The 250,859-nt window shown below is 40.4% G+C and overlaps 15 protein-coding genes across 24 annotated transcripts; 9 read left to right on the forward strand and 6 right to left on the reverse strand.

The window, feature by feature from the left end:
* Window positions 1–25,499: 25,499 nt before the first annotated feature.
* On the reverse strand, window positions 25,500–27,407 carry Ddrgk1 (DDRGK domain containing 1). The gene is made up of 3 exons (XM_046632673.2): window positions 27,280–27,407; window positions 27,032–27,179; window positions 25,500–26,793 (listed from the first exon to the last, which is right to left on the reverse strand). The coding sequence occupies exons 2-3, from the start codon at window positions 27,114–27,116 to the stop codon at window positions 26,000–26,002; spliced, it is 879 nt and encodes a 292-aa protein (XP_046488629.1). The 5' UTR covers window positions 27,117–27,179; window positions 27,280–27,407; the 3' UTR covers window positions 25,500–25,999.
* Window positions 27,408–27,425: 18 nt separating this feature from the next.
* LOC124222077 (nucleoside diphosphate kinase homolog 5) lies at window positions 27,426–221,224 on the reverse strand. The gene is made up of 10 exons (XM_046632669.2): window positions 221,143–221,224; window positions 191,521–191,595; window positions 162,532–162,704; window positions 38,076–38,426; window positions 37,610–38,002; window positions 37,400–37,538; window positions 37,250–37,338; window positions 34,738–37,185; window positions 32,032–33,320; window positions 27,426–31,222 (listed from the first exon to the last, which is right to left on the reverse strand). The coding sequence occupies exons 4-8, from the start codon at window positions 38,304–38,306 to the stop codon at window positions 37,075–37,077; spliced, it is 963 nt and encodes a 320-aa protein (XP_046488625.1). The 5' UTR covers window positions 38,307–38,426; window positions 162,532–162,704; window positions 191,521–191,595; window positions 221,143–221,224; the 3' UTR covers window positions 27,426–31,222; window positions 32,032–33,320; window positions 34,738–37,074.
* Window positions 27,473–29,086, forward strand: eca (transmembrane p24 trafficking protein eclair). The gene is made up of 4 exons (XM_046632678.2): window positions 27,473–27,614; window positions 27,975–28,195; window positions 28,364–28,510; window positions 28,611–29,086. The coding sequence occupies exons 1-4, from the start codon at window positions 27,473–27,475 to the stop codon at window positions 28,758–28,760; spliced, it is 660 nt and encodes a 219-aa protein (XP_046488634.1). The 3' UTR covers window positions 28,761–29,086.
* Window positions 32,654–47,250, forward strand: LOC124222070 (myogenesis-regulating glycosidase). Its single transcript, XM_046632655.2, has 9 exons — window positions 32,654–32,884; window positions 35,879–36,138; window positions 36,219–36,692; window positions 36,781–36,872; window positions 39,219–39,397; window positions 41,811–41,941; window positions 43,818–44,039; window positions 44,180–44,290; window positions 44,711–47,250. Exons 1-9 carry the CDS (start codon window positions 32,840–32,842, stop codon window positions 46,614–46,616), a joined length of 3,420 nt encoding a protein of 1,139 aa, XP_046488611.1. The 5' UTR covers window positions 32,654–32,839; the 3' UTR covers window positions 46,617–47,250.
* On the reverse strand, window positions 53,934–121,310 carry LOC124222069 (microtubule-associated protein futsch). The gene is made up of 8 exons (XM_046632654.2): window positions 120,797–121,310; window positions 117,672–117,878; window positions 79,515–79,613; window positions 75,196–75,368; window positions 74,946–75,103; window positions 74,453–74,864; window positions 54,383–74,372; window positions 53,934–54,293 (listed from the first exon to the last, which is right to left on the reverse strand). Exons 2-8 carry the CDS (start codon window positions 117,874–117,876, stop codon window positions 54,124–54,126), a joined length of 21,207 nt encoding a protein of 7,068 aa, XP_046488610.1. The 5' UTR covers window positions 117,877–117,878; window positions 120,797–121,310; the 3' UTR covers window positions 53,934–54,123.
* On the forward strand, window positions 127,374–133,642 carry LOC124222079 (uncharacterized). Of its 2 annotated transcripts, none has more exons than XM_046632672.1 (6): window positions 127,374–127,728; window positions 130,544–130,712; window positions 130,972–131,141; window positions 131,654–131,713; window positions 131,879–131,991; window positions 132,144–133,642. In XM_046632672.1, the coding sequence occupies exons 1-6, from the start codon at window positions 127,621–127,623 to the stop codon at window positions 132,400–132,402; spliced, it is 879 nt and encodes a 292-aa protein (XP_046488628.1). In that variant the 5' UTR covers window positions 127,374–127,620; the 3' UTR covers window positions 132,403–133,642. The 2 variants fall into 2 exon arrangements, with proteins under 2 accessions (XP_046488628.1, XP_046488627.1); XM_046632671.1 differs by having other exon boundaries at window positions 127,377–127,728; window positions 130,948–131,141.
* On the forward strand, window positions 148,423–151,911 carry Ho (heme oxygenase). The gene is made up of 3 exons (XM_046632676.2): window positions 148,423–148,965; window positions 149,582–149,780; window positions 149,886–151,911. The coding sequence occupies exons 1-3, from the start codon at window positions 148,863–148,865 to the stop codon at window positions 150,319–150,321; spliced, it is 738 nt and encodes a 245-aa protein (XP_046488632.1). The 5' UTR covers window positions 148,423–148,862; the 3' UTR covers window positions 150,322–151,911.
* crim (QVR superfamily protein crim) lies at window positions 153,090–156,540 on the forward strand. 2 transcript variants are annotated; one of them, XM_046632679.2, is made up of 3 exons: window positions 153,090–153,314; window positions 154,407–154,541; window positions 154,625–156,540. In XM_046632679.2, exons 1-3 carry the CDS (start codon window positions 153,125–153,127, stop codon window positions 154,900–154,902), a joined length of 603 nt encoding a protein of 200 aa, XP_046488635.1. In that variant the 5' UTR covers window positions 153,090–153,124; the 3' UTR covers window positions 154,903–156,540. The 2 variants fall into 2 exon arrangements, with proteins under 2 accessions (XP_046488635.1, XP_046488636.1); XM_046632680.2 differs by lacking the exon at window positions 153,090–153,314 and adding an exon at window positions 154,034–154,251.
* On the forward strand, window positions 158,526–172,148 carry LOC124222071 (transmembrane protein 151B). 2 transcript variants are annotated; one of them, XM_046632658.2, is made up of 9 exons: window positions 158,860–158,875; window positions 159,673–159,766; window positions 160,808–160,939; window positions 161,566–161,646; window positions 162,428–162,655; window positions 163,865–164,068; window positions 164,313–164,507; window positions 165,141–166,423; window positions 166,724–172,148. In XM_046632658.2, the coding sequence occupies exons 2-9, from the start codon at window positions 159,746–159,748 to the stop codon at window positions 167,142–167,144; spliced, it is 2,565 nt and encodes an 854-aa protein (XP_046488614.1). In that variant the 5' UTR covers window positions 158,860–158,875; window positions 159,673–159,745; the 3' UTR covers window positions 167,145–172,148. The 2 variants fall into 2 exon arrangements, with proteins under 2 accessions (XP_068993461.1, XP_046488614.1); XM_069137360.1 differs by lacking the exon at window positions 161,566–161,646 and having other exon boundaries at window positions 158,526–159,766.
* On the reverse strand, window positions 172,842–174,793 carry LOC124222076 (uncharacterized). The gene is made up of 2 exons (XM_046632668.2): window positions 174,585–174,793; window positions 172,842–174,521 (listed from the first exon to the last, which is right to left on the reverse strand). The coding sequence occupies exon 2, from the start codon at window positions 174,484–174,486 to the stop codon at window positions 173,506–173,508; it is 981 nt and encodes a 326-aa protein (XP_046488624.1). The 5' UTR covers window positions 174,487–174,521; window positions 174,585–174,793; the 3' UTR covers window positions 172,842–173,505.
* On the reverse strand, window positions 176,325–179,548 carry LOC124222072 (Golgi resident protein GCP60). The gene is made up of 4 exons (XM_046632660.2): window positions 179,141–179,548; window positions 177,458–178,533; window positions 176,856–176,915; window positions 176,325–176,694 (listed from the first exon to the last, which is right to left on the reverse strand). The coding sequence occupies exons 1-4, from the start codon at window positions 179,316–179,318 to the stop codon at window positions 176,593–176,595; spliced, it is 1,416 nt and encodes a 471-aa protein (XP_046488616.1). The 5' UTR covers window positions 179,319–179,548; the 3' UTR covers window positions 176,325–176,592.
* On the forward strand, window positions 181,768–199,333 carry LOC124222078 (homeobox protein Nkx-2.2a). 3 transcript variants are annotated; one of them, XM_069137361.1, is made up of 5 exons: window positions 181,768–181,991; window positions 182,105–182,313; window positions 193,538–193,644; window positions 193,738–193,941; window positions 196,761–199,333. In XM_069137361.1, exons 2-5 carry the CDS (start codon window positions 182,231–182,233, stop codon window positions 197,258–197,260), a joined length of 894 nt encoding a protein of 297 aa, XP_068993462.1. In that variant the 5' UTR covers window positions 181,768–181,991; window positions 182,105–182,230; the 3' UTR covers window positions 197,261–199,333. The 3 variants fall into 3 exon arrangements, with proteins under 3 accessions (XP_068993462.1, XP_068993463.1, XP_046488626.1); XM_069137362.1 differs by having other exon boundaries at window positions 182,110–182,313; XM_046632670.2 differs by lacking the exons at window positions 181,768–181,991; window positions 182,105–182,313 and adding an exon at window positions 190,558–190,789.
* Window positions 221,225–224,092: 2,868 nt separating the features above from the next.
* On the forward strand, window positions 224,093–236,811 carry Mf (myofilin). Of its 2 annotated transcripts, XM_046632674.2 has the most exons (8): window positions 224,093–224,251; window positions 228,197–228,333; window positions 228,696–228,852; window positions 228,991–229,079; window positions 233,294–233,446; window positions 234,097–234,351; window positions 235,877–235,972; window positions 236,648–236,811. In XM_046632674.2, exons 2-7 carry the CDS (start codon window positions 228,234–228,236, stop codon window positions 235,954–235,956), a joined length of 834 nt encoding a protein of 277 aa, XP_046488630.1. In that variant the 5' UTR covers window positions 224,093–224,251; window positions 228,197–228,233; the 3' UTR covers window positions 235,957–235,972; window positions 236,648–236,811. The 2 variants fall into 2 exon arrangements, with proteins under 2 accessions (XP_046488630.1, XP_046488631.1); XM_046632675.2 differs by lacking the exon at window positions 235,877–235,972.
* A 2,249-nt stretch (window positions 236,812–239,060) lies between these two features.
* On the reverse strand, window positions 239,061–243,789 carry LOC124222074 (serine/threonine-protein phosphatase PP1-beta catalytic subunit). Of its 4 annotated transcripts, none has more exons than XM_046632662.2 (7): window positions 243,532–243,789; window positions 242,996–243,067; window positions 240,907–241,394; window positions 240,692–240,790; window positions 240,238–240,477; window positions 239,995–240,144; window positions 239,061–239,919 (listed from the first exon to the last, which is right to left on the reverse strand). In XM_046632662.2, the coding sequence occupies exons 1-6, from the start codon at window positions 243,581–243,583 to the stop codon at window positions 240,040–240,042; spliced, it is 1,056 nt and encodes a 351-aa protein (XP_046488618.1). In that variant the 5' UTR covers window positions 243,584–243,789; the 3' UTR covers window positions 239,061–239,919; window positions 239,995–240,039. The 4 variants fall into 4 exon arrangements, with proteins under 4 accessions (XP_046488618.1, XP_046488619.1, XP_046488617.1 ...); XM_046632663.2 differs by having other exon boundaries at window positions 239,061–239,216; window positions 243,532–243,788; XM_046632661.2 differs by having other exon boundaries at window positions 239,061–240,144; window positions 243,532–243,788.
* A 245-nt stretch (window positions 243,790–244,034) lies between these two features.
* Window positions 244,035–247,222, forward strand: Fnta (farnesyl transferase alpha). The gene is made up of 5 exons (XM_046632667.2): window positions 244,035–244,565; window positions 244,809–245,163; window positions 245,267–245,467; window positions 245,640–245,826; window positions 245,948–247,222. Exons 1-5 carry the CDS (start codon window positions 244,427–244,429, stop codon window positions 246,071–246,073), a joined length of 1,008 nt encoding a protein of 335 aa, XP_046488623.1. The 5' UTR covers window positions 244,035–244,426; the 3' UTR covers window positions 246,074–247,222.
* Window positions 247,223–250,859: the final 3,637 nt, after the last annotated feature.

Consider the following 250,859-nt stretch of genomic DNA (forward strand, 5'->3'; position numbering starts at 1 on the left):
TATTATTATTATTATTATTATTATTATACATTAAAGGTATCCTAACTCTTATTATATTATACTACGATATGTGAGTATGTTTTATCGATAAATTATAGAGACACTCACACACACACACACACACACACACTCACACTCACACAGCAACGTGCAGCCACCGCATCAAGCCAACAAGTAACGGAACGCGTATAACGTAGTACGACGGTGTTGACCTTAGGTCGATGTGATGAATATAGAATTTATTTTTTTGGTCACAAATTTCAATTGTTATTTAAAAATTTAATAAGAGTGATAGAAAGCGTGAGGAAAAGAGCGAGAGAGCTGGAGAGTGATTGTGCAGGGATTAGTTAGCGAATGAGAGATGTGTGGTGACGAAGATAATAGTACCTTGTATTTTTTAATTTAGTAGCGTAGGTACGTAAGTCTCCGTGTATGTGTATGAATATGATTTACATACACAATGATAACGATAACGATAACGATAATAATAACAACAACAACAACAACAATAGTAATAATAATAACAAGAATAATAATAATAATAATAATAATGCCAAGATGGACAAAGATTATTATTATCATTATTAAAATGACGTCGATGCAATAGAATCGTGTTAATTAAAATTAATTAGATTCAATTAGTTACCAAGACAGAAGCCGGTTTTCAGATTAAACTGAAACGCTCTTATATATTAAATATATTAATTATAAATATTGATGTACTAATAATAGTAACGATGATGAGACGGCAAACTTGTATAACCGTGACGAATGTATATTATCGGTGATTAGCGCGGTACCGGATTTAGGCAATTAACTAACGTTACGTGAAAATGTAACGTATTTTCGTTATCATTAGTTTTGTAATCTTGTCATCCTTTTTTTTTCTCTTATCCTTTTCAAGTACTTTTTGTTTTTTGTACCTCATATTTTTTATAGACAGTGTAATATGTAGATATAGTCAATAATTAACGATTGTGATTTCAATGTTGCCTGCAGCGAGTCCTTAATTAATTAATTAATTGATTGATTGAATTGAATTAAATTGATCAGATATAATACATCAATTACTCATGAATTCGCGATAACAGATCAGCTCGATATTCTTGAACGAGTTTTATTTATCTGGCTCCTAGAGACGTTGGATATTGATAATAAATTAGATGAAAATAAATGAAATTGAACGAAATTGGACGTAGAACGACGAGTGGAAAATCGTGAGGGAGAATATTAGTGTAAAATTGCGAGTACGCGTACGCTAGTATATTATTATACGTTATACGTTTATAATAATAGGTGATCGTTCCATCGGCTCGGTTACGCTTCTCATCGCCCCTCTATACCAATCTACGAATTGTTGTGATTAATAGGGTTGGACTTTTGCGGTGGCTAGGTGGCTTAAAATCGGCGGGTTAAAAGATTGACGCTTATGAACGCGAGGAGGCGAAATAATAAACGATGTGGCATTAATATATGTATTAAACTAAGCCAATTTCATGCATAATACACGTAACTATGCGGCCAAGTATACCCTGCTACTGATCGAGGTTTAAAATCAAAACAAGCACGTACATCGCTCTATGCATACCTATATTATTAAATTGTAATAACATTTATAGACGGATTACAGGCTACAATATACATGTATATATATTGCCTATCGTTCAATTTCTAAGCTACCCATTCAAACACATAGTGATTACTACACGCAATATAACATTTTGTCATCTGTTACGTGATTATACGTATACATATATATTATATGCATACAAAATTCACAAGCTTACACATATACACGTATAAATGTTTATATATATATTTATAAATATATTTGTTTTTTTGTTCCTGCGTGCAGTTTCTCGATTGACGTACGTAGTTCTTTTGACGTTGTAAAATTTTTTAGAAATTTTCTCTCACTGATCAAAGCTTGCGGCAATTGCAGGCGACCCCCCTCCCCCCTCCCTCTTCCTGACCCCTTCTGCCGTTTCACACCCTCGCGCACTTTCTATCTTCGTCTCACGTGACCCTTTTTTCATTCACATCTGAATATATTTATTAATGAAAATAACGTTCAACGTATAATTAAGGCGTACAAGCCACAATATATATATATTGTATTGTAGGCGGGATTAAGTGAGTTTTTGAATAGTTTCGTGCGGTTTTTGTTTTTTTTTTTTTTTTATTATGAAAAGAATTATTTTTCTTTTTCGTGTTTTCGTAGATTTCGATGTACGACTACGTATTATATAATAATGATAATGATAATGATAATGATAATGATAATGATAATAAGAATAAAACTGTCAATGCCGCGCGTTCGTGAGTAGTAAGGGTGTACTTTTTGTGCTTGTTTCAATCACTGTATAATTATGACGAATTCTCCCTCCCCCCTCCCCCCCCCCCTCCCCCCCCCCCTCCCCCTCCGCCCCTATTAAAAGTAATTTGTACTATGTAACTATCGCTATTTTTATGAATTTTTGTACATTTTTCTAATTATTTTGTATAAATAACCTTAGCGGAACGATGGAAAGTGTCTGGCACCTGCTCCCCCAGTGTTCAAAATGGTTATGGTAATGGTTTATGATGATATGTATTTATATAAAAAAAAAAAAATATACATATATATATATATATATAAAAAAATATAATATATATATATATATATATTATTATAGCCATTTCACGTTATTATATAAATTCTATATATATTTCGAAACTATGCAAATGCGTTTTTTAAACTGCACGGTATAAATTCAATAAATAGAAAGATAAAGGAAAATAAAAAAAAACAAAAATGGAAAAAAATGAAAAAAATAAGAAGGAGAAAATAAAATTTAAAATTACAATTTCTGATGCACTCTAGGACGTATCAGTGATACTGCGAGTGGACATCTACTATGAATAGGTACATTAGGTTCCATTGTATATTATATATGTATATCTATATTATATACAACATGTATTACCCACTTTGTATCGGGGGAGAATTTTTTCCTAAATTCAACTATAGAGGTATTTTGCCGATAAGAAATATGATTTTTATTGTTTTGTATTTAAAAAAACTAAAAAGCAAACGAAAAAAAGGATAAAAAAAACTACAAAAATTGTAAACGAAAAAGTTTTGCGCATACTATGAAAACAATACCATGAATCCCTATACAAGTTTCAAGAGTGAACAAAGAAAAATAAGCAAGTGAATAAACGTGTACTTGATGTGTGAACTTCATACGACGTGCATATAATGTATATATACGAATCAATCCATATGTAATATAATATGATTTATAATGTATTTTATTTGTGTATATATACATATGTGTGCGCCCACAAATTCAGGAGCAAAAATTCTTATACAAACATACACATAAACACGTAACCTAAACTTACATACACATATATAGGTATATGTATAAAAATTGTGTTTGCCATTAGAAAAAGAAAAACATGAAAATGATGAAAAAAAATTTTCCCTCTTTTCTAACACGGAATTACTATATATAAAAATCAAGCAAATAGATCAAGTCTTTAATGAAAAAGAAAATTTGATGTTGTTTCATACTTATTTTTCTTATTCTTCAACTAATTGTGTTGACTGCACATGTATGTATAAAATATTCTATACAACACACCTGAGGTCCCACTCCCGTCCGAATGTGTACATTTTTGTGAAGTAATGCACTCACTAGCTGCTGCACGCTCTCATTTCATAATACCTACTTGCTACTTCATATCCTATTCTTACTAGATCGTATTTGGTAATTATTATGTGTAATTTTTCGATTTTGTTAATTTCAACAATTTTACTACTTTAATAAAATGAGTTTGTTAAGAATATTACCTGACAATCATTTCTATGCAAGCGATGGTAAGTATAATATGCAATAAGTAGATACCTCGTGAAATAAGTTAGCGTACACATGTAAGTTTTTTTGGAACATTGGAAATTGTCATGAATGATGAATTACATAACAACTGGCGCTTGACTTATACACTGAGACGCGAAACGACTGACGGCTTTGTCATTATTTAACAGGCAAGATCGTTTGTTTTGTTATTTACATAAAAAGAGAATTGCTCCGATTGATTGAATCAACTTACGAGAACCTGCTACCACTAACTTCCTCTGAAAAAATTTGGCAAATGTTGAAAAAATTTAAGAAACAACTGTTGTGGCGATACGGTAGGGTCTCGGGCAATTGTACAATTGTTTGTTTGACTTGGCCGAATTCGGATGAAAGATTTCAAACAGATGAGGCTTTATTTTGCTTATTTTTGAGTCGTAATAATTACGAGGAGAAGTCGATTTGGATAAGCCTTTCTGGACTGATTCTACACTGAGGAAGCCTGAAACGATATCCAGCACATCAAAGATCAACAGCTGACGAAATACCTCCGAAGAATATATGGTGAAATTTCAAAATTTCCGCCTACGTTTGATCCGATATGTGAAGTAAGTCAAGACTGCGCAATCGATTCATCTCGCAGGATTACGTCGGGATAGTGCACGAAAGAATTTATTCCAGCACTTTGTAAAATCGCGAGAATTTTCGGCATAAATGCAAAGGGGTTAGCCTTAATTTTTTTTCATTTTTCGACCAAAAAATTTATGGTCTCAGATTCGATTTGTATGACCCTTTCCTGACGAATTGGACCCTCAGGAACTCGGAAATTGCAGCGAAAAGATCGTGGGATCAACAGGAGAGAAGTTACGAAGGAAAAAGCACCTGCTGAAAAATGTCGAAAACGCAGGTTCTCGTTTTTCGGCTGTAACTCTTCATACGTTGCTCGCAGCGTATTGGAACTGCGCTTAATCGTTTTCTCTCGCAAAATTACGTGGGAATAGTGCACGAAAGAATTTATTCCAGCACTTTTCAAAATCGCGAAAATTTTCGCCAAAAATGCAAAGGGGTTAGCCTTACTTTTTTTTTGGGCAAAAAACTTTTGGTCTCAGATTTGATTTAAATGACCCTTACCTGACTAATTGGACACCCAGGAACTCAGAAATCGCAGCGAGAAGAGCGTGGGATCAACAGGAGAGAAGTTACGAAGGAAAAAGCACCTGCTGAAAAATGTCGAAAACGCAGGTTCTCGTTTTTCGGCTGTAACTCTTCATACGTTGCTCGCAGCGTATTGGGACTGCGCTTAATCGTTTTCTCTCGCAAAATTACGTAGGAATAGTGCACGAAAGAATTTATTCCAGCTCTTTTCAAAATCGCGAAAATTTTCGCCAAAAATGCAAAGGGGTTAGCCTTACTTTTTTTTTGGGCAAAAAACTTTTGGTCTCAGATTCAATTTAAATGACCCTTGCCTGACTAATTGGACACCCAGGATTTAAGAAAACGCAGCGAAAAGAGCGTGGGATCAACAGGAGAGAAGTTACGAAGGAAAAAGCACCTGCTGAAAAATGTCGAAAACGCAGGTTCTCGTTTTTCGGCTGTAACTCTTCATACGTTGCTCGCAGCGTATTGGGACTGCGCTCAATCGTTTTCTCTCGCAAAATTACGTAGGAATAGTGCACGAAAGAATTTATTCCAGCACTTTGTAAAATCGCGAGAATTTTCGCCATAAATGCAAAGGGGTTAGCCTTAATTTTTTTTCATTTTTCGACCAAAAAATTTATGGTCTCAGATTCGATTTGTATGACCCTTTCCTGACGAATTGGACCCTCAGGAACTCGGAAATTGCAGCGAAAAGATCGTGGGATCAACAGGAGAGAAGTTACGAAGGAAAAAGCACCTGCTGAAAAATGTCGAAAACGCAGGTTCTCGTTTTTCGGCCTTACTTTTTTTTTGGGCAAAAAATTTTTGGTCTCAGATTTGATTTAAATGACCCTTACCTGACTAATTGGACACCCAGGAACTCAGAAATCGCAGCGAGAAGAGCGTGGGATCAACAGGAGAGAAGTTACGAAGGAAAAAGCACCTGCTGAAAAATGTCGAAAACGCAGGTTCTCGTTTTTCGGCTGTAACTCTTCATACGTTGCTCGCAGCGTATTGGGACTGCGCTTAATCGTTTTCTCTCGCAAAATTACGTAGGAATAGTGCACGGAAGAATTTATTCCAGCACTTTTTAAAATCGCGAAAATTTTCGCCAAAAATGCAAAGGGGTTAGCCTTACTTTTTTTTTGGGCAAAAAACTTTTGGTCTCAGATTCGATTTAAATGACCTTTACCTGACTAATTGGACACCCAGGAACTCAGAAAACGCAGCGAAAAGAGCGTGGGATCAACAGGAGAGAAGTTACGAAGGAAAAAGCACCTGCTGAAAAATGTCAAAAACGCAGGTTCTCGTTTTTCGGCTGTAACTCTTCATACGTTGCTCGCAGCGTATTGGGACTGCGCTTAATCGTTTTCTCTCGCAAAATTACGTGGGAATAGTGCTCGAAAGAATTTATTCCAGCACTTTTCAAAATCGCGAAAATTTTCGCCAAAAATGCAAAGGGGTTAGCCTTACTTTTTTTTTGGGCAAAAAACTTTTGGTCTCAGATTCGATTCAAATGACCCTTGCCTGACTAATTGAACACCCAGGAACTAAGAAAACGCAGCCAAAAGAGCGTGGGATCAACAGGAGAGAAGTTACGAAGGAAAAAGCACCTGCTGAAAAATGTCGGAAACGCAGGTTCTCGTTTTTCGGCTGTAACTCTTCATACGTTGCTCGCAGCGTATTTGGACTGCGCTTAATCGTTTTCTCTCGCAAAATTACGTAGGAATAGTGCACGAAAGAATTTATTCCAGCTCTTTTCAAAATCGCGAAAATTTTCGCCAAAAATGCAAAGGGGTTAGCCTTACTTTTTTTTTGGGCAAAAAACTTTTGGTCTCAGATTCGATTTAAATGACCCTTGCCTGACTAATTGGACACCCAGGAACTAAGAAAACGCAGCGATAAGAGCGTGGGATCAACAGGAGAGAAGTTACGAAGGAAAAAGCACCTGCTGAAAAATGTCGAAAACGCAGGTTCTCGTTTTTCGGCTGTAACTCTTCATACGTTGCTCGCAGCGTATTGGGACTGCGCTTAATCGTTTTCTCTCGCAAAATTACGTAGGAATAGTGCACGAAAGAATTTATTCCAGCACTTTTCAAAATCGCGAAAATTTTCGCCAAAAATGCAAAGGGGTTAGCCTTACTTTTTTTTTGGGCAAAAAACTTTTGGTCTCAGATTCGATTTAAATGACCCTTGCCTGACTAATTGGACACCCAGGAACTAAGAAAACGCAGCGAAAAGAGCGTGGGATCAACAGGAGAGAAGTTACGAAGGAAAAAGCACCTGCTGAAAAATGTCGAAAACGCAGGTTCTCGTTTTTCGGCTGTAACTCTTCATACGTTGCTCGCAGCGTATTGGGACTGCGCTTAATCGTTTTCTCTCGCAAAATTACGTAGGAATAGTGCACGAAAGAATTTATTCCAGCACTTTTTAAAATCGCGAAAATTTTCGCCAAAAATGCAAAGGGGTTAGCCTTACTTTTTTTTTGGGCAAAAAACTTTTGGTCTCAGATTCGATTTAAATGACCTTTACCTGACTAATTGGACACCCGGGAACTCAGAAAACGCAGCGAAAAGAGCGTGGGATCAACAGGAGAGAAGTTACGAAGGAGAAAGCACCTGCTGAAAAATGTCGAAAACGCAGGTTCTCGTTTTTCGGCTGTAACTCTTCATACGTTGCTCGCAGCGTATTGGGACTGCGCTTAATCGTTTTCTCTCGCAAAATTACGTGGGAATAGTGCTCGAAAGAATTTATTCCAGCACTTTTCAAAATCGCGAAAATTTTCGCCAAAAATGCAAAGGGGTTAGCCTTACTTTTTTTTTGGGCAAAAAACTTTTGGTCTCAGATTCGATTCAAATGACCCTTGCCTGACTAATTGAACACCCAGGAACTAAGAAAACGCAGCCAAAAGAGCGTGGGATCAACAGGAGAGAAGTTACGAAGGAAAAAGCACCTGCTGAAAAATGTCGAAAACGCAGGTTCTCGTTTTTCGGCTGTAACTCTTCATACGTTGCTCGCAGCGTATTGGGACTGCGCTTAATCGTTTTCTCTCGCAAAATTACGTAGGAATAGTGCACGATAGAATTTATTCCAGCTCTTTTCAAAATCGCGAAAATTTTCGCCAAAAATGCAAAGGGGTTAGCCTTACTTTTTTTTTGGGCAAAAAACTTTTGGTCTCAGATTCAATTTAAATGACCCTTGCCTGACTAATTGGACACCCAGGATTTAAGAAAACGCAGCGAAAAGAGCGTGGGATCAACAGGAGAGAAGTTACGAAGGAAAAAGCACCTGCTGAAAAATGTCGAAAACGCAGGTTCTCGTTTTTCGGCTGTAACTCTTCATACGTTGCTCGCAGCGTATTGGGACTGCGCTCAATCGTTTTCTCTCGCAAAATTACGTAGGAATAGTGCACGAAAGAATTTATTCCAGCACTTTGTAAAATCGCGAGAATTTTCGCCATAAATGCAAAGGGGTTAGCCTTAATTTTTTTTCATTTTTCGACCAAAAAATTTATGGTCTCAGATTCGATTTGTATGACCCTTTCCTGACGAATTGGACCCTCAGGAACTCGGAAATTGCAGCGAAAAGATCGTGGGATCAACAGGAGAGAAGTTACGAAGGAAAAAGCACCTGCTGAAAAATGTCGAAAACGCAGGTTCTCGTTTTTCGGCCTTACTTTTTTTTTGGGCAAAAAATTTTTGGTCTCAGATTTGATTTAAATGACCCTTACCTGACTAATTGGACACCCAGGAACTCAGAAATCGCAGCGAGAAGAGCGTGGGATCAACAGGAGAGAAGTTACGAAGGAAAAAGCACCTGCTGAAAAATGTCGAAAACGCAGGTTCTCGTTTTTCGGCTGTAACTCTTCATACGTTGCTCGCAGCGTATTGGGACTGCGCTTAATCGTTTTCTCTCGCAAAATTACGTAGGAATAGTGCACGGAAGAATTTATTCCAGCACTTTTTAAAATCGCGAAAATTTTCGCCAAAAATGCAAAGGGGTTAGCCTTACTTTTTTTTTGGGCAAAAAACTTTTGGTCTCAGATTCGATTTAAATGACCTTTACCTGACTAATTGGACACCCAGGAACTCAGAAAACGCAGCGAAAAGAGCGTGGGATCAACAGGAGAGAAGTTACGAAGGAAAAAGCACCTGCTGAAAAATGTCAAAAACGCAGGTTCTCGTTTTTCGGCTGTAACTCTTCATACGTTGCTCGCAGCGTATTGGGACTGCGCTTAATCGTTTTCTCTCGCAAAATTACGTGGGAATAGTGCTCGAAAGAATTTATTCCAGCACTTTTCAAAATCGCGAAAATTTTCGCCAAAAATGCAAAGGGGTTAGCCTTACTTTTTTTTTGGGCAAAAAACTTTTGGTCTCAGATTCGATTCAAATGACCCTTGCCTGACTAATTGAACACCCAGGAACTAAGAAAACGCAGCCAAAAGAGCGTGGGATCAACAGGAGAGAAGTTACGAAGGAAAAAGCACCTGCTGAAAAATGTCGGAAACGCAGGTTCTCGTTTTTCGGCTGTAACTCTTCATACGTTGCTCGCAGCGTATTTGGACTGCGCTTAATCGTTTTCTCTCGCAAAATTACGTAGGAATAGTGCACGAAAGAATTTATTCCAGCTCTTTTCAAAATCGCGAAAATTTTCGCCAAAAATGCAAAGGGGTTAGCCTTACTTTTTTTTTGGGCAAAAAACTTTTGGTCTCAGATTCGATTTAAATGACCCTTGCCTGACTAATTGGACACCCAGGAACTAAGAAAACGCAGCGATAAGAGCGTGGGATCAACAGGAGAGAAGTTACGAAGGAAAAAGCACCTGCTGAAAAATGTCGAAAACGCAGGTTCTCGTTTTTCGGCTGTAACTCTTCATACGTTGCTCGCAGCGTATTGGGACTGCGCTTAATCGTTTTCTCTCGCAAAATTACGTAGGAATAGTGCACGAAAGAATTTATTCCAGCACTTTTCAAAATCGCGAAAATTTTCGCCAAAAATGCAAAGGGGTTAGCCTTACTTTTTTTTTGGGCAAAAAACTTTTGGTCTCAGATTCGATTTAAATGACCCTTGCCTGACTAATTGGACACCCAGGAACTAAGAAAACGCAGCGAAAAGAGCGTGGGATCAACAGGAGAGAAGTTACGAAGGAAAAAGCACCTGCTGAAAAATGTCGAAAACGCAGGTTCTCGTTTTTCGGCTGTAACTCTTCATACGTTGCTCGCAGCGTATTGGGACTGCGCTTAATCGTTTTCTCTCGCAAAATTACGTAGGAATAGTGCACGAAAGAATTTATTCCAGCACTTTTTAAAATCGCGAAAATTTTCGCCAAAAATGCAAAGGGGTTAGCCTTACTTTTTTTTTGGGCAAAAAACTTTTGGTCTCAGATTCGATTTAAATGACCTTTACCTGACTAATTGGACACCCGGGAACTCAGAAAACGCAGCGAAAAGAGCGTGGGATCAACAGGAGAGAAGTTACGAAGGAGAAAGCACCTGCTGAAAAATGTCGAAAACGCAGGTTCTCGTTTTTCGGCTGTAACTCTTCATACGTTGCTCGCAGCGTATTGGGACTGCGATTAATCGTTTTCTCTCGCAAAATTACGTGGGAATAGTGCTCGAAAGAATTTATTCCAGCACTTTTCAAAATCGCGAAAATTTTCGCCAAAAATGCAAAGGGGTTAGCCTTACTTTTTTTTTGGGCAAAAAACTTTTGGTCTCAGATTCGATTCAAATGACCCTTGCCTGACTAATTGAACACCCAGGAACTAAGAAAACGCAGCCAAAAGAGCGTGGGATCAACAGGAGAGAAGTTACGAAGGAAAAAGCACCTGCTGAAAAATGTCGAAAACGCAGGTTCTCGTTTTTCGGCTGTAACTCTTCATACGTTGCTCGCAGCGTATTGGGACTGCGCTTAATCGTTTTCTCTCGCAAAATTACGTGGGAATAGTGCTCGAAAGAATTTATTCCAGCACTTTTCAAAATCGCGAAAATTTTCGCCAAAAATGCAAAGGGGTTAGCCTTACTTTTTTTTTGGGCAAAAAACTTTTGGTCTCAGATTCGATTTAAATGACCCTTGCCTGACTAATTGGACACCCAGGAACTAAGAAAACGCAGCGAAAAGAGCGTGGGATCAACAGGAGAGAAGTTACGAAGGAAAAAGCACCTGCTGAAAAATGTCGAAAACGCAGGTTCTCGTTTTTCGGCTGTAACTCTTCATACGTTGCTCGCAGCGTATTGGGACTGCGCTTAATCGTTTTCTCTCGCAAAATTACGTAGGAATAGTGCACGAAAGAATTTATTCCAGCACTTTTCAAAATCGCGAAAATTTTCGCCAAAAATGCAAAGGGGTTAGCCTTACTTTTTTTTTGGGCAAAAAACTTTTGGTCTCAGATTCGATTTAAATGACCCTTGCCTGACTAATTGGACACCCAGGAACTGAGAAAACGCAGCGAAAAGAGCGTGGGATCAACAGGAGAGAAGTTACGAAGGAAAAAGCACCTGCTGAAAAATGTCGAAAACGCAGGTTCTCGTTTTTCGGCTGTAACTCTTCATACGTTGCTCGCAGCGTATTGGGACTGCGCTTAATCGTTTTCTCTCGCAAAATTACGTAGGAATAGTGCACGAAAGAATTTATTCCAGCACTTTTTAAAATCGCGAAAATTTTCGCCAAAAATGCAAAGGGGTTAGCCTTACTTTTTTTTTGGGCAAAAAACTTTTGGTCTCAGATTCGATTTAAATGACCTTTACCTGACTAATTGGACACCCAGGAACTCAGAAAACGCAGCGAAAAGAGCGTGGGATCAACAGGAGAGAAGTTACAAAGGAGAAAGCACCTGCTGAAAAATGTCGAAAACGCAGGTTCTCGTTTTTCGGCTGTAACTCTTCATACGTTGCTCGCAGCGTATTGGGACTGCGCTTAATCGTTTTCTCTCGCAAAATTACGTGGGAATAGTGCTCGAAAGAATTTATTCCAGCACTTTTCAAAATCGCGAAAATTTTCGCCAAAAATGCAAAGGGGTTAGCCTTACTTTTTTTTTGGGCAAAAAACTTTTGGTCTCAGATTCGATTCAAATGACCCTTGCCTGACTAATTGGACACCCAGGAACTAAGAAAACGCAGCCAAAAGAGCGTGGGATCAACAGGAGAGAAGTTACGAAGGAAAAAGCACCTGCTGAAAAATGTCGAAAACGCAGGTTCTCGTTTTTCGGCTGTAACTCTTCATACGTTGCTCGCAGCGTATTTGGACTGCGCTTAATCGTTTTCTCTCGCAAAATTACGTAGGAATAGTGCACGAAAGAATTTATTCCAGCTCTTTTCAAAATCGCGAAAATTTTCGCCAAAAATGCAAAGGGGTTGGCCTTACTTTTTTTTTGGGCAAAAAACTTTTGGTCTCAGATTCGATTTAAATGACCCTTGCCTGACTAATCGGACACCCAGGAACTAAGAAAACGCAGCGAAAAGAGCGTGGGATCAACAGGAGAGAAGTTACGAAGGAAAAAGCACCTGCTGAAAAATGTCGAAAACGCAGGTTCTCGTTTTTCGGCTGTAACTCTTCATACGTTGCTCGCAGCGTATTGGGACTGCGCTTAATCGTTTTCTCTCGCAAAATTACGTAGGAATAGTGCACGAAAGAATTTATTCCAGCACTTTTCAAAATCGCGAAAATTTTCGCCAAAAATGCAAAGGGGTTAGCCTTACTTTTTTTTTGGGCAAAAAACTTTTGGTCTCAGATTCGATTTAAATGACCCTTACCTGACTAATTAGACACCCAGGAACTCAGAAAACGCAGCGAAAAGAGCGTGGGATCAACAGGGGAGAAGTTACGAAGGAAAAAGCACCTGCTGAAAAATGTCGAAAACGCAGGTTCTCGTTTTTCGGCTGTAACTCTTCATACGTTGCTCGCAGCGTATTGGGACTGCGCTTAATCGTTTTCTCTCGCAAAATTACGTAGGAATAGTGCACGAAAGAATTTATTCCAGCACTTTTCAAAATCGTGAAAATTTTCGCCAAAAATGTAAAGGGGTTAGCCTTACTTTTTTTTTGGGCAAAAAACTTTTGGTCTCAGATTCGATTTAAATGACCCTTGCCTGACTAATTGGACACCCAGGAACTAAGAAAACGCAGCGAAAAGAGCGTGGGATCAACAGGAGAGAAGTTACGAAGGAAAAAGCACCTGCTGAAAAATGTCGAAAACGCAGGTTCTCGTTTTTCGGCTGTAACTCTTCATACGTTGCTCGCAGCGTATTGGGACTGCGCTCAATCGTTTTCTCTCGCAAAATTACGTAGGAATAGTGCACGAAAGAATTTATTCCAGCTCTTTTCAAAATCGCGAAAATTTTCGCCAAAAATGCAAAGGGGTTAGCCTTACTTTTTTTTTGGGCAAAAAACTTTTGGTCTCAGATTCGATTTAAATGACCCTTACCTGACTAATTGGACACCCAGGAACTCAGAAATCGCAGCGAAAAAAGCGTGGGATCAACAGGAAAGAAGTTACGAAGGAAAAAGCACCTGCTGAAAAATGTCGAAAACGCAGGTTCCCGTTTTTCGGCTGTAACTCTTCATACGTTGCTCGCAGCGTATTGGGACTGCGCTTAATCGTTTTCTCTCGCAAAATTACGTAGGAATAGTGCACGAAAGAATTTATTCCAGCACTTTTCAAAATCGCGAAAATTTTCGCCAAAAATGCAAAGGGGTTAGCCTTACTTTTTTTTTGGGAAAAAACTTTTGGTCTCAGATTCGATTCAAATGACCCTTGCCTGACTAATTGAACACCCAAGAACTAAGAAAACGCAGCAAAAAGAGCGTGGGATCAACAGAAGAGAAGTTACGAAGGAAAAAGCACCTGCTGAAAAATGTCGAAAACGCAGGTTCTCGTTTTTCGGCTGTAACTCTTCATACGTTGCTCGCAGCGTATTGGGACTGCGCTCAATCGTTTTCTCTCGCAAAATTACGTAGGAATAGTGCACGAAAGAATTTATTCCAGCACTTTTCAAAATCGCGAAAATTTTCGCGAAAAATGCAAAGGGGTTAGCCTTACTTTTTGTTTGGGCAAAAAACTTTTTGGTCTCAGATTCGATTTAAATGACCCTTGCCTGACTAATTGGACACCCAGGAACTAAGAAAACGCAGCGAAAAGAGCGTGGGATCAACAGGAGAGAAGTTACGAAGGAAAAAGCACCTGCTGAAAAATGTCGAAAACGCAGGTTCTCGTTTTTCGGCTGTAACTCTTCATACGTTGCTCGCAGCGTATTGGGACTGCGCTTAATCGTTTTCTCTCGCAAAATTACGTGGGAATAGTGCACGAAAGAATTTATTCCAGCACTTTTCAAAATCGCGAAAATTTTCGCCAAAAATGCAAAGGGGTTAGCCTTACTTTTTTTTTGGGCAAAAAACTTTTGGTCTCAGATTCGATTCAAATGACCCTTGCCTGACTAATTGAACACCCAGGAACTAAGAAAACGCAGCAAAAAGAGCGTGGGATCAACAGGAGAGAAGTTACGAAGGAAAAAGCACCTGCTGAAAAATGTCGAAAACGCAGGTTCTCGTTTTTCGGCTGTAACTCTTCATACGTTGCTCGCAGCGTATTGGGACTGCGCTTAATCGTTTTCTCTCGCAAAATTACGTAGGAATAGTGCACGAAAGAATTTATTCCAGCTCTTTTCAAAATCGCGAAAATTTTCGCCATAAATGCAAAGGGGTTAGCCTTACTTTTTTTTTGGGCAAAAAACTTTTGGTCTCAGATTCGATTTAAATGACCCTTACCTGACTAATTGGACACCCAGGAACTAAGAAAACGCAGCGAAAAGAGCGTGGGATCAACAGGAGAGAAGTTACGAAGGAAAAAGCACCTGCTGAAAAATGTCGAAAACGCAGGTTCTCGTTTTTCGGCTGTAACTCTTCATACGCTGCTCGCAGCGTATTGGGACTGCGCTTAATCGTTTTCTCTCGCAAAATTACGTAGGAATAGTGCACGAAAGAATTTATTCCAGCACTTTTCAAAATCGTGAAAATTTTCGCCAAAAATGTAAAGGGGTTAGCCTTACTTTTTTTTTGGGCAAAAAACTTTTGGTCTCAGATTCGATTTAAATGACCCTTGCCTGACTAATTGGACACCCAGGAACTAAGAAAACGCAGCGAAAAGAGCGTGGGATCAACAGGAGAGAAGTTACGAAGGAAAAAGCACCTGCTGAAAAATGTCGAAAACGCAGGTTCTCGTTTTTCGGCTGTAACTCTTCATACGTTGCTCGCAGCGTATTGGGACTGCGCTCAATCGTTTTCTCTCGCAAAATTACGTAGGAATAGTGCACGAAAGAATTTATTCCAGCTCTTTTCAAAATCGCGAAAATTTTCGCCAAAAATGCAAAGGGGTTAGCCTTACTTTTTTTTTGGGCAAAAAACTTTTGGTCTCAGATTCGATTTAAATGACCCTTACCTGACTAATTGGACACCCAGGAACTCAGAAATCGCAGCGAAAAAAGCGTGGGATCAACAGGAAAGAAGTTACGAAGGAAAAAGCACCTGCTGAAAAATGTCGAAAACGCAGGTTCCCGTTTTTCGGCTGTAACTCTTCATACGTTGCTCGCAGCGTATTGGGACTGCGCTTAATCGTTTTCTCTCGCAAAATTACGTAGGAATAGTGCACGAAAGAATTTATTCCAGCACTTTTCAAAATCGCGAAAATTTTCGCCAAAAATGCAAAGGGGTTAGCCTTACTTTTTTTTTGGGAAAAAACTTTTGGTCTCAGATTCGATTCAAATGACCCTTGCCTGACTAATTGAACACCCAAGAACTAAGAAAACGCAGCAAAAAGAGCGTGGGATCAACAGAAGAGAAGTTACGAAGGAAAAAGCACCTGCTGAAAAATGTCGAAAACGCAGGTTCTCGTTTTTCGGCTGTAACTCTTCATACGTTGCTCGCAGCGTATTGGGACTGCGCTCAATCGTTTTCTCTCGCAAAATTACGTAGGAATAGTGCACGAAAGAATTTATTCCAGCACTTTTCAAAATCGCGAAAATTTTCGCGAAAAATGCAAAGGGGTTAGCCTTACTTTTTGTTTGGGCAAAAAACTTTTTGGTCTCAGATTCGATTTAAATGACCCTTGCCTGACTAATTGGACACCCAGGAACTAAGAAAACGCAGCGAAAAGAGCGTGGGATCAACAGGAGAGAAGTTACGAAGGAAAAAGCACCTGCTGAAAAATGTCGAAAACGCAGGTTCTCGTTTTTCGGCTGTAACTCTTCATACGTTGCTCGCAGCGTATTGGGACTGCGCTTAATCGTTTTCTCTCGCAAAATTACGTGGGAATAGTGCACGAAAGAATTTATTCCAGCACTTTTCAAAATCGCGAAAATTTTCGCCAAAAATGCAAAGGGGTTAGCCTTACTTTTTTTTTGGGCAAAAAACTTTTGGTCTCAGATTCGATTCAAATGACCCTTGCCTGACTAATTGAACACCCAGGAACTAAGAAAACGCAGCAAAAAGAGCGTGGGATCAACAGGAGAGAAGTTACGAAGGAAAAAGCACCTGCTGAAAAATGTCGAAAACGCAGGTTCTCGTTTTTCGGCTGTAACTCTTCATACGTTGCTCGCAGCGTATTGGGACTGCGCTTAATCGTTTTCTCTCGCAAAATTACGTAGGAATAGTGCACGAAAGAATTTATTCCAGCTCTTTTCAAAATCGCGAAAATTTTCGCCATAAATGCAAAGGGGTTAGCCTTACTTTTTTTTTGGGCAAAAAACTTTTGGTCTCAGATTCGATTTAAATGACCCTTACCTGACTAATTGGACACCCAGGAACTAAGAAAACGCAGCGAAAAGAGCGTGGGATCAACAGGAGAGAAGTTACGAAGGAAAAAGCACCTGCTGAAAAATGTCGAAAACGCAGGTTCTCGTTTTTCGGCTGTAACTCTTCATACGCTGCTCGCAGCGTATTGGGACTGCGCTTAATCGTTTTCTCTCGCAAAATTACGTAGGAATAGTGCACGAAAGAATTTATTCCAGCACTTTTCAAAATCGCGAAAATTTTCGCCAAAAATGCAAAGGGGTTAGCCTTACTTTTTTTTTGGGCAAAAAACTTTTGGTCTCAGATTCGATTTAAATGACCCTTACCTGACTAATTGGACACCCAGGAACTCAGAAATCGCAGCGAAAAGAGCGTGGGATCAACAGGAGAGAAGTTACGAAGGAAAAAGCACCTGCTGAAAAATGTCGAAAACGCAGGTTCTCGTTTTTCGGCTGTAACTCTTCATACGTTGCTCGCAGCGTATTGGGACTGCGCTTAATCGTTTTCTCTCGCAAAATTACGTAGGAATGGTGCACGAAAGAATTTATTCCAGCACTTTTTAAAATCGCGAAAATTTTCGCCAAAAATGCAAAGGGGTTAGCCTTACTTTTTTTTTGGGCAAAAAACTTTTGGTCTCAGATTCGATTTAAATGACCTTTACCTGACTAATTGGACACCCAGGAACTCAGAAAACGCAGCGAAAAGAGCGTGGGATCAACAGGAGAGAAGTTACGAAGGAAAAAGCACCTGCTGAAAAATGTCGAAAACGCAGGTTCTCGTTTTTCGGCTGTAACACTTCATACGTTGCTCGCAGCGTATTGGGACTGCGCTCAATCGTTTTCTCTCGCAAAATTACGTAGGAATAGTGCACGAAAGAATTTATTCCAGCTCTTTTCAAAATCGCGAAAATTTTCGCCAAAAATGCAAAGGGGTTAGCCTTACTTTTTTTTTGGGCAAAAAACTTTTGGTCTCAGATTCGATTTAAATGACCCTTACCTGACTAATTGGACACCCAGGAACTCAGAAATCGCAGCGAAAAAAGCGTGGGATCAACAGGAGAGAAGTTACGAAGGAAAAAGCACCTGCTGAAAAATGTCGAAAACGCAGGTTCTCGTTTTTCGGCTGTAACTCTTCATACGTTGCTCGCAGCGTATTGGGACTGCGCTTAATCGTTTTCTCTCGCAAAATTACGTAGGAATAGTGCACGAAAGAATTTATTCCAGCACTTTTCGAAATCGCGAAAATTTTCGCCAAAAATGCAAATGGGTTAGCCTTACTTTTTTTTTGGGCAAAAAACTTTTGGTCTCAGATTCGATTTAAATGACCCTTGCCTGACTAATTGAACACCCAGGAACTAAGAAAACGCAGCGAAAAGAGCGTGGGAATAACAGGAGAGAAGTTACGAAGGAAAAAGCACCTGCTGAAAAATGTCGAAAACGCAGGTTCTCGTTTTTCGGCTGTAACTCTTCATACGTTGCTCGCAGCGTATTGGGACTGCGCTTAATCGTTTTCTCTCGCAAAATTACGTAGGAATAGTGCACGAAAGAATTCATTCCAGCTCTTTTCAAAATCGCGAAAATTTTCGCCAAAAATGCAAAGGGGTTAGCCTTACTTTTTTTTTGGGCAAAAAACTTTTGGTCTCAGATTCGATTTAAATGACCCTTACCTGACTAATTGGACACCCAGGAACTCAGAAATCGCAGCGAAAAGAGCGTGGGATCAACAGGAGAGAAGTTACGAAAGAAAAAGCACCTGCTGAAAAATGTCGAAAACGCAGGTTCTCGTTTTTTGGCTGTAACTCTTCATACGTTGCTCGCAGCGTATTGGGACTGCGCTTAATCGTTTTCTCTCGCAAAATTACGTAGGAATAGTGCACGAAAGAATTTATTCCAGCTCTTTTCAAAATCGCGAAAATTTTTGCCAAAAATGCAAAGGGTTAGCCTTACTTTTTTTTTGGGCAAAAAACTTTTGGTCTCAGATTTGATTTAAATGACCCTTACCTGACTAATTGGACACCCAGGAACTCAGAAATCGCAGCGAAAAGAGCGTGGGATCAACAGGAGAGAAGTTACGAAGGAAAAAGCACCTGCTGAAAAATGTCGAAAACGCAGGTTCTCGTTTTTCGGCTGTAACTCTTCATACGTTGCTCGCAGCGTAGTGGGACTGCGCTTAATCGTTTTCTCTCGCAAAATTACGTAGGAATAGTGCACGGAAGAATTTATTCCAGCACTTTTCAAAATCGCGAAAATTTTCGCCAAAAATGCAAAGGGGTTAGCCTTACTTTTTTTTTGGGCAAAAAACTTTTGGTCTCAGATTTGATTTAAATGACCCTTACCTGACTAATTGGACACCTAGGAACTCAGAAATCGCAGCGAAAAGAGCGTAAGATCAACAGGAGAGAAGTTACGAAGGAAAAAGCACCTGCTGAAAAATGTCGAAAACGCAGGTTCTCGTTTTTCGGCTGTAACTCTTCATACGTTGCTCGCAGCGTATTGGGACTGCGCTTAATCGTTTTCTCTCGCAAAATTACGTAGGAATAGTGCACGAAAGAATTTATTTCAGCACTTTTCAAAATCGCGAAAATTTTCGCGAAAAATGCAAAGGGGTTAGCCTCACTTTTTTTTTGGGCAGAAAACTTTTGGTCTCAGATTCGATTCAAATGACCCTTACCTGACTAATTGGACACCCAGGAACTCAGAAAACGCAGCGAAAAGAGCGTGGGATCAACAGGAGAGAAGTTACGAAGGAAAAAGCACCTGCTGAAAAATGTCGAAAACGCAGGTTCTCGTTTCTCGGCTGTAACTCTTCATACGTTGCTCGCAGCGTATTGGGACTGCGCTTAATCGTTTACTCTCGCAAAATTACGTAGGAATAGTGCACGAAAGAATTTGTTCCCGCACTTTTCAAAATCGCGAAAATTTTCGCCAAAAATGCAAAGGGGTTAGCCTTACTTTTTTTTTGGGCAAAAAACTTTTGGTCTCAGATTCGATTTAAATGACCCTTGCCTGACTAATTGGACACCCAGGAACTAAGAAAACGCAGCGAAAAGAGCGTGGGATCAACAGGAGAGAAGTTACGAAGGAAACAGCACCTGCTGAAGAATGTCGAAAACGCAGGTTCTCGTTTTTCGGCTGTAACTCTTCATACGTTGCTCGCAGCGTATTGGGACTGCGCTTAATCGTTTTCTCTCGCAAAATTACGTGGGAATAGTGCACGAAAGAATTTATTCCAGCACTTTTCAAAATCGCGAAAATATTCGCCAAAAATGCAAAGGGGTTAGCCTTACTTTTTTTTTGGGCAAAAAACTTTAGGTCGCAGATTCGATTTAAATGACCCTTACCTGACTAATCGGACACCCAGGAACTCAGAAATCGCAGCGAAACGAGCGTGGGATCAACAGGAGAGAAGTTACGAAGGAAAACGCACCTGCTGAAAAATGTCGAAAACGCAGGTTCTCGTTTTTCGGCTGTAACTCTTCATACGTTGCTCGCAGCGTATTGGGACTGCGCTTAATCGTTTTCTCTCGCAAAATTACGCAGAAATAGTGCACGAAAGAATTTATTCCAGCACTTTTCAAAATCGCGAAAGTTTTCGCCAAAAATGCAAAGGGGTTAGCCTTACTTTTTTTTTGGGCAAAAAACTTTTGGTCTCAGATTCGATTTAAATGACCCTTGCCTGACTAATCGGACACCCAGGAACTCAGAAATCGCAGCGAAAAGAGCGTGGGATCAACAGGAGAGAAGTTACGAAGGAAAAAGCACCTGCTGAAAAATGTCGAAAACGCAGGTTCTCGTTTTTCGGCTGTAACTCTTCATACGTTGCTCGCAGCGTATTGGGACTGCGCTTAATCGTTTTCTCTCGCAAAATTACGCAGAAATAGTGCACGAAAGAATTTATTCCAGCACTTTTCAAAATCGCGAAAATTTTCGCCAAAAATGCAAAGGGGTTAGCCTTACTTTTTTTTTGGGCGAAAAACTTTTGGTCTCAGATTCGATTTAAATGACCCTTGCCTGACTAATTGAACACCCGGGAACTTAGAAAACGCAGCAAAAAGAGCGTGGGATCAACAGGAGAGAAGTTACGAAGGAAAAAGCACCTGCTGAAAAATGTCGAAAACGCAGGTTCTCGTTTTTCGGCTGTAACTCTTCATACGTTGCTCGCAGCGTATTGGGACTGCGCTTAATCGTTTTCTTTCGCAAAATTACGTAGGAATAGTGCACGAAAGAATTTATTCCAGCTCTTTTCAAACCACGAAAATTTTCGCCAAAAATGCAAAGGGGTTAGCCTTACTTTTTTTTTGGGCAGAAAACTTTTGGTCTCAGATTCGATTTAAATGACCCTTGCCTGACTAATTGGACACCCAGGAACTAAGAAAACGCAGCGAAAAGAGCGTGGGATCAACAGGAGAGAAGTTACGAAGGAAAAAGCACCTGCTGAAAAATGTCGAAAACGCAGGTTCTCGTTTTTCGGCTGTAACTCTTCATACGTTGCTCGCAGCGTATTGGGACTGCGCTTAATCGTTTTCTCTCGCAAAATTACGTGGGAATAGTGCACGAAAGAATTTATTCCAGCTCTTTTCAAAATCGCGAAAATTTTCGCCAAAAATGCAAAGGGGTTAGCCTTACTTTTTTTTTGGGCAAAAAACTTTTGGTCTCAGATTCGATTTAAATGACCCTTACCTGACTAATTGGACACCCAGGAACTCAGAAATCGCAGCGAAAAGAGCGTGGGATCAACAGGAGAGAAGTTACGAAGGAAAAAGCACCTGCTGAAAAATGTCGAAAACGCAGGTTCTCGTTTTTCGGCTGTAACTCTTCATACGTTGCTCGCAGCGTATTGGGACTGCGCTTAATCGTTTTCTCTCGCAAAATTACGTAGGAATAGTGCACGAAAGAATTTATTCCAGCACTTTTCAAAATCGCGAAAAATTTCGCCAAAAATGCAAAGGGGTTAGCCTTACTTTTTTTTTGGGCAAAAAACTTTTGGTCTCAGATTCGATTTAAATGACCCTTGCCTGACTAATTGGACACCCAGGAACTAAGAAAACGCAGCGAAAAGAGCGTGGGATCAACAGGAGAGAAGTTACGAAGGAAAAAGCACCTGCTGAAAAATGTCGAAAACGCAGGTTCTCGTTTTTCGGCTGTAACTCTTTATACGTTGCTCGCAGCGTATTGGGACTGCGCTTAATCGTTTTCTCTCGCAAAATTACGTGGGAATAGTGCACGAAAGAATTTATTCCAGCTCTTTTCAAAATCGCGAAAATTTTCGCCAAAAATGCAAAGGGGTTAGCCTTACTTTTTTTTTGGGCAAAAAACTTTTGGTCTCAGATTCGATTTAAATGACCCTTACCTGACTAATTGGACACCCAGGAACTCAGAAATCGCAGCGAAAAGAGCGTGGGATCAACAGGAGAGAAGTTACGAAGGAAAAAGCACCTGCTGAAAAATGTCGAAAACGCAGGTTCTCGTGTTTCGGCTGTAACTCTTCATACGTTGCTCGCAGCGTATTGGGACTGCGCTTAATCGTTTTCTCTCGCAAAATTACGTAGGAATAGTGCACGAAAGAATTTATTCCAGCACTTTTTAAAATCGCGAAAATTTTCGCCAAAAATGCAAAGGGGTTAGCCTTACTTTTTTTTTGGGCAAAAAACTTTTGGTCTCAGATTCGATTTAAATGACCCTTGCCTGACTAATTGGACACCCAGGAACTAAGAAAACGCAGCGAAAAGAGCGTGGGATCAACAGGAGAGAAGTTACGAAGGAAAAAGCACCTGCTGAAAAATGTCGAAAACGCAGGTTCTCGTTTTTCGGCTGTAACTCTTCATACGTTGCTCGCAGCGTATTGGGACTGCGCTTAATCGTTTTCTCTCGCAAAATTACGTAGGAATAGTGCACGAAAGAATTTATTCCAGCACTTTTCAAAATCGCGAAAATTTTCGCCAAAAATGCAAAGGGGTTAGCCTTACTTTTTTTTTGGTCAAAAAACTTTTGGTCTCAGATTCGATTTAAATGACCTTTACCTGACTAATTGGACACCCAGGAACTCAGAAAACGCAGCGAAAAGAGCGTGGGATCAACAGGAGAGAAGTTACGAAGGAAAAAGCACCTGCTGAAAAATGTCGAAAACGCAGGTTCTCGTTTTTCGGCTGTAACCCTTCATACGTTGCTCGCAGCGTATTGGGACTGCGCCTCATCGTTTTCTCTCGCAAAATTACGTAGGAATAGTGCACGAAAGAATTTATTCCAGCACTTTTCAAAATCGCGAAAATTTTCGCCAAAAATGCAAAGGGGTTAGCCTTACTTTTTTTTTGGGCAAAAAACTTTTGGTCTCAGATTCGATTTAAATGACCCTTGCCTGACTAATTGAACACCCAGGAACTAAGAAAACGCAGCAAAAAGAGCGTGGGATCAACAGGAGAGAAGTTACGAAGGAAAAAGCACCTGCTGAAAAATGTCGAAAACGCAGGTTCTCGTTTTTCGGCTGTAACTCTTCATACGTTGCTCGCAGCGTATTGGGACTGCGCTTAATCGTTTTCTCTCGCAAAATTACGTAGGAATAGTGCACGAAAGAATTTATTCCAGCTCTTTTCAAAATCGCGAAAATTTTCACCAAAAATGCAAAGGGGTTAGCCTTACTTTTTTTTTGGGCAAAAAACTTTTGGTCTCAGATTCGATTTAAATGACTCTTACCTGACTAATTGGACACCCAGGAACTCAGAAATCGCAGCGAAAAGAGCGTGGGATCAACAGGAGAGAAGTTACGAAGGAAAAAGCACCTGCTGAAAAATGTCGAAAACGCAGGTTCTCGTTTTTCGGCTGTAACTCTTCATACGTTGCTCGCAGCGTATTGGGACTTCGCTTAATCGTTTTCTCTCGCAAAATTACGTAGGAATAGTGCACGAAAGAATTTATTCCAGCTCTTTTTAAAATCGCGAAAATTTTTGCCAAAAATGCAAAGGGGTTAGCCTTACTTTTTTTTTGGGCAAAAAACTTTTGGTCTCAGATTCGATTTAAATGACCCTTACCTGACTAATTGGACACCCAGGAACTCAGAAAACGCAGCGAAAAGAGCGTGGGATCACCAGGAGAGAAGTTACGAAGGAAAAAGCACCTGCTGAAAAATGTCGAAAACGCAGGTTCTCGTTTTTCGGCTGTAACTCTTCATACGTTGCTTGCAGCAAATTGGGACTGCGCTTAATCGTTTTCTCTCGCAAAATTACGTAGGAATAGTGCACGAAAGAATTTATTCCAGCACTTTTCAAAATCGCGAAAATTTTCGCCAAAAATGCAAAGGGGTTAGCCTTACTTTTTTTTTGGGCAAAAAACTTTTGGTCTCAGATTAGATTCAAACGACCCCCACCTGACTAATTGGACACCCAGGAACTCAGAAAACGCAGCGAAAAGAGCGTGGGATCAACAGGAGAGAAGTTACGAAGGAAAAAGCACCTGCTGAAAAATGTCGAAAACGCAGGTTTTCGTTTTTCGGCTGTAACTCTTCATACGTTGCTCGCAGCGTATTGGGACTGCGCTTAATCGTTTTCTCTCGCAAAATTACGTAGGAATAGTGCACGAAAGAATTTATTCCAGCACTTTTCAGAATCGCGAAAATTTTCGCCAAAAATGCAAAGGGGTTAGCCTTACTTTTTTTTTGGGCGAAAAACTTTTGGTCTCAGATTCGATTTAAATGACCCTTACCGGACGATTTGGGCCCTCAGGAACTCAGAAATCGCAGCAAAAAGAGCGTGGGATCAACAGGAGAGAAGTGACGAAGGAAAAAGCACCTGCCGAAAAATGTCGAAAACGCAGGTTCTCGTTCTTCGACTGTAACTCTTCATACGTTGCTCGCAGCGTATTGGGACTGCGCTTAATCGTTTTCTCTCGCAAAATTACGTAGGAATAGTGCACGAAAGAATTTATTCCAGCACTTTTCAGAATCGCGAAAATTTTCGCCAAAAATGCAAAGGGGTTAGCCTTACTTTTTTTTTGGGCAAAAAACTTTTGGTCTCAGATTCGATTTAAATGACCCTTACCTGACTAATTGGACACCCAGGAACTCAGAAATCGCAGCGAAAAGAGCGTAAGATCAACAGGAGAGAAGTTACGAAGGAAAAAGCACCTGCCGAAAAATGTCGAAAACGCAGGTTTTCGTTCTTCGGCTGTAACTCTTCATACGTTGCTCGCAGCGTATTGGGACTGCGCTAAATCGTTTTTTCTCGCAAAATTACGTAGGAATAGTGCACGAAAGAATCTATTCCAGCACTTTTCATAATCGCGAAAATTCGTACTCATAACACCAACGGCTGAAAGATCTCCAGTCTTGAATCCGATTTGAACGTCAATTTGACTCCAAGGAATCTGAAAATGCACGTCAAGCACAGTGCAGACTAAACAACTAAGGAGAAACCCAGAAATCACAGAGAAATATGTTCATCGATCGCAACTCTAGATGAGTTGAGTACCGTGATCGGGGACTGATGACAATGTATTATTTCCCCTAACAAAGTTTCCACATCAGGATCGTCAGAAAAGCATTTCAGTATTTATTCAATCTTGCCACATTCAGACTGTGGAAATTTAAAAAGAATAACATTTTACCTCCGCGATTATTGGTACCGATAATCATTACGTATAAGAATTGTTGTGCAGGAGTCTTTTTCCACTTTCTTGACTCTCATAATGAATTTAAATAGGAGCAGGCGAGTTTGTGTGTTTTCATTCAAGAAAAAGTCCTTCAACACTCACTAGGAAATACATTTTTTTTTATTACATACAGGTACTAATCTACCCTTTGAAAGAGTCGTTTGTTCAAGACGCATAATTAGAAAATTCATACATCAATTAGTTCAGCTTGTAGTGTTTGTTCACGTTAAAAGTTTCTGTTGTGTTACCCAAAGTGGCTCTGGCTTATCAAAAATTCAAACGCAATTCAGTTTCTGGTTTTTACACATACGAATTTTGGTACTTTGTTCACGATATAAATGAGAGTAAAGGTTGTCTCAAAACTTGATATTCCAATGAGTGACAATTCTCGTTGAACTGTTTTGTTGGTAACAAATTTTACACTAGTCTTTCAGTTGCGAGTTATAGAAATACATGATTCAGTTATAATAATGAAGGGATCAATTGTTTTCCTCAAAACTTCAAATAATGTTAAACATTCGTAAATATACAATACTATCTTACAATAATTTATACAAGAAACATCTAAAAATATTGCTGTCAAACAATCTGTCACCGCGATTCTATGTGCTAACAGAGTTCGTCTTCGATGGATTCAAATTAATCAATATATTAGAATTCTCCGCCAATTCCGTTATGCTAACGCGGCCCCTCTGCCGGATGAATTTTGCAACAGCCTCTAGTTCTCCTGTTGAAATGTAAATAAACTTTCCTCGGTCATCAACGACTCCGGTAAGATTACCATCAGCCTGCAAATTCTGTATCCTCTCAATAACACTGACGGTCTTCATTCTAAAGTGTGCTGCCAAATCCTCAAGCACAACAACTTTGTTTACTTTTATATAGTCTATAAATTTAGTCAACAAATTCTCTTCTTCTGTATTTTCCCCATCCTCGTAGCCCTCCTCTTCAACGCTGAAGGCCTCCTTCATTTTCACGTACTCCTCGTACTCTCTTCTCTCCTTTTCTTCCCTAGCTTTCTTCTCCGCCTCCTCCAGTTTAGCCTCTTCCATCCTCTCTTTTTCACTCTGTTTATCCCTTTCCTCCTGGAGCAACTGATCTCTCTTTCTCCTCTCCTCTCTCTCCCGCTCCGCGGCTTCCCTCTGTAGCTTTTTTTCTGCTTTAGCTTCCAGCTTAGCCCTCTTTTTAGCTCCTAGTTTACTGTCTGCCAAATCTATGTCCCCATCCTCATTTTCATCGTTCGCATCATTGCTGTGATCCGATTCGTTTCCTCTTCTAGCTTCAGCCGCGGCATTGCCTCGCATTCTTTGCCTCGCATTTCTAACTCCCGCCGCACGCCTTGGCTGTTGCCTGTGCGCCTGAGCTCCTCGACCTCTGACATCTGCTTCGGGTGTGTCTGAAATAAAAAGTAAATTAAAAACGGATTCTCAATACCAGTATACCAATTCTAACATCAGAATTCATTCCAAAAATCTTCTAAGAATTAAGCTACGATGAGTATATTCGATATTCAAACAGCTGTTCCAGTTGCTTATAGGTTACGGTATACAGCGATTTTTAAAATCATCGAAACGATGTCTATCAATAGTATAAAATCATTTAAAGATGATAATAATAACCACTTCAAATATTACCTGCCTTTTTCCTGGAAAATAGGGCCAGGATAATTAATAATACGACTAGTCCCGTCACAACAGTCACTAGCAGGAGAACGTCCATGATTGTTGTTGCCACTAGTCACTGGTCGGTAGAATCGAAAGAACGTCCGTTGAAAACGGGCTTCTGATGAAAATTGGTCATGTGAAATTAAGAACAACTATTTTAGCAAGGTTTCAATACTTTTAAACGTTTTAATCAACCCCCGCCTTTTCTTTAAACTCACAATTTGTATCTCAAGTACATTCTTTGACTGGCGTGGTATCCGGTGACGGCAAATGGCTGGAACGAGAAATGAGACCGTCGTCATCCGCTGACGTGTGTCATCTGTGTTTCATCGTCGGTTTCGTGTTTTGTGTTTTCCGTCGTCTATTCGTCCGAGATTAGAAAATAAATAATAGATCAATACACACAATTTAATGAAGATGTGGAAATGCTTTAGTTCCTTTGTCGTGCTCAGTGTTATATTCCTCGAATATTCGAGCGGACTTTATTTCCACATCGGTGAAACCGAGAGAAAATGTTTCATAGAAGAAATACCCGACGACACTACCGTTCTAGGTTTGTAGCAGACAGATTTCAACTCGTATTTCTGTTCCCACAGCTCTCAAACGTCCTCGAATTCGCTCAAAACACGCTATTTCATTCGTTGTTGCCCCTCTATCGGCTACTTACACCGATTTTTGATAACCTCATACTTGTACCCCGTTTTCTCAATCCCTAACCTAACCTACTTTGAACTAACCTCGTTGGCATTTCGGAATAAAGTTTTTACCAACTGAGATTTAAAACTAGTTGACATCATTTTGATTATGCAATTCTTTTTGTAACGGCACACGACGATCAACGGATTAGCTTTATAATTTTACGCTTTCTCTTATTTCGTCTTTATCAAGTTAACTTGCCTTTTTTTGTTCTTAGTGAACTACAAAGTCGAACTGTACGATCCAAGGAGCGGTGGATTCATGCCTAGCAGTCCTGGTATAGGAATGCACGTCGAGGTCCGAGACGTCGATGACAAAATGATATTGTCGAGGGTCTACAGTTCCGAGGGACGCATCTCGTTTACTTCTCACACGCCTGGAGAACATGTCATATGTTTGTACTCGAACAGTTCTGCCTGGTTTAGCGGTACTCAGTTGGTGAGATTTAATTCCTTTATTACTTTCTTTAGCGCTTGAATGAATACGTAGTGGCAAACTAGCGAAACAAAACAATGAGCTATTCAGTGTTGGTATTTTCATAGATATAATATTTTTAGCTACTACATCCTTGACACCTCAATTACTGATTGGTTATTCATTTTGCAGAGAGTTCATCTAGACATACAGGTTGGGGAGCATGCTATCGATTACGCTAACGTCGCACAGAAGGAAAAGCTGTCCGAACTACAGCTCAGACTTCGTCAGCTGCTTAGCCAGGTCGACCAAATAACCAAGGAACAGAATTATCAAAGGGTAATTGGCAATGAGAAAATACACATTCTGATTATTTTAACTAAATATAATATTATTCAGTCTTACCATAATCATTACGATACAATATTCAATGTTTCAGTATCGTGAAGAACGATTTAGACAGACGTCGGAAAGCACGAATCAACGTGTTCTGTGGTGGTCGCTTGCTCAGACAGCGATTCTTCTAGCAATGGGTGCATGGCAGATGAAACATCTGAAAGGATTCTTCGAGGCAAAGAAATTGGTTTAAAAGAATCCACGCGTCTATACGTGTATCATCTAAGTATCGTGCATTTGTCACGGTGAATAAAATACAATTTGTTATCATATTTCAACATAAAAATTTCAACACACTGAGTCTGATTGTTTGGTAAATATACACATCAATGTCTTAACTTTGTAGTCACCGGCGGCATTACCGAGGTCTACATATAATGCCCAAGTACATATTTCGATTATGGATATTAATCAACTAATTTTTACTATCAAGATTGGGAAATATTGTATGACCAGTTAATCCGTAACTGTGTATGCCATTGAAATGTTTATAATAAAATTATCTATTTATAAAGTAAAGATATGAAATTCTCTATGATTATTTATCAATTATTTGCGCTTGATCCTGCATGACGTCTTTACGTGATGGTTGCATATAGTAAGGCGGATTACGCTCGATTTCGTATAAAAATTAACTGACCAACTAACAAGAATAACAACCATCGTCGGAAATTAGAAAGGACGTTTTACTCCGTTATTAGTGAACAATTATCCTCGTTTGATCTTTAAAAATGTGATGGAACGTCTAATCATCGTGGACATCGTATGATCCGTGACAAAGGGTAATTCTTCCCGCTTGTATTCGACGGCGTTAAGAAATCTAGCGTAAATTACAACTCACATTTGCCTTGAAAGTCCGAGTGTCCTGCTCCTTTTAGCAGCGACGACATCTTGTTAGCACCACTTAGCGACTTTATACCAGATTTGTTTAACGCCGACGATAATTGTGGCGGAATATCATGCTTGATTAACGGCCTCCGCGTACGAAAATGCAAAATTTAATTATCCCCCAACGAGCACGGCTAGTGCGTTTTATATTTACCATTAGCGTGGTACATGTCACATTTGCCAATGTTTATTTTGAGCACCTTATGATCCGATAACGACGTCTATGTGCTTACTTATGGCGTAGAGAAACGCCGGCTTGAACATTCGTGGAAAACTGTGTCAAGAGTAAGAAAACTTGACCCTGAAAATCCGCAGGTATCCAAATGTTATTAACTACATGTGATATGTTGTATTATTTCGTAATTTATGGAACTCTGTGTGCACAACGGTTCTTTTGACTCGCCGACCGCAAGGTGTCTGAACGTAATTTAAGGATGTTTTATTTGATTTAAAAAAAAATTTATGTGATATATATGTCCTGCCTCGTCAGTTATTCCTGTTTCCCAAACACAACGGCTGCTATTACGTACCTATACATACATTGTTTTACCGGTTTTCACGACACTAGCAATAATTGCATCACTTTCGTCGCCAGGGTGTGGTGATTGTGTATTTTCAATTTTTGGTAAATTTTTTCAGATCTTCAAAATTGAAAACACGAAAGTGTAAAAAGCTAATTAATTTAGCCGCAAGTCTAGTTCGATACATTCGAAAGTCCAATTTATAGGTCATGTGTACAAAAAGTGACGCGCTTTGATATTACAACTAATCTTGTAATAATATCACTTAGTTTATACAGTTGTTAACATTTTGTCGTACGTATAAATAACATTGGATTGTTGGTCTTGGTTAGTTACACATATGTATATCTTTAACGCAAACAGTTAATAAGGCTAAACTTAGCAATCAATGCAGATAATAGCAAATGGGTTCATTGGTGAAGTAAAAAACTGGTGTTTAGCGTGATGGGTGAATTACTTCGATTGCAAGTTGGCAATTCTTCCGGAGCTTATCGCTAAAAAAAAAAATCGGCAAATTATTTCTCGCGATAATTATAAATCAGTCAGATTCATCGTAATCTGCTAAAAATATTTTCGCGTCCGCAATAGGTAGTCGGTACAAACTCGATGCGAAGCTTGCGCCATTACCACAATAACCCGACATAAGTACACCTATGCATTGATGCGTGACTTATATATCAGAAGTAAAACCTAGGCGACAGGTGGATTTATAAACAGATATATATTTATGCGCCCATCTCGATGTCGCTGCAATCAAAGATTGTAGGTAAACAAGTACCTATCGCTAACTATACGTGCATGAGTCAGGTTGATAATCATCGGGAATAAATTTTAACACAGATACCGGTATCTGCTCTCCGGATGATAACAAAAGCTCAAAAAATATCCGTCCAGTTGCACCCGATTTTCGCTTATACCCCATGCATAGAGGTCAGGTATGGAAGGGTACGAATTGAGAGGAATGGCGACCATCCTCTATTGTCGCGAGAAAAGCGGTCACGGGTCACGGAGAAAGAAAAGTTCACTGTAACATTACTTGAATTTTTATCGTCCGTTGACTCTCTTATCAGTCACATGGTGTGTCGATTTGTTTTGCTCTCCCTGCTATGCTTTCCGCTGAGCCGAGTTCTTCTACCAGATCTAGTCCAGCTTTATTTTCACGTTTCTTCGTCACGTAAGGAACCGGCTAAAACCATCAGCCGTCTTCGCAGTGGGCTCGATTTTTTTACCATCTATCACTCAATGCCTGTAACGGTGAGTAAGCCAAATCATTAGACGATCCACAGTTGGAGCGAAGAACAATTTACGCACACTCTGCAAGTTCGCGTAATTTTTAGCGAGCCATAGGTGAAACTTCAAATTATTTCCGGTACAGGTATTTCAATAGTTCTCGTCGGCAGTAATTATAGGTTTCTCTAGTATTCGCTCGGTGCTTTGCTTTGCCTAATAATGGCGAGCTCTCTTTTCTTCTAGATCAACTTACGCCCTCAAAAATTGATTAATTTCACAAATAAGCCTCGATGCTTACGAGACAAGCATTAAATTAACGTTCACTCTGTTTCTTACGTTCTTTGTAAATACCTAATTCGGTTCCCACGAACAATTTCTTAGAATTGCACTGATTTAAAAACAATCGAAATCGTTTATCCGTAGACAGTGTTTATCGACTGATTCTACTGTTTCAAACAAATTCAACTTATCCTTATCTCTACTTGGCCGGTTTAGAGGCAGCTTCAAAAGCTCTGCGTCGCGACAATTAGGAGCTTAGACTTTGTAAAATCTACTTGATTTTCTTGCAGTGACGCAAGTCGCTTCACCACACATCGGAACCGTCGGCATTAATAGCGATGTAACTATCGTTACTTCAAGAAGAATAGACCTCTTTGAAGCGTTGTCACCTAGCTAAGAACTATTCACGCATTGTTCACGTGTGTTATTGAAATTTTCATGAAAGTACCTCCACCGTTAGGTTTCTCGGAAAAAATTCCGAACCACACAGAGCCATACCACCATACCATGGTTCGATCATGTGTTGGAAAAAATGGACACACGTACCTGCATGTAATTACAGATCATTCAGGTTTGATCCCGCGTTGATGTACACGTATAATTTAAACCGACAGATGAAAACAATATCGTAATCGAGATGAGACTTGCGTAAAATAAAAAAACGGTTACCACCTCACTTCTTCCTGCATCGCGTCCAACAGCGCAGGGGCGCGCTTCGTTTACGATCCTTGGCCTGACTCAGACAACACTGGTTTAGTTTATCGTGAGCACACTGCTCCGGGTTTAAGTTCAAACAGACGTACCTACTCTATATAAAAGGTATGTACATAACACCGTTCGTACATACATGCATTAATTAACAAACAAACAGCGAAACACGTAAGAGGTATGTAAGGTACGTGTGTACCTAGGTACGTACCAACGGCCGACTTGGGTCTTCGGTTCGAATATCGCTCAACAGATCTTGCCTTCCTACTGATCCCGCAAACTTAACCCACCTAGATCCGATCCGGTGGTCGCGTCGGCGCCGAGGAAGGTGGAGACGCTGTATAACAAGGGGGCATGCAGACGTCGGGGGGAACTAAGAAGATATCGTTAAGTGGCTGCCGATACAAGACCCGCGGTCTTTGGATCAGTGCATATCTACCTGTCCGCGGAGTTGGCCATATTCGAATAGCGGATGTAACCCTCCATGTAGTTTCGATCTAGTTTGATAAAAGAAAAGGTCACCGTAACCGTAACCGTTCCTATTTTTTTTTATTTTTATTTTTTTTTTTGTCACTTATTTTCAATCCATATCGGGAACGCTGTAACTCGTGTGTGATAAACTTCCCTGAAATTATTCCGGTGTACGATGGATAGGATTAACCGCAGGAGGAGAAAGGCGAAGAAGCCAAAGGTATATAATACTTCATGGACTCGTCGAAACGTCTATTAGATTTTTGAGAAACACTTTTACACTGATTCTGGATATCATCAGCTAATTTTGAAAGCTTCCTCGAAATTCGAATGTTCCTGTCAATGGACATAAAACTGTATTTTTTTTTTTTTTTTTAAACCTTTTCGGAACCGTGAAACTCATAAGGGTTGATCAAATTTTTCACACATTATAGGAGTGAAGGTCAATGATATTTTTCAGCAATCGTACTCAGCCCGAATATCTGCCAAGTTTAACTTGACCACAAAGAAGTTCTATACGGATTTCACCGAGAAATGATTTGAGTTTGTTTTTGCTGGATTGAGAGAAGAAGATCGATGCTGAGTAATCAATATTTATTCAATACTCACGTTTTATCGCGATATCTAGGGTACAAAGTCTGGTTTTTTCCAAGCACCTGCAGGGTATCAAAAAATCAAAGATTAACCGCAAAGTTGAGCATTTCTAATTTGGTAGATTTTTGATTTTTGCAAAATTTATGTTCTATGCCACGTTGATACAAAGCGGATTTTAAATTGGGGCTACGAATGAGATGTTCGCGATTAATAATCAATAAAGATGTGATAAATTTCACGTTATTATTTATTACACTAGGTAATATTTTCGATCACGAGCATATCTAGATTCAAGATTAGCGCTTAGACACTGATCACAAGTTTCAGAATTTCGCGTACACGACTCTGAGTTTCGAAAATATCGCGTTCCTGATTTATCAGTGAAGGTTGATTTCAATCTTCACGCGTTATCAGTTGGCATTATTTAGAAAAGCCTTGGTTAAAAACTGGGAGGAGAAGCCATTCATGTGAAACGGTAACATGCCTCTGTTGTTTACGCACTCGTGTCGTAATTTAGAAATATGTATTCGTGATACATGAATTATTTATTGCAGTAGGTTTAAGGCCGTATTTCACTAGTAATACCCGTCTATTCGTATCGAGTACCATTGGCAGTTAAAAACTCGATAATCATACTTTGAGCCGGCGTCTAAGCCACTAAATAACTTAATCCAGACTCATCGACAGGTTTCGATAAGGAATAACAAATAAATCGCTCACTGTGACTCGAGTCACGAGGTTCAAGTAATTCGCCATCAGTTTCAGCTGAGGCCAGACAATGATTATTTCACGCTTAATTTCACTCGCGCAGCTTCTCCAGAGATATATTATTATAACGCAATTAGGAACAATACGCGGTTGAAGAGCTTATTTATCGCACAAGCAACACAGCATTGTTTTTCAGTTTGACCGACGCGCAGTGCTGCAATTTAACGCACTCTCGACTTGCTTAGTTGCTGATGATCACTGCAGTCTAGAGCGTTATTTCAAATAATTGTTTTCAAAATTTCACGCCTAATGAAAGGATTCGTATTCTCGCTGAATGGAAACAGCTGAATAAATATGAATTACTAACAGCTTTCCATGGATGACTTGACATAAAAATCTAGGATATCAAAAATTAGTCATCTTGGAGAATTTGAACTTTCGAAATAAAAAGTTGACGAGTTAGTCGGCTCTCCAACATCTCTTAATTGTTGCAAACTAAAACAATTTAGGCTCATGACTTTGAAGCCGAAGATGAAAGTAGACCCAAGAAGTTTTTTTGAGCTACTAATTTTTATTTTCTTTTTGATGATCTGTATTACTACACGATAAGTTATTACAACCAGCTGTTCGACATTCTCGGTATTAGATATTTTTGGATATTCTTATCTTTGCAGAAATGTTTACACCTAGCTTCGACTGTTTCATCGCGTCAATTTCTACTTGGTCGTTTATACTGAAGTTAAAAAAATATTATCAGCGAGAAATACTTACCGTTGTATTGTAGTCCTGTAAGTCACTCTTGAGTGTTCAAGCAAATAGTGTGACATTTTTAGACGTGGCCCGAATTACATTTCGTCTTCCGAATGAATAACGTATACTGAATGTAAGTTTTGAGATGGTGTAAATAAAAAAGGGCTAAAAAACTTACCACATCGTTTATTGCATTTTTGCGAATTATATACGAATCTTGTCTGCTTTACTACCGGTCGAGGCGTAATCGTACATGAACAACTTGTTCATCTGTCTGGCAATCGCTAAACTTACATGCTAATGCGCAAACATCAATCAAACAGACATGCAAAAATTTGGTCGACAGTGATTAATTTCGAGCTGCAGTTTGTTGTTACCATTTTACGCACATTAATAGGCAGTGAGTTACGTAATCGTACGCCTGTATTAAGTGGTGTACGTTGGTCATGTATGCGCACAGTTGTTTAACAACCGTGTTATTTTCTGTCGTTTATCCGTAGTAATGCGGAAAACCGAAAAGTGACTCGACCAAAGGCACTTGCGCAATGAATGACCTGAACATATTTCTCTTACACCATTCATATCCTATTCTCAGAATCGATTGTCCAATGCAGCTGAAGCAAGCCGTTAAACAAACTTTAATTACAGCTCGTATTTAAGTGCAGGGCATTTAAGTAACTGTACGTTCAAAACAGTCCAAGATTTTCAATTTTCATAGTAGAGATTATCGAAAGTTTTATTGCCGGTTATAAACTTCTCACCCCATGATAATTCAATACACCGCCGACTCAAAGTTTCAAGGTCAAGAATATGAGAAAAAAATCAGAAATCTCTGCGCCATTGCAAGAAATCGTATGAAAAATTTGAAAAGTAATGGCTTTCCCGAGGACTCGGCTCGGACCAAATTTCTAAACTGAACTAGGCTCAATCTTGATAATTAACTTCAAAACTGCTCACCTTTTTCCCCGATATAATTAGTATACCGTACGAAGTATCCCGGTCTCCTCGGCCAGCGCGTGGGCAAGCTTTTACGAGCTTAGCTGCTTTCAGACAGCCGGAGTTTCCTGCATGCGAGGCCCGGCTAATCAGACTCAATCGACTGACTCGCACACACCGACGCACAGATATTCTGTAGCCCTGTCCCTCTCAATTCATTGCACAGAAGCTGCTGTTGTCCACCGTTGATCCGTGGGACGTACAAGTGGCCAGTTTCGAGCCGGAGGGGCTAGCGCAACGTCGCGGAGTGTCCCTGTCATCCATCGTCACAAGTCCGGACGTCCAGACACCGTCCGGCAGAGTACTCCGGACACCCTCGCCCTGGTACAAGCCGGGCACAAATTCTCCAGCTCCAAACACCACCGACACAGATCAAGGCGCCTTGACCAGCCCCGAGTGGCCTCTTCCTTGGTACAAGCCTCTGAGGTGAGCGAAGACCAAGTCTTGCTTGTCGTTGGTGTCTAAAGAAGAGTTAAGCCTGACGCATTTTCGCACCCCCCAATTAGGTCGTCGACTCTCGACACCCCTCGAGGATCGACGCAATCTGTACCGCCACTGAAACCTCCGCGAAGCAGAGCGAATTCGCGAGGACAATCGACGGACTCGGTGGATAATGAAACCGGTTCAAGAACCGACGGGAATTTTACTCCGAGTGGGGTAAAAGTACCCATCGTACAGTTTCACCTAGAGGATGAAAAGATACCTCCGGTAAAAACGAATGGGGTCCAGTTTCACGAAAGGGAAAGAAACTTCTTATCCGTACCGAAAATCGTCGTAAGCGAAGACTGTGATACCGAGGAATCGCCCAAGATCAAGGAAAACGGAACCTCCTCAAACAGTTCGATCAAACTGACCAACGGTACTTCGGAAACGGAGAGTCCGTATGGTTCAAAAAATCCGGGACAACATCCTCTGTTGATCGTTGAAGGGAAGTACAGGACTTCGGTTGAATCTATCGTCGAGGATCTCGTCAAGACCAGGTAACCGATTACTCGCATTATCGTTTCGGTGAAATGATGCTTATGAATATTGCGGGGCACCGTAGATTGATAGATAAACGTTTTGCAGGTACAGTCCACAGACTGCTAGACAAAGAAGACTCCATAGATTGTCACCTCGAAACTCGTCAGTGCACGAGGGAGAGGCGCGAACTGACAACGGTGAGTTAAAACTAATAGGTGACCGTTATTCAAATTCGTCCGTGGGTAATCGGAGTGGGAGACCGTTTTCTATTGATTGGCTAAAAATTATAAATCCAAATTGCCGTGTAATAGTTCCGAATACTACATACGTAATTACAACGTGAGGTCTGGCGAACAGTGTACAGTATGCTTGTTGGGCTTAAATTCAAAGGAAGTATCGTCAAGTCGGTATCATAGCCAGATCATCCGGTAACTTGGGATCATTTGGATTGTTCAGGATCAGCCAGTTTGCTAACCACAAAATAGGGTCGGCTGGTTTTCGCTTGCAGCACTGTGAATCAACGTAGTTAGTTACTGTAGTAGGTCAGCGTCTGAAAGTTGAGTGGTAAACTCACCAAGGTTAGTCCCTCGAGCAGGACGTTATTGATCACTTCCCACAGATAGTCCGCCGCCGTTTCACCCCTCAGTAGTGGTTCTATGATAACTGAAATTGCATTCGTAGCCAATTAGGGTAAGTCTGACATTGACGAACCAAAGAAACTCACACTCCGGAAAGAAGAAGTGAATTTCTCGTTCGGCTTGCTCCCGGCTCGCACTTCCGTGAACGGCGTTCTTGAAGTCTTCACCACGCCGGCCAAACCTGGCTCGAATGCTGTCAGGGTAATAGAGTCGAGCTTCGGTTACCTGGGCGCCAAAACGAACTCCAGAAAGAATGAAAATCCCCAAGGGTACGCGGGAAGATGACCTTCGCTCACCTTCGTTGGTCCCATCGCGTGTCGCCAGTCTTGAATTCCCCCCTGCTTGGCTAAAACCATGGCGATTATCGGAGCGGACGACATGTAGGCGACGAGGTGAGCGAAGTTCACCTGCCCGTAACGGTCCGTGTAAAAGTCCGAGGTCTGTTCAGGTGTCAGCTGGAGCCACCGAGTCTGATAGATCTCGAAGCCTTCCTCCAGTATTCGGTCCTCAATTTCTTTTCTGCATGCGACAGCCTCCGGCTTGATAATAGCCAAGGTGCACTCGACGTCTGGCTCTGCCTCTTCTTCCTCTTCCCCAGGTTCGCAAGGTTTGCAGGGTATCAGGGGGTACTCCGGGACCTCCTCCTCGCCACAAAGGTACTCGTAATCTTGAGAATTGACGAATTCGTACTAGAACAGAGAGGAAAACAGGTGGGGAATTGGTTTGGAATTCGATCCGTGGAAGAGACTCGTTTCCAATCACTTCTCTGGTCGAGTCACTCGAGCATTGGGAACTCGGCGGTTTCGGTGTCTCGTCTATTCCCACGTCGTCGTCTTTCACAGGGGGTTCGAACAGGGTCATCAGCTTCCAGTTTCCAGGATCTTCGGGGTCCTGAGTGCCCTTGCATTTGTCGAAGATGTGGACTTGACTCACAGCGCAAGCATTTCCCGTGTCCGAATCACCGCTGTTCTGGTCTTGAGGACAGTCGCACATTGCGGTCCGGATGGTAATCGATCAATTTTTTACATGCGAGATAACATGCGACTTGACGTGCCAAAGTGAAATGTCGGAGCGACAGGCGGACATTGATGCGTATTTCAATTATCCGACGATCTGGAAAACAGAGGGCAACTGATCGGAGCGTTTTTCTCTTTTCGCAAAACATAATCAGCTGCCACTAGATATTGTACGATCCGATTTTTGAATCAGTGCATCGTATTGTATGCTATCACGTTTTAATAAGTTCCATCCTGCCTCCGTATATCCGTCTCTCTTCACTCACTCTAAATAATATCTGACTACTGCGCAGATCTACGTAGCATTGAATATCCCGAAGGCAGTTCACGGCTGTATTTACCGGTGCAGCGCGGTATCTAACTTTAAACAATTCAATTTTTACTATTTATTTTGTCATTTCGAATGCGAATATTCGTACTGTAACGATACAGCAAATAATTAGCTACAACGGTCTGAATTTCGTTAACGACGGCTTGTTGCGTCTGATTTTATTTTCAGAAAATCGTTTACACGCTGATAAGCCGCCTTCATCTCGCATTTATTGCCTCGCAGATAAATTGACCGTAAATTTATTGTTAGTTTACGAATTAGGCTCGGAAAATATTACAGAACGATATGCACGCGGTCGTGTTCTGGTATTATTATTGTAGACTCGACAATTTGTCAACAATCATAATACACCGTCGCTTCTTTGTTGTTTTACGACAGATTTTTACACTAAATATTTACTACGACTGTTTTACGATCTTATTGTTAGCCAATCTGCCAGAGGCGTGCGTTCGTGATAATCGCTTTAGCGTAAGAACGAAATAACTACAACGACTAATAATTGCATGGTATTGTTGTTGGTTTATGAAGCTATTGGTAAATTACTTGTTTCACTTTCAGGTCGGCCATTATCAGCCGGTACTATCGAGGTTAAAAAAACCCCAAATAGCCCAAGTATCGTTAGAATTGGATCACGACACGAAATCTTTGAACCCAGAAGGAACTCAAGGAAAAGCAGCATCTCTATGCCGGACAGGTTGGACAACATGGAGGGACTTGAACAGTCTATGAGACAGCAGGTGAGGCTTCGACTATTTTCCTTCGCCGGTGATAAACCTGATAGTAACCAAATTATCAACAACAGGATTCCTTAAGACAACACATGCCTGACGAAGATGACATTAAGAAATAACAGGTTTGCCGAAAATTATGCAGATTGAATCACGACGAGAATTATTCGATATCTTATCGACAATCTTGCGATCAGTGTAGATCTATTATCGATGGGATATTCCGCATTTGACATGACGGTCACGGTTCACGTTTACACGACGTAATGACGGATCCATCGCACTCACACTTGCATAACTTACACTAGTTAATTTTACTTACGAATTCTTGCTCGACACGTATTGAACACACTTCGAGTGTTGTCAAACACCTGGCCTTATCACGATTAGTAAACAGTATCGAGTAAGATTCGCAGTGAAATTGGACAACCCTGCGATAGCTGAAATATTGCTGCACGATCGCGCCTCGTGCATATAAATTAAAAATCGTGCAATCAGCCCAAGCTGATTCAATCGCGAAAAGTATATATAACCAAAAAAATGGACGATAAGAAGAAAGATAATAAATACAGTTCGATTTATTCGCTCGAGAAAGACATGCAGGCTGGGTGTAGCGGATGGAGTCGTTTAAACTCTATCACAGAGGTTAGTCAAACCGTTTTTACATTAGGTTAGTGAAAAAGTTGAGCCGAAGCTCAGAATTTCTCCCTTCAAAAAACTCCGCATAATCTGTAAGTTAAGCAGTTTGTTCCAAAGATCTTTTCGACTGGTTGATACACGACGTCGGTAATCCATTTCGAGGGACCTTGTCATGGTTATGATGATGTTGCACAATCGAAGCACGTTTCAGCACGAGCCAAGCATACGTGTAGCGTCGAATGACCGGTATTTTAACGGACACGCGTTCCTCCGACGTCTCTCGTGACTTTCAGAGGAGTCGAAAGAAACTAGTCGTGTCTCGATCACCTTTGGAGCGAGTCGTGAGTCCGAATATCTGCGTGCACTAGGTCAGAAATTTTTGTGCGCGAAAATACCTATATATTTTTACGAACGTAGTCGCGATAATATTTATAGACATTGGCTAGGCGGTTGGAAGACATGACACCGGCATTTTCTCGCGTGAATTTTCGGTTTCTCAAAGTTTTTACAAATTTCGACAAGCAGGTTCGCTGCGCTGATATTAACGGTTCCGTACGTGGTTCCGGGTTATTTATTTGACGAGAAAATCGAAGTGAGTGTTTTCAAAAGCCGTCGATTAACTCGGTGCAACGAATCGACTGACGGTCGTTTTTCAGTCGACTGAATACAATACGATGGGCGAAAAGGCAGGTGGGGACTACCTCCACGATTTGAGAAAACAAGTTCTCATTAAGGTGAACCCATGCAAAGTTGATAGCCTCTCTGAGAACGCATCGTCATTCACCTTGAGTATCTCATGCGTATGGTCACGCACACTCGGCGTATATTACTACGTTGCACGAGTAACGTGAGACTCAAGTTAACCGCGTTAGTGAAACTATGAAAGGGATTATAACGTCTTGTTCAATTCTTAAACTGCACGAATTTAATCTTGACAATGAAGATCAGTGCACATACTATCATCACCGACCACCAAAAAATAATTAAACATCGGCGCAGTGTAAAAATAACCAAGTAGTTTCTACAAGGTGCGCAATAAGCGCTTTGTAACTGACTTTTAGTTTCATTCTGACTGCAATAAAAAAATATTGCTTCAAAGAAAAATTCGATGGACTGTTTCAGTTGCGTCTTTCAGTCTTAGTTTCGGCATTTTTTGCTTCCGGAAATCCTTTGGTCTGTAGATTGCATAATGTCTGATGCATATTTATCTCAACAAGTATGCCATTATATTAGACCGTACAGTTCAGCATTCAGAGATACAAAGTTATTCATACAATTGCGATCGTTATTAGGATGTACTTAAAATATCCGTTTCACAATTACTGGGTATACAGAGGTGACGAAGAATAGGTCACGTATGTACGTACATAAATTACTTATCTATTGTCTTTTTTGACAAAAGAACGTACAAAACTCTGCAATCGTGATTTCATTTTAACGTGTTGATAAACTTGTTCACCGTAACGAAGTCGTTTTACGCATTGTTTTGCGTTTGACGAAAACTTATTCAGGATTTGAACAAAGTCTTACTCAAGTCCAACCGGTTTACTTGCCATGAATTAGTATTCTGCATCGTAATGCGTTGGTAAAGCTGAGTTGAATCGAAAATCATCACAAGAGCGCGAAGCGCGAATTGCTGCAACCTACGTGCGTTGCAATAATTCGCATTCTCGCAAGCTGCGTGTACCCGGAGCATGACAATTCGCATGAAAATCGTCGCTGATTCTCATCGTAGTCATGAGATGCAACTCAAGCTTTACATATTTCGTTGTTATCGTTTCAGGGAACGAGTTCGAAATTTCGAAGAGACGACAGTGACAGTAGCGTGACATTTAGCAACAGCGGATCAACCCCACGAGAGAGTGCTTTGGACTCTGATACCGACGACGATGTCAACGATGAGGAACTTGCCAAGTGAGTAAAATCACCACTCGAGTCCAAGTCGTAACGCACATAACCGCATTCCATCAATGACAGAGGACGCAATAAATCTAGAAGGCATATAGCGGAATTTTTATATCATACCCGTAATCCGCCTTGTGTGAAATATTTCGACGTTGTTTGACGTCGAGCAGCATCACTTATCGAATCAACTGCCTTTATTCCCGCCCAGATAAAATTTTTATACGCTCTGTAAAACGATATGCTCAGTCGTATCTGTGACGATGCAGCAGTTCAATTAACACATTTACAAACTAGGGCTCACCGTCAGATAGCAGATGTGGTGGATCATTTGTACAATACTGCTTTAGAGTTTACTATGTATTCTGGGTGTAGCTGTGTATGTAATGCCAACTTGCCGACCTTATACACTTTCATTTTACCACTACCATGACAATTGTTCAAGGTGAAGGGGAATTCCATTTACATTTACCGCGTAACGTCTACTAGCTGTTACCTAAAAATGCTGTCATTTGGTAGAAAATCTATCAATCGATCAACAATTTTTTTCCTCTGCAAATCTATCCGCATACATTTACGTATCGCATGAGCAAATAAACGAGCAAGAAAAAGAAATGATCAGTCTGTGATGATGCGAGCTTTTAGAAGCGTCGCCTCGAAAATTTTTTGGTGAAGCATTTTGACCTTATTTATAAACTTGAATTATATGTTAGCATTTCGTAATATCTACACGGTCCTGTCGCATCTTTTTCTCATCTGGACTTTGGAACATTATATAAGTTGAAAGACTAGCCGTGTTACGTTATCTGGTCATCCAGAGTAGAAAACACTTTTTAACTAGCGTCGAAATCTCAACTAGCTCGTTATTGTTTCCTTGACTTTACCGTCTCTGAAAGTTGAGAGAAGACTGTAGATTGTACGACCTTCCTTGACCTTCACCTATCGCATTAGGTTATCGAAATTCTGGTTTCTTTATTCACGCTTCATGGGCGCAATCTGCAGATGCTCGCAACGCGCGACGTCAAAATTACTTATTCGGTGCAGTGTAACTCTCTGTGTTAGATATTGACTCGTCTGAATGCAATTATTACTTAAGCTCGTTCGCGACATAATTTTTGAATATTACACTTTAAATCAATCGATACGTGTATCCACTCGTAGATAGTAAAAGTACAAATCGGAAAATGATCCCTCGTTATGACATTGGTAGCGCTGTTTCGGTGCAGAGGTAAGTAGTTAATCGTAATACGGAAATGGCTTCACCGAATTAGCAACCACGACGTTCCAAATATCCGGCGTTAGCTGGTCAACGGTCCAATACATGTCTTCTTGAATCACATTACTTTTTAAATTCAAACCGAGACACCGAATCTTCTTCCTCGAGACCATTTCGTATGCCTTTATTTAAAAGCAGTTCAATTTCCTTTTTCCTCATCACTCGATTAATCTGATCAGGATCGTCAGCTAAGAGCTGACTTTCACGGATTAAAATACGAGCCGGAAGCGCACTATGACCCACAAATTAGGCTCCGTGACCCACGGGTCAGTCCCAATCATCCCCACTCTGATCCTAAACATTTCGTAAGCCTCACGTGCGGATAGCGAATCGGGGACTTTAGTGATACGAAGATCGTGGTCCTGGGTGGCACTGTAGCAGCCACATCTTTCACAAGTTTGTAATTTTTCTTACCGCATGGGTGCTAGACCCTGCAGATTTAAACCTTGGTCGAAAATTGCTATGATCGAGGTCGACGAACCGATCAGTGGATCGTGGTGAACATTTATCCGTGACAAACGCGCGTTCATCGGCTCGAATAAACCAGATTTTCACTCAAGACGTGATAAAAACTGCACAGCAGATACTCACGGAGCATTTTGCGCCTTCCAGGGTCCCGTTGCAGGCACCTTCACGTCGGAAACCGCCACCAATCGGCTTCATTTCACCGGCTCATAAAATGGCCAGGGAGACGATTGAAATTTCGGGCGGCCAGAGCGTCAACTCAACGATAACGAGTGTCAACAGCATCAGCAGTCTTCTCAAGGAAAAATTACAGCTTTCCATTCCTCAGGCGCTGCGGAGTAGCAAGAAACAGCAAAATGCTGATTACAGGTATGACTCAGGATTCCCTTTTTGCATGACGGAAGTATTATGAGGTTCTGATCACTTCTGACCTTGCATAGTAGTCATCGACGTGCTTTTCTTCAAGGCGTAGAAGTCGAATAATCATGTGCTTCCGTTTCATTTCCCAGGCTGAGGGCCTTCGTCGGTATCCTGTTCTTCAGCATAGTCTTCCTGATCGGATTCGCCTACGTTTACTACAACCAACACGTTCTTCAGAGGGCGTACTTTGAGCTGTTCAGGTGAGCAACGTGTTCCGTAACTTTGAGTAATTGATAATGCTTCTTATGGTGGTGCAACCCTATAATCAGACAACCATCAAATGCAGTGAATTGCCGGTTAGACGACGAAACGTCATTATCGCGGTGCGACATGACAACGATCTCTAATTTTCACCCAGGAAGCAATCATAACGTACTTTATACCTATAGTCCGCATGGTTGAGGTTCGTAGGCGGAGAAGCGAGTGCTCGCTTCGCATGTCGCCGTTTCAACTAGAGGCAATTTAAATTATTGATCCAAATAGCTTGTCGAGTTATCGTTGTCACGAAAGCTGATCGTTGATTTGCGGCATAAACACAGAGGCGAAACCGCCCCGCTACACAAACCAATCGACCGTTGCACCATGAAAATTCACCTCTTATTTTCTCGTTCTAATCGCAGCTTCAACAAGAACGACCGGACGATGCACGTCTACAGTAGAAAGGGTGTCGAGCTAATATCTGCTCGATTGGGTGAAGGGATACTTCATGCAACCGGGGTGTTTCCCTGTCTTCCCCATCACGACAGACCCGGTTCCGTATGCCTCGAATGGCTGCAGCAAACCAGACTCTACTTATCGCACACCGATCATGATCAGGAGAGCACTCATTGCTACCATATAACATGGCAGAGTCTGAGCCCCAGCTACAACCCGAAGGACTGTTTTGACTGGTCTCCGAAACGGGGCCACTGGTACGGTGCCGGACAGACTCAGAACATGGCGTATCCGCTGGAGAAGGGCGCTTCGGATTCTAGTGCCTTTGTAACCGGAGACATAAAGAAGCACGCCTTCGGGAACGTCCTCAGGCGTTACTTCTTAAACTCGAAGGGGGCCACGATCGTCGTGGATCCCGAGTCGCCGCTCTACGTCTCGATAAACGCTAAAGGGTCGCAGGACTTCTGCATCGAGGCGAAGTACGACTCGTTCGCTTATATAAACCACCTGACGCCACTGCCGCAGCTGAACTACACGGTGTGCGCCTCGGACAACATAAAGACGCTGCTCTCGATGATAACGGAAAAGGCCCCACCGGGCGGGCCCAAGAAGGAGGACGTGGACGCCGTGAACTCCCTGATTTCCGAGCCGGTTTGGCAGATCTCGCCAACGGATGAGGCGGCCATATACAACTACACCGTGGACGTAAACGACCACGGTTTCCTCCAAGGTCACGTACTTCTCAGCGAGGGATGGCAGCCGAACTCCGGTGACTTCCATCTTGACATGGAGCGGTTCCCCACGATGGTGAAGACCATCAAAACCATCCACCGTCGCGGGTTCAGGATCATATTTTCTATCCAACCGTTCATATCCACCGAGTCGGTAAACTTCGTGGACGCCGTTGCCAGTCGACTCCTGATATCCGAGCGGGGCAGTGACCCAAGGATACCAGCCTTGACCAGGTACAAGCAGAGCAACAGCGCCGCCATACTGGACATAACGAACGACAGGACCTTGCCTTGGCTCGAGGACAAGCTGCAGAGCCTCGTCAACAACTACAAGGTCGACTCATTCTACCTCGACTTGGGGAACGCTTACGACATGCCGCACTATTACAAATGTCAAAAGCCACTGACGAATCCGGACCACTACAAGACCCTCTTCACCGAGGCGATACTGAGCTCGGTACCGGTGATCGGGGTTTCCGGCGCCATCACGAGACCAAAGACGCCGGTCTTCGTTTCCCTGCCGCCGTTTCCGTCATCCTGGAAGGCGATTAAGACGGTGATACCGACGGTGCTGAGTTACGGTATAATCGGGTATCCCTTCATAATGCCCGGCGCTGTAGGTGGCGACGTCGCTCTTCCGATGTCGGACAACAACCCGAATAATGACTTCGAGGTCAATCTGCCCGACAAGGAGTTGTACCTCAGATGGTTGCAGCTCTCGACCTTCTTACCGGTAATTCGATTCACTCACTTGCCGAGCAAGTACTCGAACGAATCGGTCCTCGAGATGGCCAAGAGCTTAACCACCCTGAGACAGAAGACGGTGAAACCTCTGCTCACGAAGTACGCCCTCGAGGCGTTCGAGTTGGGACTCCCGATCATCAGGCCTCTCTGGATGCTGGATCCGTCCGATCCCGCCTGTCACGACGTGGTCGACGAATTTTCCGTTGGCGACGAGCTCATAGTTGCTCCAATATTGTACTCGGGTAGCAGGCAAAGGGAGGTGTATCTTCCGGCCGGAGTCTGGAGGGACGGCATCGACGGAACACTGAAGAAGGGGTCAAGATGGATCCACAACTACAGAGTGGCCGAGGACAAGGTTGCGTACTTCGTCAAAATGCCTGACAACACTAGATTTTGAAGTGATTGTGATATATCCTTGCTGCGTGACAGCGTACCTGTATTGTAAATAAAAAAATAAAAAAATTAATACAGGTATGATTCGTAAAAAGTGACGTATAGTATAATGAGGAATGCCTCGCCCGATGTGTGTACATAGGCTGTAAATTTACTCTGTGCCATTATACGCTATTTTGCAATATTGATCACGCTATATGAGCTTTATGCTTTTACGGCTATGTCACATGTCGGTGTAAAATATCGTACGTCGTTTCATTATAAGCAATTAATTCAGTAGAGTGACAATTATATTAACAATTACAGCCAAACGCAAGTTCGACAATTAATAATAGTACTGAATTCAGCATATGAGGTTCTTTTTTTTAAATGAGCCAAGAGGCCTTACACATACGTATATACATATTATGTGATAAAAGTAATTGTTCCCGAGATGAGAAAGAATAAATACCAAAAAAGCTTTAAGGAAGGGCGGTATCAGATAATTTGATATGAATTTACATGATATAAGTAATGTGTTAACGTGTACATAATACTAATACTGAATGTATGTACAAAATAGTCAGAATAACACATATTATATACAATTTCCTATGTATGAAATATTTCTATATTAAATAAAGAACACTTTTTCTATATTTTTTTAGGATTTTTATTCAATCTTTTGGCGTTTTTTTTTTGTATGATTTTTTCCGTTTATTTCTTTTATTCATTTTATATTGTAATTATATAGCGATACTTTAGCATACATAACCCATGGAAATAATGCCGTTAAATATGAAGATATTATTTTGTCAATAATATAACATTTACTTATAATGATGGCCATATTATGCTCCTCCCACCTAACTATGTATTTATCATATAAGATTTTATTATATTACCTTGCGGGGATCGGCGGGGGGAGACAACAATTTATTTATTTATTTAATTATTTTAATTTTATTTGTTCATGTTTTTTGCTTTTTTTTTTCTCTGTCGTTTTTCATTTTGACTAGAAGCGGGATGAAAGCCGAAAAAATAAACAAGGAGTTTTAATATATGCTTCACGTTATATACGTATAATATATTATAATAATTAATAATAATATATATAATAACCGTTAGTCCCTACACGACGTTTTCGTTAATCAAACAGTCAATGGGAAGCAAACATCTATGCATGCATATATATAATCCATACTTATATATACATACATAAATAAAGATAATCGAATAAATAAAGCTTTCTCAGCGTCAGTAATATTCGTATTAATTATATTTAATTATAATCATAATCGTGTTACGAAAAATAATCTTTTCTCTTTTCACCGTTCCATCGTTTCTTCAAATATGGTTACTAGGTACAATTTCTTGTTAAGATTTAGGCTCGCTTTTTTTTTAGAATGTGTATGTATTATACATATATTTGTGTTTTGTGTAGGTGTTGCACGTGTGAGCAATCTTTTCATCCGTCGCTAGTAATCGGTAAAACTTGCGTCGTTCTGTTACACATTATACAAATGAAATTCAACACTCGTTATCCGCGGCATGCCGCGTATTTGAGTTCGGCATTTTTCATGTTCTCACACTTTACTTGCCTATATTACACGCAATTTTTCAAGTGAAATTCGCACCGAAGTTCCAGTTTGCCAGGAATAAAAAATGGATACTTTACGAACGGCCTGCACCCAACATACCAGCAAAATCACTCTAACATTTATTTCAAAATTTCTATTTCCGCATTACGTAGCCATTCAACCAATCGTACAAGATTTTTTTTTTCTCTATCTTTGGTGAGAAATACTGTGTATTGGCCAGTGAGAGAGAATGTATAATCAACGATTGCAATATTTTTCGGTTATTGAAAAAACGTTGATACAATTAGGGATGGAAATGACCACCCTAACCAATTTAAGCATTCACATTTTAGACACTCATCGCATAATTAATAGGGTTTCTACGGAGGGTGAGGTTTAAATAATCTGAAATCACTTAACGATTTTGGGAAGCTGACGGATCGCACGGGAGGATCTTTTATCGTCATGGAAGTAGATTTACGGAAGATGCGTATGTAGAGGTGAAACACTTTCTTGTCAATAATTTCTGCAGTGATACCGACGTCGACAATTTTTTTTTTTTTTTTTTTGTTTTTGGAAGATGATGCTCTTTTTTGTTCCGCACTTTCTTTTAATTTTAGTGCATGTATCCTTTTTTCTGCGTTTCAAATTCCAGTCGGAGGAATGACTGCCGTTTGAACGTTCAAAGTACACTTTACGACGATTTCATCTTCGATTTCAAATTCGGTGTTGAATTCATTGCACCAAATTTCACCTCACATTTCACCAACGCGAGATGTTTCCAGTTTCGTTTTATGTTGGAATTATTTTATGCTCGTAGCTTCGGTAGTTTCCTAGCCTTATCGTCAGACGTTTTCGGAGTTCAGGATATTGGCGGCAGAATCAGTATTTCGAAGAATGCGATAATACAAAAACAAAACTGTCACCAAAGAGAAAAAATATCGCACTAATCATCGAGTGCCTCGTGTTTTGGATAATAAAAATGTTATAGTGACAGTCTGTAGAACGGGAGAAATCGTAAGAAGTTGAGAAGTTAGAAACGAAAAGAAAGGTTTCGAAATGCCTTGGTAAGGACAAGATGATGGTTTTTTTGCTTTAGTTTAAATTTTATAGAGATACAACAAGATTGCGGTATCATATCGGAACCTGTTTCTTTGGGCAAGGCATTCTAAGGTATAGTGTACTTTTCGTTTATTACATTATCATTTATCATAATATAGCATAACATTATTACTTTTATTATTATTATTATTCATTATTTTTTATTTAATCATTTATTTATTAATTTTTTAATTTTTTTTTTTTTTTTCTCTATAATAATCATAGCACCATGAACACTCCACGTATTAATTTGAATTCATCCGTTCGTAAAACGAAATGCACGCACCGTTTCGGGAGGGATTAACAGTTTGTGAAACTCATTTTCACCTCGGATTATTATATTCGATTGATCCAGTGCAGGCTTTGTTCAAAAATCTTAATAGGGTGATTATTTTGATAAAAAGAGATTTAATCATTGTTTTACAAATTAATATTCGCGTTTTCACCGGTGACTAGATGAATCGACATTTTCAGCAGCACGTTAGCTACAGGAAACGACTACTCTCATCAGTTTGACTAGAGCCTCGAGTTATCCACATAGTTATAGACTTTGGAATGTTTGAGGAACATTTTTGCATGTATAAAGTTTTAATTATATATATATAGTAAATGCACATGCTTCTTTGCAATATTTTTTTTCTCTCGTTTTCATTGCTGCGGTTCTTATTTTTTTATTTTTTTTCCCCTTTCGACGTCCGTTGCAGCATTCTTATACGATAATTAATTAATTAACGTAATAATAAGAATCATAGTAGATAATCACATGAACAGGACAAAATGTCCAACCTCGGTTGATCGGTTACTTAAGTAATGATAAACTGCACGCATCGCAGTAATTATAGGTATAGTAGTAATTGTACAATATAACAGTAGCAGTAGTAGTATAGAAGTCATAATAATAATGATAATAATAATGGTAATAATAATAATAACAATAATAAAAATGATAACAGTTAGCAGTAGCCAATCGGCTCACAGTCAGACTACTGTGAAGCAAGAGAACAGAAGAAAAAATAATAATTATCGATAATAGTATAATAATGTTCACAACGACGATAATAATATGTATATACATGTCAGGTATATTTAAGGGTACACAGCAAAAAAGAGGAACTATTACGGTATCACGAAACTGTTAATCTCCCTTCGTTTCGAAACGGCTTATTTTTCGTTAAGGTGTGGGGCTCGTACTGCATCCATTTTCGATCTCTCATCGAACCGTATTATTCTTTCTCGTCTTCTCGTTTCTCTTTTTCTTTATCATGATTATTTTTTAATTAAAATTTTTCTCTCTTATCTTCGATCCTCGTATTCGATTCACTCTATATAAGTATATCTTTGAAAGCTCGCACCTAATTATAATATTTATTTATTCCCTTTTCCTCAATTCATCAAATTGTATATAATAATTATATAGATTTCAATCGACAATTCAATTATTTTTATATATATCAACATCCTACCTAAATAGCTGGTCATTTTTTTTTTCAATCGATAATCAAATCCAACGAATTCAATTGTAAGACAAAACAATATTTAAAAAATTTTCAAACATCAAAGCAATTAAAACAAATGAACCAATTAGTTATCCGCTTTTAAAAACGTAAAATCACAACACAAGGTTCAATGTAACACATTGTTAGTTACGACGGTTGCATTTCCACTTTTTAATTAATCGCGTATCTACACTCAAATATAACAATCGAAATAATATGCATATTTTATATACCTATTGCGGTATTTAATTTTCAAGTAGTTACCATACGAATTCGATTATAGCGGTTTTTGTTTTTTAACGTTTGTTTTATAGTTTGTATCATAGATATTATGTATATGTATATATGTATATATACATATAAATACGTGTGTATAGTAATAATAATAATATTTGACTCAAACCGTGGCATTCCAAAATATAATACTCGGCCCCCACGCGCATAGTGTAACAGGTATATAGGTATAATGGTGCATGTACGTATATGATACCTAATTTCTTTTTTCTTTTCTTTGATCGAATTAAAAAATAAATAGTCGTATATAATAATAGATGAAAGAAAAATAGAAATAGAACTAAAATAATAATAATAATAATAATAATAATAACAACAACAATAGCGGTATAGCAATATTTAGTAAATATAGGTAATAGTACGTGTACGAATCTGTGTGTCCATATGTCCATATACACACATATATAGCGTTAAAATTTTAAATAATGTTATATAAATAATTGTAATCAACAATGGATAACGATAATTAAATGTAATAATATAAGATAATATAATGTATATAGGGTTTTCGTGTAAGAGCGCGGTGGCGAAAAGAAAATTGAAAAAATACCACGAAAGTAGGCGGGCGGTAGAAAACTTACTATTAAATACTATTTTATATACGTTCCTTTTCCCGTTGTTAGCGATATAAAAATCTCGCGCGCGCGCTAATCCCTAAGACTCCGTATTAGTCATATTATTCTTAGCACATTATACATAGTACGCAAATTTACGTACGAATTATCCGTCGTTTATATTTTTTCATTTTTTTTTTATCTTTTTTTTTTTTTTATCTTTTCTCAATCTCTTTTTTTTTCTATATAATATTTATATTATATATTAGCATTCTAAAATCACATTTTCTATATATTTGCGCCACACGTAAGGTGCGCGCGCGAGATTATCAATCAGCTCAACGGGATTTAGTTCCTAAATTTCTAATATAATAACTATTAATACGTATTATGCAATAACTTGAAAAAATGAGTCAATTGTCTCGCGGACGAGAAAGCCGACGATGTCGGAACGAACACAAACCGACAACATTCGCCCCTCGCCCCGTATACTCCACGAATTACATGCCTTTTCCATAGCTACATAATAATAATAATAATAATAATCATGGTAATTATAAATGCAGCGCTGTATAATCGATAAATTATATTTTAACTTTTCCTAACGAAATTTCGTGTTGAACATTTTTTACGTCATTGCACGGGACGGGGTAAAATGAAACGACAAAATAACAAAATAAAAAGTAGTACCAAACTCGGAAGGCAAAGAAATAAAATTGCTTGAAAAAGCCTGTAACATTCCATACGAACAAAGACGCGGTCAAAAAACCTACTTCGCCGATGTATCGACTCATCAATAACACAATATATATTATGTGAAATAGTAGATGAAATTTGCCTCGCTATTCTCAAGCACTCGTCGCTGACAGAGCAATAAGTACAAAAAGTTTGTATCGATTCTACGGTTACAGTTTTGTGTTTTTTTTCACTTCTTTTTTTTGTTTACTTGTTAGTTTGTTCTTCATTTTTTAATATTGTTTCTCTATCATCTTTAATTTTTTTTTTTTTCTTTTTTTTTAATTTATGGTCTGGCATCGTGGTGAAAATTGTCCGAGTAAATGAACACCGTAAACTCTCGAGATCCTCTTCCCCGGTACGGCGCAAATTTTCGAAACGTATGCGAAGCACTTTAAACCCGTAAACTTTGAATCTCGAAAGTTGGCGGAGATCACGTCTATAAGTCTATGATTACAGAGTTTTGATCGTCTAGGTTGAATTATGCGTATAGGATGTCGTTTTGGATGGAACATTTGAAACTTCATACGACAGTATAACGTACATCTTTCTTCTGCATGGAATTTGCAAAGTCAAATCGATTTTTTTATTTTCACGAGAGTAAACCTGGATTCAAACAGTTTTATTATATTTAAGTCCAAAGTATGTATAATCAATAGCTGGATGAAGTGAAATGTTATATTATATTATAATATATTAGTACTGTCTGCCAGTCAACAAAGGACATATTTATACGTTTTGTCAACGTCATATAATATATAGATGATCGCGTTTATAGGTAACCACGACCGGTTTCTTTTTTTTTTTCGTTTTTTTTTTTTTTGGATTTTGTATTGGTAAACTGTTGATTATCTCTCTAAAAAGACATATAATAATATTATAATAGGTAACATTATTTCTTGGTGTAAATATAACCATTTATATATTGTTATATATGTATAGACATTTACGACAATATACTCATTTTAAAGACATATAGATGTTTTTTCGCACGATATAATGTTGGTCTAACAATATTATTATTATTATATTTTCTTTTTCTTTTGCTTTCATGCTTTAACAACATTGGGGCTTAGTTCAGGTAACTTCAAAGGTTCATTATTATTATTATTATTACAACTAACGCATAATTGCTCGTAGAGAGCAGTGGCTACGTCAGATCTTCGAATAAGGGTCTTGCTACAGGGAAGAGGAAAGATTCCTGGATTCTCTCTTTTGACTGTCATACCTGCACGTTTTCATTCGCTATTTTATACTTGGCTAATCACATCCGGGAATTTGAAAATCCTATATCTTGATCACGATCTAATATACAGAGAATTTCCGTGCCGTGACCCGGAGGAATTGAAATGCGAGTTTCGTATACACGATCAACCTGATCAAATATGTTAAGCGTTTGCCTAGATATCCTCGAGCTTCTATTTTGTCGGTATAATGAATCTCTCTCGAGTACGACCTATTCCATTTAGCCTCAAGCTATATACTTGCAAATATAAATATACATACTATCGATTACAGGCTTATTATTAATTCGGATGATTCTTTACCTTGTTTTTTGAATGGGCATAAACTTGTCCGGGCCCCGGCAGGGAGCGACCGACCTAGAGTCAGTGCACTTTTTACTTTGCTGTTTCATTTTTCATTTTTTTTTTTTTTCAACTTTATCTCCAGTTCCTTACGTGGCATACGCTAGTCTAGGCTCAGTTTGCTTTGACGTTGAATGACAAGACTGCCTAGAACTCGACTATCACGGCCGAGCATGCTGCCAATCCCTAGAACTCGAGGCGGTAGGCACTGCAACTAGTCTCATGATCCTGGAGGTTTATTGTGCAGCGAGAAGCTGAGGGTGAGAGGTCGATGTGGTTCGCCGCAAGCGCCTCCTCATTGTCGGCGACCCAGTAGCCGAGAGTGTCGGTGTCGTAAGTCGGGATCATGGTCACTTCTGGAACCGAAATAGCATGCCTCGTTAATGATCGGTCTGAAAACGACCTTTAGAGCATCGTCGAATCAAAGTGCAAAGTCATCACTCACCCAAATTTTTGTCCTCCCAAGTCTTTTTCGCTTCGAGCAAAGCGTCGTAGACCTCTCGGCTGGGTTCTGTGCCGCTGAAGACGTAGTACCGAGCCCGAATTCGCTTGAAGAACTCGAGTGAACTGTAGAAGGAGTTGCCGTGGTGAGGAACGTAGGTTAGATCCATGTAGACTGGCTGAACCTTGTTCTTCGTGTCTTTTGATTTCTTGTCAACTTTGTTCGGGCTCTCTGAGCGTTTTTTGTTCTTGTTATTTTCCGAGACCACTTTTTTCGGCTGTTTTCTCTCCTTCTTCGGCGTTCCGGGAGTACCGTTATTCGGAAGCTCGTTCGTTGGGGCCGGGGCAGGAGAAGGAAGCCTCAGCGGTTCTCCCCAATTGTTGATCACGTCGAACTTCAGACTGTCCGGATTGAGTTCCTCCGAGCTCGTGGAGGCGACTGGTCGTTGAAGGTTGAATTTCCTCGGCGGCTTGGGCGACGGAAGGTAGAGGGGTTTACCCCAACCCTCGAGAGGATCTTTTCCGGATTTTCCGGCCTCCTCGCCTTCCTTTTCTGCGCTGAATGACGCGGCCATTGGGTCGCTCTTCTTCTTCTCACCAACTGTCTTTGTCTCAACGGTAGTCGGTGTGGTCGCATCTTTACCAGAAGCATTACCGTTCGTGTAAACCGTGGCCGATGCACCGTTTGAATAGTGGTGCGAGACGAGGTCCTCGCCACGCTTTTCCCTGTGCTCCATCATCGCTTTGTCAAAGTCGAGGTCCGCGTCGTCGACGTACTTTTTGGCATCGACTCTATAGTCGTAGCCTCCGGCGTACTCCTTCTCAACCATAAACCTTTTCTTCATCACTGAGTATTCACCCTGGATCGGTATCGGTTCGCTGTTCTTCGGCATGGTGTGGGAAGTCTTGGTCGACGAGGTTGTGCCTGGCTCAACTGGAAGCTCACCGTAGAAGCTCCCGCTCATCATCGAACTCTGGATACCCTCTGTCTTGTGCTGCTTCTCCTTGTCGAAGGGCAACTCGTAACGGGGTAGCTGCGGCAAATCGTACCTGGGCGACTCGTGTCTTGGTGGCTGAGGGGAGCAGCCGAACTGGGATGTCGCACTGAGTGGCGAGCTGGGTGGTTCATCGTCTGAGTAGGTGTGCCTTTCCTCGCTGCTTCCCCAGACGTGAGTTGCTGCACGACTATGTCCGCTACTGATGTCACTCCTGGGACTCATCGGACCGATATCTCGGTCGCTCATGACGTCGGAACCAGGACTCGACCCCCTCTTTAGCTCGGAGGCCTTGATGCTTCCAATAACGCTGCTGATCGCAGTCTCTCCTGCATCTTTGCTGGGTGGTTTATCGTCTCGTATAACGTTGGTTTTCTCCTCGAGTACCACCGTCTCACCCTGTTCGTTAGTACTCTCGGTAACTTCCTTTGTCACGGTTATGATGTCGCCTTCTTCAGACATTGTTCGCGTCGTGGTTATGATCGTCCTGATCGTTTCACCGGACCGGAATCCTTCGGGAGTTGCGGTCCGGGATCTTCCTTCAGACTTTCTATCAGGTGTCGACCTTCCAGATAACATTCTACCTTGAATCGAAGTCGGATCTCGGATTAACGGAGATACGGGAATGTCTGGAGTTGATTTTCCGGTAGATCCGATCGAGATTAAATCCTTTGGTAGCGAAATATCAGGCGATGACATTCCAGAGTAGCTTCTATCCTCGGAAATGATATCTTTTATCAAATGTGAAGATGGAATTTCTGGTCCTGACTTATCGCTGGATATTTCCGAACTTAGCTTGGCCGTATCTTCCTTGGGCGGAGTTTTAATTTTCATATCTTGTTTGTGATCGGGTGTTGACTTTCCAGAGTCAACGAACGTCTTCACGTCTGGAGTGGATGTTCCTGAACTGGAAGTGACTGTGGTGACTGTTCTCTTTATTATCTCCTCCGTTTTGAGTCCGTCTGGAGTCTCGCTAACGAATCTCTCCTCGCTGGTTTTGGTTTCGCCGGAAGAAGAATCGATCAATTTCTCCAGCAAGTCTTCGCTGTCCAACTTGTCACTGCTCTCCTTTACATCCTTTGTTGTAACAGATTCCCCATCAGGTCCCGTAACCGTTGTCACCGTTGTCACGATTCGTTTGACGTCACAAGTTTTTATAATTTCTGGCGTTCCTTCGCGATTGATGATCTTGGTGATGTACTCAGGCCCAGCATCCGACGAAGTTGTTTTTGTCGTTCTTGTAATAGTTTCTGAGATTTCTGGTGTGCCTTCGCGTGATATGATGCGAGTGATTAGTTCCGGTTTCTCAATATCGGAAGTTACAGTCGTAGTTGTTGTTTTTGTTATTGTTTCTGTTGGGGGACCAGCCTCGGAAATTATCGTCTTTGTTGTCCTAGTTGTAATAGTTTCAGTAACCTCTGGGGTACCTTCTCGACTGATTATTCTTTTTACTGTTTCCGGTGGCGCGTCTGATGTCTTTATCGACTTAGTTATAATCTCAGATGTTTCCAATTTTCCTTCAGGGTGATCCACATCGTGTTGTTCACCATCAGGAATGTGAATTTCTCGTCTAATAACTCTTGTGATAATTTCTGGCTCATCGTCTTCGATTTCGGTCACGTGTCTGATGGTTCTCGTGATCACTTCGGTTTCTGAAGGTTCATGTTCCTCTACTTCACGCCGGATTATTCTTGTGATTATTTCTGGCTCGAGTTCGATCTCATCTCTAGGTTCAACAATTTCTCGTTTTATTACCTTCGTGATGATTTCTGGGTCAGTTTCCTCAACTTCGGTAACGTGCTTGACTGTTTTCGTAATCACTTCCGTTTCCGAAGGTTCATGCATCTCTACTTCACGCCGGATCGTCCTCGTGATTACTTCCGATTCTAGTTCAGTGGCATCATCAGATTCAACAATTTCCCGCCTTATCACTTTCGTGATAATTTCTGGTTCTCCTTCCTCGATCTCGGTAACGTGTCTAATGGTTCTCGTAATCGTATCCATTGCCTCCGGTTCGTATCCCTGGACCTGGTGCTTAGTACCAGGAAGACTATGTGATACTGAATCATCTGCAGGTTGGATTATTTCGCGTTTTATGACCTTTGTAGTGATTTGCGGCGCACTTTCTTCGGATTCTGTAACGTGTTTTATAGTTCTAGTAATCACTTGCGTGTCCGAAGGCTCATGCGATTCGATTTCACCTCTTATAACTTTGGTAATAATTTCTGGCTCTGATTCAACTTCGACAGTCTTCGTTACGGTAGTTGAGGTTTCAGTAACACTAGCTTCATCTTTTTCGACTTCAGTTACATGTCGTACCGTTCTGATTATTATTTCAGTTTCAGGAGTTTCATGAGTTTCAATTTGACGCTTGATAACCTTAGTGATTGCTTCGGGGTCCGATTCAATTTCGGACGTCTTTACCGTGGTAATGGTACTCGGTGATGTGACGGTATCTTCTGGAACAGGTGCACCGGAAGGTGCTTTCGATTCGTGTTCAGACACAACTGTTTTGTTTGTTACCGTAGAAGTGGAAGATGCTAAAGATTCACTGATTTTAGTAACCAGCTCAGATTTTGCTTTGGTTATTTCCGAAATTGTTGTAATAAATGTTGATTGTTCGGAAGTTTTCTCCGGACTCGAATGTTCTGAATCTGTGGTTTTTGTTCCTGATGATACCTCGGGAACTTTTGCTTTGTGTGAATCTGGGTCAACATGCGTAGTTGGAACAGTCTCGGCTGATTTTTCTTCTGATGGTACAATTTTGGTGTCATGGATGGCCGTGTCGAAAGGTCCACCAGGTAAATGGTCTGATTTCAGTTCACACGATTCTGATTTTGGTTCTGGTGTATCTTCACGTCCTGCGCCAAAGTCTGGTGTTGACTTTCCGGACAGTGTCGTGATGTGCGTAGTTCTAATTTCCGTCATCCCTCCAATAAATGCTTTGTGAAATTGGCTTTCATATTCTGTTCTGTAATCTGGAGTCGATTTTCCAGACCTTTCGTCGAATTGTCTCATATCCGGAGAAGAATATCCAGACTTGTCGGAATACTTCTCAGAAAGCAAAGACGATTTCAAATCCGGAGTAGATTTCCCAGAGAAATCTATCGTCTGGTCCTTGGCGGATGAAATCTCTGGAGTTGACTTGCCAGTAACTATTTCAAATCTGTCTTCGGACGATTTTCTCAACCTTATATCATCCTTCTCACTGATTGAAGAAGTCGTCGATCGATCAGTGGGCTCAAGACCTTCCTTATCGGATGTTTCCTCATCATGAAAATCAATTACCGATACTCGTGAAATTCTTCGTTTGATGATTATTTCCTCAATGATTTCCAAAATTATATATCTGGGTACTCCTTTTTTCATCACAATCTCTTCTACAATCTCTCGCGTTAATTTTCTGCCTTTAATAATGTATTCTTCCATAATATATTCCTCGATCTCTGTTCTCTTCGCATCCGTTATCATTACCACTTCTTCCTCCAACTGTTTGGGACGAATATCTTTGCTTTCATCAGTCGTCGGTACCACTACGGGAGTAACTTTCACATCTGGCTTGGTTTGATCTTCAGAAATCTTCGAATCCAATTTAGAACCTGAATGTTCATCTTGTACGATGCTAGGACGCTTAATTTTCATTTCTTCTGACTCTGGCCTATCATCTTTAACGCTTGTAAGTTTTTCCGGCTGAGGTGCTTTGGGTTCATGAGGACTTTTCTTCACTTCATCAGACTCTGGACTCTTGTCATCGAGAACACTGCGCTTTTTGATTACGTGCAATTCAGGTGTAACCGTTTTGACACTGACGGTACTTGGTGCCGTTGGCGTTACCGATTTCATATCAGAGACTTGATCAGTGATGCCTTCACGAGGCTTCTTGTCTTCTGATGTTGGCTTTGTATTCTCAACAGGAGTTGGACCACCTTTTTTGTCGTCATCAGTTTCCTTTGTTTCAAGAGCTGTCTGCTTTGGTTGAACTTTCATATCCTCCGGCTCGAGTTCTTCGGTCTCGAGAACCTCAATCACAGATTCTCTGGGAATCTTTCGCTTGATAATTATTTCCTCGATTATCTCGATGACAATGTATCTTGGAACTGATTTTTTCACCACGATTTCTTGAATAATTTCTGATGTTACCTTTCTGTTTCTCAATATGAACTCTTCAAGTATATACTGTTCGATTTCCAGTCGCTTGGCATATGGGAAATCAGTGCTCTTGAGATCGGTGACAATTGAAGTTCTTGGACTTTCGAGATTACCAACGCTGGGCGATTTCGAACCGGGTTTGGAGTCATCTACCTTTTGTGGTAATCGATCCTCATCAGTTTCTTCAGAAATACTAAGTCGTGTCGCGTGACTGTCAAATTCTAATAGCGCGATCCTGTCTTCCAATTTATCGTCAAATAAGCTTGCTGCTCTGGAACGTCCCAAAGGTGTTCTGTCTCCTGAATCAAACAGACTATGAGATCTGGAGCGGTCCATCGGAGACCTGTCATGACTAAGCGATCTATCTCTGGGAGATTTTGGTTCGTCATAAACCGATCCGTCAGCAAGCGATTCAGGAATTTCATCGGTTTCCATCGGTTCTATTGCCTGTGGCTTGGTGCTGGGAGATTTTAATTGTTCACCAACGATACTTGGTGAACGAGGTTTGTCCGTTAATGCATCAGTGCTAGGTAACGGAGACTTACTCTCTTTATCGTCTGGCTTTACCAAAAGTTGAGTGGGTGTTTCCGGCTGGTGAGTCGGTGTCAAATCTTCAACGTTAAATGTGTCGTGCGTCTGTGTCAACGGGCTCTGAGATTTTGGTAAATCGTCTTTTTCGTGGGTTTGAGTAACTACTTCATCCAATAAATCGCTAGCGGTACTAGATGGTTTTGATACAGATTCCGCTTTGTCGTCTTCGGTGATTTTTGTTTCACCATCGTGAGCAGCATGTTTTGTTTCGGGCTGATCTTCGAGGGCACTTGGCAGTTTTTCGAGCACGTCACTCACTTTACTAGGGCTGAGTGATGATATCGAGGATTTTTCGTCAAGGTTGGCATCAAACTTGTCATCGGAAATATCATGGGGTTTTGGTTCTTGGGTTGACATCCTGACGTCACCTTTTTCACTTTCAATACTGTGTGACCTAGATTTATATGTAGCTTTTTCGACCACAGGAGATGGAGATTTGTCTTTTTCTATTTTCAGATCAAGTTTTTTGGCATCAGACTTTTCACTGGTAGGACTGGGACTCTGGGATTTTTCTTTTACTTCAGGTTCTTCAGTGGATATACTAGGAGACCTGGTTTTGTCAAATGCATCAGTATTCGGCAGGAGTGATTTTTCCTTATCCTCTTTATCTTCAGGGACATCACTAACATCCAATTTCTTTACAGGAGTTTCACATACCGCTGGTTTGTCTTCTGGCTTATCGTGTGCTTCAACATGTTCTTTAGGAAGATTCTTTTCTTCTATCTTGTGATCGGTAATATCCAGCTTTGGGGATCCATCGGTGACTTTATCATCAGTTGGGACTGGAGATGTATCCTTGTGAATTTCGTGAGTAGGAATGTCTTCGTCACCCGATTTATCGGAGAATATACTAGGTGACCTAGATTTCTCACCGGGAATATCACTAAAGACACTAGATCCTGGAGATTTGGGTTTTTTATCATCGATCAATGAGGGTGAGGATTGTTCTTTTGGTAGTTTGTCAGCAGGAGTAGCGATTGCTTCTAATTTGTCAGTGGTAACACTGGATCGCTTTGAATCATCCGTAATTTTGTCCACTGTTGGTGAAGGAGCTGTTCCTTTTAGTACGTCATCATCAAGCTTTTTCTTATCTGACTGTTCACCAACTTTACCAGAAGGTGGAGAAGGAGATTTGTCTTTCTGAGATTCAAATTCAGAAGTAACTTTTTCATCCAGCTTTACAGAACTAATGCTGGATGCTCGTGACTTGTGAACATCTATATCCGGTGTTAAAGAAGGAGATTTGTCCTTGCGTAGAGAATCACCTGAAATATGCTGATCACCTAGTTCATCGGGCACGATGCTGGGGATGCGAGAATTGACCGTCAATTCGTCAACAGTCGGAGATGGAGTTTTATCTTTCAGTGACTTGTCGTCAGAAATATCTTTTTCTACCATTTTTTCAGAACTGATACTAGAGGTACGGGAGTGACGATCGGTCTTGTCCTCAATTGTTGGAGTTGGAGATTTGTCCTTTTGCACTTCAGTTTCAGAGATTTCTTGTTCATCAGGAATCTCAGAAATCAATGCAGGTGATCGAGGCTTGTCAGTGGCTTTATCGGTAGTGGGAGACGGAGACTTATCTTTTTGTTTACTGACGTCTGGAATGTCCTTGTCGTCTAGTTTCACAGAACTGATACTAGGAGTTCGAGAGTGTCGTTCAATTTTATCACTAGTTGTTGGGGACGGAGTTGTGTCCTTTTGCAACTTACTTTCATCGATGTCTCTTTCATCTGGTTTCTCGGAAGTGATGCTAGGCGACCGAGACTTATCACTTATTTTATCCGCTGATGGAGACGGAGATTTGTCCATGGATAGCTCATCCTTAGGAATGTCTTTGGTATCCAGTTTATCAGAACTGATACTAGAATCTGTAGAGTGACGTTCGGCTGTGTCAACGATCGTTGGCGATGGAGTTTTGTCCTTTGGTGACCGTGATTTCTCACTTGTTTCCTCAGTTCGTGGAGATGGAGATCTGTCCTTTGGCACCTTGCCTTCCAGATCTTCTTTGACGTCTAGTTTCTCGGAACTAATGCTAGTAGATCGCGAATGTTGGTCAGTTTTATCGTCAGTCGTTGGGGACGGAGATTTGTCTTTTTTCAATTCACTATCAAGATTGTCCTTCTCAACTAATTTTTTGAACGTGATACTAGGTGACTGAGGCTTGTCACTCATTTTATCTGTTGTTGAAGACAGAGACTTTTCCTTGATTGTCTTATCCTCAGGAATATCTTTGACTTCCAGTCCGTCAGGACTCATACTATGAGTTTGGTCAGTTTTTACGTCAGTCGTTGGGGACGGAGTTTTAGCCTTATGTAACTTGCTGTCAAGTATATCTATCTCATCTGGTTTTTCGGAAGTTACGCTAGGTGACCGAGATTTTTCACTCACGGTATCTGTTGTTGGAGACGGAGATCCGTCCTTAGATATTTTATCCTTAGGAATATCCTTTGCATCTAATTTGTCAGGACTAATACTGGGAGCTTGGTCAGTTTTATCGCTAATCGTTGGGGACGGAGTTTTGTCCTTCTGCAGCTTGCTTTCAGGAATATCTCTATCATCTGATTTTTCAGAAGGTTTTTCAGTTATTTTATCTACTTCTGCAGACGCTGGCCGCTCTGTAATTATCTTATCTTCAGCAATATCCTTATCATCTAGTCTTTCAGAGCTGATGCTAGAAGTTCGAGAGTGACGATCAGTTTTATCGCCAGTTATCGAGGACGGAGTCTTCTCCTTTTCATCTTTTCGTTCCGCAATTATTCTTTCATCCGGTGCCCCAGAAGTGATACCCGGTGACCAAGATTTTTCACCTATTTTATCTGATGACGGAGACGGAGATGCATCCTTAATTATCATGTCATCAGAAATTTTCTTGTCAGCCAGTTTCTCTGGAGTGATGCTAGGAGTTCGAGAGTGAGGATGGATTGCATCAATAACTGTCGGCGATGGAGTTCTGTCCTTGTGTACCTTGCTTTCTAGAATTTCTTTTTCATCTGGTTTCTCAGCAGCGATGCTTGGTGACCTAGACTTGTCACTTAATTTATCAGTCGATGGAGATGGAGATCTGTCCTTACTTATTTTTGCATCGGAAATGTCCTCATCGTCCAATTTATCTGAACTGATGCTTGGAGTTCTAGAATGCCTCTCAATCTTGTCACTGATTGTTGGTGATGAAGTTTTGTCTTTGGATACTTTACTTTCTAGGATATCTTTTTCGTCCGGTTTCTCAGCAGCGATGCTTGGTGACCTAGACTTGTCAGTTAATTTATCAGTCGATGGAGATGGAGATCTGTCCTTACTTATTTTGGCATCGGGAATGTCCTCATCCTCCAATTTATCTAAACTGATGCTCGGAGTTCTAGAATGCCTCTCAATCTTGTCACCGATTGTTGGGGATGAAGTTTTGTCTTCGGATACTTTACTTTCTAGGATATCTTTTTCGTCTGGTTTATCAGCAACAATGCTTGGTGACCGAGACTTATCATTTATTTTATCAGTTGATGGAGATGGAGATCTGTCCTTAATTACATTTGCATCCGGAGTGTCGTCATAGTCCAATTTATATGAACTGATGCTCGGAGTTCTAGGATGACTCTCAATCTCGTCACCGATTGTTGGGGATGAGGTTTTATCCTTGTGTACCATGCTTTCTGAGATATCTTTTTCGTCTGGTTTCTCAGCAGCGATACTTGGTGACCGAGACTTATCACTTATTTTATCACTCGATGGCGATGGAGATTTATCCTTTAGCAATTCGTCATCGAGAATATCTTTTTCATCTGGTCTATTGGAGGGTATACTGGGTTTTCGAGATTTGGAAGTGTCTAGGCCAGAAGTGGGAGAAAGAGATTTATCTTGGTGTACCTTATCATCTGGCTTATCATCAGCTGTGAGGCTGGGTTTGCGACTTTCATCCATAACCCGATCTGTATTTAGAATAGGGAACTTTTCCTCTGTTTCTGCGTGTGAGACTGATGACGGGGAATCTTTCAGTATTTTCTCATCTGGTGTATCTTGTTTATCCAGAGTTGTTAAACTTGCTGGGATTGGAGATTTCTCCTTTTGATCCTTGTCATCCAGTTTTTCAGAAGTAGTACTGGGCTTTTGCGAATCAATCGTGACTTTTTCAGTGGTTGGAGAAGGAGATTTATCCCCGGGTAACTCTGTTTGAGGAGCATCTTTGTCATCAGGCTGTTCGAGAGTGACTTTTGGCTCTTGAGCTTCGTCTTTTTTCAAATCAGTGATAGGAGATGGGGATTTTTCCTTCTGCATTTCCACGTCAGAAATTTCTTTGTCATCTAGCTTGTCAGAAGTGATGCTGGGCTTACGCAGTTTTTCAGCGTCATGGTCTGCAGTTGAGGAGGGAGATTTGTCCTGAATATAATGTGGCACATCTTGCTCATCTATTTTTCCAGAAGTTATACTAGGTTTCCTGGATTTGTCAGCATCTTTGTCAGTGGTTGGAGAAGGAGATTTATCCTTGTCTAATTTATCATCATGAATTTCCTTCTCAATTAACTTTTCAGCATTGATTCTGGGCTTTCCAGTTTCCTCCGTTACCTCACCTGTAGTTGGTGACGGAGATCTATCTTCAGATGAAACTTTTTCAATAGATTTCTCTGCAATCAGACTAGGTATGTGAGACTGATCCGGTTTGACGTCAGCCAAGGGAGACGGAGACTTGTCTTTTGACGCTTCTTCTTCAGGAACTCTTTTTTTCTCCAACGTATCTGTAGTAATGCTGGGCGTTAGATACTCATCAACTTGTGCCTCTGTTTTTTCCGATGAAATGCTAGGCGTTTGGGATTTATCATCAGTCGGTAGGAACGTAGACTTATCCTTCTGCTCCGGACTTACCGTAATATCTTTTTCGTCTAGTTTTACAGAAACATCGCTTGGCGTTTTCGATTCTTTGTCAGATGCTGGCGACGGTATTTGGTCTTTATGCATTTCATCGCCCGGTGTATCTTTCTCATGTATCTTTTCGGGAATTGTAGGGTCATCAGTTTTTACTTTGCTAGTAAGCTCCAAAGCTTTCTCATCGGAGATTTTGTCTACCGGCGCATGTTTATCGTCTAATTTGTTCGAAGTCAAGCTTGGTGAGCGTGACTTATCAGCTGTTTCATCCATAGTTGGCGTCGACACCTTATCTTTCTGTAGCTCAACAGGAGCAGCATCTTCTTGATCTAATTTCCCAAAGGTAATACTGGGTGATCGAGATTTATCAGTTTCTGGAGATGGAGATTTTTCCTTCAGTAATTCACCAGAGAGGATATCTTCTTCCTTCTGTTTGTCCGAGGCGACGCCAGGTGATTTAAGTACGTCTATTGATTTTCCGCTCGTTGGAGATGGAGATTTCTGTTTCTCTAACTTCTCGGAAGTAACGTGTTCGGCATCTGGCTTCTGTGGAGCAATACTAGGCAAGGTGGATATCACCATTTTTTCATCAACTGTGGGAGATAAGGGTTTTTCTTTCTGTACTGTTTCTGCTTCGGGCGTTTCCTGTAGTTCCAACTCATCGGGAGCGACGCTGAACGACTTGAGTTCATCAGCTGCCTTTTCAGATATCGGTGACTTGTCCTTTGGTGCCTCAACAGTAGAATCTTTTACTTCCAATTTTTCACAGACGGTACTCGGTTTCGCAGTTGGAGATTTGTCTTCACGATCTTTCTCAGCCAAAGTATTCGTTGTTTCTTTTTCTACTGTTTCCGGATACATCTCACCCGGCGATTTCTCGAAGATTGTGCTGGCTGGAGATATTTCTTCTGAATGGGTTGGCTCAGGTGGTTTCAGTCCAGGAATCTCCGTCGGCTTTTCAGGAGTAATTTTTTCGGCTATTTTATCTGAAATTTCTTCCGTTAACTTTTCTGAAATCTTTTGCGGATGCTCCGCCAATTTTTCCACTGGTTTTTCTTCTTCTTCGAGTTTCTCTGGAATCTTTTCGCACGGCTCCTCAGACACTTTTTCAATTGATTTCACGGTAAGTTCTTCCTTCACCTGTTCTGGAATCTTTTCGATCGGCTGCTCAGGTGACTTTTCTGTGATTTTTTCTGGAACTGCTTCCTTCGGTTTTTCAGAAACCTCCGCCGTTAATTTTTCTAGTCCTGCATCCTGCAGTTTTTCCATACCCTCCGATTGCTTGGTGGGTTTCCCTGATGGTTTCTCTAGAACAGTTTCCCTTAGCTGTTCTGTAATTTCCTCGATTGGCTGATCAGTCAATTTTTCTGTTACTTTTTCTGGAGTTACTTCCTGCAGCTTTTCTGTAACCTCTTCTTTTGGTTTTTCTGTTACTTCATCCTTCGGTTTTTCTTCGACTTTCTCCAACGGTTCAGTGAGTTTTGCTGCTGGCTTTTCCAAAACGCTTTCCTTCGGTTCCTCCGGAACCTTATCCGTTAATTGTTCGGAAGTTGTTTCGGTTGGTTTTGTAAGAATCTGCTCGGTAATCTGTCCTGGAACTTCGGACTGTGGCTTCTCGCAAACCTCCACCGGTAGTTTTTTAGGAATTTTTTCTGTTATCTTTTCTGAAAGTTTTTCAGTTGCTTTATCTAGGATTGCTTCTGCCGGCTTTTTCGGAATCTCATCCGTTTGCTTTTCCATAGTTTCATCCTTCAATTTATCTGTAAGTAGATCTTGAACATTTTCTGTTGGTTTATTCACAATTGTATCTGCCAACTTTTCGGAAGCTTCTTGTATTAGTTTCTCTGGAATTTTTTCTGTCAGCTGTTCAGAAAGTTCTTCATCTGATTTCGCTGGAAGTATTTGCGCTTCCGTAATCAGAGAGTCTTTTGTTGGACTTTCGGGTACTTGTTGTTTCAACTTATCCGTCGGTGGTTCGAGAATTTTGTCCGTCAATTTCTCCATCAGTTCATCCGTTAACTTAAGCGGAGCTTCTTGTGTTGGTTTCCCCGAAATTTTTTCTGTTGGCTTCTCAGAAATTTTTTCCGAAGGTAAAGAGGCTTTTTCCTCGTGCACCTTTTGCGTAGCTTCAGTCGCTGATTTGGCAGTTGCATCTTCAGAAACGGCTTGTTTCATTTCTTTAGCGACGGATTTTTCAAGACTATCTTCAGGAGTTACCTTATCATCTTTTAATTCTGATACAGACTTTTCGGAAATGCTATCTTTTTCTGGTGAGCTTTTCCCAGAAAACAAAGAATCTTTTTCCAGTTGCAATGAGTCTGTGTTCGGAGTTGACTTTGTGGAAATATCTCTCAAAGAATCTTCTGGAGTAACAGATTTTACAAATGTGATGCTGCCCGTTGGGCAAAGCTCTGTTTCGTCACCACCGTCCTCGCTGCTGGCAGTAACAACCATTCGCCGTACAGTGCTAGATTCCTTGTCATCTTCGTCATCTTCCACATCTTTCGATTCTACTCCCGAACTTTTTCCCACCTTTTCGGGCTTCTGCGTTGATTCAGGAAGTGATTCTGATTTTCCTAAATCCATTGGTTCAACCTTTTCGTTCTCTTGTGCACTCGATGTTGCATCGAGAGGTTTCTTCACGAGTTCTGTAGGTTTCGAGTCAATATCCTTTGGTTTCAAGATCTCAGAATCCAGGAAATCTTCTGTAATTGATCGCGTCGTCCTAGCAATATGCTGGGGTTCTTCGTCACTAATGTCAGCATCTCTCGCTCTGTCATCTAAGGGTTTTGGTTTTATCAATTTGTCTTCTAATCTATGCTCCGCGTCCAATGGTTGCTTCACTGGAGCTTGCGGAATTTCTTGCTCAATTATATTAAAACAGCTGCTATCCACAAACTTTGTATCAGCAGCGTCGATTGGAGAATGTGTTTCTTTTTCGGAAGCCTCGCCCAGTTGCTTCAGATCTACAATTTCACTTGTGTCGAGTATTTTAACACCTGCCATCTCAGGAACAATCTCTTTGTCCTTTAATCCGTCTGTCTTCTCCAAGACTTCCCGAGTATTTTTCGTTACATCAACAGGAGTTTCACTTTCATCTTTTTCACTATGTTGACTGATGGTTTTTTGGATATCTGCAGGTTCGGGGGTCGTCCTGTCTATGAGCTCAATTTTTTCACCGACTGGTGAGATGTGGTCTTTTGCATCATTAGTGTCAACGTCAGATTTTTGTTCTCCAATCAGCTTCTTCGAGTCTGGAGTAATTTCTGATATCGCATCCTCGATATCTTTGCCCTTAGGGGTACTCAATTCCTTTTTTAGGTCGTCCGTAAGCTCAATTTTATATCCTTTATCATTTTCGGGGGATCTAATTTTATCGTCTTTGACGTGTGTCGCTTCTTCTTTTAACGGTTCCTTCACCTCGCCTTTCAGATCAACGATTTGTTTATCAGTAATCGTTTTTAAGGCATGATCGTCTGTCTTGATTTCATGTAAAATATCACTAGTCTTAGGTTCAGGTTCATCCAATTTTTCAGACGGACTCTTGGTGTCGTAAATTTTGTCCGACACATCCGCGATAATGTGTTCAACGTCATCAAGAGTTTTTTTTGCGTCCTTCAGCTCTTCGGGAACAGAACTCATGATAACCGTTGGCTTCTCTTTGGCCTCGTCAAGGTATTTTTCCGTGGTTATCGAAATTTCTGAGGCAATTAGTGAAGTGACATTAGACACACTGTCATCGTCTGCTTCATCGCTAACATCTTTTAATTTGCTCTCTGCAAAACTGACTTTCTCATCAGGGGTGTCTGGGCGAGTTTTGTCATCCTTAATACCAGGAATCAACTGAGTTTTGGACTTGACAGGAGATTCCGGGGCTTTATGAGTGATTTCATCAGAAACAGGAGTCTCTTTTAAATCCACCGGCTTCTCCTTGGTTTCTTCAACGAACTTTTCAGCTGCTTCAACAACTTCATCTAAATTATCTTCAACGGCTTCCAACACTTCATCGTTTTGTTTGAAATCAGATATTCCATGGAACGTCGTTGCAGTAGTCGTTGTGATATCGTGAACTTTGTATTCCTGTTCTACAGCTTCAAAATCATCGCCTGAATCTTTTGTTGTGTCATCAGTTACTTCCGTTTTCGAAGCTGGTAAGAATTCTTTGGAAGAATCCTTCTTTCCAGTAACGTGTTCTTCATGTGACAGTCTTCGCTCTTCGTGTAGGAAATTGATCACTACATCCTTGGAAGGAATATTTACGAAATCGTCGAACAGTTTACCTTCATCTAAGTCTTTTTCATCGAAAAACGGTGCATCCTTCTCTTTTGAGGTTTCTGGTCGACTCGAAACTTCTTCTAGAGTTTTTGCTTGATCCCCCTTTGGCAATACTTCTTTTACTTCTGGAGGAGTTATATGTTTCGGACTCAATTTTTCATCTGTTATCTCTGGCTTTTCAGCCCCGATTACATGTTCGTCTTTACTATCAACTGTAACTGGCGCTTTTCCAGAGGGCTCCCTATCGTATTCGTCGTAGATCGGTCTGACCTGTTTGATAAATTCCTCTTCAACAATTTCGTAAACTGATTCTCTGGATATTTTTCGTTTAATGATTATCTCTTCTATGATTTCAATGATAACTCGTTTAGGAACAACTTTTTTGATTGCAATTTCTTCTATTATTTGTACAGTTATCTTTTTACCTTTCATTATGTATTCGGTTATAATATATTCTTCGATTTCAACTCGTTTTACCGAGGATATCATCAGATCGTCGGAGTCCTGACCTTTGAGAATTTCAATATCTTCTACCACACTTTCTGGAGGAATACCTTTATTTATAATAATCTCTTCAATAATGTAAATCACATGCTCTCTCGAGACTCTCTTTACAATCACAATATATTCAATGATTTCTATAGTTATTTTTTTACCCTTTTTAATCACTTCATCAACGATATCGTAAACATCAGCCTTACTGCTGATGAACTCTTCAATATCCTTCGGTATTCCAGGAACCTTAGAAACATCGCTGACAGCGTCTTCCAATTCTTTGTCGTAAATTTTATCACTAGTAAATTTTGGTGATGTTGGGGCTGTATCCGGTGTCACCATTACAAGTTCGGCTTGTGCCGGTGATAATTTCTGCTCAAACAATATCTCGGGATGTTCAACTTCGTCGTCTTCAGCTTCATGAATGCCCTCTTCGGACACATCTCGCTTTGCCACTTTCTTTGTGCATACTTCTTCTATTCCAGCCTCCATTACGTCAATTTTCCCTTCATGCTCCTTTGGAGACTCTTTCGGAGTGACTACTTTCTTATCTTTCGTATCATCCATCAGCTGTGAGCACAAATCGTGCACATCTTCACCAATAGGATGTTTATCGTTGATCGGTGAGGTCAAGTCGACCTTGGTATCTTTGACCATTTTCACGCACGGCTCTTCCTCCACTTCCATTCCACCGGCTCTCTCGTAATCTGGCAGAGGTCTGGCAATTCCACCTTCCAGCATTTCCTCGATCTCTTCCTGAGGAGGAAGTTCCTCTGTAACTCCCACTTTTTTCGGCATAATTATGTCTTCGATCATCGGCTTAAGGTCAGCAGATTTTTCAGGCTTTGTCGGAGTGATTTCTTCAAATTTTATAGCTTTTGGACTAACTGTTTCGAAAAGAGCTTGCTCCGACAAAAAGTTGTCCTCTTTCAGCACCTCAGCGACCTTCTTTACTATTTCAATCACGTCTTTCGGCTTATCGTCGATTACAATGCCGGCCGTGCCAGCCAACACTTCGCCTACATCTCGGACCGCTTCCTTAAGATCTCTCACAGGGCCCTCGTATTCTTCGGAAGCATCTCCGTCATCGTCAGCATCCTCATCATCCCTTGGGATTTCGAATTTCACTCTTTCCGGCTCTTTAGAGTCCGCAGCGACAACGTCATCAACGTGTGGTTTGATTCCCTCTAATTTTTCTACTACTCCCGTCAGCGTGCTCTTGACCGAGTCTTTTGGACTTATTGGCTGTACTTCATCGATGATTTGTTCTGCGATTTTCTCCTCCAAAGATTCAAGAGAGTCTCTCAGGCTATCTTTAACCGTGACGAATTTTTTGGACGCTTCCTCTAACAGTGCTTCTACCTCTTTAGTATCTTCGGCGAGATCTTCACCGACGATATCATCTTTCACTGACGGTTGCTTCTTCGCCAAACTATCAATTCCTGCATCCAATACCGGAGCGATATCTTTCTGGATATCACTGAGCAATGTCTCTGCATGCAGAGACGTTTTGAGGCCCTCTACGCCAGCTGGAATATCAGTCTCTATTCCAGGTGCCGTGTCTATTTTACTTTCTCTTATCTCCTGCTGTAAAAATGACGCCGTCTCTTTTATGGCAGCAACTTTAATGTCAGCCGGAGCCTGTGGTTTTGCCTTCTCGAAAGTGTCGTGAGGTTCGATCTTTCCAACCTTGGCAAAAACTTTCCCCATGTCAACTTCTTGCACGGCCTCAGTTCTTTCTTGAGGTTTCGTCTCCTTCGGGGAACTCGACTTTGACGATTTCTCATCAGTCTCCTTCTCCGTATCTTTCTTGGACTTTCCAGTCAGCTTGTCCATACCCTTTTCAAACTTGTCGGCAACCTTGCCGAAGAAACTGAACATTCCCTTTTGTTCTTTAATCGGAGGTGTAGGGGGCTCTTTAGCCTCCGGAGTTTGGGGTACCTTTTCGTCCTTAGCTTTGTCGAATTCTTCCATGTCGTAAAGTTTCGGATCAACCTCTTCATGTACGGGAAGATCGGCAACTTCATCCGGTGTTTTAACAATGTCTCTCTGAACAGCAGGTATCGTTTCACGAATGAGAAAACTTTTCATCATTACGCTTGGCACGGGAGGTGGAACTGCAGGTACCTTCTCCTTGACTAGCTCAACTTCTTTCTCTTTAACTTCTTCCTTTACGTGTTTCTCGTCAACGTCTTCTTTTATCTCATCCAATGGAATCCGTTCATCTTCCGGCAACGTCGGAGCTGTCGTCGTCCCTCCGGATTCCAAAGTGGAAACGCGATCCTGGGATTCTTCAAGTTTTTCAGGCATCTGATCTTTCTGATCAGCTTCTGGCTTCAGGTCTGTGTCGGTAGTCTTCTTCTCCGATGAATCAAGCTTGTCTGGACTCAAGCTTGACGGCTCCTTCGTAACGTTATCGCTGTCTTTTTTCCTAGAATCATCACGGTCGTCCGTTTTCTGGACTATGTCTGTCGCGGACGCAATAATGTCCTTGACCTGACCCTCAAGCTGGACTTTATGCACCGGCGACATATCCGCAGGTTTTTTCTTTTCCTCTTCATCCTGAAACAGTAGTTTCTTCTCCGGCTGCTCGTCTTTCTCCTTCTCCTCTGTCTCGTCTTTCTCCTTCGCTTCTTCCTCTTCGGGAAGGTCCACGCCCTTGGATACTCCATACTTGTTCACCTTCTCAGACTCGACTTCATCGAGGAAATGTTTCTGTTCTCCTTCGCCGCTCAGAGCGGCAGAATCTTCTGTATAAATTTCCTCCTTTTCAACAATCAAGTACTCGTCCTCCTCGGTGAACTCCTGACTTTCCTTTCGGGAGTCCATTTTCTTGGGCACATCCTCTATCTCGGCTGTGACGTCTTCCTCCGTCACGTCATCTTCCTTCTTGTCAGTAGCCTCGGCGGTTATTTCATCATCACCCTCAAGCTGGTCCTCCTTGCGAGCGATTTCGTTTCTCTCCGCCTTGCTGAGCACAGCCTCGATCTCCTCGACAACTTCCCGCTCTTCTTTAAGGTCAGCGAGTACCTTACTTTCTATGGAATCGACGGAAATGTCATCAGACTTCTCGGTCAGACTCTTGTCGGCCAGTTTAATAACACTCTCAGGCTCGACTACCGAAGGCGTCGAAATGGCGGAAGAATCCGTCGTTCCCTTGTCACTCTTCGGTCGCCGGATAATCCCCTCTTTCTCCGACTTGACAGATGACGCCGGGATGCTTCGCGTTGATTTAGCGGGACTGCCAGGCAATCGCTGCTTTATTGGACTCCCGGTTCGCGTTCGTCTGCTTATCGGTTTCCGCTCCGTTGATTTTGGTTTAGCAACGACCGACGGTGTCTTCGCACCGGTGGTTGCCGGCGCCGACGACAACGCGATGTTCTTAGATTCGACGACCTTGCGGTTCGTCGCGTCCTTCGCACTTTTTGCCGGCATCGCCGACACTGTTCTGGAAGTTGTTTTTGAAACAGTTCTGGTAATGGTCTTTGTGATTTCCGTCTTGGTCGCAGTGCCATTGACAATTTTTTTCGGAGTCGTTGGGGACGATTTGACGTCTTTCTTATCAATGGATGGCTTGAGTTTCTTCTCAGCTGCCGATTTAGCTGCCGTTTTGGTAACCGGTTCTACCTTAGTCTTAACAAGTGTTTTAGCTTCTTTAATATCCTTCTTTTTTGGCTCGGGTTTTGGTTTCGATTCTTTAGTAATTACAGTCTTTTCAGTTTCCGTTTTAACTACATCAGTCTTTTTCGTTTCACTGTCATGCTTATCTACTTTAATCACCTCCTTCTTTGCGCCGTCCTTTTTAACCTCCTTCAGATCCCTTTCTATCTTTCTACTCTCTGTTTTAATCGTTTCCTTCTCTATCTTCTTATTTTCTACAACCTTTTTAGCCTTCACGTCTACCTTAGCCGGCTGCTTTGTTGGAATGATTGGTGTCGAGGTAACGGCCGGCTTCGCAGTGGGTTCTTCAACCCCTTTAACAGTCTTTGGTTCAGAAGTTTCCTTCTTCTCCTTCCTATAGTCCGAAATTCTCTTAATATCCTTATCCTTATCCTTATCCTTATCCTTGTCTATACTTTTCTCAATTATCGACGTCTTCTGTCTGTTCGACTTCTCTTTGAGAGCAGCGAGCGAAGCCGAGGGCGATAAATTCTTGGCCGTGCAAATAGGCCGTTTCATAAACTCCAGATGCTTTAGCCGTTCCAATCCTTCGAATATTTTACTCTGCGGCGTGCTACCGGGGAACAATATTCTCGTTATTGTATCCTCAGGGTTAGCCGGCTGCCAGACTACCAGCGCACAGATTGAGACCAAATTTTGTATCGGAAACGTCAAGTTATTCGAGTCCTTTTTGTGGGATCCAGCGAACAGCTTAGAGTCTGAATTCTGCCACTTTGTAAGGAACTCCCTGACTTCTCGAGTGTCCTTGCTCGGGCTCAAAACATACATATCGAGGGTACCATGACCCACCTTATGGTAAAGATTGATGGGATCCAAGTCCCTGTAACAGGGATGAGCTCGCAGGTTGATGTGTCGAAGGTTGACCATCATTTCCTGGCCAAGATCAGTCAGGTTCAATATCAACGGATCGACATCCTTGTCGCCGTCTGGAGAGTTTGCCTGTCGTCGTTCCTGAAATTTGATTCAAGTGTTTCATAAGTTTTTCCACAACAAGGGCTAAGTTTTTCCCCCATTGCTAAACAGGTACTCACCACCAAATTGCAAAAGAAATGTCCAATCTGGGGGTAGACGTGCATTTCCTGTTTCTTCCGCAAGACGCTCGACATACCGCCGATGTTACTGTTGTTAACTCTGGTTAGAAGTACCGCGTCGAGGCGATCCAAGTGCCGGGCGAAGTCCCAGAAGCAGGCCTTCCGGGCGAAGCCACCGTCGACTAGCATATTGAACCCGTTTATTCCAAAGAGGGCAGCGTCACCCTGCCCGCCGGGGAATACGTAGAGAGTTGGGTGGCTGAACCGGATGTTACCGACGACATCCGACGGCTCCATCAGCTGATCCAACGTCTGGGCAATTAGATACTGTCCAACGTAATTTGTGAAGCTTGATATTGCCGGAACCCCGGCGGTGAGAACGTCATCTGGATTTACTCGAACTCTGCATGACCTGCGGATCACGAGTAACGGTAAGTAATTTTCTCATCCGGGAAACTCGAAACTTCTTATTTTTTTTGCCGGGACCACCAACCTGGTGCAGGCTTCCTTCGACAGTCGTGAAGTCGTCCAGTCGCCGACACCCGCGCAATGTATGTCAACGGTGACGCTGTTCTCGTACGCGCGAAGAACCCGCTGTACCTCATGCTCGCCGAAGGCGTCCAAGAAGTCAGCCAGGCTGAAGGTTCCATCCTGAGTAAGGGGGATCGGTCGTTAAATAGTTGATGAGAAATCGGCGAATCGGTATCGCGAGTGTGCAACTATAAAATGTTCATATCACGTACCTGCAGTATCCAGGAACCGTTTCCGCTGAACGTATAGCCGGCGTGAATGATGTGTCTATGTTTGGTAAAGCTGGCGAGGAGGTTGCGGATACACTGAAGCAGTGTGTTCGTCTGCGGGTGTATCAGCACCTCCGTCACGAGGTTCTCCGTCGCGTACTGAATCAGTCGCTCACCTGAAACGGATCAAAGGTATTTTTCACCTCCGTGTAACAGGCCGATTGATAACACCGGCAGTTCAAGACTACACTCTGATATTTCAAAGACCCGGAAAGTAGTGAGGATTCGTGATGAAAAACTGAATTGAATGGGAGTCGACGTCAGAGGCGATGGAAGATTAAGTGGATTTCAAAGGGTAGCGACGTACCTATAGGTTCTTCGATCGAAAGGTCGGACGACTCGGCGGTAACCACGGATATCGTGTGTTACTATATAACTTGTACCTACTTCTGAAGAACCACGGTAAAATTCTTATTTCCTACTAAGTTTGCCTAACGTCCAGAACAAGGCTAAGAGTATTGATTGGAAATGATCGATAGTCGAATTGGGCTACGTTAGTACCAGCAATCATTACTTAGATATTGTTGGCTGGATATAAGCAAATACGTAGAATAATAGTAACAGTCAAACCTAAATAGGAGGAACGGAAATGTAAGCAAATGAGTCGTAAAATTTCACCCGATTGTACAGAATACGTGCATGATATCGTATACTTCAAATTGTAACCCACCCTCAAATATGTCGAATGTTGTACCTGTTTGCTGTGATTAATTTGTAGCTGCAGAAATAACCGGTATGCCGTTCCAAATCGATGTTATTGGTGACGAGTCGGTACGTTATCTAATAACTGCGATAAATTCTAATACTCGCTGTTCGGCGAGCGAGGATTCTCAACTGTGAGTCAATTTGACGGTCGGACAACTGTATAAGGAATTCCGTATTAAATGTATAATTAAACAAGTTATCCTCTTCATCCACAAGAATTGAATGATCAAGACCCAGAAACCAATTAATAGAATTCTATATTTATAAAATTAAAGGGGCAGAATATGAAATATTGAGAAGAAAAATGAAGAAGGAACGATGATGAGAATGAAACTTGCTGACGGAGAGGAACGTGGCACATCGGGTGGATGAAACACCTACACGGTCCAATAACCAAGGCAGTACTGAACAATAATTGGCTATTAACCGAGGCTGCAGACGTTAAAGTATTATTATTAAACCGGTGATTCCTGGAGCTCATCAAGATTGATCATCGAACCGAGGTGCGAGCTCGAATCTGCAGACCGATCTACAGCTTATACCTGCTGCAGTGTTCGATAGTCAAACGTTGCAGTGGACGATTAATTAATTCGCACGAACACAAGCAGCAAAACTTCTCGCGCGTAATTATCACCGGCTATTGTGACAACTCCTTGTCCCGATAGGCCACGGGTCGTATCGCGATAAAACAGGGGGAATCCCCGCCATCGCTATTTCGCTGAATACTGTAATATACAAGGGATGAATGAAGCTTGCAGTTTCGCCGGAACCTCATTGTGCCGCCACACTTCCGATCCAGACGAGACTCGGAACTTCCTCAAACAAGTTCCCAGCTGTTTCCTATTCCTCGATCCCATCTCCGTTATTCCCGCGGAAGCTTTTACGGCTTCTGTGTTAAAGGATAACTTCGAACAGTCTGCGGAGATCGCAGGCTCCGCCTCCTAAGTCTCTGTAATCTATCGCAATAAGTTGCGGCCGATTTTCTGCTTCGCGAAATTTATTCTCGCACACGTTTAAACGACGCTGTAAATCTGTCGTAAAATATCGGCTGGAGCAAGAGTATCGCGTCGTTAGCAACAGGCTTTAAAAGAACATTGTTTAATTATTCAGTATTCATGTCGGGTTTCCGCCGTCACTGTATTTCTGTATTCGTACATTCGCAGAAGTTATTATTTCACTGTCGAAACAAGGTTCGTAATTTTCCACAAAATCGCGGAATCGCGATGACGAGAAATTCTTCGAAAAAATATATCACATTGGCAAAATATTTCAGCGGTTTTAAACATAAAAAGAACGAAGTGTTATTAGGAATACCGAAGAATCGCCCGAGTTGTGAAAGAGATAAACGTTGTGGTTGCAGACGAACGGATGCCGGGAATGCGTGAAAACGATACAGGGGAATAAAAGTGGGCTTCTGCAATAACCCGACGGCATAGTGGGTGAAAAAATGTTTGCAACCTTGCGGGCGTATGGCGTCTGCAGCACGGGAGTTTATATTTTTCTGTTCTTCGAGGGATGGAGTGATTGTATTATGCGACATGCACATCGTACGTTTAACGTCGCCAGACGAGTGTCAATTGAGATGTGCAAATACGTGGCAATATTTGCTAATATGCGACAGGAATTCGTGTTTCTTTTTTCTAACGATCCTACACGATAATTTTCTTACCAATTGAATTTCAATGACTCGAATAATATTACGAACGACGATGGATCGATGGCGTTCAGAAAACGTGATCCGGTCAACATCGTACAACCGTAAAATTACGTTGGACGAAAGTTCAGTATTGAGAGAAAAGAGAATCGGGGTAAAGTACGTTCGGCTACCGCATAGATGGATTTTGTGAGTACGGAGGCTTTCGAGTTACCTGTAAATCTTTTTATCCCTTTGGTCCTTTGAAAGGTTGGGTATATGTTGTACGATGCATATTCCGGGGCGAGGCATGGCATGAGATTGAATTTAATATTGCATCAAGATTTCCCCAATGCTCAAGGCGTATAGATGTATGAGGTATGTACACAATTTCGAGGACGTGTAATATTATTGAGACGAATATACGAAAGGCCGCTGCGAAAGGGTTACACGTCATGTCGTATTGATCGACCACCGGTTCAATGGGATTTATGAATAATAATTACCATGGGATGACATTGAAATTAGTAAACTAAAATTTTTGGAAATATAAAAATGCAGTTCAATTTTATCCGCATAATTTTATGAAAGTATTGGGGGTTCAACGTATTTGACAAAATTTTGTTATTCGAAATTCGTCACCTAATTCGAACGAAAATTAGAAAGTTTGGCTGCTAGTTTCAGCCTCGTTACCGTGGGAATAAAAACGATTGTTAAAGTCGTTTCGACTTCTGCAGTCCGATCGAGATGAGGATTAACTTTAAAGATACTTCGAATAGATTGGCTATTGTTGAACGCCATTTAAGTATTCCACAATGTCCTTTTTGTTGTCCTACTTTCTCGTTCAATTCGTTTTTTTCTTTGTACTCCTTTTTTGTATTCTACGATTGCAAAACGTACGTCGCAAATTCAGCCAGTTGCCGTTTGCGAAACGTTGAACAGCGCGAATAGACGGATATACCTGGCTAATTATGACGCAACCCGCCGTTCTTTTCTTCCTCCGAATTGTTTCTTCTTCGTCCTTTTTCTCTTCACCTCTCTCGCTCTCTCTCTCTTTCTCTCTCTCTCTCTCTCTATTTCGCGCTAAGCCGGTGAATATGGAATGACTTCACTGTGTATTTTTAGTTCGCCTGGAAAGCGTCCGACTTGTAGATGTAATATTCGTAAATTCATGAAATAATTACGGAGATACCGTGGCGTATTTCGCTCTCCTCTTTTCGTTTGACGAGAAATTTCCCGTCCCGATATTTACGCACTCGAAAAGTTGTGTGAAACGTAATGAAGAAATTTCTGGGACCACGAGTCTTGTTGTTATTAAATAATGTTATTATTATACCTACGTTTGTGTTGCGTCAACGCCAATCGCTCGTTATAACGACATGTGTAAACCCAGGTTTAATTTCGTAGTTTGTAAGCACTTCGCGGCGATATATTGTGCATGTATAGTGTGTATGTGTATTGCATACAATACCCGGGTAGTATAAAAAGCTCAGGAAGTACACAGCAGACTGGCTTTTGGAAAAAAATTAATAGCAAAGTAAAGAAGGAGAAAACGAAGGAAGAAAAAAGAACCATAAAATTTTATACTGTAACGAGGTAAGTAATGAGATTCCGAGGTGATTTATAACCGTCGTACGAGAAAAACACAGAAAGTAAAGGCATAAATTTGCCTAATAAACAATTTTAAATTCTGGGTAAACAACGTACGTATACCCAATACTCAAAGGTACCACAATTTATAATATTAATGTTCAAATTCACCTGCGACATTACTTGGATTATTTAAACGAGGCTTTACGGGTGATTGATTGATTTATTAAAATGGAATAATAAATGCGCGGCGTTCGTTCGTTCATGAACAGTCGGGTACGCAGATTCGTCGACAAAATCCGCCCAATAAGTCGTTTCAATTCTTTTGTCTTACCATTTCGGGCTTCTTCTCCTTCCGGCGCTTGTGTAACCAAAGCCTGCAATTCTTTCTCCAAGTCCACATGACAACTATCTTTATCCCACGAAAGGAATCCTGAAACAGAGAGAAAAAAATCCATCCGTCAATATTCATGCCCATAAAATACCTTAAAAATGTCTACGCGTGTCGATGTCGTCGTATTATTTGAACGAAAACGATTTCACCGCGTGAATAACTTTCCTCATTTTCATTCGCGCAATAACACCGATTCCTTACAGATTCATATTCGATATACTATCTGCGAACGTCATTCCGCTGATGAATCAAAATTCCAGTTTGATCGGAGGCCCAAAATCATTCAAGCTGATCGCGGGAAAAATACGATAAGACGATATAGAAAAGTACCTGTATTATACTCAAGTTGTTCGCGGTTGATGTTTTTTTTCTTTTTTAGTCGTTTTTTTTTTATTATTCTTCTCTTCAAGTAAAGTGTCGAAAAAAGAGTAGGTAGGTATTCTTGGTGAAATTCGCGCGGAGCCTCACGGATGAAGCGAGGATCTCAAGCCAGCACACAATACGATAGATCTTGAGTGCTCTAAATTCAACTCGGCACTTGCGAGTACAACGCTGCTGGGTAGGCGAAGCGGAAGAATAGAAATTGGCAGGCTTATCGAACCCTTGGCAATTACCCGTTCCCGTGCGAACCTACATTTCTCTTCACTGTTTGCGGGCAGACGAACGAGTCCGATAGCAAGGCGCGGCTTCCTTCGATCATTTCTATTATACGCTAGATACGACGATTTTCTCCTTAGACCTACGGGTTCTATAGATCCTTAGGTGTGATAAGGAAGTGAAACTTTGTAGAGCAATAATATATGTACGAGTCGATTAGCCTTTGGGCGAAATAAAAAACGAAAAGCATTTAGTGTTGAATTTCGATTCATCGTGTGCAGGTACGCAAACATTTGATTAAAACCTGAATTAAGTGTTGGATAATTTTCGAAAAATCAGGGTAGGAATGTAAGGTATTTTTATACTTGTTAGCCACACGCAGGTTTTAGTTGTGAGTTACGGGGGCGTAAGAAGTTGAGAGTAAAAAGTTTGGGACGAGATTTTTACGGTAAACACGGGGATTGAGAAACGCGAAAAAAGAAAAAGAAAAAAGAAAAAGGAAAGAAAGTAAAAGGTGAAAAAAATTAGTGGAAAAGACGACGGCAAGGAAGAAAGTTTGAGGCTCAGCCAAGGGGAGGCCCCGATTCTGCGGCACTCGGTTCAGGGATCGATAGATTGCGGGCGTTGAGCCACGTGATCATCGCTGTATAAGCTCGCTGCCAAAAACTGGGAATGTCCGTTGGATTCTCTCCGCTTTCGCAAACCCCTTTCCTATAGCTTTTGCGCCTAACCGAGCCTCCGCGGGAACAAAACCCGATAGCAAATACTGATTTCCGGTTGCAGGAAGTGATCCTTGCTTGACGAAGGAGAATCGCGCGATAACGACTACAACCGAGTCGGCGTAACGCTTCGCCATCGCGGCTAATTTCACCAACAGATTGCAGTTCGAACCTCGTCCAGACCTTTTACCAATCAACTGTAATTACGACTATTACGGATGTGGAATGCTGCGCGCTGTGCAGCTCTCCATAATTTTATTCCATTATTTTTTATACGTAGGAATTTATCAGGATCAGAGAATAGAAGGATCGTAATATCGAATTTGAAAAAAAACTTGGAAATGCAGGAAGTCGAAGCATAGGAAGGTCAAAATGTGGATAAGGAAGGTATAAACGAAAACCAAAAATACAAAACGGTTATTTTGGCAAAATTTTACGTATAAAACGGATCGTCGCGTTTTTTAAAATCCTATATTGTGACCCTTCGATTCGTTCTACTCGTTTTACATTTCCACCATCACCCTTTATTATTCAACCGAAAGATTTGGTTCAGCCAGCTGTTTAAAATTGGAGAAAATGGGATTGGGCAAGTCGGGAGAACTTATAATTTTACCGAAACGACTGAAATTGCCGGGTAGATTAATTGTTCGCTGATTGCAAAAACGGGGTAAAGGAAAAAAGAAAGAAAAAAAAAAAACGGAGAAAAAAATCAACCCTTTCACGACGAACCAATTTACGAATGAACCTCGCAAACTTATAGTCACACCCAGTATAACGAATAACCCTGTGATCAAGCCGTATTCTGGAGAATAACTTATTTTTAGCGTCCAACGCGATCGTCCAGGGTCTACGAACCCAGCTGCATTTTACATTGCCGTCTCATTTTAACGAGTAAACTAATTGGAATATAAATAATGCGTTTCAGATGTATTCAACCGTGGTTATAATATAACACAAAACCGAGTCGAGCGAGGCCGCTAATTAGTGCAGAAGAATAAATTCGCATTAGGTAGGTGAAACACGGAGGTTCGGGGCGCGACGTACCCACGTTTTATCATTGTTAGTCCCCGCACAGCCGGCGGTGTTGGGAATAATTGATAACGCAATCAATTTAAGAGCGACGTGAAATTCGCCGAAGGAGCGGTGGAAAAAAGCAATACCTAAAAAAAAAAAAAAAAACTAGATGTATTACGTTTTCATCGAGTAAGTGTTAGTCTTCGTTTTTCCTCACCTCTTCTTACTTTTTCTTCTTCATCTTCTTATTATTTCCCAACTTTTTCCAAACGATAATTATATCAAAGGATCTTATATACGCTTTTTTTATCGACTCGCGTATATCACTGCATCGCCGTATATGTATCGTCCAACTTTCTTTCAATAGAATCGATCGAGAATACAATTTTCCGACGATTCGGCTAGCTTTCGAGTTAATCCAATCGACAGAGTGTACGCCGGTCGCAAAGCTCGGTGTATAGACCGAAAAAAAAAAAAAAAATATCCCATTTCCGTTTTGTTTAGACGTCGTGCGAAGCGAGAAAAGATCCTGCTAATCCCTCTCGGACCTTTTCGCACTTTTTCCCGTTACGGTTTTTCCTGATTCGAAGGACCGCACCCATCCAGTTTTTCTCACTTCTTTTTCCGCAGCGGTAGAAATATAATTTTTTTTCCTTTCTCTCTCTCTCTCTCTACCGACGAAATGACATCGTCCTCCCTCGCGTCTCGGTTAGCGTAGCGTGAAATTTTCCGCAGCACCGAGTCCCGTGGCTTGTCAGGGTGTGAGGTACATGATTAAGGTATTCCGACGAAAAGTTATACACCCAGTACAGGCAATGTGTACGGAGGTCAGGGGAGGAGCGAATCCCGTGGGACGAAACGGGCGCATGGCCCGAGGGTGACACACCCTAACCTTAACGCTTTAGAAGACAGTCTGCATATAAACACGCGTGTATATTAAACCTCCGAAAGTGTTAGTTACGATGACATTCTCAATGGGATGTAGGTTAGCGTTAGATTAACCTGTCAAAGGTCGTCTATTCAGCCTCCCGCGTTCTGTTTGACTCCTGTTTTAACGGCAACAAGCAATGCGGAACGTAGGTGAGCGTGATGGATTCCCGACGTCGCGATGCCAGAATATCAAAATTTCATCCTCCCTTGATTATTTTTATTTTACGAAGGTTGGAAGAATCGAGCGAATCAAAATTCAACTCGAATATAAATATGTATAAGCGTAAAATAACAATGTAGCTAATAATCGTGAAGACTCAATAATACCAGCCGGACCTTAGGCGCCGACTTGTGTACAAACGCGTCTGCAGGAACAGGCCGTATTGATTCCGCGGGTGGGTTAATGCTATTCCATTGTGTGCCTAACCGAGGACCAATCAGAAACGACCGGTGACCGAGGCGAGGATTCGAGCCTCCAAGCTACGGCCTATAGCCTGACTTGAGGGGGTGACTTCGGGGCGGCCGGCGATCACGGAGCTTTAAAAAAACCAGCTGTTAAAGCAGACCCTGCGGCACGTATTATACAGGTCGAACAGTGTTGACGTACGAAACAGCGACACGTGACGACGGCCCAGTTTGAAAGGGACTCAGCGAATTTTATTTTTCACAACACACGGAGTTCGCTTGTCTATCCAGCTGGCAATTGCCTCTGCTTTTAAAACTCCCAGGACCAATTGGCGTTGGTCGCCATAATAGAGCGGGACGTTTAACGCCAAGGAGGGAGTGGAGCACTGGGTCGGTGACTATGTGTCTGCCCTCCTGTGCTCGCTTCGGTCATGTAAGTAGCGCACCTTTGAGGTTTCCTCAAGCAGCCCGCAGCCCCGGAGAAACTGAGGATAAGATTCTAGCCCCCTTCCCCGTCTGTCACTCGGGGCTAAGGCTAAGGTCAAGTCCGAGATAATGCATCGCATGCTCCGCGGGTCCGAGGCGCGATTAATTACTGTATAGGAAAAAATTTATCGCGACCTTCCAAGACCGGGAATTATCGCACAACGAGTGGTGTGTCAGACAGTCGAGTACCTACTGCGGAAGTCATTAAAGCAGTCGAATTGGAGCCCGGTTAACCGGCTGTCAGGACTTTATAGGATGTCAAACAAATCGTTTTGCCGGATTAGAATTTGATTACACGTGATACTGCGGGTAAGTATCAGCGAACGTCGATCCAAAGAATCAACGGTGGCTTGAATTCGGGCGATTCGAGTTCGTGCATTAATGGACGGAACTCCAGGTTGCCGAAGAGAAGACCCATGTTCACCGGTATCTGGAGAAGTTCGTACCTGCATGGAAACTGCTGTGCGAGCGTAATCATCGGGGGTTAATCAATCCGTGAACTTTGCAAAGCCGCAATTCCATTAGCCGGTGTTTTAGACTGCTATTATACAGGGAGCACCGGTGAACGGTTGACCTGTCTAGTAAATTGTCAAAATTGTTTATCCCGACAATCGAGTACGCGGGTCTGTTGTGGGTTGGGTACACGTCGAGAACCCGAGGGACGAATATTTTCTGGGTCACGAACGTTGAACGAAAGCCGGCCGCTCCGCGGTCCGATTTTAGACTCATGGTAAGTTAACAGTTCGAACGATTCCAACAATTCGAAACCATTGCCACCGCAGGATCGGGTCTTAGAAAGATATCGAATGATCAGGGGACTTGGGGAAGTTTGCGTCAAGTGCGGTTGAAGAAAATCGAGTCGGAAGGATTTTTCAAATTGCTTCCTCAAAAGTTTTCAAAAGCCAAGAATCGAGTATTCCATGTACGGGTATGCGTTCTGCATTATGAAAGGGGTTAAACGTCGGGTGAACGGAGCAGCCTCTCCGTTTCCCGTTCCTAAAACTGGCAGTAAATTAATCCGTCACGCGTTGCTTCCTCGTCCTCGTAAGTTCACTATCCGAAATTCATAAGGCGCTGGTGCGGCTGCGCGAACGTGTCACGCCTCCAATGAGGTACAAGGCACAGACACCTTGTCCGACAAAAGACGTCCCACGGAATTGTGCAGACTTCTCAACGAGACTCGCAGTTATCGCTTCCAAGGTATTCGGATTAGTACAAGAGCATGCGCGCACCAAGGTTATACAATAGCTTCACTGACTGACGGTATTGTCCCATTATTATAAGGATAAAAATAACCTGTCGGGTGCAACGATGTGGATACGAACTGTCACTGTCAGTTGAGCCGAGACAAAAGCTCGAGCTGAATGCCAAGTGAACGTTGTGACGTGCGTCTTTCCCTTATTCGAACTTTCGCATCGACGAATCAACGGCGATACGCGAGGCGGATGGATGTCACTGAAACATCGTTCTTATCATTCGCTGCGAAGGTCGCGGATTTCACCCCCTTTGTGCCGCTCGTGTCCATTGAACGCGGGGTTAATCAGCATTCGGTGATCGGTCGAGACGAGCGATTTCACCGATTGTGGCGTAGGTCTGTGTTCCATCGAAGAAATTCAATCTGCGAGAATCGTTAAGTTGATGGACGAGCCTTGGAGACCCGTCGAACCTTGGCTCAACTTATCTCTCTACCCTTCCAGTCACGACGGGTAAAAAGTTCTCGAGTTAATGTCTCACAGGTTCGCAACGAATCGTCGAAACACTTTGAAAAAAATGGCCGCGATGCGAGTGGCGAAAATTTCGTGGCCTGTGCAAATCCAGATCTTTACACCGTGGGAGAGTCCTACAGAATGATGAATAATAAAATTTCCATTTCGAGAAAATGGAGTTACGAACATCGCGTGGCTGTCCCGTCTCGGTTCCATCATAACCGCAGACAATGAGATAGGAGGAATGTTAATGCGCGGATGTTTCGGTAAGATATAACGGCGGTCTATACTTCATGCCGTTTTATCGAACGCCCGGATGAGTGCTTCTCCTGCAGGATCTCGACTACTGCGAACATCTATAACTTCTCGAGTCTCGGATTTCTTTGTACAGTGGAGCTCTTTCCCGGCGTGAAATAGCGGGCCTCCCTTCCATTCTCGCGACTCGTGTCTTTGGTGATCGAATGCCGACCCTCGAACCACCATCCACTCGAAAAGCGTCACCGTGAATAGCTCCGACGGGACGCTTCAGCCTCCCGTTGTTCGTCGTCAAGTGTTGATCCTTCCGGAATCCGTAACCATGCCACGGGATCGGAGTTATTCTAAGGGTGTAGGATCCTCCCGACGTTTAGAAGGAAAAACCCGGGTCAATCCGGAATTGGCACTTTTGTGGGATTCGCAACTCTGCTGTTTCTACCTCTTTCCCTTCTCCTCATGATCGTTCCCTTCTCATTCTCGTCCCGATATCAAGCTCGAAGTGGAAAGTTTCCCCCTGGCTTGAAATGCGACATTCTTCCTTGAGGATACAGGGTTGCGTACTATCCCTTTAAATTTGAATAACATTGTACGAATTCTTCGTCGCTATTCAGACTATCGCAAACAATTGTAGATACGCCTTTTTTTTACAACCGTAGACACGGAGTTGATTCACTGGCTGGGGCATCACGTGGTTTCTAATCAAGTCCAAGGTTTAAAAATCTTCCAAATTCGCAGTGCAGTGACACGGGTATCGTAATGCAAAGTGACGGCAAGTCGGGTGAGATAAAAGTTTGCGAAGCCATTCAGAGTGACGGTTGAGTTACCCGACGTGTTTCTCAAGTTGGGAAAGTTTCCCGGAGAATCTTGAAGCGACAGAGTCAGAGTTTTACTCTTGATTTTTCGCTCGGCTCGAGAATTAGATAAGACAGTGACAGTCTGGAATTCGGTATTAACTTTGTTGCCGACGTATAGGAGAATAGCAGCCGCACCCCAAGCATCATGTGATACACGTGTAGATGGCCTCGCCCTTGAAGAATGACAAGCACTTTTGAAACTTCATTTACTGCACCGTCTCGCAATCAGCGCAAAGTATATCAAATGTTTATTCATAATGTTCAATTTCAATCTCGAGGACGCATTCGAGGGTCCTCCAATTGTCTCGAACTCTTCCCACCCGAGTTACAGAACACAAATTCCCCTCCGATTCCAAACACCAAGCGGCAATTATTCATACGCAAACTAACCGCCCGGTCCCTTCGCAGCTCGAATTCTCGGTGGTATAATCTGTAGGTACTACAGAAGTTAGTGTACCTACACAGATCCGCGGTAAACTTGGAAGAGCGAATAGAAGCGATGTAAGACTCGTCGGAACATTCTCAGAAGTCCTCGATCAGCCTCCGCAGCCTCGAATTCATCATGGCGGCCGAAACTCGGCGGAAGGCCCGTCAACTTCGTCGCGTCTCAAACGTGGCGGTGACGAAGGTTGTCAGCTGCGGTGTGAGTTATGCAGAAACGGAGAAATTCTCGGGGATTTTGACTCCGCGTTATTTCGTGGATATAAAAATGGAAATTTTAGGTAACAGGGAAAGCAGGACAGGGAGGGTGGAAGGAAGCCGGGCAGGATTCGTCGGACGAAGCTGCGTCTCGCCTATTTGTCTCGGCGGATTGCCAAAGTATACCTATGTATTATACCCTACAGGCTGCACGAATGCCGGGTCTTATCGAGCGATCATCGAGCACCCTGCAGTCCGTTGGAACGAGTTCGCGATGCAGTCGCGATTTTTTCGCATAAACCGCGTCGCGTCGCGGGGATAAGTTCGGTTGAAACGTCGTTAACCCGCTTTCCAAATCTCTTGACAAGGTATGGAAAGTACGTACGTATTTTTCTACAGTCAGGTCAAGTAAGAGTCTGATTGCGAAGAAGTATTAAAAGAGGCTGGAAATGCCTGCAACTTAGAATTTGTAAAAAAAAAAAAAACATATCGTAACCTTTCTGACATTGTTGATAATAACAAGGTGTTTATAGACTTAGAATTGGTGTTTAAATATTTTTACCTCGATCACGAAAATCTTGTTCAATTACATGTCGTTTGACGATTAGCTTCAGTATTACTTTTGAAACCTCAACGTCTCTTTTCTTTACACGCACCATCTGCGCGTGTAAGTTGGATGTTTTTTTTTTTTATTCTCTAAATGAAAATCCTTAGTTCCTAGTTTCCGAGAAATTTTTGCTCTCTGGCAGGAGACCGACAACGATTTTCAGACTGTCCCTCCCCCCTGCCCCGCGATCGGAATTCTAATCGGAAAGAGAACGAGTCCAAAAGAAGCGTTGATTCTTGCAATTCAGGCGTCGCGCGTCGCGGCGGCGCCGCCAAGGCCTCGGGGCAAAGTAATTAGTGTAAATGAATTAGCCCTGCAGCATCGGACCGGGCCTAGGGGTGTTCAGGGCGGAGGTCGTGACGTCACCGGGACCGCGGCAGTCACGTGGTATCCACCGCTCGCTTCTGGATCGATCGACGCAACACCCTGTCGCCACCACAGTCTAAGTATGTGTTTGTAGTATAAACCGTGCATCTCGGACGAGCTCTAAGGACGCCGGCATATCGTCGACACCTTGTTCCTTCGAATCATCGCCGAGTGGTTTTTTACACCCCTGTTGATTGTTACGAGAAAAGAGAGTTAAAAAAAAAAAAAAAAAAAATTAAAGAAAAATAAAAATACGTTCCCAGAGAAATCGATGAAAAAGAAAAAGGAATGTCGACGAAACTATGAATGATTTTATATCGCGTATAAAATAAGCTGCAGGATGACCTGCGGCTTGTTGGATTTTTTAATTTTGACGGCGTAGGTTTTGTAGATATTATTTATTATTGTTGAAACGAATTTGTAACCACACCTCTTGTTTATACCGTTACCAATGCGTGTCCCTTATCGCATGTTCAATCATTTGTCTACGCATATAAGGTTGCTCAGCCAAAAGTCATTACTGTAAAAACTGTCGGTTTCGAGATTTATTGTTAAACAGGAGAACACTTGTTCCAATTATATCAATTTTTCACCCAATTTGTATTTGTTGATTTCCAGGCTTAACGTTTCCTCCTTACTAACGTTGAATCATTTTATTTCGTTTTCCCGCAATCTCGGAATACTGCCCTTGGCAACACTGGTGCCAGAAGTGGAATTGCATCGGGATCGATCCGGATATTAGATATTTCTTCGTGCGTGATCGTGCGAGCAGGGGATTAAAGCTTCGTCACGTATCCCGGCAGTGCGTTATACGTAAACCCTGAATATTGTGTTACAGGTACACAGAGTTATTGCTTCCACGCAAATACTCTTTATATCCTAGTTCACGTCGGATAAAGTATCAAAGTCGCGAAAGGTAGATTGCGATGCACCCGCGTTACAGTGCGTTACAACGCCGATAAACGATCGACGGATTGCTCTGATCAAGTTTTGGGGTAAACAAGAATAAATGGGAGCATTTTATTGCTCCTATATATAAGCGGCTGTTTCACCGCACACCGCGGTATTCTAAATAACTTTTATAGATCAGATATATAATATATATAGTATGTATACATGCATGTGTACAGGGGAGATTGATAACTATATAGATATATTGTATGTACATATATACGTATACATTGCGCGAGACGCACCCTGTGCGGGCGGAATGGCTTATTCGCATCCTCCCAAGAAGGGACGGGGCATTATTTCTTTCCTCCGGCCATTTCTCCTCGGTCTTGAACCTCCTTTCTCGAAACGACCCTCGACTCGAGAACGGCGCTCTTCTCGCTCGTCGTTGCGCACGCGATCGCGTATGAACGCGCGAATGTTGGGGCACGAGTCTTGTTCCAGACAGCGGAACGACCCACGGGGGTAAGACAATCGACAAATCTTCCCCGGTCCATCGAGGATTACGTAAAATCACCTTGGCGCGGTCTCAGTACTCAGCATCCGGTCGCTGCTGCGCCGAATATTGTCCCGTGACGTATACGTTGATAAGAAATTTCTGATACGTGGTCACAGTGAATGGACTCCGCCTCCAACTTTAATTGGTAAATTTGCAGATTATTTTCACTTTTTTTCTACAAACTTTTTTGGTAATACGAAATGCGCACCGTGTTTTCTCGCGGGTGTAAAACTAACTTCTTGCGTTCTGCGGCAGCCTCCTTAATAACAACGTGAATTAACACGAGTGAAAGCCACCCCCGCAAATGCGCGCGCGAACTCTTGACATCCGGAGCTTGCGAGGTGGATAACAGCTTAAAGTCGAGAGACAAGCGCGACCAGATAAGCGGGGCTATTTACGTCTTTTTGCGCACTTTACCAAGGCCGGGCTGCTCGCCTCAAAGTTTGTTAATTAGCCGGTCCCCAGCTTAATCATCGCGCTTTAAAGGAATTTCGTAAGCCACGCGGTACGGCGTCGGGATCTGAAATTTATTAGCGATAAACGAGGTTAAGGCTCGTTTAGCGTTACATAAAATCGAATAAAAAGTACCCGATAATCTCGTAAAAAAAAAAGGACCCGCGTCCTGTAACCGCAACCCCCGTTCGCGATGAATAAAACACCATTGATGTACCGTTTCAAATCACGGGCATAAATTGAATTGGTTTCGGATAGCCAGCTATACGCGTATGCGCTACGGATCGCAGGAATCAAGTCGCGCTACTCAAAATCACAATTACACCTCGACGAGTGATTCAGACTCATTTATAATCGGCCGGCGGTTGTTCAATCGCTGCAAGAAATAAACGAGACACCGAGAAAACGTTACGTGTTGTCGATCTGAAATTAAATTTGAATAATTTTAAAAATACTCGGTCAATGATCAATGACGAAAACAATTCGAAATGCAGCTTGGGAGCAAGTTTTGGCGTAAATTCGGGGATCTTTTTATTCTAACTTAAGGACACGTCATGCGGTAATATTAGTGGACATTTAGGAATCGCGTGGATTCGGTCGAACTCGGTCAGGCTCGACTGACGTCTAGGTCAAATTGATCAGAAGCCCTGAGCGTGATACTCGAGAAGCCGTGTCGCGGAAGTTCTCCTCCTAATGCTCACCACCCCTACTTTGTTGGCGATAGACGTTCGTTCTTTCGCTTGAACGATTAGATTTTTCCAAGCAACCCCGCTGTCGCAGTCGATTCTCAATCCCCGGGCCAATGCTTGAGAGAATGATCTCAAAGGCACGCCTCGAGGTATTTCATCATCAAGTGTCATTTACCGAATCGCTTGAAAATCCCGAAGAGTCGTTCCAAGTCGGTTTAATTGCCGTTTAAAGTCTCCGCGATGCCGCCTAAAGTCGTTACACAAGCAATCACGAGGAACTCGACAAAGTCGGTAGAAATCGTTGAACTTGACTCTCAAAACACGGCGAGTTGTCCGACATGAAATGCACGATGAAACTGAAGCTATATTTAAACTCTCGCAAACTGGTTTCAAGTTGTTTCAAGTTATATGTCAGGACAAAAAACTTTCGAGTATCTAATTTGAATTTTAAGAAAACTCGCGTCGAGTAACTTACGGAGTAATGTAGCTTTGAAAACCAACTTGGATCGAGCTTCGCAAGTTCATCTCGAAGCGAGGCTAGGTAAGGTGGTCAAAAATTTGGCGTCGTCGCTTCAGCCGAAATAAATGCGTGTAAATTATGCAGATATTCAATCTGCGGAGTGGCCCGAGTCTCTGGAGGATTCGTTTCTCGAGGTGTTTCGAAATTGTCTTATAAAGAAAATCGTGTTAGCGTAGAAGTTATCTCCTCCCCGTTCGCAGATCTCCGGAGTTCGCGTGAGGAGGACTCGTCAAGTACCAATACATGCGTATATATCTATACCTATATCCGGGAAATTTCAATTTCAAATACCGTGGAGAAGCAACGATTTTGCGACACACTCCGCGGGCCCATTTGTCTGAAGGGTAAAATGAAGCTGTTGACTGTTGAAATCGTTCGAGGCTAGGGAGTCACGACTCTAGAATCAATGAATTGAAACTATACGAGAGAGCGAGAGAGATTGCCGGTCGCCGGGATTAAATCATTTCCCACAATTTCGCGGGATAAATTATCGCGATTATTCGTCGAAGCGATATTCGTCGTTTAGGTTTATGCGTAACGTGACGTCACGAATGCGGCGCGGCTAAACGAGCTTAGGGCGGGTCTCAAAGCGGTTTATAAATAAATTGTCTGAATATACGACGTGTACTTGTTCCCGGCGGGCTACGTGAACCGTGAATCATGAACGAGAAGAGGGATCAGCAGACATTCGACCATAGAGGGAACCTCTTTTTTCTCCTCTACTCCCCCTCTATCCCCTTTCCTTTTTCACCGGCGTTGCTTACGCCCCTGCATTACGGTTCTGGAATTACACGCGAGGGATTTAGAGCCTCGACTTAGCTCCATCCCAAATGGAAAATGTCAATTCCCTCCCGATCCGGTTACCTCATACGTCGGTTTGAAATTTTTCATATCCCCCCCCACGTTACTTCCTGTAATACACGACACAGCGTATGGCCAAGCACTTTTAAAACTCTAAGTGATCTCAGTTTTTATAATACATCCATGAAATTCTTACCCTCTCGTTTCGTCAGGGATAAACTCGTTTAGACGTCAATTTTTAAAAAGAACCCCCCCGTCACTGTTCCCCCATTTTCTCTGAAACATGTCATCAACAATTTTACCCTTCAACACCGCGTATAACGGTATATATAATTGCGAACGTAACAAACTGCGATTATATAAATTCTCAATGTCCAATTAAACCCGCGAATATTTGGTGCATATTTCAGTCTTCTCTCTCTTCCTTCTTTTTATTTTTTTTTCAAACTACGGGAGGATTGTTTAACCCAATTAGTCACCGTAATTAGTAGAATTCACCGGGGGCAGAAAATTCCCGTACACCGTGGCTATAACCGCGTTGTTACATTCGCTAAACACGCTGAAGGGGCGGCGTCGGATGAAGATAAAGTTTCTGCGGGTAAATCGGTGCGAAACTTTCGCTTTTCATTAAACCGTCGTCACGCGATTTCGCGTCATTTGATACTCTTCGCGTACCCAGCATCCCCCGCGCCTTTGACCCTTTGCTCCGAACGTCACCCTAAAATTTTCCCCACGTGATTATACATGTGCAAATACGCACCCTGGACCCTCTCACTCGCGATTAAACAGAAACGGAGAAACTCCGTCTATTTTTTCTTGCCCGTTCACGTTTCCTTCCACATTCTTTCAAACATTTTCCATCACTTTGCCACAATTTTGTTAGTTTTTTTTTTTTTTCTTTTATTTTCTTCGCTTCTCTTTTCGACTCGGAATGTTTCGTTGTACTCTTGAAACACTGCAGCCCGATGACACGACGTGTCGCTGCAGAGAGCTCAGGATAGGCTCGAGCTGTAGGTACGTGTAGAATAATAATAAGAAGAAGCCGGGCGTACGACTCGCGACACTTTATACTTCGCGGCTCTCCGCGCATATTACCGAGACAAGAGATTTAAATTTATTACACTTGACCCTGCAGTTGGTTCTAACGAACGGGGTCAGTCGCAGGAATCACTTAAGAATTTTCTACAAGTCTGGAGGTCGATCAAAGGAAATCGAACGCTCGAGACTGAAGCTTAAAAGTTTCTCTCCGAAGAACCTTGAAGACAGATACAAGTACGTGTAACCTGATACTCGAAATCACAGTTCGGAATGTATTCGAACAACTTTTAAACCGTTTCGCGTCTTTCTTCCGCTATTTGTCGTTTCCTTGCGGTAACGCAGCGAAGAATTGACGTGACTTTTGGGCGCGGATAAAAGTATTTACCGTTGTTATTCGAGGTACGGGAAAATGGTGAGAGCCGAGTAAAGTGCACTGCGGTGTTTACATAGGTGCAAAAGGTTTGTTCTGCTCCAGACACATGAGGGAATCAGCGATTAGTGAGTGGAAAGCACGGAGTAACCGTTCAGTGCGGTATAAATCGGTGTTTGTATTTCTCTCCAGATATCACCGAGTCCGTTCAACCACGTGGTTAGAAAAAATAAACCAGACCAGTGTGGGTGTTTCTCCATCCTGCGAACTGTTCGACTCTGCTTTTTAGACTGGAAATACTGTCCCGGTCGACAAGTTTATTCCGTCGTGTAACCGAAGACTGTACCGGAAATCGAAGATGCTGTGTTCCACGTTTTTGAAATCGAACTTCCAAGAGTGAAAACATCCCTCGTTCTCTACTTTTCAGCGATGCCGTTGGTTTGAAATTCAAGTCTTACTCCTATTAGAAATTAGAATATAAAAATCTCTTTTTCGTAATTTCGTTTGAAACCTTGTAACGATTCAGCAATTCACTGAGCACATCATACGATCCTTCAGTTTTCTTCTCATTCGTTCGCTTTTGGATCAGTAACTCGTCGATAAGACGAGTAACGTTGTAATTTTACAGTAAAGAAAAGACGACGTTCATTTATTTGTTTATTGTTATTCATCGATAACGATTGCGTGACGGAAGGGAGTTTACTCGATTCTTTAAGGTTGACTCAGACTCTGCACCGTTTCCCTCAAGCCCCGAGGACATAATTAATGCAACACTTAATATCAGACAGCTGTGAAACGGATATGAACACTGCTGCAACACGAAAGTGTTGTTCATTGATGCGGGTCGGTGGAGGCCAACCAACACGTGGCAGCCGTTGACACACATTAATGAACTGTGCAGCGCAATTGCGATATGCGGCGCGTAGTGAATTCGCCGCAAAAACCGATGAAAAACTGGCTTTCATCGTTCGTACAAAGTCAAAGTCGTGTTTGTCAAAGATTACGGTTTCTGCGCGATGCAGGCGTCACGATATTAACAAATAGTGCAGCGAAATTGGCCTGCACGGTTCGGAAATTTTTTTCAAACATCTTACAGATTTTTTTTTTTACGATCGTTGCGATAATTTGATGTTCGTGAAACAGTAAAGTAAAGTGAAAAATGTACGATACCTAGACTATTAACGAACAGACTATTGTTGCAATCACCAGGTAAGCAGTTTCCTTGTATCAATAACGTATAATCATTATACCGTAACAGTACTCAGTTAACTAAAATTTCTTGTTACCACACGTAAGTTTGATAGAAAAGAAAAAAAACATAAAATAAAGCTCATCGTACAATATACGTCTAATTGTCAGCACGTAGCGATAATATGAATTTAAGAATCTATCGATGTTTTAAATTCTCTCCGAAATACTAAGGGCAGTAAGGTTTGTATAAAGTACGAGAGGGGTTTCACCTGTCCATAAATATACATTAAGCACCGCGCAGGAATATCGAGGTGTATAAGAACAAACAGCGACGCTGAGGGGATAGTAAATTAATGGAGGTCGAGCCTGTGCGGCAGGCGTATGTCATTCCCCCGAGTCCCTTTACCAATGAATCACGCGATCGCGTCATCACAGGGGTTGTTAGGACGCCGATAACATTTCAGGATTCGCGTCTCTGGAAAATATAAGCACAGTGCAGCCCTGCAGGCAAAGGTTTCTCCCCCGGGAGCACGAGCCGTCTGTCCGCTGAATCATCGACCGTCTTCGACGCTGCCGGAAGTTTGCAGCCCGTAATTTCCACAGCCCTTGTATATATTTATTCAAGGAAAAAAATCCCACCGTTCCCCCGACTCCCTTCACCGCCGAAACAAGTACGCGGTTTCGGGGTATCTGGTAATCTACTCTCACCGCCCCGGGACAGTAGACGAGATATTAATTTCAGCCCCTTCTTGATTTCGGGAGTTAATTTCTTACCCTCGGCGCTCCTGAATCTAGCGTTGAGGAACAGCGTGGCAAAAATATTTTACATGCTAAAATCGGCAACAATTGTTAGCGAATATTCATTATCGATGTGTAAATTTTAGTCCGATTGCTGGTACATAAGCTGTTACACGTCGTACATAGTTGATGTAAAAACTGAAATTCAGCTTTAACACCGAGGTTTCTGTTCCTCTTCGGTGTTTTATTTTTTGTTTTTTCTTTTCTTTTCCTTTTGTATCTTTGCTCTGAACTCATCTTTTCGGTTTACAAGGGTTGATTTTTGCGTTTCTACCTCTCGACTCTCTTCCTGATGCCCCCCAACAATTCGACCATACGACGAGGTTCGCCTCGAACATTGAAAAGCAAACCGTCCTCCACGTCAAGAGCCTCCGCTAAAGCCGTCAGGGTCTTCCAACCCCTTCGTGAAGTCCGGGAAAAATATGCGTAGGCATCGCCGTGCGGTCAAGTGCGACAGGAGACAAGTGGGACCGTCGTGTCGGGTCGCGACAGACTCGCTCGTTAGTCCGCGTAATGCGAAGGTAAGAAATAATTGGGAGGGGGTGAAGAAGGACATCGCCTCTTCAATTTGTCTTTCGTAGCATGGGTGATCTGTGTAATTATACGGTTGTACGGACACGAGCCAAATAAATTGACAACAAAACTCCACCCTGATGTAAAAAAGTTTATCATGTCAAAATGATTACTTCGGAAACTCGTAGGTAGGTAATAACTGCGGCGAAAAAAATCTGAAACGAGTGTTTTCGTCCTAGTGCAAGTGTAACGACGATGCGTCTCGAGGGGCGCGTAATAAATGCAAGCAGTCACTCATCGAGTCCCCGTCTGCACGGTTTTCTCGACACGAAGCGCGGCCAAACCAAGCTGGGAATTTTGGTAGGGATAAAAATGCACCCCCTGTACTCTACGGGAATAACAAGAATAATTGCGGAGGTAGTTTTCAAGGGGGACGTCAACGGGATGAAGAGGTAAGAATTCTGCTTCGCCGGAGTCCCGCGTGGCTAAGTTTAGCCGGAAAGTATAAGGTATGGCTTTCACGTAGACGCAGAAAGAGAGAGAGAGAGAGAGAAAGATGAAAAGATAGAACAAGAGAGAGATAGAGAGAGATAGAGAGAGAGAGAGAGAGAGAGATAGAGAGAGAGAGAGAGAGAGAGAGAGAGAGAGAGAGAGAGAGAGAGAGAGAGAGAGAGCTCACGCGTCAATCCCCTAGCGGGAGTTGGCGTTTCTTGCTCTCCGTTTTTTTAACGGCGGATGCTCAGCGGCGAGATGCCTGCCATGCCGAGGCTGCATAGGCCACACCTATGTTTAGACTTTAGACACCGTCTCGTACACGTGTGCAGAGGTCCGTCATCCCCGAGTTATAGCTGCGGGACACGTGACCGAGACACATGCGAGTCCGTCCGCTTTTAACGCGCTTTAGCGTGTGCAGAAAAAGCTCCCTTCCTCATCCATCCCTCGGACTGCGATGCAGCGTGTAAACGCCGAGCAGCCATCCTTTGAGGGTTCGCTTTGTTTCGCATTTGGGTCAAAAGGTTTGCTTGAAAAATGCTGACGCCTTGCCTGGACGGCTGTCCAAGTCGCGATATGGGGAGAGGGAGGGAGGGAGGAACCCGGACTTCTGTTTCACGTTTTTCTCATTCTTATTGGTTCGTCTTCAGCTTCTTCTTCTTCTTCTTCTTCTTTGCCTCTTCGGTCTCAGCTCGGTTATCTAAACGGACCGATTTTTCACCGAGCTTTCTACCGACCCCCTGCAACAAAAGCTCGAGCTTCCGTGCCCAATAACCACTGATCGACTTCTGGGTTAAGCAGGTGCAGCGGGAATAGGATTTAAATATAATTCTTTGGCAACTTGAAGTCTAGCTGAATTCCGAAGGCCCGTTGAGCCGCAAGCTCGTCTCTCGTTACACCCTCACGTTGGGGTTGAACGTCAGAAATCGTAACCTAAATTCAAACATGAACGGTGACGATGTTCAAGCTCCTTGAGAAATCCGTATTCTCCGAAACTCGATTATTACATTACAAGGTTTGAGCTTGTATTACAGTTTCGTCTTGACAAGATATCCTAATACAAAAGATCATTTTCCTTGCGACTCGTATAATACAACTGATACATGTACGACAAAAATCACCTCGCAAATACAGGATGAGAAGAAGTTTTTGCGTTCGAATTTACCGAGCTGATGAGAAATTACACCGGAAGTATCGAAAAGGAGGTAAAAACTTTTGCGTCACGATGCCTAGTTTTCCTCGAACACAAATGGACGCGGTCATGCTAATGGATTCGAGGAATCAATATGGCGATTGCCGTGGCAACGCCTTTTGCCTGCACGTGACGTAATTGGAGAATGGACAATATAGTTTCGATTGCCGACGAAAAAAAAACGGGCGTAGCTGTGAATTTTCTTGATTGTGAATCGCTCTTCGTGTCGTAGTTTCGACTCGTGCAATGGCAAAAAAACAAACAGCATTTAAAAAAACGGATTGTTGCCGGGCAATTTATTTCCTGCTCTACAGCCGGATTTTCGCGACACCGAAAGAAGTTTCTTGGGGTTTGGTGGCACAGTTTCATCCAGAAATCGCGGGATATTGGAACGGAAGTGGGAATGCAGGGTAAACTTTGCATATAACACTCGCAAATCCGGACGAAATGAAAACGTTTTCAAAGGATCGTATAGACCAGCTACGCCCCGTTTTGCTGGGCATGGAAATGGCCGAGTGCTGAAACAATGGATTGTGAGAAAATGTGTAACACGCCTCGGTGAACGTGATTATTTTCAAAAACCCATTGCAGCCAAGAGTTATGATATACCGTGTCCATGGTATTGAAAATGAACGGATTAAGGGATCTCCGGTTAGTTAAATCCGAATATAAAGTGTTCGGAATAATTTAACTTTTATATGAGGGTGAAAATGCACACGTATAATGAAGTTACGATCAAAAGTCATAATCAAGTTGATGCAATGTACATAAAACAAAACCGATAAAATACAATCCGAGACACCAGATCTTGACAATTTTTAACGTTCTGATTACAAAACCTGTTCTAAAGTTCAAGGATTTTATTTCATTCGATGTTCACCATCATCCTGAAGCAAATACGTGCATAAAAAAAATTCCTGGTGGTTACATTACTCTTGTAAAAATGTGTATGTACATGTATAAATTCCATGTATAACTTCACCCCTCAAAAACCCGTCGAGAGTTTATCCTTTGCTTAAACTTCATCCCCCTAAAGCAAAAACGTATAAGCTACTCTAACTTCGTTGGTACATAGGCGTGCGGAGACGGCAACAGGCGTCGTAGTTTGATTATTATCATCTCCTTTGATTAAAATCAAGTTGCTTTCAGTTAAACCCACGATCTGGATGAAGTGATTTCGTTTTTCTTAGCTCCCCTGACGAATGAACGTTGCAACAATACGTACACGTAGCCCTAACAGAATTTAGACAGAAGTTGCCGGGCAGCTCTTTCGTATGCGACTCGTTCACCGATGATGACGCTACCGCCGTTCTTACTGCGTTTCGAGACTTATTAGGTCTTCCGGACGTGACGCGATTCTCGTTCTCACTCGCAGTGTTTTAACACGACGTTACCAAAATACGCGCTTTACGATGAAATACAGCTGGTTTTCACCGCTGTCAACAGGAGTTACCCGAAGTCGAGGAATTACATGGTGCAAGAGGATTATCCGAAGGGATTGCGATTTCTGCGGTGAAATTTGCGCAACATCCGGATGTTTAATGCACGGTATTTCATCTTCCAAGCCCGAAGGATGGAAAAATCCGGTATTCCAAAGCCTCCGTGTTTCTCTGACACACAAACACCCTCGGGTAGAATTTCCAGACCGTCTGTCTCTCTCTCTCCCTCTCTCGAGGATTTGCGGTGACCTGACCCTCTTCATCGCCGGGTCTTAAGGACATCAAGTCTTGGTCTCGTCTTCGCTTTATCGTCCGGTTACCGTTAGCGCCTTCTCGCCTTGACGATACGTCTGAAATACGGCTTTGACGGATTACACAGTCCGTCAAGTTTCCAAATGATCGATTCTCGCCCGGTTTCTGGATCTCGATTTTCCCTCCGCGCAATTCATCCACCGCACTTACCTGACTTTGTCTTATTCTTATTCCACGGTTGTCAGTAGAAAAATAACGACGAGGCAAACCGCGATATTATCGGTTCATCGGATTCCCGACATTATCTCGCAACGCCGCAAGTTCGTACCAAGTTTCACCAAATTATGTATACGATCTTTACCTCGTAACGAAGTTGGTTAGGATCTACCGAGCGTGCCGATCAAATTTCAAAGCATATTCCTCCTGAGGTTTGCATTAAGCTGCTGGTTGAACGTGGGGATTTTAATCAAATCAGTGAGCCACCTTACCGACGGTGCACCGATCAGATATCAACATCGCTGCAAGAAGATGGATTCACTTCATTCTCCTCCGTTTTATTCCCCTCGTTTTTCTTGGCTTCGATTCTCGGATTAATTATCGGAGAAGCACCGCACGAGAGGAATCGTTTTCTCTTCCGTTTACTTTTTTTTTCCCTCTGATCGAGATGTAGACAGAAGCCCAGCCACTTATAGATACGCCACGTTTCTTTTTCCTTCTTTTTCTTTTCCTCATCTTATTGAGCTGGGAATGAGGAAGATAAGAAAGGAGCTCCATTTCGTAGCCCGTAGGTAGAGAATGAATTACTCTTATTACTCCTCTCCCCGTGGCTCGTTCATTTTTTTTTTCCTCACCTCCACTCTTCTCTTCTCTGATCCGAATATATCCTTACAAGTCCTGCATAACGCGCTGGTATACCGTGGATATTTTTGGAACGTTTGTTATTTCGACTCACAGAAGATCCTCGACGTTTGTACAGACGACTTCGTCGTTTGTGTGTGTTTAGTAGCTTAATGATTTCTGGAGAGAAAGAGGAAGAGAGAGAGAAAGAGAGAGAGAGAGAGAGACAGAGAGAAACACATACACTGTCTTTAAACTCGCTGCTGAACAAGTTGCGTTTTGTATAAAAGTTTCAGGGCTTCTCCAAGAAGACGTATAGTCTCGGAGAGAGAGAGAGAGAGAAAAACGTAATGTGAAAACCGCCGGTTCACCGTCCTTATTTCATTCACATCGACAAGCTGCTGCAGCTGCTGTCGCTGTTGTTCGGAAGTTGATGACTTCAAGACGCGGTAATGGGAAAAAAAAACAAGTAATTTTTACCCAAAAAATCATATCCTTCGTCAAATCGCACGCGTTGAAATGTACCAAATATTATTTCTCTTATTCTTTCACAGCCTTTATACGTGTTTTGAAAATTGCGAAAGAAGGAAATTTCACTCGTTTCTAACGCTGTGTCGAACTAAATATATCATGTACACGAGTTTAGAAGCTTATTACCAAGTATATGTGTATATATCGATGACTGTACATGAGATAATGATACGCCGTATATAGTATCTGGATCACAGATACTGCAGAAGTTTACGGGCCAAAGTTTAGCGTGCCTGCACACATAGGATGAGTTCATAAGTGGCCACAAGCACGTCGCGTGTACGTGTGACAACCGCGATTTGCTGTACACACAGGGAACCAAAATTGCAGGTATATACACACATGCATCATGTAATAAACGGGGGCCGCGGAGAGACGATGTAATTTAATTAAACGTTACACGCGTATCTCGAAACGTACGTACACGTAGGTTAATTATCTCGGTGTCCGGATACGCCGGATATGCGCTGAGTTTTGAAGCCCTGTTGCGAACAGAGTTATGGTTCAATCTCTCTCTGTGAGAGAATTAATATACATGTATATATATATATATATATATATATAATAATATTTTAACAATAAAATGAATGAAAATTCCTAAACTTGTCAAGTTTCAAGAAGGCTTCTCGACGTCCAGGAAATTTCAACCATCATGCGATATGAAAATGGCGATTACCAGTGATCGCCGAGGAGGAAAATTCGGAAGAAGGAAACGGGAGAGATCAATTGCCCAATCGCTGAAGGCAAGAATATGCTCTTTGACGTGGCTCGATCGAGCTTGTATAGGTACAAGATACCCATTCCCGCCCTTCCAGTTTCCTGCCCTCTCAATTCATCCTTGATAATGCGGCTACCCTCACGTAAGCGATAGTCTTTTTAGTCGAACGAAAGGTTTTACGAACACGACCAGGAGATTTCCTTTACCTTGGTTTTATCTTTCATTTTATCAATTTATTATTGAAAGTATCCTCGCGGAAATGTGATTTCTTTCCTTTTTTTTTTTTTTGTTTTTATTCTTCGTCAACTCGGACTCTCTGCAACATAATTACGTAATATGGTTAGACGCGAGGGTCGTTCTAGCCAAACAACAAAAAAAAAAAAAAAGAAAGTTTCCCTCTGAATAGAGCGGAAGTGGCTCGAGAGCCAATTGCAGCGGGTAGAAAATCCGGTTTTTTCGTTGTACGCCAACTGCCCCGGGGTGTGAGGTAAGTGCCAGTAGAGGGATTTGTTCCAGACTGCGTTACGCCGACCTCAAGTACGGTTCGAGCATCTCTTTTGGTCCCTTTTGCCTGTGTATAGTCAGGACTAAATGCCGACCGCGAGATTCGTTTTGCTCGCTGTGCTCGCAATAACGAAATAGGAAAGGGAGAGTTTATGATCTCTCGAAATCCGCCTCAAAGAATTATCCACAACACTCCGTTCAACGAGGAAATAAGGACGCGTTTGTTACCCTAGTACGATCAATCCAATTCTCGTCCTAGACATGCGAATAGTCGAGTTTATTTTTTCTCGTTCTTTTGTCAAGCGGGTTTGTCGGCCACGTAAATCGATACTGTTCGTTAATTCTATCGCGAGATAATTGCGCGTTCAGTATTTATCAAATTGTTATTAATATATTCGTAAGCTGCGAGGATCTGTTCGAATGAACAGAAATGCAAATTACAGAAATTTTAAACAAAAGCGTACTGACGTAGATACTTCACGTCGAATCGCTTTCAAATTCTTTAAAATCCAGCAGAGATTTGTTCGATTTCACTCCGCGATGGCTCACTTCAGTTCGGAGGAAGAATTTGGTGCTCGCTTTGTTTCAAAGGTACAGAAAGTGTTATTCTGTATTCCGGTCGAGCTGTAGGTACTTGTGTAGTGTATTATGTATATTGTTTGAAATATTCAACGGGCTTCATAAATACAGCCGGCACACATACATGTGCATATGTACCACGGTTAAAGATGTTTGTAAAAAGAGTAAAAGTAGAATTTCTCTACAGCAAAGTGGAATCGCCGTACATTGTTTGTAAATTTGATTTAAAAAATTGCAATTTTTCGAATCCTTGTGGCAAAAATGCGCAAATGATTTTTAAACTTATACTCAACTTGTGGTATGAACACTATTCATTTGTCAATTTCATACAAATCGTTCGAAATTTGAGATGCATTTTTGTTAATGCGTACTAAACGCGCTGTACTTATGTAAAACTGTGTGTGTTCAGTATTAAACACGCTAGAGCGAATTTCAAGAAAAGGCCTCGACACGCTCGCTCGGGAGTGCTTGAGACAAAAGTGGCTAAACTGTGGAGTACAATCGTGCGAAAGACAGCGTGCTGTTGCTACCGTTGCTGCTGTGGGGGAGGGTTTGAAATATTCAAGACTTTTCTCAAAGCTTGAATTTTTTCTCCGTCAAAAGAATGGTGCAAAAAATACAATGAAGAAATACAAAAAACGGTTCAAGATAAAGAAAGGGAAAACGTTTTCTTTGTCAGGGAGATTTAGATCCGGGCGAGCGAACTCGCAGGGTCGAAAAAATTAAAATAAAACGTTTCCTTAAACTCGAAATTCGCAAGTTATAAATTTTACTAGCCTGTATAAATTGACGCATTAGTTACACCGAATATTTACAAATTTCTCTTTGCGGTTACGAAAAGTAGATTTTTCTGAATTAATTTAACGTGAATGTATAACGAAAAAATAATTGGTCCAAAGGCAGAACTTTTGAAATATTCAGAGAATCGTTTCTTTGAGTTTGATAGGCGGGGTGGTGGGTATGAATAGGTCGAAAAAGTTGAGAATTGAATTCCAAACGCGTTTAGAGAGCGATGAATATATGAAAGAGAAAAAAGTTGGGCGTATTGAAATTTCAACGAGGGAGCAATCGATTTTTCTCGAATTTATACCGAGAATTGAAGCTCGGTGGTGTGAGCGTCATATTTCGAATGGGAAACCATTATAGAAGTTCGAAAAGTACGTTAAATCAATCATACGCCACAGCTTCGATGTTTTAGACCGGAAAGCCAAACAATTTTTCCATTGGAATAAAATTTTACCAATTAAATAACCAGTCAAATACTTTCTCTAAAATTAAGGAGACGAAATGACGAAATGAAATATTTTTTTTTAAACCATCATTTGGACTGAGAGTTAAGAAAATATATTGATCTTTTCTCATGATCGTATTGAAAGACAAATCGACGCGCAGAAACTGCGTATTTATAATCTACAGGCAATCGATTTGAAGATACTTAGTCGACGCAACGAATTTAACGAGCCGAATTTAGGCAAGCTAATATTTGATTCTCTGCGGTATGAGTAACGCCGAGTAATGGCGATGACGTGACCATTCGAATTTAAGAAAAGGTGATAGAGAGGCGGGAGGGGGGACTCGGATTTACCGATATAACTCTGGACGTGTCGGAATTGTCAATAGGGAAAGAAATCTAGGGGGCATTGAACAGCCTTAACCTGCAGAATTTCGATTATGTACCAACATGTTCAAACAATCGCAAAGTGAATATCCCTGCTCATTGCCTTGAACGCCGGCGAACGGTGAAAAAAAACTTGGAAAAACTTGAAAATATGGAAAAGAAGTTTTATTGTCACCGCGTTGCAAGAGTGAACATTTTTCGGTTTAAGTGGCTTTGAATAATCGAGGAAAAAAAATAATGGAATATTTTTTGCGAAGTTTCTGCTGCGGTCCAAAAGGAAGTCTTCTTCTTTTTTTTTTTTGGTTAAGGACGAAGTGCGGATTTGAGAAAACGTCTCTAATCCCGAAATTAAGAGGACGTTTTCTTCTCTGTATTATGTTGTAAAAGGATTGTTGTTGGAAAAAATTGGAACCAACAGCGGGGTCAAGTTCAAGTCCGCAGTCGACTGCGTGCTTTTAGCACTCGCACGGTTGAAAGTCAGGGTTAAAACATTGCATATAACAGAGGCGGCCGGAATACTCAGAGTTAAATATAGTCACTGCACGGCACGACGACGAAAACAGCTCCGCGGGAACATTGGCAGCGGCGGTTGAGTCAGTCCGAAGAATGCTCGTCAAATAAAAATGATCACCCTGCGTTCCCGAGAGCTGTATAAAGTGCCTCGGTGCCTACGTGCCTAATTAGAGCTTTCGAGAATTTCAACTTTCAGAAGCAGCGCGGCCTCTCGACGCGTAGGCGTAGCACTGATCGCGGAAATTCCAGTTTTGTCTACTTGTCCTTAAAACTGGAGAGTTCTCATAGTCGCCGAAACATGTTTTTTTACTTATTTAGTGCAGCTACACAGTCGATTCGACACCGTCGTTTATGGATTTTCAAATTAATTATACAACGCGTGAAAGAAAAATTTTTCAACGAATTTCTAGATAATAGTATCCTTGGTAAAATCAAACACCGTAGACTGAAGTCGAACGAATCTACTAGATTTTAACCAATTTCGAAGCGATTTGAAACGTAGTATCGATACCCGAACTCGATAGTTACCATTCATGTATTCTTCAAGAGATCGTTCTACCTCACGATTAATATAATTTTCAATCAAATAATATAATTTTTTAAGCTATGGTACGAATTCTTAGCAAATCAACTTCCTCGGTGAGATATATTTGACCAAAACTGCCGATTGCGTAATTAGGAAAGTCCGCACCGATTAACTTTCAAATTTCGGTCTGGGTTAGCCATTTTTTCATCTCTTTGCGTTACTTTGGTATTTTGCTAATTCAATGCTTCTTGATGAAATTTAATCTTGAATGATCAAAAGGACCGAGAATACAACAAATCGGTCTCTCGGACAAAGAATTCTGCGTAGGTTATACCTTGTACTAACCACGATCCTGACGTGTTCTTTCACTTAGTCTCTCTCTCTCTCTCTCTCTCTCTCTCTCTCTCTCTCTTTGAGACTTTAATTTCAATTTATTGCATTGCATTCTTTTGTTCCTCTCTTTATCGAATTACCTACTCAGTTTTACAAGACTGAGCGAACGTTGAACGTTCCAAATTCCGTTCATTATTCGCGATAGCAGAATCAATTTACTGGCAAGTACGTGTAGCGGGGTGGAAATAGGATAACATATTTTTCAAACAACCGGGACCAAGTTCGCATCCTTATCTGCGCTTCTCGTAGGCGAACATCGTTGCAATTTCACGGCTCAATTACGTCGTCTATCGAAGATGAGGGGAAGAAGAGGAAAGAAAAAAAAAGAGAGAAAAGACGAGGCAGGGGAAGAATTTTTGTGTATTCACTCCCCCGTCAATCGATCATTTTCGCCATATCGCCGAGGGATCCCGTTCAGCAGCAAAAGCGGAGAAAACGAGAAGGACCAAAGAATAACGGGCGCCTGGCTACGTGCGGCAATTCAAGATAGGCGAGTCCTGCCGAAGGTCCTGCAACTACGCCGCAGGATTCAATCGATTTCCGCACAACCAAGGCGTTCCCGGTTTCTCCCCTCCTCCCATCCTCCCGTCTACCCCTTTCTTTCGGTGACGTTGCGAATTCTACGAGACTTTCGCAATTCAATCTCTTTTGCAGTTATCGTCCAGTAAAACCTCGTCGACGTTAATTTCAGAGTTTTACAACTTTTGCCCCACGAAAAACACTAAAACACTTTTCAATTGCAGAGAACATCGAAGCGGAAGAAGTAAAGAAGCGAAAACGAATAGTATTCTCGACAAGTCTAAGAATTCAGAATCGAATGTGACTAATGAATTTCATTTTTCGTTAATTTCTAAACATAAAATATCACGCTAATAGACTATTTTATTACCACTTTTTACAAATCGTATAAAATATACGCGGACGTGTCACGCAAGCGAATAAAATTTCGTATAGAATACTTCGGATAATTTTCCATCGCCGGATTTGCTTTCGTAATTATCTCCACACCGCGTATCGCGAATGGTAGGGTGAAAAAAAAAAAAAAAATAAACAAAATAAATCATAATCGGAAATCCGAAACGACGTGAACCGTTCCTCCGGTTGATATGCAAAAAAAATTTGCCTGTAACACAGAAGAGGGGAAATAATTGTGCAACGGTGCGACGGGGCAGGGAATGAAAGCTGTGTGGAGAGCTGGAGATGAAGAGAGAAAAAGAGAGGGGAAGATAGAAAGAGCTGGATGAGAGAAGAGGGAATTTTTCATCGAAAATATTCGGAATGATAATCCGTAAAACTCCTTTGACGATAAAGCTCCGCTGATCCCGAGGGACTTCCGGATGGCTAGACATACGTGTGTATTATAATGGACGGTAAAACGAATAGTCGCGTATCTACATCCGATATTTGAGCAGAATATCCGTTTTTGTTTCAATTTGTTTTTCTCGTATTATCGCACGTTCTTTGTTGTTTCTTTTTTTTTTTTTACATAAAACCAAAAAAAAGTTATTGTTTTTTACCGATATAATTTTCGTGAATTTCGAAAGGGTTGTATGTGCGAAGAGAATTTGATTTTTCTCCGCGAATTTATGTAGCAATTTCAGTTCGATAGCGACGCGTATATCCTTCGCAGCAATGAATCCACGTCAGCGAAGATAAATATACACTGTAGGCATATTTTTGGGGGAAGAAAAAATCTTGGAAAACCGCTCCGCAAGCTTTTCCCCGATTTTTAAAACGACACGATGATTTACGTACGTTAAATTTATACGCGACGTTGCGTTTAATAATAAGAAAGTCTAGGTAAGTGATTTTGTCAGCAAATCTTTAACGCGGAATGTTATTCGTTGACGAATGTGTTTTAAAAAGATAGAGAGTAAACAAACGATTCAAATTTTTCCAACGGTTCAACATCGAGAATTCATCATTCTTCGACATTTTTATATCATAATTACTTAATTAATTATATACGTATACCTATGTATTATTCCAGAAGCAAAAAATGGTGACTAATTTTATTACTGTAACCATATTTCGTTGGCTTCTTATATAGAACCTCAAATTTTCCAGTTATATAATCCCGACGACAATAAATTCAGCCCCCGCGTCTTATCCTCAAGGTGAAATATTCGCGGGATGATGAGGGTTAAAAAATATAGTAATAAAACATTCAATCTTCTCGTCTACGACGTGAGGATAAAAAAAATAAAGAAAAATACGACAATTTATTTTCTTGCACAAGAAAAGATTCTTCGAACCTGCAGCCGTTTCTAACCTGATACGTGTACGAAAAAAAAAAAACTAATAAAAAATTACATTTCCAATGAACCCGGATCGTATCTTAAACTTTTTAACACATACCGAACAGCATCGATCCTCAAATGTGTACAAACGGTGAAAAATACATAGCTATTCGTTATCTGTACGCAAAAATATGTGACAATGGGACAGAGGCACCTTGTATACGACAAGTATCTAATGCCCGATCACTGTAACTTTACTCGCCTTTTCTCAAGCCGACTTTAGAAGATGGAGAGAAAGCGCCGACCGAACCAAAGAAAGCTTCGAGCTTTCGGATCAGCGGGGTTTGAGGAGCAAAAGTTTTCTTATTCGCTTCAGGTATTCGACACACACACACACACACACACACTTGTCATTTTATGAAGAGGGATGATGTCGCACACAGAATTTAACCCCTGGAGGGACAACTTTTTTCATTCTCTCCCTTATTTTTCATTTTCTCTTTCTGCTTACTAGAGGAATCGTCTTTTTCATGCAAGTTGACATTGTGATTTTTTATTTATTCAGATCTTTCATGTTTCACCTCACCGTTGGACTTATTTTATATTATTTTATTTCTGTTCCTTTTTTTCTTCATTTTTTTTTCCCAAGAAATTTTTGACACGGGTTAGATCGAGAATGATTTTAGAAAAACCGAGAAAATCTGACCGAGACTGACGTTTCAAGGAAAAAAATCGCTTCTGCGTTGCAATTAATTCTACGGTGATTGAAAAAAAAAAAAAAAATAACAAGACAAAGTATGTCAGATTTTTATGCGTTCAAGATCACGATCAATTCTATACCGTCGATAAAATTGTAACGAGTATAATAATAAAGAAGAAGGATAATAATAAGGAAATCGTATCGACGATTCGTACCTAATAAGGGGGAAAGGATTCGAAGACCTCCAACCTCCGCATTCGCTCCTGCAATGAGTCATTTTTACGGGATCTTACGTAAGCCTGATAAATTCGTATCGCACGTATACGCCGGTATAATTTCCATCGATCTATCATCGTAAGGGAGGGTCGTGGATTCTGTACGTTCTGTGCGGTGTTGTGACGTTGTTCAGATGGAAGTTCCCCGAGCCTTTAATCCCCGACGACGTTGCGAAACGAGATGCGAATTATTATACTTAATTAATCACGCGCTCAATCGCTCGGTTATTGTATGTATGTACATATTGTATGACAATCGATCGATTCGATATCACGTGTACCCGTTAATTTCACCGGCTCCTCGTTAATCCTTTAGCAGGGATTATCGCATAAACTGCGCGATTTATAGTGAATAACGATTTCACATTCGGAAAAATTATATAACACTCTACCTAACCTGTATACCCTCAATGCCAGCATTAATGGAAGTATATTTAACCACAATAGTTTCATAATATTCGTTCCTTGCTTATTCATTTTTCGAATAAATGACGTATAGAAAGCTCGATATTATCGCAAGAGATGTTATCGACAACGTGACAGTCCGCTATCTTTACAAGGAGAGTATTTGAAACGTGAACGGATTACTATAAATAACAACTACAACAACAACAACAACAACAACAACAACAATAATAATAATAATAATCAAACAAACGAATACATAATTAAATTTCGAAAACTGCGAACAGACGAAGACGTTATCAGGAATATTATTAAACGCCGGTCGCCTCAGGCTTCAGGTATGCGATCGAGTCAGGCGAAATGGTATCATGTAAATACAGATAAGAAGTGATATACATATTTATATACATATATACATATGTATATACATGTACCTTTATTATTAATCCGTATACGAATTTGCTCAACGATAACCGTGCGCATGCAATAATATCACTTGCCGTTTCAGTAACAACGTATTGTGGAAATACATTTACTAGTGTGTCGTGTGAAAATAAATTCAGTGATGCACCCTGTTTTAGTCACTTTTACACGCGGCTAGAGGAGGGTAAAACGTTACGGTGAAATGGAGAATATCAGGGAATGAGGAAAAAAAGAATGCCGGAAAAGGGGGAGGGACGATGAAGGTAAGTATGAAAGGATGAAAAAAAAAAAAAACAATAACCACTATCTTTAAAAGGTATAATGTAAGCTCGGAGCACCTTAATTGGAATCTAAAATCTGCCCCAACCGAATCGCCAATTATTATGCATAATATATATCTGATCGGCTGCTCGAATCAAGCCTTTTAAAACTCGTAAACGAGCACAAGTAGGTACTGAAGATACATGGTAGAGATAATACTTCCCTGCCTCAAAATTGGGAGGTTATTGAATCTTTTTTTACCATGTCGTACAATAAATCAAAATGGATTAAATCCACGCGAACGATCGCAACTCGTAGAAAAGATCATTTTAAAAAATAATATCATTTACAAACTATTGTTTTCCAACAGTTTTACAAGTTTTTGAAGTGTCGTTACTTTTTGCCTTTCAACCGTGAAATTGAATCTAAAAACTAATCGAGAATTTAGCCAGCAGCAGAATCTCGCACGTTTCTTCATGTTTGAAAAAAAATAAAAATAAAAAAATTCCGGATAAACGCATTGGCGAAATGAAGATTAAATGCAGAGAGAGAATATTAATCAGGAAACAGATTAACGAAGGATGATCTGAAACCGTTTGCAACATAGATTTGGAAAGGCGGAGGATTATCCCTTGAGTAGCTCGGTGTTGGAGAATTTAAACGATTAACAATCCTCTCTGTCTCTCCTCACTCTCTCTTTCTCTAGTTATCCTCGTCACTTTTTCTGAATTGTTAAAGGTGCACGGGCACAATTATATCTTATCTATAAACAGAATTAACGATGCTTTCTACGATATGACGCAATGCGATTTATCCGCTTTCAGAGCATTGGCATTAAGTATATATTCTTGGAAACCTTTCCCGTTCTAGTCAATGACGTAATAAAGCTCGATGTGAAAAAAAGTGTATTTTATGCAATATATGTAAATGTAAATGAAAATTGTTCAAGCGATAAGTTTATACGTGGAAATCGTACTTCAATTTAATATATAATAAGGTAAACATTTTAACGAGGTATCGTGAATGTTTGACAAAAAATCTTTCCGTTTAAATATCTCTCTCGAGAAGAAGAAGAAAAAAAAAAAGGGAGGCAAACATTGACAAAATTCATCTTTCGTTCGAGCCAACTTCCTCTACAAATTTCTTACAAAGTATCGAGATCCGGCGACGGAATATAAGAGGAAAAGCAAAGTAAACGAGTTCAATAAAAGTGTGAAAGGGTAAAAATCGTTTCGAAAAAGACGCACGTATATATACATATACATATATATATATATACATAATACTTTCGAGACGTTTTTTCCCTCGTCACTGAATTACGGTGTCACGGTATAAATAGTATCCAGTGAAATGAAAAAAGGATAGGAAGCGTCATTTCACGCGTCATTTGAATCGGAAAACGATAAGTCAATCGAGTATCAAATCCCGAACCCCGGTTCGAATTTTACTTCAAATTCGTGTACAGCCGTGTATTATATACCTTCGTACGAGTATACCAGACCACATGCACGCATTGAGAGAGTTTTCATCCAACATTTTCACAATTATATCTACGTAATCTATATAATAAGTGTACAACTGCGGCAGAAATTTTTTCTCTTCAATATTTGTTATTTTATACATCCATATAGATAGGCTAACGCTTCTACAAAGGAAAAAGTTAAATAACAAATAACGCAAAAAAAAAAAAAAAAAAAAAGCAAACCAATCGATTCCAGTCGCATATCGTGCATACGAAGTGCATGATACGTATATACATTATATACAATACACATGTATGTATGCGTATAATATCGGTCACTTATCCGAGGCGGCCAATCTCATCAATCAATTTAAATTGCCCGGATCGTACGGTATGTACTTGCAGTATACTGTGTATATATGTATATATATTTACACACGTATGTACGGATGTAGCAGTAGTATATGGGCCATCCGCATAAACGGGCAGGGAATACACGATTGCGTGAAATTTCGCAAGCACACCGATCATACTTTGGCAGAGCAGACCGAGAGACGCGTCTGGAACGCCGGAGGCGCTAAAAATTTTTCGATCACGTGTTTGACCGTCGGAGAAATGGTGGAGGACCAACAGGACGCGTGGATGTGTGATGCGTGTCCAGAACGGTGGCCAGGATCCGTTGCAAGGAATACAGATTGTGAGGAAAAGCCAAGTTCCGGCGTAGCGACAGTTTTCTTCGCGGTGTCTGAGGGGAATATTGATCCTGGTAGTCCACGCCGCGTGTAGAGAGAGAGAGAGCGAGAGAGAGAGAGAGAGAGAGAGAGAGAGGAGAAAAGGTTCCGTTCAGGGCGCGCATGCTGTCTGCGAATTTCAGCGACGTCGGCACCTGCAGGAGGTCCAACGGAGACGAAGAAGGTCCTCGAAGATATAAAAATTAGATATAACTCGTTGGGAAAAAAAGTCTGACGATGTGCCAGGGATCAGGCTTCGCAAAGCCTGAGAAGAGAAATTCGCGTTACCTACGATAAACGTGTGAGAAATTTGTCAGGTGCGCGGTGGTTTTGCGGTGGTAAAAAACGCGTCAAGAACGAAAAAATGAAGAAACCAGCGAAGGCTTGAAATCGCTGACTCAATTCAGTAGCTAAAAGTATACTTATGTTTTTATTTTTTATTTTTTTCTCTTTCGAGCAAAATATTTGCTCGTCGACATTGTGCGGGGAAAAAAAACCATCGTTTTAAACGACGTAAATTTTCTATCGAAATGCGGTTTATTGCTGGTTATTGCTGGTGATCAGAGACTGGTTATATTGACGAGCAAACTTTGTTTGTATAGACAAATTCGTATGTAACCGGTCGTCCAATTTCTATCGATGATAACAATTCCCAGTTGATTTTGCTCGTAAATTTATTTTATGAAAATCATCGATATTTTATAGGGTATAATAAATATTATATTCTGAAGGAGAGCGTTCGTTTAATATTTATTACAGGCACGCAGCCTGTATTGATTTCACATTATTGGTGGCTAAGTTGGTTTTTTGGTCAATTCTATACTTTGAAGAATAATTCAAGTTCACGTGATTCGTAGGTGATGAATTTACGAATAAAAGCAGCTATGGTTTTATATTATAAATTGAATAACATGTGGTAAAGTTTTTATTCGAACGTTTCTCGAGATGGTTGAAAAGTATTACGATGAGACAGAAAATTTAAGTAAGGAGAAAAGCAGCTTAAGACGTTTTCGAAGACTCTTATATCGTACGCAGAATGTGAGTAAAAAAATTCAAGCTTCTCCGCAAAGACGATTACAAAAAATTCAAGCCGAAAAAATTGCTAAAAACTTATAATATCTGGCGGGGGATTTGAAGAGGAAAGGAAAAAACCTGAGACGTATATTTCATTGCACGCAAGAAAAATAAAATCGTTATTATCAAGAAACGCTTCATGCGGTTTTCAAAGTCGCATGATACTCGAGTATATCGATAAGCTTCGTACTGCCGAAGCACGATGCTCGTAATTGTCACGTTTATCAATGAGTTTATAAGCATGGCCGCCACAAATCTGATTTCTATGTGTACATATTACCAACAGTTTTCATTTAATTAGTAGTCACGAAGGTTGTGTGTAAATACGAAAATAACAAACTTCGAGATGAAAAGACGGGGCTGGAAAAATCACACGAGCATAAAATGATTAATTAAAAAGTGAAAAACTGCGTGCACTGCAAGATAAGCGCAATGTTATTATTGTTGTTGTTGTTATTATTATTATTATTATAAAAAATAAATCCGACGACCGTGAGACGTTCGATAATCTTGACGCGTGAGTTACGGTTCGTTAATAAATAGAGTAGAGAATTTGACGCGAAATCCGTTCGCCTTGCAAATTTATACACGCGACTCAACGAATTCTCGCGAGAAATATTTCGTCACTTGGATATTTTGAGACGATGAGGCGCGTAGTCGTAACTCAATCGTGTGAAATCATTTCTTAACGTGATATTATCTATAACTCTGCGGGAATAACGCCGGCAATTTTTTATTGGGATGAAATATTTGCACATCAGTGTAAAGCGAATAAGTAAATAAATGCAAAATAAAATAACTTATTGTTATTTTTCTCTTTTTCAACAAAGTATGAAGCTGTTACTCGAGATAGAAAAGTACAACGATATGATCTCATTCTGCGTGTTCGTTGGTGAGGTATGCTTGTAAATTGTAAAATTTGTGAAATTGCATAGCATACGTGTTTAATATCCGTGATCATTTCGTTTGATGAAAAAGAAAAAAATCAATCTCCGGATTATTTCGGTCTTGTCCAATTCGTAGGGAAATAAAAATTGAAAATATTCCTTTCATAAAAAGATTCAATTGCGTGTACGTATAATAAGATTTATAAGGACGGAAGAGTTTGGTGGTAATAGCAGAAGCAGATTCGATTCGAACGAGCCGGAGTTCATTCATCTTAAAGGCATCCGACCATTCAGCCTTCTTCGTATTTTGTAGTTACAGTTCTAGCCGTGTTTTATAATCTCATACTCTCAATTAAATCGAACAGAAACATTTCTCTACCAAAACACCGATTGCTGTATTCGCATGTACTTGCAAAACGAATTTTTTTTTTTTTCGACCACAAGCCTGTGCATCATTTTCTAATACCATCAACTTTTCTTCTATTGCATGCTTTCAATCGCTGCAATTTATTCCTCTTCTATTCATTATTTGGCGCGCAGTTTTTATTCTGCAATGAAGTGGACAAAAAAATCTATCGCCGTTTTTTTAGTCTTCAAATAATCTCGTGCAGTTATTGCGTAAAAATTGAAAAAGAAAAATCGAGTGAAAATCGAAATTTGCATTTATATAGCGAAATCGTCTTCTTCTGCGGCTCCATAAAAACGTCATCCTTGATATCATACTTCAATTCAGAGAGTGCTTTAAAGCCGTCTAAGCGTTTTGCGGCGATGTTTAAACGCGACGGGAAAACGAGAGAGTTTGCAAATAAATTGTAAACGTCTGGAGAAGTTTATAGTGAGCAGAGAACACGGCTCGTTAAGATCCCGAGAAACGCAGCGTGCACATTATAATCCGTCGACGGGATAAAATTTTGAATACGTATTTTAAGGGCGGCGTCAGGCGTCAGGCGACGGAAGACGAGTCGAAGAAAGATGGCGTCGACTCTCGAGTCGTCAGCTGCGGTCCGGGGTGCGAGAGTCTAGCTAACCGCAGGGTCTTTCCGTCTGTAAAGTCTATAAATACAAACGGTGCGCCGCATTTGAGGCCTTGCAGAGGGTCGCGGCTTCGGGTCACAACCCTGAAGCTTGAAACGTACGCAGTGCAGTGCAGTTAGGAGCGAGCCCAAACGAAGGGAAGGGAAGGGAAGAGAAGAGAAGAGGAGGCAGAAGCTGCACCGGGACAAATAGAGAAAATCCTCGATTTATCGCTAAATTTACTCCGCAAATATACGCCACGTCCCTCCGCTTTGAGTCTTCTTCTTCTTTTCCTTCTGCTTATTCTTGCGGTTCTTCAGAGGAGAGAAAGAGAGAGAGAGAGATAGAGAGAGAGAGAGAAGCCCTGAGAATTTTTTGTTTTGTTTACTTTTCGACTGCGAAACCGTCGTTTTGACCGTTTTTCTCATCATGTACAGGGGCGAAGCCCGTTTCGCGTCTGCGAAATTCCGCGACGCGTTTTCGAAACTCTGGGAATATTGTTAAACCGAGCGATTATACGTGTGTCGTATAAGGTGGCTAATGCTGGAAAATACCGCAATGCGGGATAAACCTGAAGGCGGGACGCCGGTATAAAACCCCGGAGCGTCGTCGTCGTTATTCGGACGTAAAACGATCCGTCGACACGCTCGAAACTGCCTTGCATACCGACTCAAAGTTATAGTAGGGATAAAATTGAACAGCTTCTAATCTCTTGACAACGTGAATCTGTAAACGCGACCTTCAGACTGTCCAAAAACGAAGGACGAAAGAAAAAATCGAAACGCGAAATAACGAGTGAGACAAAACGAAAATACAAGATCTACCCCTAACCTGAAGTTCTGCAAAATGATCCTGATTTTTGTTTTACACCCGGCATTGCGGAAAGTTGCAATTAGGGTGAAAAAAATATTTCTAACAAAATTTGATGACGTATAATACTTACGATTTGGAGTGTCGCGTTTGACTTGCAAATTTCAAAGCTATACCCGTCGTAATTACTTTATACATTTACAACGAATATCTGGAAGGGCGCTGATTCTGCAAAAGCGTATTATAGCGGATTTGCAATCACGTTTAAAAGGATAAAATACGTAACGAGCATTATATTATATTTATCACATGTATATCCGATGTGCGCTTTGGTAAATTAAAGTGTCGTTTCTATTTTCATATTCGAGTTACATAATCGCATAATTACCTTATCCCTTCGAACATATATCTGGGTTTAAAAAATATTTCTATCCCTAAAACGAAAAATTCGAATGTAAAATTGACTATGTATAGTTTCGACAAAAACCGCATCGATATTCATCGATTTACATCGCTGACCGCGAGCTTGCAAAAAAAAAAAAAAAAGAAAAAAAGATCAAATAAAAATCAAATAAATCAACAAACAATTTCCGCCAAAGATTAAATTAGAGTTGGATTTTTTGCCCACTATTAATGAGCTCGTTTCCGTGTCATCGAACCGCTGCACTGACGAGCTCGCGTGTTACACAATTCGGATGGATTAATTGCAGATGTATGTACATACCTGAGTATCGACTAGCTAGTTAGCTGCAGCCGGCGACGTGATTTCGTTTTTCGATTAGTCCGCAGAGTTACGTTCGTGCAAGTTTCAAGATACAATGTGTATAACGTATACAGTCGGAAAGTATATAGCTAACAACTTGATACTCGATAAGGGAAATATTATTGCTGCACACTCGGTCGGGACTTTGGTAGAGACATTTGCACAAACCGGCAATATCAATAATAATATTCAACGCCTGTAATCGAGATAAGCGACAGCTGATAGGCTGCGATAAATTCGCCTCGCCGCGGGTGCCGTTCCGTAATCGATTACCTCGGGATTCGAAGGCATTCGTCCGGGCCTAAGATATTCGAATATCATTTTTTTTTTCATCTTCCTCTCTATTATACAGAATTTGTTGAAACGATTGCAGCGCTTCGAGAATCGACAAATTTCAAAATAGTCAGAGAAATTGCATCGTCGTTTCAACGTGATGCAATATTTTATTTCTAACTGGTATTTTTTTTTTTTTTCTTGTAACCATTGAGACCGTGAGGTTTGCTGACAGCACGAGTTATTTTATGTTGTTGCGATAAAAAATATCGAATCTTGAAGATTTTCCCAAAAATATCAGAACTTCTTTAATTTTTGAGAACCTTCAACTTTTGCCACTATGAATTTGCACAAATTATCTGAATTTTCCCTGTTTCACGTTATTCTTAACCGGTTCATTGTTTCTGCCTACATAAGTTCGTAAACAAATAATCCAAGTAGAATATTACACACGTTTCTCACGGCAGTGTTGTCGAAAAGGAAAGACGACCGAAAAAACATAAACGAGGGTTGAGCTTCACCCGGACAATTTAATCCGCAAGAATTAGAGACGCGATTATCTTATGTAGATATATTCGTTACAACATTATACTGCAAGTAATGCGCCAAATTATACCTTACACGTAAACCGCGGAAGGCATATTTGCCTGTACAACGCGTATAATTGGTAGAAGAAACGTATAGGTTGTTAGAAGAGAAATTATTGTTGCATAAAATCGGCGATAAAATATTGTAGGTATCAGGTTAAGTTGGCCGTATGTAGAGTGTAAATATTTCTACTCACCTTTCGCAAGACGGTTAATGATCAAATCCTTGTGTTGTGCGGTGTGCGGTTCCGGCAAAACCACGAGGAGGTAGCAGCCGCTCAGGGGCGAAGGCGGGGGGTGGATTTGGGCCCCGGTCTGCGTCGTGCCGGCGCTCTGGTCGCCCCCGGGAGTCGATTCGCCGCCTCCCCCTCCCCCCTCGCCGGCAGGCTCCCCCGTGCTCATGCCTGAGGGATGTCGAACATTTCGTTGTCGTTAATAAATTCACCATGCGTAAAACGGATATTTGCATAGGTGTGTTATAAATTACTTAAACGACCCTTGGAAATGTCCGAGTTAATCAGCGTGGATGGAATATTAAAATTATCGAGGATATATTCCGAGATGGAAGAATTGTTGAGAGAATATTGGGAAATGTAAAAATCGTCGAGAGAATATTGAGAGATGGTATAATTATTTGGAAAATATTTTGAAACGTAAGAATCGTGCGGAAATACAAGAGTTTTGAAATATTGAACATGTTGAGAGATTATTCTAGAATAGTAGAATCATAATACCAATGGTAATTATTTTATACCTGACGAGGTTCAAATGCTAAAATATTTCACAAGATTAAAGATGTTCATCAATCAAACCCGTGGAATCAAGTTTTTTTTTCCGTCACGGGATGTTTCGAATAGAGTTCCGAGAGAGAAAAAAGCTCAGAGGTAAAAAACTGAATGGCTGTATTATAGGTACAGGAGTTTGATCGATATTCACTCGCACGTTGTAAAAATAATATATATATATATATACATATATGTACATGTATATTGGTTTCCTCAGTGCGTAGGTTGATACTCGAAGGCATCAATCCTATATTTCCGGATGTGATTTCGCGTGGAAGGATTATATCGCGATCTTTGAACAGGTCGATTTAATTTTTTTTATACTCGTTAGTCCGACATATTTCCCAGCTCAGCTACAACACAATTTCACAATCGTAATTGTAATTGTACAGCGATTTATACAATAAATTGATACAGCGGAAGATAAATAATTCATGTAGTTGTAAATGACGAAACAAAAGTCAGGCTATAAGTAAGCCCCAGTGTGTTTATATGAAAATAAAGATGGTAAATTGGGTAAGTTGACTAGTAAATTACATAATGAACAATCATTTTTCCAAGATATTGCAAATACTTGTAATCAATACAGTATCGACAGAAATAAAATATAAGGTATTCCCGAAATACTTAGCGAAAACTTTATACACTCAGTTGAAGTGATAAAAATCGAAAAAAAAAAAAAAAACCATACGCGTGTTAAATCTTCAACAGAACACTCCGTACAGCACGTAGATAATGAAAACAAAGTAAGCGAACGAGCGATTAAAGTGAGGTAAAACTGTTTGCCGCATAACGATGACCGAAATTCCGCAGCAGCCGCATGCAGCGTAAGGCGTAGCGGTATTTCACGAACCTTCTATCGATCCACGAAAGACGTTAGCTGCAACGCGAATACGTCTACGACTTTAAACGACCTGCATTGAAATAATACCGCACCGCGATACAATGCCGTTGCCGATAAACGTTCGGAGTGCCTAGACAGGCGTTAAGATACAAGCGGGGGTCGCGTATCGCGTAAGAGGGGTGAAGCGGTAGGTGGTGAGGGAACGCGGAGGTAAAGCGAGAAAAATTAGTTAATCGAGGAACCTCCTCCTCCTTTTTCGAGGTCTTCGCCGAAAGCGGCGAAGTAACGATCATTCGCGTGTCGTATCGACTATCGAGTAACGCGGCGGAATGAGCTTCGATGCACGTCCTGTGTTAGAAACGTGATGACGGCGTGACACGCCGGCCGGCATGGCAACCGTCGAGTGGTAAAAGCCGGACGGATCGGCCGCCCAGGTGAGGCTGACCCGACGCGCTTTTATCACTGCAGCGAGAAGCGCGTCCGCTTCCAGTGGAAGAAGCGTAACTTGTCGGCCGCCCTGGGAGTCGAAATTAAACTCCGGGAGTAGACGACGTGCGTCCGTTTCGGATGTACGACGAGATTTAAGCGACAGAAAGAGAGAGAGAGAGAGAACGAAAGGAAGTTAAAATGAGGAATGAAAGTAGGATGAGAAGCTTTCGTTGGATGGAAGATGAACTGGCGATTGTCTGGCTTCGCTACGCGTTGAAGGTTGCACAGGAAACGCGAGGAGTAAAGTAAACCGGACATGAAGTATGATTTACGAGTTTGGCAGTAAGTGTTTTGTAGTTTCTACGCTTGTCGTCGTGATGAAATCTGATTACTGTACCGCCGAGGACGACGATGCTTCCATTAGCTTGGATTTCAGAACTGAAATGTAACAAAAAATAAAAAAAGGATCCAGACCTGCCTGGAATTTCGTTGGCGATAATTTAGAGCGTGTCTAGAGCGATGAGTTTTTGATAAAAATAGAAAAAATGACGACAAGTTTGTGTATACGGTATATCTATGTGTCGCGTATGCGGAACGCACCCCGATTGTGAGACAACGCTAGAGAAAGAAGTACCTCGTCAATTTCAAAATGGCGACCGTGGATCTATGGTGGAGAAAAAAATTTCAGACGAAAATACCTTGTCGGTTATCGGTTAATTTACCGCGAAATTTTCAATTGCAAATCTCGTATTTAAATAATTATACGAAGCGATGAAAATCCGTTGTTGTTATTCACGTTTCAACTTATCCCTGAGGAATAAAAATCTCCCGTAGTGACATGCTATATCGTTACGGCAATGCGGCAAAATTCACAAGACACACAGAGGCTCTGGTACATAAAATTATCGTTATATAACAAAGAATCTTGCTATTCGTAGGTAGATTTAGAAAGGCTGCAGAGTTGAGAGAATGAATATGAACGGAAAAGAAGAAGAAGAGGAACTAATTTTCTACAGAGCTGATACTTCGGTCCTGTCAGTTATTATATACCTATTTCTGCAGCAAACGTCACACGGATTTTAACGTAAATGAGAATAAGAGCAATGCCTGGCAAAAGAATAAGTAGAAACGACGATCTGTGACGAGTTTTTGGTGCGAAGTGTACGTGCCGGTTGCCAAGTTCACAGTGACTAAGAAACCGGCGAGCACAAAGATGCGGATTATCGGTTGGTCCTTGACAGTAGAGAATGTCGGTGTGACTAACCTGGTCCTTTCGAGTGCCCAGCGTATCCTTGGCAGGTTCAAACGGACGTCCTTATGCTACGACGGCACCGGTTTAAACTTGAACTAAACGATTTCGATTTCGTCCTCCTCTATTTCGCCCTTTTAAACGTGCGTCGTCTGATCCTATCGGCCTCGTTGCTGTCAATTTTCTTAGAACGAAGCGATCGATCGGGGTTTCGAAAACTTGTTTTTTTCCTCTATTTCTCTCCCTCCCTCTCTCTTCAAAAAACTGCGAGTACAATTCGAAGGCCCGGCCCTCGTCCGTCGACAGTTCGAGGCCGTCTGCGTCTCCCCTGTCCCTCTTTTCCGTCCTTCCCTCCCTCTTTCTGTCCCTCTCTGTCTATCTATATATCCCTCGGTCCGTCCGTCCGTCCGTCGGCCCAACCGTCCGCCTCGATCAACTTCTCGTCTATCACGGTATCAGTAACAGCAGCAGCAGCAGCACCAGCAGCACCAGCAGCGCGGTTGTGAGCTGCCGTCTGTCTGACAGCGAGCAACTTCTGCAGCTGAGAGCTCGCTGCTCTGCGTCCCGCGCCTTCCCTCCCTCCCCCACCCCCGCCTATCGCCGCTTCCTTCCTTCCCTCGTTCTGCCCCTCAAAACGCCCTCGCCTCTCCTGACACGCGCGGAATATCCTCGCGACTCCCCCACCAGGTTGTTCAATTCAAATGCGAACCCGCGAAATCCACCTTCCGGATTTACAGAGTTCGGATTTTGCACGTTTTTGCAACGTCGGTTACCTCAAAATACAGGTTTCTCGGACGTCGGCGTCGCGTTGGATTTTCTACAAAAATGTGGAAATGTTTTTCGTGGGATTTCAAAACTTATCACAACGTTGAAACGCACGATAGTCCAAATGTAGAAATGTCAGAGCTTGTGAAAAGCAAAATATGAAATGGTCAGAATTTTTACGATTCTATACGTCTTATATATTCTTATTCATTTCCACAGATCTGCATTTCGACTTTTATAAATTTAGACTATCTGCGTTTTGTAATTCTACGAAATAGACTTTTGTCTCGGAAAATTCGATATTGCCACCTTTATATTGTATAATCTATTTACATATTCTACGCATTTGAAGGGTCATGTTTTCCTCACTTATTAATTCACTTTCGGTACTTTTTCATACTAAAAACAGTTTCGCAATTTTTTAAAATTTCTCTTTACACATTTATTTATTCAATTGTTTTTTACTACTGTTACTGAACCGATTCAGAATCTGATTATGTTACATTCGCCTAGTTTTTAAAACACATGTTTCCAATGTCACAAGTTTTTGTATAATTATAGTTTTGACTTGACTCCGAATTATCTACACTAAAATTCTGCAAAAATCCGGTAAAAGAATATTTTCTTCTCTCAGTCAACTTGATAGTAAAGTAGGAAGAATCTATAATAAAAGACGGACATCATCTAAGAAAATCTTGGCGAGATTTATCGTTTTTAAAAAATCAAAACTGCTTCCATTTCGACTGTGTATTTAAACACAGGTTTGACAAAATCGAGTCTTTGCAAAAAAAATTTGCATTTCACCGGATGACCAGAATGTTCGTAGTTGTTATCACCATCACTGATCTGTACTTTTTTCAAATTATCGGACCACGAATATCTTCATCAACCTTCCTTGCAATATCGAAATTTAAAAAATAAATAAATCTGAATAAATAAAGATAAAATCTAAAATCATTCCTCGTCAATTTCCATTTTTCCCATTAAAAATACGTATAAACTTTTTTACCAATCTAAAATTCAAGACGAAAAAGTTCCTGCGATCATGAGAAGACAAAAAGAGGATCAAGGTTCGCCCCTGGGAGTCCTCATCCACCCCTGGCGCCAGTTGCGCGCATGTTTCGCGTTTCACCCCGCTAGTCATGTGGATTTCTGGTTAAAACGTTCACCCTGCGTGCTTAATTTCGTTAAAAAGCGTCGATGATCGGAGTCGCTTCTCGGTCTCAGTAAATTAAAACCAAAAAATCAACACTCGGAAAAGGCAGTCCGATATTTTTTTGCGACTTTTCCTTTACCCGAGTCACTGCGCCGCCGAGCTTTGAGCCACGTCGTCCTTCCGGCAAAACCCCCACCTATTTCCACCTGAACGCAGTGCTGGTATTGACCGCGCTACTAACAGTGCGGAATACATTCGCCCGGAATTATTCATCCCCCAGCGGACGTTTCAGCGACGTATTCCGCCGACACCATAGGCCTATTTTATGGCTCCGACAGTACAACGATTGTATATGGGGGTAACTCGAACAGAGGATGCTTCTCGTTTTGAATGTGAATTATTTTTATTTTTTCTTTCCGGCTTTCCTTTGTTCAGTTGGAATGAAAAAACTTTACACCTTTCTCTTCCTCGATTTCCCCTCTCATCTCGAAGCGAGCTTTCGATGCAGAAGAATCGTTCTTCGCGACGAGCCCTGCTGACAGATCCCATTGGAATTTCGTCACTGTTAAAGCTGCCTGATCTGACGGCAGACTGAGGTTCAATCTGTACGAAGGCGTGCTGAGTTATTCACACGCCTAATAACTTCCAAGGCCCCCTTGACAAACGTCGCTCAACGTCAACGATCGCTTAGTTCGCGTTTTCCCCGAAAAACGCGACGGATTGGTTGACTGCTTTGTTCGTAATATATCGTTATTGTTGTAAAATTTATTTTTAATATTATTCATCGAACATTCGGGATAAAACGATTTTCTCGAGAAGGTTCGTGATTTCGAAATTAATACTTGTCGTAATTTGGTACTAGGAAATTAGTATTTGTATCAAATTATTATCTAATTCGTGAGTTACGAATTATTTTCGTAAAGCAAGAGATTTGGATGTTAATTTTTTTATTTCAAATTATATTCAGATTGTGCAAAAATCTGAGAGATTCATTCGATCTCAGACCACGGTTATTTGTTTTGTCAAGTTAACTATTTTCTACCATTCACTGAACTTGTGATAAATTTGATATTTTGTAAGTTAATTTAACATTACTACTCGTTGAAACAAAATCAATATTAGCGTACTCTTGAAAAATCAAATATTGAGGTAACGGTTCTACTAGCGTGATATGAAAAAAAGTACCTTATGTATTAGTGGAATTGTAGATAATACAGTATTCTGTATAAAACGATTTAAAATGAAGAACCGAGTCCGAACTTTTGTTTACGAGTTGAATAAATCTTTTTCCATCACATTTGCGTATAAATAACATCGTCGTAGCTAATTCGTCAACTTAAATGGCGAATTAAGAAAAAAGAATTGATCCTCGGCTCGACGGCCTCCTTAAAGTCGATGCTAAATTTTTAGCCCTCAATTAAAATCAAAACATCGCGTGTAACACATTTCAAATCTATACATAACGTCAAAGAATTTTTCCTTGCTTAGTTATACAAAAGAGAAATACAGAGCTGGGTGTAATATGTAAATTTAATCAAGTGTTCTAGATTCAGCGGCACAACAGTAGCTGAACTGTGAAACGTTTACCGGACCGAAAAATCTGCTGCGCGTGTACATGTAACACGAAGTATATCCGTCTCGATCAGGGCGTGATAGGGCTAATTAAATAATTAAATTGTAATTAAAGACGGATCGAATATCTGTCGAAGTGTAACGAGACACGACATTTCCTTCATTACGTTCCAGATCATGCGGCGTTTGTAAAATAAGTAATATTCTAATTTCTACGCTCGATTCCGTTTCCTTCGCATTAGTTTTTAGCGCGTTACTCCGTTCCTAGATTTGTCAGTAATTTTTGCAACTCGGATATAACGTCGTGACTGAGTGACATTTTGCTTTTTCAACGTCCCTTATACCCGCTGCAGTCGATATCCACTCGATCATGCGAGCTTAATCTTCGAACTCTCTGAAACTTATGGCGAAACTTTGATGGACGAGGAAAACTGCTCGGGATAAATGTGACGTAGTAGACGAGGTATACATACATGCATGTAATAGATTTGGGTAGAAAAGTCGGTGTAGCTTATACAGTAAAAGTTTGTGAAAAAAAATACAGGAGTTTCGCATCAACGAGAGTTCATTTTACATTATAATAACGGTAAAACACGTCCTGAGATACGCATTTTAAATTATTCTGAAAGGTATATATCCGTCTTAATTATTTTCAAATATCTCAATCGTCTATGCGGTACATGAAAAAGACCTTTTTTACACCAAATATCACACTGATCTCGTTCCAAGAAATTGTAGATTACAGGAAGGAGAAAAAAAATTCGACCATAAATTATGCCTACATTGGCAACAAAAAAAAAAGGCATCAATGATATTCAAGGATGGAATCTTAGAGCACCGACGTAATAAAGTATACGTGTATATATAATGAATCTCTAAAAGCCAATTTATAACTCGAAACAAGTCGATTATTATACGAAAATAAATCATTTGCATGACGATATAGACCACGTGTGTATACGTAGAACGGAATAATTCGTGTTTCGGTATCTGGCTTGAAGAATTACCTAGTAGAACTATAGAAAAAGGTGGAGAAAAACAAATTGTTCAACAATATTGATTTTGTAAATCACGGACAAAACAGAGACTGCAAATCTACGCAGAAAATGCTTCACAATGTGTACTGCAATGCAACGTTTGTGGGTCGCTTTGAACGTGTCTTTGTGAGTACGTTTCGAGCTTTGAGAGTTCGGGCGAATTGGAGAGAAAATAAGGAAAAGAATAATATGTATCTACCTGTGTAAGTACCTGCCGTAACGCCTTCAGCAAACATTTCTCTACCTATCACACGTTTTGCCTGATGAAAAAATTGTACACAACATATAAGATAAATAATCAAATAAATTACGTGCATCAAATATGTATGTACAACATAAAACGAGAACCAAGAAAATCTACATATTTTGTTAAAATATTTTCTTCACGTTTTTTCGGGGCAATGGATAAAAATGAAGAATGAGAAACAATACGAGTAAAAATATTTTATTACTCAATGTTCGAAATTATAAAACACTAATACTTAAAATACTTGAAAACTTATGTTTAAGCGTGATTTGAACGGAACATAAAATTTGTTTTATACTGTTTTTCTTTCCTTTGTTTCAATCCTTTTACGAGTTTCGAATTTCAGTGGACCGCAATTCGTTGGTGCTTCAAAGGGTAGAAACGCGAATCAACCGTGATGGGGCATAAAAGAAAAAAAAAATACAAACAAGAATTAATTAATGAAAAAGTTATATATATATCAAGAAGGTTCGTGAACTTTGAATGAATTACAGCCAACGAGTGAAATAAGACGCGTTGTGCGCAGAAGAGAAATAGTAATAGAAAATGTTTGTTCGCAAGCCGTGGCTGGCAGCTCGTTTGTGCCTACTTATCCCGCCCCCGTTACAAGGGGAGCTTTCGTTGGTCGTTTGGACCGCGAATTAGTGGTTGAAAGTATAACCCGGATGTGCAAAGAAGAGGAACCGGTGTATACTCGGCTGTAACACGAGTACTTGATGCCTGCTTCGGTGATTGGGGGGTTGTTTCTTTGTTTTATTTATATTTTTCAATTTTTACGCAGGAACGCCGTGACAAGACGGGAGATAATAATTGATAGAGGAGTGAGTTAGGTGTTTTGAGTCGTTAAATGAAGAGAAATTCACTGATTCACGAGGGCAAGAAGTGTACGAAGTTTGGGCTGAAGACGATTAATCACCCTGCGCCAAAAAGACGGCGATGCAGAATCTTTTTTCAACCTTCCACGATTCGAATCCCCGCCAAATTACATTGGCGAGTTGACAAAGGATTTCGTGTCTGGCGGAATATATACGATATCGCGGAAAAACGTTGCGACCTATCGATAATAACGAGTTACGCAATTAAAAGCTCCGATTTTTCTACGACTTGAAGTGAAATTCAAATTACAGTAAAACGGGAATTGATGTCATAATTTTGAAATATTATTGCAATAATTGTAAGTACCAAATTTTTTCCTAAATTCAACTGTTCCGGCAGTATCAAATTAAAAATTGATACGAGTATCTTTACCTATATATGTACATGCAACGAAAAAAGAATATCAACAGGTTCTACATTTTCTGCTTACAACTATGTAAATATATTTTCTTGTATCACGTTTGAGATAGTGAAAAAGTTAAATATATTGTAAGATACGTGGTGGACGAAAAAAAAAATAAAAAAAAAAAAATGCTTTCGATGGAATAAAACCGAGGCCAAACTCGTGTTACATGCGATAAATCTGCGGTGAAAATAATGTGAAAAGTGAAGGTATGAATTTTTTATCGTTTCAACCGTTTCCGATTCTCAGTATTTCGAGTCTGAAAATTTTGTTTACAAATTTGTCACTCCTTCGAGTAAACGGTATCGTTTTATACACGTGTGGAACGGCTTACGTCTTAGGTGTAAAAACGGTTTCTGGGTAATAAAAGAAACGAAAAGATCTTCGCCGCATACAGATTAGGGACACGGCAGCGATGCGTTGAAAGTTTCAATAAAGAGCGCCCCCCTCGCATAATTATAATAACGATCCGCTAGCGCTCCATACAGGAACTTGACTGACGGGTTGACCGCCACTACTGCCGCTGTTATGGTTGTCATTTGAAAGTGAAGACTGGTTAGTGGTCAGTGGACGATCGGAGTAGTGAGTGGAGTCGCTCAGCGAGCAGTCGCGAAAGCGTTATAACCAGTTGCAACAAGTGCAAACAAGACGCGAGTTATTTGTTTGCCAGAAGGATTTCGACAAAAGTATCAAGCACGGAACGAGTTGGCAATTTTCAAATACAACGTTAAATTATCATAAAGTGACTGCAAGACACGCGCGAGCGTCAAGAATCAAACCGTTATGCAAACAACGATGTGTCAAACGATGGACTGCAGGTGCCAAAAGTCTACGCGAACAAGAAACACTTGGGCGTCCCGTTTGCTGTTATTCGCAATTTGTACTCTTTGGGTATGTGTTGACTTTTCTTTTCACTGGTCTCGATGTGGTGATATTTTTATTTATTTTTTTTCTTTTTCGTTTTCATCTCGAAAGTAACGATTTTTCATCCAACGATGTTACGTGTATCTCATTCCTTCTCTTTAACACATTTTTTACGCATGTTTATGAAAAAATCATTGGTAGGTACCGTCAGAGCTTGTTTTAATAACCACTGTGTAAAATTGAACTTACGATTAGAGATTTCTTGAGAACGTAACTCACTTCAAAATCTAATTTAGGAATATGAAATGCGACGCGCATATTTTGTTTACACAGTCTGATTATACCCAAATATTATATGCATTCTTGAATACGAATATGACTGCATGGGGCCCAATGCCGTTTAGAAAATATTGTGAACGATGATAATGCATTCGATGTATGTATACACACACATATATATATATACATCGAATGCATTATCATCGTTCACAATATTTATATATATATATATATATATGTCCCCTTCGGCAATCTTGTTATACAAATATGTGATACTCGGTATGTATAGATACATCGATAACGATCATAATTGCTTCAACGGTGGTGGTAAACATTTTAGCTCGCATTTTAGTGAATTTTTGATTCACGGTAGAGACCCGTTTCTACATAATAAATGAAGAGGAGAATTAAAAAAAGGCTGTAATCAGTGTCTGCGACCATAAATTAAGAGAAAAAAAAAAATAAAAAATGGTCAGCTAACGCTTTTTTCTTTTTTGCGTTGAATAATTGAATTTGTCTAGAAATTGGAAAAAGTGGGACGTGTACAGTCTTCTTTATAATCCTTTTCTCGAATTAAAGAAACTTTTAAACGGTTGAACTCGGTCGTAACATTAGACGGAAACACGATAACCTTCTTCCGTTAAATCGTTATCTTAACCTACAACTGCGAGAAAAAATTTACCGCAAATTATAATGGAACCTTGTACGGGCATTCTTCCTGTTATAACTTACGGCAAGGATTTATTCTCATTATCGTTGTTTGAAGCTCGTTACATTGTAAGCATTCAGGATTTCTCCATGAATCTTTTTTTCTTCTATTTTCACATAATTCAGGTATCTCTGGCAATAACCAAGTAAAAACATTAAAACCATTTTTCACTCCTTACGCCTTTGTTTACGTGTATAATAGAGCAATATCCTCGTCGAAGTATGTGCAGAATTTACAGTCAGCACACCTGGCAACAAATAAACTGCGAACTTCAATGACTAGCAAACTGAACTGGTTCATTGTGGGAAAAAGTGTAAACGTCGCCAGCCGCATCGATTCCGCATTTGTTAAAGTTGCAGTCTACAGAGACTCGTTATCAGATCGTTGATAAATTTGTATAATAAAAACGATTTCTAAATACCGGATGAAAGTGCAGAAGGAAATTACCACAATAAATCAAACTTGAACACTAAAAGCGTGTGAGATATATTCAAACGGCTGTATCAACCGCAAGAATTACAATCAATACGAATCAAAATCCAGCTAATCATTAGAAATTCTTTCCTGTTTGCGGTTTTTCGCTTCAGCAGTACGGGACATTGTTACATATGATTAAAATTTTTCATTTTGTTTTATTGATTAATTTTTATTTACCAATCATAACATCGTGCATCTTGTCAAATAGAAACTGAAACGCTTTCGATGCTCATTCGCGGTGAGAAACTGCTCGGCGCAACACCGTATACCGCAAGCGAGTTAATTAGGTATACAAGAGTCTCCGGTACAACGCAAGGACGACCAGTTCCCTCGGTGGGATTTGTATTTTTGTGACATTATTTCTTGTTATTATCGTCACTATCATTATACATAATTATAAACGCACACTGGCGTTTTGTACATTCGCATACACGCGATCCATGCACGGATAAAATCACATGTATGAAAGCAACACACACTTGTATAAATCGCGAATTCCGTATCGGCGTGAATGACCCGAACTAATATACATATAATAGCTGAATCGAAAATCACAAAGCAGACAAAGATTCCGGGTAATTTCGTTGATATGTTGATTGGGAAATTTAACGCGAAGCAAAGGGTGTATTTTACCGAAATACGCCTGCACGTCGGCAACTCGAAATACATTTTAACCGATCGTCATTTGTCTCGTCCTTCCCGAATGACTGACTCTTCTCCAACCAGTCCAATCATGGACTCTGAAACAAATGTCGATCGGTTAATTTGTCATCCAAGTTGCCGGAATGCAGGCGGTTTTAGTTTGAATGTAGCCTGAATTGCATAAATGCAGGCGGATTCACTCGGTGTTAAATTGCTCATGTAACATTTCCACGAAATGACCTGATATGAAGGAGACAAGAGTTTGTGAAAATGTTGTGTATGATATGTATTCTCATATCTCTGGGATTTGGAAAAAAAAATATCAAAGATTTGTGCCATCAAATGGAAGATTGCAAAACATTATCATTATTGGACACTACTTGTTCGAAACTATTCGTCTCTTCTCGGATACAAATTGATCAGTAAAATTATACGGCGATTTGATGACTAACAAATTTTCTTCACTCATTCAACTCGACCCAACTTTACTCCATTCGGTTTAGGTGTAACAAAGAACGCTTGGAAGGAGCTGAAAAGTCCCATTTAAACTTTAAATTTTCATCATTCTCTACTTGTGTAACAACTCCTAGTCGCAATTTTTGTTAAATATTCGGAGCGGTTCAACATCCAGTCACCTCTGTCCTCTTTTCCTCTGGCATTTTACATTATCAGTTCCTTGAAAACAGAAGAAACAGTCCGGAAAATGCGGTAACGACTTGTTAATTATCTCCTCAGGCGGTGCAGCAAGTGCAGTCCATGCCCTCCAGGGATGTGACAGAACTCGATTCCTTCTCCAGGACCCGAATTCCGGTAGAATCTCACCGGCGAAATCCCGAGGTCCGAGAAACAACGTCGAACAACAGAGTGAGAAGTCGAGGAGAAACGATCCCGGAAAGTCGACGAAGTAAGTGAGAAAAAATGGTTTGTCTTTGTCTTAACGTGTGTACAGAGAAAAAGTTTACTTGTTATATTACATACCGATTGTTTAGAATAAAGTACAACAAAAGCCCGACACTTTGATCCTTGATCGATATAAAATTTGCGTATCATCGGCGTAAATTCGCCAACCGATTTATTTGACAAAGTTACGTTGTTCGTAATCTCTGATCGGAGCTTAAAATAATGTGAAACTCCTACAGACAGCGGCAATATCAACTTTCCAGAGGAAGACGTAAATCACCGTAACACTTCAACGCGTTTCACGGTTCCCGTCCGGATGAAATCCTGCACTGGTCAGACATACTGCGAGGAAGTTGAGTCTTATCCCGAGGATATCGTGAGGAACGTATTAAGGAGAAATGAAAATTTGAAGATATTCGCCGGCATCGACGAAGTGAGTTTCAATGAAATATTTCCAAATTTCATTATAATTGACCGCGACGAAAAAAAAGATATACGTCTAGAAGAGAAATAATGAAAATATTCCGTAAATTTCCTAGTACAATTAACCGTCAACGCACGTCGTTTGTCACTGCTGAGAAATCCCAACGCCTCGGTATCCTGGAATCGTTGCATTACCAACGCTGTTCTGCATATTATGCGGTTGTTCGCTCGCTGCATATCGTTACATGTTACTTATCATACTCTCTGTATTGACAAAGCATTGAAAATAATTATAACAATGATCGTGATGCGATGCGATCAAATTCCGACGACGATTTCAAACTCCGATACAAGAATCGCTCGGTAGAATAATCTCGATCTTAATCAATTGCTTTTACTTTTTCGTCATTAATTTTACATCGCATTTATGTGAACGATTAAAATCTCGTTCGATGCAATAGAATTATTTTACCGTAAAATTTTACAGAATATAATGACCGAGGCGTGACAATCTCGTTTCAGATCCAGATCGATCATAGGCTAAATCCATCCGAAGGTACCGAATCGCTTTGCAATGCGGAGGTGAGAATTACACCTATATATAAATATTTCACTCGTTAAATAAATGAGGATAACAATAATACTTTGATTTCTACATATCTCATAATATAAGACAAAAATTAGAATACAGAAAATGATATTTTCTTTCAAATCGTAAGTACACCGAAGTTAAAAATTACTTTTCAGGTAAGGGTCATATTTCCAAAAGAGGGGGAAACCGATACAGGCGATCGGCTGCTCATACTCCAGGATCCCGCGAGTGGTTTCAAGCAGGGTGTGCAAATCGAGAGCTGCGGAACGTGAGTATACACGTGTATAATAATAACAACAACAACAATAATATCTTACTTCGAAAATAAATCGAATATCGACAAGTTTCGACATTTTCGAATCAAATGGTTTCTTTCGCATCGTGTTTTTTTTTTTTCAATTCTCTTTCATTACTTTGCAGAGGTCAGATCGGCGGCGCTTGCAAGATAATCGACAAAGCCATCCTCGGATACAAGACGGAATGCACACAGAAGTACGTTTACAGAGTAATGGCTGCGCTCTCGAAAGACATGAAGGGGGAAAAGGCACGCGTCAAAATGCCCTCGAGTTGCTGTTGTCAGATACAGTTTGTCGGCTCGCGAATCGGCGGTCGCATCGGGATCGACAAGGATCAAAGTCCAGCGCAATATACGAAGACCTCACACTCGCGACGCAATTGAGTTGACAATATTTGTTCGACTGCGTTTTTACCCCTATTTTTTTTTTTGTTTTTTTTTTTTTTAGTCTTCATTTTACTCCAATATGTTTGACGAATTTAAGTTATTCGTTATGTTATAATTTACGTTTGTGAATTAATTGAGGGGAGATAAAGAGGGGGAAAAAAAAGCAGGATAAAAGTGAAAACTTCTGTGAGAATTAAACTTTATCGCCACATATACATCGTAGCGTGATTTTTTATTATCTTCGATTGTCAACTTTCATTTCATTTTCTCGTTTCTCTTTCGTCGATTTGATTCTATTTTTTTTTATTAATTTTTTTCTCGTTCTTTTTCATTTTTTTGCTGCCGTTCTTCAAACCAAAAATATTGGGCAAGATTTAAATCAATATGTTTATTCAAATTGTAGGGCATATATATGATAACCTACGTTGTGTGTAATATTATAAACGCTACGAAATTATATAGAATTTAGCGATGACGCTTATTCTAAACCGAACAATATTATAGGCGCAGTACCGTGACTCAATTCCTATTAAATTTTTGATGACGTAACACGTTCGACGCAGTTCTACCGTTGTATATAACGTGACCTTAAACCATGTTACGCGCAAAACCAGGTGCATTGTGAACGAAAACATCAAGGTTTACCATTATCGTAATGATTTTTATTTTCTCATATTATTCTTAGCATTCATCGGTATGCATAATTGTTAATGATACATCACGATCATCAGTATTCGGTCTTCGTGACATTTAATTGTAAGAAAACGCAGTTGAAGTGAAAATATTATAAATACAATGGAATAAAAAATCGAAAATCAAAAGCCACAATATTTTAAACACCAAAGTAGCGTTTACATTAGGCGTACTGTATTTTATTTGCTTTAAATAATTCATCATAATCAAGTAGGTACTTTATAACTTAATGACCTTTTTCGCATTTAAATGCTTCGTTATTACGTCGATTGTTTCGTTTAGATATGAAAAAAAAAGAAAAAATTGAAGAGCAAAAAAACTTTCAAATCTTTGAAGAAAAATTACTCTATTATAATTATCGTTATTGTATCTTGTTCTTAAATTAGATACGCAGAGTAAGTAACCTTCTTTCCAGATTTGTAGATACACGATTCGTTAAATCGCGTCATAGACTGTATCATTATTTTGTAATATGTACTTATTACCCTGATTATTTCGAATGAAATGTACGTTTAAATAAACGTATTATAATGTTTATACACAACTTTAAGGTTTAATTGAATTGCCTCTGCCGATATGTATAAATTGAAATTATTTGTCGAGGACGATTCAAGAACTGGAGATCGATGAAAGGCTCAAGATACCCGCATCAAAGTATAGAGACATAAAAAGAAATTTACTAAACTGTAGGTACCTGAAAGAAAATTTTCCCTCGTCACGCGACACGAAATATTATAAAATGTACTCACGGTATGTAAAAACCTGGAATTAAAAACGCCTCGAAACAATGTTAACGCGTGTATATCTAATTTTCAAAAATATACAATTCGTTCATCTGAATTGTGTTGATAAAAATTTCGAGACACATTTTTCCGAAGAATTCGTGAAAATTTTTCTACCAACGAGGCTGAATAAATCCCTTTTATCAATCTTCAAGCTCTTTCCCGTATTCTCATATAAATCAGTGCGAATCGACCCTCGGAAATCTGGATAACCTAGATTAACGTTTTTCCCATTTGAATCCGTATACCGTGAAATTAATTCACCTAACTTTGAGTAGCTAATCTCAAAGACGGGTTTTACCTTGTACCCGAAAGTTTACGCAATGCTACCCACATTATTTTGCAAAACGATAAGAGCAGAACAATAAGAGTCTGATTGTATACCTGGGGGATGTTCGTAAGGCTGTTGATTCTTCGGGAAAGGTAAAATCGTTCGTATACATGGTTATTAATACACACAAAAGAGACCGACCAATTTCCAATTTACTCTGAAACTCCCGCGTGCGTTTCCGCTGACGTATACTTACAACGACAACCTAATAATATGTCCCGTGTAGCAATGGAATTTACCGTATAAATCGCGTTTGTAGAGTCCGGTACGCGGTGATCTGCAGATGATGCAAACAATACCGGATATATATATATTTTTCACTTGTCCTCACGTCCATGGGATTACCATGGTGCTGCAGGGACTGATGTATTATATTAGGGGGACAGCCGACAATTAATCACGTTTCGTTCCGGCGTTCGAGCACGCGGATGATGATACAACGATCGTTGTGAAAAATGAATCAATTTGCTTCCCAGAAGCCACGAGAATACGGGACAAAAGTTTGGTAACACTTGTTTTTTCCTAAATCTACAAAGAAAGAAAAAAATATCTCTACATCACGTGTTTGCAGATATATTAATCAATTCGATATTCGTTTAACAATAGTTTCGTTTTGATACAGCTTAGAGAATTATCACGGAGATAAATTCCATCACAACTATACCGTGGTTGAAAAAACGAACCAGACCCGATTCGTATAATTTTTTGATAAATTACTCGGCGAGTGATCGGTGCATTTTTTTTTTTTTTATCTCATACGTTGTTGATTACCAGAGATTTTTCAGAATCAAGTCCTAGCATTGATTTGCAAATTTGTCAAGTTGTTGTTCTTCTTAAAATTTATAACCGATGCTTCTTTCCTGTCAATCTGTATTCACTGAACTGATGATCTTGATTCCCCAACGTGACGTTGTCCCACCCCCACCCCCCTCCCCCCCCCCCCCCCCCCCAATACAGATAAACGGTATTTTCGTGAGAAATGAAGCAGAAAGAGAAAATAATAAAGAAAGAAATAAAAATAAAAAAAAAAGAAACGTTAAACGTTGCAGTGGAAATAAACTAACCAATTAAAAATATTCAAAAAATTTCAATGCCGGGAATTTCAGTCGATAAATAATTAGTGGCGTACCGGAATCGTCGTTTCATAATTATACGTTACACCGAATAAACGTCGATGAGATATTTTTTTGTGTAAACCGTACTTATCACGATAACATAATAAAACCTGCCAGAAAAACCTATCGACATGATAAATTTCGTTACTATATCGATACCCCGTTAAATATAACCAACGTATTTATGTATATAATAGGAACGATTCAATTACAGTTCATCAGACTTGGAGCGTACGGATGCTGCGGGCGATACCGGAATATTACCCGTCTATTAACGATGAAAAAAAAAAATTCAGCTAGTTAGCCGCTGAGAATTCGTGCCGTTAAATGATCGATAAATTGGACCGATCCATCAGCCAACCGATAATTAAATGGCGATGATGATAATTCAGGGGCGAACAAAGTATCGTTGAAAGATGGCATAACGTCGAGGGGATGAACAGCTCCTCCCTTTAATAATCAAGCACGGCGTCGGTGCCGCTGCAGCGAACTGCAGCAGGATGCAGGCTGCACAGACTGCGGACGGAGTATAAGTTCCGAGTGTAATATAACGATCGCCGCGCGAGTCTAAGTAAGTGTTGAGATAAAAGCGTTTGCCGGATATTGCGCATAGTCGGTATAAATTATTATTGACAGGTTACAACCGGCGGCTTGAATTATGACGACGTAAGTATATATCGTTCGTATAATACATAACGGCACCCTCCCTACGTACCTATCTTACGTATTTACCATTCAACCTTACGATGCCCACAAATTGGCAACTCCATTATCGCCGGGGTTAAGATAGGAAAAAGAACGACAAGTTTTCACAGAATAATATACCGTGAATTCTTCTTTTTCTTCCTATTATAATTGTTATTATTACACACACATAGTTCGTAAGAGAGTTCGTGTATAATTGCCAAGAATGGATGGATAAGTGGAAACCGCATTGTCTGAATCAAAAGATAGAAAAGTTAGAAAAGATAGATAAATAGACAGATATTTGGTTTACAAATGTGCAGTACGTTGTACAGAACAATTAATTACTGCTCAGTGTATAATATAGGTATAAGGTCTTGACGAAGAAAGGGAGGGAAAAGGAACGACGAAGATATATTTAGAAAAGCAGAAGATCGACGTTAAATAAATTCGCACTTTTTTTGCTTAAAAGCTGCATCGGCTGCAGCTCACACCTTTGACAAAAGACTCGAGTTTAGACGCCGCTGCAGATGCCCCAGCTTATCTTCGCATCTTTATTACAGCATGTTCCTACTTATCCTCGTCCTACAAAATGGGTCTGCACAACCGTAGAAGTATAGTACATAAACGTATACATATACAGGGTATACACAGATGTAAGTATCATCTTGAAGCAGATGTTCCGCAGATATGTTTTGCACGTACTGGACCTGCGAGAAAAAAGCCTCGCGTATTTCTTCTGAATTTTAATACCGCCCACCTCGTGTACGGCATGTTTATTGTTTACACACGTGTATAATGCACGGAAAAGAAACGTCACTCTACGCATTCGGTCTGGGTCTGATTATTCCGATGGAATTTCAATCCGTACGATCATGCGAGTTTCCCTCTTGCATCCGTATGAGAAAAGGGGATAATTAGATGAGGCAAAAGACGGGGATCAGGAAATGTCAAAGTCACCGAAATGATAGATGATTTAAATTAGAATTTAAGAAATCGAGTCAATTTCTTTGACTAGTTGAACAGCTAAGTTTTTTTTCTCTATGGTATAACGACAATGAAAATTGTGCAACCTGTATTATATCTACTTGAATATTTTACTTATTTTCATTGCCAAACAAATATCGTCAGATTGTTTATCAATACCATATGTAACATGTATGTATAAGTTATACATTATTCGAGTAAAATTTGAATACTGCCGAGGAAAAAAATGGTTTTTTCTTTCGTATAGAATACTGAAAAAATCAGGCATTCGGATCAATTTCTAGACAGAGCGTTGCGTGCACGAGTTCGTTCAATATCGCGGTCCCAATAAATACCAACACGCGTCTAAATTGTACACATATAGAATGTAACGTGTAGGCTCATCTATTTCTACGTAATATATCGTATATTTTATCGCGAGGATAATTCGCCGCGCTACGAAAACTAGCTGACAAAAAGATATCGAGTGATATAATACTTGTACCTATATATACAAGCCCCACATTTGCGTCTCGGTCAAGGGTAGTATAATATATTCTCATGTACAAGATTCACTTTGCATTTCCCGCTATAAAAATTTGTAAGAACGTAAAATGGAACGATGCAACAATTTATTATTATACGTATTTCCTTCCGCTGTGTGGTAATACTCGGTGTGAAAATCAATCGCGGATGTACCAACCTGCCAATAATATCTTTTGGCAGAAATCAACCATGCAGGCAGCAAAGGCTTTCAACGACCGCGTTGCGACCCGGCCAATCGCCGACTTAATATATACCCATCTATACGTACACCTACATACCTATGTAGCACCTGCCTGCTGCAGTTCAAACTGCAGCAATGCTGCTGCCGCAGCGAAATCGCGTTTCACGGATGATCGGAGTTGACGCCATTTAGCAATACCGCGTCTCAGAAACGCTGCGAACATGTATATCTGTAGAGGCAACGTGAAAAAGAGACCGGCTAGTCACTGCGGCAGGTTTGTATAACTTTATACAACGCGAGCGTGTCTTACGCATTTTTTTCACGGATGTTTTCCGGTCACAAATCACTCGCTTCTATGGCGGTAAAGTGAGTCGAGTGCGAATGCGCACGCGCGGTGTACAGTAAAGACCAGTTTTAAGTAAAGACGCGCATGCGCAGTCGCGAATAAGTTCGCATTACGAGATCCTAACCTCAATTTCGTGTTTGGTGAAAAACGCGTGACATACACTTGTCGTATAAAGAATCGTGTGGAACGAGGAGAGAAATATTCGTCTTCGGCTCACCTACGATTCATATTCCAAATTTACGCCCGACCTGTAAAGACCGAGTTTACCTTTTTGTAACACAATATGCTATTGTAAAACTTATAAACGAAACGGATAAACCCATCGACGAGATATGTAGGTTATGAAAAATGAGAGCCGACGAAACGAGGAAAATGATTGAAAATTTGCAGGTTCACTTGTTTTTGGGGTGGCGACTTATCATCCCTTCGCCTGTAAAAGTAATTCTTTTCCTCTGATGCTCGAAGGACGAAAAGGATAGTGGGAAAGGGGATCGATGACGTAATACATCACCGAACCGCGGCTCGGCAACTTCCCGAAAAAATGAGCCTCTGTAAACAGGCCTCTCGTATATTATAGACATGGTATAAGTATAGGCGCACAAAGGGAATCGATCGGCTAAAAATAGCCCTCAAGTTTTATTAGAGGCCTAAAACGAGAGCCGCAGGATCTGTGAAGGAATAAAGACGTGTAGGCTGCAAAGTCGACTGACCATCTTTTCCCTCGCGCCTTCCTCATTCGTTACACTCTCGGCTTTGGCGTCTTGTTTACCGATTAAAAAAAGCGACACCTTGCAATTAGTCCCGCAGGATACAACGCTGCATACCATTGTCTGTCTTATTCGTAAGGCCTCAAGCTACGGATACTTGCTTAAAGGTACACCTCATATTCAACACCCACAATTCGGGTCTACAGACTGCAGGACGAACTAGGAAGGCGAGAAAAAGGAACAGGAAGAAGGAACTAGACGCAAAGTGAAAAGCTAGACGACGTGAGGTAAACTGCAGTTATTACAGAACTTTTTGCAGAGCGTTAAGAACTTCGATAAAAAAAATGAACATTGAAACTCGCTCTACCTACACAAGTTGTAAATCATGGGTTTCAAAATTTTAGATTTTTGTTTCCGAGTATCGTTCGATCGAAATACCTATGTAGTATCGGAAGAAAAATTAAGTGACGATGAATACGAGTTACATTCGACATGAATTGAATTCATTTTTACAGAAAATTATGCTAGAATTGTTTCAAACCAAACGATTAAATTGTATTTATACCCAATATATTTTTACTTTGAACATGAAAATTTTCTCTGATACAGGTTCGTGTTGAAATAGACGCGTTTGTTGTGTACGTGAATTGAAAGAGTATTTATTTTTAGCATGGAAACGAAGACCGCTAATTTGATTCTATATACAAAAAAAAAAAAAATCGTTGCATTATCGAAAAGCTCAAGATTATGCTTTGTAACGCAACGAAAATTCACCTTGACTTCTTTGATTCGCACACCTTCGTAACCTCGTTATTGCCTTTACAAATTATCTCCGCCAAAAATGTGTTCGGAATTTGACAATTCTCAAGGATTCATGAAAAATCCGAGTGTAAGCGAACATCTTATAAAATGGAGAAAAAATTGATTATCGGGGTTGCAGAGGGCACGGGATTTGGGTGAACTGGGCGAAGGCATAGGTAGAAAGCGAGTCGGGGAAACATCGTAAGTGGCTGCGGTATTTGGGCAGTCAGATCGATGGGAGGACCGGCGTCCCGGCGCCTAGCGGACGTCCAACTCGCCCGCAGCCTAGGTTCGCAACTTCTGCCGTAAAGCTTGCAGATAAACAGTTATATCCCTGGATAGAAATATAAAATCGAGATCTTGCACGGAAACGCGCCCCTTTATTTGTATCCACAAGAACAGCAGTTTTCCATTGGCAAACGTTGCTACGGCTAGATCGAATTTCCCAAGTCCTGCGTAAGACGCGCCTGTGATAGCGACTGGATGTAACCCTCGGTGAAAATAATTTCTAGGATTTTCTACGAATTTTTCAAGAAATTGGAACATTTCGTGCAATGTTCTAGAAAAAACTGTTTTCACTTGTCATAAAAAACTTGTAGATTTTCATGAAAATTTATACTTTTTCAGTAATATTTAAAAAATTATTGAAATTAATAAATTAAGAAAACTAACGATTCTTCATGAGAAAAACTATACATGTTTACAATTGTCTATGAAATAATACGAAAATGTTCCGATTTTTGAAAAACATTCGTAGCAGTAGAAATTTTTACCAGGGACGGTTTGATTCTGTCGGTATTCTCAATTTACCCCGAAAAAAATGAAAATTGAGCATCACTGCCGTTGGAAACGTTTCTCCGGAAATAATATCTCAAATTTGTTATATTTCCAAAAACATCTGGCGGAGAAAATCTCACTGATTATGTAATCGGCGGACTTTTGTAAGTCACTTATAAGAATACATTCGATTCTTCGTCTGGGAGAAGAAAAATTCAGGCTATATAAAATCAACCCTGAGTGCAGATATAAAGATTTCCAATAAATATTAATACGTATTTTCTATACGAAATGCTCATGCTTTGTCATTTTTTCATTTTGAGATTTCAACGCGAATAATTCTATTATACTGCTAAAAAAATTGTACATAATATTTGTTTGAAACGCACCCCGTTAGGCGAGTTGTTTCAATTTTTATGTCAAGATTTTTATACCGTCACATCGCGAATATTTCTATCCGTAGTTAGCCGCATTTTTTAAAAATCTTCCATATTCAGATGTAACGATTTTGATGAGTTTCGATGCGCAAGTATTTTAATTCTTCAAAGAATCATTCAACGATATCTCGAATAAGATGAGAAATTACTTTTCGTTCGTGTAGATCAATAATCATAAAACTTTGTACTTCCAGTTATTTGAGATGTTATTTCGTTGGATAGGCTGAAAAACAGGGTAATGAAAAGCAAGTACATAATGAGTGCGTCACGTGTTGTGAACAATGAATAAGTATTCGCCCGAAATAGAATTTCGTGACACGTCGGGTATCTTTGTTTCGATTGACGAATGTCAGGTTGGAGCTAAAGATATGGGCGCGTGTCGTGTCCCGCACATGCGGAGGTCCGAGTATGCGAGGCCGAATACCAGCTCGAGTGAAATGTGTACAAGCAGCGTCCGAAGGCGGGCGGTATGAGGGGGGACGGGAGGTCAGAGAGTTGGGCAAAAGTTCGCCAGCGTAGAACTGCGGCAAGCTCATGTTCCCCTGATCGAGTGCTTTACTTGATGGAGACTTTGGCACTCTCTTCTAATTCCCGCCAAAAATTATGTTATTATTTTCACCGTCGCTTCCTGCCCGTTCCTGCCGCTCCTAATAAGTATTTAATTATAACGGACGGTAATCGAGTGGCGTAACGGCGCAAGTCGACGGCTCAGCTTGCCGCCCCTCGTCATTAGTCGATCGAGGCGGTCCCTGGTCATGACCTTCGCGAGACCATACACTCCTGGTTGTTTGTATTAAATAGCCGCCGAATTCAGCACCGAGTAGCGAACTCGATATTTAAATACACTCAACCTGCGTGCGAGCGTCGAAATTTCAGATTGAGCACCAGCCGCGAGAGAATTCCGGCTCTTGGATCCGGCTGATCCCCGGATCAGCGGCAAGTCGAAATTACTCAACAGGTTATCCGCCTGCAAGTTTTTAACATGACACTCCCATTGGCGGCAGTGATATTGTTTCATTTCGCTTCACGTTCTCGTTCTCTCGCTGTAAAATGCGGATAGTAGCTGAAAGCGGGACGCCGATAACCGCTTTCCCGCCAAAACCAACTAACGAAACGAGACGTAGGTATGTAGTACCTACAGTCGCGTCTTTATGCAGCCGTGCGGTTCGTCATGAGTTCCTGTTAAAAAGGGGACCGTTTTGAGACCGTTGCGCATTGGATCCGAGTTGCTTGCTCACGCGAAGCGCTACTCGTCGACAAGTTTGCAAGTCAATCCGACTCTCTCTCTCTCTCTCTCTCTCTCTTCATGTGCAATGGAAGTGGAGAATACAGCGCCGGTGCAAAATCTCTGCGCGCGCATATCTTCAAAATTAAAGAATGATCAGTCGACGCGCTGCGTTAATACCACCATATTTAATTCCGACGTTTTAAGATACGTTTTAGCGTATAAAGTAGCGGAGAGATATAATCGGCGATTCAATTTCCCCTCATGACGGTTTTTGCTGACGTAAAAACGATCCACAGCCTACGTTAAAACTATCCTTGAAATAAGATTAATCGATGATTAAGTATACTGCTGATTGAATGTTACGCAAGAGTCTCGAAAAAGGTATACTACGACAGACAGTGAACTTTGAAGCACATGCCAGTGTTTCATTTAACATCGTTATAACGATGAATGCGTGCCCTTGCCTTTCTCTCCGCAACGAATTCAAATGATACAAATATTTTCGTTGTTCAATGCCAAGAGCAGCCGCTTGGCGCGTGCGGAGGCTTGTAATCCGGCCATAAGCCGAGGTATCTCAATGTCATTTCATATCGTTGAATGCCCGAATACGACCTTGCGGAAATATACCAAACAAGATCATGCGATATACGTTATACGCCTCCGACACCGTACGGAGTTTGAAAAATAGGTACATAAATTTCATCACCCTTCGACATTTGGTTGTATTTTACCGAATTCGCACAAGCAGGGTTTGGCGATCTCACACGTCTACCTACGTTGCACAACACAGTTGCGCGAGGTTCGCGAAATATTTGCAAGCCTCGAACGGCTCCCCACCACATTCATCCGTGCGGAATCGTGCGGGTGTTGGTGTATCGTCGTACACGGAAACCTGAACGTGTGTCGTAGTCACCGCCCATGTTCGAGTGACGTCACTACAAAGTAACAAAAAATTAACTTCGCAAAACGATGGGAGGGAGAGATCCGCGAGGCGAGTTTCAAGCCGTTCGTCCAATCAACCGTTATGCCAATATCGGGACACCCAATGGGAGACGACCGAGCAGCCGGTATCTCCGAACACAGTTGCAGGATTCCGATCACGTACAGGCGCACCCTCCATGTGTGGTTGAGCAAAATGCGAAACCGCGTGATCGCGCCTCCCAGACGGTAGTCTGCGAATTCGCAAAATACTTCCTCGCTCTGCTGCTCCCTGGATACAAAGTTCGCCAATTTGAAGGCTTGACGGCACTCGTGTGGGCTCTTCGTTCAAGGATAACAGCCCCCACAATTCTCTTCGCTCGCCAACCACCGCAGCGCCGCTGGCTCCACCGCCTTGTCTGCAACTCTAACGCGCTATAGGTCTATTTCGCATTGGATTTTTATCATCGTTGTGCAAATACCACGTCATCGATACTGAAATCGCCCATTGCGAATTTGGCAACCCAATTAAAGCGCGTTTGCAAATCAAACAACAATGACAAGTTTTCTAGATCCGAATGATGGACGAGAATCGGCGCTATACGCGTGCAAAATTTCTTCAGGAAATTGCGAATTGACTTCGCATTCGCAAAATCTTCAATCCCCCACGGCACTTGGTCCGGATCTTCGAGATTCGCAGCACGTCTGGGCGGGGCGTCCGGGTTTCGCAGTATTGCAAACGACGCCGCAGTTGCGCGCGCGAACCACGGCGTGCGCCACGACGCGCACGGCGGGCTTTCGTACCCGGGTATCAGCAGGTCGAGGAGCCATCACTCTCGAAACCGATTGGTCACTGACCGAGCAACGTGGATCACACATGACCTCGTCGGTTCTGAGGAAGTGGCACTAAGTCCAGGGTCGGCATACGCGCAATCTCGGAAATGTGCGCGCGTGCCTTGTAGAAGGCTAGATAAAGGTTGGTAAATAACAAAGGAAGGGCACTTGCTCGGCTGTAAATCATTCCATTTCTTCATTATTAAACTGATCAAGTATGACGAACGTGATAATATATCTTATTGTTAGACTGCTCAAGTACAGACTTCAAGAAACATAGGAGCGAGGATTTCTCGTCGAAAAACATTTCGGACAAACTAGTATCACCGAGTAAAACGAATCGCGACATCGTCACGCATGACTAGAGCTTTCGGAGCTCCTTAACTAGGAGTCTATCTTTTCCAGGAGGAGTTTTCATCCTGGCCAAAGGAGAATAGGAAGGAAGAGTAAGAATCGAGAGAGGTGCACGGTACGTCGATTAATGCACGAAACTGCGTGATAAATTCGCCATCTGTCCTCCACCAATGGTAACGACGGACGGCATGTCCGAATCCTTCATGAACTTGTACATGCATCTATTATTCGTTAATCGTAAGTCAGGAACCCTCCTCACGATCGGTCGTCACTCTGGTGCCGGCTGGTTCAAAGTCGCAGTATGTGAGACAGACTTAACGGCGTTCCAAGAGTGGAACGAGGATAGAAGTCGAGAGGGAGAGAGTCGGCGCAACGAGGCGAGGCGAAAAGAGACAGAGAGCTCAACCGCGACTCGAACGGTTCTTCTTGTCTCTAAGCGAGCGTGTTCCCCCCACCACCTAAACGTACGACTATACGCGATATTTTGCAGACTAGGACTACCCAGGGCCAGCTGAACAAGTTTCGCTGGCGAAAAATACGTCAGCTAGGATTATAATAATGTATGTATATTCATGTGAAACTCGGGGTTTCCCTAAAACTGTGGAAATTTCATGCTTTTTCCTGAAAAATTTTATATATAGAAGCAGGAGATCAGCATAGCGTTGAAGCTACCTGCAGTGCTTTGCCTATTTCACGAATTTTCCCGGGATATCTTCAACATTTTGCTCTTTTCTTCTTCTTTTCATGCCTGATGGTACTACGATGCGCGTGAAAAAGAAAGCTGAATTTTTGATATCGGAATATGTAATCACAATGTCGAATATTTTTCAAAAAACTCGTAACAAAGAAAGAATCGTCAAAAAGAAAATCCTAGACATGATACGTTGATCTAGGATTGCAAATATGTGTTTTGCAATGTATACTACTACAAAATTAATAATAGTCAAATAACACAATACATTCGTATGCCAAGAGAAAAAAAAAAAAACTACGGGCTTCCGTCATAAAATACCTTCTCTCGTGCACGGGGTCTATTTTATCTAAACGGAAAATATGAATGCATGCGTATGTACAAGAGAAAGAGAAAGAGAGAGGGAGAAAGAGGGAGGGAAACAGAGAGAGCGAGAGATTATAATGGTTGGCCTTCGCCTTCTCTGGGCAAGGAAAAAAATAAAGAAACTAAACCAAAGTAACACAAAAAACAAAACATTAGTATAACGGATGGAAATGAAAATGTCGAACCCGTGAAATAATAACAACAAACGGCGTGAAAAAATTGAGTGACAATCAAGTGACAATACATTTTATCATCTATCAGGCGAGCACCACCGTATTAGAGCTGACCCGACTAGAAAAGTCACTGACCTAATTTTTCTCAGCGACTGGCCCGCGCAACTTCACCTTCTCCTTGTCATAGGAGAACAGAACGAGTTTGCTACGTTCCTAAGTCGTACCCGAAGCTGTATGTAAATGGTTCTCAACTGTCAGTGCGCAGCCAGTGTTTGGAAAGTCACGATGATTGATTCGTTGCCGTTAAACTGCGACTAGTACAAATTTCTCGTCGCTAACTCGAGTCACTGAAACTATTACAGACTTTTTAAAGACGGTCGTTACAATACCAGCTGTTATTTCTTCAACTGCTGAAGAGTAAGAAAACATAAAGTTGCTACGAGAATTAGCATAATTCAAAGAATAAATTGTTACTCCAAACGTGACGTTATTGCATCACGTAATCGATACGATAATTCCTGGATCGACTAATACTCCACTCAATTATCTGGGGAACGTGTAACATTCTGCCATCACGTGAAACCATTAGTTACAGTTTCAGTGAACATAAAGGATGACGTTATTGTCGCATAACTTGCGACACGGAGCCAAAGGAATAGTCGTAACGTTATTGGTGTGCGGAATCCGATTGAGCATCGCTTGTGGAAAAGTGATTTGAGCACGTAGTCAGTCACGTCATATTGCGTCAGCGGACCTGCGCAATTAGAAGATCCTGAGGTCTGCTCTTAACCTGCGCAACAGAGAGGCGCGCCCGAAGTTACGGTGACGTTCGTGGAAGCGGTTCTCGCCGGAAATCGAACCACTTTGGACAACTTGGTCCTTTGGAAAGATGGTACTCGGGGTGGAGAGCCAATGGGACTGAAAGGGGCTTGGCAAACCGTAAGGTTATCTCCTATACAAGAGAATATATCGGCGAAGAGGGTTTTCATTTTTACTGACGCGTCCATAACCACCGCATTTCTGGCGAACGCCAATCAGGAGAACACGACGGACTAGCTGGCAGAAGCCGTGGAGTTACCGTCAGTCTGGAAGCAGCTTGCCGCGTTCATTACCGCATTGACCTTCGTCCTTGGCTTTCCTCGGCTTCGCGTGTCGCTCGTACGATTTCGAATTTCCGGGGATTAGAGGGACCAGATCAGGCCTGATGGACTCGTAAAATTACAATTTGTGACGCGCCCCCATTGTCGAGGTTCACTAAGTCAACATGACTTATTGCTGCTGCGGGCTGTCTCCGCCTATTGACTCACTCCGCGGACCAATGGCAGAAACCTTCCCCGTCGAGCTTATTGCGTCACCGTAGTTTCTGGTATTCTTCAACCCTCGGAAACTCAATCTTATAAGATTGCTGTAAAGGGACTTGCGAACCGTATCGTGCTGAAGCAGTCAGATGAAAATATCGAACTAACCAAACAGTCTGGAGATGTAAGTTCCCGAGTTCGTAGAAAGAACAGGACAGTTTATTCATTCCCTGGAAAAAGTAAATGTGGAAGATCAAGTGCCAAGTAGACAGCATGACTGTGCTTCCAAATAAACATATCCTATGAATAACTATTGTGTGTTGTAAATGCCTGGAGAGAGTCATGGTACCGACAACATTTTCGCTGCTGTACTTTGCTAACCACCTTTCAGGCTCTGTAACTGTGCGACTACCGCTTGGTAGTACTCTCGGTTGAAATTGATCTCGTCGCAAAAAAACGAGCAATTACAGTCTCAGGGTTGGAGATTTTCAGCGGTTATCGCCGAACAAAGTCACGGGGTTCGTTAGCCGATCGAAACGGGAAGACGTGGATCGTGCAGATTGACGGACAGCCCCGATCTTCAGGGAGTAGTGGGTGGAGTCTCTTAAATTGTTGTACCGCCTTTAACAAATGCTTGGTAGCAGGGTGACATCACGTCGATGGAGGCTGGTCACGTGTCTCTCCCCCGTTACGGTGCCGCGTTGCCACGTGCCAACGTTGCTATGGCGGGACATGTTCTCCTACGAACGAAAGACTCGACTGTGACCCGGCCAGGGGACACAGCAAGGCCCTTTGCCGGACGTCAACGACCTCAACACTCAATTTAACGATGCCAGTAGATCTGGGTTGCCACGAATCCACGTAGAGCCGCCGGATGGCGAGGCGCCGTTTACGACCTTCCGACTTCCTTCCACGCGGGTCTGTGCGCATTAACGGTGCAGCGGCGATCCGACAACCCTTTCAATTTCACGACAAGATCGGATTCGATCCCTACCAAAAAGGGTCACCTCGATACCATGAACCGACAGCCAAAGTCTCCTCTCCCAGTGACGGATTTTTTAGTGCGCTAATGTCGAGCCGCGATGTGCCGAAATTCACTGAGGCAGATGACCTTCATTACCGTCGACTGAAGTATATCGTTATAAACCCTTTACAGCTGACCGCGTAATCGGGCAGAAAATTAAAGCAAAAAGCCGTAATAATCGAACGATCATGATTAACGGTCGACGTGTTTATGCACTGACAAATCATGCATCGCGAGACATCTGTGGATCGTAATTAGGTTCAAGCGCCAGTTCATGACCGATGGTCGGTAGAATTCCTTGGTAGTTTGTCAACCCGCAAGCGATAACTCGAATGCCCATTCATTGATCCATGGAACTTCACATATTCTTCTTCACTCGTTTGTTTTCTGCTTTCTTCTTTTATTCGAGCTATTATTGTCTCGTATCTCAGCTTGCAAAAAGCCCCATTGGTAGAGTGCATGTAGGTATAACACTCGCTTTGGTTTTCGCGTAGGTTTTGACGAATGGCATTCGGCATCGTCGGTTCCTCCCCGTCTAGGCGAGACCGGAATTGAAGGTTCCTCGGGGTTCCTGGTCGCCTGATACCTTGCGCGACTACCAGACATCTTGCGGTCCGCACGGATTCCCTGGACGACGGAGCGCCAAACCTCGGACGCGGCGTGATGCGCGCCAAAACCGTCGCAGTACGATACCGGATGAAAAATTGGAGAAACCCAAAGAGACCGGTCTAATTGGCCCGCGGGCTTCGGCGCTCGCCTCCATTGGCTGTATTATTGATGCCCCTTGCGCGCTCGACACGAAACTTTGCCTCCCGTACCATCAGGGTTCCATGAGGTGGTTTACACGGTGTTCAGCACCCTTTTTCGACGTTCCCCAAATCGATCGACGCAGGGCAAAAGCGAGATACGCCGTCGCACTGATGATCCCTTGGCACCGGTTCCGACTGAGGGATCACGTGACGTTTGTACTGCGTAATATTCCGCCACGACATCTTGCGGCGAAAGTTTCAACCTCTAGCGGTCCACGTGACTACGAAAAACATTGACCATTTGGCGTCGGAAGGCCGCCCCTGTTATACCTACCCACGCACACGCATGGAGAACTGGCAGTGTCACTTATGCCTTAAACGTTCGCGGTGATCGTAACTTCGTGATCCAACATCGCCTTTTTCAACCGGTAAGGGGAGCGAGACGAACCTGCGGCTATGGGGGAACCCGAGGAAGACACATTCTGCAAGAAGATGCGGAAGGCCACCAGAGACATCCATGCAGTGAGCGACGCGCTCGTTAACGCGAAGCTTGCATTTGGTGAGCGAATCAACTGGTCTTATATGGCTACCTCACGATCGACAGTCTTGTTGACAATTTGACAATAGTCTCATTGATGCTCTCAGCTTATCAACTTTCAACTTCGACCCGCAATACAGGCTGAACCTCAAATTAGATTATCTCGCACTCGGTAGTGTAAAAGAGTGGGCGTGTACCAATTGCGGGAGTAACGAATTCATCGGGTCTCGTTAATACTGTTCATAAGACGTGTTCGATAACGTGAATCAATTTCGAATGGTCATTGAAATCAATCATTCACCGGGGTATTATTCGCGGTGTCAAAAAGTTTTTCATTCGTTTAATGATAAGCGCACGTATTTGCAACAGTTGAAGAAAAGAAAAAAGATCCGAGAAACTTGTTTAGATTATTATAATTAATGACGCAAAAGTCACGATATTACGACTTCGTGCAGTTCTTATGGAGATTAGATTTGCATGACTAATTCTCAGCGTAGAGCTAGAGTCTGTTTATTTTTAACTGTTCGGTATACGTATAGCTAGCACGATAATCTAGTAAATATATCGTTAGGGAGAAAGAAAAACAACGCTCTTCAAAGTGCGTTACAAAAATAATACGTGCTCATGTTCTCCACAGCATTTTCCGACAGTGGCGTATGGGCGGATGGCTTGTTGGTATTCTACGAGGTTTTTCGATATTTGGAAGGAGCAATGATCAGGTTAAAGAACACGAAAGTTGGCTCCCTTAGGCTTCCCGGTCTCCAAAGGACCGAGGCTTTTGAATTGGACCTGGAATACTACCTCGGCAAAGGCTGGATGAAGAATTACACCCCGAGGTACGAGTAGAAGAGGGGGAAAAAAGAATTCAGTCAAGTTGAATGAGGGTGATGAGATCACGAACAACGTTGTTATAACGAGCTTTCAATTTTATGCCGATTTAGGGACAGCGTGGTGAAGTACCTGATGCGCTTAAGACAGCTCGAGGACGCGGATCCGAATCAGCTGATGGCGTACATATACCATTTGTACATGGGTTTGCTGAGCGGAGGTATAATACTGCGAAAGAAGAGGCAGCTCATGAGAAAACTTTCGCCGTTCAAAGACGTGCCAATGGGGGGTGACTGCGTTACGGATTTTGGCGAATATAACGTGTTTCAGCTTAAACGCGACCTGCGTAACACGATGAACGACATCGCGGATACCCTTGACGAAGACACAAAGAATAAATTGATAGAAGAAAGTAAGACTGTATACGCATTGAACAACGAAATAATAAGGAGTGTTAGAGGTGCGGGTCCAGTCGTTATCAAGAAAGTAATCTACTTCGTAAGCATTTTCGTTTTTTTACTATTCATATTCTTCGTTCTCTTCAAGTAGGTATCGAATCTGTTTTTTGCTTTTTTATTTCTCTTTTTTTATCGAACTGTCGTCGTGGGTTGTATTAAACTGGTCGTGAGAAGACATGTATATACATGTACATATACATACACTTACGTATATACACGTGTAAATGTATATATGTATATTATATATGATAATATTAACGACAAGTTATTTAATAATTTATTTATACAATGCATAAAATCTTGACGAGAAAGTTTTCAAAATTTAATACCTTATACCGTGCGTTATAACGTCACGTTATAGTTTCGTAAGTTGCGAGTATATGTGTAAGTAATATTTAGTAGGTCATAATGCGAGAATTCACCGTTAATTAGAAAGTCTGAAGATAGAGCATCACATCTTTTCGTAAATTTTGTGATAGTAGTTTTAAGATTTACAAACTCCAAGGTGTCCAACTGGTGCAGTGACGATTAACAATTACGATTCCAATCATTAACAATGAACAAATTTTAAACGAGGAGCAAAGAGTGGAGAAATATGAAAATCTTCAAATTACGAGTCCGAAAACTAAGAAATTTTAGCTTTTCGATTTGCAGAGACTGGTTTGGAAACCTGGTAAGCCGCTGGATACCACGGAGTTATTTTAATATTACCTCTTATCTAAGTCATTAATCCCTTTTAAAATTCAGAACCGGTTACAGTAGGATACGCGACATTTATCATATAGCTTGAATATAACTTAAAGTGAACTCGTCCCCTTTTAATCATCACATTCACAGCACTGAATATTATATATTTTGACAGAAACAAGGAATCAAATATCATTAAAAATAAAATCAAGAAAACTTAATATATTTGCTCAACTATTTAGAATGTGACGTAAGGTGAAGATTATTGAAAAATACTTGTAAACATATAAACATATGCGTGGTAAGAAGTTGGCGAACTAATTTTCAGACAACAATATTTTATCGATAATATACTTGATAAGTATTCGCTTGTCGCTACGCGTTTGGTTTATGCAGCTTGTTAGTTCATGATAAATCGAACGTTGAGAATTTTTCTTGTGCAGTAATCGGTAAATGTTTCTATGGCATAGATGCATGTGTATTTAAATTATTGCATACCGCCAGCCTCAGAAATTATTTTGCCACATTTTTATCGAATCTCTTAAGGCATACAACGGATTGTCTAAGAGAAACATATTATCTACTTATCTATGTCTTAATTCATACGTGCGAAGCAGCTCTGAACGCGTTGAAATAATATCAATTATTCGTCATCAAATTTTACGCCATCATATCGAGTAAGAATTGAAATAAAAAATGCTTACACGAAGAATTCTCCATTCGCAATATTCTTTTTGTCATTTTTCGTAACTGACTATCCATCCAAAGATAAAGTTCTATTTATTATATAGGTGAATACCGTTCGTAATCAAAAATGCGAGGTTTAATGAATAATGAAGAATAAAAAATATCGTAGATCACACTTAGTCGTAGTAGGGTAATCAAATTTTTAATTAAAATTTATTCGACGTATAACAAATCTCAATATGTCATTTATTGTAATGCTCTGTGAATTTTCTTGTAAATAAATTCCAACACACTGACAATAATAATACATATTTCTTATTTTTCTGCATTGTACCCTGATCGGACTGAAGTCTTGAACAAAATTTATTTCGCGGTTACGAAGTATCATATATGTATAATTATTCGCGATTGCGCGCGTCGCGAAAAAAGTCACTCTGTATTATTCTTAATATTCTGGAGCATCAAGTCCACGAGTGGATACAATTCCAAAGAATTTCCGGAATTCGTGTGAAAGTCGCACGAAAGTATTGAAACATGCAAAGCAAAAGTACGGGGCTTGATAAGGAAAATCGCAATATGCCTAATGCGAGTTACTTGCGAAAAGAAATGCATCTGTGCATACTCCATAAATTCTCGCCTTGTTCAAAACGTAGGACGAATGTTGTTCTTGATACGAAAATAATGCGCAAAGAGATTAGTTCGTGCACGGTGAATTGCTTAAACAATTTTAACATCGGCAATAGGCTACAGATTCGCTATTTTCGTTCAGGTAAACTTCAATTTTGCCTACACAGCCGAAAAGAATACATGCGGTATACACGTATACATGTTCAACGAACATTCTACGAACGATAAAAACCATTCGGCAAAATGTAGAAAATTTTGTAACAGTCTGAGACTTACCGGCCGCTTAACGCCTGCAGGATGACAACACATTTCGTTCCACTGCAACTGCAGCTTCATCGTGTTGTCTCTAAGGTGTTGATATACGTCCATCCTCACAGCTTTTTTCACTTCACAGTTCACACTTTTTTACTTCGCACACTGATTGATTTAACGCATGTGATATTAAGGCGAGGATTTAAATAGACTTTGTACATTTTTTTGCGTATATTGAATATTCACAAAGACACAACATTGAGACGATCACTCGCGCTACAAGTGCGTTGCTTCTGCACCGATTATATTTCGAAATTCGAACACACAAATAATTTCACGGCTTTGAAATTAACTTGACACGTCAGCTTACGTTCAAAACCTTCATCACTGTCACAGAAGTTGAGTTTGTTCATCACAACTGAATATGTAAAACCTACCGTTCCTGACCACAGTTCGAAATTACAGTCAGATCGTAGATTTAAATTACAGTAAACAAACCGCGTCGTTGAGGTCATCGAAACGAACAACTTGGGGCTGAAATCAAGCAGATAAGCCGATTATGAGGTCGATAAACATCCAGCGTTACCCGGGCCGGTGTTTGTCTCTCCTTCATTCCCCAGGTATTCCATACCGTAAGTATTATGTTCAACGCAGAGCAGTTGGTTCGTAGAATTCGACAATACGGTGCAATAAATCATGTTCAGTGTGCAACGAGTCGACGCGATTTGGAATATATCAAAGCTGTGCGGTTGTTTTCAAGAGTCACGAGGTTCAAAGGAACAATTCGAAAACGGTTACCCTGGACAAATTTTCGTGACCAGTACTCGGCAGGTAAGTGGGCTTGGGGCCATAAAAAACCGTGTTAGCGATTCGGCTGCTTATTTACAATCTTCGATCAAAGCTTGCGAAACCCATTTTAGCTCGAAATCCGACGCATACACCGATACAGGTATAGCGGTCTTTATTATCGACAGGGTAGAGTCGCGGCTGGTTTGAGGCGTTAGAAGAGAGAAAAAGGTACTGATATAAGTAGAAAAAGGTAACCGAACGAAACCTCGTTGACAACGACGGATAGGAAGCGAGTGAGGTGATTTTTGATAACGAAGCGGCAGACAGCGCTACCGGAGAACTGCCGGCACAGAGATATAAGAATAAACAAGGCGTTGACGGCTCTGAAAGTCTCCCCCGACTAGAAAGACGCGAGAATAAAAGCTGTTTACCATTCGTTCTCTCTTGAGTGGCGCATGCGCAGTTGTGCTCTTTCAAAGATGAAGCACGAGAACTTGGTATCAAACTACCAGCCTTTTGTAGAAAGCACGAAAATTTTAATACTCTCAAATATTTGCCAAACATAACCCTCCGAAACGTTTCATGTGTAAACAAATTATACAATCTAACCTGCTGCTGTCGCTCACCGACCTCACCGCTCGGATGTTTCTGATAGTAGTGCGCATGCGTCAGTAGAGAGAAAAGGGCAGCCAACTTTCACCTTCCCTCTCTTTCTAGTAGAGAGACGCTTCCACTCGCACTCGCACCAGAGTCCATAGTTCACCGTCTCTGTTCTAATACCTCTATGACTGCCAGCGGGCTGGGAGCGTCGTGCGATTCACAACAATAACTGGGGTTCATAGTTGGTAGGGTGTGGCGTGTTTGTTGATTTGACCCAGGCTTTAGCAAATTCAGATTTAAATTTACACGAACTCTCGGCGAATTATGAGTAACCGTAACGTGATTACTCTTGCCGTCCTGGCGCTGATCGCGGTTGAAGGTAATTATCAAGCTTGCGTTAATTAAAACTTGTCAAACAGGTGCGAGTGCTGATTGCACGGTGACTCAAGTGAGGTATCCGTGGATAATTTTTACCGTTTAATTCGCCTCTTTTCCCTTATTTCTGTCCAAATAAACGAATTAATTGTTCTACAGGAAACGCGTTGTACTGCTACAGGTGCAACAGCAACAGCCCAGGATGCGGAACACCTTTGAACTGGCTTTGGTACTGGGGGGAAACCTGCCCCGAGTACGACGACAAGTGTGTGAAGATCATCGAGAGGAAAGGAGGTCTGCTTTTTTGTTTTATCGTAAAAACCAATTAGATAAAATATCGAGCTAGACGTAGAATCTAACAATCGTTCGATTTTCAGCCGACACGATTCTGACCAGGGAATGTCTGAGTTCGGTACGCGGATTCAGGACCGACATACCCGCCGACAAGTACGAGGGCTGTAGGCCAGCTGCGAAGGATGTCAGACTCGGACATTACGTTAATAACTCCATTACTCAGCTGGATATACACAGGGATTATTACGACGAGGTGACGTGGTGTTTCTGCTACTTTGATCACAGATGCAACGGAGCTGCCGGTCTCACAATCTCTGTCAGTTTACTGGCCCTGATTTATTTCGCGAGAGGCTTGATATAAGTTTAGATGCAGCTCTTGTAAGAAATTTTTTTTATTACGACTATGATACGATCACGCTAAACAAGTCGGAAATTGACCTTCTATAGAGTCTTGGTTAGACTACTAAACTAAATAAATAGACTACTAGACTAAAATAAAAATCAATCACAAATAAAATTAAAATGTCGCGGGGAAAAAAAACAACGCATACATCCAGATTCTTTGTTTACGTGGGGAGACCGTTACCAACCGTAAGAGTAAAATTCTGTCTGTTTAAACCTACGCATATCTCGACCCGTGTGAATAAATTCTCTACTATGACATTGTTGAAAATCACAATTAATTAATTGGTTAATTATGTTAATCATTTTTTGTGTTTTTCTTGCCTTCCTCTTTTTGTTCAATATTTTTTTTTTTCCTTTTTTCTTTCTTTCTCATTGATCACACACACACACGCGTTGCCCAATCGTAATTATCGTTAAAACTCCATCCAGTTTTCAGTTTATCATTTAAAATATAATATAATTCACCGTCGCTTCCGTCGTGCGGATACAAACCAACTATCCCATAATGTCCAGCATTCGAACTAACCTTCGTTAATGATACCTTTCCATTTTTTTTTTTTTTTTTTTTTTTTTTTTTTTTTTTTTCCGTTTTAAATATAGAGTCTTGGTTAGACTACCTTGCAGTAATTAATATAATCAATTTCGACTGTCAACAATTGCCGTCCGTAGTATTTTATACTCAAGCTACTAAGTAAGATTATACTTTGTTTTATAATAATAGTGACTAAGTAAAAGAAACCTGAATTAGTTTAAAGTGCCTTTTGTCACATGACAACTAACATTCGAAGGGATCTACTGTACTCTCCGTCCATAAAATATTCCCAGTTTAACACATTTTGTATTAAATCTTTATAGCTTACGTTATTTTGTATATACTCCATAAGAATCTGAGTAGTACATAAGCATAATTGTAGTATATTTATTGTATCTATGTAAATGAAAGGATTTTATCACTGTAGCAGTGAAAGTGTCTACATCGACGACAAACATTCAATATGCATAGATCTGAATGCGTTCTAGAAACGCCCTGGTATCATAGTCATCGATTTTTATAAAATTACATATTTTTTCACTCCAAATTGTGTTCTCAACTACTGTAAGATATAATAAACGATAGTAGAGGTGATTAAATCACAAACACATCTGTTCTTCAGCGTCATTTTCCCGTTTCTCATTTTTATCATCAAACTCTCATCAAGTTATTACGATTGGTATAAAAATTGCACGGTCGGTATGTTATCGATGTATTCGACGAGGATCCACAGCCCCGAAATTCAGATCCATAAACCTCTAGGCTCTTGAAGAATGAAAGCCAATGGCAATGTACCCGGCGCACGTTCCATACTACCTACTGAATTATTACTTATACCGTCCAATAAATAGTAATGTTCGTCTGACTTTATACCGGGTAAGCCTGAAAGATCGTTCGCGTGCATGTTTTTCAGCTTTCCGATGTAAGTCACAAGGGCGAGATATTGCGAAGTAAAAATTTGTTTTCAAACAAGCTATCAAGAAAGTATTAGACTTGCAGAATTCTTTTTCACAGATCGGGGTGACTGTGCAGCTTGAAAAAGTACTTGCGGTGCAGTTTCTGGGTGGACGATGCACTGAAAAAATGCAAATTTCACGTTCGTTAGAGGAAAGAGCGTCGTTCTCATTGCCGCGTGACATCATTAAAACAGAACTAACTGGATAATCCGCCTTTTCATTAAGAATCTTGCAAAGCCCTACATCGCACGTATATTCAGAGTGCATATTGTGTAAGTTTACCAAACTTTCGCGCGAAGTGAAAGAAGAATTTTTTAAATGAATAGAAAAATATTTTCATTTCAATCCAAAGGAAAACACTGTTCAGGTATAACGTATAAATTGCATAAATTATACCGAATGGATAACCGCGATCACGTTCGCTCTAAAATCTGTTATTTTACTCTAGCATCGGAGGATCAATTCTGTATACAGACAAACGTAGTATAACTGTTTATATAATATATAGTCTATGCGGTTTTGGCGATCATCCAAAAAGTAAAATCGTGTCTCCCAGTGTCCCAGTTCTCGGACCTTATACTTTGCGCTCGATATGTATGCCGTTAATATTGTATACCTACGTCGACGAGGCACGCTTACAATACTTTTGCCAACACTGACCAATTTCCAAGTAGAACGTAGAAGGGAGAAATTAGAATGAGGCAAATTTACGGAAAAAGCAAAAAAGCGACAGGCTTATCCTTTGCCCGAATTCTTGTATCAATCACCTATTTATTTTAGTCTTCTATACGATAATTATTCACGCGCCAATTCTTCATATCCCACTCGTGCATTTATGTACAAGGTGAAGAGGTGTATCGATTTGCGTCTCCCTGTATCTAGAAATATCGATCAAATTATCGAAACTTCGCCAACTGTAGGTGTACGCGTTACACGTATAGATAAAGTATACATACCCTCTTCCATAATAGACGTGGACTAATAACGCGCGATTCAAACTGACTGACTGGCTATTACAATTCGATAATTGCATAGTGCTGGATACGTACACGTGTATATTAGCACAAAAGTGACGCGGCAAACGAACTGAAATATTCAAATGACAATTTACGATTGCCGGGTGAATTGTAGGCATAGGTACATTCTAATTGATCACATAGAAATTAAGGATTCGTAATAATTCCTTGTCGTACCTCGAATTGCACACAATTTTGCGCAACTCGAACAATTGCAAAAAAAAAAAAAAAATTTCATCCCGCAGATCCTCCGGCCCCGTGTCGCCATTAAAGTCTCACAATGAGTCGATTCGAGTGGACCAAAACCGGCGAAAGTCTAGGAATGTTTTTTGCGCGTATTTGCAGAGTGTATTTTCACCGCGCGGATGTATGCAAGTATATTTTGTACGTCATGTTCACACACACGCACAGACACAGACATAACGTCATCTCAAATTGTAATCGATAGAGGGCCGACGTCGTGGCGCCAAAGGATGTCTCTATTATTTTGGTCTAGGCGCTATTCGACGCAGTTTCGTTTCATCCCCCTCGATTCAACCCCCTCCAGCAGCTTTCGCATGTATGATAAATAAGTCCGGGGCTGCTTTACCCAGATGGAACAATTCCGCTTGTCTCGAAACGACGTAAGTGAACAAAATTTACAAAAACCGTACCTCGTGCCTTCAAAAAAATATTACATAACACTACACTTTGAAATTAGCGCCGATTTCGCAACCGCCGTAAGTATTCGTTCAAACGGATCAAGAACTTGGATATCATTTTTGCAAGGTTGAAATATTGCACGAATTAATATCGCACGTGAAGCCGTGCAAATTGGCGGGAAAAAAAATTTCACATCTATATTTCTACGTGCAAATAAACAAAACTCGATATCGTTACACATTAAAAGCACGTGATCAAATTGTCGATCGATATAGACTTTGATGAGCGAGTTACGGATTCGCGAACCTGTTTCGTTTGTTTGAAAACGTTGGAGAAGAAAGTGAAGGAAAAAAAAAAATAAATAAATAAAGAATAAAAAAAAAAAAAAAAAACCAACAAAATGAGAAAGTGAAGTATGAATAAAAACGCGAAGGACACGGGGGCTGTATTTGTTGAAGAAATCTATAACGCGAGAAACAAGAAAAGAAAAGTAAAAGAAAATACTTTGGCCTGTTATCAATACGTCGGGTAAGGGTTGTCGGGACGGTTAGTAGGGGTTTATTTTCTCTAGGGGTGGTTTTGGGTCGACGTTTTCACCGGTTGCAGTACGACGGGCGCCGTACTGGCGTCGGCAGTTACCCCTAAACGTTCTTTGGAGGCGGATCCACCCATGGCTTCGGATTATAAAAATGAAAAGTACAAAAATTCGACTGATATTAGGGTAAAACTGGAGTCGGCTTGTCGCGAGCTTGTGCTAAAACCGATTCGCGTTGCCGCGATGAGGTGATAAATTGTGATAAAAATTAAATAATATAACAAGAATAATAATGGTATTTATAATAATAATGATAATAACAGCAACAACAACACCAACGATAACGTGTACACGTTTTTTAACGGGAATATAAAGTATGTTTATAATACATTCCGTGCGTGCGTTGTACATTTGTTGCTGCGTACAATGTATAACGAATATTGTTGTTTGTTATTATGATTCAACGTTGATTCGTAGCAGTCCACAGATAATTGTATAATAAATCGTAGTGCGAAATGAAAATTATCTGCAATACGAGGAAACACTCGGCATGTTATTAATTACCTAACACAGAATTAAACAGAATGACAATCAGTTATAATATTGCTAATTCGCTAGAGTAGAATTCCGTGTATTGTTAAGTAAAAGCAATCGTAATAAAATTTTATTCAATATTAATAAACCCTTACGCGGTTAATATGGGTGAAAACATACGTGTCGATAATTATTAATCGGACACGCGTCAGAGGGATGTCGGTTTTATTCAACGCTTGACGTATACGCGATAGACGGAGGGTATTGTATAATGCATCTCAGGGCGAGCGATTGCTTTCGACGCATAATTTTTCTCCCAATTTTACAAATAACCTACAGTATTACACACTCGGTCGAAATGTTGCAGTAAACTTTCAGTAATGCGTTACGAAGATATTGAAAGTGACAAGAAATCAACTACAGACCGAAATTGTGCAACGATAGTGCAATAAGATATATATTATATATATATACCTGTATATATATATATATATATTTTTTTTTATACAAGAAATCGAATCACCGTGATTCAAACTTGATGATCGTCGATCAGTTTCCGCTGAAACTAACTGTTTGGGGCAAAAATGAACCAGGAAGCTGAAGAGGTAAGATATATTTTATGCAAAAATTTTATATTTCGGAAGAGCAGTTTTTTTTTAATTTTTTTTTATTCTTAACCTTGAACACTGCATTTCGACAAATAATCTCACTGTCAAAGTGAGAGATGTATCGTACATCACACCCTCTGGAGAAAATTTATTTGAAAGGCTACTGCTTTAGATTCTGACGGTGTTAAGTTTCGGTCACGTGTTTATTAACGTGGCTCAAAAACTCCCGCATAGATGACGCAGGCTCTTCATAAACTCAAATCTGCAAGTTACTTTCTATCCGCGCAACTGCAGCTAATAAGAAATTTTTTTACTTAAGCTGGGAGGCTATAGTCAGTTTTTATCAATTGCGTAAAACGTCTTATATTTTGGCTAATATCAGAGGCTACGAATCGCAATGAAAAAAAAAGGAATACAGCAGCAAAATTCTGTATGCAATACCAAACAAAAGCGCACCGCAACATTTTTATTTTACTCAAAAATAAATATATGGCATTAAAAATACTAAACCGCGATCGCGATTTAAAGGGTTGATCACACTTTCCAACGACTAATTCTCTCCAGAGGGTGATAATTTCCCGTTTAGAAATGATTTTAAAAAGCGATGTCACGCTTGGGAATAATTACAGGCGGAGTGAATTTCTCCGAGATTTTTTTTCCCCTTCCCCCGGGGGGATAATAATTTACACGTGTTTCCGCAAATAGTATAACCCCGTGCGAGCAAATTATAATTAACCCACGTCCTTGACCTTAATTTACCGTTAGATTACGTATCGTAGAGCTGCAAAAATGCCAGTTCGATTACAGTATTACCGAGAATTGTTATTGAAGTGGAAAACTTTCGGATTTTAATACCGATTGGCATAAAGAAAATAAAAATATTAATCTTTTTCCAATTTGAAATGCAACGAATTAAACCAACGAAGTAGTTTCTCTTTGATCTGAAATATGTAAAAATCGAATTCGACATTTTATTTAATCACCGTGTGTCGATGTGCACAAATGTTCTTAAAAATTTTTGTGATTGATCCACTGCAGCAGCGGCCAATACCGCAGACGCTTTGCGGCGCCCTACAGAAAGAAGCAAACTGCAAGTGTCTGGTCTTGTCAGTTTTGATATACGGATGTTTAGCGGCTGTGACCTGGTGCAGATGCGCGAACGTTACGAAGGTGAATATTTCAACGCCTGTGATATTTTGCCTTTATAATTCGAAGCGAAGGTCGCAGGGCCAAACTTTAGCCGACTCATTTTCACCAACGTAACATGCAACGGCACAATGCCGGAACTAATTTACCACAATGCTGTGTTATAGGTACAAAGTTCCCCGCAGAAAGCTACAAATTGCGTCACATGATACCGACGCCACGTTATTTGCCTATAATTTATACGGGGTGGCGACAATATTTCTTGAATAAAATGACCCGACCTTTCCCGTAACAAAAATACAGAATTCACTGACGTTCTTTCGAAAAACTTGTTGGGTGATTTTCGGCAGCTTTAATGAAGAAAAGTTTCAGAAGATGTACATACACCTTGAATACGTAAATTTGGATCCAAAAACACATAGTATCGATGCGTTTTGCACAAATAATTAGAATTTGAACAAATGCAATTTCCGAAATTTGAGTTTAACTGAATTTACGAAGCAGAGCTGCAGTTTGAAAACGATTTATAAAAACAAAACTAGGTTTTTTCTTACGGTCCATCGTAATTCCTTGACTTTTCGTCACATTGTTTAACCAGAATACCGTCAATCGACCGAATTATTACCAATAAATATTATTTCCTCTTTCAGGTTGTTATTGACTTTTTGAAGTACCCGATTACTAGTACAAAACACGTCTCGCCATGCGACGACGGCTACGTTTACATACCGGTTAGTATTTTCACACATTGTATTAGTTGCGATATCTTCTTTTTCTAACATCTACGTAATACAAATCATGGTGAAATTTTTCGCTTTCGAAAAGATGAAAATCGTCCTGATCCTATTTTCAAATACTATTGCGAAATTCTTCGAGTTTCACATTATATACCTGTTTCGAATAATATTTTCTCGTTTCTCTCTCGGATGTCATTTGCAAAGTTTTAATTGCCAGCGGGGATGTTCAGCTGTTAGTCAAGTTTTTATCGATAGAAGAAAGTGTTTAATTGATGCACTCGAAAATTCGTTAGACCCGAACAAACCCTCTCGTGCGAGCATGAGATAACTTGGCAGAAGTTAATATCTTTTTTATTCGTCACCGCGTATCAGTGTGTATCGCATCTAATATACGTGCGAAGGAAAAAGTAATATTTCCAAGGTATAATTTCAATTAAATTGTAAATCAAGGTTCTCAGCGACGCAATATCGAGCGAAGAATGCAATAAAACTTGTACAATTCAAAAATTAACGCGAAAACTTGAGATATTGGTTTCACGAGACGAGAGTCATGTTCAAAGAATCTTATCGGAGAATAACGGTATCAAAGGTCTGATAGAATTTTTTTCCCCAATTCCGCGTGAAAACCTGACGAGCCAATATCTCGACAGAGGGAATGAAATACTTGAAAGAAGGAGGTAGAGAGAAGCAGGGAGAAAACACACTTTGCAAAACAAAAGAGAAATAAACGTTGTAATCCTTTCATTCAACTTTGGGGTGCCTCTTTGTCCTCGAGGTGGCATTCATGGGCATGCTGTACCTCGTCTACTTGGTCGAGTGTTACCACTCGCCGATAAGGATCGACCTTTTGCACGCGAGGAGCCAGGACAGCATACTCACAAAATTAGCACAGCTCAAGATGGCCAAGGCGACGATATGGTGGAAGGCGATATCTTATCACTACGTCCGCAGGAAACGCCAGATAACGAGGTACAGGAACGGTGACAACTACACCACGACTCAGGTACGTCACGGGCGATACTGCTCATCCTCTGATCTCCCCGAACCAAGGTCTGAAACACGCAAGCGATTATCCGTTGAGTATGTCGGCTCGCCGAAAATCGATACTTACTTTTTGTCAACTTTATCGCGAGATTGTCGTACGTACGTTGGGTGTGTATCAAATTACAACGTTCTTAAGCTTTTTACGAAGCTCTCTTCGCAAATAAAAAAAAAAGAAAAGTTGAGCTTACATTGAAGATCCAATTCCAAGCTTCGTTTCAAAACGTTTAAAAATTGTTGAAAAGCTGGGAGATTCGTTCGATCTCATTTCACAATGGCTCGTTATATTCAGATTATTATCTGGTAATGAAATTAACACGAAGTGTTGATTTTCGGTCAATCTGCAAACTCCATAGTCGTATAATTATAATTAACCGTCAGGTGCAACGAGACGGGTTTTCACGACACAGTTTTTCTGCTCCGTATAAATTTCGTTTAACAATATTTCAAATTCTGTTTTCGTTCAAATTCTTGGTGTTTTCCTTGCTCTTTCGTCAAAGCTCGGGTATTTATTCTTCGCTGCTCGCTAACCGGGAAGGATACACAGAGAAATAGAATGAGACAGATAGACAGAGGATTTGAAGAATTTGGCTCCAGTGTTGGCCCGCTAAATCGAGGGTCTCTGTATAAAATAGGTCAGGGCACTTGATTTACTTTTACATAATGCCCGTCCAACCTCTGGGTATTGTTCAAGGTTATTTTCAAAGTTCCCCTATATTGCTACACGCTATCCGCTTTGCTGCTGGATGGAAGTTCATTTACGGACCACCCGCCTCTAATTCCTTACGTATCCCGTTGCCGTCAGCTCCCTAGGCTAAAAGATTATTCACGGTAAACGCCTGTGAATTTTTTCTCCTCGATTTCTTTCCGCTCTCTCGCCCCCGCCTTCGTTCTATTCGTTCTATTATCAGACCGGCGAGCAGAATTTTTTTCCTTTCTTTCGATTTTATTGTTACTTTTTATACTTAATATCAAATAATTTTTTTTTTTTGTGCGATAAAACGCAGGCTTCGGGACGAATCTACGCTGGTTTACAAACCGACCGGATGTTTGAGATCGGCTGTATAATAAATTTAATAACGACGGTAATAAACGCGCGAAGGCATGAAGGAATTGATTATTATACACGTATAACTTTTTATACATAAACGAAGAAACGCGTTTGCCTCAGGTCTATTACGAGAGGGTGAACACCCACGCTGCAACCTCGTTTTACTTCTACGGTTACTGCGGCGTCAAGGACATCAGCAAGGAGTTACTCCTGGACCCGAAATTGCCGATAACGAAAATATCCCTTACGAAGGGGTTCGCCTTTTCGAACATGAGGTCAGCGACCGAATTCGAGGAGGCGAGGTCGAGATTCTTCGCTGAACAGGTAAAACGAATTGATCACTTGGTAGAGCAGGTCGAGGATAGGAAAAATTGATACTTCAATCCGCCTAATGCTTCGCGAACGCGATATAACGCTCCGTTAACAACGAGTTGTATGTATACCTGTATCGATGCGTCGAAGACGTCGAGGACTTTACGGCACTTCATCTCTCGCCACTCCTTGAATCATATTTTCTTCCGACATGACGTGTTTCCGATCGAATCGTACGCGCACGGAACACTCACAGGAGCACAGGGACGACTACATGGAGATGCGGGAGGGCTTGGATCTGGGCTACAACTTCAACCCAACCTCCCTTGTTGCTGTCCTCGGAAAACCCTGGTTCACAAACGCTTACGTCTACTGGAGTCTGAGCGCCCTTCTCCTCAGCTGGCCCTTAAGGATCATCATCGAGTGCAACACGCAGTACACCGATTACCAAGTAGGATATCAACAAATTTTACCGGTCGAGGGTGAATGGGATCCACGGTCAGCTGACGATGAATCGAAAGTTAGGAAGAGAGAAAAGTACCGGTTGAAAAAAAGCTCCAGTAATGTAATTTTTGGAAACGATATGGTGAACACGAATCAAATGACATCCCTGCAATGTTACACAAATGAATCTGAACAAATTCGAACGGCACAAGCTACGATATCAACAATCTAAGGAAACGTTGAAATCGGATCACAGACGCGCCAGAGTTGAAGCACCGTGAAAGTTTGAATCGTGAAACATTCTCTCATATTGCCGATATCTTAACACTTGTCATTTCAATTCGCTCGGATGCATTATCCTATTTTACACAATAGAGATGTTTTTTCATTCGTGATTATTATCATTGGCAGAAATAAAATTGATACTTTCAGTGACTTTTCACTAATTTGTCACTGTCTTCCATTGCCTATTTACTGATTCTTTCCAGTGGCACACTTATAACTAATTCATATTTAGCGAGTGCAGGTTTTTTAACCAATTACTTTGCTTATTACTAACTTTGGAATCGGAGCAACCGGACCTGAGTATTCTTCCGTAAATAAAAATAAATAAATAAAAAAATTGTACCGATTTCCTCAGATCACAAAACTCTTCGGCGTCAACTACGACGCACCGACCGCAAACGGACAGCCGATTCACGCTTCGTCGAGCCAGCTCAGCGCTCCTGGTTCCTACATGCTGGTTCCGAGCTACAGCGAGGCTTTGCTGATGGAACCGGCACCGGTTCCGGTTCGTTCCGGAGTCAGCGAGGAGCCTGCAACAGACATGGTGCCCAGCTACTCGGAGGCGCTACTGTACGAGAGGGCGTACGACCTCCAGGGTGAAGTGAGGGTCGAGCAGTGCCCGGAGGCGGCTGGCGGTTCCTCGGGAGGAGGCTGCGAGTGTCCGTGTCACGGACAAGTTTGCGAGGCGGGGATTCCCGGCGGGAGCAACCGAAGCTCGATGGAGGTGCCGGAGGAGGCGCAGGACAACTGCTCGGTCGGTAATATCGGCAGACCCTGTTCGAGCTGCAGCGAGGAGCCGATGAGCGTCGGGCATCCGGATCCCGTGCCCAGGCTGATCGGCGGAGGGTCGAGTCGCGGCTCGGCCGAGGCGCTGAGCCAAGGTTCGGAATCGACAAGAACGGGCCCGCAGGAGAAGCCGCGGCATATCCCGAGGGAGAACTCGGAACCGAACCTAAGGACGAGCTCCGACCAGCTCTTCTGCGGTAGTGTTCCGGTCTTTGGTCGCGGGGCGGCGCGGCTCAGCCTGGAGAACATCCTCGAGCACGATGAGACCGTTGAGTCGGACTTCGGCACACGGGCTGAGGCCCTGATCCTTGAGGAGGATGACGATTTCGACCCGAGACGTATCGCCGGTACGAGTCGCGGCGCGATTCCGAAAACCCTCGAAGCCCCCGCTGAGCGCCCGAAAAAGATACCCAGCTCCAGGACCTACTTCTGCATCAAGTCCATCCTCAAGCAGCACCGCCGGCGATACACTCTCGTCACACCCGAGGAACTCCAGAACCTCGTTGGCCTCGAGCAGAACGGCGATGTCGCATCTACCAGCCGCGGATGCAACCCTCAATGCTGCGGTGCTCATTGGGAGAGGATCGACGTCAACTCCAACACCCTGGAGAGTGGCATGCCGCGCAGGGGGCAGCAGCTATTTCAGGGCAGCCTCGACAGCCTCAGTTCAGGACGCCTCAGCGAGGCCTCATCTATGCACAAACGGGACAGCTCGCGTACCCTCATTTTCGCCAGTCCCATTCAGGAGATATGCCCCAGCGATCCGTTCGGCGGAAGGACCTTAGTGCCCAGCGAAAATCCACCGGACTACGAGGATGCCCTGGATCTTCCTGTTCTCTCCAGACTCAAGCGGTCGGTTATGATTCGACTCATCGTTGCTTTTTTTCACTTAATTGATCGCTATTGAAAGTTGAATTCGTCTCGGTAGATTAGAAATGAAGATGATATTATAGCCCGTTTTTACCGACCGCGGTAAATGTCGCACACTATGATTCGACTTTTAGAAAAAGTGAGCATCTAGTACGACTTCCCTAGTTCTCCTGCCTTCCCGTTGGTTGAAAACTAGGGAAAACTGGGAAGTGCCATTTTACACGGTCGGTAAATAGTGACTATCCGACGTACGGGACTCATATTTTCAACTGATTTCAACAGGTCCTTCACGGAGCGTGAGACGCGAACCCCGGGGGCCGGAGTCCGGAAACACCATCGTACGTTCAGCATAGAGCCGGAGTACTTATTCTCGGGGAACCGGGGAGTCGAGAGGCGCTGTCAGGGTGACGGAATGCCCTACGACGTAGTAATCCCGGTACAGAATAGCAGAGTTATAATGCCGAGTCAGTATCGGCGGACAGTTTCGGAGGACGGAGCTTCCGGTTCGAGCGGTTGCTGCCGGGAGCAGGAGCCGGAATCCGGGGGCCGTCTTTCGAGGCTGACGCGTTCCCTGACGGAGAGAACGTCGTCGAGGAGAAACGGGGATCGTGACTTCCGGAGGAGCCTGACGGACAGGATCGAGTTTTCGAGGAATCGTCCAGGGAGCAGGAAGGTCAATATAAACATGGAAACCTCTTTATAACAAGTCCGATACGTTAGAACAGTTTTTTTCGACGACGTCATAAAAGTTTTTTACCTCAGTGCTGCTTATATTATTTTTCAACATCTTTCTCGGGGCAAAGTGTTCCTCTGACAGGATTACAATGATTCTAATATTCTGTTTCATTCGGTTGACAAAATTTGCTATACATGTATACTTCGTACGAGATGTTACGTCCTTCTGAAAGGTATTGGGAACCAACGTATGGACGAAGCTATATATAAGCAATATGGCGTCGGAGAAAGTGATCAGCTGATGGTTTTATGCAAATTATGCGAATTATAGGACACGAAAAACTTGTGGCAAACTGATGAGCCCTTATTTTGTTGTATCGATTTAGTAGAGAGTATAAGGAGTTCGAGAAAAAAAATTGTTAGATAACTTTTGCCGACAAATGGCGTCTTCCGATGTGTTGGTTCCTAATACAGGTATAATCGTTCCTGCGGAACTCGATCGCTCAAATTTAACGCACGATTTGACTATAGAGATGTAGACTCATGTAGAGAACTTTTCAATTTATCCTTGAGAAAATGTGTTACTTTTAAATTTCAAAGGATCATTGATCTCAACAAGTCAAAATATATAAGGGCTGAAAAAGTGCCACGTTAGTATGTAATTTGAAAAAATTTAATTCGAATGTCGATCAATTATTACTATATTCTATATCTATAGGTGTAATGTATATTTACAGGTACTGATAATTAGGTGTTCATTTTTTTTACAAGGACCAGAAGCCGAAAGGTTGATCGTCGTTGTTATTCTGAATAGTTTTTCTCTTTCTAATCGATGCTATTTTTTCCGCATAATTGCTGAGTGTGATGTGCTAAATGATGTTCCATTGTTTTCATTTTTAGCATAAGGACTAAGCGTATAATTGATATTTAAAGAAAGTTTTTGAGCCAGTGTTCTTACATGCGGATATTTGTAAGCTAACGAATGTGAGATTTTGAACCGCTGCATTCCGAGATCGAACTTGTCTTGGTGGATCTATGTATAACGTTAATTATGCTAAGTCAGCGAGTAACTATAGGTAAGTAAGTTATTAGCGATAAGACGCGTAGCGACCCACGGCAGCAAGGGTTTGCAAAAGGCTTAAGGGAAAAAAAAAATCACTCAAAAGATCAGGAAGATGTACGCTCGATAAACTTATGGCTTAAATCGCTGTGCCGCGCAGTTAGGTAATAAATATGAATATACGCATATATACACACATATACCTATACCTTACATACATAAAAGATTCGAAGAGCGAAAAGCGTTGAGTGTCCAAGATAATGTATAAAATATACATACACTCAATTAGCTAAAGCGTCCGAGAAATGCGCGAAATTACGAAAATGTCACGTCCCGGCGAGCGTATTATATTGCAAATTTATTCTCGGATACGCGCCGGTCGGAAATCATTTCAGAGAATAAGAAAGATCCATTCGAAAAGTATACATTATCGTCGTCAATTTTCGCAAAATTCCACCTATTTTCCACCCAAAAAGATTAGATTTGTCTACCTTCTTCTTAAGCGTTGTTAAACCAATAAAAAGATAAATTATATCGAAAAGACCTCATTGCCAATCCGAATGAAAATGAAAACTACGAAATAAGAATTAAAACAGTGCCATACAGCGTAATTAATAATGACAAAGAAAAAAAAAAATCTATTATAATGCGAACCGTTCTCAGAGATTAATCAAATATGATCGACACGATTACATGCGTGGCGTATAACTGCGAAATTATAATAAATCGAGGAAAGGATGATTTTATGAACGAATACCAGTCTCGGTATTACATAAAAGTGCGACAAGTCCCGGGGGTGGGAATGATGTGTTGAAAAAAGAGAGAAAGAGGAAAAATCGTGATACTAGCGAAGTAGTTATTTTATATATATATAACTATAATATATATTATACCTGTATTTTATCTTAGTCAGGGTTGATTTGAAGCTTGAGCTTAATTAAAATATTCAGGGCACACACCGTGTGTGGGAATTTTTGCGCGCAATTACACATATAATAAATATAATAATAATAATAATAATAATAATAATAATAATGACGATGACGATGATATACAATCCAGAGATACATACGAATTATAGATGACGCGATGCTCACAAAGTAACAATTAAGCGTGCACAATTACAAATTATTATTATTATTATTATTATTATTATTATTATTATTACTACTACTACTACTACTACAATATGATAGTGAAATAAACTGATGCAATTCCTTCCAAATGGTAATATAATAATAATAATGAAAATAATCTAGGCAGCGTGGAGAGATGGAAAAAAAAAGTCATTTATATACGTCTTCTAAGCGAATTTTCTCGATCAGTGACGCGCGTCTCTGCGCATTACGTACAAGCATTATTATGTTATTGTATAATTATTGTATTATCATATACCTATACTCAACGTTCAGGTGTTCTATTTGTTGATTATTGCTACGTATACATATTGTAAAATAATTATAATTGTTAGAGTATAAATCTCGTAAGTACCTTATATTATGTACGTCGGCGGTCGTATACATATACCTATAAATCTATATATATAACGGGGCCTTAGGACGTAACGTAAGAATTATATACTCCGACACGTACTTATACTATTATTGTTATTATTGCGTTATTACATAATTGAAATACTGTCGGCGTGTTTTATGCTTTAGTCGATTATATTTGAGACCAAATTTAATGAAATTAGAAAAATGACAAAACGAAATAAAATTAAACTGCTTTCGATTTATAATATTATACGTATATATATACGTTGCGTTAAAATTAATATATACACTGTATGATAAAAGACGTAGCGCGGGCTTACGATATACACGTAATAGAAGTAATAGTATAATATTTCGATAACGTACAAGATAAATTGCCTCGACGCTCGAATTATAAATCATCGTTAGACCATGCTCTCGCAACCGTAAGGGAATTCCTAAGAAAGTTTACCCGTGAACGGGGAACTAATCGCGAGTATCTAAGAACAATTTCGGAAGCGGCTTTTACAACGTTGTAAAACCCTCCGCGATGGGATAACGACGTTCACCATACGGTTTAAGGGTGAGGAGGAGATGATAATGTAGCTGAAAAAAGAGTCAACTTGCCTTCGGAATGTAATCATTAAAATATGTACTTCGATAAAATCTTTTTTTTTTTTTCTTTTTTATTATTGCTACTGTTATTGTTATTATTATTATTGTATTTTAAGGATATTTCGGGAAGTCGTTCAGAATTTTATCGAGGTACGCGTCGATAGTTATTAATTTACTCAAGTATAATATCGATATAATTTAATAATAATAGTAATAACAATAACAATGATGATGATGACAATTATACTAAAATAATATACATATATATATATATTTACTGTATTTACACTTTAAAGCTTGTAATGTAATCTCCGCGTATTTTTGACTAAAGCTATATAATGAGCAAAAGTAGGTGTATTATTATATTATAGGTATTGCGTAATTCCTATCGTCAATTTGTAAAAAGTTTCTATTCAGCGTGCAATGAGGATATGTTGTTATTGTTGTTGTTGTTATTATTATCGTTATTATTTTTATTACTATTATTGTCAAACCACTCCCTGATAATTATTCGCACGCAGCGCATATTGAACATGTACGATATGTACCTACTGTAAGAAGTAGGTTGAAAAAATAAACTAATTATCGCGTTATTTCGCTCATTGCTAATGGGATTTCATACCGATGGTGAATCGCGTGGCATCAGTTGTTATTCATAATATTAATTATACGTATATATATATACAATTGTATATATATATATATATATATATATATATATATATATATAATTGTATATACATATATTTATACGCATACTTGTTAGACAATCCAAGGAACGAAATGAACGGAAAAAAGAATTCACGAATTTTAGATATTTTCAAGCTGAGCAGAATGGCCGTTATTTGTTTTGTTCCTTCTTTCTACTTCTCTCATCGACTATAGCACAAAGAGATGACTAAATAAATACCACGAGCGAATAAAATTATTGAATATAAATATGTAAAACCAAACTTATGCCGTCTTAAACAAGTGCTCTTGAATATGAAATGAAGTAAAGAGGAAATAGTCAGCGTGAAAAATATATAAGAACGTTTAAAAAATAGAAACGATAATCTATAAGTAGTTGCGAAGCGTCGTTCAGTCAAAGTGTACCTAATCTAACTATTACGATTAAAAAAAAAAAAAGAAAGAAAAAGAAGTTATTAAATGTATAGATATATGAATATTGCATCATTACTGTACGCCAATAATGTGAATAATAAATGTTGAATAATACAAGTCGCGTCGTTTCTGTCTTTTGTCTTTTGCGTGATTATCGTTGCAAGTTACATTCTTGAATAACATGTAACGCTGTTTGAAAAATTGTCCATCGAAATAATGCTTTACAATAACATACTAGGTATTCGGGTGATCTGGGAAATGCATTTTTTTTATAAATAAACGATTTAGAAACTCGAGCGAAATAAACACGGATTAGACGAAATAATGTGTATATGGGGCATTCCGTGACATCTCGATCAAGATTCCACGACGATATCTCAGATTGGCTTTATAAATTTTTTGTATTCAATTTCTTCATCGATGTAATACATTTTTTTTTCTACAAATTCAGGATGTCTGCCGCAATCGAGAGTTTAGATTCCAGGACTATACCAAGAGTTTCCGGGAAAAGTCATTGGAAAAAAATTCCAGACTCTTTTGGGTTTTTAATGAAGTATAAGGATAGAAGAAGTTTGTTAGTTGTCAAATACAAAAAATGTATATAGCAGTTTGCATATATAATGTAGGTAAATTCTTCTCAAGCGATGTTGAACAAAAAAATAGAAAAAACGAATTCTAACGTAAAAACTCCTCGTCGATCCGAATGAAAATGATGATGACGAGTTAAGAATTAAAACAGTGCCGTACAGCGTAATTTATAATGACGAACAAAATCTATTATATTTAAAAAAAATGTATTAAACAATATGTTATAACAATATGAGGATATTAAACAATAAATATTACATATACAGGGTGTCCCTAAATTGCCTCCCACGGACTAGCCAGCATGATACCTCGTTAAAATCCAACCGAGAATTTCTTTTCCGGAAGCTCGTCCGACGCATAGTTTTTGAATTATAAACGATAGCGCTAGGCCAATCAGAGTGCATCATTTCATCTCGATTTGCCGCCACGGAAATTGCTGTTTTGTTCGGCTGGGTGAATTATTATTATTCGTTTACGAATTAAATATCGGCACCTCCCCTCACTCCCTGTTGTACCCCTTCTCGGGCGCTGACCTCGGTATTGTTGCCGCGGCCACGCTGCCGGCCGCACATTCATGGGCGCACACTTGTGTGAGTAAACAGAAGCGCATCCTCAAGCATAAGGGGTACAGCAGCGAGAGAGGGGAGGTGCCGATATTTAATTCGTAAACGAATAATAATAATTTACCCAGTCGAACAAAACAGCAATTTCCGTGGCGGCAAATCTAGATGAAATGGTGCACTCTGATTGGCCTAGCGCTATCGCTTATAATTCAAAAACTATGCGTCGGACGAGCTTCAGAAAAAGAAATTCTCGGTTGGATTTTAACGAGGTATCATGCTGGCTAGTCCGTGGGAGGCAATTTAGGGACACCCTGTATTCATGAAAAAATACATTAACAGTGGGAGAGAATAAATGCTGATACTGGCAACCTTGTTATTTTATATTCATAACTATACGTACTTATATTTTATTCCAGTAAGGATCGATTTGGATTATATAGTTAAATTTGTAATACTAATGATGATGATGATGACGATGACGATGACATATAAGGCATATACGAGCGTATAATGGATGTGGGTGTGTGTATAACACGATGCTTACAGTTTAACAATTGAGTGTGCCCAATCATAAATAGTTGCGTATTATAATAACTACTTTCAGCGTCCGGTTTAAAGGTAAAAAGATGATGATAATAAGATCTGTGTCAACATGCACTAGCTGAAAGAAAGAGGTAACTTCCCTAGGAAATGTCATTAATAAAATACAATCTAGACGTCTTTAGTCGAAATGTTACACGATTATGGCTACTATTATTCTTCTTATTATTATTATTATTATCATCATCATTATTATAATATTTTTAGGATATTACAGAAAGTGATTCAGAATTTTTCCCGCGATATGCATTGATAGTTGAATATATACATACGCACACATACAGATTTTGTTGGATGCGGTAAGAGTTCCTGAGAGTGACTTGACGTAACAACCGTTGTTCCTTGATTTTTGAGACGGACATGTTCCGTATGTTTCTTACTGTACTAGTCCATAACATCGTGCGGCTCACCTGCTACCACATGGACTTCGAGCACGATAGAGTCATTCTTAATGTAGCCTTGTTCTTTGTCAAGCAGATCTTCCCAATAAATAAAATCCCGATATCCCCAGTCATAATCCATTCTGCAGAATAAGTGTTCAGTTCTTCCGGTAAGAGCTTTCTGATTTTTCTTGTGGGGGAGGAGCCTGAACTCTATTGACGCGTAGCAACTCCATGTGAACGAATCGTTTTCCCTGTTGCATTCCAAAAAGAAGCCGAGGGACTTCCTCGATTCGTGATCTCTTATATGGTTAGTACAAGGCTTTACCAAAATATTCCACGGAAGATTGCGTACGTAGAAAGTTGGCGATAGCCGCTCGCAATCCAACTTGGACAAATTCCTCACCGTGTAACGGAAAGTCGCCTCTGGCATTCCCCTGTTTTCAATTATATCTTGATTTTGCGTAGAAATGGACATATCCATCTCTCTACCGACTGTTTCTTGCACCACTGCTACTTCTACGGCCTTTTCAAAGGTCAGTTCTGTTGTTTCAAACAATGCAACACGTATCTCTTCGTCTTGCACTCCCCACACGAACTGATCTCTCAAAGCATTGTTAAGATTTTCGAAATTGCAGTAGGACGCATAGTTTTTCAACTTGGTAACGAACTGGCCTATTGTTTCTTCCGGTTCTTGTCTAAGTGCATGAAAGTCGTAGCGTTCCCTTACTTCGGACGGCATGCAGCGTAGTTCGTTGGTCATAATTTCAATCAGCTCGTCGTATTTTTTATGTGTGATTTTTGCAGGAGCGACAAGCTTCCTGAGCAACGCGTGTGCGTCTTTTCCTAGTCGCGTAACCAGGATTGCAACTTTAACTTCATCGTTCGTTATGTTCTTCGTCAGCAGATAGCACTCCAATTTTTCCGCAAAAATCTCCCAATCCCCGTCAGCGAGTTGATATTGCCCGTTGTTCTCATCCCACATAATGTTTTCCTAGTTTAACCGACACTCTGATTCCACTATAAAGACATATAAAGTAATTAATATTCCTGCCTTCCTTGCTCCTCTATCTTTTACTCAACTGCGACTTGTCTCGTTAATTCCGCGGCCAGCTCCAACCGTGTAACGGTCGTCAATTCAAAATTTTCGCTATTGTTTCACTTGTTTTGACCTTCCTCTTGGATGATGTTGGTTTGCCGCGCTGGCAGTGTTGCCAACCCTGGAGATGACCGTTATCGTTCCAGGTTAATTTACCATGTTTTTGAAATACATTAGAACACCATAGACGACATACGTATGAGATATTTGGTTTTTTGTTAACTTGATCGTACATCGCACTCGATGCTCGGTTACTGTTTTTATTTTCCGATTTTTTCTCGCATATTTGAAATTTTTGTATGAAATTAAAGCAGACCAATTTAAATTTATCGGTTACGTATCGAGGTTAATATTAATTTTAAAATAAACGTGTATCGCTGATTATTTATCACAGTCACAGTTTGACGTCTTACGGATTTACGGATTACAAAAAATGACCGGCCGGCATCAACAAAGTGTCTGATTGGCTTATCTTGTCATAGCGAGAGACACCTGCTGGAAATATTTCGTGAGCGCGCGTAGAGATGTAAAGTTTCAAAAGTTTTACGTACGACGTTTCATTTTTGACTACGTAATTAAGCAATTGCACTGTCTTGTAGGTGTATTATATTACAGGTAGGTATGCGTGATTTCTACCGAAAATTTACAAAAAGCTTGTATCAAGCCTACAACGACAGTACGTTATTAATTACTTTCATCATTATCATTACCCCTCCCCCATAATTATTTATTCAAGTCTCAGAAAAAATGCAGCACGTACAGTAAATGTATACAATAAATAAATAAATAAAGATATTGTAAACCAAGCTCATGCTGTCTGAAAATAGGACTCTTAAGAATTTGTTTTCAAATTTTTAAGAAACTGAAACATTTCAGGGTACTGTTTGAAGTTGGGACAATCGCATAAAAATTTTTGTACAACGTACAAAGCTGTTTGAAAAATTTCCTGGCGAAATAATTCTTTACAATTACATACCAATCAGGTACATTCATTCAACCAGGTCGGTAAAAAACGGTAGAGAAACTCGAGCGAAATAAAACACGAATTTGACGAAATCATCTGTATATATATAAATGTCAACATACAATAATATTAAATATGCTGAAAACACAAGTATTGTTACAACTATTATTATTATAACAACAAATATTTTACACGTGTCATAAATGGTCAATACGATAATAATGAAATCAATCCTAAGCCAAAATTATCAAAATTCTGACCTAGTATCTAATTAACGCGCATAGGCATTTATAAGTATGTGTTTTTCGTTGCGAATATACATACGTATCAAGTTTCTTTTTCGGACGTTCGTTGATGCCGTGGCAGCAATTATACACTTAATAAAATAAGATGCATGTTGTACACGCCATATGTTATAATATACTGCGTATAGATGATGTACTATTACCGTTTTTGCGTAAAAAAAAACAAAGAAAAAAAAACGAAAAAAATTTAAAAAATGTAATCAGTATAGTATTATATGCACGCACGCTCGCACACACACATATACACGTATATATATATATATATATATATATGTATGTGAGTATTATCATTTAAAAACTATACCTGGGATAATTCTATACGTCAACGTCAGAATATTAATTATCAGATATCAATAGTAATAATTAAATTTCATCTAATTATAGTTGTGCCATAAATAATAATTGCTGCACTAGTCTGCGAAGTGGAAAAAAAAAAAGAAAAACAAAACAAAAGATAAAACAAATAAAAAAAAAATTTTATTCAATTTCTTCGTAAATATAATAAATATATATGCATATGTATCTTTTTTCTGAATTTCTTGCATGTCTTGTCTTGTTTTTTTCTTTTTAGAGGCTAGACAGTACGTGAAATATAGACGTATATTTATATATATATATTTTTGTCGTTTTGTTTTGTTTAGACTAGCGTACAGACAGTCGTTTCAGGCTAGTGTGTTGAATAGCTATGCGACGTACTTAAGTAGTTCATTATATATTATAATACTAATTATTTGTAAAACCCGGTCGCGTGTAATAAACTCTGTAATATAGAGTTTTGCTGCGCCAAAGCGAATAGGAATTGTCAAATTTCAAGAGGTAGACACCCTGTGAAAATAGAAAAAAAAAACAGGTCAACACGATTTTTCGTGGGATTTTACGTTTACAGGTGATTATTACGAAAAGAAATTTCAAGAAAATGATTATTTGTATCACTTGCGAAAAAATAAACTTCAATTTACACAATATAATCATTGAACTATGCTTACTTGTCCCGGATATTGGTGACTACCGGCATAAACCTCTTCCTGTGAATCTCGCCTATAGACCTGAAGAGTAAAAGTGAACGGAATCAGCTTAATAGCTATGAAATTTTCGGTTTGCTATCTCATTGCCAAATTCTAGTGAAAGTAAGCGCATCTGACAATTGAAAGAGGCTATTCTTGTTCCTTCTTTGGAAATAGCTGTCCAAACGGGACTAACATGCATTTACCTCGTTAGCCAAAGATTGCATTACACTGTTATTTGAAATTGGCTATCGTAGTAATAAAATATTTAGTAAGGCAGGGAATTAAGTTAGCTAATTGATCGTTACTAATTCAAATGTCGATGTTAACGTGTGTGCTCTAAAAATAAAATCGACCTTGTAGATCAACTACTCACCAGCTGTTCTAACTGATTAGCAAATTGTCTACCGTTCTGATGATTGTTGATGTACAGATTGTGAATTGAACATATACTTGACATATCTCAACTTTTATTTCTTTCCACTCGCCGTGAAAGCTAGTGTCAAACCTTTTGTGGTTCGTTGCTAAGTATTGGCAAAGACGTAAATAGCAGAAATAGTAGTCAAACGAAAATGCAAACTCACAGGTACAATAACACTGATCGGCGGTGTGATCGGTTTACTGAATTCAGACTTTGGGATTCCGTTCATTGCTCCATTCTCCAGGTCCTCCCTGGGCTCGTACTCCTCTTCCTCTTCCTCTTCATCCTCAGATTCGCTGATGTGGACGGAGACCTGGTTTGTCTCCGGTTTGGACCATTCAAAGTAAACCCCAAACCCTATGTCGTACCCGTCGGTGGCAAACTCCCAAAATAGACAGGAACCATCCTCGTGGGTTGGAACTCTAACAGTGACGGTTTCTCCGTGTCCAACTTTGATGACAGCGTCGCCAGCCTCCTTGCGAATGATCTCTTTGAACTCTTCTACTCCGGTTCTAGTCCACATTTCAGCCGCGGACACGGGTGGCCAGTCCGGCTCTGCGTCATCCGAATCATTCTCATTCAGTGGCGTAGTTTCGTTTGAATCGGCAGCGTTCTTCTCGCTCTCACTGCTCAGGATTTCCGCCAGCTTCTCTTTCTTCTCGGTGTCCGAGCCCTGATCCTCTATCACCAGCTGATTCTGATGGAGCTGCTGCATGTACTGGTGGTAGTGCTGCTCCTGCAGTTGCCTTATCAACACGCCTTGCTGCTCCGGGTTTCCGGGGTACTGCTGCTCCGCATAGGCCTTGAATTGGTGGTAGGTTTGCTGATTCAACGCCTCCTGTATCTGCCGTCTCTGACTCTCCTGCTTTAGCCTCTCCTCCTCTTCCATCTGCTGCTGCTTTTCAAGCTCCCTGAGCTGCTCTTCCTTCTCCAGCCTCTTCAATTCCTCCTCTTTTTTCAGTCTAGCCTTCTCCTCCAGATCTCTTTTCTGCGCCTCGACCACGGTCTTGAACAACGGGCACAGCTTGTCGAGCAATACAATGAAACCCTCCATCGCTTCCTCTTTCGATATGTCCCCAAGGTTTTGCCAAGCCAAACGACGGTCCCGACCTATCATATCTAATACTCCCAAGGGAGGCGCGTTTTCTACTGTACATTTTCCATGCATCACTTGCTGCGTAAATGCGACCAACTTCAACTTGTCCTCGTAAGACAAGTGAACGGCTTTACCTTCCTTTTCTGAAAATGTGAATAATCGTGTTCGTAAGTCAGATTCAACGTTGCAAACAGGGACGTTTAGTACTTAGAACGGAGTGAGAATACGTGCATTGAAAATATAGGATACTTGCGTGTTTTGGGATTAGTGTTATATGAACGAGGAGTCGAAGCAGCGACGAAGTTGAAGAATCAATTGACACAAAACTCAAAGGTGACATTACCAAAGCAAATCTGCGATTTATTAAGCGCTAAAAGATCGACGTCACTGTGGCAGAGTCGAAACACCAAAGCATAAACACACAATGGGAGCTATGCAAATTGGTATTGAATAGCAATCGAGGAGGCGAGCTTTGTGCGTTGTTCAAAAGAAAAACGTACCGCCAAGGACAGCAGGGTAAAGAAGTGCGGGGAAAACAAACAAGACAGTAAGTGAATAAGACGCAAATAAATGTCCAGGGAATTGATTGCCGAGGTATAAACAAGGTCGGCTATCAAGAATTCCGTTGAATATTTGAAGCTTCGATCCAGCGAGCTGGCCATGAGCCCGATCGAGCTGTCAGACGAGATATACGTAGAAGAGAAAAAAAAAAGAAGCATGCATAGGAGATGATGCAGAGAGACGCCTCACCTTTGTAGAAGTTTAAGGCAATCTTGTAGAGTTCGCGGGTCTCGAAGCCCCAGAGATGGGGTTCGAAGACTTTCGCATCGTTCCGGGAATTCGTACCGTCGGCTGTTCTCACCGGCGACAACTTCAGCTTGTCAAAATCTCCTGCTGCAGCGGATACGTCATCGCCTGGCGACGCCATTTGCAATTAACCCTGCGGCCTGCCGCCGCTGTTGCTTTCTCGACACGTCGATGCGTCCCGAATCCGACTCCGTGAATTTCTGATTTTTTACACCCGTCGAGTATTCCTCTAAGCCGCCTGGGACAGGTGGGCAACAATTAACACTTCGCGCAATAGTCACACGCTCCTCATCACTAACCCGCTTCGGGAACAGTGTGTTTCTGACGACTCCGATATGCGCGATAAATATTGCGCGAAGAACACGCTGGCCTTGAGAGTTGGCCGAACTGATTGAGCCGTCGTTGCACTGTTGGTAAGGCTGCACGGTCGGCAAGGTAGCGCGCTGGTCTTACCAGTCGCCGAAAAATTAGTGCGACAAGTTGGGGCGATGTAAGATGTAACGAAGAACCAGGGTTTATTCTCGTAATTTAATGTGCGCAAAAAAAAAAAAAAATAGCGGGAGTTGAAATGATTTATAAAATTTTTCAGCAGCTGTGGATCTTGCTGCTTACTTACGTTTCTTTCTTTCTAATTCCATTTACACGTTGTCGACAACGTAAAATGCACTTTCATTTACGTAGGGTGTTGATGTACACTGTAGGATTTCGTGGATTATTTTGAGGATAAGAGATGGAGTTTTCCTGCGGTGATTAACCGATCCTTAGCGAAATCGAACGATGATTTGAACGTTTGAAATTCGAACGCGATACTTGGTATTTTTGTTAATTAGTATATTTATAAGCATCAATTATTGCTACGGCAAGAGTGAGGGGAAAATAAAAGGAATACTAATTTTTCTTCCGAGATATACGGCAGTGATTCATTAAAATTTCCGTGTCGTATGTATTGATTTATAATTCAAGTCCTCGATAAGATCAATTTTCTGTTGAAAATCTAATTTTCTACTTGGAAAGAATGGTGCAAAAAATAAAAACAACAGAAAACGCGATAGTTATTATAAATATACCTTCAGCCGGACAGTTATTTTCAGGCGTAATCATATCTCACATCGCACATAGTCCGAGAACATAAAACTTTCAAAATCAATGCACCTTTGTGAAGAAGAATGGAAATCCTGTTTTTTTCATTTTTTTTCACACAGGAAAATAACATTAACTTTTATGTAATATAGATATGGCGAGTTAATTCTTGAAAAAAAAGGAAGAAAATAGAAAAAAGCTGAAACGAAAAAAAAAAATTCTTATCACTACCTTTTGATAAGCAAAGATTACGACCATATGTCACCCGTGTGCTTGATGAAAATCATTTTAAGTATCATATATACCTATATGTCTGAACCACCAGAAGCTCTAGTGATTTAATAAAATTAGTTACTTTGTAATGAAAAAGATATGTCAAAAATTAATTACATTCTTGTTCAATAATATTATACCCTGCAGTGTGATCTCAGACGACAAACGTATCACACTGTTAATATTAAACATAATAAGAAGAAAAAAAGAAACTCTGGGAAAAAAACTTTCTTAAAAATACACAGGCATGAGTATCTATCCTATTGCGCGTACCGGTTAAATGTACTTGAGCTGAGATTGAAATTCGTGCTACGACCGAAGATGATAATTTTTCAGAGATATAATAGGCATGCGGAAATGAATTTATCAAAATCGATGCATTATTAAGTACAGATATCGGTTCTAATATTAGTTTATCGAAGCTTAGTGGTGGGCGGGAGTCTGTTTGGGAACACTCGTAGCCTAAGCCCAGATACTTCAGTTCAAGGGTCTATTGTCATTAAAAAATTATATTTCCCTCATGCATCATTTTGAATGATCTCCGATTGATTATACAGAGCTACGAGCAATGACCGATCGATTCTTTCGTGGCACCCCCACCCATGCCGGCGGAAATCTTTCCAATTTCCACCGCTATCTCGGCAACGTGATTCCCCAGAAATCAGGAGTCCCGAAATCGTGAATAAACCAAAGATCTCTGAGATATTTTTAAAATATTTACATTTACATTCAATACGATCCGTAAAAAATATACTCTACAAAAATTCACAGCAATGTTACGTGAACTGAATTTTATTAAAATAAGATAATAGTAAAAAAATGTACGAAGCGAATCGATTCACGCAACGATAACAGCTGAGTATACTTTTAAATTTCGCTCATTCTCTCCATTCCACGCAGACACATTTATGCTTTGATTATGAATTATTTATCTTGGAATAAATATAAATTTTCGGGTTTCAGTTTGCGCATAAATTCGGAACGAATCGGGTATAGAAGGCGCCAAAGACCCTCGTGATTTTTCGGTACACAAGTGCACGCGTCCCTGTGTGTTATAATATATAGGTAGTGCAGTAGTCAAAGCATAATCTATATGGGGTGTTATCAAAAAGATAAGGTTACCAGAGCTCCTATCTGGTAGCCATATTTTCGATATAATATATAGGTAATCAATGTATCGAGTTCGCTACCCAGTCTGTGATCGCGCACAGGTACGACCACTCTTGAATTCTCACACGCGAAAACAATTCCGGATGAGCAGAAGAAAGTAATTTGACGAAAAACCAGACAAACAAATAAATGCGGAAGTTGTTCAAACCGCGGAACACTGGAGATTACGTTCAACAATTGTAAAAAAATTCACAGTCATCAACTCGCTGTTCGTTGACGATACGCGTCATGACGGTGTAATTAGGATAACCGGAAGAAGATAATAAAAATCGTAAACAACAGAGGCCACTCTTTTACGCGTGATAAAATTTTGAATCAAAAATTCAAAAAATTATTCCACGGGGTAAAAATCGGCGATCAGTTCTAATGGACTATCTTCCAAAGATCAGTCGTTTTCGACTGCAGCAGTGAAACAAATACCGGGAAACAGCGAGGCTTCGGGGACGAAACAGAGAGATCAGGAAGAGCGGTGAAAAATTGTTCGAAAAATTGTTGCAACCCTTTGCGACAATGGCAGCGGCCTACGACGACTGCTACGACGCCTCTTGGCATCTCATACCGCCGGACTATGTCAGCAACGACGACGACTACAGGTGAGATTAACGATCTTCACACTCTAGTTTCGAGTGTCTTCGCCGGATGTCAATTAATTTTATTACTCCGTAGTACTTCGCGTATATCATACGCGGCGATGTTCCTCCAGTCGTTTTGTGGAACGTCGCTGCGGCAACTCCAGGTTCGTACACCTTGGCGATGCGATCGATACTGACGATGCCGAGTGCAACGCAACCGCTCCTGAGAGGGTTCGTGCCCTTTCAGGTGAAACGATAACTCTATCGTCGTTGGACGGACTCTCGTGACGGGCGTTCGATTTAGCGCAAAAAGTAGACCCCGCAAGAAGAGTATTACAGCCTTTCCGGTAACAGCTAGAAAACTAATTTTCATTTTCTACCTAGAACTATATTCTTCGGTTATGGTAAAAAGTGAAAATAGTTAAGGACTGAGCGGTAACCGGAACTAAAAATTTCTCTCAGTGCATTTCCTTGGCCTGTGATATGTAATTCCATTTCGTACGTCTCTCTTCACTCTGGACTAAAATTGATAATGTATCGGCAATTTGACGAGTAAAATGCTATGAGAAATGAATTCTGCTGCGTATTTTTACAGCAAACATCAATTTTCGTTGGTTTCCGTTCAAGTTTCGATGACAGGATTTTACGGATTCAAATGCGAAGGAGTACATTATTATTTCAGAGCTATAACGAACTGTGACAAACTCCCACCGCACAAAAAGCTCGGTAGATGTAATTACGCATCAGTAGTACCATATTTTGGGCCCAAGAAAAACTATGGGAAGTTTCAGGAGAATCCATGATCCGGAGTTCTGATCCTATCCTGGTCAGTTTATTTTGAACAGAGAAGTGAAAAAGCGTGAAAATACGGTTTTTTTTTTAAATCTTCAGCAAAGAAGCCTAAATTTTTTTCATACACTCTCATTCCTGAAGTTAATGCGCGGACGTTCTACATTTCGACGAAGCGAGACTTAAATTATAACGTTTTACTGCGAACGATCAGACGATATGACTTGAGAGATAGCGAAACATGTTGCCGACTGACCGCTGATCAAATCTCGATCCAGAATCTTTATTTTGAAAAACATAAAGAAATAAATAATAAAATAATCTCTTCGACCGCCCAGCAATTTTATTTGGGTTGATCATTACAGCGCAAAAATTTTCACATCTTCGAAGAAAGATTCTATACTGCCTACATGGATATTATATCCATAATCATTTTACCTAATCACCCCGTAAGATCTTCGACGAATTTTACCAACGACGAGAATTTATCTTTGTTAAAATAATCGAAACCGTACGGTCGATACTTAATACCGAATTTTTCACGAATTGTCTTGCGAGGACGAAAAGTCCGTATAAGTTTGGCAAAATTTCTCTGCGATGTGTCTACGAATTAAAGTTTTTTGAATCAATCAAAAAAGATAATGCGCTCATTGTAATACCGAATAATTAATTTTTACAATTTTTATAAGCCCCGGAGAAATTGCGTACGGAAAATATGGAATGTAAATGTGATTGTTTGACGTCGGTATAACACAATCCAATTGTCGTGCCTGGAAACAGCGTAATTGATTGGGATGATCCACCCCTGCAATACCGCCGGCGGAAACGAACGTTTAAGAGCTCTGGATCTGTGGAGGGGTGCAGCTTACGAGTGCACAACTCGTGTTTTCTGGAGGGTTGAAGCTCTGCAGCCCCTCTTCGGCGGCGTGGTACGCGATGTTACACAGCGCCATCGATGCGAATCGTGATCGTGATATTGCCCAAGTACGAGCACCTGTTGGGTCTACACAATAAATTTATGAATAATCATCAGCCCGTCTCTTTCCCGATTCGTGCAGTCGGACGTCCGTTTATCCTGCAGGGGTTGCAACCGGCTTTCCCCGATTCTCGTTATTATTGCTTATTTTTCTTCCAGAATCATGCGGTTGCTTCAGCAATTCCATTTTTCTATTGGAGTTAGGAAATATGCGATAAAAAACGTAAAAATTGATTCATGTAAAATTATAATTATTTTGTGACGGAGTAAATTGAATTAGATATTGAAGGAAGTAGTCTCTGAAATAAAATGAACGGTTTTAGAATTGAATCGAACGAATTTACAAGATTTTTAACCATCTGTGAAGCGATTTTTAAACGAAGCATCGATAACTAAAGGTAGCATTTTTTATACTTTCTATTTTTCTATTTTCAAATAGATCGTTATTGTAGCCAACGAACGTAATTACTTTGTAAATACTCAATGTACGACAGCTTTCTCTCGGTTGTAAAATTAATAAATATAGTATCGGTTTTCGGCGGTTTCCTTCGTTGAGGTAAATAGTTACCCGAGTCGTTCGATATTACACAGTGGCTCAATAGTAATCGACTGACAATCGGATAAGAGGATATCTTTTGAAATATAGGCGTTGTGTAGGCGTAAAACGAGATACGTGCGGCATAGGCGCAGCAGACTCAAAACTGCGGTACATTTCAAGTGTGTTAAATTTTTTCGCTTTTGGATTCTCGGAACAAACGTAATTCGAATATCAAAACAGTTTTATAACTTGTAACACCGGTCAACGTCAATTTTGAGTCTGAGTTCTAGACGTCAAATTTTCATTTCTTCCACGTAACTGATAAAAGAAAAAAATGGTTTTATTAGATGAATATTTTTTTTTTTTAGAAACCAGAACGATGTTCCGGATTTTTAATTTAAATTATTTTTATTGAAAAATAATAATTAATCACAGGTGAACAGAAAAAAACAATTTCTCGATTCTGTATTTAAATAAATAAATTTCAATTCTACCCATCGAATAATAACAAAAAACTTCGTTCGTTACTTATAAAGTTTGCTTTTGTCGTTTTTACGTTGATAAATCAGACAAAAGCAAACTTTATACAAGCAATGAATGTAAATTTTTCTGCATTATTCCAAGTAAAAAATGAAAACTTATTTATTTAAGCACAAACTGAAAAAAAGAAAATTTTTCTCGCTAACCTTATAATCCTGGATTTATTTGTTGCCTAGTATTTCTTCGCCAACAATTCACACCTCGAGTAAAATCATATTTTTAGCCATATTGTCGTAGCGCCTACTTGAGGCTGAGGCGAACAGGAAGAAGAGGCAGAAGGGTGAGAATAAGACGAGGAAAGGGCAGCAGAGGACTACGCGCAGGTTTACGTTCATTCATGGATATTCGTACAAAGGCGCAGCTTGACCCTAAGGGATTTTCGAAGGGCCGTGGTGTGTCACCCTCGTAGTACTACGCGCAGCGGGATTCTGCGAGCTTTCGACGACGGCAAGAGTATCCAGGCGTGTATCCGAGGGCTTCTACAAAAATTCAACTTCATTCTTGGCCCCGAGTAAAATGCTGGAAAAGCGGACGCGAGTCGAGGCGAAAATCTTCGGGCCCCGAGGCTCCTCTTTCCGAACAAACCTTCGTACAATGGAGCAGTTAAAGAGACGTTTAAGAAGTTATTCCACCCAGGCTACTCCATTCAATGCTGTTTATTTTCCGGACGTACGTAGTCGAACGCCCAGGTATCCGCCCACGGAACACCGGAAGTTCACACTTTCTAATTTGACTGCATACCGAGATCGAAGTCGGAGCGAATACCTGAGGCAAAGAATGCGTGAATGGACCCTCGAGTGGAGGGTATAAGAATTCTGGTTTAGATTTCGGGGTTTTTCAAACAAAATCTTTCTTATTCGTCAGCTTCAATCACCGCTGTGTAGGAATGCCGAGCAAGTGTTTCGGGTAGAAACTAAAAGAGGGACCATTCCTTACAGGAAGTAATAAATTCAACAACTGAAAGTCAAGGCGTATACAAAATCGAGGACCTAAACGAGTGAATATTGTTTGAAATAATGAGGGTCATAATCAATGGTCATCGTTCTAAATCATACTTGAAATCACGTCTGACAACGCTGAAGAAGTTGCGCTGCAAGCGGTTGGCAATTATGGAAATTTTTGTAATTTACAGTCTCGTAGTAAACGCCAAATGCTTTCAATCCATTATCGTTCTATGGATTTATATCCTAACATGTGACGTTCATTGATTTCAATTGATTTCCGATGATCCTGCAGCGATTCGTCGTGATCAAATCCGATCGAAAAGTCACTGAAAATGATTATAAATCAGGGAAAGACTGAAAGTTAGAAATAAATCACTGGAAATCAGTGTTCAAAAGTTGAAATTATCGGTTCCATTTGCAAGCGAAATGGTCCCTTGGTAATGAAAAGGTGTATAGATTCAGGTAACCGAAGAGGCAAATATACAGCACGGCTCTTCAGATTATACCAGCGTAACGAGTATGCAGCAGGTTACAGACACTGCAGAGGCATTCGAGAGTTTGAAAGAACTGAATGGAAGGAAGGAAGGATACAGAACAGGCGTTTCAACGTGTATAGGAGGAGTCCTGAGGCTCGAGGAGCGCACTTGTCGGTCGATTGCTTTACGAGAGATTCGCGTGTTCGGCATGAACCTCGTCCGCACCGACTCTGATCCTTCATGGGAATTTCAGAAATGTTGAAAAATTTTGCCCGGGCACGTAAGGGCAGTAAAATGCGGTCCCGCTTTCATCGGTCGAGGATCCATCGGGTCGACAACTCGGTATACCGAGTGCCCGACGAACAGGTATCGATATTGTCATGTTAATTCGCTTCTGGCAGTTTTTCAAGATACGCCTTAAATGGGTAGCGGACCATTCATCTCGGCACGTATTTTCCTGCCACCTGATGCTAAGTCTCGTGTCCTTCAAGGTATCCCTTCCACTCATCCACGAAAAACTCAAACTCAAATTCCGTTCGACACGAAATTTTAACAGAAGATCGGTTTCTGAGTGCTCTCGAGAAATCGGGGGTATACACGGAAACTCGGTCGGGCGTTGTGAAGATTTTAACGGTAAATTTCGCTTTCTTCGTTACTCTGAAAATTCAACATTCACCAAACTGTTATAATCAGGGTTCAGGATTTTCATGAATCTTGTGTTTCAGTTTCGTCTCGATCATCGTAATTGAATTTTATCGAGTACCATAAATGAACGATGAATTTTTTTACAAACAAATTCACTCTCTTTTGGACTTGCTCTGTTAGCAATTGCTTGTATTTGGAGTTTTAGGCTTTTCGAAATCCATATTCGAATGAATCGAAGAATTTCGTTAAACTTGTAAATTCATGCGAGAAGAGTATCCCGGATTTCGAAATCTCCGTTAAGAAACCCTGGGATGAGATTATCTTGTTCAGGGGTGCGCATAAAGAGTGAAATATTCGGTGTTTGGAACCGGCCGAAGTCCAGTAATCCTCGACTTTGGGGTCAGCGATTAACTCGAATCGTTGAACACCCGGCAGTGGATCCGCAATCCTTAATTGGTGTTTAAAATAAACATTGGATTAGATTCTACGGTGAGATTTAAGCCCTGGCTAAACCGTGAAACCGTGACCGGAAGCCAACTCCGACCGTCCGGTCGAAGAATCCGGAGTCGAACCTTCGTCTTCCTCTCTGATCCGAACAATACAATATGTATAACACCTTGTCTACATATTTTCTCGAAATCGCCTGAATTAAAAAAAAAAAAAACCGGCTAATCCTGTCGCGTGATCAGCTCATATTCCAGACGCGCACACTTTGCCGGAATAAACCCTTCGACTGAGCTTGCAGCCCGTAATGCAGAGCTTTGTAAGGTCTACCTTGGGTCCTGGACGTGTCGTGGCGGCGAGCCGATATGAGACGTAGACAAATTGGGTTGCGTGCTTGAAACAAGTTGGCACAGATATCGCCAAACAGTCGTGAGAACTCGACAAATGTTCCGAGCTCGATTGCCTCGCGGCGAGAGAGAAAAAGAGAGAGAGAAAATAGAGAGAGATAGGGAGAGAGAGAGAATCGTTCGGCGTCTTCGATGCTCTTCGTTACATTTGTTATTTTTGTTATTGTTTTCACCCCCTTCGTGCACATCCCGCAATTTTGCATTTTTGAATTTCGCGCCTGCGGTATCGAGATTGTTACTTTGCAATACGTCATCTGGTGGAAAAAAATAAAACTAACGCAACCAGGCTGACAGCTGACTGTTCTTTTCCGCGTGCGGATGATGGAACAGGCACATCGTTGTTTTACGTTTCATCAATTTACGTCACAAGAGTGATTTGAAACCCCAAGAATTGCGATTCTCCTCCATTGAAATTAGAAACTTAGGTTACGCGGTGATAAAATGGCGCCGACAACGACGCTCTGACGTCATCGGGACGTCCCCCGACACGTAAACTTTGACGAATCGAACGAGGATCAATTGCGTGAACGCGGTACGAGGTATAAACTGCCTGGTGATAAATCGCTGGTGTTGGATATTGCCAGAGAATCGTCAGAGCCGCCGCCCCCTTCCGCACTTTTTGACTTTTTCAAAAGCCCCGACACCGGGAGTATAAAGCGCGATATAAAGGGAGGAGACTGATGGACCAAATGGACCGAATGGACCGGATATTCGCCCTTTTACCGGGCCTTCCTCGGGTATATATCATCTCAGCTACCTGTCTAGATTCGACTCCGGTAGCTGCGTGACCGGGGGTCCGAAACGTGAAGCTTCTACATTTTTCTTCTTCTTCTTCTTCCCTTTCTCTTTCTTCTTTTCTCGCCTTCGCGCACGGTGAATAGCCACTTGTCCCAGTCGATTCATCGTCTATTCACCGTCCCGGAGATGCCGGATATTTCGTTGCACAAGCGGTCAGGACGCCCTCGAAAAAGGAATCGCGTTAAATCCATGCCCTCGTTAGCACTGACTTTTTATATCCAAAAACGCGAAAACTTTTATTCCTCTTTGTCTGTTTCCTCATTTCCCCTTTAACTTTCATCCACACTCGGGCTCACATTTAGCTGCAAGGTATGAAATAGATCGAATCTCTTCACGTGACCCGGCTGTAACATTTTATACGCAGGTCAAAAATAAGCCACGCGTAACACGGCACGGTTTCGCGTTGGAAATATCGACGTCGTTCTGCAGCCAGTCGGCGATGATACCTGTGTACCGGTACATTACGTACGTGTGTATATACACGCGTGTATCCCCGGAGCTACACAATGCGGTAAGAGAGCAAGGGAAGAGTATACCTAGCTCGGATAAAAAAGGTGGTAGGGGAGCTAAAAAACGAAATGAAATGACCGCTAATACCCATTCACATTAGTACTCAAACTAAAGTATGCCCTCAATGTGAAAAGTTCTAATCGATGTTCGCCTTTCATTGGACAACTCGAGCCAAGGGGGTTGAATAGCTCGTCACCGATTGGCCAGCCGCCCTTATATCCGATTGGCTGGTTCAGGGGTCGCTTTCAGTCCCGCCTCGGCGTAACTTACCCCGTAAATTTCCATCCCCCGGAAATTTCCCAACGCGATAAAAGATTCGTTGGAACGAAGACTTGGAAACCCTTTCTACGGTCTTCCGACGTTTCGGATATTCAATTTTGAATTTCCATTTTTTATTCTCCACGTAGTTATGAGTTTCGTCTTCTCTTTTTCATCAACATTTTATACACTTTCGTTTCTTAGTCTATACATACACATATACATATAGGTATACGTATATTCCGCGAAGCCTCGCGTCGCTCCGATTGCGTCAACATGATCGGAAAGCAGAAGCCGCCAAGTCGCGCAGCGCAGAGAGAAGGGATGAAACGGGAAACGAGAGGGGTAAATTTCCCTCGGGGGTCGCGCTGCGGGACGCGAAACGTCGGAGGTCCCGCCCTCGGTTTGACGACGCCGCCCTTCTTCGAGGGTGCTTGAGTTTCGAGCGTGAGCGAAGCCTCGCCGGAGGTAGGGAACACTGTTGGTCAAGTGCTCGTCGGGGACACTCAAAAAGTACAACAAGAGTCCTTAACTCGAGGCTGGTGTTCCGAAAATACCGCGTTCAACAGCCGCTGCACTTGAACCGATGCGAGTGGACGTTTCGGTTTTTCTTTTTCTTTTTTTTTTCATCACGCCCCGAGTTTTAGAAAATTGGAGAAAACACGGTTAATCGTTCCAATACACGGTCAGAGTTATCGAGACTTTGTTTTTCGATTGACGTGAAAATTGTTCAGTGAAATTGTATGTGCTTGGTTTCTGCTACACGGTATTTCACAACCGTAATTACATTTTTTATACTAGCTGTTGATAAAAATTGTGCGGTGTTGATTCGTTCGACGAAAACGTGAAGGGAAATATATATATGTATATATATATGTATGTATACATAATATATACACATATACGTACAGCGTCGAACAAAGATTAATATTTGTGAAAACGTAGCAACCGAACTTCGAGTGAACGAACATATATCGATAAAAATTTCAATCTGCATAATCGCAGATAAAGACAGGAATAATATGTTTTACTGACGATAAAATTTTACCTGCAACGCGCAACGAGACTTTCAACATGGCGGATAAAAACAAGATCCTACCATGGTCGCTTCTTCCATATCCGGCGAGTTTGTTGAACCATGTTTGGTACAGTCAACTCGCTCTGAATACTAGGTAAATTGAAATTCTAACGGTACGTAATAAGAAGATGAAATGAAAAAATGAAAATAGTAAAATGGTTTTCATCCGTCATTATTTCTTTCGAAGAATTCAAATTTTCGCTGCATTTACAACCTTCTATTTTCATTTCATCTTTGATTATCATTATTTTGCATTCTCTGCACATATCGTGAGCTACAAATTAATTCAATGATTATGATGTCGTAATTATTATTAACGTCAATGTCCAACGAATGTTTAGGTTTTCTCTTTCACCGGAGAGAAACGTTTAGCGAAAAGTCGCAAGCGGGCATGAAAAAAAACGATTAAATCCAGGTGAAAATCGTTGTGTTATAGTCGAGAAAATTCTTATCTTCTTTCTACTATCGCAATAATTGAGAATTGATCGAGTTTGCCAACGGTTATAGACAGCTTGGCGATAGATATTACACGTTGACGAGGCAATCGTACCTGATACAGCGTTTCAGCTTAACGAGGATATAATATAAAACACAGATACCGACGGGGGGCTAAATCAAAGCGGACACGCAAGGCGGGCGAACAGATTGGACCATTTCCTGACGTCGACGCGATACGCACCACTTAGGGAAATGAACCGTTTTCGCCCCCGTCGGGATCGCGTATGAGAATCGCGTTATTTTCGTTGGGAAGAAAATTGAAGGGTGGGCATCGCCTCAATTTCATAATAACTCTAACTAAAAGCGTAACCTCCAATTTGCACTCACCGAAGTAATTCCGTGGTCGGCTGGACTCCTTCAGGGTATTCATTCATTCATTCGAGTTCAACAATCGACGATAATCTGAAAGTAGAAAAAATTCGGTATTAGGCAATAGTTCGTTACGTCGACGGCTTCGTTTTTCAAAATCGTAAACGCTATTCATCGTGATCAATTTAGCTGATAATTGGCCTATTCGACTATTAGCAAAATTAAATTCGGCTGCGGTGAGGGGGATGAGAAATTCCTCGATCTTTAACCAGTTCGGTGATTTCAACGCCAGAGTTTCCGGCTAATTCCCTGCAGGAGGCGCGATTTATCACTGGGTTAAAATGAGCATAGCTTTGTCACATTTTACACCCTTTTAGATGCAGATGAATATTATATACAGTGGGGAAAATATATATATATAAACATATACGTACATACTGGTTATAGTTTTCGTTACTTTGAGTAACAAGTTTATTTTTTTGCTTAGACATTGCTTTTATAAAAAAAAACATGACAAAAAAAAAAAAATTGGTCAATGATAATGAGAAACGAGTAGTAAAAACAAGTAGAAAACGTGGGTTGATCAAGTTTCGTTCGTTGATTCGACATTGATACAAAAAGTTTGTCGATTCGATGTATTGCACAACAATACACAATACATAGAGAAATTTTTTTAATGATGAAGAAAACGAATTGAGAAGTGTTGACCGATATGAAAAGTGGTGATAATTTTTTTCCTATTCTTTCGACGTTTCAACTTCTGCCTCCATTAACTAGTCAGGGAAACTTGTGGCCACAGGAGCTATTAAAGATTTGGAAACAGAGTATTCGAATAACTGATCGCCATTTGTGTAGGTGACTAAACACAAGAATCGGATGTCCGAGAATGACGCGAAACGTGTCGAGATAATGGGAGGAATGGCTTACGGAGCTTAGGGTGCAGGTTCATTTAGGGAGTCCTGAAGCCGGAGGTGGCGGACAGGTAGAGAGACATGGTCCTTTGGTCGCGGTTCCTCGAAAACTCCGAAGACCGTCGGTAGAATGAGGATTGTCAAAAAGACCAATTCAATCGCATTAGAGATGGCTCCTTGAAGCTCGTGGCTTTTTGACACGTTCAGACTTGACGCTTTTGCTCTTTCAAATTGGATTTCGAACACCCGTCTCCTGAACGAAAACCGCAGGAAGCTCTCGTCTCGCTTCTGAGAACCAAGCGACGAGGAAAACCAGAATCATTTAGCTAATAAGGTGGAGACAATTAAGGCATCAAGAATCTCATTGAAATTCTCCGTTTTTCAACTCTTGGAACAGTGTAAATATCTCAAGAAACACGTCAGTTTTTCAAAAGTCAATCAGGTCGTTGCTATTTTTTGAGCTAGCTGTGATTACCGAAAGCTCGAAAAGCTTGGATACTATGACGTATACTTTTCTCCCTTCTATTTGCGATGTCCGTGCAGACGTGACGTTCCTTCTCTGTTCACCCACACTGAGAGAAATTTTTAGTTCCGGTTACCGCTCAGTCCTTAATTATTTCATTTTTTACCACAGCCGAAAAATATAGTTCTAGGTGCAAAATGAAAATTAGTTTTCCAGCCGTTACCGGAAAGTCCAGTATCCGTTTCTATTCTTTCTCATTACGATCACTGTTGCTATATTTTCTTGTAACTGTTGCAAAAATTTAATGCTTGCGCAAGAATAAATTGACGTTAAAGCCTTGTTTAACTAAAAAAGTAGAGTAAACCTCACAGACTGATTTTGCGTTGCAATTACCAAAAAAGGATCGACAATAGCGCAAAATGGTTACGCGTACCTCGTTTTTCGTAATTCCAACAATATTCAAACAGTGTTTTAAACGATACTTGTTGTACTGAATTTTGATAGTTACTCTAACAAATAAAATTTTTCTCAGTGCACTGTCCAGTGGCAATGACAATAGAAGAAACCCTTCTCGGTCGTATCTTTTCTCCAAACTTAGGTACGATTTATCATCTCACCGAATGACGATCGAATCAACGACACGTTAAATCGGCTGTTTTAGGCTACTCGAAAGCATGAAGATGCCGGCACGGACATCCGGTTTTCACATCAGCGACATACTGGAGCTAAACGACTCGAAACCGACGCCAGAGGAGTCGGAGCTTCAAGGTGAGTACGGTTTCGAAACTCCCGAGTTCCCTGCTCGAAGATTTCCCGAAGGTAACATCGAACCTGAGCGTCGTTTCCCCCTTTTTATTTCAGGAACCACGACGGTTTTGCCGACGGCAAACGAGGTGCCCTCGACTTATCAGCAGCTCCTTGAACACACGACGGCGATGCTGCAGCCCGGGGTTCACGGGAACTTAAACAGAGCGACGCTGCCGCCTCCACCGCCGGGAATTCTGGGCTGGCCAACCGGGCCGTCGCTGCCTTCGACGGTGCCGCAACCCCTGGAGGAAGTTAACGGTGAGAAATCAGCCTTGAGTTCAATTTATAGGCGTAGGAAAAAGCGCGAGGACTCGAGTCCTGCGGCGTCGCCGTGTTTGCCAAGCGCTGTACAATTGGCCGAGCCGAACCCCCGGACTAAGCAGGATCTAATAGGCCTCTAAAAGGCTCGCCCGGATCCGGCTGCCGATTGGCTCAACTGGTACCGCGGATTGGCAGATGTACCAAAAGTGCGCGCAGATGTCCCGAGCTTTCAATGAATTCGAATTGTCACGCCCAGCCCGCGCTCTGTCAATGTGGGCACCTATACCTACCCCGAAATTTCCCGACCTCTCACCTACGTGTTCAGACAGCCCATTTTTTACACCTCGTTTCGCGGCCTCGCCCTTCGGTATGATCCTTTTGCGTAACACGATCCAAAGAAAACAGTCACGCCAAGTATTACCGACCGTTTATGCTCCCGGCGAATCGGTCAAAACGATTTCAAATTAGGGTGTCACTAGCGATTCTCATACGGTGTTTTTCATCGTTCGATTTGGAAATGGAAATTTACGAGAGTTTGAATAGCGTAGGTTGAGGTATTAATGTTCGGGATCGATTCGTTTTTTTTTATTTTTTTATTTAGAGATTAGATGTTTGTGACTGATTAAATAGACTCGTGCCGGTCAATTTTGAAGAATTTTGATGATCAAAATTGACCAAACTTGGCCAGTTTGGAAAACTGTAGAACAATTTTTGTAGTCGATTTGGAAGTTTAGCATCAGATAGTGTTAGATCAACACTAAATAGGACGGTCTACAGAACTCGACATCGAATTTTTCTTACGGTGTATAGATTCGCGGAGCATATCTCTTGAAGAACACGAGTGACCGATTTTTCTGACTTTGATCGGCTAGCATATAAACTACCCACCCAAATGCATTTCGAACTCGCAAGACACAGAGAAATGAAAATATTGTCATTCAAATAACTTGAAAACTGTTGGACCAATGAATTCCAGAATTGCGTCAGTTCTAGGCCTTAAAAAATCCGCGTCAATTGATACCAGAATCATTCGAATCCGTTAATTCGTTCTTGAGATATCGTTGAAGAAGAAAGTTCGTCAAATATCAAATCAGCGTTCATCCAAGAATGGTGGAAAGTGATTCTCCAGACTTCAAAACGTCGAGATCTGATAAAAACTGGTCTCCCTATTTTTGGTTTAATTATCGTAACTTCTCCTTCTCTCTTAATTTTCTTCGAAAAGAGAAGAGTGGAAAACTGAAAACAGGGTCATCGTAACAGACGAAAAACATCATTCGTGAATGCGTTATAAAAGCGGATGTCCATCTGCACAACAGCCACGCGAGATAAGATGAAATAACAACGTTCCATTCAACGAGTAGCTACAACAACCCAGATAGAGATTCAAGCGTGAACCCCATGAAACGCCACGAGGAAATAATGGGGTGTATTTACCGAAGACGTGTCGGTTGGCTGCAGGCGCGAATAAGAAACGTAGGGTAGGTACAACACGTACTCCAACAGACACCCGCTCCTCGTGCGAGGCGAATAATGAAATCACAACGCAAAGTCCCGCAGGGTTAATCTCCCATGAAAACGATACGGACAGCCAGTCGACAATATCCCCATTCCCCAAACCCAAGAGGAGGGAGAATCCAACGCGGCAATCGTAACGCTGACAACGCGCTTAAACGCTGCCGCAATCCCGTGGGGCTTGTACGATATTATGTAGGTATCAAATAGGATTTATATTAGTCCACACCCTCCCGGCATCGCCATGCAGGGGTTGGGGCAACATTCACCTCGATGCGACCATTCCAGAGCTGGTCATCGACGGAGAAAAGGATTTGTTGTCCAATTGTTTTTCCTCGTTTCATTCGAAAGGAGAGAGAGAGAGAGAGAGAGAGAGAGAAAGAGAGACGATAAACCAACCGACAAGGAACGTATCGAGATGCATGTCACCGATTTTCTTCGTTTTGAGATATGATGTAATACGTTAAAAAACATTAGACACGTCTTTTTTTTCACGTGCCAATTCGGTCGTTCAAGGGGTAAAAACCAGCACTTGAGTTTACCCTGAAACATCGTTCATTTCAAGATTTCTCGAGTATTGCGCAGAGTTTATTGGTCAGAACGATTGGACATTATTCCCTGCGTCAACGTGCGATAATGTACACGGTTTTTACATCCTTGACGTTTTCTGATGCACAGCAATACATCTGCACGGAATGAAGCAGATTCTAAAGTCTTCCTAAACGATGACTCAAAACAATTTGTAACGAAGATCGTGGTTAGACATCGCCTTTTATACATAGGTACATACATACATATATATGTATATAACAATGCGTAATTAAAAAATCGATCGGACTCCGCCGCGCATCTGCCTTCTGTAATCAGGGTCTAACGGTTATCGATGATTCGGTGCCGACGCACGTCGTTCTCCCATCGACGATGCAGCTGTTGTGCATCACGCGTCTAATTGACCGAGTGCATGGTCACAACAAAGTGATTATAGGTATACGTTTAGGCACAAAGTGCAGAGGGTCTCTTGTTACGCGTCTGGAAAAATCAGACCGTTTCTTGGTACTTCCGTCAAGTTAGCGGAACACGGACCAGTTTCAGTTCGGCGTGTAAAAGTATACGTGGTAGGGTTTCGGATGTGTCCCCTAAAAAGAAACCGGAAGTGACTTTTCCCTCCCTTTCCCGCCGTTTCTCGGACAAAGGTCACGTCGCCGCGCTTACGTTTGCGCATTTTTTCTCCCCCTCGACGAATGATCCGATTCGCAAATTTCACGTCGGATACTGAGCCGGATATCTTCGATCTCTGATTCCAGTCCTCCAGCAACCGGACTCGACCAGCCCGACAATATCCGACCTCTCGTTTCCCTCGCACCCGGAAAACGGTCACGAGTCGAAGGAGGACGAGCAGGAGTTCGAGGAGGAACACCAGGGCGAGTCTCAGGCCCACGAAAACGAGCACAAGAAACGAAAGCGGCGGGTCCTCTTCTCCAAGGCCCAAACCTACGAGCTCGAACGGCGATTCCGACAGCAGCGGTACCTCAGCGCTCCGGAACGCGAACACCTGGCCTCGATCATAAGGTTGACCCCGACCCAGGTCAAGATCTGGTTCCAGAACCACAGGTACAAGACGAAGCGGGCCGCAACCGAGAAGGTGGAAGCCAGTGGAAGCGGGTGCTCGCCGAGGAGGGTCGCCGTCCCCGTCCTCGTCCGCGACGGAAAACCATGCCAGTCGAAGCTCATGGAGTCGGTCTCGTATCCCGGTTCTGGGCAGGTCCCCATGGCTCCGTACATGCAGAAACCGTACTGGTGGTAAGCGCGCTACGAGTTTTTTAAAAATTTTATCAAATTTTATCAAATTTTACCACAGTGCAATAGCTGCCGATTTGAAATTATCGCGTAATCGATAAACGCGCAGCTGCCAATTTCGCGGATATGCGAAATTTGGAAAGGTAAATTCGCTCTACTCGCTGTATTGAAATTACCAATATGGGGTATAATGAGTTCGACTCCAATATATATGCAGGTGGGTCAAAATTCGTATCATCTTTTCTTCAGCTACGGTTGGTAGATTATTTTTTCTTTCTTTCTTTCGTTTTTTGGTTCCGTGCTACTCAGTGGCAAAATTTTTATACCGTCTTTGGTCGGACGGTTGAATATTCGTAGGTCGAGTCACATGACGGACGTGGCAGCGGTGTAAATTAGCTGAAACGCGTGTCACGATGACGATGTAGTCAAAAATCATAGGCATACATACCTAATATACCATAACGATGTTATACGTGTATAACTTAATATAGTGTTGATGATGATTATTATTATTATTAGTATTATAACTTTACGATAATGTAAAAATAACGACGCAAAGTGATTTTAGAACGTATAATTATAGTATATTATTATACATATAATATATTGTATTTAACTGATATAATATTATCCTGTACGCCATATAGTAGTTGATTAATGTGATTCTTAAGAATATTTCCTACGCAGATAATGTATTATAAAATAGACGATAAGGTTTTTGTACAAATTCATTCTAGACAGAGTTCAAATTAGTATTTAGAATTCAACCCGGTACTCATCGACGACTCGTCATGTGCATATATATTATACCCCGTTTAGAATCAGGGGTGAAAACTGCACGAATCGAATGATCTAGTTAAATATTTTAGCGAATTTCCCTCTCCGTTGTATCTAATATTGCACTAGATAATTGTACATGGGTGTGATTTCGCGATATTGTTTATTCTATTTTATATCACTCGTTCTCTTCTCGTTATTTATCACGATCGCAACGAGTCTTGGAATGTCAGTATTTGAACCCAGTGAATAAAACGCGTATCGTAACTAATTTAAAATTATTCTCAAGATCGTTTAACTCGTAAACGTAAAAAGTATATACATGTACATAAATGTAGGAAAAGAAAAAAAGAACTAACAAAAGCTCGGAATTCGTAAAAGAAAAGAAGAAAAAGAACAATTCACGAAAGAAAATGTAGGAAAGAAAAATATCGCTAGTAATGATAATGGTGTGGGAATTCCTTTCTTTCGGTCAGCGACGGTATATTAAAAGTTGTGTAACGGCAATCGACGTGACAAATGCGTGTTATATATCTGGGCGTTATTTAAGACCGTGTATAGATAAGGTAGCGATATATATAAGGTATATTGTAGATTATACTTATCTATTCGGCGCACACGTGTGAAGGGAAAAATTAAGAAATGATACTTACTTACTTACTTGCTTACTTAATCAGCGAGATCTATTGCTCGTCTATTGCCCACTCCGTGTTTACTGCAGTCCAGGTTCTCGGCTTACTTTACACTCGAGAATGCAGATTAACGGCGTACATACTTGCAATTGCAAATTAAAAAGCTCGTACTTAAACGCACTTTTACCCAGGTAAAAATCGATCAGCACTCGTTCCGTTTCGTTCAATTCATTCGCGTACCTTGTTCGCAAAATTTCACTAAACATTAATAATCGTATTTGTGTAGTTAAAAAAATGTATATATATTATATATATACTCTAATAGATGGAAATTGTTAGGTTGATCGTGTGTGCGTTAAGAATCTTCTTGTACATATAAACGTATAACCGTATTCTTTTTTTTTTTCTACTTATTTTAATAATTTTTTCGGTCACAACTCATGTACTCTCAATTGATGTACGAAATCAGTTCGCTCTGTATCATCTCAAATGAAAACTGTGTACAAAAGAAGCCGAGATACGGTACAAAGAAAAAGATAGTGAAAAACGGGGATAGAATGTCTTCGACCGGGACAAATTTTGTAGAAAAATATCATCATCATTTCACCTCGTATTTTACATATAAATATATACATATATACTAAATATACATACATATATATATACATATATAAAATAGGTAATTTAATATTTATTGATTTAGGTAATGTATATAATGTACATTGTGTATCATATAAACATAAATATATACAAATATAAATACCTTACGATGGTCAAACTAATATATATATACCTGCATGTGTGTGTGTGTGTGTATACATGTATATATCGTATATTATATCAGACGCATATTCAATAATTACGAATAAGTAAGTTAAAAAATCAAATAAATTGAGTAAATAATTAGAAGAATTCCTTTTCTCTGCATAATTCATCCCGATTTTACGTACGGAATTGAGAATTTCACTTGTGGCACACAGTGTGGATACAACGACGCGAAGCTTTGCTCGTCCATCGCCTATACATGTAGGTATATGTATGCGTGCAACATATATACATACACATATACACACATATATATATAATATATATACGCATCGCGCGCATTTATTCCACTTTCGGGGTACGCCGGATGCCGCTATAGTTTGAGTGACACGCTTCCGGTTTCCGTTTCCGAACGGCCATCTTGCTACCGGTTTAGATTTCCTGAGGGTGCCCCTCTCGCCCAGCAGCCACCGTCTCCGGGGTTGCAGCCCCGAGGGTCAAGCCGCCAAATATTAATGCCGATTTTACTCGCTGCGACGCGAATTGTCGGTAGGTAGGAAGTTACGTCACGTGATTGCGGCACAGATTTTGGACGCGTGACGAATCGGGTTAGAATATGTCGGTTATTCAAAGAAAAATAAACTCGAAACACGGCTTAGCGATAAATCTAAAACGAATCGCTGTAAATACGATTTACAACATCGTTGGATCAACGATCAATTTTTCATCCACCTGAAAATCTTCGACGTCTTTGCGGTTTGTACCGAGTGGGAATGAACTTCTGGAATAAGGTTTGCCTTTTGGATTTTTTGCCGAAATTGGTTTGAATCAAAATTTTTATCACAAACGCAACGACGAAAGTTTGTTGAAAGGTAATTACTTCAAGGTACATCAGCAGTGAACGTAGTTTTAAAAAGTAAAAAAAATGCAATTATTTAACACAAGAAAAATTAAAGCATGTAATTTATTCCGAGTCAGTAATTTGAGTTCGATTTGGTTGAACACTTTGCGCTTTGAATGTTCAACATGAGTTTGTTAAGAGAGATCAATTCTCTAGGATGATTAATAGATGATTGTTTCAAAAGTGCGTTACCGAGAGGATTTGTATGGAATATTTTTTATTCCAACTGTGCGATGATTTTTTAAAGTTAACTCCAGTTCCATATTGTGGGATCTGGAACAACGAATAAAATTCGTATGTGTTAAAATGCTTTTGGCCTTCTTTTTCACCCCTTTTTAGTTCTGCCTACTCCGACTCTTTTTGATAATTTTACATTTACAAATTAGAAGTAAAGTTGTTTACGCAAATTTATTCCAACGTCGAGCCATGGTTTCCCAAACCAGAAGCCACTTGAAAAATGAAAAGTTTCATAACGCTGCAAATGCACGCGTCGGTTTCTGCACGTTCGAAAATATCTTAAAATGTTTCCGAACTAAAAATTTATCTCGACGTTTGTTACTTTATCCCGAACTGTTTATGCTCCAAGTATCACGAGCCAAATATCCGAGTTTATAAAAGGGATTGTAAAAATACTTTGTCCGCTGACCTGGGATACCAAAAGGACACCATCTCGTTGTCCAGTAAAATCCTTTTGCTTCGCACGTGCACGTCAGCCCGTTTGGATTAATAATGTCCTTAAAATTATCAAGGCTTATGGCTGAATACGTCCAAATCGTTAAGTGAGTTTTAAATAAGTGAAAAGTTACCTAAAAGCTAGTAAGAAACCAATAAAAGCCGCATGTACGTACAAAAAGTTCACTCGAAATGAAACACAAAATCACAGTTAACAATAGTTGTAAATATATTTATGTATATATTTAAAAATAACCGTCAATTGGAAAACTGTGCAAAATCAGTCTAACAACGAGACAACGTACAAATTCTCATTCCTTTTTCATCTTTTCGTCGCCGAAGAAGAGAAAAGAAGCGCCGAGGGTTGTCCCTCTTGAACCTGGTGTGGATGGTACGAAATGCAGCTGTCGAGATAAAAGATCGGAATGATTGTCGAATATGTTTGACGCTGCTTATCGTAAACGCGTATCAATATGTGGCCATTGAACGATCCTATCTCGACGATCTCGACTTTCATTAATCATCCCTGCGCTACTTGTGGTTGTATACCAATGCGCGTAAAATAAAGTGCATGGAAAGTCCAATTTCGCGTTGGACTGATCGGGCCAACTTCGCTCCAAAGACACTGGTCTCTGTTTTTTGGAGAGCAGTTTCGAAGCGAGCGGGGTGCGAAATGTTACAAGGTTCGCGGATGATCAAGTTCAATTAAAATATGATACCGCTTGTATCGAAAAATATTCCACTGTAAGTTACTTGAACTTGAATACACCGAAGGAGCGATCAAGCGACTTGTTTTATTGCGTTTTGAGCCGGATCGACGGGTCAATCACGTATCTTTGACGGATTATCGAGTCGAATGAACTAACAATTTGTTGCGAGAATGTCGAAGCGATTTTACAGAACCGAATCATCGAGACTGGTGACATTTATGATACCTACGGATTAACACTCGATGCGAACTTCTCGAGCGACGGTTGAACAATCAGCCAGATTCCGCAAGTGCCAGATTATCCAAAAGCGCAAGCGAGAAAAAATGATGAGGCGCAAATTGCAGATGTAATCTGCAACTATCGGATGGCAATCGCATAAACGACTCGGAATCGCATACCGGACGATATTTATCAACGAGTAATTAACATTCGCTACTCGGCGTAGAGCAAGGTAAATGTACCAGTCACAGACCTTCATTCGTTATACCCGTTCGATCCTTGATTCTAAAATCTACCAACAACTAAATGTCCTTTCATCTAACCGTCCATCAATTGGTTTTAGTCATCGAGAAATTCACAATTTGTGACGTCAATTTATAATTATGTCAAATAAAAGTGTCAAAAACTGTTAAGTTTACCTTACAGACTTTTTGCAAAAAGATTGTTTCCCCCAAAGTAGATACCACTGATCTATCCTCTCTGTAAACATGAAAAAAAAAGTCCTAACACCAGAATTACAAACGAAAGCTTGCGTACATCGACGGCTTGTTTCAAAGCACTTAAAAATGGTTCAAAGTATGTTACTATCATTATTATTATCATTATTATTATTCGATCGTCAGTCTACGACGGCTCATTTTATTCGGAAGATTATCTCGACGAACACTCAATGCACGATTATCTCCGGACGAAATTAATCCGGAGTATGGATTATTTTGTACGAGCCCGCAGCCTCCTGAAGGACCGAAATGAAGTTAGTTCGTCCTTTGGTTGTCGGGACGAGACGGACGATGACGATGCGAAGTAAATGGACCGGACGGCGGGCAGCATATGCCGCGGATGACCTCCGCGATTGAGATTGAGACGGGGTATGGTCGCGATTTAGTGTATAGGTGGTGAACGGCTCTCTGCCCACTCGACCGGAAGTCGCCGATAACATTGACGCCATTGGTGCCTCTGCGCACCCTGTACTGTGATTTATATGACCACCGGTTATCTCGATTTGGACATAGTCCGTTACTCTCAACTTACTCGCGGGCCATTCGCGTCTCTGTCCCTAAAAAGCTCCGTGGTGACGGAGAAGCTCGACTTGACGTTGGCCTGTCAAGGATCACATTCGGGTGAAGTAGAAATTAAAGGTTTTTTTAACAAGTCCGAAGTCAGTAACGTTGGAATAAATCGTTGTACAATTTTTAAACGATTTTCGAGAAGTTGGCTTTTCACAAAATGAACGTAGCTTCTTTTGTTATGCTTTACTAACTTCAGAAATTGAACTGTTACTAACTTCGACATCATGTTTTTAAGACAGTTTAATATTTTTAGTCATATTTTCGTTTCAACAAGTTTTTCAACCGACTCTAAGTGACGTGAATTTTCAATTTTATACTTTTTATTAGACACCTCGGTAGTTTAATTTCGAAGATGCGATAACGCAAGAACTTGTCGTTACATTTACAGTCAGAGTTTCAAGTATCTTAAAAAAAAAAAAGAAAAAAAAAATTCAAAATAACAAAAAGATAAAATAAATAAAAATTATCAGCACCTCGATTAAACATAATTAAATTACTGAAATTCCATTTCCAGATAACAATACCGAATATTTTGTTTCAAAACAAAAAAAAAAAAAAAAAAAAGAAGAAGAAAAAAACGAAGAGAGAAAATTTGGCCTTCGCAGAAGAGCAAGCGTAGCAAGTAAAATCGAATGAATAAATAGGAAAAGTGATTCGATTTTGTCCAACAACGAACTGCGCGTAACAACGCGGAGTGAATTGTGCTTGAGATTTAGGAGAGGCCGGATAGTAGTGCAGGATATAAGCGGAATCTCTGCTCGTGTATGCGTGTATCTATATAAAAGAGAATTTTGACCCTACGGAAACCGACCAATAAAACACCCAGAGGAAAGGGAATACACCCCCGACTGTAGCATATTGTCAAGGTTTTTTCGGTTTCTTTCTCTCTTCTTTTTCGCCCCCCTCTTCTCTATTTTTTCTTTTTACGTTTGTACCCGTTTCCATCTCTCTCTCTCTCTCTCTCTCTCTCTCGCGCTCTCCTTTCATTCCAAGAGCGTGGTGCACACCCCTTCGATTACATTCGGAAATATTAGGGGACGTCCCGCCGTTCGACAACTATCAATTTATTTTCTGTTATTGATTGGCCATTCGTACCTTGCATGTATATTCGCTGACCCTAGTTGCAATTTAGCCTTTTTTTTTCTCTTATTTTCCCCGTTTCTTTTTCACCATTTATTATGCGCTAACTCTGCTCACGTGGACAGATTTGACGGAAGGGATATTCGCACTTTTTGCAAGAATTTGGAATCAGCGTTTGGACAAATGCAAGCTTGAAATGTAATTGGGTGATACTGGTAATACCGTGAAAAAAAAAATCACTCGTCGCAAAGTTTATTCATCGCTGCTCGTCGATTGTCGTATAAAAATAATGTAAATTTTTTCATAAAATGTTAGAAAAAAAAAGACAAATATAATTTCAGCTTTTGTACGCGATCGAAATTCCTCAGGTTCACATAAATGCGTAAAAATTGGTACGTTTTTTTTCTCTCTTTAAATCGTTCATCGGGTCTTCGTAGTTATTATAATTATTCGAGTTCGATATTTTGCTTTCGATATTTTCATCCCTCGATTCGCTTCCCGTCGTCTTCTATTTTCTGTCAAATCAAAAATCTGACGTTATACTCGTTCTGCGGTGTATAAAAAAGAAATATCTTCCATTTCCTTTCAACACAAACAAGAATTCTGAGTATATACGTGAATACGTAGACACTCGTTCTAACCGGAAAAATATCGGTAGACTCGAGCGTATTTACAAGCTAACGCGAGTTTTCTTTTCTCCTTTTATTCGTTATTGTTCTCTTTTTTCTTCAAAAAAAAAAAAAAAAAAAAAAAATAAGAATAAAAAAATAAAATAAAAAGAAAAAAGAAACTTTCGTACACAATACGATTGCTCGAGTCACCGTCGGAGGCAACGCGCGGGTATATGTTCAAGGTATAGAGAGAAGTTTTAGAATTGAAAAAGTTTAGGGAAAAGTTTTTTCGTCTTCCAGTCCCCCCGTCGTCTTTTTTATATCCTCGGATAAAGCTCTGCGACTGACTGACCTCTCCGGTCGGACGTTCGCAGCTTCGTTCTCTACGTAAACCGGAAAAACCCAGTGTCCGGGGCCTAATTGGACCTTGTTGAAGTCCCTTTAATTCTCAAGAGAGAGAGAGAGAGAGAGAGAGAGAGAGAGAGATAGTGAGAGGGAGAAAAAGTTTGAGAAGAACCGTCCTCGTCCTTCGATCGATAATTCATCGATAAAGAAATGAAAGTGTTGAATAAAAAATCAAAATTTGGAAAACATTCGCGTACAATACTGGTGAAAATTGGATTATCAGTGACGAACGAAGCAAAAACAACCGAGAGAAGAAGAAGAAGAGGGAAGAAAGAAAGAAAAAAAAAAAAAAAAGTAAAAATGAATTAGATCTCCGTGCGCGGTTTTATTGATTAAGTAATCTTAATACATCGGTGGGCCGCAGTGTACCATAAAGAGACCGGAACCGGAAGCGATCAATTCTTACGGCGAATATGCTTTGTCGGTGGTCGGTGAATTTCGCTTTGATTAATTTCACTCCCCGCGTTTTTATGCCCGTCCTCACACATCCTCGCCGATGCATATATACGCGTATATATGTATATAAATTTAGGTATATACACACACGTGTGTGAAACTCGCTCTCGCCAAAAGTTATTATTTGTCAAACTTCGTGCGTTATGTACCTACCTTAACCCGCTCTGGCACTTATCCAAACCATATATCACATATTCCGCGCATTGGTGAAGAAATTTATTGAGAAACTAGACGATTTCAATTTACACCCCACACTGTTGCAAAATGTATGCAACTGCGGAGTACAAATATGTTACATAACACTGGACCGAAATAAATTTATCCTATTTTTGCCACTTGGCGTTATTCGGCTGAGCCTTTGATTCAAAAAAAATTCTCTTTTCTTCTCCTTTACTTTCGACTAATTTTTGGAAATCGTATACATTCTCCGTCGTTTATCGACGATTTTATTTTTGCGTAAAAAACCCGACGAAAATATCAAGTTTTGAGGAAAAAATCGAGAGGTGTCGAAGAATTCGTTACTTCCTATACTACGGTTAACACTGAGCTGTGGGACAAGGGCTGGTTCATACGCGGGCGTAATCTGTTTTCATAGAAAATTAACTGTAACAAACGACGTCTGCGGAGGTTGGGTAGACGTAGCAGTTATAATTTGAGCGACGTACGGCATACGCATCGAGTATACGTATAAACTCGCGTTCCCGCAACCCTGAAAGGTCGTGCGACCATCGCTGGTTCGAAGGGCGAAAATGTAGAGCGGAGGGATGCGCGATAGGATGTGCTTTTGTGTACGGGCCGGCGATAATGCGCGCTTACCGCGACCGAACCGGAAGTACACTTTTTAACGAAAATAAAGAGCATCGAAAGTGAAAAATAGAAAGTAAAAAATGAACAGACACGTGCGGCACACGAGGCGTATATTATTATTACGGAGGGTGACAAGAGGAAAAGGCACCGGTAGCCAGGGTCACGTGACCGGAACTACCATCCTAATTGATATCGACTATCTTCCTACACCGCATATCCCGTTCGGCCTACGCTCGGCCGTATCATTCGGCTTTGAATTTTCATCGACACTCGATGCTGTGCATCGCGCGAAATTTCCGTCACGCTGGATTCTCGACGTTCATTATCGAATTTTGACGAGGACAAAGTGCGATTGTTCCGGTATCGAATATTCAGAAGTCGAAAATGAAGGAGGAAAATAACGGGGTCCGGGTATCTGGAAAACGGAACCTTTGAGTTACAGTTCGGAGTCCTGACGTTTGATGAGAGCGCGTGTCTCTCGCCCCTGCACGCGTATCGTCTCTCTTATTGTGTACGGTCGAAGGTTCGATTGGACAAACAGGAGTCTTGGTTAAACACAAGTTAACACGCTGTTAGCTCCCTTCTCCAACCCGCCCAATATATGTACAGGGGTTAAGTATGATCAAACAATAGAATGCGATATCATTCTCGATATTTAACGTTGAATATCAACCTTTCGACTCCCCGACGGGCTCTAAGCACTCCTGATCCCACCGCTGGCACCAATTTCGTTAAGTCAACTCATCCTCGTTCCTGCCGTCGCATAACTTTATGTATAAATATATATATAAATATACATATATTCTTGCGGTCAGGTTTTCATTAATATACATACATTCCGGGGGTGATGTCTGAGCTTTGGGGTCCAGTTATCAAATGTCAAGTGGCGCTGACGGAAGGCTGTGGATTTTATAAAAACGTTGTAACTCTGACGCAGAACAACGGTAGAGAATAAAAGGAAAAAACCGTAGCAGAGAAAAAAACAATTGTCCGATTTATGCAGGTTTGCAAAATTCTTTTCAATCTTTGTCCAGAGTGAATTGTTTGTGAATAATTTACTCGCGTTCTGGTCAAAGAGAGAGAGAGAAAGAACGCGAGTGAGAGAGAAAAACAACTAGAATCTGAGTGAGAATACGTGGAGGGTGGGAAAAGTTTTGATAGAATAAAAAGAACTACTTGACTATTTTTTCTTCGTATCTACCATTTTTTTTTCTTCGGTTTCTTATTCTGTTACGAGATGCGGGAAAAAGGATATTTCAAATCCAACACCGTGTGTATCTGTAAGGAAAGCGAATATACCTGTTACAGGACTGATCCTGGTGCATCGATATATTTTCTTACATAGTGTTTACACGGTGTGTTGAACCCAGCATACGTGTTAACCAACGTACGAACAGCAGTGTTTATTTCTCCACGGATTTACGCGGCTTAAAGGTCTTGAAAAAATAAACCGACGAGGATTACAAAGGATGTCCTTAGAACGGATGCATCGAACGAGTCTGACGATTTTCGAAACTTGGACGGTCGCGTATCGAAGCGGAATTCGGCACGATTCCGATAATTTATCCAGGTCAAAGTCAATTTTGAAAAACTGACCGCGATTTTGCGACGTAAATTTATAACTTTACAAGCGAATATACGTCATATGTTAATTACAGTCGCTCGTCTGTTCGCTACCGATCCACAGCCTGCGTCAAAAGTGTCGATAAAAAACCGTGACTGATTTCGAGGATCACCCCAATCACTTCTACGATGGTTATACAAGGTGATGGGTACGCGTGTGTGAGAGAGCCCGTTTTGCGCTTGGATGGGTGGACGACCGTGTGTCCGACAAGCCATCCCACGCCCCGAGGGGTTACTTAGTGCGTGACAACGAGGCTGACACGCGTGCTGACCATTAACCGATGGTTACACTGATATTCCAACGATTCCAGAGAGTCGGCAATGGGCCCAAGGCTCTTTCGCCCATCGACCATCAACCCCGCGACTTTGTCCGCCTTGTACTCCCGGAGTGCAATTTTTTTAAACAACGAGGAGAAAAAATAACCGTTCCTTTTTTGTTGGCTACACTGAGTAATTATTTATCACTTGAATTCGTTTACGGAATTGTTGTTTATTCATTTTTGTTCAAAGCAGCACTTACATTGCTTTTTAATTATCGTCTTCGATTATGTACACTGCGAAAAATTTCATTTGTTACGGTAACTAGAAAAATTCGGTAAAATAGGTATCGTATATTATCACGCCACGGATCGATTGATTAAATCAAGTAGTATTCGGTTGTGAATTTATTCGGGAAACGATATATGACACAAATTTATTCTCAATGCGCAACGATTTTACACGTAAGTACGAGGAATTCGACTGAGTATGAAAATATCGAAAGATCCAAGCAATGCAAAACTGCACGACAAAACGCAGCTCTTCTTTTCGTAGAAAATTTTCGGAAAGAAAATTGTAGACTGTTTGAAAAAGCGAAGGGAATCCACGTCCCGCAGGGTGTGGAAGTAGCATTTTGAGGTATTAGCCGGAGCAAAACGTTTTCTTCCTCCCGTTGTCGCAGCCCGGGTGGTGGTGGGATTATCCGGGATTTTGGAATCGTTGTAAGTCCCATTGGCGAAGGGCGTCAATGCGTTCATGCCTTACTCGTACCGTATCTGTATAAATATGTACAAAATAGCCCCATGATCGAGCCTATTTCTCGCTCAATTTCACCGCTGTGGAATCCACCATTATACACCTATACGATATATACAACACCATAATACATCACTCGGACAACAATTTTTACAACGAATCGTAAGCCTGGTCCTTTCAGAAGTCCTTTCAGGACGTGATGAAGATCGACGGCGGTGTAAACTTTCGTCGAATTTGACAAAATCGAGGAAAATCCGCGATTTTGAGATCGAGACGCAACTTGAGGTACAAACGTAGCACATGACGTGGATTTTGGCGCAGGTCTTCGATAATCGATGGTTTCATTGACTAGAATTGATGTAAAGTACATGCTCAGGACTGACCATCGTACTTAAGAAATCCTTTTTTAAGGTCACGTATCTCAAAAGGGAAAAAAAAAAAACGGAACCTTTACAGGATCGCTTTGTTGTCCGCCTGTCCGTTTGTCAAGACCCTTTTTTTCAGGAACGGGTAGAGATACAAAGTCGAAATTAATACCAATAACTAAGGTCCGCGTTCCCTTGGAGGTGTAAAAAATTCAAACCTCTGAGTCAACGCAATCAAAAGTTACGGTAATTTATATCACATATTTTGATACTCGTCAAAACCTACAGGTTGCTTCACGTTGACCTGGAAACACGAAATTTGGAGAAAAGCAATTATGTCTCACGGCACGAGTAAGTGGATAAACTCCAAAAATAATTGACTTTTAATTACAAGGCATAAAAAAAAGCAATTAAATATATTTAATTTTCTCTAGATACGAAAATTCTCATTCAACAATTAAACGCATTGCCGATGAATAGAGGCCAGATTCAAATCCGTGTACAATCTAAAGCCTTGAAAGAATGAAAACTGAAAGAAAAAGATGAATGGAAATCAGTGAAATTCGTCAGAGTTTCGAAAGAAGGTTCGTAAGAAGACTCAAAAAAAAAAAAAAAAAAGGTAAATAGGCGGTATTACGGGACTGTTAGCGAATCTCGAACGCCCGTTAGGATCGTTCTCCGTTCGCCAGGGGGAATCGAGGGTCCTCCTTGTAGTTTTAGGGGCTAGAAAGCGTCGCGGAGGTGAATTCGAGGGCATCGTTTAGACGCGCGATAGGCCAGCCATACAGCCAGGCGTCCACCGAGCCACCTTATACCTTATTCTCCTACGTGACACACGCTAGGGGTGGTGGCCTTTCAACCCTCACCTGGGCAAAGGCGTGGCCTGTGCGACAGTGGTCGATATCGCTGCCCGGGAAACACACCCCGATGCGCGGCTCGAAAAAAGACACCGAGTGAGACGAAAATAGCGGAGAATACGAGCGCGGCGTGAAGAGGATTTTTTTTTTTTTTTTTTTTTTTAAACATTGATCAAGAAGAGTCGTGGAGAATTAATGATTCGTTTTGCGGAACGCGGGTGATCAAGAAAAGAAAATAACGAATTTGTGCGAATGAAATTCGTTGGATGTAAAATATTTTTACGCCAATTTGGATCATTTGCGATTTATAAAACGTGGATAAAACAACTTACTGAACAGAAATTTTTCAAAAAATATGTGTCAACTTCACACAGTGCGATTAGAAATTGATGAAATTTTCAAAACAAAGTTCTCAACTTTTTTGACTCGTTGAAAATTTGTCAAAGAAATGAATCGAAATCGGATTTTGAAAATCATTGGGCGGCGATGAGAAAATAGATAATAATAATAACAATAATTTGTTAACTCGTGCTCAACGATTATAACGACTTGCCTACTATTGAGAAATAAACGTGTGATACGATGAATTGTATCAAGAAAAGCAATTTTTCAACGATCGATAAAATAATTGCTATCCAATGTAAATGACGAATGATTTTCTTTCAAATCAACGAGTTCTTTGGATAAAATTATCTTTCTCTTTTCAGTCGTGGGGTCGATGATCACAGGATGGGGGAATGGATTTCGGTTACACGGTTTTACGCCTCCGTGGCTTTCGAATCATATCGCCGAATCAGCACCGAAGACAATGGCTTGCTTTTATACGTATACCGAGGTATGACGGACAGCTCGCTATTACCGGGCGTCCGGTAACAGAATCCAGCACTTAGCGTCGTGACTGGTCCTATCCTAGCTTAACACCCGTGATCGTGCATCGCATAGAAGCCGGAGGCGATTTCAGGGATCGCGAGGAGCGATGTAACGCGTTATAAATCGCAACGTTTTGATAAGAAGGCTTGCAAGGTGCGAGAGAATTTCAACTTTCTTAGCTAACGAGCTTTAAAGCGTTCCTACCGCTTCTCTTCGCCGGCTTAATTAACTCCGTTTAGGGTTAAGCTCCTCCATGCGCAGCTGTTGCAAGTGAAAATATAAGGCGGGATTATACGTGGGTTGAGAATTCAATTTACGCTGCAGGGTGAAGAAGGAAAAACAGTTTACACAATTTACCTTCTCTTCGCCGCTATTCGTTTATTCGAACATATTTAAGTAAGCGAGCTCCGAACCGATTTCTACGGAAAGTTAATTACGGCATGAAAAAGCGCAAATTGGATATTTGCTTTCTGATAAGAATGACCGTAAATAATCGATCATTTTTCCTCACAGTCCGTTTTTTTTTTTTTTTTTGAATTTACTCACACGAACAATGCAGTAAAATATCAATTTATGTGATTAAAGTATCGATTATTATCATTCTCTTCCTCACAAAGTATCTATTTGACTGCACAACAAGTGAAAGATAAATGAACATTTTCACCTGAAATTGAAAAATATTTTCACCGAAACTGTAAATTATGAAAAAACTTTTCCGCTATTAAGACTATATACTGAAATTTACGAAATTTTTGTTTCACATGCACCGTATCACAAAAAAAAAAAAATAGGAAGTAATCGATTAATCGATTAGTTTTCACCGAATCAATCCAGTCGTGTTCGATAATTTTTTTTTGTCTTTTTGGTCTCGATTAATCGATGCATCGATTATTTTCAGCTCAACGGTCGTCGCTAGCTGCGCAGCTCACAATCAGGAAAACAACTGACCAAGGTGTGGAAACGGAATCAGGATTTTTGGTTATATCCTAGTTTACGCCGTTGACAAAGGGGAAATTTTCCGCGTTTAAAACCCATTTCCTCGAGAATCAGGGTACAGTGGCGTGCCTTTGGTTCCGTGAGCATCCCCGCGCCTCTCCGGGCCCTTTGTAGCATCCCTTAAACGCCCTAAACGTTCGACAATGAAAACTCGGCGACAATGAAACATCCGGCCAATTGTCGTACTTCTCTGTATGTACGCATGACGCACAATATACAACGTCCATTGACGGAAAACGCCAAAATGCCAAACGACAAACTGCCCGCTACCCGCCCCGTGTAATTGCGGTTTTGTATACCACCTATATCGACACCGTGTACAGGTACGGTCATCTTCTTTTTCTACCTACCATGGATTTGATTCGCTTCCGGTATTCGCGCAACCCGATTCGAGGAAATTCGCGACTTTTTCGGTTCTGCAAGGAAAAATTAACGTCCGCGGACTGCGGTTGAGGATCCATGCGACGTAAAAACTTGATGAAAGAAAGGATTGAAAGGTCGGGTCTGATTGAAAAAATCACTGTGCTGCACAGGGAAAAAATTTCATATCGATAACATCAAGGAATCACATTATTCTGTCATTTTTCTTTTTAAGGAAAGTTTCATATTTCTCGACCGACCCCGATGAGCAATGGTTTATTTTATCCATAATTGAATCCTCCACAAATCGACTGAGTTGAATATTGGATGACGATAACGCATTTCTTGCTAAGTCATAAGCTTATCATTCGTAAATTACAACGATTTAATATATAAAACATTTTCAACGAACCGACGAACTCAAAAAAAAAATCTCCCGAAGACGATTTGGTAACGAATTCATTAGCAAACGATACGAGCCGCTTGTCGCTATTTACCGATTGATAAAAATATATTTCTAACTGAAATTCAGTGTTGTAAAATAATTATCTGAGTCACAGAGACATTTTTAATTATATTTATTTCGATTAGCGGTGCTTAAAACCTTTTTCTGTTACACAAAAATTTTATTACGACACATTTTCGATCCGACATCCTGTAATCTTAAAAACATGACGAGATAATATGCCACAGATTTATACTCAGGCTATAAAAATCACTTTACAAAGGTACGGAAGTTTCTCCGCACTAGCAAAAAGAGAAAAAAAAAAGAAAAAAAAAACAACTAAAAACAGCAATATCGAATCTTGTCAAAATTTCAATATCCCTTCCAAATCGTCATCGATCTGACCTGGCGGAAGATCAGCCCTAAAATTTTTCGGAGTAGCAGCAGCAGCGGCATCAGCCATCGCCCGTGTCTTTTTTTTTTGTATGTTTCTTTTTTTTAAAGGTTTAAAGGGCGCGAAGGCCGGTAGCAGAAAATCGGCGGTTAACAAGGACACGCCTTTTCGAAAAAGGTCCACGGGTTCATTCCGTTGCCTCGGTGAAATAGTTCGGGGTTCTTAAATAGATTCGAACGACGTGTCGGCGATTCGTCGACGTCCCTTCAGCACGTTGCATTCCCCTATCTACACGTACACACACATATATACATATATATATATATATACTATATGCCAATAATAATGCAGCGATGAATGCACCAGGAGATGCACTCTTAACGTGTGCGCAAGTTCGGCTGCGAACCACGCAACAATCGTAGAACACCGCCAAGTTCCAGGTGTTCGAACTGCAGTGTCAAAGAATAAAAACTAAGAAAAAAAACGAAAAGAAAAGAAGAAAGAGATCGTTTTGATTTATTGCCTAGACTGGAATCGATTCGAAAATTCACGCCCTAAACACACGAACCGAGGCTAAGGAATTTCGACTTTGGTATTAGATCGATGCAAAAATGATACGAGTTTGAAGTTCGTAACGTTAATGTACTTGACGATGCATATTCGATGTAAAAAACGTGACGTCGTAAGTTCAATATTGTTTGGAATTCATTAATCTGTAATTAAAGTGAAGCGTGTTCATGTTGTGCAGACTAAACTTTTAGCAAAATCGTTCGTAAATATTGAGTTGACGAGTTCCGTCTCGATGCTTCGTTGCGTTAACGATTTTCACTTCAACGTTGTAAAATGATCTAACGAAGTCTAGAAACGATTTTTATCGCAATGGTAGATTTTACTTTAAGGGAGAGTAAATTAGAGCGGGAATAACTGCACATCGGGCCGTTTCCTTATGTAACATATTACGGACGTCTGCCGTGGTATAATGGCGGGAGGGGTCCGGCAATAAATGGAAAAGGCAAGCTAGCCGGAAACACGAGGAAAATGCACTTTTCCAAATGAAAACATAAAAACGTCCGTCGAATTACGCGCTCGGTCGAGTCCAAAATTCGCTTAGCTACACACGCCGGATCAAACCTTGTTCCTATAATGCACCTCTGTGCTGTGGCGTGAGGCGTGCGTGCATTTCGGTGATTGAATACGACCCAAACCGACTGTTCAAACACGTTTTTAAACCGCTTTAAAACCGTTGTGGTTTCAATTTCACGCCCTGCAGAGGGACGAACCGCCATTGGAAGTTATCGGAACAGTCATAACAATAATAATAATAATAATAATATAAAAAGGGGAATCAAAATTTTCAAAGTTTCCGAAAGTCGGGCCCCACATTTTGGATTCGTCAAAACTTGTCTGTAGGTACTATAAAATTTTAAACGAAACGAATAAATTCGAGGATATTCCGATCGATTCGGAAAATTTTCGTGTTGCTCTTGGAAGTAAATTTGTTTCGTTATATCGTATGGGTATTATTTATTGCAATAGAATCGTCTTGATACGGGGTATAGTTCGGTGGAGTTTTTCTTGTGGTTGACGGGTAGAAAAATTTTGAAGAAAAATGTTATTCCTGCGGGTATTCCGAGTGTTTGATAATGACAAAGAAGGGAATGTGCATAAGTATTCCGTGACAATTGCAGATTTCTTTATCTACAAAGCAGATGCAACCCTGTCCGTAGTTCGGAACGAAGACTCGTGGATGAAGCGGGTCGGGGTTGAAGTTCCGAATTTGAAAAGATCCGAAAGCGCCTGATTCCGAATTATTTGACGGTGAAACTTGAGGTAAAGAAAGCAAACTTTTACGAAACGATAAAGTTTCGAACCGATTCCGGAAATTTGAGTTACGATAGAGCAAGTTTCCGATAGAGCAAAATTCCGTCAATTAAAATATACTCACACAGCGTAGTTTCCTCAACGACTGGGTGTGAAAAATCAGAAAAACCGAAAATCGGAATTACCAGGATTCCGAACGTAAAAATATGGAAAATCCGCAACAAATAAAGATCAAAGTGAAGAAATTTCACCAAGCCGAAAATTCACAGAGCTGAAAATCTTCGATCATTCGGAATTTCGATGTTTCAGACTTTTAAATTCCCTCATTTTCGCACTTTCGTAGATGGCTTTGAGCTCCGGGTCTCGTACCGTTCGAAACTTAGATGTTTGATTTCCTTGCGTCAAGTTTCGCGAGCTAAAAACTTGAAAATTCATAATTTCAACACCGTCCGAAGCAGCGTGAAAATTTTTCATCGAAAAAGCAGCTTCGGCTTGTCAGCGAAACTGTAATAACCCAGAGCTGTCGAAGCTCCGAAAGACGAGCGGCGGGTGTAACAATGGTGTATAAACGGAGGCGCTTTAGGGAACACAGGTCGGAGGATTTGACGAGCGATCCCGCGGGATCGAGCAGCGGCGTTAATATCGGCGGCGGTCCTCCAGGCGGCTCACGGTTGCAGGAAAGGCAAGGCAGGCACCCTTTTAGCGCAGCTCGCCCCCCGAAACGTCAACGCTAATTGATATAAACGTAGTTTGTAATATACATGTCATACCCCCGGCGATTCGACCGCAGTGCAGCACGGGAAACGTTGTAAGCCTCGTATACGAGCTCGCTTGGGTTATTACCGGGCGAAGCTGCGTATCGGCGTCGCAGCCGCCTGCGTGTGTCCTGGAGGGTAACCATAACCATGGGTGCCGAAATTTCTAGGCGTGTATCTATCGTTGACACTGAACTTAGTGCCGAGACTAATATCACGGACCCCTGAATATATATTAGCATCTCAAAGCCGTGGGAGAGATCGGAGGATCGGCTTATACGGAGTTATTATATGTAGCTGTTGTGTTTCGTTTTTACAACGCGGTTGATTTTTGCTTTTTTTTTTTTCTTCCTACTTGCAGTTTTTTTTCCATAGCTCAAGTGCGAGTTGTGAAATCTGTCATTTTTTGGTTTAAAAAAAAAATATTCACTGTTTTCAATTTTGACAAGTCAAAGTTGGGTAACAGACGATCGAATTCCTTTCGATATTGCGCTTTATTTTTTTATTTTTTATCTTGTATCGTCTTGATCTGAATAAGGGAATTCACGAAGGGTTTCACGCCGGTGAACTTGAATTTCGTTTATCAGGAAGGGAGAAATTTCGAGCAAAGGCAAATGTAAGATCGATCGGAAAGTCGTTGAAATTGGTTGGTTAAGCGACACACTCCGTGAATCGATCGTAGAATTGATGGGATGTGAGCCAATTTACCCGGCGTTCTAATATAGAGTGAAATTTGGCTTCGCATGGTCTACTAGGTAGGTGAAAGCATGCATCGAGGGTGTCGACGAGAAGAGAGTCAAGTCGAAGGAGTCCAACGTGTGGCCTATAAACGTATTCATGGCCCTCGGGGGGGATCGGAATGACGTCATGAAATCAGAGTCAATATGAAAGTTTGCGAGGTAATAAAGATTGATGGGTTTTAATTAAACGCTTAATAAAAACGCTGCCGAGCGGCGCCTTCGGTGCCGAGGATCGCTTTGTGTAACAATGGCAAAGGGATTGAGTCGGTATTGTGGTTAAAAAACGATCGACGGAACGTCGCTGCCGAGATGCAGCTGAAACAGCGATATTGACGGCGATATACGCGACGAAAACAAAAAGAAAAAAGAAAAATAAAGTGAAACAACAGGCTGACGGTAATTATTACTTTTTCATACATCCAAATGAGAAAAGTAAATCCCAACCTAAGCCTTTGCAATCAAAACAAAATTGCTCTGCTATGTTATCGGAAAATGCGGTATTTGACATAAGTACGTAACGGTTTGTAAATAGGTTGTTAATTACTCTGATACAAGCAATCAATGTCAGTACCAGACCAGTAGAGACAGCAGTTTGAATTGTATTTAGTGTTTTCAACGATAACGATTTATAGAATAGAAAGGCGACGATAGAAGTCGAGATTTACGAATAACGTGCAACATTGATCTGTCAATTGTTCGCCTAAATTGGTTGACATTTATTTCCAAGATAAACGTTCAACACTTGATATTCTCCTTTTGATCTTGGCAACTTTCATCCCGTATGCATCGCGAAACGAGGAAGGATTTATTCGGAGCTTTTCTGTACTCGAGGGTGTGAAAGAAGCTCTCGAAATCTGACTGCAGTTTGAGGTTTTCCGCTAGGTTATTATTGGCCGCATTGTCAGGATGAATAACTAGCCGAGAATCATTCTACTCCGTATTATATATATCACGCGAATGCATGCGGAGCGACTTTTGAAAGGCGTGACACATACGATCTTTTATCTTGGGCCATCTGCCCATTGACAAAAGCCAATGGGCGTGAAATATCCCCAGTCTTTTATACCCCGAGATCCATTTCGCTGTGGCTCCGAAAGGTGCGTGCGGAAAATTCTTGGCTCTTTAGGTATCCGTATAGTCCAGGCAACACAAGACGCGAAGGACATGTGCGCTGACAAATTTTCAATTATATCGAGGCCGATTGTGGGCGGGTGAAAAATGGCAGCCACCAAAGGAGCCGGAAACCGACCACCATCGACGAAAGAAACTCACGTTCCTGCAGGAATCACGAGGAATGCGTTCCACGGAATTCATAACACATAAAATCGAAGTTTTTCAAGCACTCTCGCGATTGATCATGTTTCGTTTTCGACCATTCCGATATTGAAAATACCGAATAACAAGCTAGCGCTTCTTACAGTCTCGCCGCAAGTCATTTTGAGGAGTCTGATGCATCACTGAACGGTTGTCCGGAACACAAAGAGACGCGGTAGCAAAAACTTGACGGACAAAGAGTGGAGAATACAAATATTTTCGGTATACCGATGTCGGCCTCACGGATCGCGGTGTCCTTTTTCCAAAACGGTTTGGTACAGATACAATAAAAACTTGTCGTCCCATCAAACGTTCCACCTCCTCACCCTAAAATAACACCCTCTCCATTTCTGAGTCGGTTATTTCAGGTATGTATAATAATTGGTATCGGATAGTTCATAGCCCTGTAATAGAAGATTGAGATTCTCTTTTTGGGCCTTACGTGCAGAGCGTCGATCAAGTAAATAAATAATAGGAAGAAAAAAGTGAATCCTTGACCGGGCAATTGGACTGCGATTCGTTACCAGGACGACAGAAGTCGGGATGCTGGTTAACGCCGAGGAAGAATGGCGCGACGTGGAGGAGGAGGAGGAGGATGAGGGAAAGGAGGGAAGGGGGGGAGGTGGGCACCCACCCACCCGAAGGAGAAAATAAGAAAAGCCGTTACGAAGGTTTGCCCGAGGAGGGAAAAACTCATAAGTTTCAATTTAGCAAGGATCAGTGTCTACAGATGAGCTTAGGCTAAAGACGGTCTTATTGATTTTCCCGCATTTGTCTGCAGCCTTCTACCTCGTACACATCCCATCAACCCCCGCGTTATCCTTGCACATCCAAAACCCTACGCACCCATTTACGTCGCCGAGTCGTCGCTCTTCTTGCTGAGAAAAAAGTAAATAAGGATCAATCCATCCTCCTCCTCCTCCTCCTCCTCCTCCTCCTCTATTCGACAACTGATCTGCTGCTTTGCGTTTAAGTGTATTGATTTTTTTCTACAAGCCGACTGACGTTCCAAGATATTTTTTTTTTTGTAATGAGCAGAGAAAATAATCAGCCTTATGTAACGCAATTTAATGACGGTAAGAAAAAAAATTAAATTAAAAATTAAAAAGAGCAGATGGGATTGATTTTCAATGAAGATTTATCCGCACATGTCGTATCGCAATTTACAACATCCGATTCTATACTTTGAACTATGAATAGTTTGAATTATAAATACCCGATTACGGAACGCGGACGGAGTATATAATAACATAGAAGCTGAATCCGGGGAACGGAATGACCGATGTTAATTCCGAGACGTGGATCATCGCGGTTAAATAACAACGTTGATTCATTGTTTGTTATTTTGTCCGGTGCTAATTGGACCGCACAGCATGCGTGATGTGTGTTAAATGCGCTAGGCTGGGACATTGCGCCTCGCAAACTTGGGTCGAATAATATCATACCTGAAACACGTTACATCCGGCTAAATGCACGAGGCATATGTGTTACAGACACAAGAAATTCGGACGTCAAAACAGGTGTTTCCAATAACCCAAAACCCGCGGTCTTGTCGATTTGATTAACGTTTCAGACAAGCTGTCAAACCTGAATAAACGACTTCCGCGATCCTTTGATCAATGAGCGATGGCTGCAAATGTCCATTCGAGAATCGTTTTCTGTATACTTAGTTGGTGCATAGATTGTGTATACAGTGGCAAACGAGATGGAGGAAAGAGAAAATGAATAGAAATTTTACCATCCCACCGATAGTCGTGTATAATTAGAATCACAGATTAAATAACAAGCCTTGGCTAGGCTTAGAGTGCAGAATTTTTCAGTCTATAAACTGTGAGAACGTAGCTGCGATGTTTGGCAAGCGATGTGTAAAATTGTGCTAACGGGAATTAACGAGCTTTTCGAGCAGTTTCGTATGGACGAGCGTCGATTCGGTCGTAAAAAGTTGAAGCAGCCAGAGAAAAGTAAGAAAAAGAAGTAAAAAAAGTTTTGTATCTTGGATTCAGGATTCTACAGGAAATGCGAAATAGGAAATACTGCGGAGATGTTTGGTAAAACGAGCTGGCATTTGTATTATGTATATTCATGAACGCGGTATTGCGAAACGTGAATGAGAAACGTGTCTAAAATTAAACAAATGACGAATGACGAAGCCCTCCTCGCCCTGCATCCGTGTACCCTACACCCATACATCATAGGTATGTATAACATATATATATATACATATATGCAGATGTCTAGTGCGAAGGTTAAAAACTTCGTCTGCATCGTATAAGCAATATACAAACCGTTTATTTATAGGTCGAATTTATAACTTTATAGATAAGTTTCGTTTCGAGCATCGGTCGTTAAATTCACTCCTTGAGATTCTTGAATACCGTTTTTTCATCAAATTCTTTCAGCAAGCTCGGGTGAGAAACGAATCCCAGGATGAAGAAAAAAGAAATTTGGATTGATCACGGTATGATAACAAAGTTGATTAAGTAATCAAGTTTTTTGCAAACTTTGTGCATATGAGGAGGTTTGTTAGCCAAAAATTGATATATATTTTTTTTTATTAATTCTGTGACACGATAGTCGTGAATTTATCAATTTATTATGTTCGTAAACTAGGAATATGTCATTTCGAAAATTCAACAATACAAAATACAGGAGTTATAAACAAAAGCTACGATATCTATACTTTCTTTAGAATAGCTTTATTAGCTTCATTCGATTTTACTTTACGATGGCTCATTTTATTCAGATGAGCATTCTCTACAAATTCGCTGAAGAAACTTTTTCTCATAAGATTTTGTCATTGTTGAATATCTAATTCTACAACATTGCACTAATGTTGATTATGATCAACAAATTGGGTGGAATATCGAAGTGACTACTGGAAAAAAGACGAAAATCTGTCCAAGTGACTTTGTAGAAAATAACATTCAGAATGAAACGAACCATCGTAGAGTGAAATCTATGGAATCCACTAGATCTTTAACCATTCTAAAGCGTTCGAAATGACACGTCGATGTTTAAGTTTTTGTTTGTACTTAGTTTTCGTATTTTCCATTTTCGCATTTTCAAAGAGATCTTCGACGAGTATAATGAAAAAGTAGTCAAAGGATTGAATAAATGAAAAGTATCAATTTTTGTCCGACGACAAACCTCCTTGACGCGATTTCTGGAAACTCTTGACAATTCCGAGCCTGCGACTTTCAAAATCTCGAATCAACTATTCGCCCGCTTACCTGATAAACGCGGGCACAGCAATTGTACGTATACTCGGCTCCCAGGTTTCCCTGAACTTTTAAATTCCTGCGCACGGTGTGGGGGTGCCTTGAGGATCTAATTTTGAAGTGAGACTGAATCCAATACGCGAAGTGGGTCAGCCGGCAAAAAGTAGAATACTCAGTGTTATAACCGACAATCGCGAAACAAAGCTTCTGCAGCTAATTGCAAGTCTGTTATAATGATTTTGAAGTGAGAAAAAAATCAATCCAGAAAGCGGTAGAAACGAGATGAAAACGAACGATAAACAGCGGCGGAAGACTTTGAAGTAAAAATAAAAATCCAAGCCTAGCACTAACCGTTCAAATCAGATTTCATACTCAGCGTCAAGGTCATGCGAAGAATATAAAAGCTCGACAGCTCAATCGCGGGAAGATTCAACGAGCTTCCAATCGGAATTCGTGCATCTTTGATTTGATTCGAAAATAAGAACGAAGAACCACGGCGACCTCTGAGATCACGATAAATCAAATGTCTGACAAACCGAAAGCTCGAAACGTCGAGCGCGTGACTAATCAACGAGCTTTGAGCTCCGCGAAATACAAGATTCCGGGGTAAAAGCTCGCTCCGCGTTTACGTCACGGTGTGATCACTGTAATATCAAGATTCGTCATCGCAGTATCCAAGAATACAACCCGCGGTTAAATTGAATCAAGCTCGAAAGCTCCGAAATCCGAGGGTGAATTAACGGGCTCCGAATAATTGGCCGTTGACGTGGCAGTTTGAGCGACGGTATGTATCAGCTAATTAATACATATTCCATCCGCCGTAAGATCTTGGGCAAATTTCGCAGTGCGCATGACGCGACGTGCGTGATAATACGCTCATAGATCTATGCGGGAGATGGAGGACGTAAAATTAGAACCGTTCGTCGTGGTGGCCGATTATTGCAGCAGAGACGTGGTGGGCAGGTATAACGGGCAATGTCCCTTGCTAACTTTTGAAGGTCAACTAACCACACTAGCTAGACTAATCTATAACACCGAGTCGGATGGTGGATGGAATATTTACAATTAGATCGATCTTGGCAACGGGGCAAAGAAACGAATCTAGATCTCTTTCTCTCTTGTTCTCTATTTTTCTCACCATCATCCGGACTCCTACATACATGTGTAATTTGTGTGTATACATATATATATACGCACATAACAGCGATACGATCAGCGGCGATGAAAGACGAAAGACGGTCGATCAGCAAAGTTGTTGGAACAAGAAAGGAGTTGGAAATATTATATATCTAGGTATCGAAAGCGTTCGGGTATTATTCAAGCCTTAATCTCACGGCCCTGGCCCGATTGAAAATAAATTCAACGCACATCTGACCGTATCACACATTTAAGGTTCTGAAATAAATTATTTGTATAGGCACGTGTTGGGGGAGGATAAGTGTGGGAGAGATGCTGCACCGAAGCGGATCATCGGTTATGTGTGTCTGTGCAAATAAAAATAGCGATGCACATTTTTAGACTGCACGCTCAGACTCATGTGCATGTACGGTTCGTTTACCGTCTGTGAAAATTTATTATGCACGTTGTTAGAATTCTCGTTTTAGGTAATAGTGATGCAATTACGTTACGAAGTATGCAACAGATTTCTCAGACTGGTGGAAAACAAATCTGTTGGACTGGTCGTTTTCGTCATCAATTGCGTTGATCAGTGATTAAGCATCGCGAGTTTCGAGCAGTTTCGCGAATATTTCGTCTTATTCTCGGTGGTGTATAGTTGGTTATATTTTTCAAATAAATTATTACGATTTGACTTGTGCGTTTCGAAAAAAAACTGAATTCAACGTCAGTTCTATATATGCCTTTAATTACGGTAATCGATGATCACGTATCGTGAAAATTGTGTCTGAGAATTTACTTTTTCGAAGAATGAAAAAGTTTCGTGTGAATAATATAACTGCGATTCAAATTTAAGAACTTTATGCAGCACGGTACATCTATTATGATCCTCAGGGATAAAGTTACACCGTGCATGGAAAAAAATAAAAATATAAAAGAATATGAAAATTTGCAATTCCAGTGTTATTAATAGGGAGAAAAAATCGTACAGATGTTTTTTGACCTTCGGTAAAACCCGCCTCGTAACTGATCTCTCGTGTGCGAGTGTCTGTGGTGTAAAATTCGTATCACGTATAAAGATTGTTAGGAAATATACGGACGTGAAAGATGGATTTGAAAAACGGAAATGATAAATAAATGTTGCGGGAACTCCCGACGAGTACGCAAACTGTACGTATATGTATACATACAGTCGATTCCTATCTAGACATCTGTCTATTTTGCACACGGTTACATTATTTCCGACGAATGACGTCGTATTCCGTGAAACACGTCACGAACAAATGTCGTAAACAGACGTACAAATGTACGTACGTAAGTTCACATATACGCCCGTTACATCCTTCCTGTCCCACACGGCGATCCAAACTTTGCCTTAAATGTTTTTTATCAACCGTGATCCGCACATCGTGCTGTGTAAACAACAATAATAATAACAACCGCCGATATAAATAAAACATTAAAAAATGTAGTCGAGTAAATTAATTTTACGCGAACTTCCTCCGCCGAATTACATCGGTAGATTTATTTCGAAAGCTCGAGAGAAAGAGAGAATAAGATCAATTGTCTCAGCAGAGACGGAGAAGGGATCGAATGACCTTCATCCTTAATCTTCCAAGTGCTATTATTGTTACACAGAGATTCTCGGGGATCGGATTGTGACCGTGAAAAATGCGGGGGCTGTCGAAAGCTCGTTGAAAGTGTGCGAAAAAGCCGAAAATAATGACGTAGATGCGGCCACAGCGCCGAAGGATCACTGGTGCAGGGTTATAATACGTCGGGCATGAGCGAGTGATAATACGGAATCCATTCACAGCGAAAGATTCGGATGTTTTGACCAATCGGCGGGTGTTAGTGGGGGTTGCCATAAATGTCTCGCAGGAATTTTCAAATTTTCCCGCGGCGCGGCAGCACCGAGCGCTGCCTATACTAGTCGAGCTTTTTTCGACGCGGACGCGCAGTGTAAGGTCCAACCCCCGAACCAAACGGTCATCCGAATCTATAGGTAAAAGAATAATCGATCGATCGCTCATCGATCATTCTTCAACTGCAACGATTATAATAATATAATACATAACAAGTTTTTTTGTTTTTTTTCTGCCGAGGAATTTGAAAAACTAAAAACTCGTTTACGTATTTCGCAGTATATTTGTTGTAACGTAGACATTTTTTTAACCGAAATTTTCAAAAGGAAACCAGAGACATACTTCATACTTCCATCGCTAACTGTGAGTGCACGGACTGATTGACCAGAGAAATTTCGGTCCAGCGAGAAAAGCAAAAATTGACACATTGATTCACCACGTTCGTTACTTTGTTCGAAATTTTTTCAACATTTTTAACGCAACGTGGTGCTGAAATTTCGGTTTTTTTTATTTTTTTTTGGTTTTTTTCTCTCTCGTTTCAATATTTCCATCCCACGTTTGTTTTATTATATTTTATACAGCTGTGTGGCATATATTATGTACATAGAGTGTGAATATCTGCAAAATATTTTCGCTGGATGTGATTACCAGGACTTCGTTGTAACAGTATGAAAACTGCACCAAATTGTAACTGATAACAAGTACAATATTTTGAATTGCGATACATTGAGGACTAACCATTTTTTTCACCCTCCAAGCCTCTGCACGTTTCGAACTAAGTTTTCGCTTTTATTTTACTTATATTCATGCTCTATTTAGTATAAACATTTGCCTTGAGTTCTATTTGACGATATTTGCATTGTGTGTGTGTGTGTGTGTGTGTGTGTGTGTGTGTGTGTGTGTGTGTGTGTGTGTGTGTGTGTGTGTGTGTGTTGTTACAATTTTTTTATTCTTGTATTACATATAAGTACGTATACCGTTAAGTCGTGCCGCGTAAAATACTATAAATTTCGATCCAGAGGTAGCGAGAATACGGAATAGGAAAAAGGAAAAAAAATGATATCCGAGAAGACGCGGATGAAAATGTATAAATAAGTTTGTTTTCACAAGTCAAGTCAAGTCCTGCACTTACACCAACTCGCATTCGTCTCGTGATACAATCAAGACGCGGAACAGGAAAAGAAAAAAAAAGTACGAAGACGAATGAGAAAATAGAGAAGTTGAAACGTAGAGGAAAAAATTAACAAAAAGAAAGAAGTTTCGAAAAAAAAATAGTTAAAAAACCAAAGCGTTTCGTACGTGAGAAATTTTCGCGAGAAATGTTCGTGAATAATTGTGTAAATTTCGGGAATCGCGGCGTAAGATAAAACAATACGGTAGAAGGTTTGTCATAATCAATGCCCATTTGTTTAGAGGTTATATAATACATCCGCGTATTTATATTTAAAGCTCGCGTAAAAATAGAGCGCCGAGATTGCTGGCTTACTTTGCCGGACCGAGACGGACCGACACTACTGTCAGCACCGGTGGTCAGCCTCGTGAAAGTAGTACGAACTTATTTGTATCGGACTGAACGAAATAAACGCGTCCTTGTTTTATCACCAGGGGTACGTAATGCGATTTTCGCAACATTATTTCACCCCGATAAACGATCCAATTGATCGATTGCTCAGTGAGCTGATAGCCGGCGGAATAAGCTTTCAAGCAAAAAAGTAGATTTTGTTTCCCCCCCAACTGGTAACCCATATATCATAATCCAAGGTCTGGGAATGAACGATCATACATCGCTTCTGCGATTTTCTAATCGAGGAATGAGTGAACATTCCGCAGTTAATTTCTGTTTCAAAATTTTTTATTCTTCAGAAATTTACTACGAATATGTTCGTCACTGCCTTACATGGAATCGATTACGCGAGCCGAAGTAGTCGAGCCAAATCTGAGGCCACGTGGACCTCGGGCTTACGGCTGCCAAGTATTCGATAACGAATAACAAAGTGTGAGAAACCTGTCGTGACCGTTGTGAAAGAAATTTTTTTAACGTAATGGGGGGTCGAGGAGTATGAGAAAGAGGCGGGGGCAGGGGGGAAGGTGACTATAAAACCAATCCACCCATATTACTCCCCGTGACCGAGATGTATTTCAGTTTTTGGACCTATGCCCCAGATCGTTTCGGTTGACTAGGCCACGCCTATATTTAGAGCACCGTCAATTTACACCCGCGCTCCTGATCTCACCGTGAAGCATTAGCGCTCCAACGTTTTCGAACATTACGCTTAGCGCTACACCGAGAACGAGTTTTTTGTGAAACTCACCGCTTAGCGCCGGCGGATAGGCAACCCGAGCTACGTTTTGTACGGCTAAGCGCCAGAGGTGCAAGCTTTTGTTACCTACTTCACGGCGCTGGGTCGCAAGTTTGACGGAAAACTCGCGATGCATGCGTGACCGGATTTTGAGGGGGAGTTTTTGGGAAATAGAGAGAGACAAGAATCGAGGCCGGATACGGAAGTGAAATGCTGGAAAAAGCGGAACGCGTGGGTCTGCGGGGCGTTATTGGGTCATTATCAGGGAAAGAATGGAGCCGGAGTCGGTCTATCGTTGCGGAAATCGGTCAAAGTCAACGGCGCAAGGGACGTCGGGATTGGATGTCCACCTGTTTCGAACTAAAAATGGCCGCGCCCCGGCCAACCTAAAATTAGACACCCGCGAATCTGGGCCTCTTGCGTCACGCGGCGAATGTTGTTGGCTTAAATATTCACCCCGAATTTATATTTCCCGCCTCGACGTTGAACGGGGAATTATCATCCGGGAACCGGGATTATTACACGGAGAGCCCCGGAAGTACCACAGAAGGTTCTTGCGATACGTCGACTCGCTTCTTTTTCGAGCTTTTTACGAAACGCGACTGCTTTTCCGCATCTCGCGTTATTCGGGCGCCGATGTGTCGCCTCGCGGGGGTTTTGCAAACACGTGAAAATTGAACGGCAATGATCGAGACGGCGGAGAGGATGGCGCTAAAATTAGAGGCTACCCGTTGCGTCAACAAAAATAAAAGGCGACTCTGCTCGTCTACGTCGAGGAGCTGGATTGGCCAGGAAATCGGAGGCATGGCCAATCCGAAAAGCGGTTTTATTCGAGTCGGCTCTAGAACTGTTTAAAATCACATTGTACAGTTATATGTATATCGCGAATATTTCTTACAACGTATTTTTAGAATTACTCACTCGCTCGCTCGCTTGCTCGCTTTCTCTCTCCTGATCTGGGTAAAACGAGATACTCGCGTGCGCACTTCTATCGGCGCGTATTACACGCCGATCAGCGCACGCGCCTGCGCTCTATCCCAAGTACTGGAATCCCGCGTCCCCGTGTTACGCGACTGGAATTATTTTCGTTTGTTTACTTTTTACATTCTCCTTTGATAAGCTCGAATCAAGGCCGACTCGGTGTCGAGTTTTATATTCGCCGTACGAGCAAAGGGAGGGATGGGATATTTTTGAGAACGGATTTTTTCCACCTTTTTCTATCATTTTCGTTTTTGTGTTTACGTACAGTTTTCTCGCTTAGCAAATATAAGCGAGTACGTAACTTCACGTTTTCTAAAAATACGCAAACGCGAGGCAATTGTAACCGAAGCAAGGTTGAGGAAATATATAAACCCTACCTCTGGAATATAAATGTAAACGGCAGCGTTTATGCAATCCTAAACATGAACACGTAATAGTAACAGGAGTTTGAAAAGCGGAAACGTTTGACGCACACGATCGTTAAGAATATTTAAAAATCCGTAACAGGGAATAAATAAATAAAAAATCAGAATCTCCTGAGGGGGTCTTGAATTTTTGCCAATTTTCACATTTCGTACGACATTTACGATCTGCATTTGCATACGTACTACACCTGTTTTTAAATTCCATCCAAACGAATGTTCCAATTTTGTTTTACCTGTTCAACCCCCCAACACTGGAGGCTACGATTATACTTCTTATTTCCAAGAACTAATGCGATCGGTTAAAACTCGCAAGACTTTTCGTTCCCCCGAAAAAAAATGATCGATTAATCAATCGGTGGACATGTTTTTTTGATTGCAGCGAACGAGTGTGGTTAGCAGATCAGTAGAGCGGCAAAATGGACGCGCGATTCAAAAGCAACCTCGATATGATTGGCCGTAATGAGCCGATCACAAAGAAAGCCAAGTTCTGGCAAAGCTACGTACGCGCGCTTAAAGGTATTTCAATCAATCCGGCAGGTTATGTTACCCGAGGCGAGGAAACCCTCGTGAAAATCCGAGCAAAAAAGTATTTTACAAAAATTTCGAACGACGAATAGTTTCCGAGTTACGATAAATTCCACGTCGACCGATCGGCGCAAGCGCAGCGTCACTCGTCGCGCATGCGCAGCGGCGTTGAGTTTCGCGCGCATCTCTGCGTTGATTGGTCAATTTTCAAAATCGAATAACTCTGCGAGTTTTCGTCCCTCGAAGTTGGCGCGAGGAAACTTTGGTCTTGGAATTTCACGGGGAATCTAATTCGAGCCTCGAGGACACCGAATCGCCGAAAAATCTCCAAATTTCTTTATCTCCGATGACAGGAACCGACGACATGAGGGCTCCCGAACACACCCACAGGCCCCGTGGTATCTACCGCTCCGATTTCCCTGAGCTGCATTCCACCTCGTGGCCTTGGGGCAAGTCCATCTACGACGACCCCATCCACGCCGGCGAGCGCATCAACGTGCCTGGTTACAGGTTGGTTTTTTCCCCTCTCATTGTTGTCGTCCGATTCCGCGTCTTCCCTGCCCGCAGTTATCAGCGCGCGTTACAAGGGCCGCCATTTAACAAATTCGAATAATCACTGGAGCGCGATTTTTATTTTTTTTGTCACAGGTACCTTCCCGTTCACCGTGAGATTTACGGCTACTCACCCAGGCAGCTGTACCCCCACCAGTACAAGCCAGTTGAGCGCTATACTCCCGGTACGTACTAAACAGCTATAGAGAAAGAAAAAGATACGAACAAAAAATCCCGTACAGATAGTAACGAATGAAAGAAAGAAAGGAAAGAAAAGAAAGCGGAAGGTATTCTCCCCCACCCCCTCTCCCAGCGAGAGTGAGAATGAAAAACAAATTTTGATATCGAGAAACAAAAAACCAAATAAACAAAAATAATTAATAATATAACAATAATAATAATAACAAGAACAACATCACACGAAACGATCCCTTCGTACGTGCCGTCAAGAAAATAAATCTTCCCACATTTATAACAAACACAACACGCAATAATACAATATTAATAATGCACTCGATCGCGTCCCCGCATCAATCGATTTAATATACTTAATACTTATGCATATATACCATATTCACACGTATGTGTGTATATAATAATACGGGGAAAGCTGTGGTGATGAGCCTTCGTTTTCAAGATCTATTGTCAAACGGGCGTTATTCATCTCTGAATCTTATTGTGAAATACTGTGACGATAATGACGATGTTAATGATGATGATGATAATGATGATAATGATAATGATATAATACGGTATGTGTAAGAATTTTTTCGATAATACAAATGCAAAGTCAGAAGGAAAATAACGCAACCGTAGAAAAGATCTTGCTAACAACCTCCAAGCCTGCAGTCGAAAACCAATACAAATGAATGAAACTAAAAAAAAGTGAAGAAAATTAGATAAAAGAAAATTGTCATCGATAACAACGACGAACGAGTATAATTAATATATATATACGGTATACATTAATTATATACCTGTACCATGTTACATCTAGTCGTACAAATTTGTTATTAATAGTAAAGGTAATAATGTATTATCTGTATAATAATACATGCACACCTATATATTATTAATCAAAACCATCATATCATATAATAAAACTAATATTACTCTCTTTGTATCCAAGTTGTTATATACATATACCATATTTAAATACACGTATATACGAGTTTTAAGTATAATCCATGCGTCAAAAAAAAACCGTAATTTATCTTCTCAATTAGTCTAGAAACAAAAAGAGCAAATAACACAAAATACCATAAAAATACAACTGTCAACATTATTTGCCACAAACGTTATTCAAAAGCATTATGCAGATCCGCGAAAAATTTACCCGATTCGTATGTTTGCCGAAAATTTTCGCGACGTCTTTGGGCAATTATCATATTCTTGGATTATTTTCTTAAAACGATATCTAATAATCAAGTCCTTAAACACGTCTCAGCATGAAACACGATCCTGATTAAAAATTTCGTCTGTGTCGTGCTCGTCCCGAATCACCCGTTGTAAGTAAAGTGTCTTCATCGTTTTTTAGAAAGAGAAAATGAACAAAATTTTATACATATATATATATATTTTTTTTTCCACCCAAAAAAGATGGTTTTTCACTTTGCATGCTTCTGGTTCTGATTTTTACAGGAGCATTTCCGAGCATATGGGTAGTTTTGAGTCGTATGCTAGACTTGAGCGACCTAAAGCGTAAACAGATCGCCCGAAAGTGGGAAATTAAAGAAAGAAATCAAATGAACACTACAGTGAGACATAATATTTATAGAAAGTCACGTTTCACCAGTTTCTAGACATCCCTCTAATAAGTTTTAATGCCCAGCTACGAGATTCCGGAGGTTCTTACAGCCTAGCCGGCTAGTTATAGGATATTGGAGAGAGTCTTTCGAGTACGTCGAAATCACCCGGATGACCGAAATGAAAAACGATCAGATTCGCTGCTCGACTCGAACTTGCGTCGTATTTTTTTTTTTTTTATGGAAAAATTTTCGCAAGTTTCACGGAGCAATTAAGGGGATTTTCTTACAGCTCAAAATCACATCTCTGTTTCCTTTATAGGTACCCGTGATGTTTTCATTTAATTGTGCAATATTTACCGATCGTCATGTTAACTGTGCGTAATGGAATACCATCTGTTTTTTTTTTTGTTGTTCCTACACAACAACCAAACGTATATAATACGTACAACGAAAGAAAAAGGTATTCCAAGGATTTGGATTGAAGATGATACAGTCTCAAGCCACAGGATATATTAAATGCAAAGTAAATTCTGACTAAGGTCAATCAAAGAAGATGATAGAAAAAAAAAAAAAAAAAGAAGAAATTATATATACACCATTCAAAATGACCGCCAGACTTGAAAAAGCTAGAAATTTTAATGAAAAGCTTCGTTTTCTAATTCCGTCTTTCGATTTTTACTTTATTTCTCAGACAGAAATCTTTCGCACTTCATAATTATTGTCGAATAATTTACGTCTGAAGGATAAGGACAAATATCGAAAAAACAAACACTTAATATACGCTCTCTAATAATATATATATATGTAATATGCACGGAAACAGAATTGTTACTAACAAACAAAAATAAACAAAAACAACAACAACAGCAACAAAATTTACTATAAACGGTAAAATTAATTTCAATTAATTCAACCACGATCCAAAAATTTCTGTCTTTTTCAGGATATGGCATGTTTTCTTTAATACCACCCAAATATAAGCTTAAGCTGTCTCCACGACCACCAAATATGTAATTTTTGTTTCTAACAACAACCTGCGGTAAACCGGTAATATAATGACACAATGAATTTTTTTACTTTTCTTTTGGCCCAACAATTTTTACTTCTGCAGCATTTGTACACAAACTTGGCTCAATTTTTTTTCTCACAACATTATACAGAAAATATGAAACAAAAATGATATTTGGAATTCGAATACGCAGAAAAAAACAACACAATGATAATAATTCTGCAAGTATCTTGGGGGCGCATAATTGATTCAGAGATTTTTTTTTCCATTTTTGAGATAAAAAAAAAAAACAAGATATATTTTTTGTTTCTTCATCCCGAGTCCACGGGAAGATATGAAGATTTTTTGACAAGGACATTCTCGAAGGTTAGTATAATACGCTTATAATTTTTATGAAAATGCATTCATACCCGCTTTCTAGAAGCTGACAAATTTTCATTACATATTATAACAAATTTTGCAACTGCGTAGAGGTTTGAAAATTTATTTTGCACTACTTCTCATCTTAAAACACAATGTATATTCACATATTATTTACTTATGCCTCATACATAAAACGGCATAGCAACGCCTTTTTTCCCTGAATATTTTTTCATGAGATGAAAGAAATTATCTTTTGGAAAAATCGCATTTTTTCCCACGCTTAGCAAATTCATACGTTCAGTAATTAAATGCATGTGGAATGTTGCATGGTGTGGTAGAAAAAAAAAAAAAAAAACAAAAATGTCTAAACAAAAGTCCAATTTAAACGCAACGCAATTACTAAAACACTAAAAGAGCGGATTTATTTTGGAAACTGTGAATGAATAAGAGAATTTTTTTGTTTAGAAAAAAAAAAGTTACATCAAATGTTCATCAGGGTTGTGTGTAAACGTCGCCAAATCATTGTTGGAAAAAACGAGTTGTTTTCTTTTCTTCAAAACTAAAAACAGTTAAAAAACATAAAAAAAAAAAAAAAAAATACCACCATGTGCACCAAAATAAGAAATCATTTCGTTTTCGAACACGTAGTTATGTATAATACGTATAATATTTTAACTGTGTTGAAATGTGATTTTCTGTTATCCTGTATAGAAACATATGTGTAATAATTATATGATGCCATTTGTGTAATTCAGAATACACACCATAATAAGGATCACCACGTTGATAAAACACGAATATATGTAATATCGAATGTCTCACGTAAAAATAGAATCAAAGAAGAGCAGGTAAAAGAAATAGAATAATAAAAAAAAAAAAAAAAGAAACGATTTCTTCGTGAAAATTAAACGCATCATCAAAAATAATGAAAAATTCTCTCGGACGCAGCGCGTGCTGAGATTAAAAATTTGAAGCGAAAAATTCAAGAATAACTTTGAAATAAGAAACCAGTACGTTTCTTGACTACATTTTATAAATTTCTTTATTTTTTCCTTTTCTTATACTCGTAAGGCAGAGCTGCGTCTCAGGGGATTGGATATATAAAAGAAAAAACCTTGTGCAAATAAATAAATACATACATAATTAACGACGATAATAAGTACAATAAACGAGAGAAAAAGATCTGTCGAAAAAATAACTCCCATATTCGTAACTCGTCAACTTTATAATAAACTGTGTATCTTACCGATTTTTTTTCTCTTCTTCTCTTGCAAACCAGCGAAAGATTTCGATGCTGACAAGGCTTGGAACGCCCACCTCGACCGTCTTGCCGATATCGATAGAATGTACCCGAGCCCGACACCGCTGCTTCATCGACACAGAAACCGACCCGGATCTCCGATCACGACGAAGCCACTATTCGACATTCACGGTAATTTCAACGATTCTTATTATTGATTTGAATTTCAAGTTAATTTTGAACACTTATGCTAATGAGAAGTCATCCATTATACGACCGAAAGATGCGAGTTTTATATTTATTTTAAGCTTTGCAATTTGATAAACGATGCATAATTGTTTAACTGAATTCACTTTACTCAAAACATTTTTCTACACTTTTTATATAACAGTTTAAAAACCGTTAGAAACGACGATTTTTGCAAAAATTTTTCACAAAATTTATTCTCATACATCAACACGTAGTTCAAATTGGATAATATTAAGAAAAACGTACCGAATTTCAACGGGTTTAAACACGTATTCAATTTATAACTAACGAAATTAATTTCGGACTTAAATAATTTCAATCTTTGCTAGAACTACGTAACAGAATAGAACGTGTCCAAACTTGTACGAAAAGTATTTTTAATGCGTTTGAAATTTTAAGGCTTGAAATGAAGATGAAATCATCATCTTTTCTACCCTTACAGTCGATTATTCGCGACTATGGCCAATTACCGCTAAACAGCGATTACTCAGAAAGTAAACCAAAAATAAAAAAATAAATAAATAAATGAATAAATCGATAAATCAAACAACACCGCAGTCCCTTGAAAACGACCCCTCTTTTCGCCGTCACAGGTCACCTGCTCGATGATTTGGCGAACATCCCGTCGTTCCCGACTCTCTTGCGCAAGAAGCCGATCTGGGATCTGCTTTCGCCATCGCCGGCGGTGCCGATCAGCGCTTTCGCAAGAGACCCGTGGTGGTACCCGAGCTACGCGCCCTACATCCCCAACTACGCGCAATACAGGACTCCGTTCTATCTGAGAGACAGCTACCTGAGCCCAGTGAAGCGTCGCTACCTTTGGAGCCGACACCCCCTCAGGCCTCTGGGTAAGACGCGATTCCCCCTCATCCCACCCTTAAGAACTCACTCGCCGCGTCACTGAAACACAGGCTGCATCGAATGAGCCACGATTTTGCCCATTCGGTTCACAATTACTACTACTAGACTTTTTCCATACTGCTGTTTTCTTTGTTTAATCGTTGGGAGGAGTCATTGGTAGTTTTTTAGATTCAGAATTCCGATCAGGTATTGATGTCGCTTCGTACCGCCATCTTGAATGTATGAGGGAATTTGTTTTTGACAAATAACTCGCCCATTTTCAATCTTTGACTAAAGATTATCTTTTAAACTAAAACTCTAGGGCATATAATCCTTTGATCGATATTTTCTAATGTAAGTCGTAAAGTCAAGAGGGCGGTTGAAACTCCTGCAGAATGTGGTCGAAAGTCTGGATTTAAACTACAAATAAACCTCCCCCCCTCAAAGCCCCATGATCTTACAAAGAAAATTATGGTATCGAATAATTCCAACCTTAAGTTTATACTTCAACCGGGCTAGTCGGGTAGTTCGAAATCTTGAAAATTTCCAGCCAAAACATTCGTTTCCACTCGAATCGACACACTTCGACGACTGGTAACAACTTCAATTGTTATATGTAAGATGCGAAATTGTTTTCGACGCGACCGTCACTTGTTTTTAGTTTTCCGTAGCGCGTGAAGGTGGCGACTAATTCGAATAGACGAACCGCACATACGTTACTCTTACGTTAAACCTGTTAAACATTCGGCCTATCACCCCGAACCGAGCGGCACTCGCGCTATGCGAAATCTCCGAGCACACTGAGAGGTTGAGCTCTGGGCTTTGGGCCGGTGTTGATACCGGACGTAAACATTGTGCCGAGTCTTTCATCGGTCACCGACTCTCGTATTAATATGAATTTATCGCTGGAAAACAGATTTTGCGGTTTATATACCGCTGCCGCGCTGTTCTAATCGTTCTTTTTTCGAAACACATTGCAGACATTCGCTACATGCACACACACATATACATATATGTAATGATTTTTGTTTTTGCTTTCGGTTTTTTAATCAGAGAACGTTCAACGAATTTCTTTGCAGATTTGTCGGAGGACCTTTGTCTATTGCCGATTTGAATTTTTGATACTTCTCTTTTTGAGAAAGAGAAATAAGTGAGCAATGACGATATTTGTGCACGCGAAACTTCACGTATATTTACATATATATACATACGTATATAATCGTTATTTCTGCACTACTTATACAGGTGTAGAGAGATAAATTATCTTTTTGTTTTTTAGAATAGAAATTTTTGGTAGTTTAGTCTAACTATGGACGACAACGTAGTTATTAACGTATACGTGTATACGACATAGGAAAAGCATGCAAGTGGAAATTGAGAGTCTTGCATAAACACGCACAATCATTGATTTTCCTCGACGTAAAATTATTCCACACATTACAATAAACGACTTAAAATACCCAATATAATATACATACTTGAATACAAAATGATAGCCTGCATTGAAATGTGCGTATATATATTATATTACAGGTAATTTCTCGAATTGTACCTATTATTCAAAGCCAAGTCCACGAGTATGCTTTACGGAGCCATGGTACAACCATTGGTAATCAGATGCAACGTGAGGTCAGAGTAATATTCTTACGAACGAACGTTTGTCAATAATCACTTAAAAGACGAATGGAAAAAAATTAAATAAACATTCGTGATGTCATGAGTGAACCCCCTCCTCCCCCCCCCCCCCCCACGCAAACATTTTTTCTCCTATATTTTTCGAGCATAATTTTCTTTACACGTACACGAGATACAGTGAGATTTTATCAACATTTCACGCGACTAACGTGTAATCGAACCTTTTCATATTTACAATCGTACGTCATGTTACAAGAAAGCAAAAAAATTCAATTTTTACACGTGCACGTACGGTTTTTGAAAATTTCCAACATTTTTGTATTTTCTTCTTTTTCATACAATCCATTTTTCAACTCGTTCTCTGTATAACGTGATGGTTGTGTGCAGCTTTCATGCTTTACAACTAAGCGAATGAATTTGAAGTAAACAAAAAAAAAAAAAAAACGATATGAATAATCCGAATAATCTATGATTAATAAACGCGCTCGAAACCTGGAATGCTACAGTTATCACTTCCTGAATGATATTAATATTATTAGCCAAATTATCCAAAGCCCCGTGATGAAAAAATAATAAACACAATCGAATTACTTTCTTTCTTTTATTTTTTTTTTTTTGTCAACGTTATTGTGTAATTCAAAAAATTAACTCCAGATTTCACGTTTTCAGCTGCCGCCTTCTAAGGGACTTCACTTCGCCGCCCAAGAAGTAACGAGCGAAATTGACGAAAAAAAGAATAATTTCGAATTGAAAGTGGATAAAACAAAAATAAATAAAAACGAAAAAAAAAAAATAAAACAAAACACAAAAAAAAAAATATTTAAATTATTCACGTTATCATCGCCCGCACAAAATTTGATCTTCAGAAGTCTGACTCACCCCCCGGAATTTTATTTATTATAACATTTTTTCGGTTATTATTTACTGCCTGCAGAGTATTCTTAAAAGGCTTACTACTACTACTACTACTACTACTACTACTACTACTACTACTACCGATACTACTACTACTACTACTACTACTACTACTACTATCATTATTATTTCAACGATATTATATCAATAAATAAACATATTTACTAAAAGTCAAAAATGTTTCCTTTCACTTTCATCAATCCATGATATATGTACATAATGTGATTTTTTGTAGAAAATTTGTTCATTCAAACAAGACAGAAAGTATAACTTGCAAAGTTATACGAATGGAAAATTTCAACTTGGCGGTAAGTCGCGGAGAGAAAATTAATTAAGAAGATGAAGTAGCAAGAGAAAAAAGAAACTTTGATATCTGATAAGAATATAACATTATGAAACAATACGCATGATGTTTATTTTTCTTTTGAAATTTTTTACATCGTATTTAGATGTCGTAATTTCCATGTTGCAATTTACCAAAAACTGCTAGGGCATGTAGATACATATTTCAGAAAACTTGTATTCGTCTTTCATTATTATCTTCGTTTTAGTTTTATACTTTACTTATTTTTATTCATTTTTTTCTACATTTTAAGTGCAAGGCATAATTTTTCAAACGTTAAATTGCAACAGAAAAATCATTTACAAATAATATATAACATGTATTTCTTAATATAATTATAATGTATGTTTAATAGGTATATCGTACCTTAAGGGAAAAAAACATTTCAACCGTTCATTTAAGGGGTTGTGTGCTGAAAAGAAAAAGGCAAGAGAATTGAAAAAACAAAGTAATTAATCAATTCAAATCAGAATAGAGAATAATAATAACCGATATTCCCACATGGGAGATTTTAGTGAAAATAAATAGATATATATGATTCTTCGTTATTAACGCTCAATAATTCGTGCGTTAATTTTATAACCTTTATCTTAAGTTTTATTCTGCTCCAATAAACGCAGATACGTAGGATATAGTGCGACGAAGTATATTTCGGGTATTTACCTTAACTTTGTACAATAGAGCAATGGGAAAAATTCCCTCAACATTTATCATGTGACATAGTTATTCCATTGGTTTCAAGATAGCTTTCAACGGAACATACCGATTAATTTACATAGCTTGTTTCATCTTTTACTTTATTCATTTTGTCTCTTAGTAATGATTTAAATCCCCTTAAAATACACGTCGAATAAAGGCGTATTTAGTTGTAGAAGCATCATCTTAGAGTCATTAAAATACTGGGGCTTTTTTTCATTTTTATAAATTTGTTGTTTTTTTTCCGTTCTTTTTCTTGTATTTGTTTCTCATTTGTGGTCTTAAATGCATATATGTATATACATATATATATATACACACATGTATATTTATGATATATATTTATGTTATATTAATAATAATAATAATGTATGTGTGTAACTGAAAACTATTCATATTCAAAAGAATTTTTTTCTTTTTCCCTATTACAGTATCGTAGTACATATTACCCGACTATTTTTATGTAAGCATTGTGTCCTCTATGTTATACGCGGTTCAATTCGACAGCTATTACACTGAATATTCTTTTTTCTGCCTCAGCCCGTAAATTGTAGGATACAATGCTACGTTCGAAAATAAATAAGCGATTAAGAAAAGATGATTTCCGACGGTAATAATAATTAAAATAATAATAACAATAATAATAATAATGATAACATTATTAATAACAATGATGACGATGATAATGATGATAATAATAACAATAATTTACACGAAGGTATAGTTGTATGTATGGCGTTCCTTGTGTATGCTGAGTGTTTATCAATAATTAAGTTAGGACGAGGCAAAAAAAAAAAAAATATATATATATATAAACCTGCCTGTCGAAATTGAACGAACAAATAGTAATAATAAATAATTAGGAGTAAAAATGCTGCTAAACGCAAAAATGAGTGAAATAGAAAAGGATCGATCATCATGTAAGAGAAAATGAATAACTGTTACTGAGAATGGTAGCAAGGAGTATATGAAGTACATATGCTATTTTTTAGTGCTTATGTTGACGGAACTCGCTTATTTTGTTCACCTTATAAACAAATTGGGCAGTCGATAAAGTGACTTTTTCTAACTTGAGGAACAAAAAAAAAAATGTATATATTGATCGATATTTTATACAAAGAAGCATCCTGCGATAATAGTGTAATTGAGATGTAATAAGGAAGATGTCGTTTCCCGTTTTAAGTATTCAAGTTTTCTGTTTATTTTTTTTTTTCATTTTATTTCGTTTCATTTTGAATTATGAGTTTTTAGTTAGTGTACATACTGTAGTGACACGTTCCACAGCTGAAACATATAGAAAAATAAAATCAAGTCCAATATTCTACGGATTTCGGTCAACTTTTACTCACATTGTTGGTATGATTTAGGATTTAAGCAGGTTAAATGTCTCTGGCATCTTCAGGACTCAGTATGGCTGATTAATTTTGGATTTAAAAGAGGTAATGTTATTTTATAAACTAAAGCAAAGCGAGATCAATGCACGGAAAAGTTAACTGAAAACGTCCGACGTCGTCGTTCAATGTAAGTTAAAGCTCCTCCCATCTATTTATATACTTTTCTTCAAATCGTTCACCGCAGTGATTCATGAGTCGTGATTATCGTCTACAACTGCCACTGATTCAATTATTAACAATAATTTAATAAATATAATCTGATTTGTTTAATTATAATTGTAGAGACTAGGTTACTTCCTTCAATATGTGTCACTGAACCCTTGCCTCCTTTCCGGCGTTATATATTTTCAGTAAAACGCGTTATTCATTGAAAGGCGATGAAAATTCTACCAGCTGAAAAATAGCTAAAGATCAAAAGAGAACTTATGGCAGGTCTCTCAGTGGAGTTTAACTTTTCTTCGTTTTCTTTTAAATTTTTTTGCAAATCGAGTCTAAGACGTTTAGGAGGCCTGTTGCAGTGTTCTATATTCACAGGGATCGATTTTATCATGTGACGTAAGTATTCACAGTATTTGCATCGTAAATCATTCAGTCTGAATAGATAAAAAATTAGATATTTATTAATATACTTGTTTGTTTTTTTCTCTCTCTCTCTATAATCATCTTACCTAGAACGAAAGTGTTTGCTGCTACGCGGGATCAGCGAAAGGTGGTCATTTCTTTTTTGTTGGATTCCTCTGCGGCGTAGATGGCCTGCCACCTTGCGCAGTCATTCCACTGTACTGGTATTTTGCTTTTTTTTCAGAAGGCTTCAGGATCTGTTTTGATTTTAAATCGAACAATGTAGAAAAGGGGCATCAAAGTAATCGGTCATCTTCGCTGGTGAATAAGAAACGAAAAGTGAAGATTACCTGAAAACTGCACATCAGAGTTTCGTCGACGCTCATCATTCCGCCGGCGTTGTCGAATTCCCCGCAGTAATTCGGAGCTGAGAAAAGTGTGACGAGCTGCCTTTTAGCAAAAAATTCGTAACCATCTTCGACGACCTGGTGAGCTCTGCATATGAGATCCATATCATGTCGACTTAGGAATTTGGAAACTACGTCAGGTCCGAATGTGAAAGATACGCCTCTGTCATTCTCGCCCCATCCCTGCGGGAGAGAAAAACAGCCTCACATTACATCGCATTGTAAAATCTTGCTGGACGCAGCTCAGAATCAACATTGTAGGCGTGTTTAGACAGTCGTGTGCTGTACACCGTTGCTTCGAACCATCTGATAAGTTATTACACAACGATATAAATAGAGACAGGTAACACGCTGTATCCTGCTACACCCGGCGTATTCTAATACATTTTATACACACCTGAACATCTTTGTCGGGGTCAGACCAAAGGAGATCGCATAAAAGTCCTGTATCTGGAACATCGGTTGGACGCATGATTCTTCTGATTTGCTCCATTCCCTGTAAAACCAATGTTACTCGTTACGTTTAATCATTTGATGTAATTTTTGTTTTTGCATCTAACTTTTCCTGAAAAGTGTTCAAACTTTTCTCAAAAATACGAATTAAATAATCACCTGGAGATCAGGACTGAGTCCGCCGTGGCAGCAGAATATCTTTTCATCGATAATAGCGGCGATGGGTAAGCAGTTGAAGCAATCGGTAAAGGTTTTCCACAGTTTTATATTATATCTGCGTTTACATTCGTCGTAAAATCCGTATATCCTGTTTATGCTGGCGCATTCGTGGTTTCCTCTTAGCAAGAAGAAGTTTTCTGGGTATTTGATCTTGTAGGCGAGTAACAGGCATATCGTTTCCAGAGACTGTTTGCCTCTGTCGACGTAGTCACCTAGAAAGAGATAGTTTGCCTCTGGAGGAAATCCGCCGTACTCAAATAGCCGCAGCAGGTCTGTGTACTGGCCGTGAATATCGCCGCATATTTTAAGCGGTGCTTCGAGCTCCAGTAGTATCGGCTGCTGAAGGAATATCTCCCGCGATTTCAGACAGAGGCCTCTCACTTCGGCCTCTGTCATTACCACCGATTTCCCAGGTCGACATCCTCGCACTGTGTCCAAAATTTTCGAGTTTATAGTCAGCGGTATTCGCTAGTAGAGTCATAACATCGAGGCAGATTTATTTTTTCAACATCAGCTTTGCAAGTTTAACAATGAATGAATTATGATTTCATAGAACGTTGATGCTCTCTACTATGATATAAATTGTACGGCTTTAATAGTTTGTTGTGCCGAAAACTAACTTTTTACAAAATGCTACGCTAAAAGGGTTAATTTAATCAAATCTTTTTTTGGGATCTTTATTTTCTACGATGTATAACTACGTTACTATCTATCTATACAGTTTGGTAATTTACAACTATACAGTACCGTTGTGTTTATACTGGAACGACGATAGAGAAAGGAAATCAAAAAGTAATTATGCAAAAGTGTGGTGACATTCTGCCAAGAGATGTTGCTAAAAGTATTTCAAGATCAGGGGGGAGTGCTGGAATACTACCCACAAGTTAAGTGACCAAATATTCTGTTACCTACGTAATAAAAAGAAAAGAAAATTCTCTGTGCTTTATTATACAAGCTAGAAATGACTGTCGGATATTGTGTTACAGTTAGTTACTTTTCGAAGAATAAGCAACTAGTTGATCGCCGTCGTTAAAGAATATCTTCAAAACAAAATGAAGAAACAAAATTTAACGAAGCAAAGTTTAGATGGACTGTATTTACAGTGACGTAATGAAAATAAAGCAGATGTTCTCCAGCTTGGTAGTGTTAATTTGTTATTTATAGACGACTTTGAAGGCCTGTGCAGTGTAGTTGGATCACTTTTGCATGACGATGACTGTAACTATTACGAAATAAAATGTATAGATAGGTCGTCGTATCACCAATGACACTACATCCTGTACTTATTGGATAGAATAATGCGAACAGCGGATAAAAGTCTAGTCTTTTTGTTTTCCTGTCATGTTGCAATGAAAATTTACCGCACTTAGCAAGTTCTCTGTTATGCAGAGCTCGAGTTCTTACCTATTGTTTTTTTTTTCTTCTTTGTTAAATGTTAGAAGGACTACATCTGATGGTAATTGTCAATAGAAAGAAAACGTAACTAGCAATTTATGTATATAGAAAAGACATGCGCCTAGCAACAAAGATAAAAATGATAATTAACAGAGCGACGGCAAGATATTGAAAGAAATATACTGCTGAAGTTGACTAAAATGAATGTCGCAAGACAAGAACGTACAAACATAGTTCTAGATTTAGTTCCCCTTGGTGATGACGAATTTAATTTGAAGCCTAAGTCTAATCCGAGCAAAGCCACGTGGTGTTTGGAGTATAAAATCTATATTTAGCAAATCTTGCAAGGTAAACAATATTGCTGGAAGTGGTATGGAACTTTGTTCTCAAGACGAGCGTTTCACTGTGTAAGGTTTGTGTGAGCTCGACCGTGTGTATCGAAATACGAGATTGATACATGAAGAAAAGGGAGGATTGGTGCTGATGTTGCATTCAATAGTGTGAGAACGCAAACTGATAGATATATCGATAACAATTAATGTGGATGCATTTGGTAAATGGTAACGGTGAAATAAAAAAGAAAAAATTAACAATGAGAAAAAATTTTTTTTAATATATTAATAAATTGGCATACCGACAAAGTCTGAGGTAAAAATGTCTTTAAGTTTAGCCTTTTTCTGAACCTGTTCTTTCTGCGTTTGATATACTTTACCGCAAAAGATCATCCCCACAAATACGGTTAGCATGAGAAAAAAAACAGAAAATTTTACGAAAACAAATAAAAAATCAATATACGATGTGTCCATACCGACAAACGGTGTCCGTTAAGACAACAATTAGTCGTTTATTTCCAATTTTTCTCTGTTATAGGAAACAGCTGACAAGTGTGGAGTGAGCCAACGACGTTTCTTTCATAATAATGTACGAATAGACTGAGAAATAGTAGCGGTAATGTGGGAAGAAAAAGAGAAGAGATAAGAGAGTATAGGAAAGAAGTGATATTTTTCATTGCTAGTATAGAAAACACACTAGACAGCACATAATTGGTTTACGATTATAACGTGAAATATCATGGGAAATAAAGGCTCGGCGTATGTTAGTAAAGAGATGCGATAAACGGTATTACTTTGGCCATGACATCCGTATCGTTATATTATATTTTAGACGTACCTTCAAGCAATCTCTGTATCAGATTGTCGATATCCAAGTCCGCATCCGCCATTTTTTCTGCACTACTCTAGGTCCCAACTCCTAGGAAGTCGTTTGTCGGAACAAGTAGATCTATAGTTCCTTGTTTCCACTAGGCGCTTCGCCCTGGAGGCTTGACCCTCGACCACACACTACAATCACAAGCACTCACCAGATGCCGCTAACTTCTTTTTCTTGACCTTGCGATATACGCGCGTTCCGAAATCTTCACTCGGCCTAATCCCGACGCAACGTGTGTTCCGAAACCGAGGTTACTGACTGCCGATACTGGGTCCTGATTCTGACATTTTTCACTCGTGAAAACCACGGTCTGTATGTAAAACCGTGGTGAAAACTATTATAAGCGCCATCTACACATGTATACACATTTTCAATGGCGCGTATGCTATCCAGTACTCCACTACGGTATATTTAAATTTATCACATCACGCAGTTCCGTCTGCCAGATTCTACCTAACATTCTCTAATTTTGCTTTATAATTCGTCTCTATAATTCTTCTGTATGATTATTTCATGGTCAATAGACCGATACCATAGTGTTCTGTAAGCCACGCGTAATTTCGGATCGCACCGCTTCAATTTTGTTTATTATGCCTCGATGGCTGGGAACGCATGACCACGGACATATACCTATATGTCGATGCGCATGACTTTGATTTTGTTTATTAAACCTAAGTTGGTAGCACTGAAATTCGCGACCGCGGCTTTGCGGTTGTGAGATATGCGGTGAGATTATACAGTAGGACCCGAACGTGGAATACGGGTAGAAATCGGGTGGGATTAAGAAAGGAGGACGGTAGCTAAAGTCGAGCGGGTTTCGTTAAAATTCTTATGACCACGTTTGCCGGGTGAAAATATGTCTGACTCTTCTGAAGAAGAAGAAATATCGAGCACCTGGGTTTTCTACAGGGACAGAAATGAATGGAAGGACGTTACGCCTGTTCCACAGGATGATGGACCTCACCCAATTGTCGCGATTGCCTATTCCGAAACATGTAAGATATTTAAATATTCAATTCGTTCAATTGTTTCGTCAATTATTTCTTGGTAGTTTATGCGTCAGATTCGAATCACGAAACTTTCAGAATATAACCGATCAGGTGGGTCCACAATGTGGATGTAACCTATTATAATTTAGCTTATAAACAGTTGAGATCAACGCAAAATCGACGATGTGAATCATTGCAAATTTCGATTTGAATTGATAAAAACTATCAAGTTTCAAACCGTTTTCACAGTCAAAGATGCATACGATTACTTCAGAGCCATTCTGAAGTCTGGCGAAAAGTCTGAGCGAGCTCTGAACTTAACGGGGGACTGCATAACGCTGAATTCAGCAAATTATACGGTATGGCAGTACAGGAGAGAGATATTGAAAGCACTGGACAAGAACCTCTGGAACGAACTCAAGTATATAGAAACAATGATTAGAAGAACTCCAAAAAACTACCAAGTATGGCATCACCGGAGGGTAATCGTGGAATGGCTCCAAGATCCAAGCTTGGACTTAGCTCTGACTGAAAATGTACTGAAAAAGGATGCGAAGAATTATCATGCGTGGCAGCATCGCCAATGGATTATAAAAACTTTTAAGCAAGTATTTTTTACGAATTTATTTTTCGTAGCGTAAGTAGTATTCTGTTCAAGCACAAAAAATTGCTTACTAGAGTAATAAACGTGCATATTCAATTGCCAGTTTGTTTGACGGAGAGTTGGAATATGTTGAGCAACTGCTGGACGCCGACGTGAGAAATAATTCTGCTTGGAATCAACGCTACTTTGTCTTGAATAATACAACAAAGTTTGAGCCGCATGTTATTGAACGAGAAGTTGATTATACTTTGAAGAAAATCGAGCTTGTCAAGGGGAATGAAAGTGCATGGAATTATCTTAGAGGGTTCGTATCTGTAGCCAAAAAAATATAGTCACATTAATTTACATATTTCTGGTAATGAGGAAAGAAAAAAATTCACTTGTAATGTGACAGTTCATGCAAGTATTGATTGCGAACTACCAAGCGCCAAGTAAAATTTTGACATTGCTTATTTTCTCGCCTTTTTTCTCATTAGCATCTTGCAGCACGATGGTGAAGGCGGACTCGGGCGAAATAAAAAAGTCCTCGAGAGTTGCGAAGCATTGTATGCAGGAGGCTCGCGGAGCATACATCTGCTAGCCTGCATGATAGACATTTGCCAGGAGAGACACGGCGCTGACATAGAACCAGAATCACCATTCACTATTGAACGTGCGCTTGCAGTAAGCAACAGCATTCTTCCTTCGCCTGACAAATATCTTTCACGAATAATCTAAATGAATAAAACTCGATCTCAGTATTCTAAATGCTTACTTGCACTTGACTTTTTCCCGTATCTTTTAGCTGTGCAAAGAACTGGCGGAGGAACACGACAAAATAAGAAGGAGATACTGGGAGTATATAAGTCAGCAACTGCAAAAACTGTCCAACAGCGCTTCGCAGGACGGGCAACGCGTCTTATGTACGTGAAACTCCTTACTTTTGAATCAGGGTACTGTGTATTCTAGTACTGATTCAAAACAAAGATTAATTAACACGGTGTCACATGAATTCGCACACTTGATATCACAGTACGACGGCGCTGCTGTGACGACGTAATTTTAGCTGAAATCAATTCGATACGCCATCTTATTGACAGTGAAATTTTTGCGCTCTGTACTTAACAAACAAGTTGATGTTGACCGCGAAATTTCGTACCTTGTTCATTAGAATTTCTTGTCTGGTTTGACGGCAATTACGACGAGACAATGCAGCGCCGCTATTAATGACTGAGAAATCGTTCCGAGGCTTATTTAAATTTTCGTCATCAATCCACATTTTATGTATGTACATAAATAAACTAGATATTTAATGAAACAACTTACTTGTCAATCGAGCCTTATACGTCGTTTCCTTCTTACCCAGCAGTTAATCCAAGTAAAACAATAAACTAGTCGTACTTTGACCGGATCAATGATCCGTAGAAAATAGAGGGTCGGATGAAACGGTAATTACTTATTTATTTATAAAACAGTTACATATTCCCAGATATAATACAATTTTTAATAATAATTAACGTTGGCTAGGCTTGGGCTTGACTGTAGGTACTTCTTGGTTTAATAACACAACGCGTTTAATCTCGTGGAACGTGAACGAAACAAATATCAATACTTTCAACAAAATCCATTCAGCCGCTTCGGTCGGATTCGTGAGCATATTCTCGTACTTTAATTTTAATATTTAAAATAAATGTTTCTTTTAGTACGTTAACAACCTAATAACGGTACTTAAAAACTTGAACCTAACAGCTAAACGCGGTTACACCGCGATATGGTATTTTTTTAGAGCATTTTAGGATACAGGGTACCTATAGGTCTGCATACAACTATATCGGTCGTTTCGCACTTAAGCTACAATTCCGTACGTTCAGGTAATTTGGCAAACCTTTCATGCAGCGGGTCTCATCCTGCTATGTCCACTGATAAATGGAGAGTTTGAAGTTTTATCGGATTATATTACAAAAATTTGAATATCGATAATTTAAACCGGATGAAAGCGTTGGCTCGATCTCGACCTGGGTATACGTAGCCTAAACATTTAACAACCAACATCCAAACAATTATTTTACACACTCGTTCCGATTGGTGGCAAAAACACATATCTATTTGCAATGCTAGAATTTGCAAATTCTATTCCGTATTCCACTCGTTCGAAGTTAATCAAATCCGATTAAAACAGTAAAAGGAAAAAAAGGTCCAAATGTTTAATTAGCTGATGATTATACCAAGCAAATTGTATACGGATTCGTAAACCCTATGATTTTAAATGATTTCAGATTGAAGAACGTAAAAAAAATCGCGGAAAGGATAAATTTCAATTTGTTTCAATAAGTTCTGATCTGAAATTACCAAACAACGGACTGATCGGTCCATTTGTTGATTACCGAGGTGCGTTAATTAAATTAGAGAAATTTCGTCACCTTTGCAATTAGAAATGTGTTACCCGTTCCAACGTGACGTCAAGATTAAAGCTATGAAACACGTAGTCTTGCCACGATATATACATATACACTTGATTTACACTGAAAATATATCGTCATGTAAGTTTCGCTTTTAAAATCCATATATATATATATATATTTAATATTTAACCATTGTATGTGTTTGTGTGCTGTGTTATGCGCGTACATACCCACTTATCACGCACGTATTTTATCGGATATATTCATCTGTTATTAACATTAATTACTATCAGCACCTGGTAATCATAGAGAAACAACTCCACCTGGGAAAATTTCCTATTAGAATTACGAACCACACAGACGCGAGTTAAACTCTCGTACTCGAGTTAAATTTTTCGGATTAAAAAGGTACTTATCGAACTTGTAGCGCAGAAGTGATAGTTTTAATTCAAATTTATGGCGAAGCTCCGATGAAAGGTTTGCTTTCGTCGTGGAAAGATGTTTGTCTATAATATTCGATAGGCGAATTAAAAAGCGGCCAGCAAATCAACGCAGCCGTCAATTACAAGCTTGCGTTTCCTGTCCGGCTGTGTTATCATTTTATCATTCTTCCGTTATCCAGCGTTATCCACGCCAATAAAAATGATGGAAAAAACAATTTATTAGTACGACGTCGCTCTCGAATTGCGTTAAGAAATTCGTACCATAGCCTAGTTACATATGGTTTACTTTTATATTCGACTCTTCAATTATACAGTACTATAACTTTTTTCGTCTACGAATTTTGAGCAGTTAGATCTTGGTCAACATGTTGAAAATTGTTGCGAAATTTTTAGCCGTCTCTCGGCAAATAATTGAACATACATTTGACTATTAATTTAAATAGATAGCTTCCAAGTATCGTCGCATTTTAGAAATGATTTGTAATATCAGTATACACGATCGGTAAAGCTTTCCCTCTATGACAAAAAGGTGCGGCGATTCGGAATCTGTCGTTTAATCCTCAACATCCTTACATAATTATCTCTAGTGGTTGTGTCATTATAACGCGTTGTTGCTATTCTGCGATTGGATAGTCAAAGTAATTTGTTGAATAATGCGCAGCCATGGGGTTCGTTCAGTGAGGAATTTTCCATCGCGAATATGATAATCACAGCGATTTTCCATAACACGATTTGAAGTTTCTTATTATTACTCTTAGGCGGGTGATTTCTCGTACTCGATAGTTAATATTCTTACCTATGCGTCAGTTGCTTTTCTTTCTCTCGTTGCTTATTTTTTTTTTTTAATCATCGTTTGTTTAAATTCTAAACTTTTCATCATGCTTCATTATCTTTTTCGATTGAAGTTGAAGAGACATGTATCGAATATGCATATATCTATATTTCCTATCTATGTATGTATAGAAGATAGATTTCAATATTGCTACACTTCTACGGGTGCTTATTGAAGGTATAATATAGAGAGGAGAATAGTATTATACCGTCGTTTGAATATCCTAAAAAAGCTTTCCTAAAGCGGGACCATATGTCCTGTGAAATTTGAAAATTTTCAAAGCGTTTACTTCTTCGAGCGCAGTTGCAGCCTATATAAAATGTTTACACATAGCGTACATGTACTACTAATATATTGTGGGCTTGGAACTTGGATCGATCGATCATGAAAACTTACGATTAGAAAATGCTACCCGATTCGTTTTTTCGTAATGATATTCAACACAATTTTTACAGCTCTCGATTTTATATGATTTTTCACGATCCAGAACATAACGGCTTTGCCAGTGGGAAAAATATTTCTATCAAACAGGCTTCATTACATCCAAATTGGTATTTTGATCTTATTTCGCGTTTCGTACAGAGGGTTTCTGAGTCAACATCTCAACACGTTATTTTGCCTATTCCGTTTTATTGACACCCTTGGAGTCGGTAATTTAGTCCGCAGCATTATCGATGTTTCGTGCGACGCGTTCCTTGCTCCGTGTTGATAGGCAACCCAACATGCCGCGATGCACAGCCAGTAAGGGTCTACACAGGTTCGGTAGGTCCACAACATGGTCAGTAAAATGACGAGCTGAATAATTTGAGATATTATCGAGGAATTGAAGATTCTTAGAAGTGAACGTTTAAGATGGTGCATTAGTACCTACATCAAGAGATCGTCGTAGATTGTAGCTAAAGGGTAATCTACAAACTATGATAGAGCGAATAGTATTTCAATAATAGATTTCTGATATTCATAGAGAATTATTGTAACGTCCCTCATCACCGTAATATGGTTGCAATTACTATGTATGTATGTATGTATGCATGTAGTATGTATAATAGATACTCGTCGGCGATTTCATAAAAATCTCCGACTTTTTTCGTATCTCTTATAATACACATTTACGAATTAACGTCAAAGACATGTGGTAGTGATTGAGTTGATACGAGACAACATCCGACTGTGTTAATCTCGATTTACATATTACCTTACATTAATATACAATTATACAATATACGCTTACAATTAGTCATTAAATCCCCGGGTCGCACCGTCGAAAACCTTCGTAATTTACGTTCGACAATTTCATGATATACTTCGAAGATGTGGCTACAAATACACCGAATAATTTTGAGCCGAAAAATCTGTAAGTGAACTGGTGGTCGCTAAGCGTTAAGAAACTTACGGATATATTACGTAATACCTTCAATTATACTATCCCAGTTTTCAAACGGTGCAACGCGCCGAAGCTTAGCTTAATTAACAATTATACCTCTGACAAAAATAAATACTTTTGTTTCTGTTCGTTTAATTATACAGTATATTTTATGTGTGTATCGTGTATGTATATAGGTATAGTTATGTAATAAAATCGTTATACTCCTATCGCTCGAGCCTACTCCCTAGGCGGCACACCTACACGTTGCGTGCAGTCTCATTCTACTGGAGTATTTTTCTTCTTTTTTTTTTTTTTCTCTTTGTCATTCTTCTTTTAATATCATTATCGTTATTATTAATTCATATTTTCCTTAAATCGTACATAATCGTACCTTTTTGCGATTGTAATGCTATGTGTGCGAGGATTGTGATCAGGCGTTTCGAATCTCACGAATAAAGTTTGGAAAAGAGAAGAAACTAAAATAATATATATAAAAAAAAAAAAAAAAAAAAAATGGCAGTGAATACAACAGCTCCATGAAAATAGAGTGATACTGAAAAGGCGTTGAATCGTGTGAGATATATTATAAAATTGAACCTCAGCATCGCGTATAAGAAAATTTAATTCAGTACGTGATTGGATACGATTGATCATTTTAGATTCGATTGACAACT

Source organism: Neodiprion pinetum, chromosome 6 (genome assembly GCF_021155775.2).
Source record: "Neodiprion pinetum isolate iyNeoPine1 chromosome 6, iyNeoPine1.2, whole genome shotgun sequence".
NCBI classification, from domain to species: Eukaryota; Metazoa; Arthropoda; class Insecta; order Hymenoptera; family Diprionidae; genus Neodiprion; species Neodiprion pinetum.

What these genes read in the sequence shown, in the direction of transcription:
- Ddrgk1 (XM_046632673.2), bottom strand. Translation starts at nt 27,116, where the DNA reads ATGGACGTTCTCCTGCTAGTGACTGTTGTGACGGGACTAGTCGTATTA. An exon ending in ATTTTCCAGGAAAAAGGCAG is followed by an intron (nt 26,794 to 27,031) that starts GTAATATTTGAA and finishes TTTTTATTTCAG; the next exon opens with ACACACCCGAAGCAGATGTC.
- eca (XM_046632678.2), top strand. Translation starts at nt 27,473, where the DNA reads ATGAAGATGTGGAAATGCTTTAGTTCCTTTGTCGTGCTCAGTGTTATA. An exon ending in GGTTTAGCGGTACTCAGTTG is followed by an intron (nt 28,196 to 28,363) that starts GTGAGATTTAAT and finishes TTCATTTTGCAG; the next exon opens with AGAGTTCATCTAGACATACA. An exon ending in AGGAACAGAATTATCAAAGG is followed by an intron (nt 28,511 to 28,610) that starts GTAATTGGCAAT and finishes TCAATGTTTCAG; the next exon opens with TATCGTGAAGAACGATTTAG.
- LOC124222070 (XM_046632655.2), top strand. Translation starts at nt 32,840, where the DNA reads ATGGATAGGATTAACCGCAGGAGGAGAAAGGCGAAGAAGCCAAAG. An exon ending in GAGGATCTCGTCAAGACCAG is followed by an intron (nt 36,693 to 36,780) that starts GTAACCGATTAC and finishes AACGTTTTGCAG; the next exon opens with GTACAGTCCACAGACTGCTA. An exon ending in GCGTACTTTGAGCTGTTCAG is followed by an intron (nt 44,291 to 44,710) that starts GTGAGCAACGTG and finishes TTCTAATCGCAG; the next exon opens with CTTCAACAAGAACGACCGGA.
- LOC124222077 (XM_046632669.2), bottom strand. Translation starts at nt 38,306, where the DNA reads ATGTGCGACTGTCCTCAAGACCAGAACAGCGGTGATTCGGACACGGGA. An exon ending in CGAGTGACTCGACCAGAGAA is followed by an intron (nt 38,003 to 38,075) that starts GTGATTGGAAAC and finishes TCTCTGTTCTAG; the next exon opens with TACGAATTCGTCAATTCTCA. An exon ending in TCACTTCTTCTTTCCGGAGT is followed by an intron (nt 37,339 to 37,399) that starts GTGAGTTTCTTT and finishes ATGCAATTTCAG; the next exon opens with TTATCATAGAACCACTACTG.
- LOC124222069 (XM_046632654.2), bottom strand. Translation starts at nt 117,876, where the DNA reads ATGAGCACGGGGGAGCCTGCCGGCGAGGGGGGAGGGGGAGGCGGCGAA. An exon ending in ACGGTTCCTGGATACTGCAG is followed by an intron (nt 75,104 to 75,195) that starts GTACGTGATATG and finishes CCCCTTACTCAG; the next exon opens with GATGGAACCTTCAGCCTGGC. An exon ending in TTGGGAGGACAAAAATTTGG is followed by an intron (nt 54,294 to 54,382) that starts GTGAGTGATGAC and finishes TTTCGGTTCCAG; the next exon opens with AAGTGACCATGATCCCGACT.
- LOC124222079 (XM_046632671.1), top strand. Translation starts at nt 127,621, where the DNA reads ATGCAAACAACGATGTGTCAAACGATGGACTGCAGGTGCCAAAAGTCT. An exon ending in TCGCAATTTGTACTCTTTGG is followed by an intron (nt 127,729 to 130,543) that starts GTATGTGTTGAC and finishes TTATCTCCTCAG; the next exon opens with GCGGTGCAGCAAGTGCAGTC. An exon ending in AATCGCTTTGCAATGCGGAG is followed by an intron (nt 131,714 to 131,878) that starts GTGAGAATTACA and finishes ATTACTTTTCAG; the next exon opens with GTAAGGGTCATATTTCCAAA.
- Ho (XM_046632676.2), top strand. Translation starts at nt 148,863, where the DNA reads ATGGGGGAACCCGAGGAAGACACATTCTGCAAGAAGATGCGGAAGGCC. An exon ending in TAACGCGAAGCTTGCATTTG is followed by an intron (nt 148,966 to 149,581) that starts GTGAGCGAATCA and finishes TGTTCTCCACAG; the next exon opens with CATTTTCCGACAGTGGCGTA. An exon ending in ATGAAGAATTACACCCCGAG is followed by an intron (nt 149,781 to 149,885) that starts GTACGAGTAGAA and finishes ATGCCGATTTAG; the next exon opens with GGACAGCGTGGTGAAGTACC.
- crim (XM_046632679.2), top strand. Translation starts at nt 153,125, where the DNA reads ATGTTCAACGCAGAGCAGTTGGTTCGTAGAATTCGACAATACGGTGCA. An exon ending in TCGTGACCAGTACTCGGCAG is followed by an intron (nt 153,315 to 154,406) that starts GTAAGTGGGCTT and finishes ATTGTTCTACAG; the next exon opens with GAAACGCGTTGTACTGCTAC. An exon ending in GATCATCGAGAGGAAAGGAG is followed by an intron (nt 154,542 to 154,624) that starts GTCTGCTTTTTT and finishes TTCGATTTTCAG; the next exon opens with CCGACACGATTCTGACCAGG.
- LOC124222071 (XM_046632658.2), top strand. Translation starts at nt 159,746, where the DNA reads ATGAACCAGGAAGCTGAAGAG. An exon ending in TGAACCAGGAAGCTGAAGAG is followed by an intron (nt 159,767 to 160,807) that starts GTAAGATATATT and finishes GATCCACTGCAG; the next exon opens with CAGCGGCCAATACCGCAGAC. An exon ending in ACGGCTACGTTTACATACCG is followed by an intron (nt 161,647 to 162,427) that starts GTTAGTATTTTC and finishes TTTGTCCTCGAG; the next exon opens with GTGGCATTCATGGGCATGCT.
- LOC124222076 (XM_046632668.2), bottom strand. Translation starts at nt 174,486, where the DNA reads ATGTGGGATGAGAACAACGGGCAATATCAACTCGCTGACGGGGATTGG.
- LOC124222072 (XM_046632660.2), bottom strand. Translation starts at nt 179,318, where the DNA reads ATGGCGTCGCCAGGCGATGACGTATCCGCTGCAGCAGGAGATTTTGAC. An exon ending in TGCCTTAAACTTCTACAAAG is followed by an intron (nt 178,534 to 179,140) that starts GTGAGGCGTCTC and finishes TCACATTTTCAG; the next exon opens with AAAAGGAAGGTAAAGCCGTT. An exon ending in CGATCAGTGTTATTGTACCT is followed by an intron (nt 176,916 to 177,457) that starts GTGAGTTTGCAT and finishes TTTACTCTTCAG; the next exon opens with GTCTATAGGCGAGATTCACA.
- LOC124222078 (XM_046632670.2), top strand. Translation starts at nt 190,692, where the DNA reads ATGGCGGATAAAAACAAGATCCTACCATGGTCGCTTCTTCCATATCCG. An exon ending in AGAGGAGTCGGAGCTTCAAG is followed by an intron (nt 193,645 to 193,737) that starts GTGAGTACGGTT and finishes TTTTTATTTCAG; the next exon opens with GAACCACGACGGTTTTGCCG. An exon ending in ACCCCTGGAGGAAGTTAACG is followed by an intron (nt 193,942 to 196,760) that starts GTGAGAAATCAG and finishes CTCTGATTCCAG; the next exon opens with TCCTCCAGCAACCGGACTCG.
- Mf (XM_046632674.2), top strand. Translation starts at nt 228,234, where the DNA reads ATGGACGCGCGATTCAAAAGCAACCTCGATATGATTGGCCGTAATGAG. An exon ending in ATCAACGTGCCTGGTTACAG is followed by an intron (nt 228,853 to 228,990) that starts GTTGGTTTTTTC and finishes TTTTTGTCACAG; the next exon opens with GTACCTTCCCGTTCACCGTG. An exon ending in GCCACTATTCGACATTCACG is followed by an intron (nt 233,447 to 234,096) that starts GTAATTTCAACG and finishes TCGCCGTCACAG; the next exon opens with GTCACCTGCTCGATGATTTG.
- LOC124222074 (XM_046632662.2), bottom strand. Translation starts at nt 243,583, where the DNA reads ATGGCGGATGCGGACTTGGATATCGACAATCTGATACAGAGATTGCTT. An exon ending in GATACAGAGATTGCTTGAAG is followed by an intron (nt 243,068 to 243,531) that starts GTACGTCTAAAA and finishes TTTGCGGTAAAG; the next exon opens with TATATCAAACGCAGAAAGAA. An exon ending in ACCCCGACAAAGATGTTCAG is followed by an intron (nt 240,478 to 240,691) that starts GTGTGTATAAAA and finishes TCTCTCCCGCAG; the next exon opens with GGATGGGGCGAGAATGACAG.
- Fnta (XM_046632667.2), top strand. Translation starts at nt 244,427, where the DNA reads ATGTCTGACTCTTCTGAAGAAGAAGAAATATCGAGCACCTGGGTTTTC. An exon ending in GCATGGAATTATCTTAGAGG is followed by an intron (nt 245,468 to 245,639) that starts GTTCGTATCTGT and finishes TTTTCTCATTAG; the next exon opens with CATCTTGCAGCACGATGGTG. An exon ending in CTATTGAACGTGCGCTTGCA is followed by an intron (nt 245,827 to 245,947) that starts GTAAGCAACAGC and finishes CGTATCTTTTAG; the next exon opens with CTGTGCAAAGAACTGGCGGA.